Genomic DNA, 286,730 nt, shown 5'->3' on the forward strand with positions numbered 1-286,730 from the left:
CTGGCCAAGATCAGTCACCTTTATGTGTGGGTCTATTTCTGGGCTCTCTATTCCGTTCCCTTAATCTGTCTTGTATATTCTTTAACCAATACCACACTGTCTTGATTACTGAAGTTTATAGTAAGCCTTGAAGTTGAGTAGTATCAGCCCTCTGACTTTGTTCTCCTTCAATACTGTGTTGGCTGAGTTTTTTTGCCTTTCCATATAAACTTTAAAACCAGTTTGTTGATAGCCACAAAATAACATGCTCGGATTTTGATTGGAATTGCATTGTATCTATGGCTCCAATTAAAAAGAAGTGATATTTTAACAATACTGAGTCTTTCTATCCATCAACTCTCTCTCCATTTATTTAGATCTCTGTCTTATTTCACCAGAGATCTGGTACATATTTTGTTAGTTACACCTAAGTATTGCATTGGGGAGGGGAGTACTAATGCAAATGATATTGTTTTTAACTTCAAATTCTAATTTCATTGCTGTACATAGAAAACAATTAACTTTATTAATCTAATATTCTGAAAATTTGCTGTAATTGCTTTAGTTTTGCTCTAGATTCTTTGGGATTTTCTACAGTAGATTATGTCATTTACAAAGTTTCATTTCTTCCTTACTAATCTGTGTACCTTTTACTTCCTTTTCTTGTCTTATTGCATTAGCTAAGATTTTCAAAACAATGTTGAATAGCAAGAGGGGACATCCTTGCCTTGTTGACTTTAGGGGAAAAACATCTATTTTCACTATTATGTATGTTTTTAGCTGTAGGTCTTTTGTAGATTTAAGTTGAGGAAAACTTCCTAGTTTGCTGAGTTTTTATCATGAACGAGTGTTGGGTTTTTACAAATGTTTTTTCTGTATCTATTGATAGGCTTATGTAATTTTTCTTCTTCTTCTTTTTTTTTTTAAATATATTTTATTGATTTTTCACAGAGAGGAAGGGAGAGGGATAGAGAGCTAGAAACATCGATGAGAGAGAAACATCGATCAGCTGCCTCCTGCACACCTCCACTGGGGATGTGCCCGCAACCAAGGTACATGCCGTTGACTGGAATCGAACCCGGGACCCTTCAGTCCACAGGCCGACGCTCTATCCACTGAGCCAAACCGGTTTCAGCTGTAATTTTTCTTCTTTATCCTGTTCTTGTGATGGATTACATACCTGGGATAAATTGCAATTGGTCATGGTATATAATTATTATTATTTTTTAAAATATATTTTATTGATTTTCAGAGAGAAAGGGTGAGGGATAGAGAGCTAGAAACATCGATGAGAAACATCGATCAGCTGCCTCCTGCACACCCCCCACTGGGGATGTGCCCACAACCAAGGTACATGCCCTTGACGGACCTGGGACCCCTCAGTCCGCAGGCCGACGCTCTATCCACTGAGCCAAACTGGTCAGGGCATAATTATTTTTATATGTCATTCTATTCTATTTGCTAACATTTTTTTGATTTTTAAATCTTTGCTCATGAATATTGGTCTGTACTTTTCCTTTCTTATAATGTCTGTCTGGTCTTGGTATTGGGGTAATGTTGGTCTCATAAAATGAATGAGGATTAATATACAAGTCAACTGCTTTCCTATATATAGCAATGGACAATTGGAATTCAGAATTAAAAATACCATTTACATCAACACCCTTAAAAATGCAATACTTAGCCCTAACCGGTTTGGCTCAGTGGATAAGAGCGTTGGCCTGCGGACTGAAAGGTCCCAGGTTCGATTCCGGTCAAGGGCATGTACCTTGGTTGCGGGCACATCCCCAGTAGGAGGTGTGCAGGAGGCAGCTGATCGATGTTTCTCTCTCATCGATGCTTCTAACTCTCTATCCATCTCCCTTCTCTCTGTAAAAAGTCAATAAAGTATATATTTTTTTAAAAAAGCAATATTTAGGTGTAAATCTAACAAAATATGTACAAGATCTCTGGTGAAAGAAAGGAAATATCTTGTATTCCTCTGCCTTTATTTTCTGAAAAGAGATTGAAAATTGGTGTAATTTCTTCCTTAAATATTTGGTAGAATTTACCAGTGAACCATGTGTGGGCCTGGTGCTTTCTGTTTTAGTTATTATTGATCAACTTTTTAAAGGCAGATTTAGGCCTCTTCAGATTTTCTCTCTGTATTACTTTTGGTAGATTGTTTTTCAAGGAATCATTCTGCTTCATCTAGATTATAAAATTTGTGGGAATAAAGTTGTTCATATTTTTTATCCTTTTAATGCCCACAGAATCAATACTATGGTCCCTTCCATTTCTCATATTGATACTAGTAATTGTGTCTTTTAAATTATTGGTTAGCCTAGCTAGAAGTTTATAAATTTTCTTAAAAAATCAGCTTTGATTACGATTTTTCCCTTTAAACTTCCTGTTTTCAATCTCATTGATTTCTGCTAATTTTTCTTTCCTTTTGCTTACATTCGATTTAACTTGCGCTCCTTTTTCTAGTTTCCTAAGGCAGAAGTTTAAGATTATTGATTTTTCTTTTTCAAATAGGTGTACTGAATACTAGAAACTTCCCTCTAAGAACTGCTTTTGCTGAATCTCACAAATTTGGATAAGCTGCATTTTCATTTTGCTCAAAGTATTTCTCAAGACTTCTTTGACCCATGTTATTTATTTAGAAAGGTATCATTTAATCTCCAGGTATCTTGGGATTTCCCATCTATCTTTCTGTTGTTAATTTCTAGTTTAATTCTGTGGTCTGAGAGCATACTTGCCATCTCTGTTCTTTTATTTTTATTTTTTTATTTTTTAAAAAAATATATTTTATTGATATTTTACAGAGAGGAAGGGAGAGGGATAGAGAGCTAGAAACATCGATGAGAGAGAAACATCGATCAGCTGCCTCCTGCACACCTCCCACTGGGGATGTGCCCGCAACCAAGGTACATGCCCTTGACCGGAATCGAACCCGGGACCCTTCAGTCCGCAGGCCGACGCTCTATCCACTGAGCCAAACCGGTTTCGGCCATCTCTGTTCTTTTAAATGTGAACGTGTTTTATGGCCCAGGATGTGGTCTGAGAATGTGCATTCTGCTGTTATTTTATAAATGTCAGTTAGATGTTCATTGATGGTGCTCTTCAGTTCAACTGTCCATACTGATTTTCTGCCTGCCTGCTCTGTCCATTACTGATAGAAAGTTGAAGTCTCCAACTGTAAATGTAGATTTGGCTTTCTCCTTGCAGTTTTATCATTTTTTTGCCTTGTGTATTTGATGCTTTGTTTAGTGTACACATTAAGGATTTTTTGTATCTCCTTGCAAAATTTACCTCTTTATCATGTAATGCCTCCCTTTATTTCTTGCTCTGGTCTGCTGTCTGAAATATAGCTAATACAGCTTTATTGTGATTAGTGTTTCCATGACACCCCTCCCCCTCTTTAATCCTCACCCAAGGAGTGAGGACATTTGTTCCACTGATTTTTAGTGTGTGTGTGGGGGGGGGGGGAGGGGAGGGGTGGGGATAATTGAACCCAAGCCCCTTCAGTGAGTGGGCCAACGCTCTAACCATTGAGCGCAGTGGCCAGGTCTCTCTATCCTTTTAATGTCTCTCTCTTCAAAAAGTATATTCTTATTGATTTCAATGAGGAAGGGAAAGGGAGAGATAGAAATATCAATAAGAATTGACCCACTATCTCCCGCATGCCCCCTACTGGGGATGAGTCTACAACCCCCACATGTGCCCTGACTGGGAATAGAATCATGATTTCCTGGTTCATAGGTCAATGCTCAGTCACTGAGCCATGGCTGTCAGGTAGTCTGTCTATATTTAAAATTGGTTTCTTTATACAACATATAGCTGGATCATTTTAAAAAAATCCTCTCTGATAGACTACATAACTGACATTTGAAGTGATTACTGATATAGTTTAGTATCGACCACTTTTGTTTCTGTTTTCTATCACTGTCCTTGTTCTTTGGTCTTAGTTTGTCTCCCACTCTTTTTTGGTAGGGATAGGGGAGGAAGGTTAAGTACAGAAAGAAGGGTATGGATTTTGAGCATCCAGAGGCGAATGGTAGTGGACCTTTGTATTTTTTTGGCTGCTTTTTGAAAAATTCCCCATGAGTTTTTGTGGGCATTAATGCACTGTTTCCCACTATAGAAGCTAAAATAAACCATCTTTCATCCCTTCGCCCCTTGGCACCTAGGATGTGGAACAATGACCTGGGCTTGGACAAATGGGCACTCCCAAGCAGGCCTTTAAGTCTTCAAATGACAGAGCAACTAAAATTTATTCAGAGCAGTAGGCGGGTGGCTTTGTCCTGCAGCCACTTAAATTTTTGCTTAAGGAAAGCAGATTCATTCTTGTGGAAACTCCGCTTGACTGAAAACTGGAGTTCAAATCCTATGTGACTTCAAGCAAATGTCTTCCTATATCATAAATGATGTCCTTCTTCATTCAGCTTCCTGTCTTTGTTCCATTGGACTGTGGGTGGGGCGAGCATTACCTAACTGCAGCCTCAAATGTTATTGCCATCTCTGGCTCAATTTATTGTCAAGGGACAATAATGCAGCTAGAACAAGCACTGCACTTAGAAACCTCCTACTAAGGGGTGGCAGGCGATTCCTTGCAGTGATTTGCCAGTCAGTGAACACTGATTGGCCCGCTATCTGGCTTACAGGAGGCACTCAGTACTGATACCATCATGGGCCAAGCAACACGTCTTAGAAGTTCCACGAGAGAAGGGGCCTTGTGGGTCTCTTTCATATGCTATTTCCAGATTCCAAAACGGTGGCAGGGTAAGTGGAAGCTACTTGGACACTCTCCAGGACCAAACTGGAATTATAACTGAAACACATATGCTAATTCCAGTGTTGTGGAACAGAGCTTGGCCTATAGAAGCATTCGTATGAAATTAACACTGTGGGGGTGGAGGGACACTATACTGCAGCCTCTCTGGCTACAACTGAGCCTAATAATCCCAGGGCAGTGTGAGAACCAGATGAAAAATGTGCATGCAAAGTACTAATCTCTGGTGCACATTTGGAACTCTAACACATGAGTTTCCAAATCTTTCCTTAATTTCATTTTTACCTCTTCCTTTTCAGAATCTTATATAAATGGAATTAAAAATTGCTATCTCTTCTGTGTATACATGGAATTTCCAGGTTGTTTTATTGAATGATCACGTGCTAATAAATTCATTGGTTAGAATTAATGTGCTATAAATATCTAAGGGAGAACTTTCCAATGCTCATGACATTAAATGACAATTTATTAAGTCATATGAAAAATGACGTTAACTGTGAATATGAATAGGAACAAAGCTTGGAAGAGAATTTGGAAAATAAATTTTTGCTATGCCAGAGACAGTGAAATTAAGGTGAATCTTTAGTTTGAACTTGTGAAAGAAAAAAGTGCCCAAAAAATGGCCCCACCTTCTAGGGATCAAATCAGGGAATATAGAATTCTTGTTACCGACTGGAGACCACACAAGATCCAAGGCAGTGGGAATTGTACTGGTTGGAGTCATTACCTTGTCATGATGACCAAGAATGGAGGGAAAGCATTAGGGAGATTGAGGTTCCTAGGTTTGGCTGCAGTCTGTTACAGAAATTAATCTTAGCTTTATCACTAGCTATTACATTGGGCAAAACAATTCACCTTTGTTCTTAGAAATTCCATGTTTCCAAAACGGAACTCAACCTTCATCTTTCCCATTCCTCAGAAAGGCTTCCCCATCTTGGATGACCTCAGACACCTCCTTTCTGCAGGTCAATGGCTCTTCTCTTCTGTTCCCTGTGGTCACTGCCTTTGTTCAAGTCCCAAACAATCTGCAATTACTGCATCCCCCAAAGTGCTGGGTTCCCTGCAACTGATCGCTCAGATCTTCCTGCAGCACAGCTTAACCCGCATCCTCATGTCCAAATGTATTTTCCCCAACACTCGCAGGACAAAGGCCAACTCTCCCCTCCCGCCCCATCTAGTATATTAAGCCCTCTGTGACCCAATCCATCTTGTCAAACTTGCTTTTCTTACCCCTATTCTCAAACTCCAGGTTCACTGGGCACCCTGTCCTATGCTTTCCCAATTACATGGTACTGCTCACAGAAGTTTCTTTCCACAGGAATGCCTCATACCCCCACATTTCCAAAGGTTCAGTCTAAAAGACATCACTGAATTCAGACGAGGTTAAAACTCCCTTCTCTGAATTTTCGCTTTATCCTGGTGGTATCATTTGCAACCAGATCACAAACTCCAGGAGGACAAGAAACACTCTTGGATTTGCCTTCTGAGTGTGTCCGACAGGGTATGACCTAAGGCAACAGGATAGAATTGTAAATCTAGCCTCTTGTACACTGACAGGCAGCCGTCTGAAAAGTGGTTCTCTCTCCCCTAAAACTGGTGATGATGGTCCTCTGGCTTCTCAACAGTCCCTCAAGGATGTAGACCAGATTGGAATCACTGTACCTCTGGTACCTCATACAGAACTGGGCCAGACAAATAATGCAGAGAATGAGGGATGAAGCTAATCCAGCAGTTTTTCTTCCTGGTTTCTTGATCCAAATCGTAAGGTGATGAGGCATGCAACTTCAGATTCATGGCCATTAGTTCAAACAGCTCAGAAGAAAGTTATGTTCATGAAGAACTCATCTGGTGATTCTCCAAGTTCCCAAACTGATTCATTTCTCATCAGCTTGGTCATATGCTTCTTAAGAGAGGAAGGACTATAAATTCCTGAGAAAACTAAATTCTTTTATTCTGTTGGGTGAGAAAAATCCTTTAGGAAAAAGTATTGGCTCCCTACCTATGATCCTAAGAAACCAAAAGAGCCATTATACACTGAACTTTTTATGCTAAGAAAAGAGGTATCAAGAGAGATCAGAAAATACAACTTTGATTTAAGCACCATGAAATTTTTGTCAAGCAAAAATAGTCTTTATTCAAATTTAATGGAAACAAGGGTCACTATACTTTGCAAGACGGGGAAAAATAAAATTAAAAAAAATTCTTTTCTTTTCTTAATATAAAACAATATAATCACAATACCAGAATATGGAACTCTAGAGTTTGTTTCCTATGGGTTACTGCAGATATCAATTTTCCTTGACTGTGCTATTCACAACTTTGTAAGTCCAAAAATATGAAACCAAAGTGGTAGGAAACTTAAGACTTAGCACTTTCACTAAATGGCATACATCAAAGGGCATCAATTCAAGGGCAAAAATGGTTGAACTCACCATACCTACCTATGTCATCATCCAGCCTTAGACCCGTCCAGGTACTGAGCTCCCTGTAAGAAATGCCAGGCCTCAAAGCCAAGGCATTTTGGATATTCTACTGTGGACCATGAGGAAAGGGGGTTTTCAAAGAGATTGTTTTCAGTCGAGCAGGAAGGCCTGGCGCCAGGAGGCTTTACGGAGAGGAAGCACTTAGATTTAACAATTGTAGACACACCATTAGGGGAGTTAAAAATGTACAGCAGTGACATATGTTCTACTTCAATCACTTGTGCTACGGCTACCAAACATGTACAAAACTTCTCGGGTAGTTCCAGCTGTGGTAGTAGCCAGTTAGGATCTTGAGTGGGATCTAGATCTAGACCGGGAAGGCGATCTGGATGCAGACCTGGATCTAGACTTGGACCGAGATCGGGTTTTTGAAGCGGACTTTGATCTGGAGCGTGATTCTGAGGGGAGGTTTGGTTTGGATTTAGAATTGGACCTTGACCGGGACCGGGTCGTCTCCTGATTGGTGCTAGCATCCTTGCTCTCCCCTCCACCTTCCCTCTGGCCAGACTCAGACTTGGCACGTTCCCGCTCCTTTGACACCGAGCGGGACCGTGATCTGGACTGGGAGCGGTCGGCATCTTCCTTCTTTTTCTTCTCGCTGCTGCTGCTTGACTTGCTGTCTCGCTTGCTGCCATGTTTTCTGCTCCTCTTGCTCTTGCTGCGGCTGCGGCTGCGGCTCCGACTGCGGCTGCGGCTCTCCTCCCGGCTTCTCTTCCTCCCCTTCCTCTTGTCCTTGCTTTTGCTGCGACTCCTGCTGCGGCTCCTGCTGCCTCCCTTGCTCCTGCTCCTGCGGAGGCCTTTCTCCTGACTCCGGCTCTTCTCCTTGCTCCTGCGCTTCTCCTCCTCCACTCTCCTCTCTTGACTCCTGCTTCGGCTTTTACTTTTGCTTTTATGCCGACTGGGACTCCTGCTCTTGGACTTCCCGGTATTGTCGTTGTTCTGAATTTTCTCTTCAACTTGGTCTTTACTCTTGCTGCGGCGCTTGTCCGCACTGCGGCTACGGCTGCGGCTCTTGTCCTTGCTGGGGCTGCGGCTTTTTTCCTTCTTGCTGCGGCTGCGGCTCTGACTGCGGCTACGGCTCTTGCTCCGGGAATGGGAGCCAGACCTGAGAAGACAGTGATGTGAAAGTCACATACAACTCCATACCTGATGCTAATCATCAGATGGAAAAGCCAAAGGGACGTGGAGCTTTGCCCCACAATATAATGCCTGGCCAATGACTGCTGAACCCCTATGATTCCAGTCCAGATCTGGAGAAACTGGCGTGAGATAAGACTGGTAACATGATTGTAATCAATGTGGAAAATGGTATGGATGTTTCCTGTCCAACCCCTCTACTTATACCAAGGAAGACCTACCTAGACCGAGATCTACTCTTAGAATGACTGCTTTTGCTGCTGCCACTTCGGCTTCTGCTCTTACGAGAATGTCTGCTTCGAGAGCGAGACCTACAGAGAGAAAACATTAAAAAATATGTTAATAATACTTGCTGACAAAAGCCTAGAGGAACAGTCAACTAAGGTATTTTTTCAATAAAAAATTATGTATGGCACTGACTGTCCAGGCACAACGCTGAGAGAACTCTTCCTTGTGCTCAGGCCCACAGATCAAGTTGTTCACAAAGATCCCACCCTGGATGGCTTACCTGAAACTGAGCAACTCTAACTTTGAACTCACTCTGCTGGGATCCAACCTCATTTCCACAGATGCTACTGTTATTTACCCACATCCTCATGCTAGAAACCACAGCAACCCGTGACTCTTCTCACTCCTTCATCCTCTTACATATGATAATTCAGCCTCTTCTCCAGTCTATTCACCTCTGCCTCTGCCCCCTTCCCCTGGTCCCACAGCAGCTTCCTGGCATGCCTCCTGGCACACTTCTGCCCTTTACCCATCTAATCTGTTCACCTCACGTGGACTCTCCTTATTATTGCCTTTTAGGTTCAGTGGGGGAAACAACGGATTCCAGGTGTAGGGCAGGAAATAAGAAAATGGGCCCAGAACGTCTCATCATGATAGAAAGAGGCAAACTTTCAGAGATTCCTGAGCACCAACATCCATGAAAGGATTCTTGCCAAAAATGTTCACCTGTATCTCATCTCACTGACTCCTCTTGTAGATCTAACTTCCAGATTACAGGAACTTAAGGGGATAAAGTTCAAATTCAATGATACTAAGAGGAAATAGGCAAATAAATTCAGAATGTGGGATAGTATTAAAAATCAAGAGACGTAAACGTCACAGAGACAAGAAGGTAGGAAAACTGCTTCAGACCAAAGAGACCTAACCATCCCTTGCAATGCATGACAGTAAGACTAGATCCTGGTCAGGAAAAAACGCAGCTATAAAGACATCCATGGAACAGCTGGGAAAACTGTAATATGGCCTGGACATTAGACAACTTTATAGTCACTATCAACGTTGATTAGAAAATAGAAGTATGGTTATCCTCATTTCTTGGAGACACATGCTTAAGTATTTAGGGGCCAAGTGTCATAATTTCTACAACTTCCTTTCAAACACTACGACAAAATAAATGTAGAGTGTATATAAATACACATACACAGAGCAAAAAAGACAGAAGGCAAAATGCTAATGACTATTGCCCTGGCCGGTTGCTCAGTGGTTACAGCGTCATTCCCAGGACTGAAGGCCCCTAGTTCGATTCCCGGTCAAGGTCACACACCCCAGTTTCAAGTTTACCAGCCCCGGTAGGCAACCAATTGATGTCTCCCTCTCATATCGATGCTCCGCGCACCCCCCAACCTCCCTAGAAATTAACGGGGAAAAAATATCCTGGGATGAGGATTAAAAAATAATAATGACTGTTGAAGCTGGAAGGTATATGGTGTTTGTGAACTATTCTTTCAACTTTATGTTTGAAAATGATCACAATAAAAAGTTTTGGGGATCCAGCCAGTGTGGCTCGGTGGTTGAGCATCCACCTCTGAATCAGGAAGTCCCAGGTTTGATTCCTGGTCAGGGCACATGCCCAGGTTGTGGGCTCGATCTACAGTGTGGAGCATGCAGGAGGCAGCTGATCAATGATTCTCTCTCATTGTTGATGTTTCTATCTCTTCCCTTCTTCTCTGAAATCAATAAAAATATATTTAAAAGTTTTGAGAAATATTTAGTAAAGCATATTCACACAAAATCCAAACCAAACAAAAAGATACTGAAACAGGAGCCAACTTGAAGAGCTCTCAATGACCAAAGACATAACATTCTGAGCATAAAAAAATTATGGCCGCAATAGACAAAACATTAAATATATAAACATCCAAGAATTCATTCAAAATTATACTAAATGACCACCCTTATCATCTTTAGGAGTTACTAGGGCACATTTAATATTCTGAAAGATGGAAAATAAAAGTATCAAATTTTCAGTTTGCATTTCCTACAAAAACTACTTGAAGGTAACAAAAGTATGGATGACGGAAATTGTCATTTACAGAAGTACAGCCTTTAAATACAGAAAGAATGAGAAAATTAGAAAGTCATCACTTTGTAACCACCAACAAATAGCTCTAGGTAATAATTATCAATAGATGCTAAAATTATTATGTGAAATGTTGATGTAGAACTTGATAATGGATGGTTCAAGCTGACAATGGAACCATCATTCAAAGTGGGACAGCCGAACGCCACATAAGTGAGGCAACAGGAAGTACAAAGCACTACTTATGAAGACACCTGGATTTACTCTAAATGCCTCAACATCTAACAAGTTATAGGAAATATGGGGAATAAGATAAAGAAATGTGTTAACACCACAAGGACACAATTAGCAAAACCTCAAATATGGGAATATCTTCAAAACAGATAACCATTTCTTCAACAACTAAATGCATGGAAAATAAAAAAGGTAGAGGAGGACATAAAAGGAGAATTAAGAGCCCTAGCTGGTTTGGCCAATGGATAGAGTGTCGACCTACGGCCTGAAGGGTCCTGGGTTCGATTCTGGTCAAGGGCACATGCCAAGGTTGCAGGCTTGATTCCCAGTAGGGAGCATGCAGGAGGCAGCCGATCAATGATTCTCTCTCATCACTGATGTTTCTAGCTCTCTCTCCTTTCTCTTCCTCTCTGAAATCAATAAAAATATATTTAAAGAAAAGAAGGAGCATTAAGAAATATGATTGCAAGGGGTGGACCTAGTTTCTGCCCATCATCTCCAATTTATCCTTTAGAGCTCAGTGTCTATGAGGGGTCGTTAGGGAAGCCTCTGCCTGTTCTCCAGACTGGTTGTGCTGTACATTTCCTTGGGCATACTTGGCACAATGCTCAATGCCTGTCTTCTCCACTAGACTGAGTTTCATGAGGGCATGGACTATATTTGCCTTGTTCACAAGTGCCTGGCCCATGTGCAGAGCAGCTGCTGAATAAGACAGTCTCCACTCCTGAGTAGCTAGACCCCATCTGGGAGAGTAACCACGGGACCGTTAGTGGCCATATCTGCCCTCAGTGAGGGTATGATATGGGGACCCAAAAAGAAATGAGACAGAAGGTCACTGATTCCTGCCTCAGAGAAAGGACTTGACTTCTATTTGTATTCATGACCTAAGAGTTCAAGAGCTTTACAAATAGCCCTGACTGGTTTGGCTCAGAGGATAGAGCGTCGGCCTGCGGACTGAGAGGTCCCGGGTTCGATTCCAGTCAAGGGCATGTACCTTGGTTGCGGGCACATCCCCAGTAGGGGGTGTGCAGGAGGCAGCTGGTCGATGTTTCTCTCTCATCAATGTTTCTAGCTATCTATCCCTCTCCCTTCCTCTCTGTAAAAAATCAATAAAATATATTAAAAAAAAAAGAAAAAAAAAAAAGAGCTTTACAAATAAATATGTAGTTCAAAGTTCTGAGTTACTGAAGAACTATATTCCTGAGAATTCAACAGGAGAAAGAAAATGGATTTATACTCTCATTAATGAATTTATAGCGAGCTCCAACACATGACATCAACAGTACCTGGAGTGACTCCGGCTCCTGGAGTAGGACCGGCGCCGTCTAGAACCAGGCTTGTCTTCGACTAATCTGATTTTTCTGCCATTGACTTCAGTTCCATCTAACTTTTCCAAAGCTCTTTTCATATCGGAGTAAGACACAAATTCAATCACCCCTTCATTTTTGCGTCCCTTGTGAGCATCTGCATATGTCACTTCTCCTGCCTGACGCATATAATCCTAAAGAAAAAGAAAATCACTAATTAGGTTAAGACACATTTTGTTAAGGCAGCTAATGCAATCACAGTAACAAAAGTTTTCCCTTTCTTTTAGGAAGAAATGCTAGCTTTCCTCAGAATGTTTATTCTTAAAATAGTTACATCTACAGCTATGGCAAGTTTTCTCAGTGGTTAGAGCGTCAGCCCACGAACGGAAGGGCAGGTACCTGGGTTGCAAGTTTGATCCATGGCCCCAGTCGGGGTACATACAGGAGGCTACCAGTTGATGCCTCTCTTACTCCCTTACTCCCCCTACTTCCATCCTCTCTCTAAAGATCTATGGAATAAAATATTCTTGGGTGAGGATTAAAAAATAAATAAATAAAATATTTACATCTGCACACTGACCATTTACTGAGGTTCTTGAAAGCATCAGGCATTAAGGAGATGGTAGAGATAATGAGTATTTAACTGTTCTTTTATAGGCCCAGTGCACGAATCCGTGCACCAGTGGGGTCCCTCAGCCTGGCCTGCGCCCTCTCACAATCCGGAACCCCTTGAGGGATGTCAGAGAGCCGGTTTCACCCTGATCCCCACAGGCCAGGCCTACGGACCCCACTGGTACACGAATGCGTGCACCGGGCCTCTAGTATGCATATAAGGTCTTTGGTTAATATCTTCCCGTCCCCCCCCCTTCCCTCTGAGATCCATCAGTCTGCTCCATGTTTCTATGCCTGTGTGTTGAGCATCTGCCCCCTGGTGGTCAGTACGCGTCATAGCGAATGGTCGCTTAGGCTTTTATATTATATAGATTATGTGTAAATACAAAAATTTTTAGTTAACTATCACTTTTTATACTGGCATGTTCTTTGTTTATAGACACTTTAGAAGCTCATATTATTACATTTAAGTTGGGACTTAGTTCCTGGTCAGAGCACATGCCCGGGTTGTGGGCTTGATCCCCAGTGTGGGGTGTGCAGAAGGCAGCCAATCAGTGATTCTCATCATTGATATTTCTACCTCTCTCTCCCTGAAATTAATAATAATAAAATATATAGGCCCGGTGCACGAAATTTGTGTAGGGGGGGGGGGCGGGTGTATCTCCCCTCAGCCCAGCCTCCACCCTCTCCAATCCGGGATCAGGCCTAAACCAGCAGTCAGACATTCCTCTCACAATCCTGGACCGCTGGCTCCTAATCGCTCACCTGCCTGCCTGCCTGGTCGCCCCACGCAGCCTGCTTGTTCAGTTGTTTGGTCGGCCCTCACTAACCCCTCTGCCACCTGGTCATAGGCAGCAATCATGTGAGGGCGTGAGGGTTAATTTGCATATTAACTCTTTATTATATAGGACTAGAAGCCCAGTGCACGAAATTCGTGAACGGGTGTGTGTGTGTGTGTGTGTGTGTGTGTGTGTGTGTCCCTCAGCCCAGCCTGCACCCTCTCCAATCTGGGACCCCTCGAGGGATGTCCGACTGCCCGTTTAGGCCCGATCCTACCCTTTACCGGGATCGGGCCTAAACGGGCAGTTGGACATCCCTCTCACAATCCAGGACTGGTGGCTCCCAACTGCTCGCCTGCCTGCCTTCCTGATCACACCCTAACCACTCTCCTGCCAGCCTGATTGATGTCTAACTGCTCCCCTGCCAGCCTGTTTGCCCCTACTGCTCTCCCCTGCAGGCCTGGGTCCCCCCAACTTCCCTCCCCTCCCCTGCCTGCCTGGTCATCCCTAACTGCCCTCCCCTGCAGGCTTGATCGCCCCCCAACTGCCCTCCCCTGCTGGCCTGATCGCCCACAACTGCCCTCCCTTGCAGGCCTGGTCCCTCCCAACTGCTCTCCCCTGCTGGCCATCTTGTGTCCACAAGGGGGCAGCCATTTTTTGTGTTGGAGTGATGGTCAATTTGCACATTACTCTTTTATTAGGATAGAGGTCTGGTGGAGGCCAACTGGTTTGCCCTGAAGGGTGTCCCGGATCAGGGTGGGGGTTCCCTTGGGGCGTAGGGCGGCCTGAGCGAGGGGCCTGTGGTGGTTCGCAGGCTGGCCATGCCCCCTGGCGACCCAAGCAGAGGCCCTGGTATCTGGGGTTTATTTATCTTCTATAATTGAAACTTTGTAGCCTTGAGTGGAGGCCTGGGCCATCCAGGGTGTGCAGAAAGCTTGGCTTCCTCCATTGCCGGGGGAAACCCAAGCTTCCTGCTCGCTCCGTGGCCACAGCCGTCTTGGTTGGGTTAATTTGCATGCTTGCTCCTGATTGGCTGGTGGGCGTGGCTTGTGGGTGGGACAGAGTGATGGTTGATTTGCATATTACTCTTTTATTAGATAGTATATAAAAGACTGGGGAGTTAAATATACTCAACTCACTTTGCTAGAGATGACTTGTTGAATGATGGACTAAAGATGAAAAGCAAGATAGAAAACTTTGAATACCCTTTACCTTTCTTCTAAAGACCATCCAGATTAAGATACTACCATTAAGCTTTCCTACCCTATGCAGATTAAAAATGAACACTGTTCTCAAAGAATGAGCTGGGATCAGTACACTGGATCTTAACTTTTTGACATTAAAACTTATTCAGGATGAACAGTCCATGAAAAACAAGTAAACCTTATGAAAAAGCATGGGTCAGGTAGTCATATTTACCAAAGAGGATCTACACTGCAAGCTGCATATTAAAACTAATGTTGCAGAAAACACTGGTGGTTTCAACTTTTTCTTTAATTGAAAAAAACTACATTGGTATCTCTCTATAACAGCGAATTTCAACTGATACGCCACAAGAATTTTTAAAACATGCAATACCTGACTATTTAGTCAGGGGCACTGACCTCTTTTCCCTTAGATTGTCAAATAAATAAATGAATAAATGAATAAATGACAACAGTCAACTCAACAATAGCCATTCAATATAAATGAATCAAAAGTTACACCTATTTTTTTTCAGATCTGCAAATACATAGTTTGTGTGTGTATGAGATGTAAAAGATTGAAAATCACTGTTCTATAACATTCTCTGTGAAGAAAAATTTCATATAACATAGATTGTTTTTTGAGTGATGGTCCCATAATATATAGTGGTAGTGAGATTCTGATGTCTTCTGTACTCTTCTGGAACCTTTAATTGGAGAATTTCCAAATGCTTTGGGAAAACTTTCAAACATATAACACCACTGCATTCTATGTATGCCTGGGTCTGCATAAAGTTACCTCTGTCCCAACCTTAACTTCTGCCCAACCTTATCCCAGAAGGTTAATAGGGTCCAAACCTTTAGGTCTTGCCAGCTGCATCGACTTGACAAATTTTCCACAATAAGTCTGTATTCTGTGCGGGTAGGAGGGCCATATTTATCTCGGCCACTTCTTCTATAACCATATCCACCTTTGGAAGGTTCAAATAGATAAGATTACTTCAGTGGAGGAAAAGGAAAAAATGCTATAGCATATATTTCCCTTAAGTATTCCATTCACCCCCATCCCAAATAGCACATATATTTTAACTATATCCCCACCCTCAAATCCAAACTAGATTTTTTTAAAAAAGCAATCAACTAAACATGAAAATTTAATTTACAAAGTTGTAAGTATATATACTCATTAATATTTATATTTAAAAGATCATGCATAAATTAAAAACTATTAACAATTTAGAAATAAGTAACCAAATTACTAAATCAGTTACTGGTGTTACTCACAGTGATTAAAATTTTTGTGAATATTTTATATGATAAAAAAAAAAGATTTTCAGGCACCTATTTCAGTTTAATCTCATCTGTGTCTAACCCTTGGGATCCTCACCACCCAGGTCTAATGGGGAAAGGTTGCGGTCGTCACATGGCTTCCTGTTTTTGGTCAGCCAAGGGCCACAATGGTTCAAAGAGCCACGCATGGAAAGGTAACCCAAGGTCAGCAAATGGAACAGGCAGTCATCTTAGCCTCAAAGGATTCTTTTAATTAAAACATTGAGGTCTTTGTTAAATCTATGTTAAACAATTGCATTACAGAGAAAAACAAAACAACACAAACACACATCATTAAACATATTTATAAAGTATTAAAACAAGAAATTTATGCCATTAATTAAAATTAAACATCAAATATATTTGCAATTTTAATTTTAAAAGATACATATTTTAAAAACAAATGGCTTAAATATCAATACATTTCCATGTAACATTCATTAATTACTTTTAAAAATTAACATTTAGTAACAAAGGCATGTCATTGATACAAATGCCCTTTAAATGCTTACTGCGTCCAGAACCGTAACTGCCATCTCGACGTGGGCCGCGGGCATGCTCAACTATTACTCGCTCACCACAAAGGTCTTTGCCATTCAATTCATAAACAGCATCATCTGCATCTCGCAGATCATCAAACTCCACAAACCCATATCTAGAAGAGAGCAAACAAAATCCTGGTTGGCACCATCTTGACATCCAGCTTCATTACATTGAAAAGAAGCATTGAGTTCATGCTTAGCAAAGGTTAGGTGGGGTTTGCAAATTAAAGATCACCTTCCTCTTCCCTTTTGCAGAAACCACTTTGCTTTGTGCCAACAGGTTAAGGAGACTTCTCAAGGTAGACTCCTGTCTTTCTAGTAGGAGACTGACTAAATATAGAGACCACTTCTTTAGTTCCCCACTAGTTGGTGGCAACTACAAATACCTCCACAGGGATGCTTGATATAATGTATCAAAATATCGCATAAAACTCTTCGATTAGATCTACATTCAGACACTGTCTTAACTGTTGAATCATGTTTGGAATAACATACCAGGTTAAAAAATAATCTCAAACCTCCTTGATGAAAAAATTATTTAAAATGTTTCTTTTCCTCTACCTAAAGGAATTAGTCACAAATGAATAAATGTTCTAGAAATTATCAGTGAGAAATATTCAGAGCTCTTCACTTCCTCGCAATATTCCAAATTCATTTTCATGAGGTTTTAGATAGGCTGGAATTCTCTGAAACCTATCTACAGCTGTGCAGACTTCTATACAAACTGTTGTTAGAAATTTCTCAGCAAATAGGTTTGGTGGTTTAGCACATACCAGAAAGAAAACAAACTACCCCCCAAAATTCTATTAATGCCTGTTGGAGAATACAACTTATAAAACAAAAGCACAAAATCTATAAGATATTTATAAGCAAGATGAAACAAACTGTTATCAATAAACTTGTAGTTTGGTCTATGACAGCTGTAAGAAGTCTAGCTTTGTGACCACTGCCTACATCTAAAAACCAGAACCATCTTAATGATCATATCTGATCACAAAGGAAAGTTACCAGCAGTGTCTTTAAACTCTAACAAAGTTGGGCGCATAGGCAAAGTTACTAGTAGTGTTTCTCTGCGTTTAAACATACTGGAACTAAAAACGAAGTACAAGATTTGCTACAAGTTCATCCAGCCTGACCAAAATGATTCCAGCTTCTTTAACATGTAATGCTATATATACTCGGCAACATGTTAATTAAGAGAACTCAGTTTTGCAGAATTCTTTCTTTACTAAAGAGTTCCTTTCTGGCAAGAGTCTCTCAAGGTAACAATGCACAACTTTGGAGGGTTCTTTATGCTGAAATGGCATTCAAATGTTGAGTCACTAAATCTCAACTCCCTTAAAAAATGTAACAGACACACCCAGCTGTTTAATGGGAAATGTTTTGCAGTAATACAACTCAGAAGCCACCTGGCTCCCTTCATGGGCTATGAAGTCTTTAAAACATGGTTTCATAATTCCATGGGCTAGAATTTCTGAGCAGCTTAATAAGAATGCATTGAACTTGAGGTAATATTTGACAGAGCAGGTAAAACCTTTCCCAATCAGTGACTTATGTTAAAAAGTGCTTTAGTCACTAAAAATCTCTAACAGGTCATATACTGCTGCTGCTTTTTCCTTCCCAAAGTAGAGTGGGTCATGAGGAAAGTTATACTATCATTTTTAGAGAAACAAGTTTGAAAAGCAAATAAAAAATCAAATCTAACTATTTTCTCTTTGGTTTATTTCTAAATAGATAATAAAGTACCGCCCTCTCCTCAAAAGAACTTTCCTTAATTTAGCTGTCAAGACTTGTCATAGGTCTGCTTTGCCCACAGCATCACTGCTCTTGGCATCATATGAGAGCCTGATGCTAAGTATAGAGGGATGGGAGAAAACACTCAACATGGGCATGATGAAATGGCCTCCACAGCCCTCTGGCTGAGCACCATTCAATGATCCCAACTCATTAATGTGATGCCAGAAGGAAAACAATGACTCCTAAAGATTAAATAAGAGGAACATCTAAACAGTTCTGTTTAAAATAATGATTTACAACTACTTGGGGTCAGAGAATGCAAGACCCTATGCTCTGCAAATCTTCCAAAATAAAAAGCCAAACTTCTGTTAACAAGTGATGTGTGTGTGAGACCTATGTGGCAATGCATTCCCCCAGACTCAGAGATCATCCTGTGCATGCTCATTCTGTCCCAAGGCTTACATGCAGAACTCACCTAACGTTAAAGGGAAAGTAAGGACAACCTGTTAAGTGGAGGCACAATGATCTACAAACAAAAGTTAATGCTCAAAGACAGACCTATCTTTTTTTGCAGCTGAGGCTGAAGGAAGGCATATCTTGTCAATAAAATTCTTCCCTGAGTTGTAGGGATTCATTTGTGTTTTTAAAGGATAATGGCCCCTATAGTCCTTCCTTAATATTTACTTCTAAAAAGTCCCAACAGGTGGGTCACACAGTAGCCATATTTTTGTGGGCTATCCAAGTTACTTAGTGAAATAGCCGACTTATGATCAAATTTACTTCACAGAAAAATTTTGGCTACTACTCTATGAAAAGCCACAAAACCTATTTGGAACATTTTAATGTCAAAGTCCAGTTCAAGGGTAAATGAGGCACCTGTCACTTCTCTCTGCCACTGACATATTGGGTGGTTTGGAAGATTAAATCAAGTATCTTTCTATAACCACAAACCATACCTGAAAGGGACTCCTGTGCTAAGAGCAAAGACCAGGTAAGTATGGTTGCTTCTAACACATTACTGTTTATTTAGATCTGCTTTACTCAAAAAATGACTTACTTCATTCAATAAAGTGAAAGGGTTCCCAAATAAAGCAAGAAGACTACATATTAACAATAAAATGTTACTTAACATTTAATTTCCATATGCTGGGCAATGTTATCTTATTTACTATTCATAATACCTAGAGTCAGGTCTATTATCCCTGTTTTATAGATGAGGAAACTGAGGCATATTGTAACTATTAAGACTGCAGAAGCAAGAACTGGCCTAGGTTCTAGTCCTAGTTCTGCTATAAACCAACTCTAAAAAGCACATTTAAATAATTTTATTTCTCTTGGTCTAATTTATCTGTGAAAAGAGGGAGCTGTACTACATATGTCTAACGTTTCTTCTAACATCAGAAGTATGACAGATAAAAGTTAGTCCTCCTCTGGCTTAATGATGGAATGATGGGATAATATAAACCAATATGGTAGCACCAGAGGTATACAAGGGTGACAGATGGACAGGGATAAATTTAATTTTTACCATCTAAAATACCTTTTAAAGCTAATGTATGGGTCCCAATTTTAGTTTTATTTAAATATTTTAACTGTCTCTGAAATTTTAGTGCCTTCTAGAAAGCAAAGAACTCTTTCTAAGTCCACCTTAATATCCCTTTGTGCTTTGCATAACATAACATGAAATTAATCTCTGCTCCCCCAAAGTACTCTCCTTTTGATACCTTTGTCAGAGGAAGGAGTGATATTACACACATGTGTACATATCTCTGGTGTGACCTGAGAATAAGCCTCACAAGAACACAGCCCAACAGATGATACATTTCTGAATTCTAGCTGCAGACACTCTTCCTCTTCTGCTCTATTAAAAACAAAGACCATCTTTCAATAATTCTAGTATAAGAATAAAGAAGTTGAAGGAATTCTGGAGACTGAATCTAAGACAAATTCAAAAATCCCTTTATGGCAGAGACTGATAAAATCAAAAAGCCCCCAATATTCCTCCTCCTGCTGGACTCCCAGGTGTCACATCTCTCAACCTTTCTCCCCTATGCCTGTGTGAAAGAGCAAACAGTATGGCCTAATTATTAAACATACTCCAGTTAACAATTCAAAGAAAAACTACTTTCTTCAACATTTCTCTATTGCCTTTTCCCAAACTCTTTTTCTCAGGATCATGTTTTATCCAGACAAATGGAGTAAAAAATGATGGGAGGGAAGTTCCTGTTATTTTCTCCCTAAAAAAAGTGGACACCATGATTCTTAGCAAGTATAGACAGGTATCTGGAAACCACAAACAAATGGCACACAGAATGATGTGGGCTGTTCTAAACTTTAGTCCATTCTTCTAATTAACAATGCTATGGTCTTCCTCATTCAACACCTAATGTATTGCTCAGGCTATCAGTCAGAACGTTGAAATGCTAGAACTGGAATGACATGTTTTTCAAACTAAAGTACTCCAAGATTTTAATTTTAGAAGAATTCACTGAAGAAGAGTTATCATCTGAGCTTGTGTTATTACTAAATAGGCTTTCTGTGATCCTAATAACCTATACCAATGGTCCCAAACACCATTCTGCATGTTCCACCGAAGAGAATGTGGAGTAGATCTCACCCCTTTTGGAACAGCTTAGGGTCATCTGTCTTCCAAACATCATCTCTGAAGAGGGAGACTGGAGAAAAGTCCTGTCTGAAAAATTATGAGCATGACTCGCTCTGGAGATAGGCTGATCAGTGGCTAACTGGTCAGGGATTGACTAAGGGGATGCTTGATACCAGCTAACTGATAGGGAGTGGATATGGGGAGCAAGGGAAAGCAAGCCTCCATGCGTGTGCCTGAGATCACCCACCAACACTGCTCACACCAAGGGGCATGCCTTGGATGTTCTCGCTATAAGAAAAATTTGCCCCTTTTCACAGTGGATCTCTGCTCACCTTTGTCCTAAAACTGTGCCACATGCTTTTCTTTGTATGTGGACATGACAGTCCTCAGCCAACCATCAGCAGGATGTGAGTTTTGTTTCCCAATGTGGTGAGCCATTCCCACATTCACTCATTTCCTTGTAAGAACCGAACCTCTCCATGGCTGGTCAGGATTAGGGATGTTGCTGTAGCCAAGGAAAAATTTTCATCTGTTGAAGTTAACCCATGGGTTGCCTTGAACCCTTAAACTAGGATCAATAGCACTGTACATTAAAGGCAGAGCCCTTAAATCTACCCTGAAAGAAATGGCATTTAGTGAACAGGAATTAAATAGCTTTCTTTAAAAGCACTCAGTGTTGGACCTATGCTTCAGCCAACTTGGTGTTTGAGATGAAAAACGTTAGGACACACTGATAGGAGAGTGATAATAATTAAAAAAACATAGTAATTCTTGCTGCCTGCTTAGAAAACTGCAGAGATACTTCTGCAACCAACTCTCGAGTGCTCAGTTGAGACCAACTTGGACAAAAGTTTGTGAGTGAGAACTGTAACATCTCCAGATCCCAGAGGTCTGCTGCATTCCAGGGAAGCAGTGGTCAGGCCCTCAAAGTAGAACCATTGTCACATTCACTTCTTTGGCTCACTGACTATGGTTGCAATTTGACTTTCCTGGTAAGAGGGTTCGTTATATCCCACAACTAGGAGCTGCTACTACATGAAGTAGGTTCCTGAGATCTTTTCCTAATCTGAGACAGGAAGGAGGCTTCTCTGGGCATTCTGGCCTTCCCTTCTTTAGCCTCAGAGGAGGGAGGGCCATCAAGGCCACCCGGAGAAGGTGGATGACTTACCCGTGCTCACTGAGTGGCAGAGCTGGGGTGCGACTTCAGGGCTCACCAATACCCAGTCTGGGGCTCTTTTCACGTCGGCAAACTGGCAGTTCCTGCACACCAAGAGCTCTCTGATTAGAGCTAGTGTGGATTCCTGGTCTGCAAACGTTGGCCACAGCTCAGTCTGCACTTGATTTTTCCCCACCTTCAAAGAAGAAAACCTACCTCATGATTTCTCTTCTGGATCCCTGACCATCTAATTCACTCCCCAAACCTTGTAATCTACCTTTGACTATTCCTCTCTGGTTGCCCATTCAGTCTATTGCCTAGTTCTATAATTTTCTCACTCTGTTGGGCCCTCAGGACTCTTCCTGTTTTGATCAACTTACTTAATTCTAAGATACGGCTATTTTTTCTTAGTCAACTTGTCTCTTTACACGTAGCAGGGAAAATCAGCTACCTTATCATTCTTTTGCTCAGAGGTCTATAATGACTCCTAAATATCTGTTTATGCCATTCTCTAAACCTGGAATGCCTTGACTACACAAGGTAAATAATATCAATCTTCTCCCATATACTTTCTCATGAGTCTCAGAAATTTGCCAGATTCCAATTATTTTAGCACTTTCTTTAAAGTTTCAACACGTCTATTCAGTTTTATGTTTCACACAATGTTTTTGCGGCCGTTCAAGCCTTGTTCTTTTTTCTTTGTGCTTATCCTCTCATTTGATTATGAGCTCTTTAATAAAAACAGCAAAGGTTAATATTTAGCATAGTGACTGGCACACTAAATAATTATTCATGTTTCATTCATTCCTCATATCATAGATGCAGAGTATACTACTACTACTTCTCCCATTTTACAAATGAGAAGACTGAGGCTTGAAGAGGCTAAGCCAGTGGTCGGCAAACTGCGGTTCGCGAGCCACATGCGGCTCACGAGCCGCGGTTTGCCGACCACTGGGTAGGGGCTTAATCAAAGGAACAACAACAGCCTGTAATTATTGGAATGGAGAGTCTAGGTCAGTGGTCGGCAAACTCATTAGTCAACAGAGCGGCAAACCGTGGCTCACGAGCCGCAGTTTGCCGACCATGGGGCTAAGCAACTTGCTCTTTGTCAAGGAGCTCATATGTGGTATAGCTAAATTTGAACCCAGTTCCATCTGACTTAAAACCCAAGCTCTTAACCACAAGGTTACATTGCCTTCATAAAGGCAGATGCTTCTCTCCCATAGTCCTGAGTATAAACCTTTCCATTCAATAAATGATGCTGCTTCACTTGACAATTGAACTTCAGATAAGCCAGGCTGTATTAAAGTTTTTCGACAGACTGGGTAAAGTCTCCAGAGTAAAAAAATAAATTTATCTCAGGGCAGGGTGAAACACCTCTAAGCTTGGGGAATATAACAACCAGGTTACTTTCACTCTTGTCTTTTGGTTCCCATTAGCCAGTGTCAGCCATCTGGTCCTTCCGAAAACATGTGTGGGTTCAGAATATAACAGACTAGAAGAATAGAGGAAAAATAAGATTATTCTGTGCCTACCCATTCTGGAGGTCCCATATCAACCCCCAGAATCTGTCTTTGATTTTAGGCTCAGCAAAAATTAGACTAACATAGAGACATTACAGAGTTGGGCCTAGAGGTCGTAGATGTGAGTGGATATTGACAATATTATATATTTAAGAATGCATTTAATTAGTTTTGTAAGGGATGATAACTGGGACCAAAAAAAAAATAAATATAAGCATGAATAATGGGGGGAAATGAACCAGAAATCAAAGAATATTATAAGGTTTACAGATCTCCAACTATACAGGAATTATAGTAACCAGAAAATACTTTGCAAATAAGCATGTAAGATCTGATTGAATTTCAACTATGATTAACATGACTACTACGCTCAAATTCCTTTTAAATAACTTTCACAACTTTGATGCTTACAGTAATCTCACAGATGAAGAAACGAAGACTTACAGCAGTTAAGTAACTTGCAAGGCTACCCAACACCTGGGATTCTTCAAATCTTGGTCTAACACTCTATCACCATGTTCTACTATCTCCTATACACCAAGGGAAAGAAGTGGTCCATAAGAGCAAACACAATTTGAGAAATACAAGTTCTAGAACACAGAAAATCAGTTTCATCAAATTATGTGCTATGGGTGACAAATGCCCACATGAATATTAGCATCTTATAAGAAAAATTAAGTGACAAAAAATACCGTATCTGGCCCAGTGGTGTGGCTCAGTTGGTTGAGCATTGACCCACGAATCAGGCAGGAGGTCACGGTTCGATTCCCAGTCAGGGCACATGCCCGGGCTGCGCACTCAATCCACAGTAGGAGGCATGTGTAGGAGGCAGCCGATCCATGATTCTCTCTCTTCACTGATGTTTCTATCTTTCTCTCTCCCTTCCTCTCGCTGAAATCAACAAAAACATATTTAAAAAACAAACAAACAATTTCTGCATCTGCTGTGTACTAATACTAGTAAGTTGAAACAATTATTCTCTAGGCTACTAGTAGAACCAAACCTATAAATTAACTATTAAAATGTTAACACCAGTCTAGGGAAACAGAGAAAGGTATCAAACCATCAAGAAAATACCAGCCCATTTCTAATGGATTATTCTAAAGGAATATTAACATACTGGGGTGAGGAAAATAGAATAGAAACAATCACTATCCTAAAAACTACGCAATAAAATACAGTTCCTCCAGCCTGTATTTTATAGTTCCTCCAGAACAGGAGGTAGAGGAATATGTATCAAATTCAAATTTATTTTTACTTTATAACTGTCCTATGTACCTATCTGCCAATTTGTTTCAACTATCCAAAACTGTTTTAAAAAATTAACTAAGGTTGTCAAGCCATTTCACTTTTACTAGGTTGCAGTTGTATTTCTACCCTACAAAATGGGACTAAGCTCAGAAAGCAACAGACCTACAAATAATGTGTAGATCAAATGATCACAACCAGAACTTCCTGTCATAACTAAATGCTGTTATTTTGACATTTTAAGTCAACATGGCTGCTTTCCTTAAATGGGGGGTTAAAGAGGGAATGCAAACACAATTACACTTGTGTCCATTTCCATTTTCAGACACCAACATTAAGTGTAAGTGAAATTAGAAAGTCTATAAGAAAAGGGGGTTAACTATTTCCTGCTGACACACTGAAGTTCATGAAGACTCAATCACAATTATAAACAATTAAAAAAACCCTCAAGAGATGAAAGTCATATAACCAACTTAATATAAAGCTCTTGGGACATAAGATAGAATTACTGTTACTTGTACGTAATGAAAAATAAAGTTTTACATTCAACAGACAGCACGACCTGATTCCACACCAAAGATACAAAGAAAGCCAGTTCCTACTTCTAAAGACACTATGAGTGGGGTGACAGGTGTGAAAGCCTCTTTATAATAGGTTATGCCTCTGGGACCTTGGCTGTTCTCATGTCCCTCAATTGCCCCAATCCCTGGGCTGCAGTCAGTTGCTTTTGCAATTTTATTTTTGGTTAAAGATGACACTCCCTATGTTATTTCTTGGAAATGCCCTTCCCCTGAAATTGGCCATTTAATATTTTAATGAAATTATTTTAACATTAATGGATAGCTTCATTTTATCCACATGAAATAACATTTCTCTAAATCAGTGCTTCTAGTCTGTGTTCCTGACTCCCTTGCCCGAGACTCCTGCTTGATTCATTCCTGAACATTGAACTCAAACTCCCTCCTTTCAGTCTCTGCCCCTTTTTTAGGTCTTAGAGGTCTTTGCCCCCATCCTGCAATTCTGGCATACAGGGCTAAAGATATGGTTGGGGGACTCGGATGAGGGATAACAAGTATCCTTAAAGTGCTTCTTCAGGTATCATCATTTGCAGTTCAGAGACCTCTAGACTTTCATCTCAATACAAAGAAAAAGGTCATGGAGGGCATTTCCTCAAATATGGGCATGTAAATTCTGATCCCTCCCCTTCAGGATACTCCAAGACCAGATAGCCCTAGCAATGCTAACAGGACAGAGGTCGTTTACAGCATTTACTCGCACAAATCCTTCCCAGGTTGGCCATAACAATGCTGATACTACTGTATAGCTCTTCAAAGAGTAGCCTGAGGTGGAGAATCACTAGCAGTCTCTGTCCAGAGCCAATGTCATAAAAAGTACCACCTGTCATGTTTTTGGCAGTTACTTGTCAGCTTGTTGGAAGCCTCTGCCAAGAGACTAAAAGCTGAACAAGTTGTGGAACCTGAACCACCTTCTCACGTTGGAGACAAGTCCCAAAAGGACAGGACAGAAGCATCTGGAAACAAACAGCGAAGCTCTGACTGACACTTCCATGCTATATCTAGTATGATGAATAGGGAAGATCTTCAGTTTCCAGAATTGTCCATAACTCATTCTGTAACCATGGGCCAGTCACTTAATCTCCCCATGCCTCAGTTTCCACAACAGTATAAACTAGAGTCAACACTTGTTTGTAAAGTACTTTGATATAAACAGTTGAAAAAAAGAAATAATACAAACGTACACTGTTAACATATTCTAGTTTTAAAATTCTAGTGTTAGCTTACACATTTCTAAATACCACATCTAACAGTATTCTGTCAGATGCTTGGAGTACCTTTCGTCTGAGGAGCTTAAAGGACAGTTTTCTATTTAGGTTATTTGGAAGCACCCAAAAATACTGGTAACCCAAAGCATATTTATCTAGTCTACAACCTGTGCCTATCTTTTAAGAAGAGACAAATACTTCACATCGCCCTTTTATTCATATGCTACCTCAATGAAAGGTAATCTCTCATATGATTAATAAACTAACAGGTTCAATGAGGAAGGGAGGAACAAGATACTAAACCAAGGAATAGGGGTTTAAAAATAACTCGGCCAAATAAAGATAATGTTCATTCAGATCACAAACTGGGGAACCAGGACCATGGAGTGGAAGTGTTGAGCCAGGGCAATTTATGCTAATAACACCATTTGGTCAAAATTTAAATATGGTATTGTCTCCTGGCAGTGATTTTTCAAAACAACAAATTAAAAAAATTACCCATGTCTTTGGAAAAATAAAGTAACACTGATTAAATTTTTTTGGAAGTAGGATGACTTCAACAAGAGACTTCAGTACAAACACAACTTGGTCACATTTGTATTGGTCACACTACCAATAAAACCATAGACTGATATTTAGTCCATAGTCCTATTTTTCATTATGTCTTATTTGCTTAAGAAAAAGTTCTTGGTTAAAACACACAAGACCCTTTCACCTGTTTAATCAGCCAAGATTTTAAACGACATGGATGCTCAATGCTGGTGAGGCTGCCAGGAGGAAAAGTTATTTGGCTGTATGCATTGATAGCCTGGAAAATGTTTATTCTTGCTGTGACACGTGAATTTTACGTCACAGAATCTGTCCTAAGGAATGACAAAAATGCAAACAAAGTTTTATGTACATATCCACCACAGGGTTATTTTTAACAGCAAGAATTTAGAGACAACCTTGGAGTAATGGCTGGGTAAATCATGACCACAGCCATACAATGGGTTTTATGCAGTCATTAAAATGATGTGCATGAGAAAGATTTTAATGTAATAGAAAAAATATACGAGAAAAGTTAAGTAGAAAAAGTGGGACATAAAATTGCAAGACCATGCCTATGTTAAAAGGATTTTTAATATTTCTTTTCTTTGTGTTTTTGGTATTGTTTAAATTATCTACCACAAACTTATTTTCTAATCAGTCAAAAGTTTTTATAATCAGAAATAAATGTGGTATTTTGAAGCGTTAAGTTGAACTATGCATAAACAGTTGTTCAAATACTCCTTTAAAGGAATCTATGTTTTAAATCTTAGATAATCATAAAATTAATCCAGAACCAAACTCCTTACTTTTCTTAACAGAGATTCAAAGCCTGGGGCTGTGTGGGTTCAAATGTGACATTTTGAGGGCAGAACTGCCCAAGAACAAAAAATTGGTGGGGTCCTTAAAAGGAGAGTGTTTTTCTTTTGTCATTCCTGTCACCCATTAATTGTATCATTACCATAAAAAAATAAAACACTTATCTGCTTTTTGGTGATGGATAAAGGTAATCTCTCATATGATTAATAAACTAACAGGTTCAATTAATCTGAAACCCATTCTTGGAACATTAAACTAATTATATTTCCTTTATCACCCTTTTAAAAGAAAAGACGAGAAAACACAAGCTCCCATCAATTCTGTCAAAAGATAAAACCCTTACCCTAGCCGGTATGGCTCAGTGGACAGAGAGTTGGCCTGTGGACTGAAGGATCCTGGGTTCGATTCTGATCAAGGGCACATGCCTGGGTTGGGGGCTTGATCCCCAGTGGGGGGCGTGCAGGAGGCAGCCAATCAATGATTCTCTCTCAACATTGATGTTTCTATCTCTCCCTCGCCTTTCCTCTCTGAAATCAATAAAAAAAATATATATATATATATATTTTTTTTAAATATATTTTATTGATATTTTACAGAGAGGAAAGGAGAGGGACAGAGAGCTAGAAACATCGATGAGAGAGAAACATCGATCAGCTGCCTCCTGCACACCTCCCACTGGGGATGTGCCCGCAACCAAGGTACATGCCCTTGACCGGAATCGAACCCGGGACCCTTAAGTCCACAGGCCGACGCTCTATCCACTGAGCCAAACCGGTTTCGGCAAATATATATTTTTTTAAAAAAGATAAAATCCTTCCTGGGGTTGGGAGTGGATATCCATAAGACAGTAATTCTATCTTATGTCCTGGGGTTGGTGGAGATTCATTTTAGTATCTGAGGCCTAACAATACGCACAGTGATCAGAGACACTCATTGAAAAAGTCTGAACATATTTAAAAAATAAATAATGTACCTTCTACTTGGAGAAATTTTTAACAAGGGTGTAAACAAAAGCTTTCTGGTAATATTTAGCTGTTGTGAAAATTCAATTAAACAGACCAGGACATCTCCTAAAAATTCTGGCTATTTACAATTTCACTGTAATATGAAACACAGGTTCTGAATTTATAGCCAAACTTTCTTGGAGAGTTTTAATTCATGCCTTTAACAAACTTAAAGAAACAACAACAAACAACAAGAAAAAACCACCACTTCAATGATACCGGTCCAGCTACTAAGCAAGTAAAATAATCTCAGAATGTGATAAATTTTATTCGTTAACTAAAATATGGAAAAATTAAGATATAAGGATCTATGATTAAAACCACAACATTTTGTGGCAATAGAAACTATTGTATCAAAAACACTTTATATGGAGACAGTGATTTTATTATTAACTAGAGGCCCGGTGCACGAAATTCGTGCATGGGGGTGTGTGTGTCCCTCAGCCCAGCCTGCACCCTCTCCAATCTGGGACATCCCTCTCACAATCCAGGACTGCTGGCTCCCAACTGCTTGCCTGCCTGCCTGGTTGCCCCTAACTGATTCTGCCTGCCAGCCTGATCACCCCCTAACTGCCCTCCCCTGCCAACCTGATTGCCCCTAACTGCCCTCCCCTGCAGGCCTGGTCACCCCTAACTGCCCTCCCCTGCAGGCCTGGTCACCCCCAACTGCCCTCCCCTGTGGGCCTGGACCCCCCCAACTGCCCTCCCCTGCAGGCCTGGTCCCCCCCAACTGCCCTCCCCTGCAGGCCTGGGTCCCCCCAACTGCCCTCCCTTGCAGGCCTGGTCCCTCCCAATTGCCCTCCCCTGCTGGCCATCTTGTGGCAGCCATCTTGTGTGTTGGGAGTGATGGTCAATTTGCATATTACTCTTTTATTAGATAGGAGGATAAAGAAAGCCCACAGGACTCACAAATAATCAAGGACAGTGAAAGTTACCATGGAGCTTGAAGGCTATACTTTAAACAGGTGCTGCTAATATTGTTGCTTCCTTGGCTCCCAGGATGACTATTGCTGGAGTTAGTGTGGCAGGTATGAATGTAGGATCCACCTAAGGAGATTTGGAGTGGTCTCTATGGTCCTGGGAGATCTACATCATGTTTGTGGTCCTAACCCGAACCATCCTCCTAGGAGTTCTCTAAAACAAAGGCAATCTAGATTAAGGTGGCCTGGTACAATGAACTACTGCACACATACTCTTCTCCAAATCCCAAGAGGGCCCATAAAAGCCTCTCTTGGACACTAAAATCTCACATGGAGAGCTCATTTGCTTCCTCATTTAGTCAACTTTCTATTATAGCAGTACTTTATGCCTGTGTAATTAATTCTGAACTTTACCCTCAACCATTCAGCTTAACTTATCTGTCAACTGATATATGTCCCTTCTACAAATTTGAACTCTTTAGCAATTCTTAAAAACACTATCCACCCAAAATCTGCTTTTGAGTTAATTACTAATAATCACAATCCAGATATGTTCAGGAATACTTCTCAGGGAGATAGATCTACTATCCTTCTTAGTTTCCAGGACTATAAGGTTATAAATGTTACTATATTATGCCATCTTTTCCTTTTGTACCCACTTCTTCCTTTCAGACTCCTCTGCACTTTTGCCATCTTGTCCAAATAATTCTTGCTTAAAATACATCTATGCCATTGGTCCTCGGCTCAGTTATTTTCCTCTGTAATGACTCCTGTATGCTGCCAGGTGTACTTGCTTGGTGATGGTCACACCAGTCTTTAAATCCCTGAAACGACTTCCTATTCCTCATTTCAACCTTCACTTTCAATCACAGATTTCATGCACATCATAGTTTTCCCAAAGAGATCTAGATATTTAGGGTTCTGGAAGAATCTGCCCTTCCTCTTACCCCAACATTTCCAGGACTGCTCAATTTTCCCCTCCAGAGCCTTTGAATTCCTAATCTATAATTTTGAATTTTAAGTGTAAAGTATTATAGTTATTTCTGTTTTATGTTGTTAAATTTCTAGATCCTTCATGGGATTCAATCCAAACTAGATTGTTTATTACTTCTCAAAATTATTCCTTATTGGACCACCTCCTCATTATCCGTTATGACATACACTATTCCCAGACACTTCTCTTTCTCCATTTCAAACTCTGGTCAATCCATTCTGTAAAGCACATTTCAAACAACCATTCCAAGTTTTACAAGTCTGAGTTTAAAGTGAGAGCAAACATTTCTTAATTCAAAGTATACATTTTATAACCATGAACACTTTATTTAAGAATAGAATTCTGCCGCCTCCCCAATTCATTTAGCACAGTAGTAGACATCCTGTTGGTGGGTTATCAACATATTTGTTCAATTAACCAGTTTTCCCATTAATATCAACATTATGTCCTGCTCACTGTCACTTGAATAACCTTAAAGAGACCTCACCAAACATGCTTCAAACTAAGATGTCTCCTAAAGATCACAGTCAAATCCCTGTGATTATAGCTACCATCTATAGCTATGAGCCAAATGCTTTACAATTATTATCTCTAATCTTCCTGGATGAGGAAACTTAGAATATGGGAAGTAACTTGCCACAGATAGTAAGTAGTGAAGCTAAGATTTGACCTAGCTTCGGTCTAGTTTCAAAACTAATGCTTTACCATAAAATTTAGTTATTCTGTCAACTTATTTGGGTTATGAAGAAAACTTGGAATTTTAACTTGAACTCTCAGGTATATATGTATCACAGTAACAACCCCCCTCCCCTTATCTAATAGATTCCTTAAGAACTGAAAGCTCTGTTGTACAAAAGGAGTACTCTTCTAAGTCCTTTACCCTAAAAGAGATCAGTATTCATACTAAACAATTTATTGAGGACATTTCCTTTGTAAGAAGGTGATTCTTCCTAACGATCAATTTGAAATGACTTTAAAACCCAGCCAACAAATTGAGTATATGGTAGCTACGAATTTTCTCAAATATGCAACTTATATTTAGGTATCTTCCATAACTTCTCAAGTGTCAGCTGCTAGTATTATACTGGGGAGTAAATTGTAGCCACATCAGACCTGTTGCAAAGTAGGTCTTAAAAAAAAAAAAAGTCAAGAGTGCCTCTTAACACCAAGGTTCAGGACTCTAAAATGTTCCCCTTACTCCTTTTAATCTCTTTGAAGTCCTACCTAAATTTCCTGGTTCTGATAGTTTTTTCTGTTGAATATATTCTCCAGACCGGACTCCTCAGCTCTTTTCCCTGAAACATGTAGACCCTGCAGGCCCTGCTCTGCCAAAATAGATAAGGAATACAAGTAACAGACCACACACCCAGGAGGGCAGTAAGCTGTGGTCTTCGTCTACATCAGGTAGTTGATGCACATACTGGCCTGGGTGGCCACTGTTCTCCAACAAATTCTACAACGACAAAGCAATTTTTTGGCAAGCTGGAGAACAGAAACCACAGCCTGGAAACCGTACGGAGTCTCAAAGATAACGAGTTAAGACGTTAATTTACCCATGCGGAGGGAACGGTGAAGGCTTTCAGCACCGCAAGACGATACTTTCGAAACTGTCACTAGACTACTCAAACCGGAATCTCCCGCCCAAAAAAAGTGTGGCACATGGTAAGTCTAAACAAGGCCTCTCTAGAGCGTCTAGCGCCGGGAAAGATGCGTTGTGACCGTGTGATTCATTGGACTGGGGAATAGGTGAAAAGGGGGCAGGAAATCCTGTCTATTTCCAGCAGCCCTTAGAGCGGGGAAGGTCGGTCTCTGGCCGGAGAAAAACCGGGCTCCAGTCCCAGTGCCTGGGAAGGAAAAGCCCAGCCCTCCTCGGCGACCTGAAGCTGTGCACTCCCGCCTGGAGCCCAACCTCACTCGGGTTTTCCTTCTCCCCGTCCCACTCGTAGCCTCACCATTGCTCCCATTTCCCTCCACCACCCCCACCTGCGCAGGCGCAGTGGGAACCCGGGCCTACCCGTGCCCCGGAGGCGCCGCGACTATGGCGGAGCCGGAGCAGGCCGGCAGCAGCTTCGCTCCGGGCTGGGGTCCCTCTTCCGTCCCCGCGGCTTCCCCCCACATCCGGGGCCCTGTCCCCACCCGGGCGGCCCCATCTTGTGCCCTCCTCACCCGTTCTTCAGATCCACCTCCAGAATCTTCCCGTAGCCCTTAAAGAAGCGCTCCACATCGCGCTCCCGGGCCTGGTAGCTCAGGCGGCCAATGTACACCCGCGGCATTCCGGCAACGGCGGCAGCTTGGCCTGGCCCCAGCCCCCTTAGGCGGCGGCCGGCGAAACGAGACCGCGGCGACGGCAGCAGCGGCGACGGCGGCAACGGGCGGGCGGCGAGACCGACGCAGCCGAACCCTAGCGACGTACGCGAGCACGCACTTCACGGGCGCGCGCTTCCCGTCTCCCTCGCCCTCCCCGCAGGCGTGGGGGGGGGTAACGGGAGGGAACGCGCGTTCGCTTCCCGCCCAGCCGCGGTGAGGGCGGGGCTTGCCAGGGGTCGCGCAGGCGTGGGGCGGGGCCAGGTGATGGATAGGCGGCACAGGCGGTGCGGGGGCCCCTCGGCTCCCCCCCCCACCCCCCCACCCCCACCCCCGGCACGTCCTCTCGCGAGCTCGCCGTCGCGAGGCCTGCGGCGCCTACAGCCGCCGCTGGCTTTGCCCCTTTCGGCGGAAGTGCCCGCGCTTCCTCACCCGCCCGTCCGGCATTCACGTTTTTGTCCTTTTAACCGGGAGTGGTTTCCAGTTTAGAGCAGGAGCTTTGGAATTAAACCCGACTTGTATCTGTGACCTTGGGCTCCCTGTGGCGCCACCTCTCTGAGCCTCGTTTGTCTTCTCTGTAAAAGGGGCATAGAAATTCCAACCTTTCCGAGTTGTCTTGAGAATTATTACGTAAAGCACTTTGTACTGGCCCCAGCACATCATAAGTGCCCAGTAATAATACCAATATGATTTTAAAAATAGGACAGTTTGCTTCAATAGGAGCCGTGTGGAAAGTGGAGAAGGCTGGCGCTTTGGAGCGAGATTAGGCTTGACATTGACTAAATGACCTGGCCAATTTAACCTACTTTATAACTTGTAAAATTAGAATAATTTATCCCATCTCAATGGAATACCAGCATAACTAAATGGGGTGGTGTATGTGGAAGAGCTTGGAACAGAATCTGGGACGTGGTAGGAGCTCAATAAACATTGGTTCCCTTCTCACTAACCCAGTTTACCTAGAATCACAAGTTTTTTCCTCCTGTATTTTTTAAAAAATATTTTGCAACTGTAATTCATGAACTGATTCAAGTGATATACAATGAAAAGTCTTCCCATCTCTCCTCTGGTTGCCTAATTTCCCTCTCCAGAGATAATCAAGATGGTCAGTTTCTTAAATGTGTGTTGGGGTATTTTACACACATAAAGCAAATGGTACAGATAGTTTTGCACTTAATATGTTTTGAAAATCACTCCGTAAGAGTACAAAAGGAGCTTCTCCAGGACTGTTTTTATGGCTCGTAGTATTTGTACACAGTAATTTATTAATCAGTGCCCGAGTGAAGGGCATTTGAGGTAACATTTTGTTATGACTGTTGCAGTGTAACTTGGTATATACATATATGTAGAATCTATTCCTAGAAGTATTCAAAGGGTGTGAGCAAATGTAGTTTTGATAACTATTGCTCAATTCTCCATCTCCTTATCAACACTGTTATCAAACTTCATGATCTTTGTCAATCTGATAACTGAAAAATGGTAGCTTGGGTAAACTGAAATCTTATTTTGAGTGGAGTAAGCCTTATTTCATGTTTTAGAGACACATATTTACTTTATCTTTTGACCATTTTTCTTATTTTTTCATAGGAGCTCACAATATAATAGGGAAATCAGCTCTTTGTCAAATGAGTTGCAAATATTTTTTCCCTAGTCTGTTGACTTTAAAAATTTTTTTTAAAAATATATTTTATTGATTTTTTACAGAGAGGAAGGGAGAGGGATAGAAAGTTAGAAACATCGATGAGTGAGAAACATTGATCAACTGCCTCCCGCACACCCCCCACTGGGGATATGCCCACAACCAAGGCACATGCCTGTGACTGGAATCGAACCTGGGACCCTTGAGTTGGCAGGCCGACGCTCTATCCACTGAGCCAAACCAGTCAGGGCTAGTCTGTTGACTTTTTTTGCCTTGTGTTTTTCTGCCATGCAAAAACATTATGGGATCAAACTTATCCATTTATTTTCCTTTGATTCTGAATTTTGTGCTGTAGTTTGAAAGGCCTTCTTCACTCTGAGTTTGTTTTTTAATTTTTAATTTTTTTAACCGCCCTCCATGGTTTATTCTGTTACTTTGAGGGCTTTTTTTTTTTTTTTAAATATATTTTATTGATATTTTACAGAGAGGAAGGAAGAGGGATAGAGAGCTAGAAACATCGATGAGAGAGAAACATCGATCAGCTGCCTCCTGCACACCTCCCACTGGGGATGTGCCCGCAACTAATGTACATGCCCTTGACCGGAATCGAACCCGGGACCCTTCAGTCCTCAGGCCGACGCTCCATCCACTGAGCCAAACCGGTTTTGGCGAGGGCTTATTTTTGTATTGCAATCTTTGATCCATTTGGAGTTTAGTAAAGTGTAAGGATCATATTAAGAACTAGCACTAACCTTGATTGTCATGTAATCTGCTCAGCCTATTGTACAGATGGGAAACAGCCCCTCAGGGGAAAGGCCTGTCTTCAAAATCTGTTCTCCTCTGGAGTTTCCCAACTCCAGGAGTGGCTCCTGTAACCAGCGAAGTGCCAGAGTTCAACCTTCAAACAGTACCTTCTGTCTGTCCTTTTGATTTTGATTTTTCCTTCTACATATTCACAAATCTATTCATGTCTCTCCACTCCCATTTAGTAAGCTAGTTCACACACCAAGGCTTTTTAATATGTTTTGAAATGCTGCGCCCTCTGGAATATGGCCTGACTCATTCAGGCCTCAGGCTTTCCTTGCCCACCTTATCCCAAGTACAGCCCTCCCCGCGCCCCCTGCCCCCCGCCCGCCCCCCTGCCCACACACACATACTAGGATATCACTCTTTTTTCCCCCACAGCACTTATCACACTGTAATTACTTTTATTCGCGTGTTCACTTTCTCCTCCACTAGGATATAAGCTCTGCCAGGCTGGTGTGACTTACTGGTTGAGTGTTGACCAGCAAAGTGCCAGAGTTTGATTCTTGATCAGGGCACATGCCAGGGTTGCAGGCTCAGTCCCCAGTATGGGCATATAAGAGGCAGTCAGTCAATTACTCTCTCTCATCATTGTTTCTATCTCTCTCTCTCTCCGAAATCAATATATATATATATATATATATATATATATATATACACACACACACACACATATATACATACACACACACACACACACACATATACACACATATATATATAGTAAAAAAATATATAAAAGATTATAAATTCCCTGGTATCAGGGGCCATGTTTTTGTGTCTCCTGCTTTATCCCTAGCATCTACAATAGGGCTTTTTCACATAATGGGTGTTCAGAATGAATATTTACTGAATGAATGAATAAATAAAGTGTTATCCTTGTGTGTGTGTGTGGTGGGGGTGGGGGGGCCTGTACTTGGGATAAGGTGGGCAAGGAAAGTCTGAGGCCTGCATAAGGCGCCAGACCATATTCCATGTGGCATGCTTAAAAGCCTTGGTGTGTGAACCACCTGAATAAGTGGGAGTGGAGAGACCTGAATAGATTCATGAATGATCTGGACCAGCGGTCACCACCCTTTCCAACCACCAGTGGTCTGTGGACCACCCGTTGGTGACCGCTGCTCCAAAGGTTTCCTTAAACCAGTGGTCACCAACCTTTCGGACCTCAGGGACCACCAGGGCGTGGATTCTGGACTACTTCATTGGCCTCCTGATCCTCCCCCCCGCCCCCGTCCTCCCCCCACGCCTCCCCATGAGACATAGACTCAGAGAAATTTGAACTCTTCTGATTGAAATGTTAATTATCATTGAACAAAATCAAGGAATCCTGAGAAAAGAGGGAGCTCAAGGCCCACTGTGGGTCCAAAAGAAATGGTACTGACTGATATGGTGACCATGGTGTCTGCTGTCCGCTGTGACCTTGAGCAACTCACCTCACCTCTTTCAGCATCCTCCTCTCTGTAAAGTGGTGATATTAAAATCTCCATGATAGAGGGGAGTTGTAAAAATCAAACGAAGCACTTCAACTTGCTTGTACACTGCAGAGGGTTAGGGACATAGGGGAAACTTTCTTCCCTTTCAGGGGGTACCAGTGTCTCCTTCCCACTTACCTTCCCAGCAGTTTCCTGCCTTCGGATAAAGGCAGATACTTTGCCAGGATTGAGTCTCTCTTTTCTACCATCTCCAGCTGCTCTGGCTGGACCCAGTGTCCTACCCAGGACATGGCACTTGCCAATGAGCGTGTGGCTGGTGGGTACTGCTGAGAGCTTCCAGGCACAAGGATAGGGACACGTGGCATACACAGGTTGATGCAAAAACCTTTTTCTTCTGGGCCTCAGTCTTTCCCTGAGGAAAGCAGGCTTAATTATCTCATCTCCCAAGACACAAGGCTGTCATCAATATTACAGCAGCGGCTGTAGATGGTCATGGGGTCGATGCTCCCAGAAACCACCACAGAGAGCCAGAGTCACCAAGCCTCAGGGCTTCAGGTGTGCCCAAGCTTTGGTTTAGGAGCTAGGGCCGGTTTGTCTTCTTTGTCTCCTGGAGCCAAAGTTCCTCCTTTAGATTAAAAGTGGTATTGTTTGCATGGTGAGCCAGAAGAGCCGTCCCAACCCCATAGAGATTATTCAGCCTGAAAATTAAAAACAATTTCCTGCACTTGCAAAGTATGGGAGAAATGACCCATTTAAAGTCAAATTCTCTTTTGACATTGTTTTGTCTTAGCCTCCTTCCCTCGGCTGGCCTCTTAAGTGATGGTAATCTCTATGTTGGTCTTCAAAAATTTAGGAAGATTTTACTTATCTAAAATTCAGAAGCATGGGAATTTCTGATTTTTTCTTTAGTGTCTCCCGTCTCCAAATTCTCCCCCAGCCTGCTGCCAGAGGGAATTTTCTAAAGTACAGTTTGACCTTCTGGCTCAGAAATCTTTTTTTTTTTTTTTTTTACTGCCAATGGGATAAAGTCCACCTTCCTTAGCTGGGAATTACAAACTGCCACAATTCACTTTTTCAGCTTCAAATTGATTGACTTCATTTCAATATAAATTGAATCATAGAATATGTAGCAGTTATGATTAGGTTCAGAGAAAGCCCAAACACTAAGGGATTAAATAACATAGAAGTTTAGTGCTTCTTTCTTTTTTTAAAAAATTGGTTTTTAGAGAGGAAGGGGGCGGGGGAGAGAGAGGAACATCAATTTGTTGTTCCACTTATTTATGCATTCATTGGTTGATTCTTGTATGTGCCCTGAAAAGAGAGCAAACCAACAACCTTGGTGTGTCAGGACGATATTCTGTCTAACTGAGCTACCCACCCAAGGCCTAGAAGCTTATTTCTTAAGTAAAACTTATTTCTCCAGTCCTGAGGTGGGCAGTCAGGGCTGCTGGGTGTCAGGGACCCAGGCTCTGATGATTTCACTGCTGTTCCATTCTTAAAAAAAAAAAAAAAAGTAAGTATATATATATTGATTTTAGAGAGGAAGGGAGAGGGAGATAGAAACATCAATGATGAGAGAGAATCATTGAATCATTGATTGGCTGCCTCCTGCACGATCGGGGATTGAGCCTGCAATCTGAGCATATGCCCTGACCAGGCCTGTGACCTCCTGGTTCATAGGTCAATGTTCAACCACTGAGGATATTTTCCCATTGCTTTTTAGAGAGTGGAAGAGAGAAAGATAGCAAGAAACATCAACGTGAGAAACATCAAACACATTGACTGGTTGCCTCCTGCACGAGCCCGTCCAGGGCCCGGGCCAGGGAGGAGCCTGAAACTGAGGTATAGCCAGGGGTGGGCAAACTTTTTGACTCGAGGGCCACAATGGGTTCTTAAACTGGACCGGAGGGCCGGAACAAAAGCATGGATGGAGTGTTTGTGTGAACTAATATAAATTCAAAGTAAAGGAGCGGAGGGGAGAGCAAGAGAACCCTCCGCTCTTTCGGCTCTGCGGGCCGGATAGAACAGCTGAACGGGCCGGATCCGGCCCGCGGGCCGTAGTTTGCCCACGGCTGGTAGACCCTTGACTGGAATCGAATCTGGGACCTTTCAGTCCACAGGCCGATGCTCTATCCACTGAGCCAAACCAGCTAGGACTGGACTGGATAATCTTAGTTGAGGGAGGCTGTTCTGTGCACTACAAGATGGTTTTTAGCAGCATCACTGACTTCTCACTAGATGCAGGTAGCGCCCTCTCAATTATGACAATGTCTCCAGATAATTATCAAATGTTCCCTGGAGGTAAGATGACTTCAGGTTGAGAACCACTGGTGTAACTAACACCCAGCTCCCCAGTTAGAACGGACGTTCCGTGAGGGTGGTCCAGCTATCTAAGCCCACATTTCCTCAGTTCCTTCGGCTGGCATTCACTCCCCCTGCCCCAGACTGAGCCACGCACCACTGAGAATGAGTTGACCTTCCCTTTTAGAAGATTCTCCTCTGTGGACTTGGACAGCTTGAGGGCAGAGATTGCATTTCACTGGCTTTTGTACCTGCCAGGCCCACCCTGGCATTGCTTTCAGGGTGTCAGGAAATGATCGCTGGGGCACAAATGGAGGCGAGGCAGCAGGAGCTGCTAAGTCCTGGGAAGTGGCAGGCGCAGTGATGGTCCTTCTCAACAGGGATGACTTCTATGGGTTTTGTTTGTTTTCAGGAAGTTCAGACTTTATTAGATACCCCGAGGCCAGCCCTGGGGAAAACCTTGGCTGGCTTCATAGCTTTCCTAGTGGGAAGTGACAGTGAGGAGAGGAGCAGCCTGGGAAGGTTGAGGGCCCAGACTAAGGGGCCCAAACCAGTCCTATTGATCCACATCCCTTCCCACTTGGCACTGGCTCCTCTGGGATTATCACATGGTGAGAATCTGTTTTGAAGACAAGAAGGGCTGCATGGAGGTTTCCAAGGCACACTGGTAGTCCTGCAGTGGGACCTCGGAGCAGGCGGGAGCCGTGAGCTGGCCTCGGTGGATGAGGTCGCACAGAGTGAGGATCAGCTCCTTGAACTGGTCTGTGGGAGGTTGGAGGAAGTCAGACAGGGGTGCAGCAGCAGCAGGGCCTGGTGAGATGGCACACGTCACCTCTGCTGGTGCTGAGCTCCAGGGAAGTCTTTGAGAGCCCAGGGCTTGGCCACAGATAGGCCGGCTGTGGAGGCTGCCTGGTCCCCACCTGTTTTCAGGTCAGGGAGAGCCGGGGTGGGGACAGAGGAACATGGGGAGTGGCCCCAGGAACTGACGGGCAGGCCGAGTGGTGGCTCAGACCCACAGAACCTGACTCGGGTGTAACCTGGAGTCTGAATGGTGGGAGGGGCAGGATTACTCCAGGCAGGGAAGCCAGAAGGGGTGCAGGGAGGGAGATGGGTGTGCCTGGCACAACTGATGGCACAACTGATGTGGAACAGATAAGTTTTGCTCAGGAAAAGGAGCCCAGGACTCCCTTAAACCCCATGAGCTGAGGCCACCAACATCCCCCATCCCCCCCCACCACCAAGGGCCCACTATGGTACAGGAAGATAAGAAGTGAAGGCCTTGGCTGGGAAGTGTTTTTTCGTAGACGTCAATTCACTCAACATTCACATCCCATCATATCTACCCTGCTTAGAATACTTCAATGGCTCCCTAACTGCCTTTAGAGTCTGAACTCCTTAAAAAGACTTATACGGCCGGCCTTTTATAATGTGGTTACAACCAATCTGTCCGCCTCCACACTCTTTCTCATGGGCTTTTGCACTTGCTGGTTTTTCTACCTGGAACACCCCATTCATGCCACCACTTTCCCCTCCTTTACGTGGATAACCCCTCATTCTTCAGTCTCAGTTGGAGGTCCCTGTCTGGGGACCGGGCCTCCAGAAGAGGAAGAGCAGTGTCCTGGCTCAGGTTCTGGAGTCAGAGAGACGAGCTGATCACATCCTGGCTGCACACTCCCTAGCTGGGGTGACTTTGGGAAAGCGACTTAACCACTCTGAACCTCAGTTTCCTCTTCTGTCAAACAGGGCTAGCAATAGTTGAAGCTATTATGACCTTTAAACTGAGGCAGAGGCTAAGTAACTTGTGCAGATCCCACAGCGAGGCTAGGCACCACCTACAGCCAGCAATGGCAGGACCAGGCAGGCTGGCTGCAGCTCTGGTTTTCTTTACTTGGTCATCTCCCGTGGCGGTCTTCTGCACGGCCAGCTCTTCAAGGAAGAGGGCGGTATGTGCCTTGCTCAATGTTATGCCCCCAAGAACTAGCCCACTTTAGTCCAATAACTAATTGCTCACTGTAGCTGTAGTCAGAGGCTGTTCTCCTTTGTCCTGTTGTAGGGTTGGGGTCTAATCACCCATCCAGGGCTTAGAGAGGTTGGTCACTTCCACAGAGGCACTGCCCTCTTGTGTGACCCCTGGCAAAGGGCCATCATGTACTCACCTGGACTATGGTCCTTCTTCCATTGGGATAACCAAAAGCCCCGAAGTTTGAGATCCTTAAAAATGAGTTGGCTCTGTGGACACAGAAGGACATGTTGGGGCTCTGAGGGCAAGAGCTTCAGATACCACTTAAGGTACACGTTCTCTGAATCCCAGGGACAGGGAAACTGCCTGAGTTTACACAACTGTGGGGTCTGGGCCATCTCCAGGCCGCCCCCTTTCCCCACCACCAGCTTACCACAGAAGCGATGACAGGCTGCTTGGCCATCCCTCCATAGGTCACCATGGTTCCTCCAGGTCTGAAAAGTCAGAGAACAGAATGGGTGCAGGCAGATTCGGAGCCCTTCCGGAACCTGCCACAGTGCTTCTATTCCAACCCTAAAGCCTAAACCTTGCTTTCAGAATCCCTGGGAAGGGTCCAAAATACAGGTTCCTAGGCCCAACCCCAGAACGAATGACCTATCCCCCTCCAGATGACCTGTATGTTTAGGCAGGGATGGGAACCCACTGATATAGCCACCCAGGCAGGCTCTGATGAGCTGCTGCAAAGAAGCGTGCTCTCCTGAGAAGAGCCCAAAACCTGAGTTCAGTCTGGCTCCACTCCACTTATAGGTATGCAACTGTGGGCATGGCATTGACATTGGTCCAGATCGCCAACTTCCTCCTACAACGAGTGGCATGGGATTGCAGTTTGCCTTGGAGGTTGCCCAGAGTAGGGCTGAGCCTGGCTCTGCTGCTTCCTAGACCTTGGGTAGGTGACTGCCCTCTCTGGGCCTTGTACAAATGGGGATGGGATTAGCACCCCTGGCCTAGGTGGCTGTGGGAGGGGTCCCTCAAGCTCTCTGCACAGAGTTCAGTGCATAGTGAACTCCCATTTTTTCACAGCTCTTTGATCACATGACCCACCTTCCCATCTAGCTCGTGAGTTCTAGCCATCTCTATACCCCGGCGCTAGTGAGGGCTAGCAAATACGTGTTAACTAATAGTTTAGGGCAGTGGTCGGCAAACTACGGCTTGCGAGCCACATGCGGCTCTTTGGACCCTTGAGTGTGGCTCTTCCACAAAATACCACGGCCTGGGCGAGTCTATTTTGAAGAAGTGGCGTTAGAAGAAGTTTACATTTAAAAAATTTGCCTCTCAAAAGAAATTTCAATCGTTGTACTGTTGATATTTGGCTCTGTTGACTAATGAGTTTGCCGACCACTGGGCTAGGGGATTCCAGAGGAGTTCCTATGAAAGGGAAAAAGAATGGGAGGACATGCACTGTTAACACTCCACGGTGCGTATCCCCCTCAGCGGTGGGATGACAGGCAACCTCTGTACTTTCAGTTTTCCTTTGTACTTTTATAGGCTTTCAAAATGTTTTGTAACACACATCATGCTACCTCTAAAATTAGAATCTATTTTTACAAGCTAATAAAAAATTTAAAAGCTAATAAGCTAGGACTAAGTGACTTTTTAAGATGCCCGTAGGTTGTGAATCCTTAACCACTGCCCCTCACAGAGACAAACAAAGCTGGGCTCTTGGGAGAACACAGCTGGTTGGGCTCTCAGTCACCGGAGATGAAGGCGGCTGAGAAAGGAAGTGCCCAGAGACCCAGGTAGGACTTGACTGTGGCCCCAGTTTCCTACTCAGGCTCCTGCTGACCTGCCGTGGCTCGGCTTGCATTGGCCTCTGGGACTGTTCGCCTGATGGTCCTCCCAGCTCAAGGCCCGGAGAGCGCCGGCGATCTGGACCTGCAGGGCCGAGGGACTTACGCTAAGTGCCGCAGCAGCTCTGTGGAGCTTTTCCCGCCGACACAGTTGAGAGCGAGCCGTGGCTGAGGCATGTCCTGGAAGATAAGGAACCTGCGGTGAGGCAGCTCCCACTCTCCATGTGGGGTTTGAAGCTGCTACGAACAGCATCTCCCAGGCCCACGTGTCAGAAGGAGGGAGTGAAGAAAATGGGATGTTCTTGCCTTACAACTCTTTTTTCCCTGCCTGGAATGGCCTTTACCAGCCTAGTCCCGTTCTCTGTTCGAGGATTTCATTCAGAACTCATCTCTGGGAAAGAATACACTGAGGGAACCTACAATCCATTTCCAAGGACTTCCTTTCGCCATGTGCGCCCCTTCTGGGACTTTGAACTCAGTTTATATTAGACCTACTGCTTCAGAAATGTTCTCAAGAGGGTGTGTTCCTGAGGGAGTGTGTGTGTTTGGTCGCTCCAGAGTTCAGTGAAAAGATGCTGAGATGTGGTTTGGTCACTTACTAGGGTGTGCTGGGGGTGGAGGTTCTGGAAGGTTCTGAGGCTAGGAGTTCTGAGAGACTGGGGCCAGCCCTGACTCCACCACTTAAGACTGTGTGGTCTTGGTCAAATTCTTTATCTTTCCTGAGTCTGGGGTTCCTCATCTATAAAATAGATAGCACATACTTTGTAGAGCTTTTGTGGGATTCTCTGATATAATGGAAGGTAGGTACCCAGGAAATGTTGCTTCTTTTCTTTCTCTTTCCTCTCTGTGCCTCAATTTCCTCAGCTCCTCCCCCAGCGCGGAGATTCACATCGGCTGTGTGGACTGATGTGGCCCATCACAAATACTCAAAACTGCAAACCACAGGTCTCCCGCCTCCCTCGCAGCACCTGGGCGCTTACTGCATGCTGCCCCGGCTGAGGGATGGCCTTTACCTCCACGAAGAGACAAGGGAAGATGTGAAGAGGAACAATGGAGCCAGTCCCCAGCTTTTCTAGTTCAAGTCATCTTTCTTCAGGGGGGTGAGCAGGAATGGAGGCGCAGCGCCCCGCATCCTAGGTACCTTAAAGACGTTTTTCATCTCATGCGTCCTCAGCTCCTCTTCTGTGATCACCTGCTCGGCCCCCAGGTTCTTCAGTCTGTCGGTCAGCTTCTGGAGGTCAGGTCTGGAAACCAAACACGAACCTCGGTCACATCGGCTCACTTTCTCCACCAAAGGCTCCCGGGACTGCTCGGCCGCAGCTGTGACAACGTGTTTCTTTGCGGGAAGCTGGGATCGGCCTGGAGCAGGGCCTGACCATGCAGTTTCATCATACTCCAGCGTCTCTTGGCCTCAGTTTCCTCCCTGGCATGAGAGAGCTGGGCTGGGTGGTTTCTACAGCTCCTGCCATCCTGCCAGCTCAGGGATGCTGGCAACCATCTGTGCCCTGGGAAAAGGCAGTTCACTTCCTGATTTCTTCTACTGACATGACAAACTCCACTTCCTTTCTGCCTGCCCGCCCCCCCCCCCCCGCCCCTCTTTTCAAGAGACTCTTCAGAGTGTTGTGCAAACACACGCCAGCCCAGGGAGTGGCTCAGGAACTCCTTGGCCAAGGCAAACAATGATTTTTGTTAGCACAACCGAGGGGATAGAGAACTGAAGGGAGAATCAAGTCTCCTAATAAGACTGGACTTCCGACAGACATGGCCACCCTCATGGACAGTGCGGCTCAAGGAAACGATGCTGTGAGGGAAAGAGAACACGTCGGGAAATGAAGTCTGCTACCGACTTGCTGTGACTGCCTGAGCAAGAGCTTCCTCTCTCTGAAACTTCAGTTTCCGCATCTGTGAAACAGAGATGACAAACCTGCTCGTCTCCTTCAAAGTACCACACAAATACAAGGGAAAAAAGGGGCCCTGGATTAGACGGTTCACAGAAAAAATAACACAGCTTAAAACATTCCCAGATATGAACGCTGGTTTTGAAAAAACCACACGTTATCACAAGCCCAGTTTCAAATACTCCTAGTGGCCGTCTCCACCTCCTTCCTGTTTTCCCTTTCTATTTGAAAGACTCACTCATCCTATAGCCAAAAGCCACCTGGACTTCATTTCTCAAGGCTGACACCCCTCTGTGAGCGAGCTGCGTCCTGCCCAGAGAGAAGGGCCGCTTATGTAAGGGCGCCATCTGGTGGACACGCAGGGATGCGACACGCAGTCAGGATCTGGGATACCGGCTCCCCACACACCTGTCTCGGACCACATTGATGGTCCTCAGGCCCAGGGCTGCGGCGATCTGGATGACTGCTTGCCCCACGCCGCTGTTGGATGCATTCTGGATGACAGAATCTCCTGTGGAGCCAGGAAGAGACTCAAGTCAAGTCCTGGAGACCTGTAATAGGTCAAGGGATTCCAGCCTGAGACCCTATTATATAAGGCAAGAGGGAGTGCTTAGGCTCCCAGAGGACCTGGGGCCTGGCTGCTGGGCTTTCTCAGACCTTGGAGTATTGCTCAGTCTTCTCCCAATGCCCTTCCCCCCAAACTTCCACAACATCCACACTACCTCCTAAGACTCAGCAACTCAGAGTCTACAGTAGACATAATGTAGAAAAACCCTGCTATGTAAATGAGTTCATGTCTTTCATCCTCCAATTTTTATGTCCTCAAGTCTCTGCTTAGGTTATTTCCTTGGTGTGCAATGCTTGTCTCTTCCTTTCTCCCTTCATTGTGAAATCCTATTGAAACCCTTTGAAGCGCAGCTTAAGTGTGGCTTCCTTCACGAAGCCTTTCCAGACTCTTCCCACTGCTCCCGCAGCACTCTGCAGGCATCTGCATGAATAACATGGTCTGCCTCATCGCATGCTTGGCTGTATACAGGTCCAAGTGCATCAAGGGCTTGCAGCTGGAGGGGAAGGCCATGCCGTATTCCCCTCTCTGTACTGATTAATCAAGGCGCATTGCCTTGAAATGGGATTAGACGCAGGGGTCCTCAAACTTTTTAAACAGGGGGCCAGTTCACTATCCCTCAGACCGTTGGAGGGCCGGACTATAGTTTTAAAAAAAACAACTATGAACAAATTCCTATGCGCACTGCGGGCCCGGGACGAGTCGGCTGCTAAGCAGGACAGGCAGCGGCACCCGGCGGGCCGGATAAATGTCCTCGGCGGGCTGCATGTGGCCCGCGGGCTGTAGTTTGAGGACGCCTGGTAGAGCCACACTGGAGAAGCTAGCAGCCCCTGAAACAGGAGCCTATAGTTTGTGGACTAAGCCCAGGCCTGAATTTGGAACTAGTCAATGGGGGGGGGGGCGAGGGGGGGGGCGGGGAGGGGTGCAGCAAGGCATTTTGGGGGAAATGTGGGCTCTGGAATGAGATGGACCTGGGTGTGAGTCACAGCTTCACCTCTGACTGTCATGGAATGAGATAGGGCCAGTCATGACCTCTTTGAACTGCAGTTTCCTCCCCGTAAAACAGGAGTCCTCCGAGCATCAGTCAGGATGCTCCTAATTAGAGTCAATGCCGTCAAGTTCAGGAAGGTGCTCCATTACCCCTGAAATGCTATCTGGGTCTTGAAAGGCAGCAGGATCTGGTGCTAGAGACAGAGGACTTCCTGGAAGAAGAATACCTATTCCCCTTAGCCAGGGTCAGCACACGAGTTGTCACTCATTAGTGAGTTATGAAATCTATGTAGTGGGTTGCAAACAGCATTTTTTAAAGTTAAAATAGAGGAAAATAGAATAAAAAACAGCAGAGTACATGTACATCACACATAGGAAAGGCACATAGGAAGGGTAAATATGGCTCCATGAAACTCTGGTTTCCATTATACATATATTCATATGTGTTTATGTGTTAGATTTCAATGTGAGTCAAGATCATAAGTTTAACACTGATCTAGCCTAGGCCACACCAGCCCCAACACAGGAAAGTGGAGATGCATTGTGGGCACCTGAGGTGGGTGGTGTCAGAATGCCCTGCTGTGTCCACCAGAGAGGTGGCCCAGATCAGGGATGGCCTGAAGGGATGAGATGCAGGTGACCAACGTGTTTGCTGCACTAGAACTTGAGGAAAGGTCCCTGGTCACACCTGCTGGCTTTCTCCACTGTGGGTTGCTAGGACTGCTCTGCTCTCCCTTTGCGGGAAGCTGGGGCTGGTTTTCAGCCAGCCTGGGGCAGCAGTGGCCACCATATTCCAGTATTTCTTGGCCTCAGTTTCCTCGTTGGCATAACAGAGCTAGCCTGGGTGACTTCCATGGCCCTACCAGCTTGCGGATATGCATAGTGTGCAATGGGGCATGAGGGTTGGTGGGTAACCTGCTGTCACTGACGTTAGTTCTGAGATGGGTTCTATGAGGGTGGTTAGAGGGCTCCCAGCAGGACTCCCATTTCGCCCACAGCAGCAACCAGCCTTCACTGGCTCCTCCTCCTTCCCTGACTCACTCTCCCCACTCCCTCACTCCTGCTTCCTGGGACCACCCCCTCAGTGAACTGCGTGCCCCTGTCCTTGTCTCAGACTCTGCTCTCAGGGAACCCCAAATAAAGCACCTGGTTTTGTCACTTCCTTGCTAAATGATCTCACACAAATAATTTACCTCTCTGGACCCCAGTTTCATTTATAAAAGAAAGGATAAGAAAAGCAGTGTGGTTACTGCACTATACGCCCTGTGCTAAGTGTCACATTGCAACGTTTCAGCTAACCCTCAGAATTCCTGTTCTCTGTTTTACAGATTTTAAAATAAACCTAATGATTTGAGAGGTCAGCTCACACAGGTAGTGCAAGGTGAAGCTGGAGTTCAGACCTAGGTTGTTAGCCTGGGGCTTGAGTTCTTCCAGGGGTCCTCAAACTACGGCCTGCGGGCCACATGCGGCCCGCCGAGGACATTTATCCGGCCTGCCGGGTGCCGCTGCCTGTCCTGCTTAGCAGCCGACTCGTCCCCGGCCCGCAGTGCGCATAGGAATTTGTTCATAGTTTTTTTGTGTTTTTTTTTAAACTATAGTCCGGCCCTTCAACGGTCTGAGGGATAGTGAACTGGCCCCGTTTAAAAAGTTTGACGACCCCTGTAACCAATGGTACCAACCTCACTGCACTGCTTTGACGATTTGAGGCATTCAATGTGGTAAGGCTTGTAAAGGCACTCGTGTGAACTGGAAAGTGCTATACGAACGCTGAGTGGAATTACTAAGTTCAGCATTTTACTGAAAACACAGGGACTGTGTCTATCTTGTCTGGCTTTGTATCCCCAGAGATTAGCACAGCTCGATACATTTTCGCTGAATGACAGAATTCCATCCCAAGCTCTGGGAATGTGATCCTTCAGCGGTTTTCCAGAATATATTTCCAGAATATATTCCTCATGAGGTTTCAGCATCTTTTCTAGGAACCAAGCTAACATCTTTCTAAGCAAAAGCAACAACACATTCACCCAGGTTTGGGGCCCCATCTTCCCCTCCCGGAAGTTCCCGTGGCCTTAGGGTCAGGATTGGGGTCCCAGTCTGGAGATCCTTGGCCTGCCCCTCCCACCTGTAGGTTCTTACCTGGCTGCAGCTGCTCAAAGTCCTTCAGCATCCTATAGGCCGTACAGGGATTGACACCCAGGGTGGCAGCACTCTGAAGAGGGATGTTACTCGGAACTCCGATCAGAGCTTCCTCGCTGAACACAGCCTCGGTCCGCCAGGTTCCTGAGTCAAGAGATGAGTTCAGGGCAGTGAGGAATCCCTCTCCACACTCAACCCCAGTCCACCCTCCTCAGTAAATGGGCACCTAGGACAGTAGACTTCAAAGAATGCTTAGCGGGCAAAGGAAATCTCGAAGTCCTTTGGAATGTCTCTGAATCCTCGGGATAATTAAGTAAGGTGTAGATTTTGTTATTCCCACGTTAGTTACCATAAGATTTAGCTAATGTCACCCAGAAGGTGACTAAGAATCTCAAACTACTGGACTCTGAGGGTAAGACAGTATCATCACTACCAGGAAGATGGGAAAAGCCCTCATTTTCCTCCTCGGTCCTCCTTCTTCTCACCTAGCGCAGCTTGACTTGGGGTGGGATTATGGGAGAAAGCATGAAAGTGAAGGTCAAAGGCCTAGGTTGGGACCTGGTTTTGTTAGTCTGCAAGTTTGAGCAAATCCCTAAGTCACCTGCGTTTTGGTTACTCTAATAGATAAATGACATTGGCAAGAAGGGCCTGGCAGGCCTCCTCCGAGAGCTGTTGCTCAAATAAAAAACGATTTAAGGGTAATGAAAAAATCCTGTCAACTGGAAAGAAATGACCAACCAGAACCCCCAGCCCACATTCCAGTTCCAGACAAAAGACCTGTAAAATGTCAGTACTGAGAAGACCCTTCAGAGAATCGAGTTTAACCTCCTCATCAACAGGGCAGGAAACGGAGGGAGTGACTTGCCCCCTTCCAGCCACAGACACCCGCCCCACACCTACTAGGAGCCAGACACTTGCACAACAGACACATTCCTTACACCAGTGGTCGGCAAACTCATTAGTCAACAGAGCCGCAGTTTGCTGACCACTGCCTTACACCAAGGAGCCTCCTTCCTTCTAGTGGAGTAGAACAAGTGGGAAACAAACAAGCAAATACAATAATTATAAATTATAGAGAGACAGGGTTACAGTGGTGAGATTACTTCAGAGAGGAGCCAGGGATGGACAGCTTCTCTGAGGAAGTGACATACTAAGGGCTAAAGGACAGGGATGTTAGCCATTCAAGAAGATCCTAGGCAGAGGAGAAAGCCTATGCAGAGACTCTGAGGCAGGGCAGATATGAGAGTGGAACTGGAGGACAGTGATGGGAAGAGTGGTTGAGATGTGGTTGAGGTGTCATGGGTAAAGGAGTGTTTTATACAATTTCATGATCTGGACCCCATAGAAACCATGAGTTATATTGTAACTCAGTACATATACATATATGAATATCTATCGACCTATCATCCATTTCTGTGTGTGCATATCTAACTCAGAAGCCAAATTTTTCAGGGAACAATATTTATCCTACTGGCTTATTCTTTATTCTAGTCTGCTTGATTTTAGTAAAAAAATTCTGTTTGCCACGGATTCAATTGATTTTGCTAATGGGTCACAACCTACAGTGTGAAATCATAGCTCTCAGGGTTATGGCATGGAGAACGGATTTTATTTTGGTGAATGGGAAGTTTCTAATGAGCTTTAAGACAGTGGTCGGCAAACTCAGTAGTCAACAGAGCCAATATCAACAATATGATTGAAATTTCTTTTGAGAGCCAAATTTTTTAAACTTAAAATTCTTCTAACGCCACTTCTTCAAAATAGACTTGCCCAGGCCATGGTATTTTGTGGAAGAGCCACACTCAAGGGGCCAAAGAGCCGCATGTGGCTCGCGAGCCGCGGTTTGCCGACCATTGCTTTAAGAGAACTCTGAGGCCATCGGATTTATGCTTTAAGGTCACGGTGTTGCTGTGAGGAAAAGACAGCGGGGTGACGAGGGACAGAGTGAAATGCGGAGGCCCAATCAGGAGGCTTTTGCAGGGGTTGAGATGTGAGGCGATGGTTCCTAGACCAAGACTTCGGCCATGAGGTTGTAGGAAAGTAGATAGATTCGATTTATCTGTTGAAGATGAGTCAACAGGGGTTGATGGGCATTGGGTGAAGGGTGACTGGTGCTCACCGATGCAGCAGGATCCCATGTACAGCAGAGGTGAAGAGGACAGGCCTTGGAGTCAGACAGATGCAGATTCAAGCCCTGGCTCTGCCAAGTACTCGCTAGGTGACCTCAGGGAAACTACTGGGAGCCTGTTGGCTCAGTGTCTGATGGCTGTGCTGTCTCAGGGCCCTTGGCCTACACTTCCAAAGCTCTCGATCGTGTGCGCTCATCCGGTTGCTGGGATTCAAACAGTATCTTGGTACCACATGTCCCAGGTACGGGGAGTCGGGGGCAGCCTAGGCGACTACTAATTGTGCTGCAGGAGGAGAGAAACAACGTGGGCTTTAGGAAACAGGAATTGGGGATGGGAGGCAGCAACGCTATTAAGGCTGTGTCAATCCCAGAGTAGATCTATGGTTGAGAAAATAAGAGGCTAAAAAACTGAAGGGAACCAGGAGGTGCCTTGGGATCCAGGAGGTGCCTTGGCATTCTCTGGGCTTCACCTAGTCTGGTTTTATTTATTTATTTATTTATTTATTTTTGTAAAGAATATATTTTATTGATTTTTTACAGAGAGGAAGGGAGAGAGATAGACAGTTAGAAACATCGATGGTAGAGAAACATCTATCAGCTGCCTCTTGCACACCCTCCACTGGGATGTGCCCGCAACCAAGGTATATGCCCTTGACTGGAATCGAACCTGGGACCCTTCAGTCTGCAGGCCGACGCTCTATCCACTGAGCCAAACCGGTTAGGGCCCAGCCTGGTTTTAAAATCTTCATTGTCCTCTTCATAATCATCACCCCCTTCATCTTAGCCATCACTTACTGTGCTCTGTGCCAAACATTTAGTGTATGGCTTTAATGCATGAAATCAAGGGTATCTTCTAATTCCCCTTAATGGTACGACAATGGGAATTCAGCCTCTGGGGCCTGGCTGTCCCTAATCCTCTTCTCAAGAGGACATGGGATGGGGACAGCACCCATGGTCAGCCCCAAGGGCTGTCAGGGATTTAAAGGTGAAACCCTTAGGCTTTGGTGTTGGAGAGACCTGCTTAAAAACCCAGCTCTGCCACCCACTAGTGGTGTGATTTAAATTTCTCATTTCACTTTCTTTGAGTTTCACTTTTCCTGAGCTATGAAATGCAGAGAATTACATTCACGTTGTAGTGTGAAGATGAAATGTGATGGCATTTGTACAGACTATCACTGTGCCTAGTATGTAGAAGGTGTGTAACAGCCCTTGGTTCCCTTTACTGGTCCTAAGTCCATTGCCCTTGCTCTGAGGATAGCCATTCCTCATGCATGTGCAATGCACCTTTAACCATCTCCATCATCTAGTGCAGGTCGGCAAACTATGGCCCACGGGCCAAATCTGGCCCACCGCCTGTTTTTGTAAATAAAGCTTTATTGGAACACAGCCAGACACACTTCTTTTGTATTGTTTATGGCCACTTAGAATGGCAGACTTGAGTAGAGGTAGATGGTTGCAAAACCTAAAATATTTACTAATTGGCCATTTAAGAAAAAGTTTGCCAACCCCTGATCTAATGCATAGAGAAATGGAGTGTTTGCAAAGGTCACTGCATGTATTGCCTCAGTTGAGCTGCGTAAGAGTTAGCTGAGATATGCAAGGCAACAGCTATTAGCTCCATTTTAGAGATGAGGAAACTGAGGCTCATAGTAGTTGTGACTTAAGATCATACAGGACAGGTGGAAGGAGAACCTGCATCTGATTCCCAGGCCAGGGCTCTTTCTCCTGCCCCATGCTGCCTCAGCAGGGTTTTCAGTCTTTCCAGTGAGAAAGTTAGTTCGCATATTCTCTGGCCCAGTCTCCCTGGGGATTAGTTGGGTTGCATGTGGGAAAAATCTGGCCATGGCCACAGCAACAGCTAGGCAGCTCAATACCATGAAAAGATGACCAAGATTCGGCCCACTGAGGACTTACCTGCCTACTGATTGCCACTCTCAGTAAACTGGTCTTAACTAGAAGAAAGACCATGTCTGTTCACTGCTGTATGCTAGAGCCCAGCACACTACAGATGTTCATAAAATGTTTACTGAATAAACGAGCTAATTATAGTCCTGATAATTATAAAATACTCATCCTTTCTGACTGGCACCTGGTTTAAAAGACACGCCTTTTCCCCAGGGAGAAATCCCTGCTCTGGCTACCACCACCACCCCCACCCATGAAATTACCCACACACCTGGCAGATGTCCTTTGTTCTTCTCTCCAAACATAATTACCAAGCTCTTAAATCCACCGTCTTCTCCAGTCCCATGGAACTGTCTTTTCAGACACTCATCATCTGCAGCCTGAATGTTCAGCCCCCTCCTTACTGGCTTCCTGCCTCCACGGGGCCCCTACCCTTCCTGAGCACTCTGCACTGCACAGATCTGATCAAACCAGTCCTCCTTAACTCTTCATCAGGCCCCTTCTGACCGTGGATGTGAGCCCTCCACGCCTGGGCTCCAGCCCACCTCTGCAGCCTCATCTTGCTTCTCCACCATCCCTCCCTTGACCCAGCCAAACTGAGCTACCTGTAGTTTTGCAGACGTTTGCATGTGCTGTGCTCCCTGCCTGGGACGCCCCTCCTCACTAGCCCACTGACTGCACTTCTACTCAGTCTTCCAGACCCAGTTCAAGCATCACTTCTCTGGGAAGCCTTTCCTAAAGCTGCTCGCGATAGGGGACTCCTGCCTTTGCATCCGTCCTGTGATTATAGCACTTATCATACTGCATTGTATTAAGTGCTGTTTTTCTGTTCCCAGCCAAGAGCATTTCGCAGGCAGAGACTGTCTGGCCCACCACGTGTGCCCTTCACTCAGCACGGGGGCTGGTCCAAGGCACCAGTCAATATCCAGTGAATCCTCGCAGCCCTCAATTTGCTCTCCCTGCTAGGCTTTCACTGTCGAAGAGGGTGCAGCATTCTTGGCAGCTTTCCTGATCTCAGGGAAACAAACAGCTTCTTAATAGACTTGTTACTGTTTTGTTTTGTTTTTTTCTGCCAGGTACCTTTTTCTTTCTACTCCTTCCTAACCTCTGTACCACAGAGGTGGGCAAGAGACTCCACTAAGCAGTTGGAGTGGCCCAGCCCATGACCTTGGGATGGGTTCCTGGATGGGCAGGGACCCAGGCAGAGCTGGTGAGAGCCCTTTTGGGGGATGGACATGGTTGTGCTGAACGGACTGTGGAGGACGCGCTCATCTGTTTGTTCTCAGGGTGATGTAAACCTCAGGCAGCTGGAGGCCATCTATGCAAGGGACAGGGCGGAGTGGGTTAGAGTCTTAGCCCCACCACTTACTGGCTAGATGACCCTGGGCAAGTTGCTTCATTCTTTACATTTACCAATGTCTCACCTGCAAAATGGGGTCACAGTACCTACCTCATGTGGGAATAATGACTTACTATATGTAAAGTGCCTGGTGGAAAGGGAGTGGTCAATAAATATTTGTTGCTATTACCACATCACTGTGTGGGGAGATCCCACCTGAGAACGAAGGAGAACAAGAAGAAGTCAGAGCTCTGATATCATTGGGGTTCCTGGATCCAGCTCTGCCTGACGCTTTCCATCTCTTGTACTTCCTAGTTCCACACACCGATTAACTTCTTTTTTCTGTACAGCAAGTGTGGGTTGACTCTCTGTAGGTTATAACCCATACAGTCCTACCAGAGGAGACAAGAGCCTGGTGAGCTCTCCTGCAGTTTGATGTTTGAGTTTGGGCAAGGGCTTCTTCTCAAGCTTCAGGTCCTCATGTGTCCCATGGGATGGATGATGTCGGTCCTGCTTCCCTCCCGTGGCTGCTGTCAGGATCCATTTGTATAATGTTTGTGCCTCAAAAACCATCAAGTGTTAAATAGCTCAGCAATGACTCCTTACTCTATGTAAAAGAAGACCCCAACTCTCAACGTGGCTTTTTCAGGGCCTCCCTCATGTGGCCCCACTACTTCGTGACCCTCTGTCTCACTTATGCTACTCTCTCCCAGGTGCCAATCCTCTGCTGAGGCCACATGGGATTGCCCACCATTTCCCAAACTCAGCTTTGTGCTTTTGCTCATTTGCTTCCTCTACATGCAACCATTGTGGCTCATTTCCATCTAACAACATTCATCTACCAAAGGTCTGTTCCAATGCTCCTCCTCCAGGAAGCCCTGGTCCCTTCCACGACTTCTCTCTCTCCCACACTCAGGCGCACAGAGTAGCCAGAAGTGTCTTCTGCTTCCTGGGAACTTGGAGCACTCCCTTTACTGAGCTTATTGGTTTGAAGATTTCTTCAGTTAGTCCTTAACCTTCTGGAGGGCAGATGCTGTCGTGCTTCCCACTGTTCCTTACTGCAGGGATTTAGGGATGTAGGGATTCAGACAATCACAGCTCCAATCAGCACCGGCCCAAGGAGATGGGAGAGCAGGTACATCACCTCCTGCTCTCCTTGTTCAGCTCCCACCCCTCTGGAGGGAGGGTAGGTACAGGGACTTAATAATAAGCCCTGTATCACTTAGTTACGCTGAGCCAATGAGCAAATCTATAGTGTGGGCAAAACAGGATCTGGAACGAAATGCTGCTGAGACCTGGAGAAACTCACCCAAACCAGCAGTTGCTGGAATCACCCAGTCTCCTGGCTTCACCCCAGTCACGTTGCTGCCCACTGCTACCACCTGTCCGACACCTTCGTTCCCTCCGACAGCAGGCAGCTGGGGAAGGAGGCCGTAATTACCTAAGGGACAAGAGCACAGAGGGTCATCCAACAAGGCGTGGGCGGTGAGACCATGGCCTTTGGAGTGGGACCTAAGCCCAGTCTGGGTTCTGCCTTTGACCAGCTCTGAGCCTTAGTTCTACACCCGTAAAGGGGACAATGCTCCTTTGTTTTCGTGGTTACCGGGAAGATTGACTAGATGGGAGACTGGGTAAGATAATGTGTGCAATGAGCCCAGCATTTTACAGGCACATCACCGTGGTTGCTTTACTCCTACTGCAATCTCCCTAACTCTTGAAAAGCCTCACACCCAGGGAGGGGAGGCCAGGGGGGCTCCACAGTCTGTAGATGGCACATCTGGAGAACAGCTGCTGCTAATCACAGGAATTTCACACTCACACCCGAGGAGGAATAAAAATGAGGAGGTAGCTAAGCAAAAGCAAAAAAAAAAAAAAAAAAAAGCAGCCACTTAACATAAGCCCCAGAAACCAAGGTTACCTTGGATCATATTTATGTCAGATGGATTGATAGGGGCCGCCAGCATCTTCACATGGACGTCTGATCCGCCCACAGCAGCTAGCTCCAGGTTCTTCAGTCTAAGCACAAAGCCAGAGAGAGATGTTAATGCCACCCAGGCTAGACTGGGCATATTTTTTAAATTTTTAATTAATCAATTAACTAATTAAATCCTCACCCAAGGATATTTTTTCCCATTGATTTTCAGACAGTATGGAAGGGAAGGAGGAGGGCAGGGAGAGAGAAACATCGATTGGTTGCCTCCTGCACACGACCCGATTGGGGCCGGGGATGGAACCTACAACCTAGGTAAGAGCCCTTGCCCAGGAATCGAACCCGAGACCCTTTGGTGGGCAAGCCGATGCTTTAACCACTGAGCAACCGGCCAGGGCTAGATGGGGTATCTTTTGCTCAAATCATCTCCACAGAGTAGGCCAGTCAGCAACATTTTTTGAGCTGCCATTGTGTGCCCAGGAATTCCGGTTCCTTTAGAAAAGAGAAAGGTACTGTAAGGAATTAGCACAGGATGCAGGTTAAGTCTGTCAGTACTGCAAAGGGGAAATCCTAGTGACCTCTCAACCTCACTGTCCACTCTAGGACAGAAAATAAAAATTCCCCTGACCCGGATTAGCCTTGTGTTCCCCAAAACTTGCTTATTGATCACCTGGTGTGCTTACTAATACAGGTTCTCAGGCCCAGCTCTGACCCGCTGAACTAGAACCTCCAGATGCGGGTACTCTGACTAGTTCTTAGGGATGGGCACAACTGGGACACCCTGGGCTGGTCCTTTGTTCTCCACTTTCTTTCCCCCATAAAACACACAGGGGAGAGGGTGGGGAAATAGAGAGATGGCCTGTGTAGGTCAGAAAGGACTCCCTGGGTGACTATGGCTCACGCCCTGGAGTGGTGCTTCTTCTGGATGAGGATCCTGGCCTGTCAGAAAGGATGCTGGACAGAGCTGAGCATCCTAGGTGTGAAGCCCTGCCATGCACAGCTGTCACCCCAGCAAGCCTCTTTCCTGCTTGAGGCCTCTGTGTCTCCATTTGTAAAAGCGGGGGAGGTGCCGGTGGTTTACACTCCATCACTTCCAATAGCAACTCCCACTTTAAGTCTATGTGATAACAACTCCCTTTGGTCTCAGTGGGCCCTAGACACCACTGGGACTTTGGTTCATGGGTAAAATGCCAACGAGCTTTCAAGGAAGGCCTGGCATGTCCATGTGTCACTTTGTTGTTGTTGTTGTTGTTTTTTTTTTTTTTAAAAGGAGACCTTACAACAGAAAGCACTGATCAGTGTACTGAACTGGTGGGTCCTTGTGATTTTTACCACTGGACTCCTTGTCCTTCTCCACCCCCCCAGACTTCATGTTTGCAATGCTTTCTCTGCCCAAATGTACTTGTTAAGCAATATTTCTCTTCATTTTTACTTATTAAAGGCACATAGAACTGCCAACCAGGGACTCTTAGCGTTGGGCAACAATGTAACTGATGTAACTCTATCCACTTTCTTTTTTTTTTTTTTAATTTTTTTGGTTTTATTTATTTATTTTTTATTAAGGTATTATATGTGTACATATCTTACCATTGCCCCCCCCCCCACCCCAACTCTATCCACTTTCTACTTTTAATTATATCTGAGGCTCCATCTTGGGGTAAAGTGTGATTTTCAAGAAATGTCTTATACTAATAATAAATTAATGGTGGCAGGTATTTATTATACAATGTCCTGTGCTGAAGGTTTCAAATACATGATCTGATGTAAGATGTAACACTCCTGTGAAGAAAGTATTAATATTTCCATTTTTTATATATAGATACTTTTTTTACCCTCACCCGAGGATATGTTTTATTGATTTTAGAGAGAGAAAGGGGGGGGGGGGAGAGAGAGAGAGAGAGAGAGAGAGAGAGAGAGAGAAAGGGAGAAAGATCGATGTGAGAGAGAAATATCAGTTGCCTCCTGTGCCGGGGTTCTTGTTCCGGCATTAAGAAAGGTTCAGCAATCTGAAGAAAGGCTGTGTGTAACTTAAGTAAGAGTCCAGAGACAAAAGATAATTTTGAAAGGCATTGGGGGTCAGAGGAGCCTAGCTAGAGAAACTAAGTTCTCCTTGTCTCAGGACCCCTTGCTTTTTATTAACACAAATTGTCCTAAGGCAATGTGGAGATATACACTTTAAAGGGTAGGATTTTGTCTACAGAGTACATTGTCAGAATGGGGAATAGCCTACGGCTGTTCAGGTGTTTGGCCAGTAGGAGGCAATAACATGTAGATTAAGATGCCCTGAGCTGTCTGGCAGCAAACAATCAATTTAATGCATCCTTTTCAGGTTTGGGAAAATGCCTTTAGCCATTCCAACAGGCGATAACATATGTGACTCAGCCCTTGTTGAGTCCCCAAGTTCCATCAACCTTTTGATGAAACTCTTGCAATTATGACATGCTGGTTTCCAGCACTCCTGTACGCACCCTGACTGGGGTTTAAACCTGCAATCTAAGTATGTGCCATGACCGGGAATCAAGTCTGCAACCTTTTGGCGTACCAGACTACACTCCAACCAACTGAGCCACTCAGCCAGAGCAATATTTCTATTCTATCAAGTAGGAAATGGAGGCTGCCAGAGATTATGGAATTGACACAGGGTAAGATAACTGGTTCGTAGCAAGGCTTCTCTTCAAAGCCGGTGCTCTTGTTTACCTTCCTCTGTATCACTATCCTGAAATTAGTGTGGGGATCCACATGACTGCCCACAGGACCCCTGGAGATCTAGGGACCCCAATCTGGAAATCCCTGTACCAGATTATGACCAATTTTTTTTTTAATCCTCACCCGAGGATATTTTTCCATTAATTTTTAGAGAGAGGAAAAGACAGAGAGAAATATCGATGTGAGAGAAACATCAATTGGTTGCCTCCTGCATGAGCCCTAACTAGGGCCTGGGCCAGGGAGGAGCCTGCAACCAAGGTACATGCCCTTGACCAGAATCAAACCTGGGACCCTTCGGTCCGCAGGCCGATGGTCTATCCACTGAGCCAAACTGGCTAGGGCCAGATTATGACCAAATTGAGGGAGGCCATTCCTCACCATGATTGAGAAACAGCTAGCTATAAAAAACCAAAGTAGAGACAGTCTCTACAGAAAGTGGTTAACTAGGAAGAAGTTGATGACCAGGGCAGAGAGAATTAAGAAAGGGATTTCCCCTCCTTTTTAGGTAAATATTAAGGAATGCATGTATTTATACAGCTGGAGGAGGGGGGATCCTTGTAATAGTAATAACAGTAATAACCACTGTTTGAGTGCTAACCAGTGAGTCACTCTTCTAAGTGCTTTCCACACCAGCTTTCTACTATTATTCTGATTTTATGCCTGAGGAACAAAGGCACAAAAGAGGTAAATGACTTGCTCAAGGCCACCAAAAGTAGTAAGTGGCTGATCTGATGTGAACCTGGCAGTCTGATGCTAGAGAAGCCAGATGGTTAGTGGCTTCCCCCGACCAAGCAGAGGGCAGCCAGGTGAGCAGCAGCCAGGAGCGGTGTGCGGACTCGATCCTTGCTGGATGGGCCTGGGAAGGCGGAGAGGTCAGCAGCCTCCAGCTGGCTAAGCAGGGAGGCATATGTTTCTCTGTGATCGCACGTGTAAGTCTGCACTGCAAAGAAAAACCCTGCCCAGAGCACATGGCCTGGGGACTAGGGCCCCTCTGTGTTATCTGTACTGCTTCTCTTGCATTTTCACAGATAATCCGTTCTTCTGTAAGCTGAAAAGTCCATGCACTCAAGCTACTTAAGGACATGTTTTTTTCTGCATTTTCTGTATGTTCTTGCCTCAGCCCAGAATTTCGTTTCCACAGCTTCTCTATGAAGGGAAAAATTCCCTTCACCTTTTAAAACCCAACTCAAATTTTACTTCCCCTAAGACATCTTTTGACACTCTTCTTGGCCTTGGAAAAAAATCATGTGCTCTATCCTGCATGCTCCCAATCACAGTGATCATACCATGAGACCATCTTACCCGAGTTCATGGCTTTTTAGTTTATGAAGTCTTTTCATAGATTTTTTTCAATTGATCATAAGGTATTAAGTTCACATTCCTTTTCCAAAACTCTTGGGGTGAGATGTATGTACTTCAGGGTTCCGAACCATGTATTATCTACACCCCACGTAGGGGCTGGGGCAGCATTCTATGATCAGACACATTGTTTTCCAGCAAAACGTATGAATCATCACACTAAGTGGAATGAATAATGACCGTATAAAACTTCATGTGAGAGATCAGGTTCTGCCTCCAAAGGAGTTATGCAAAAATAAAAACAAATTAAAAAAAAAACACCAAAAAACAAGGGTCAGTTTTCAGAGCTTTTTGGATTTTGGAGTTGCAGATATGAACTCAGAATTGGATCCAGGTCTTCCAGACTCAGTTCAGTGCCCTTTTTACTGACCTAGTTTTACAGTCAGAATGTGTATGCATGTTGTCTATTAGATTGTGAGGTCATGAAGGGCCGAGAACTTTCAGTCTTAGCATAGTGCCTGCGACCAAAACAGTGCTCAATGCTTCCGAAAGAAATGATCCAAGTTTCTCTTCTAGAGAGAAAATGTGGCATAGAAGTGCCAGTCATTCAGGGGAGACACTCAAACCAGGGGAGAGACTCAAACCACAGGGACTTAGCTATTGAGGCTTGTATTTCTCTTCCTGGTTTTGGGCTGTTTAGGACAACACACCTAAAGGATGGGTGCAGATAAACAATGGAGATCCTTAAGAGAGTCCGGTCTAAGCAAAAACCCTCGACTGTTTTCCTCACGGGAAAGTTCACCTTGCATCTGCAATAAAATTGTACTTCTTGTTTTTTTTTTTTAATATATTTTATTGATTTTTACAGAGAGGAAGGGAGAGGGATAGCGAGCCAGAAACATCGATGAGAGAGAAACATTGATCAGCTGCCTCCCGCACAACCCCCACTGGGGATGTGCCCACAACCAAGGCACATGCCCCTGACCGGAACCGAACCTGGGACCCCTGAGTCCGCAGGCTCCATCCATGAGCCAAACCAGCCAGGGCAAATTGTACTTCTTAAAAGTCTGGATGACCACGGCCAAGATGAGAATACAGGGAGACCTCAGTTCATAGACAAAGGGTAGAGCATGGATTTGGATTGAAATACGCAGTCCAGGTTTGAATCCTGCCTTGGTCAGTTACCAGCTACATCAACCTCCAAATACTTGTCTGTGAAATGGGGAGAACACTAGAACCTCCCTCACAGGGTTAAATGAGTTAATGTACATAAAGCATTTGCTAGAGTACCTGACACACAGTAGATGCTGAAGAAAGGGCACCTGCTATCATTTGTACTATCTTACATCTTCCAGTCAGTCAGCCTTTGAAACAATTAGCTGGCTATACCTCTGGAAAGAATCATTGAATCACTGAAAGGAAGACAAATTTTTTGGAAAACTCAAGTAAATTTAATTCAACAGATATATACTGACAGTCCTACTAAGTGTCAGATGTGGTACCAAGGGGTTTAAATATGAAAAAGTAACATCTGCCCCCAGAGCTTGCTGGTGTAGGGGCTCACACCCGGGAGAAGTGCTACCTCAGAGGCAGGCTTGTGCTAGAGCTCACTGAGAGTTTAACCGTCTGGGGGAAGAAAACACAGGTGAGCAAAGGGGCTTTGGAAGAAGTGATACCCTAGTTGCAGCTTGAAGGATAAACAGGAGTTTACTGGGTGGATCGAGAGAGGAATGGCAATCCAGAGAGAATGGCAAAGAATCTGACCTGACAAGAGGCCAGGCTACAGGTGCAGTCTGGATTGGAGCCCCTGGAATGGGCAGGACTGGACCACCTAGAATCTCTTTAATAAGAAGTGGCATTGATGTCACTTGGTGTCCAACTCCACATGGGAGTTGTGGGAAGTCTGAGAGCTCTTGGGCTTTTGGCTTGGGTAACTGGATGGTGACAGAGGGAGGAAGGAAGAGTGGTTTGGAGTGGGGAGAAAGCTTGAAGCAGGCTGGTACAGAGCAGAGGGCACCTGGGCTAGACACAGAGCGGAGTCAGCTGTGTTTGTAGGTAGCGTCTAGGGTAGTAAGTAAACATATTTTGGGCGATGGCTGGATAATTAAATGACAACTAATGTTGACAGTTTACTGGGCTCCAGGCATTGTGCTTAACATTTTATGTACCCAATGCTGTCTTGTCCTCAAAACACCTATCTGGAGGATGTTATCAACCTAATTTACATATAGGAAACAGAGAAGCCCAAGGTTAAATGGTTAGACTTGATCTGAAGCTTGATTCCAAAGCTCAGCCTGTTGAACAGTAAGCCGGCATTCCTCTGCTGTGTTTGTGGAATTCTTGTCCAGAGGGATATTATTAGGTATTCCCTGGGGTCCGATACATTTGGGAAATGCTGCCTCCTAAAGCCCTTTCAGACTGCACATTAGAGTCATACAGGCTCTGAGAAGTCCTCCAGTAAAGAAACCCATGTGGCTTTGATCAATCAGAGCTCCCCGTTAACGGAGCTGGGGACACTATTTTCACAGCACAGCAAATAACTGCCTGCCTCCAGACAGCAGCTTGAGAAGTGCTGTACTGGGCCACCCCTTGCTCCCTGTTCTCTTCTTTGTCTTCTGGGCAACCTAGCTGCTCTGCCAGGTGAAGTTCACAGAAGTGGGGGGAAGGAGAGTGTGATGGGATGAAGACCTAGGACAGTGGTCCGCAAACTGCAGCTCGCGAGCCACCATTTGCCGCTCTGTTGACTAATGAGTTTGCCGACCACTGGGATAGGGGCTTAATCACAAGGAACAACAACAGCCTGTAATTATTGGATTGGAGAGTCTAGGTAAGTGGTCGGCAAACTCATTAGTCAACAGAGCGGCAAACCGCGGCTCTCGAGTCGCATGTGGCTCGTGAGCCGCAATTTGCGACCACTGACCTAGGAGATGGAAAGTTGAAACTGCAAACACAGGTGGGTGAGGGGGGCAGGCAGGCCCGACACATGCTGCCCGCCTGGGGGAAGGTGTGTTGGTCCAGCTGCCTCTCCCCGGGGAGACCAGCCCCAGCCTGCCCCACGGAATGCCATCAATACCAGACACCGCTGTTCCTGCAGAGTTCTAACAGGTCGTCAAGGATACCATTCTGCAGAGACAGGAAGGAAAATGGGGCGAGTCTGAATTCCAGGAGTTGGACTGCTGATATGATAGTAATTCCCCCCCACACACCTTTTTTTTTAACTCCCCAAAGGAACTGGTGGCTGTTGCGGAGATCAAACGAGGCACCCAAACACAGCCTGGCTACATCTCAAGTCACTTCCCCTGGACGGTCAGGGTCTTCCCCTGTGAGCGTAATGGCGCCATGCAACTCAGCGGGATGTCCCTGTCTCCACTCAGCAGATCCCAGACCAGATAAGTCACAATGGCTCCTTTGAGGCTGAGGCTGTACACCTGTGATGCCATCTGAACTACAAGGGAGACAAAAGCAGGCAGAAGAAAGAGGCTTTTGAGAGGGGGAAAAAGAGGCCAGCGCTCTGGGGACTGCCTCAGTTATATTTGCTGTGTAAGGCGAGCACTAGCCAGCGCCGCTAGGATATCTTTCCCACCTTCTGCATTTAATTAGCAACCGTTTGTACTATCTTGCATCTTCCACGCAGTCACCTTAAACTGGTCAATATGATTTTGAGCAGAAAGAACAGGCAGGGAGACAGCCATTGAACACTGAGACTTTCTCATCTGTTCATTACACACAGCCAAGAATGTGTGTCCCATCACAAGGACACGCTGGGTGTAGGTAACCGACACCTCCTGTGGCTCTCCCCAGTCTGTCTGCAGCCTCCACCATCACAAAACAAGCCTTCCTCTGTGACTTGGTGAAATGCCTGGAGTGCCGAGTACATTGTTCTGAGATCTGATTAGTAATTAATAAGCAGAGCACAACTGGGAAATCGTGGAGGGATGAAGTTTTTCAGCTCACAGCTTTTAACAGCTCACCCCCAGCAGGGGATGCTGGTGGCCTGGATTGGGGGGGTTCTAAAGGTCCTCAGCCCTCATGGAGCTGCTGTCCCTGAGCAGAGATCCTTGTTCCGTGTTTCCTGGTGTGCCTCTCTGCGTCTCTGCTGGCTTCCCTGACTCAAAGTAATACTGCCCTCCTACCATCCAGGACTTTCTGCACAATCATTTTGAACGGAAGGGAATCAGAGACTGAGGGCAACTTCTGGAAGTTTCTACCCAGGGTTGGCAAAGAAAATTTCTCCCTTCTTTCTCAATCCCTACTCTCCCTTAATTAAAATGATCACAAAGCTTGCAAGCTCTGCAATATTCTACATCTGCTGACATCAGGACACTTGCTTGAAGGGAGCTGCAGAGTCTCTGTTGCTTAGTTTGCTGAGGCCTAACTCTCCTTGTGGCTCCAGAGAGCAAGACTGAACCACAGCAGGAGGCCGAGTCGCTACTGGCAGCTCCTTTCTGGTCTCTGACAGGTATCATGCAGGCCCCCCCTGGGGGGCTGCTGATTATGTACGGAACCAAGGGCAAAGGGAGCCCTTGATGAAATCTTGTGCCCAAGACCCCGGATTTCTGGCCACAGCACTGCTCCCTGGAGGTTGCTAGAGCAACCACTGGCAAGCGGGTAGTCCCATGCTTGCTTCAGTTTCATAGAAGTGTTGGAGCTGGACAACTGTTGGATCAAAGAGGATTCATGCCTTATAACAACCCCCATGGCTGCAGAACTGTGCTGAAAAGAATGCTGAGGTCTCATCTCGTCTTGGCAGGCAGGAGAAAGTGTCGTTTGGGGAGGATGGGGTAAAGAGGTGTGCAGGTTTTGAGGTACACAGAAGTGGAAGCTGTGAAGGTTTATCAGCATAGAATATAGGAGTGTGGGGACAGCATGAATGCTTGTATTTACCATTGCTGACCTGGGTTGATCCCTTTATCAAAGAGTAACTGAGAATAAAAAGGAGACTGGAGTGATTTCCTCACTGTAATGAGTGGCACAGTTGGGACTAGAACCCTGGCCAGGCCCCAGTGACATCCCGAACCACAGACTAACCTGGTGTCAGCTTTGCTTTTCCTTCTCTAAAACGAACCCCGCCCCCCCACCCCATCCAGGGTGGGAAAGGCCTGGAACTGTATCAGAGAGTGGCAGGAGCTGCTGGGAGAGGACCAGGCAATCATAGTAACTTGGAGTGTACTGGGTGGCAGCTCTTCTCCCAGACACTGGGCACGGGTGAAACCCCTCCTTCGTGCAGCTCCTCAGGGGTGTGCCTGCCAAGTTTCACCCTCAGAGGCAAGAATGAGGAACTGGGGCTAAAAGGGCTTGGCCCTAAACCCCACAGCCTAGTGTGAAGTCCAGAGCGAAGGTAATGTTCGAGTGGAATCTGCTTGAGTTAGAATCCCGTGAGCTCAGGCTAGTGCCCTCAGAGCCTGTTTCAGCAGGCACCTCCCTCAAAGGATTACATGTAGGCACTTCCTAAATATCTGTTGATCAGACACACCACATGCAGGATCTTCTGCTTGGAACATTTCTACACTTTTCCTCCTGGACTAGAATGTGAGTTCCCTGAGGACAAAGACCATAGATTATTTGTCTGGGCATTCTCAGTGCCCAGCACTTACTTAAGTTATTTTTTTAAGGAATAAATAACTTAATGAGTTCTGTTCCCCTCTCCTTCATTCATGACCACGATAAAGAGCTCCAGGAGACAAGACAAAACAAACAAAATCCCAGTTTTCAACAGAGTGCCAAACCAAAATGCTAAATATTTTTCAAAGTACTATAATTCTGTTTTAAAAAACCAAGTCACCAGCATAGAGTTTGGGTTTTCAACACTAACATCAACTGCAAAAAGGAGAGATCCCCTGAGAGCAAACAGTGCCCTACAGTGAGAACTCACTACCTACACAGCCTGGCTGCCCACCACCTGCTCCCCCAAATTCCATCTGGTTAACAGAGTGGGTATGTGTCCAAGGGTTTCACAGCTTGGCCTCATTGTAAGCAAGCAGCAGGCAGGTGAGAAAGCTGTGATGACCAGGATCTGGAAAATGGAGGAGACAGAGGACATTCTTACTGTCTTCCCTAGGGTGGGGCTGCCCTTCTTATGAAGAGTAGAGACTTGGGGTCGCCTGAATGACCTATAATCCCATCTTCTCTTCTGACCTATCTTATTCCCAATGTTATCTGCCATCTCATTCTAAAAAAAAAAAACACTTGGGATGATTGTCATTGTTTCTTCAGGTCTATGTCTATATCGAGGACTATTAATAAAGCCACATCCTAGATGTCTGATCTTAGACAAGTGTCTTTCCAGTTTCTTGAGCCTCAGTTATCTTGTCTGTAAAATGGGGATAACAATGACCAAACCCCAACTGAGTTTAAAATTCCATAATATATCTGGAGAGCTTAGCCCAATGCCTGCCACATAGTAGGTATAGAATGAATGAGAGCAGCTTTTACCGTTAGACCCAGAGAATGCAAAATTCTGAAAGGGGACTTTCAGGAACAAAAGGAACGGACATTGGAGTATGTGGGAACTATCTGATAGAGCAGCAATTGTCAACCTTTATCATCTCACGGCACACGTAAACTAATTACTAAAATTCTGCAGCGCACAAAAAATTATTTTTTGCCGATCTGACACAAAAATAGGTATAATTTTGATTTATTCACACCAGACAGCTATTGTGCTGGCGATTGTCATTTTTTCTTTTTAATTTGACAATCTAAGGGAAAAGAGGTCAGTGCCCCTGACTAGTCAGGTATTGCATGTTTTAAAACTTTTTGCAGCATACCAGTTGAAAATCGCTGTGATAGAGAATCCGGAAGTCTTCACGAGGGGTAATAGCCTGGGGACCTCCGAAATGTCTAGAACGTTTGCCACTCTCCCATGTTGTAATTTTCTCCTGCACCTTTTCAAAAATCCTCACCTGAGGATATATTTTTTTAATTGGTATTAGAGAGAGGGAGGGAGGGAGGAAGGGAGAGAGGGCAGACAGAAACATTAATTGGCTGCCTCCTATGTGTACCCCAACCTGGGATCAAACCCGAAACCGAGGTATGTACCCTGACCTGGAATCGTACCTGCAACCTTTTTGGTGTATGGGACGGCACTCCAACCAACTGAGCCACCCGATGGGCTCTCTTGCACATTCTTACTTCATTTAGATCAGCTGTTCAATTCTTTAAATGAAAAAGGCCCAAGTATATAGGGGAGTCTATTTTTGGGGGGAAAAGAAAGAAACTATAAAAGATCAGGGAAAGACTTAGTAGAGGAGGGAAGAGCTTAGTTTGGGGGCCACCAGAATGGAAGAGAAGGACATTCAGAATGTTGAAATGAGAACAGGAGCTCCCTGGAGGCCTCATTTTGAGAAGTTCCACCACACCTCAGACCTGAGCAGACTGTTCCTCATTTCCTCCCTGCTGCTCCCAGAGCTCTGGCCCACAGAGCAAACATCACTAACCACGCTAGTTTGGGAAATAGTCTGCTTGGACTCTGAGTACTTCCATGACCCTATCTGGTGTAACCTGACCCACATACCCAGTTACTAGGATATTTAAAGGACACCTGATTCTTTCTGTGACACCGCCGTTACCTTAAACCTCCTAAGACATGACTACAAAGAAGAGAATCCCAGCCTCTGGCTTCAGTCCATACAGGAACAAGTCAAATTGCCTGAATCTGGGTCAGAAAGGAAAGCTGCCATTCTCAGGCAGAGTGAGAACCGCCTGCCTGCCTGCCTGCCAGTCCACATCCACAGGACAAAGGTTCTCAACCCAGGCCTGCACATCAGTCACGTGGAGAGCTCTGAAAACACAGATTTCAGGGCCTCCCTAGACTTACTAAGTACTTCAGGGGTAATGCGTGGGGATAGGTAGTTTCTAAAAGAGTCATAGGTGACTGAGATGTGAAGCCAAAGTTGAATGCAATGCTTTACGGAAGTATCATGTTTTGAACTTCTGGGAAATTACTAGGGTTCCATACAAGGAGACAAGACAGTTATCCTTTTTCCCTAAGTGGCATCAGCAACAAGTCTGTTCCAGCTTCCCTGGCTCTTCGGGAGGAGGTGATCAATCAGGAGACAACTGTACTCAACTGCCTAACCTTCCCGGGCCTTTCTGCAGGGTCCCTGAACATTGGAGATGCCTTCTTCATCGCCACAGAACTCAATAAAAGGTGCACTTCTTACTGAAATCGGATACAGATTTAAGAACATGTTTGGAGCACCTGTTTTGTGACAGGCCCTGTACCAGACACATACATCACAAGCCTGTGAGAGAGGAACTACATCGTTCCTGTTTGGGGTGCAATCCTGGAAAAGGGGTGTTCACCAGAGCTTTACCAGCTCATTACAGCACAGTCCTCAAAAAAATATATTACTTATGATCAACATACAATCTGGGGTTTAATGGTGACTTATTACTCATGAGCAACATACAGTTTGGGGTTTACTGACTGATGAGTCTTCTCAAAATTCTTTTGGTCTCAATATTCGAATGGTGGATGTGGCTAGGCTGAGACCTTGAAATTATCTGAGGCTTATCCCCTCGGGCTGTCAAAACATCTCTCGTCTTTTTTTTTAAAGTAAAAATATGGGATGCTTCATGAATTTGTGCGCCATCCTGGTGCAGAGACCATGCTAATCTTCTCTGTACTATTCCAGTTGTAGTACATGTGCTGCTGAAGTGAGCACTCTAGTCTGTATTTTAATCATGAAAATAATTCTGTTTGCCTATCCTCTGGAAAACAAGCAAACCATTTGCTGGGAATCAAACCGTTGTAAACAAGGGACTGCAGCAGAGTATGTAGGTACTTTTTGGTGGAAAGTATTAGATTGACCTCAGCTGACTGGCGCTATGAGCTATGATTGTATTGTCTTCATTTTTAAAGATGATGAAACTAAGGCTCAGAGAACCTCAGTAACTTGCCAAACATACAGCTAGGACAGGGAGGGCAAGAATTTGACCCCAGGTTTTCTGATTTCCAGGTCAGTGCTTTCACTGTAGCCCCACTACAGTGACCCCACTAGCCCTTTTGGATAGCCAAACAGAAGATATTTTAGGTTCCGTTCCAGATCATGTAACAAAACTAGTATAGCAATAAAGTGAGTCATAATCTTATTGCTGGTAATGGGGTCTTGCCTAATTCGCAAAACACAACGAGCAATAAAGTGAAGTATCATAAAACGAGGTATACCTCTAGTTACTTATGGGCAGACTTATAATGGTTGAAAATGCATATACTGTTTTTATAAGTCACATGCAAAAATCATTTATTAAGATCTAATAGAATTTTAGGAGGACATAATTATAAAAGCAATGAGAGCTCAGAGGGGCTGAGTGACTTGTCTAAGGTCAAACAGGCCTTGTATTGGCTCCAAAATAGGAGCACTTTTAACTAAAGGCACACAGCACAGTGGACAGGAAATCACACGGGACCAGGTGTCAGAAGCCATGGATTCCTGCCCCTGTTCCAATCTGTATTAGTAGAGCACTTTGGACAAGTCCCTTGTCCTTTGTAAAATGTAAACAATGATCTCTGACCTACTTTAGTGAGAAGTGAAGATGCAAATGGATGTGAAAGTATTCTGAACACCCTCTCCAAAAAATAACAGAAGGTAAGAACTTGGGCGGATCCGTCAGTCAGACTGGATTCAAATGTCAACTCTGCCACTTTATGGATGTGTGACTTTGAGCAAGTGATTTTACCTCTCTAATGCCTCAGTTTTCTCATCTGAAAATGGGGTTAAATCAAGTACCTACCCCAGAGGTGGTTGTGCCGATTTACACAGGGATTGCCCGACATATATAATCCTCCATCAATAAACGTCAGCCACTATTACAGTTAAACTTGTGCCTCTCGGATCTTCAACTTCTTTGAAACACGGACTTTCTGAGCTACCAAACGTACCCTGGGCTTCAGTTTCGGTCCTATTATTCTCTACCTTCTTCCTTGGACCCAGTCTCTCCCTTCCCAGTCTCCCTTCTCCACAGCCCATCTGAAAACCCTACAAGAATCCCCGTTTCGGCGCTGTCTCTTACTCGACGACCTTGGTCGGGTGCCCGTGGTGGCCATAGATCAGAGCCCGGACCCGGGAGCCCTCGGCAGACGCGGAGTAGGAGGCGGCAGCAGGCGGGCGGCAGCCGGAGGCAGGGAGCAGCCTCCGCCGCAGCAGGGCCGGGGTCCGCGCCTCCCACAGCGCGCAGACCCACATGCTCACCCCAAGGATCTCAGAGCCGGACGCCCCGGGGACGTCAACTTCCCGCGACCGCGCGCCTGCCCCGCCCCCGCCCCGCCTCGTAACCACGCCCCTCGCTCCTTTTAAAGGGCCATCTCCTTCTTCCGCTGCCCGCGCGATGGCTCCTGGAGAGATTGCGAGGGGGGCCAGGGACGCGCGGTGGGGGGACCTGCGGGAGTCGCGGGGATTTTGAGCCTGCCAAAGTTGATCTCCCAAGGAGCGACCGAGACTGGCCTAAAGCTATGTCTGCAGTCTGCAATTTGTTGTTTGATTTGGGGGAAGACATTTCCCCTCCCCTGTCCTCAGTTTCTCCTTCTCCCCACCATTTATTTATTTATTCACTTAATCATTCATTTAAAAACATTTTTATTGATTTCAGAGAGGAAAGAAGAGGGAGAGCTAGAAACATCAATGATGAGAGAGAATCATTGATTGACTGTCTCTTTCATGCCCCACACTGGGGAGCCATCCCGTAACCCCGGGGAATATGCCCTGACAGGGAATGGAACCGTGACCGCCTGATTCATAGGTCCATGCTCTATCACTGAGCTATGTGGGCTGGGCCCCACCATTTATTATTGAGTGCTCACTGTGCCAGGTCATTTAAGGCATTATCTCATTTCATTCCCACTATCTTCTAATAGCATAGGAAGGCAAAGCTTACTTCCCTTCACTAAGTAGAGTACATGTAAGCTGCTGTGGGTCTGGAGTTAGAAGATTTAGGTTCAAATCCCAGCCCTGCCTCTTCCTATCTTGGGCAAGTGACTGAAACTCCGAGTCTTTCCTCATAGGTACAAGGGGGAGAATATTCCTCCTTTAAGATTGTTGTGAGGGCCCTGGCCATTGTGGCTCAGTTGGTTAGGCATCCTCCTGTGCACCAAAAGGTTTCTGGTTCGATTCCCTATCAGGGCACATGTCTGGGTTGCAGGGCTTGATCCTGGCAATGTAGGAGGCAGCTGATCAATGTTTCGCTCTCACATAGATGTTTCTCTCTCTCTCCCTCTCACTCTCTCTCTAAAAATCAATAAAAGTATTTTAAAAAAGATTGTTGTGAGGATTGGATGAAACAATAGAATAATGTTATATGGACAGGAGAGTACCTTGTAAAACGATAAGTGTGTTCAGGTATAAGGGAGGGATCACATGGAGGAGGGCCCCCTCTAAAAATGCTCAGTGTAGAAAGGAATTAAGCGGGACAATCGAAGTTCTTTGTGAAAAGATGTAGCCCAATAAAGACACTAGATCATATTTTTCACATTTTTGGTGGAGTGGAGACATGAGCATACCTAAACCCCAGTTGAATGTTAAGAATATGAGAGAAGGCACAGGTGGGAGTCAAGGAGACATGTCTGGGATGGGGGCAGGGTGGGGTATCTTGGAGAAGGTGCTGATGAAGCCAGTCCTGTGACTCAAAATCTTCAATATGCATAAAAACCACCTGAGGTTTCATCTTAGACCTACTGAATTAGAATCTTGGGGAGGGGTCCAGGAATGTACATTTCTTACAAGCTCTTAAGAATATTCGGATGCAGGTGGCCCAGGAAACAGGCTTTGAGAAACACCGAGGCAGGTCTGTGAAGGATAAGGAAGAGTTCATTTCTCTGGGTTTTATTGACCCAAAGCTTTTTAACTCAGAGTCTTTCCTCTGAAGAAGAGAAGAAAGCTAAGTGCTATGATGAAGGGTGCAAGTGCTGGATTCTGGCAAATCTGGACTTGAGTCCTGGCTCGGCCACTTTCTAAAACCACTTCAAAGTGATTTTGGACAAGTCATTTGGCCTCTCTGTGTCTCCATTTCCTTATCCTTAAAATGAAGGAAATAATAGTGTCTGTTTCAAGGCTGTTGTGAGGATCAAGTGAGATGTTATTCACTTCACTTGAAGCACTTAGTGCAAGAATGCTTGGCACATGAAAGCAATTGATGAATGTTATTGGGGGGTTATTGTGAAGATTAATGAGAAATGTCACATGTAAAACACACAGACTGGGGTCTGGCTCATAGGTCGTGCTCACAAAATGTTTGTACTTGCTTTTATTATAGAGAAAGTTGGTGTCCCATCATGGGGGAAACACTTGGTCCCACACAGCACATATTCTCCCTCTCTCTTTCTCTCTCTCTCTCTCTCTCTCTCTCTCTCTCTCTCTCTCTCTCTCTCTCACACACACACACACACATACACACAATACCCAGTCTTTATCTTCTGTTTTCACAGTGACACAGGTCGATGTCTGTGGTAAGACTCCGTAGGTGACTTTGAGCTGTTGACATTATCTTCTCTACCAAATGAGTTCCTCTGAATTATGGACAGCCCAGCCAGGAAGCCTGGAAAATCACCCAGCAGGCCTCTCTCCTTGGGGCTGGACTCAGGCCCCATCCATCCTGATAGTCATCACTTTTGGTTCAGGCCATCAGCTCTTGTTTGAACTGTGTCAGCAGCCTTCTTTCTAACGGAGATCCCCTCTCTTCTTTCTGCCTCCCCAATTCCTTTAGAGGGAACCAGAAGCTACAGTTCTTTGTAAAACACAATGAACTATTGATATATTAAACTTTAAATATATATTTTTATTGATTTGAGAGAGGAAGGGAGAGGGAGCGATGAGAGAGAATCATTGATTGGCTGCCTCCTGCACACCCCACACTGGGGATGGAGCCCACAACCCAGGCATGTGCCTTTGGCCGGAATCAAACCTGGGACCCTTCAGTCCACAGGCTGATGCTCGATCCACTGAGCCAAACCAGCCAGGGCATGATTCTATGCTAATGCTATCATTCTCTCACACTACTGACACATACTAAAGTCTTCAGAAAAATGTATGTGGGAAAACACCTTAAAACAAAGAAAAAATTATATTCATTGGAATTAATCTACCTTCTTGCAAATTAGAAAAATATGACTGGTTTTAATTCAGTGGTAACCCTCTTCCCCCCCCCCCCCCCGGCTTGAGGAACACCTGGGTTCCTCAAGGGGCAAGTTTGAAAACCATTGCTCTAGGAGTTCAAGTCCAGTTGTTCTGGCCTCCCATTCAAGACCTTTGCACTCTGTCTCCCAGACTGTCTTATCTCCTGCTATTGGACCATGCACAGCCCATGATCCAACCGTACCTGACACCCACCTTTCCCAGAACTTCCATGTCTCGTGCCTTTATTCAGGCTGCTCCTCCTGCTTGATATGCTCTTCCCTGCCTTCCCTGCCTGGGAAACCCCAGGTTCACATATAATTTCTTTGATGTTATTATTTTTTTAATATATATTTTATTGACTTTTTTTTTTTTTACAGAGAGGAAGGGAGAGAGAGAGTTAGAAACATTGATGAGAGAGAAAGATCAACCAGCTGCCTCCTGCACACGCCCCACTGGGGATGTGCCGGCAACCAAGGTACATGCCCTTGACCGGAATCGAACCTGGGACCCTTGAGTCCGCAGGCTGACGCTCTATTCACTGAGCCAAACCGGTTGGGGCTGATGTTATTTTCCAAAACCATAGGTTGAGTCAACTCCTGCTGCCTTTGTGTTTTCTCTGGACAGGTGTTACAGCCTTTAGTCTCTTATTTATGTATGTGCCCATGTTCCCCTCCAGGCAAGCGTGGGACTCTGTTTTGTGTATCTCCTTGATGCCAACACCCAATATGGGGCCTGGCGCGGGGCAAGTGTCATGCATATTCCATGAGTGAAAGTAATTGAATTTCCTCATGGCCTGGCCCTGCCTGTAGCGCTGTCTCCTTTTCCTTAGATTTGGGTCACTCCAGGGCAGGACTTTCCTGGTTCTTCCCTCTTCTCCCCAGGATTATAGAAGTTTGTGGTCCTTTTCAAGTGAAGCAGAATGTACTCTTTTCCGTTGTCCACCTGTTGCTCATGTTCTTTCTCCTTCCATCACAGTTTCTGCCCTGTAGGCTTCCCCCTGCACCAAGCGTGGAGGGGTGTGGCATCAGTCAGGTCTCGGTTTGAATCCTGGGCCCACTATGGACTAGCCATGTGACCTTTGGCGAGTACCTTATGCTCTCTGAGCCTTGGTTTCCACCTCTAAAAAAGTGGAATCAATGGTATCCCCCTGTTGGAGGCTTGTAAGAATCCTCTGCAAACAACAGCATCTTTGGTTGTTACTGCTGTTCATCAGATTTCTTTCCTTGAGTTTCATTTTCTGGGTAGTACTTTCTGTCTCTTCTCTCTCTCTCTCTCCATTTCTTCCCCATCTCCCTTTTCTTGCTTCTATCTCACTCCCTGTGACTCTCTATCTGGTTAACTCTCTGTCTCTGGTCCTTGCCTGTTGTCTTTTTGGCCACCTCCTGGCTCATAAGGGAAGAGACCAAGAGCCCAGGAGTCCTCAGCCCTGCCTCCTCCAGGCCACGGCAACCTCAATTGTGTCAACATCAGTGTGGAGCCAGCAGGGAGCAGAGGCAGTGCACAGGAAGGCCTGGATACACCTAGGCTCTGTTCAATGTCACTGCCCACTAGTTAGACCCATCTGCCCAGGCCCAGGGGTCTCTGCTTCCTCAGTCTGCTTTCCATTTGGCTGATTAGGGGACTTACTATTATTATTATTTTAAGATATTATTATTGATTTCAGAGAGGAAGGGAGAGGGAGATATAGAAACATCATTGATGAGAATCATTGATCAGCTGCCTCCTGCACGCCCCTACTGGGGATGGAGCCCACAACCTGGGTATGTGCCCTTGACTGGAATTGAACCTGGGACCCTTCAGTCTGCTCTATCCACTGAGCAAACTGGCTAGGGCTATTATTATTTTTAAAGAGACATAAAAACGTTTACTCTTCTGCTTAATGCTTCAATGGCTTCTCACTGCTCTCAGAGTTTAGCCCAAAGCCCCATAGTTTCTTGCATGACCTGCAGGCCCTGCCAGCCTCTACAGCTGCACCTGGCCCCCTTTCCTCCCCACTCATTTCAGCCCCCTTGGCCTCTCTGCTGCCCAAACCCACCAGCTTCTGCCTTTGCACAGGCTGCTTTCTCCGTCAGCCGTGTTCCTCCCCAGTGACTGTGTGAGGCTAGCTCCTTCTCATACTTCAGGTGTCAGATCAAATGTCACTACATCACTTGCTCAGGGAATCCCTCCAATTATCTTAAGTAGATCCCTTCACCCCATCCAATTATGTATCATAACACTCCATTCATTTCCTTTAGAGTACATATCTCAGATTGTAAGTATATATTTATTTCCATGTTTGCTATTGGTCTCTCCCTCTAAAATGTAAGCTTTGCGAGGGCAAGGACAATGTCTATATTAATTATTGAATTTAATATTTATTGAGCACTAACTACATATCAGATACCAGGCACTGGGATACGTGGCAGAGTCCTTGCCCTCAGGGAGCTGATGTTCTAGGGGTGGAGACAAATAATGAATACGCCATAGAGTAGGTGCTCTGTTTAAAACCGCAATAACCTGCTTCCCCCTCACTGTCAGACTTGCTGCCATTTCTCTGGTATATCAGTCTCATATACCAGGAAATTTGCTGGTTTGGACTGTTTATTTTTATTGTTTTTTTTTTTCCATTGGAATATAAGCTCCTTGAGGGCAGGGATTTTTGTCTGTTGTATATCTCCACTTTGACTCATAGCAATTGTTGAATAAATGAATCAGTATCCAGTATTTGTTGATTTGTTCCAGATGGAAGGCAAGTCTCGGCCCCAATTCAATTCAGGCTAGATGACCTTGATTCAAAATTTGGTGCTGTTGCATACTAATGCATAACCTTTGAAAAGTCCCGTCTCTCTCTGTATCTCGATGTTCTCAACTGTGTAGTTGGAATAATAGGGGTGAAGATTAAATTAGTCCACGGGGGTTAAGCACATAGAAGGTGTCTGGTCTTACAAAGTCATGGACAACTAGTTTGTGGTCATTGTACAAGGGCTTCTACGGGCCTATACTGTGTAGAAACCCAAATAATACTTAACCTGTGTAGCCAGAGTGCAGGCTAGAACCAATGAGAGTTAGTGAGGGAGGTAGGCTTCGCAGAATGAAAAAGAAGTTTCTAAAAGCCAGCATTGCAAGGAGAAATAGATGAATCCACTATTATTATGGCTGAAGACTTCAGCATCCCTCTGTCAGAAATGAACATTTTCAGCAGGTAGAAAATCAGGAAGGACATAGTTGAACGCCACATAATCAGTCAACTGGATACAGAGGACATTTACAGACTGCTCCACCCAACAACAGCAGAACACCCATTCTTCTCAAGCTCATGTGGAATATTCACCAAGGTAGACCACATTCTGGGCCATAAAACACACATCAGCAAATTCAGAAAAATAGAACTCATACAATGATTGCTCTCAGACCACAATGGAATTAAACTAGCATCAATAACAGAAAGAGCTGTAAAATCCCCAAATACTTGGAGATTAAGTAATACACTTCCAAACAGCACATGGGTCAAAGGAGAAATCTCAAGAGAAATGTAAACTATTTTGAAATGGCCTGGCCAGAGTGGCTAAATTGGTTGAGGGTCCTCCTGTGCACTAAAAGGTTGCTGGTTCAATTCCCGGTCGAACAATCAATGTTGCCCTCTCTCTCCCTTTCTCTCTCTAAGCGTGTGCTCAGGTGAGGATTAGAAAAACAAAACCCCACTACTTGGAACTAAAAGAAAATGAAAACACAAGGTATCAAAATTTGTGAGATTCAGTGAAAGCAGTGTTTAGAGGGAAATTTATAGCACTGAATGTGTATATGAGAAAAGAAGACAGATCTAAAATCAACCTTCTAAGCTTCTGCCTTAGGAAACTAGAAAAAAAGAGCAAATTAAATTTAATCAGGAAGTAGGAAAAAAATAATAAAAATTAGAGCAGAAATCAGTGAAAGGGAAAGCAGGAAATCAATAGAGAAAAACGAACCAAACTAAAAGCTGGTTCTTGGAAAAGGTGAATAACTCAACAAGCCTCTAGCCAGGCTAACTAAGAAAAGGAGGACGCAAATTACTAAGATCAGAAGTGAAAGGGGGACATCACTACAGAGCCCGTGGACATTAAGAGTATAATGAATACTATGACCAACTCTAAAAGTTAGCATTGCAAAGACCCAACCACTCACTCAAATAGGATGATGAGCCTTCCGTCCTTGAAGGTATGTACTAATGCGCATTTGGAGGGGCCTAGAGAGAGGGGTTGAAAGCAACAGACATCAAACGGGACCCAGGGTGTCTTTGGGTCTCTGTCCCTGAGAGCGCTGTGTGAGAGGTAGGCGTGGGCAATGAGCGAGCTCACTTGGGAATGTCGGTGCCAGCTCAGTGCAGCGCGGGTGGTGCCTAGGCCCAGCCTCCGACCTCCAGGCGCGGGGTGCAGGAGTGGGGGAGGGGCGCGCCGGGGCAGTTGGAGACCCGATCCGGCGGCAACACGCGAGGCTACCAGCAGGGGGCGCCCCGAGACCGCGGAACCCGCGGCCGGGCCTGACGTCAGCGCCCCGCTTGCTTGGGCTCCTGCTCTGGTCTCGGCGCCAGTCCCGCTCCGCGCTGTGCTGCTTCGCTCCGGCTCTAGCTCGGCTCGGGCTCGGCTCGGGCTCCGGTGGCGCTCCCCGCGCCGGGCGCGGGGCAGAAGGCGGCGCACCATGGCCCGCGCCCAGGCTCTGGTCCTGGCGCTCACTTTCCAGCTCTGTGCGCCAGAGACCGAGACTCCGGCAGGTAAGTGCGCGTCGGTCGCACCAAGCTAGCTCTGCCGAGTCCGCGGGCCGTGGCGTAGCTCGGAAGAAAGTGTGAGTTTTGGGTGACCGGGCGTTAGGAGCCTGCTCCCTGTGTGTGTCTGAGTGTTGGATGTGCGATCCTGTGCTCACGGTATCCTGTGCCTGCGACTGTTGTGTATCCATGAGATGTGTGTGCAAGGAAAGGTGCTGTGTGTGTTGTGTATCTACGAGTTCCTTGGGGTGAACGTTGAGTGCATTGAGGCATTGGGTATGCGCCGAGGGTGTGTGTGTCCGCCAGTGTTTAGTGTTTGCGCAGCCAAGTAGGTTGTGCATCTGAGTTTGGTTGTGTGGCTGGAGTTGTATCTGCTATGTGTTGCATTTTGTTTGCATTTTGTGTGCCGCGGCCGGGAGTGCTATTTGTTGTGTGTCTGAGAATGTGTTGTGTGTTTGTGTTAAGCTTGTGACCAGGAGTGCTCTGTGGATTCTGCCAGCGAGTGGATCAGGGAACGAGTGTGTGGTGTGTGTGCATGTGAGATCTATGTACGTGTGTGAAGGCGTGGGAACGGGTCCGGAACGTGTGTATCCGTGCGCTGTGTGCGCGATGTGTACGTGTGGGAGTGTCTGGGGTTGGTGGTGTGCTTCGCCCGGGGCTGCGTGGGTCCGAGTGAATGCCAAGTGTGCCGGGAATGCGTGTGTAAGAGCGTGTCTGGAGCGGATGTGAGTGTGAGTGTGAGTGTGTTCGTGTGTGCTGGCTGCGTGTCCAAGAATGTGGGGAGTGGGGTGCGCGCCTGGCCGTGGCTGAGTGTGTGCCCAGGGCCCAGGCCGCCCGAGGGGGCAGCGGCAGGATGTGCGAGTGTGTGTGTGTGCATGTGTGTGTTCCTCGCGTGTGTGCGTGTGTGGCGCGCGGGCCTGGAACAAGTTGTCCCGCGCGTCTCCACCGCCCCTCCCTGGTTGCGCCGGCCGGAGGCTCCGGAGGGAGGAAAGGGGCCCCGCGGCCGCAGACTCCGACATGTCGGGCCGTTTGTTGTTTCGCAAGTTCCGCGCGGCGCTGGCTGATCCGAGGCGGCGCCAGGGCTGCGGGACGCCGGGCGGGTGGCGGGGAGAACTGGGCGCGGGAGGTGGACGCGAGGGCAGTGGGGCGGGCTGAGCCGGCGGGCGCTTCTCGGGGGGCCGGGCCCGGGCGGGGCTGCGACGTCCCGGCGAGAGCAGGGCCTGGCTCTCGGCCCCAGACGGCTCCCCCTCCGGTTGCTCGCCAGAGGCGCCGCGGACGGGGTCTCCCGGGACACTCCCTCGGTGGACTCCGCAACTTTGTGCGGCCTCCCGCCGGCCAGGACCGCCGTGTGCGAGTGTGTCCATGTGTCTCTGTGCTGAGCGATCGCGCTGTCTCCGGGTGTGTTTCGGAGTCTGGATCTTTTGGTGTGTGTGTGTGTGTGTGTGTGTGTGTGTAGGTGTACGTGTGATGGGATATCAACGTGCATATCTGGAGCTTGTGCCTGTGGGTCCGTGTGTGCTGTGGACAGCGTGTCGACTGTGTGTTTGTGTGTGTCCCCAACCCCCCCAAAACCCCCACATCCCTCCCTGAGGCCTGTGTCCCCCTCCAGCGGAGTGGCTCCTGACCCCTCCCCTGGGGCGCGGGTAGGCGATCCTCCTCTCGGGGCCACAGCCTCCCCCACTCCCACCGATTGGGCGGCTCCAGCCTGGTTCCCCCCCCACCCCCGGGCGTCGATTGACAGGGAGACGCCCCCCCCCCCCCCCAAGCAGGGGTTAGCACGGTGCCCGTGCCGGATCAACACGTGCTGAGCCGCCTCTGCCCTGGTCCCCAGAGAGACTACTCCCGCCCCCGGCTCTGAGAACAGGCTTCCCCGGGATCGAGTTCACGGCCCCGCCATCCTCTCAAGCCTTTCGAACGCAGCTCTCCGCCCCCGCGGTCCCTCCTGGCCCCCGTGGTCCCTCCTGCCGCGGGCTCAGACCTGGGAACTAGCCCTGAGGCCCGGGGTCTGGCACAGCGTTAGCTTTGACCTCGTCTTGGAGACCTTCCTCTCTACCCTCCCCCCCCCCCCCCCCATCAGCCGTAGCAACTTTGTCCCCCGCCCCTGCCCTGAGATTAAACCCAAGGGGTGCAATACCTCGATTCCTAGAAGCCTCAGGTGCCCCAATTCCTGCTGGCATTGTCCTGCTGACAATCCTGGAGGATTGTCAAGAATTGAGGTTTTGGGAGTGAGACTTTAAGCAAATTACTTCCATTCTTCAGGCCTCAGTTTCCTCATATGCCTCGTGGGCATCGTAATAATGGTGTATGGTACTTGATAGATTGTAAAGTAAGGCTCTATCTGTGAATGCCAGGGAACAAAAGGTGGTTTTGAGAACTGTTAGAGAGTCCCAGGGGCTGTGAATTGAAACTCGGTGGCGTAGGGGGGTGGGGGGGCATCGTTCAAATTCTGCCTCCACCACTTGCCGTTTTTGTGACCTTGGGCAGGTCACTTCACTTCTTAAGTTTCTGGCACCCTTGTAGGTATTACTTACTGTCAGAGCTTAATTCAGAAGCTCCTAGTAGAAGGCGTGAGATCAGTCCTGGCCCCCAATCTATGTACAGTCTCAACCCGGCTCCCTGAATGCCTTCTGATTCCTCCCCTCCTAAGGCAGGGAGTGTGATGTCTCTCAGCCATGTAAATCTGGCAGTAATTTATTCCTCTGCGTGCTAGCTCATTTTGTCCTTTTGGTTGCTAGGGTTGTGGACAGCAGGAATGAGGGAGAGGCTGCCCAGTGGTTTCAGGTTGGGCAATAAAATCTTGTCTGGGCAGCTGGTCCTTCTCCCTGGGCCTGGGGGAGGGGATTCGGCAGGAAGCCTAGCGTGGCCAGAGGTGGGGAGGGGGGGTGGTTACTGAGCTCATGGGCAGCCTCCTGCCCTGCTCAGGTGTCAGGGAAAATCCAGGGTGGGCACCCTGCTTGCTCCAGGCGTGAAATCCTTCCATGCCTTCACCAGCTAAGCTAGATTTGCAGGGGTTACCTCGTGCCCCTCCCCCCTCGGCCCCCTTCCTTCCTCCAAGCCCTCTTCCTGTATCCTGATGCATCCTACCTTACCCACTGTCAGGATCGCTCTCATTTGTTGCCTCGTCTCCATCCTCAGCCACCTCTCAACTGCAAAAAGCCTCCGGTCTCTTCCCTCTATCCCTCCCTCCGTGGTGCCAGGGATCTCCCTCCGTGGTGCCAGGGATCTCCCTAAAATGAAAACTGCATGTTTGGAACCTGGGTTTGAAACCATCTGAAGGTTCGCCATTGCCTTCAGGGTTAAGTCCCTTTCCCTTGGCCTCATTGCCTGCTCTAGCCCTGCTTGCCTGTCCAGCCTCAAATCATTTTGTGCCCCTTGTTGCTCCGCCCTATCTGACCCACTTATTAGTATCCCCTAAATGCCCTTTCCCTCCCTCTCCTCTCTGGGCCTTTGTACTTTCTAACTCCATCTCTTTACTTGGTGAACTTCTGCTCCTTCTTCAGGTCTCAGCTTAGACATCACATCGCCCCTGAAGTCTTCCTTGGTTATCCCTGTTCTAGGAAGGGAAGGTGGGGATTGATTGGATTTTTTCCATACCATTTGTAATTATTGTGATTACTGCTTATTGGTCCACTCTCCCTTTCAGACCATGAGCTCTGTGAACTTAGTTCACCTCTGAATCCTTAGTGCCAGGCACAAGGCCTGGGCTACTGGTGCTGAGTAAAATATACTAGAATATGTCATGAAAGAATGAATGAAGTCCAGTGGGTCAAGTTCTGAGCTGGAGGTGCCAGATGGGGGCGCAATGATTCCACTGAAAGTAGAGATTAAAGAACTAGGTTTCCCTCCAGGAATCTAGAAAATTCTGTTGGGGGATGATACTGTGTGTGAAAAGGCCAGGTAGAGAGTGCCATCTGGGAGTTGTGAGTTGGGGCGCTTAAGTCCATGGCAGAGAGTAAGGGAGCAGGTCTCTGCCTGCCAGCCCCTCCTCCAAGTTTCCCACATTGCCCCCACCTCCCTCTAACCCCACCCCCAGCAGCTGGCCAGGCCTGTCTGTGGATAGGCCTTTGTGCTGGAGGCCTGGCAGTTGGTGAGAGGCATTGAGTCCCAACCGTCAGTGAGACTGTCTGGGGAGGAGGGGGGAGGGCCCTGCCTCAGGAAGGGGAGACTCTTCCTCAGGTCCCAGCTTCTGTCCTGGCTCCTTGTGAGCCTGAGGGAAGGGGGGAGAGCTGCTCCCTGTGGTGACCCCTGCAGGTGGGGTGAGGCCTGCTGAGGTGTGTGCAGGTACGATTCTAGCATCTGGACAGTCAGAGTGAGGAGTATGGATGTGTGTGTGTATGATTGTGGTTGTATGATGGTAGCCCAGGGCACAGGACATGTGTGGCCTGTCAAGGTATGCAGCCATCTGGTTACTCTGTGTGGCAGGCTCCGAGTTTGGAGTAGGGAGGCGACCAGCTGCTTTGATCCTGGGGATCCTGAAGCTCGGGTGTCTGGGTATCTAAGTGTTAAATTCTTGGAGTGTGGGTGCAGAGCTATTTGGGTGGGTTGTGTTTCAGGATGTAAGTGTGGGTCTCCCCGTGCCAGGATGTGGAGGATCAGGGTGTGCCAACATAAGGATATCCTAGCGTCTCTGTATCCGGAGGTGGGTGTATCCAGGTGTCTGGGAGTCCTCAGATTAATGGGTGTCCAAGTGCAGGAGTGTGTTTGTGTTGTGTCCAGCTGTGGGCTGTCCAGGTGCCTGGATGTCTGGGTGGGGGGTATGGAAGTGTCTGGATATCTGAGGTTGGGGTACCTCTGTATCCAGCAATGGGCTACACATGCATTGGACTATCTGGTGTTTGTGAGTCTGGCCACGGAGTGCCCTGTGGTCAGTGTGTCTATTTGTAGGTTTAGGTGTGTGTGTCTCCAGGAAAGGGGTGTGCATGTGTTGGGTGGGAAATGTCCTGTGCCCAGCTGTGGACCAGGAATTGGGACTGTGTCAGCTCAGCTTCTGACACCCCCTTCCTTGGGTCTTGCCTCCAGACTTTCCTTTAGACCCCAAGGCCAGGAGCCTCTGGAGGAGGCCCAGTTTCTCCGTGGTTAGTCAGCTTAGAGCTGCACATTCCAATAGAACTTCCTTGCAGTGATGGGAATGTCTCTCCCTGCACACTCTAATATGATGGCCACTGAGTCACATGTGGTTATTCAATTTAAGTTCGTTAAAATTCATTAAAATAAAAATTCAGTCCTTTAGTCTCACCAGCCAGATTTCAAGTCCTCAAGGATCGCATGTTGCTAGTGGCTATCATATTGGTCAGCGTGGGTAGAGAACATGTCTACACAGCAGAAAGCTCTATGGACAGTACTGGTCCAGCAGGGCGAGGCCTGCAGCATCTTCATGAGGCCTGGACACCCCAGGGAGGGGACTGGGTCTGCTGCCCATCACTCAGCAGCTGATGAAGACGCTTTGGTTGAATCTATGACGCCAGCTCCATCATTTCGTGCCTGGACTATTGCAATAGCCCCCTCCTTGGTCTTTATTCTGCCACCAGCCTTCCAATGCTTCCATTGCCCTGAGACCTGCATGGCTTCTCTCAGGCAGACATAGAATGCTGCCATGCCGTGGCCTCAAGGCCCTCCAGCTCCCAGGGGACAAAACTGAAACCCTAACGTGGCATGTGAGGCCCTGCATGACCAGCCCCTGCTTTCCATGAAGCTTCCTGCTTAGGCCCCTCCTCCCTGTCCATACTTTGTCTTCCAGGCTCACCAGGCCAGTGCTGCTCCCAGGCCCTTTCACATGTCTCTACCTTTGCATATGCTCTGCCTCCTCCCCCCTCCTCTGCCCTCCCCCCTCCTCTGGGCCTGCCTACTCACTCAGTCTTCCTGGAGCTGTGGTATCACTTCCCCTGCCCTCCTGGCACAGCACAGTGGGTCAGTTCTCCCTGATGCCGTGCGACAGTGTTTGGCACTGGTTTTCTGTCTTCTTCCCCGCTAGGCTGGGCTGGGAGCTCCTGAGGGCTGGGCTGAGCCTCTGTCATCTCCCGTCCCCGGGGCCTTGTACATGGCAGGTGCCACTCCGCGTTTTCATTGATGTGAGCCTCTGGGTACATAGGGAAGGCTCGGTGGGGGTGGCAGGTGGAGCTGGAGCTCCAGAGGGCAGTCCCGGATGGGGGCTGGTATGTCCCCTTGGCTGGCTCTGGGCAGGGGCTGCCGTTGCCTGCAGAATGGCTAGGGGAGGATGCTAGGGTGGACACCTCAGAAGAGGCTGCTGTGATAGGAGGTCTTGGGTAGATTCCCAGGGTGCAGAGCCTAGGACCTAGTGGTGAATCGGAAGGCACAAGGAGAAAGGGGGCTTAGAGAGGTCAGTGAGTTTTGGAGTTGATTGTAGGAGTGTGTGGGAGGAAGGAGTGGATGGGGAAATTGGGTGTTGTTAGGGCACAGACATATGTGATGGTCAGGATCACAACTGGGGGTGGAGTGATGGTACAACGGGGGGATGAGAGATCACTAGTGATGAAGATATACCTGGGGGGTGGGCACAGCTGGGAATGAAGGGAAAAGGAATTGGGCGAGCAGCTGAGGGTTGGGGGAATATGAGAGATAGAGAGAAGGGGGATGTGGAACAGTTGGGGGGTAAGAGGAGACAACTGGGAGGTGTCAGAAGCTTATTTGGACAGGATAGGTGGGTCTCATCTGAGAGAGTGGGAATTGCACTGCTCAGAATGTATGTACGTATGTATGTGTGTATTTACAGGTGAGTACATGTGCACCCTGTGTGTAAATATGTGTTTTACCTAGAGTGTGGTGGTTAAGATCATGGCCTCGGGAGCCAGATCATCTGGGTTCTAATCCTGGCTCCACCACTGCTAGCCGTTCAGCACTGGGCAAGTCACTTGACCTCTCTGGGCCTTTAGTGTTCACATCTGTGAGATGGGGTAATTACAGAACACACTGCGTGGGGCTGCTATGAGGGTATATTTCACTTACATACGTACAGAGTTTAGATCAGGTCCTGGCCCATAGTAAGCACTGTATAAGTGCTAGCTATTATTTCTAGTAAGTGTGCATTCTTGGCTTCTGATGAAGTCCAGGCCCGGGAGGGGTAAAGAGTGATCAGCCAGATTGGTTGGGTCTGGCTCGCCTCTCACTTCCACCTCACTATTTATACCAACTTGCTGCCCACTCTGTACCAGGGCCCAATTCAATAGGTCTCCCTCTCTGTCTCTCTCCTGCTCTGCCCTACACTGCTCTGCCCTGGGCTGGGGGCCAGGGGATGTGCTTTAATTGTCCAAAAGCTTTTTAGCAGAATCTGAATTCATTGTTTGCCTGCCAGTGCGCTGGGGCCTTCCTCAGAGATAAATACCTGGACAATGTGCTCAGATCTGGCGGCCCGTCCCCTGGGCAGCTGTGGTTTCATCCTGTGCCCTTGGAGAGTCACTGAAGTGGACGATGTTGGGGGTTGGAGCACAGGGGACCCACAGAGCAGATAAAGCTCCTAACCCAGGGGGTAGCCAGTTCACAGAGCTTCAGGCCCAGAGTTTTCCAGGGCTCTGGGCTCCCTGCTCGCCAGGGCAGCACAGAGCAACCTTCCCCACAACACTTTTGCAATGTGCCGCATCTTTGCCTTACGCTAATAGCTGCGCTGCATCATGGCCCTGGACTGCTCGGAGGGTGTGTTCTCTGGGGTTCCTGGGCCCAGCCCCTCAGGACTGGACCACACTGCACTGCGCCTCAGCCCTACACAGCATGGCCGTGCCAGGATCCTGCACTGCATTGGCTGTGTGACATAGACTCCATCTTTGCATTGTCTCCTGGTACTGCACCTCCGTCCTGCAGTTGTACTGCCACTTGTGTCTTTGCAGCTGTCCTCTGTGCTATGTTACTCTCTTGGACCTCACTGTTGCATTGGGCTTGCGGACTCTCCTAGGATTTGGGCATGGCTCCTAGCAATGCACCACTGTGCTGTGCCAACAGACGGCATGCCACCACAACACTGCATCTCTGCGTCACACGGCACGTCTGCCCTGGGCTGCACTGGATGTGTGCCTGTGCCTGGCCTAGCCCTTCACACTGCACCACTGCCTTGTAACACTGCCCTCTACGGGATCCCGTCCTTTCTTGGTCTCACCACTGAGGTGCCTGCTGGTGGTGTCTCCCACGTTGCTGTTGGTAGCCCCAGTTGAACAGTATCTTTGCATGGACGCCATCCCTGCACGCCCCTCTGCCCCTTCTTGCGCACTGCTCAGGGGGCCTGTACGTACACTGCAGCTGGGGGCCGCTTTGTTGGGCTTGGGGACTGGCCTGGGTTTTTATGGACAGCACCCATTCACAGCACCCAGCTCTGCATGTGTGCACCGCACAGGGCTGCTGCCCCGATTCCTCCCTGCACTGTACCTGCTCACAGTTGGGTCATGCGCACTCGACTGGATACCAGGACCCAGGCCCTTGCACTGAATTCACTGTTCCACACCCACCTTCACTGCACTCCATGTTGGTGCATGTTTCTACCCCTGCCCTCGTGTCTACACATACTCTGCTCCTTGGGACTGTGTTGAGCTTATCCACACACAGCAGTTCCTTTGGCATCGCACATGTCCATCTCTTCCCTATATCTCTGTGCCTACACTGGACACATCCTTTCTGTGAGAATTCATAGAGCATCAACTATGTGCTTGGCCCTGTGCTAAAGTCTGGAGGGGAAGAATTAGCAAGGCTTGAACTTAGCACCTGGGCATTCTCCATACACCTATCACACTTGCACAGTGCGCTGTGCCTCTGTGAAGTTCTGGGTCATGTTCATGATGGGCGAGGCATCTCTACGCTGCATCATGGTGCTGACCCGTTGGGCGGTGCCATTCCAGGTGTCTGTACTGGGCTCTGTGCACGCCGTGTGCTCTGCTCCCCTGCGTTGTGTGACTGCATCGTGCCTCTGTGTTGTGTGGAGCCGCTGCCTCGTACCCACAGCAACACCGCATTGTGGTACTGCATCGCCCTCTCCTGCCACGGGACTGTTAGAAAGCATAGATCTTTTGCGCCACATGGTTTGTGCGCAGCCCTCTGCCTCTCTACTCTGCACTGTGGCTTTATATGAGACAGGGTGTCTGCATGCAGGGGTCTGTGTACTCTTTGCCCATTGTACCTCTGCACAGCACAGCCCTCCATTCAGTCCTTTGCCTCCCTATGGAGTCCTGCCCCATCATGCGCCTTTCCCTTATGCTGCCAATATGGCAGCCCTACTGTTAACCTTGGGATTTGGGATACACATTGATCAGGGAGATGGGGAGTGGGTCTGGCCTGTTTCCCTTGCTGTAGTTGGCTTCCTTCTATCCTCGGTGGAGATGAAGGATGTTGTGGCTGGCCTCTGTGTTGGCTGCTGTAGGGCAAGCATGTCAAACTCGCGGCTGGTGGGCCGCATGTTTGACATACTTGCTGTAGGGGGACCAGCTCAGCTTACTCTCCTGGTGACCGGCCCTGGGTGATCTTCCTAGTTGCAGCTATGCTCAAGCCGCTGTCATTAGAAGGTGGACATATTGCTGCCAGCCCTGCCATTAATTAATTGCTCATCAATTACTTAGGGCTCTGGAGGGAAGTTCCAGAGAGACCTGGCTGAGGTTTGGATATGTTTATCTGGACAAGGAGAGCAGTGGAGGAGGCTGGGTCAGGTCTTTGGGCTGGAGTCATGGTCCTTGACCTTAGGTGGGCTGGTTGGGGTCAGACTCTCAGGGATTGTAAGTCCAGCTACTATGGACCATCTACTCTACACAGGGTTAGAGGATGAGGTTGAAAGGTGTAAGAGACAGTCCTTAACCTCAGGAAGGGAGGAGGTGGGGGTTGGATGGGCCTGAGATGGAGCTTAGTTGGTGTGAAGAACCTGGGGTAGAGCTGGATTGGGCAAGAATGTCCAGGAGTGAGACCAGTGTTGGTTCCGAGGTTGGGCTGGGATACCTAGAATAGGGGTGTGCCTTTAGATGATCAAATAGACCTGTGTTGTCATTGGGGTTGTATTTGGGTTCCTCAGGTCTGGTTTGGGGCTGTGCCTGCGGTTGGGTGTGAATCAGCCCTTACGTTTATAATCTTTTGGGAAAAGTTTTGTTTCTCCTGGGGCCACCCGTGGGAACTTGATGCTCTGTTGACAAACTGAAGGGAACACAGATCTCATTGCACAAAAACTCTGTTTACCAAGGGTCATCAGAAAACATGGGTGGCGCTGGCAGCCACAGCTGGCACAGAGCACTGTCCCCTGCCTGGTGGGGAGGAATCTGGTGCTCACATGCTTGTGGTCACACTCACATGCACACACATATACTTGTACAACTCCCCTCCACCCTGCCATGTAACTCCCCTCCCCTTGGGCACAGGCTTATTACCTCTGCACAGCAACACACACCTGCACACCCACAGCTCCACACACACTGCCTGGGGGCCACCTTTGAGACATCCATGCTCACTCTCCCCTCTCACCCATAGTATCTATCTCTGCCCTCAAATAATTCATGCTCACATGCATCCTCACACAAATGGAATCAGAATTCTGGAGGTGGAATCCGAGGTCACCTGGTTCCCCATTTGCATTTCATTAAGTGAGGAAGCAGGGGTTCAGAGAGGGCAAACCACCTGCCCATGGTCTCAGCAGCAACTACAGCCAGGTATCCTGCCTCCCACTTGAGTACTTGTAAGTTGGTACCAGGCTATCAGCCTCACAGCCATGTACACACACACACACACACACACACACACACACACACACCTTGTGGAAACACATGCAATGGAGTGGTGGAGACCCCCACACCAGGCTTAAACCAGGGAGACCCCTCCCACACTCTGGCTCCTCCTGCAGAGGTTGCTTTGCCCCTTACACCACCCCATCCAGAACCCAGCCGGATGTGGATAAACCATCCTCCTGCCTGCCCCCAAATTGTGGCTGACGGTTGCTCAGGCAACCGCCTGCCAGATTGGGGAGATTAGCTGAGGAATGTAGCTGGGCCAGTTTGAATTGATGCTGGGAGAGCTCCTGGTGGTCCTGCTTTGATTAAGCCCACCCTCTCTGGGAGGTCCTGGCATAGATGGGTACCCAAGGAGGGGCCTGGTTTTCTCCCTGTCCCTAGTCCAGTTGATACTGTGTCCCTAAGGCTTGGACTAGTCTGGAATAAGGGAGTGTGTGTGTGTGTGTGTGTGTGTGTGTGTGTGTGTACATGTGAGTGTGGGGCTATATGTGTGTGAACATTTGAGTGTGGGGCTGTGTGTGTGAGTGAACCTTTGAGTGTGGGGGCTATGTTGTGTGGGAGTGAACATTTGAGTGTGGGGCTGTGTGTGTGAATGAACCTTTGAGTGTGGGGCTATGTGTGTGTGTGTGATTTGAGTGCAGAGCTGTGTGTGTGTGAGAGCATTTGAGTGTGGGGCTGTGTGTGTGTATTTGTGTGTGTGAACATTTGAGTGCGAGGCTCTGTGTGTTTATGTGTGTGAGTGAACATTTGAGTGCAGGGCTATGTGTGTGTGTGTATTTGTGAGCATTTGAGTGCAGGCTGTGTGTGTGTGTGAACATTTGAGTGCAGAGCTGTGTGTGTGTGAGAACATTTGAGTGTGGGGCTGTGTGTGTGTATGTATGTGTGTGAACATTTGAGTGCGAGGCTCTGTGTGTTTATGTGTGTGAGTGAACATTTGAGTGCAGGACTGTGTGTGTGTGTGTGTGTGTGTGTGTATTTGTGAGTATTTGAGTGCGGGCTGTGTGTGTGTGTGTGAGAACATTTGAGTGCAGGGCTGTGTGTGTGTGTGTGAGAACATTTGAGTGTAGGGCTGTGTGTGTGTGTGTGTGTGTGTATGTGTGTGTGAATATTTGAGTGCAGGGCTATGTGTGTGTGTGTATGTGTGTGAGAACATTTGAGTGCTGATAGATCCTCCCTTCCCCCAACTGGTGGGCTGAGTATGACGTAACCTGCACCTGCAGCCTGGACATACCTGAGTACCTAACCAGGCACCTTATATGGACTATACATTGAACCACCAATCAGCACCTGCCAAATACCCTAAGCGCTTGTCCCTAAGTTCCTGAGTGACTATGTACCTTATATGGACCATACATTAAGCCACCAATCAGCGCGTGCCGAGTACACTAAGCCCCCATTCCTTCCCATTCCTCCCCTCAAAAGGCGTGTTCACCTCTGCACGTGTTGCTGTTCTCCCCTTGTGAGACAGCCCAGCAGGTCCTTCTCCTCTAATAAAGCCTGTAGTCCTGGTTTTCGGCCTCTGTCTGATCTTTCAAGTGTGTGTGTGTGTGTGTGTGTGTGTGTGTGTGTGTGTGTGTATCTCTGAGTGAGAGCGGAGTGTGTGTTGTTTGCATCCAGGACCGGGTCCCTGACATCTGACTCCAAAGTCGTTGATCCTGTAGTGCCCTCTGGAGAAGCCACCTGCCCTCCTGGCTTCTAGAATATATCCCTTCTCTCATCTGCTCAAACACCTACTGTGGCTTCCCAACTCAGAAGGAGGCCAAACTTCTCACCGTGCACTCAAGGCCTCCCAGACGCAGCATTAATTCCCCTTCCTCCAGTCTCAGCTCCCATTATTCGGGCAATCTAGGCTCCTCTCTGTGCCCTGCAAGAGCTGTGTGTTTACTTACTGCCTTCCTTTGCCATTGCTGGTCCCTTTGCTTCAAATGCCCGTCCACCCAGCTCTACTGGCCAGAATGATACCCGTCCTTCCAGATTCTGCTCCATGTACCCACCTCCAGCAATCTTTCCTCTGCACCTGTCTTGGATGCCCAGTCATTTGTCATCTGTCCCTCTCCTCCCCCCATTCATACTGGGAGGTCTGAGGACTGGGTATTAACACTCCTGTGCCTCAATTGTGCCAGCCTGGGACATGCTTTCTTTTCTCAGTGGATACACGTCCAGTAAATGACATTGAATTAACACACGTGGCCAGAGCCTGATTTTGTTTGTGCCTCACCTTCTTGAATAATATAGGTGGCTTAAGACCAGTATCTGGGACTTCAGGTGTGGCCTCGGGCAAGCCACCTCATCTCTTTGTGCCTCAGTTTCCATCCGTTAAATAGGAATAATAATAGTGTTATCAGTGAAAGTGAGGTATCCCTTTCCCCACTGGGTGCTGGGGGCGGAGTCCTTACAATATTTTGAGAAAAAATAATTTTCTGAGACTCGCACGGGAGGATGAGTGATTTTTATTTGAGTGGAATTACATCCTTGGGTTTCCAAACTCCCATTTCCCTTAATCCAGTCCTGAAAGATGTGCAGCTGGGGATTCAGCAGCGCTATAAACAAAGCCGGGTCCAGAGTTTCTGCGCCATGCTGGAATTGGGTCCGGTACAGCAGCAGGCTAGTTGCAGTCCATTACTCCATTGTCTGGGGTCCACATGGCTGTGAGCCCTGTGGGTAAATGCAGGGGAGCCAGGAGAGCGCACCCCCTTCAACAAAGAGTCCTGAAAACACAAGAGAGTGAATGCCTTTGTTTAGGGGATTCAATATCTCCAGTCTTCCTGCACTTGCACTGGCCGTACCTACTCTGGCCAATGACCTGTTCCCAGGTGTGACTGACAGACAAGTACCTCCCCTATGTCACCCAGACTTTATTGGGGCATGCGTCCATTCTCCCCCTGTCCAGATCTGCGAGGAGTAGACTGGTGGCTTCCTGGGGAGTGTTAAACGGAAGTTCCTGGCAAAGCTGCACAGATGGCATGCTCTTTGGCTCCTTTGCAGTTATTCATAACTAGGTTCAATTACAACGCTCTCAGTAGCATTTGCCTTCTGAGTTACTGTGAGGGCTCACCAGCACAGGTGGTCATGGTGTAGGTGGCAGCCCCCTCGTGGTGGTGTTGCAGTGTGTGTACATGTCTGTGCCCATGTCTGTGTCGATGGAGCTGAGAGGGATTTCCGGCTTCCATTCTTGCTCTGAACCCAAAGTCTGATCTAGTGTTTACCTCCTGGGCTGGTGGCTTCTTGCAGGAGTTGGGTCTCTAGCAGGAGCTGGGACTTGGCTTTGGGTCACCCAGACAGGAGGTGATGGGGTTTTTCCCAGGGCCCCGGAGGGCTGGTTGTTCCCATCCCAGGTTGAGCTGCAGACTAGGTGGGGGTGGGGTTCTCCTTGGGGAGCCTGGCCCCAGAGATATTACCCGCTAAGGCTGTGGCTGGAATGGGCCTGGCCCAGAGATACAAGACTGGGGATGGACGTGGACCAGGGACAGGGAGTCATTCTGCCTAGAGGGCACTCTAGATTGAGTCAGTCAGCTGGGGAGGTCACCCTGGCTGGGGTCAGTTATAGGAGTTATTTGGCAGAGGTCAGGGGTCAGTCAGTCAGTCTGGTGGTTATTCTGGCTGAAATCAGATGGTCTGGCAGTCATCTGAATGCCAATGGGGCCACTCTGGCTCAGGTCTGTCTGTGTGGGGTCACTGACCTGGGTTAGTCAGTCTGGGGGCTATTCTGGTTAAGATCAGGTGGTCTGGGTGCCCCTCTGACCAGGTCAGTCAGCGTGGGAGACCTGGCAGCTCATGAAGGAAAGAGCTGGCACGCTCGGGCTTGGCCCAGGACCAGGGGCGAGAGCTCTGGGGCAGCTGCCTTGTTACTTGTGAAGCAGCAGGAAGGGCCTGCACCCTCACAGGGCTCTAAACCCTGGCTTCTCTTTCTGGCAATCTCTCTGCCTCAGGGAGGCCTTGGCTAAGACCCTCAGGAGCTGACTCAGCTCAGGCTGAATGAAGTCCCGTGTTCCCTCCTCCAGGAAGCCCTCCCTGACCATCCCTACTGGCTATGTCCTCTCTGTGCTGTGCTGTGGATCATTTTCTAGCGGGAAAGCTAAGACCTTCCCACCACTGATGAGGTTAAAACCCACCTCCCACAGGCCACAGGACACGGTATAGACCAGGGCTTTTTACACAAAGGGGCAAAATGCTCAGCCCAGGACTTGCCCCAGCTCTGGAGAGAGACTTCTGTTATTTCCTTGCATCCACTTGGTGCCATCCCTATGCCCACGACTCATCATTTTAGGTCCAAGAAGAGGAAAGGGAAACCCCCCAACAATGGGGAGCCCCTTTGTGCCTGGCTGTGCTGGGTGTCTTCATATGCTACTTTACGTGATCCTCATAGCGACCTAGAGAAGTCCCTGCGGCAGGTGAAACAAGAGCCTCCGAGAGTGGTCACTGGCTGTGTGGGCAATGTCCCTGCTGCTCCTGGCACGTGTCACCCACTCTCCAATTACTGTCTGTTTCTCTCTCCTCCTCTTCTTGAGCCTGGGAAGCAGCTCAGGTTCTCATAGTGAAGGCTTTTCTGGTGGGAGATGTGGACTTTGGCAGCTGACCAACATGGGTTCAAATCCTGCTTGCTACTCACGTAGGCTCAAGTGGCACGTGTGAGGAGCTGGTGTTCTCTGAGTGCTTGCATGTGCTAGGCATGGTGCTAAGTGGGCCCCACAATGAATCCTCAACAACCCACGTGTCGATGGGGAAACTGAGGCTCAGAAAGGAGAAGTGACTTGCCCACAGTCAGAAGGATTGGCAAACTTCTGAGTCAAGAAACTTAGGAGTCAGAACTCCTAGGTCTGTCTGATGCCAAAGCCACTCGCTTATCTACCACGTTTTACTGTGGACAAACCCTTCACCCCTTGGAGCCTCAGTCCCCGCGTCTGTCAAGGGCAGGCACCCAGGACAGAGCTGGCACGATTTGTGCCTGCTCCCTTGCCACTTGCTCAGGCATTTTCCAGGTCTCAGATGCTCCAGACTATCCCTGAAGGGACTCCAAACACTGAGATTTGGGAGTGAGTGCAGGGACTGGGTGCAGGTACTTTCTGAACCAGTGGTGTTTTTATGAGGTGCTCAACTCAGGGCTTTGATGAGCGAGCTAAGATTTATGGGCCTCATTACCAACCAAAGGCCTCACTCACATCTATTTTAATCCCCTCTTCCTTCCTCCTCTTCTTGTTTAAACTGTAAACATTGGTTCCAAATCATGAGAATTTGCTTCCTTTCCTGATGTGTGTGCCCAATCCATATATGACCGTGCTGTTGTGTGTCATATTCCTGCAGGCAGACACCTAAGTTGGGTGACTTTGGGCAATGACTGAATCTCCAAAGCTCATCTGTCAAGGAGGAATAATAGTGGTACCCGCTCAGAAGGCCAGGCCTAAATGCAAGTCTGCACCTATAAAGTGTTTAGCACTGTTCAGGGCTTGTTGTAAGCCTGAGATGATCTGTTGCCACTTATTTTTAAGCAGATGCTGTCAGGGCTGGCTTAGGGCATTCATGACCCTGCCGGTCCCGGGGCCTACTGTCTATCCTCTATGTGAAGGTGAGGGGCAGGTGATGGGCCCTGACTAGCAGTCAGGAGATCTCAGTTCAAACCCCATCTCTGTCACTAACCAGCTGTGTGACCTTAAGGAACTCATTCAGCTTCTTTGGGCCTCGGTTTCCTCATCTGTAAAATGGGGGTAATTCTAGTCCTGATCTCACGAGTTGTTGTGAGGTTCTAATGATATAGTAGTAATGATAACTAGTTTTGTTGATAAGGTCTTTGATGGGTGGTTGAGCAGTGTGTGTGGGGGTGTCCTGGGAAATACTGGGTGAGTGGGCAATGTGGGGAGATCTGGTATTGGGAAGAGACAATGAAAAGAGGGCCTTGGTAGAGGGAGAGGGGAAAGGAGGGAGAGTTTTGTTGGAGGGAGCAGTGAAGGGAGGGCCGGTGGAGAGGGGGGGAGGGGCTGGGTAGGAAGGAAGTGTGGGGACACCTGGAGGTAGTCCAGGAGCCCTGCTGGCCAGCAGCCCTGCCCTAGCCTTGGCTAACCAGGCCCTGCACTCACAGCTGGCTGCACCTTCGAGGAGGCAAGTGACTCGGCAGTGCCCTGTGAGTACAGCCAGGCCCAGTACGATGACTTCCAGTGGGAACAGGTGCGGATCCAACCTGGTACCCGGGCTCCTGCGGACCTGCCCCACGGTGAGTCTACTCTGTCACCATTCCCCATTTGTCTCCTTCTAGGGGCATTCTGCCCCCTGCTATGTGACCTTGGCTACATTACTTAATCTCTCTGGGCCTCATCTGTTTTGGCATCTGTGATGATATACATGACACTGTGAAGGTGAAGCTCTCTGGACACTGCCCAGCTGTGTACATCAGGGAGTTCTCCTGTAAAATGGGTGCGGGTTCAGGTATTCAAAGATCCTCTTTTTTTTTTTTTTACCTGGCTGGCATGGCTCAGTGGATGAGCATCCACCTATGAACCAGGAGATCACTGTTCGATTCCTGACTAGGGCACATGCCCGGGATGTGGGCTCAATCCCCAATGGGGGGCTTTCAGAAGGCAGCCAATCAATGATTCTCTCTCATAATTGATGTTTCTCTCTTTCCCTCTCCCTTCCTCTTTGAAATAAATATATGTATATATTTAAAAAAAAGAAAAGACCCTCTTCATTCACTGAGAGCCTCTGAATCCTGGGTTCCCAGGACTTGAAGATGCTGACAGAGCAGTAACATTGGGACTGAACGTGCATAAAACCTTCCTTCCTCTGCCCTCTTTTCCTGCAAGTCCCAGACCCTTCCCACTCCACAGTGCCCTGCCCCTGTTTCAGGCTGGGGCCCTGTGGCATTGTGAGTCCTGCGGCAGACTAATGACATGGATTCTAGTCCTGGCCTCCTGCTCTGATGATGGCCCCTGGAACACTGGTTCTAGAATCACGAAGACTGAGCTTCAGATCCTGGCGTTAGCCCTTTATCAGCTATGTGACCTGGGCAAGTCACTTCATTTCTCTGAGCCCCCATTTTCTTAACTATAAAATGGGGAGAAAATGGTTATTGGTTAATGTCTATATAAAGTACATAACATGGGGGGCATGTAGGGGTTTGTTGAATGTTTAGTTGCTATTGTTGGAGGTATTTGAGGGATCCCAATTATTAGCACCCCTCTTCATTGGGTGCAGAATCAACTGGGAGTTAAGAAAATGGTAAGACAGATAGAGGCCAACATATCAACGTTATTACCGATAAAAGCTGGGTGGGAGGAGATAGCATAGTGTGAGAACCACATGGCTTGCTGAGGGAGCCTCAGAATTGGACGGCCTGCAGACCCCTTCCTCTGCCCTGTCACAGTAGTGGGCCAGGGTCTCAGCTCTCAGCAACTGCTGTCAAGGGTGCAGGGAAGGGCAGTGAAGATTCTCAATGGTGAGACCAGGGGTTGAAGCCAACAGGAGAGAGGCCCTCCACGGCCTGACCTGGGCGGCCTCCAAATCCCCATCTCTTGTCATTGGCATTGCCTCCTGGAGGCCTCCCTGCCTCCCCCTTCTGTGCCCCTGTGCCCTCCCTGGGGCTTTCATCTCTGCCTTTGCAAGGCTCTCAGTCCCTTGTGTGACCTCCGTACTATCAGGTATCAGGGTCTGATCTGGGTGGGAGTGATCTATCAAGGTGCCCGTGGCAGGGCACTGTGTGGGCTGTCCCCATATCCCCAGGGCCCCACTCTCAGTCTGGTACATGGTTGGCACTCAGGTACAAGGTGATTGGAATTCACCTTCAGCAGTCCTGACCACTCTGTGTGGGCTCTCTCTTTCTCTCCCCCACACTCAAGTAGAGATATGTCCAGTGGGAGAGTGGAAAGAGAAATTGAGCAAGTGGCATGGGCCTTGTGCTGGGTCCTGGGGATGCAGTGGTCAGCAAGATGGGCACCTTCTCTGCTCCCTTGGTGCTCTCCTTTAAGGGAAGGGTATTTAGGGTGGAGAGAGAAGGAAAGAGGGCGATTCACACTCAGAGGCAGAGAGCAGGCGAGAGAAAGCAGAGCCACAGGACTGAAGGGAGTAAGTGAAAGAAGGGTGGGGGGACGCAGAGTGAGAGAGAGGCAGAGGGAGCAGAAGGAAGAGACAAGAACAAAGTGTCAGATTGAAAGGGGGAGAAAGACGCACACAGCTGCTCACAGGGAGAGGAGAGAGGAGGCCGGGGAGTGGGCCAAGAGAGACTGCTGGGGACTGGGACCTGCCCCTTCCTGAGTGGGGGTGGGGACCTGGGGTTTTGTTTACTACCCACCAGGACTGAACCAGGAGCAGCCTCCCCAGGCTTCTGGCTCACAGAGATGAATGAGATCCCCTCCTTGGAGTCCCTGGGGAGTCTTCCCAGAGCTGGGAGCTGAATGAGCTTGTGTTGGCTGGCAGCCAAGCCCAGGAAGAGGCAGCACTGGGTGGCTGTAGGCACCCCGTTGGCAGCTGCTGGGGCCTTCTCCCCACAGAAGTAAAGCCATCAGCCCTCAGCCAGGTCCTGAGGAGTCAGCCCACTCCCTCACCCTACGTCCAGGCCAGCAGACAGCCTGGATCTCTGGGGAAGGGGCAGGGCTGCCTTTCTCTGGGTTGGAAATCAAGAGAAATGTAACCCAGGAATTTAGACTGAGGAGGTGGGGGCTGGAAGGGAAGTTAGAGTCTTTTCATTCAATCTGTTCTATACAGTCATTCTGCTTGGGTTCAGAGCCTGGGCTGGGAACACTGTGGAACCCTGAGGCATCATAGGCTGGTGGGAAACATACACACCTTTATTAATGATCTAAGGGCCAGGAGAGAACCCCACAGAGGGAGGAGGGGAGGGGGAGACTTCAGAGGAGGTGGCCTTTGAGGGCTTGTCGCACCAGACTCTTGACTGCTGAGATGAATGACATAGTCTCTGCCTCCAAGGACAGTTCAGAACGTGGGGAAGCCTTGGATCAGCATGAGCTTGGATTGTGATTGCAGGTGGTGAGAAGCAAGAAAGGGCTGTGTTAAAGTCCGATTTCTGTGTTTTTTTTTGCTGCTCCAAGTCTCTCCTTTGGCAAATAGATGTAGGAAAGTGAAGGGACTTACCCAGTGAATCAGAGCTGCGTCCAGAACTCGGAACTCCAAATTCATGGTGGGTCCAAATTCCTGGGGTCCTTTGTTCCTGCCCTCTCCTCTGTGCCCACCTGACCCTGGTCCTCCAGGTCTCCTCAGCTCCTGACTCTTCCTCCTCTCTTTTCAGGCTCCTACTTGATGGTCAATGCTTCCCAGCATGCCCCAGGCCAGCGGGCCCATGTCATCTTCCAGAGCCTGAGTGAGAATGACACCCACTGTGTGCAGTTCAGCTACTTCCTGTACAGCCGGGATGGGCACAGCCCGGGCACACTGGGTATCTACGTGCGGGTCAATGGCGGTCCCCTGGGCAGTGCTGTCTGGAATATGACTGGATCCCATGGCCGTCAGTGGCACCAGGCTGAAATGGCTGTCAGCACCTTCTGGCCCAATGAATATCAGGTGGGCTGAGTTCAGTCTGTGGTCAGCTGATGCTTGAGGGTGGGGGTAGTGAGGTGTCAGCTTGAGGCCAGAGTAAGTGAGTGGCTGAGGATGGAATTAGTTTGTGTTCAGCATCAGGAGTCAATCTGTGGTCAAGGTCAGGTGTCAGTCTGTGGTCAGCATTGGGTTATTCAGTGACAGTTCAGTCTGGGTTCAACATGAGAGCTGGGGTCAAGAGTGCGTTGGAACTGTGCCGACCTGGAATCCCCGTCTGGCTGGGAAGAGTTTTGCTACTTGAAGGTAACTGTCCTCTGGCCTTGACCGAGTTAGCTCTTGAGTGCTGACACCCCCTCCCACAACTAGCTGGCTTGGTTGGGCGAGTCATTGTGAGCTAGGCTGACCTCTGCTGTTTTGAGGATGGGGCTGGAGCAGAGCTAAAAGAGGGCTCTGGGGACACCTCCCCAGGCAGGGCTGGAGGAATGTCAGTATGACGGGGACCCTCCCGCCTCCCCCAGGTGCTGTTTGAGGCCCTCATCTCCCCAGACCGCAGGGGCTACATGGGCCTAGACGACATCCTGCTCCTCAGCTACCCCTGCGGTGAGTCCCAGCCCACTCGGGCGCAAGGGGAGGGGTGCGGGCGGTCTCGGCTCCTGCCTGCAGGGGGCGTAGGCCCAGCTCACCCCGCGGGTATAATATTCCCGCAGCAAAGGCTCCGCACTTCTTCCGCCTGGGCGACGTGGAGGTCAACGCCGGCCAGAACGCCTCCTTCCAGTGCATGGCGGCGGGCAGGGCGGCGGAGGCGGAACATTTTCTCCTGCAGGTGAGGACGGTGGGACCTTGGCCAAAGTGTGTTGGGGGCTTCTTCTGGGCACTGGCTCTCTCGGCCTTCTCGGATGCCTCCATTCCCCCAGGACAGAGCGCGGCTCCAGGATCTCCCAAGCACATTCCCCACCAAAGGCAGAGCGACCGCCTTTCTTTAGTCACCTCCGCACCTGCCGGTGGCAGAGCGGGTTTCAGCAGCCCCATGGCCCCCAGTGAAGTAGGGACGGCTCAGTGGGGCCAGGACAGTCACTACTCCTTTCGCCGGGTCAGAGCGAGACTGGGACGCTCTCCCCCGGCGTCCCTGACCCGGTCCCCCCTCTCTCTCCCCTCGAGCAGCGGCAGAGCGGGGCGCTGGTGCCCGCGGCCGGCGTGCGGCACATCAGCCACCGGCGCTTCCTAGCCACCTTCCCGCTGGCCGCCGTGGGCCGCGAGGAGCAGGACCTGTACCGATGTGTGTCCCAGGCCCCGCGCGGCGCGGGCGTCTCCAACTTCGCGGAGCTCATCGTCAAGGGTCAGCGCGCGCTAGCTCGCCGAGGGCGGGGCCGACGCGGGGAGGAGCAGGGTTTGCCGGGTGGGATAACAGCGTCTTCAGGGGCGGGCTCTGACCCGGAAAGGGGCCTGCAGAGGGGGCAGCGTCTCTCCAGAGAAAAGGACTGATCGAGGGGGCGGGGGTCTGATTGAGAGGCGGGGCCTAGGGGGACGGGAGCGGGGGGGGGGGGGGGCAGGGTCAAGGTGTGAACCGGTAAGGCGGGGTCAGGCCGTAGGGACCGTGGGTTAACCCGAGTAGGCTTGCGATCAGCTCCTGGAGGCGAGGACTTGGGTATCCGAGAGGAGTGAGGGACAGGGTGTGGGCTGAGAGGTGAGGCTGGGGTCAGACTTTGGGGTGGGGTGCCTCTAATGGTCCTGGGCATTTAATGGGGTGTGGGGGGGAAGCGTTCTGGCTGAGGACCTGGGTGTTGCATGAAAGGTTTGGGAGGACGCTTGGGATTTGGGTGTGATGGGATGCGGAGCTGGGGTCCGGGACCTCACAGTAGCATCTGTTGGCTCCGCCTCTACCCCATGTCCTCGTAGAGCCCCCCACTCCCATCGCGCCCCCGCAGCTGCTGCGCGCAGGTCCCACCTACCTCATCATCCAGCTCAACACCAACTCCATCATTGGCGATGGGCCGATCGTGCGCAAGGAGATTGAGTACCGCATGGCGCGCGGCCCGTGGGCAGAGGTGCACGCTGTCAACCTGCAGACCTACAAGCTGTGGCACCTGGATCCCGACACTGAGTACGAGATCAGCGTGCTACTCACACGCCCGGGTGACGGTGGCACTGGCCGCCCCGGGCCGCCCCTCGTCAGCCGCACCAAGTGTGCAGGTGAGTACGGGCTCAGGGCATCCAAGGGGGGAAGTGGCGCATTCTGAGAGGTAGTATGGCCTGCATCTGTGCTTCTAAAACTTTCTGAAACGTGATTTCTCCTCAGTCCTTGTCATGGTAAAGATAATAATAGCTAACACTTTGTGCCAGACACATAACACACATGTGCGTTCTCTCTCTCTCTCTCTCTCTCTCTCTCTCTCTCTTACTGATTTAAAACTCACAACACACAAAAACCTGTACACGAATATTCATCACAATACTGTTCATATTCATTTTATAGATGAAAAATTAGAGAGAGAGTGAAAAATTTTAGAGAGAGAGGAAGGGAGAGGGAGAGAGAGTGAAAAATCAATGAGGTACAAAGATGTTAGGTTACTGGCCCAGAGCTAGTAAGTGGTAGAACTGGCATTGGAATTCTTAACTGGCTGGCTCCAGACTCTGACCATAATTCGACATTATGTTACTTAGATAAAATAAACAACTTAACACCACCAAATGAAAGTGAGTTATTAAATTGTAGCTGGAGTCTCTGGTCTGGGCCCTGGAGCCTGAGGTCGGCTCTTCCATGTTGAAGGGCTGAAGCATCTGCGAGGAGTGATGGCACACCTGCACCAGAGGAGCCTTTTTTTAATCCGAAGAGAAATTGAGAACAGAACAATTTTCTCACTCTGTGATTTAAGCATTTGTTTTTAATTGGATTTTTTATTATAATAATTATAGATTTATATGCAGTTGTCAGACAAAAGAGAGAATTCCCTATACACTCTACCCATTTCCTGCAATGGTAACATTTCCCAAAACTGTAGTATAATATCACAATCAAGATTTTGACAGTGATACAACCCACAGATCTTATTCAGACTTCTCCAGTTTCACGTGTTGCCATTTGTGTATGTGTGTGTGTATTTAGTTCTATTCACTTTTATCACATGTGTAGGTTTGTGTATTTGCCACAAACCTAGATACTGAACAGTTCAATCAACTTAAGAATCCTGGGTGGTGTTCTTTTATACCCACACTCACCTCCATTCCTTCCTCCACCACAAATCCTGGAAGCCACTAATCTGTCCTTCATTTCTAAAATTTTGTCATTTCAAAAATGTTATATAGTCCTGCTGGTGTGGCTCAGTGGTTGAGTCGACCCATGTACCAAGATGTCAGGGCACATGCCTGGGTTTCGGGCTCAGTCCCCCCAGCAGGGGACAACATGGTAATGTTTCTCGGTTATCGATGTTTCTCTCTCTCTCTCTCTTCTTCTCTTTCTAAAATCAATAAAAACCTATTTAAAAAGTTACATAAGTTATGCAGTCATACAGTATATAACCTTTTGGAATTGATTTTTAAATTTGGTACTATTTTATTGAGATATAATTCACATTTCATACAATTCACTCATTAGAATGTACAATTCAGTGGATTTTAGTATATTCACAGAGTTGTGCAACCATCACCACAATCAACTTTAGAACATTTTCATCATCCCAAAAGGAAACCTTGTATCTTTTAGTAGTCCACCCCTCATTTCTCCCTAACACCTCCTACACTAGGCAACCACTAATTTACTTTGTCGTGTGGCTTTCTTCATGTGCTTATATTTACAAAAATCCATATTTAACTTTTTGTGAACATTTCAGATAAATGAAATCTTATAATATACAGTTATTTTTTATGACTGGTTTCTTTCACCCAGGATAATGTTTTTAAGGTTTATCCATGTTGTGGTATATATCAGTACTTTATTCCTTTTTTATTGCTGAATAATATTCTGTTATATGGACAGTACCACAATTTATCCGTTCACCAGTTGATGGACATTTGGGTTGTTTATACTTTTTGGCTATTATGAACAGTTTTGCTATGAATATTCATGTGCAGGTTTTTGGTGGACATATGTTTTTATTTCTTCTGGTTATATAGTGTATATATCTACGGTAACTATGCTTAACCTTTGAGGAAATGCTGACTGTTTTCCAAAGCAGCTGCACTGTTTTACATTCCCATCAGTAGTATATGAGGGTTCCCATTTCTCTATATTCTTGTCAACACTTATTATCTGTCTTCTTATTACTAACCCTCCTAGTGGGTATGAAGTGGTATCTCATTGTGGTTTTGATTTGCATTTCCCTAATGGTTAATGATAATGAACATTTTTTTCATGTGCTTATTGGTCATTGGCATGTCTTCTCTGTAGAAATGTCTACTCAGACCCTTTACCTATTTTTAAGTTGTTTTTTTTGTTTGTTTTGTTATTGAGTTGTAGGAATCTAATAAAAGCCTAAGCGACCATTATGGTGGAACAACCAGAATGACCGGTTGCTATGATGCACACTGACCACCAGGGGGCAGATGCTCATCACAGGAACTGCTCCCTGGTGGTCAGTGTACTCCCACAGGGGGAGCGCTGCTCAGCCAGAAGCCGGAAGCCGTGCTAAGGAGCAGCGAGCAGGCAGGTGGTAAGGAGTGAGAGAAGGCGCAGGCTGGGCTGAGAGAGGGCGCAGGCTGGGCTGAGGCACCTGCCCCCCCAGTGCAGAATTTTGTGCACTGGGCCTCTAGTTCTTTATATATTATAGATGCTAAACCTTTATCAGATATATTTGCAAACATTTTCTTCCATTCTGTGGGTTGTCTTTTGAAGCACAAAAGTTTTTAATTCTGATGAAGCCCAATTTATGTATTTTTTCTTTTGTTGCTTGTGCTTCTTTTGGTATTTTTATTTTATTTTATTTTATTTTATTTAATAAATTTTTATTGTTCAGATTATTACAATTGTTTCTCCTTTTTCCCCCCATAGCTCCCCTCCACCCGGTTCCCACCCCACCCTTTGCCCTTACCTCCCCCCACACTGTCCTCATCCATAGGTGTACGATTTTTGTCCAGTCTTTTCCTGCACTCCCCATACCCCTTTCACCCTGAGAATTATTAGTCCACTCCCTTTCTATGCCTCTGATTCTATTATATTCACCAGTTTACTCTGTTCCTCAGATTTTTAATTCACTTGATTTTTAGGTTCACTTGTCGATAGATATGTATTTGTTGTTCATAATTTTTCTCTTTACTTTTTTCTTCTTCCTCTTCTTAAAGAATACCTTTCAGCATTTCATATAATACTGGTTTGGTGGTGATGAAGTCCTTTAGCTTTTTCTTATCTGTGAAGCTCTTTATCTGACCTTCCATTCTGAATAATAGCTTTGCTGGGTAGAGTAGTCTTGGTTGTAGGTTCTTGCTATTCATCACTTTGAATATTTCTTGCCACTCCCTTCTGGCCTGCATAGTTTCTGTTGAGAAATCAGCTGACAATTGTATGGGTGCTCCCTTGTAGGTAATTAACTGTTTTTCTCTTGCTGCTTTTAATATTCTCTCTTTGTCTTTTGCTCTTGGCATTTTAATTATGATGTGTCTTGGTGTGGTCCTCTTTGGATTCCTTTTGTTTGGGGTTCTGTGCGCTTCCTGGACTTGTAAGTCTATTTCTTTCACCAGGTGGGGGAAGTTTTCTGTCATTATTTCTTCCAATAGGTTTTCAGTATCTTGCTCTCTCTCTTCTTCTGGCACCCCCATAATTCTGATGTTGGTACGCTTGAAGTTGTCCCAGAGTCTTCTTACACTATCTTCAACTTTTTGGATTCTTTTTTCTTTTTTTTGCTTTTCTGGTTGAGTGTTTTTTGCTTCTTTGTATTTCAAATCTTTGACTTGATTCTTGTGTTCCTCTAGTCTGCTGATGGGTCTCTGTATAATATTTTTTATTTCAGTCAGTGTATGTTTAATTTCTAGTTGGTCCTTTTTCATATCTTCGAGGGTCTTGTTATATTTATCGGCCTTTTCTAGGATATTCTTGAAAAGCCTTATAACCGTGGTTTTGAATTCTATATCCAGTCGTTTGTTTTCCTCCATTTCTTTCGTTTGTGATCTGTTTCTTCGTCTCCCCATTTTTCACTGCTTCCCTGAGTTGGTAGGGTAGGTTTGTGTGCTACGTTTCCTATATGGCCCAGTAGGTCGGCCTCCCCAGTTAACCTGAGGTGGACACTCTTGGTGCACCCCTTTGTGGACTGTGTGTACAGCCTTGTTGTAGTTAAGTCTTGATTGTTGTTGGTATCACTGGGAGGAATTGACCTGCAGGCCAGTTGGCTGTGAGGATCAGCTGTGTCTACACTGGGAGATTTTCGGTGCTGGAGACAGCCTTATAGGATTAGCCTTGCCAGATTGCAAAAGCCTCTCTGCTCAGCTTGGAAGGGGTGGAGTCTCAGGGCGGAGCAGACAGTCTTGGCTTCCTGTCAGCCCTGCCCTTGCGTGCGAGTCTCCAGACCTCTGCCTTCCGTGGTTCCCGAGTTTCCCCCTTACAGTCCAGATTTCTCCCGTAAGAGCGTGGGTCCCCAGGGGCTCGCCCGGAACTGCGGTTCAGTGCAGTCAGAAGCCTCCGACTCCCCTCCGCCAGGGACAGCCTGTGGTAACCTCTGCAGTCAGTCCTTGTGCGCACTTGCGCCTCCAGACCCCTGCCGCCGCGGCTCCCCTGAGTCTCCGAGTTTCTGAGTCTCCGTGTGCCTTTCTCTCCACCCGACGACAGTCCAGACTCCCCCTGTATGAGCCTGGGTCCACAGGGTTTTGCCCGGAACTGAGGTTCAGTGCAGTCAGAACTGGGGTTCAGTGCAGTCGGGGGCTTCTTTCCCCCTCCCACCAGAGAAAGCCAGCCAGGCACTCCGCTGCCCTTCCTCTCTGCGCGCATGTGTCTCCGTACCTCAGCTCTTTGCCGCTCCTTCTCCGTGAGCTTTCCTCTTTCCTTCTAGTTGTAGAATTTCCACTCAGCCAGCTTTCCTGTGGTTCTGGATGGTGTTCGTTCTGTCTTTTAGTTGTAGTTTTGAAATTGTTGTGCGGGCAGCAGTTTAGGTACTTAGCTATGCCGCCATCTTGGTTTCTCCGTTGTATTTTTTATATTTTATTGATTTTTTACAGAAAGGAAGTGAGAGGGATAGAGAGTTAGAAACATTGATGAGAGAGAAACATTGATCAGCTGCCTCCTGCACACCCCCTACTGGGGATATGACCACAACCAAGGTACATACCCTTGGGCGGAATCGAACCTGGGACCCTTGAGTCCGCAGGCAAATGCTCGATTCACTGAGCCAAACCGGTTAGGGCTGTTGCTTGTGCTTTTGATGTCCCATCTAAACAACAACAACAACAACAACAAACTACTGCCTAACCTAATAGATTTACCTCTATTTTTTCTAAGAGTTTTGTAGTTTTAGCTCTTACATTTAGGCCCTTGATCCATTTTGAGTTCATTTTTGTATATGGTGTGAGGTAAGGGTCCAGCCTTATTCTTTTGCATGTGGATGTACAGTTGTCCCAACACTATTTATTTATTATTTAATTTATTTACTTTAGAAAATGACTTTAGCAGTTTTTATATATGTTTTTTTTAAAAAATATATTTTATTGATTTTTTTACGGAGAGAAAGGGAGAGGGATAGAGAGTTAGAAACATCAATGAGAGAGAAACATCGATCAGCTGCCTCCTGCACACTCCCTACTGGGTATGTGCCCGCAACCAAGGTACATGCCCTTGACCGGAATCGAACCTGGGACCCTTGAGTCTGCAGGCTGACGCTCTATCCACTGAGCCAAACTGGCCAGGGCTGTTTTTATTGATTTTAGAGAGAGATAAAGGAAGAGGGAGAGAGAGTGAAAAATCAGTGAGAAAGAGAGAGACATCTATCAGCTGCCTCCTGCGCACCCCCTACTGAAGTTTGAGCCCGAAACCTAGGCATGTGCCCTGACCAGGAATTTAGCCTCTTGGTGCACAGATGATGCTCAACTAACTGAGCCACACCAGCTAGGGGCCCAGCACCACGTATTGAAAAGATGATTCTTTCCCCATTGAATTGTCTAGGCATTGAGATTTTTTTGTTTGTTTTGTTTTTGTTTTTTTTGTTCAATAGAATTCCCTGGAGATTCATCCAAGTTGTTTATTCTTTTTTATTGCTGAGTAGTATTCTATGATATGGATATACCACACTTTGTTTAACCTTTCACGGGTTGAAGGACATCTGGACTGGTACCACTTTTTGTCTATTACAAGTAAAGCTGCTATGAGCATTTGTGTATAGGTTTTTCATGAACATAAACTTTAATTTTTCTGGGATAAATGCCCAAGGACTCTGCTAATGGGTCATATGGTAAGGGCATATTTAGTTTTATCAGAAATTGCCAGAATGCCTGTATATTTTATATTTTCACCAGCAATGTATGACTGATTCATTTTTTTGCATCCTTGCCAAAATTTGGTGGTGTCATAATTTTTGTTATTTTAGCCATTTTGAGAGGTGTATAGTAATATGCCATCCTGGTCTTAATTTGCATTTCCTTAATGCCTAGTGATGTTGAACGTCTTATATATATATATATATATATATATATATATATATATATATATATATATATATATATATCTTTATCTTTATTGATTTCAGAGAGGAAGGGAGAAGGGGAGAGAGATAGAAACATCAATGATGAGAGAGAATCATTGATCGGCTGCCTCCTGCACGCCCCCCACTGGGGATTGAGCCCACAACCCAGGCATGTGCCCTTGGCCAGAATCGAACCTGGAACCCTTGAGTCCGCAGGCTGATGCTCTATCCACTGAGCCAAGCTGGCCAGGACTGAACATCTTTTCATGTGCTGTTTGCCATCTGCATTCCTCTTCGGTGAATTTTTTGTGTCGTTGCCCATTTTCTGAGTGGATTATTCATATTTTACTGTTGAGTTTTGATAGGTATTTACACATTCTACTTACTAGTCTTTTTGTTGGATATGTAGTTTGGAAATACTTTTCTCCCAGCTTTTTTTTTTTTTTTTTAAATGTATTTTATTGATTTTTTACAGAGAGGAAAGGAGAGGGATAGAGAGTTAGAAACATCGATCAGCTGCCTCCTGCACACTCCCTACTGGGGATGTGCCCGCAACCAAGGTACATGCCCTTGACCGGAATCGAACCTGGGACCCTTGAGTCTGCAGGCCGATGCTCTATCCACTGAGCCAAACCGGTTAGGGCTCTCCCAGCTTTTAACTTGTCTTTTTATCCTCTTTACCTGGTCTGTCACAGGACAACCACTTTTAATTTTGATGAGGCCAATTTATAAAAATTTTCTTTTATTAATTGTGCTTTTGATGTCAAGTTTAAGAACTCCTTGCCTAACCCTAGATTCCAAAGATTTTCTCCTGTGTTTTCCCCCTAAAAGTGTAAAAATAGTGTGTTTTTTAAAAAAAAATATATTTTTATTGATTTCAGAGAGGAAGGGAGAGGGAGAGAGAGATAGAAATATCAATGATGAGAATCACTGATTGGCTGCCTCCTGCACGCCCCCTACTGGGGATCGAGCCCACAACCCTTGACTGGAATTGAACGTAGGACCCTTTGGTCCACAGGCTGATGCCCTATCTCCTGAGCCAAATCGGCTAGGGCTAAAATAATTTTACTTTTTACACTTATGGTATGTCCACGATCCATTTTGAGTTAATCTTTGGATAAGGTACAAGGTTTAGGTTGAGGTTTATTTGTTTATTTTTGCCATTCATATTCTTGTGTTTTTAAAAGCCGATCTGGGAATCATCTAAAATCCAATTTAATGCTACATTTGGGGAGACCCTTTGGTGGTGGGCCGGAGTATTCCAGTGGGAATTACTTTCTAGCTGAGGGATCTGGGTCAGGTTACTTAGCCTCTTGGAACTTTAGTCCCCTTGTTTTATAAAACGGGAATAATTTTACCATACAGAGTGTGAAGATTCATTCAAAAAATGGTTATTGAGTGCCTATTATGTGTCAGGTACTATTATAGCTGTGAGGGGTATAGGACTGGGACCAAGACAGACAAAGATTACTAGCATGAGAGTTCTTCTGCATGTGGAACTCACATTTTGGTGGGAGGAGACAGTAAGCAACGAAACACATAGTTTGTCAAATGATAATAAGTGCTAGGGAGGTGTGTGTGGCAGGAGGAGGATTGTTATTTTAAAAAGGCTCAAGAGTCTAGTTTACTGAGAAGGTGACATTTTAGCAGAGACCGGAAGGAGGTGAGGACTGGGCCATGCAGGAAGCTGGAGGCATTGCGGGGGGAAGGAGCATTCCAGGCTGACCGAGAATAGTAAGCTCAGTCTAGGCTGGAGCATGCTTGGCATGTGTGAGGAGCAGCAAGGAGACCAGTGTGGCTGCAGGCTAGTGAGTGAGGGGGCGAGGGCAGGAGAGAAGGTCATGACCACATTGGGGATGTGGGACTCAGGGCCATTTCACTTTGAGTGAGCTGGGGAGCCACTGTGGGGTCTGGAGAGCAGTAGTGACCTTATCTGCTTTGTTTAAAGGGATGATTCTGGCCCTTTTGTGGAGCAGAGACTCTAGGAGGGGAAGGGGACCGAGGAGGGACCAGTGAGGAGGCTACGGCAGCAGTCAGCTGAGAGATGGCGGAGGCTGAGAGCTGGGAGGAAGGGTGGAGGTGGTGAAAAGTGGTTAGAGCCTGGGTTTATGCTGAAGGTAGAGCTAACTGCGCTTGCGGACGGATTGGAAACGCATCGAGAGAGAAGGGAAGGGAGAGAAGTCAGGGATGGCTCCAAGGTGTTTTGTTTGAGCAGCTGGAAGGATGGAATTGTCATTTCCTGTGAAGGAGCAGACTTGGGGAGGAGCAGCTGTGATGGGGGTTCATAGATCAGGAGTTCTGTGTGGGAACTGTTGATTTAGTCGGCCAGTGGAGATATCCATCAGGCAGATGGATTTATGAGTGTGGAGTTCAGGGAAGTGGTTCGGGCCGCAGATACAAATGTGAATTTCGTCGGTATAGACGTGGTGTAGATGGTATTTAAAGCCATGCAATTGGATGAGGTCTTCTATGCTGGTGGTTCCCGACCAGGGATGATTTGTCTCCCAGGAGACATTGGCAGTGTCTGGAGACATATTGGGTGTCACAACTGGGGTTGGGGTGCTGATGGCATGAAAGGGGGAGGCAGCAGGGGAAGCTGCTAAACATCCTACAATGCACAAACAGCTCCCCACAGCAAAGAATTGTCTAGTCCAAAATGTCGATAATGCCGAGGCTGAGAACCCCTGACTTCGCCCTTAGATTTTTAGGAAATAAGTGTAGATGGAAGGGAGGACTTGTGAAGCCTGAGCACGGGCCCTCCAGTGTTTTGAATGCGATGCAGGTAATTGCATACAAATGCATTAAGTGCATGGGAAATACTAGTAGAGTGCCTACCTCCCAGGAAGCACTCAGTCATTTTATGGCGTTTTGAACTCTTCAGAGCCAGTTCTGTCAGGTACTCAGAATAAACGAAATCAGAACTAGGGGTCCATAGAGAATCTACCCTCAGTGTACAGATGGGGAACTGAAACCCCGAGAGGGGCAGGCACTTGCCTGTGATCAGACGGTGGGTTAACACACCAGGTTTCTGCCTGGCCGGCATGGCTCAGTGGTTGAGCGTCGACGTTTGATGTGAACCAGGAGGTCGTGGTTTGATTCCTGGTCAGGACACGTGCACGGATTGCGGGTTCGATCCCCAGTGAGGGGTGGCAGGAGGCAGCCGATCAGTGATTCTTTCTCATCCTTGATGTTTCTATCTTTCCCTCTCCCTTCCTCTCTGAAATAAAAAAATAAAAGAAACCAGGTTCCCTGGTGACGGCTGATAATCCCATTTTACAGATGAGTAAATTGAGATTTGGAGATTTAGTCACTTGCCCAAATCTACACAGTGAGTCCATAGTAGAGTCAGAACCAAAGTTCGAATGCACTGATTTCCAATCCGCTGTTTGAAACAACAACAAAACAGCTGCCGTCATGGGCTGAGTGCCCACTTTGTGCCAGGTACTGCTAAACACTTTCCACAGGTTGGCCAGGATGGAAGCTCGGGCAGGACCCAAACAGCTCATCCTGCCCCTTTAAATTACATGTTTCTTGTTGTTGACATAACCACCCCCTCCGTGCTTAGGTGCCTGGGCCAGGGGTTGTTTTGTTGTTGGCCAGCTGTGTTGTCATCTCCTCCATCCCCTGACACTCCCCTCCCACAGTATTATTTGCCATAAAAACAATAATATGATGTCAGGAGAAGGCATCTTTAAAAATCGCTCTAAATCTCAGCATCCTAGCCCAACAGCTGTTTTAGTTTTTCTGTCTTCTTCAAATCTCTGCCCATATGTCTACAGTACACATTTTTATACCCTTGTCATTGGGTTGTAGAAGGCATTTGTATTCTGCTTCCTTTGCTTGATGTTGTTACATGGGTTATGTTGTTTATAATTATGTTTATGGGCTGTAGAACTCTGCTGAGTGTCTCCATATTGCTGGACTATTTGTTTCTAGATTCCTGTTATTATAAATAATACTACATTGAAACAGTGCTTAGTGCGCTTTATTTCCTTCCCCAGTTTTCTTTAGGATAAATAGATTGGAGTGGTCTAAGAAAGGGCTTTGGCATATGTTGCTTTATTTTAATTTAAAAAAAAGTATATTTTTATTGATTTCAGAGAAGAAGGGAGAGGGAGAGAGAGAGAGAAACATCAATGATGAGAGAGAATCATTGACCAGCTGCTTCCTGCACACCCCACACTGGGGATTGAGCCCATACCCAGGCATGTGCCCTGCCTGGGAATTGAACCATGCGTGACCTCCTGGTTCATAGGTTGATGCTCAACCACTGAGCCACGATGGCCAGGCGACATATATTGCTTTAAAAAATGGTGGTGCTAATTTATACTGCTACCAGTATCTCACCTTAGTGCATACATATTCGTTCATGAATATGGGCTGGGCAGTTTGACCCATCTTATGTAATTCTCACACTTGCTCTTCAAAAAGTAGGTGTTAGCTCCATTTTTTTTTTTTTTTTCAGTCAAGGACCACATGTTCAAAGAGTTGAGTCACCTGCCTGAAGCTACAGAACTAATAAGGGGTAGATCAGGATTTGAAGTTTGGAGCACTGGACCCCACTCCAGAGTCCCTTCCACCAGAAACAGCGGAATGGCTCAGGCTTATTGTACCCTCATGAGTATTATTAAAATAAACGCATTGGGACTAATTTAACAGATGTTAACCGTTAGCCTTGTTGTTTTAATGTGCATTTTGACCCTTGATCTCTGAGTAGCCTGTAGCCCTGTGGAATTTAGAGGGATGGGGCTTTGAGGGCCCCATGTTCTGTTTTGCCAACGTGTGCTGGCAGCTGAAGAGAGAGTGTCTGGGTGCCAGATGGTTTTTGGAAACACAGAGAGACTCATGAATTCACACCCCTCAATCAACATATCAGTCTCTAGTCAACAAACTATTTGAGCCTCTGGATCTGCCCAGATTTGATCAGGGTGGCGGGTGCAGAGAAAAGTGAGCTTTCTTTTCAAAGACCCCTCAGTGGAGCGAGGTAGGCGGGGGGCTAACACAGCTGGTGGAGAATGAGATGCCCCAGTGGGAGGGTGGACGTTTCATCCTCCAAGTTAGAGGTTGCTATTTTGTGCCCTGCAAAGTGGCCTTAAAGAACCTGAGCAGGTCGCCAGCGCTTAAAAATCTGGAGGATTCACATACAAACCTAAATTTCTGGCTTCTCTTTAAAAAAAAAAAAAAAAAAAAGGGAGGATCTGGCAACCCTGAGCCTGTGGTCCTGCCTGGCAACTTCGCCTGGAGCTGGGCGGCAGCTGCCCTTTCTGGATGGGACGCTTATTGCCCTGTTTGTCATAGTCCCGGTTTGTGTCACCAGTTTACACTGAGGTCCCAATCCCTTCTCTGAATCTGCAGGAGGGCAAAGGCAGCGGGAGGATGGGAAAGAATGCGAGGCAGGTACTCCCAGGGGTAGGGGTGGTGTGACTAGAGCTGCAGGGACCAAGACCTGCTCTCATTAGTGCAAATAAAGCAGGGTCCTTTGGCTCCCATAGACGCCTGGGGACAGTACACTTGGGACCGCCAGGACCAGAGCCCGAAAGTCAGGGAATACAGCTACAACCTCTGAACAAGAGAGCGGAGTGAGTATACACAGAGTCCGCCCCCTCCACCCCAGGCATGTAAGAATGATGGGTTAAAACAAAACCACACAGGAAAACATTAGGAAAATCTATGTGGGCCAGGAACGGGGAAGAAAATTTAAGTGTAGGACGTGGGCTTGCAGCCAGCAGCCCGCAGGTCGCAGCGAGCAGTGGGAGCCAGCCCTTTCATGTCCTTGGCGGATGGGGTAGGGTCTCCTGTGCTTGTGGGGAGAAGGGAACCAGACGGTAAGAAGTCAGAGGTGGGCCTTGCTCCTGGCAGGTGCTGCACTATCTCTTTGGAGGCCAGATGTGTGACTGAAGACACGCCGTTTGCCTGTGGCTCAAGGAAGAAAGGAGAGCGCCAGGGTGGGAACAGAAAGTGTGATGGCGCTGTGCTTGGGGCCAGCCTCTAACGCTGTACCACCCGGGTGTCTGAGTAAAGAGCAACCTGGGGTGATGTTTCCCTTGGCATCTTCTTTGTAAAGTACATCCTGAGCACATTAATCATATCACAAATGATGATAGGGACACTGGATCCTTGTAAGAGGCCAGGCAGCAGTACCCTCACCTGTTCCATAAGGTGTGTCCTGAGGTCCTCTGACTGGGGACACTTTGCAGGTACTCACAGAACTTGAAGGTATTGAAACTACATTTCACAGAACCAGGGTGCAAGAGAGAAAAGGATCCTTGCAAGTAATCTTGGCCTCTTTGCTCATTTTACAGGCGAGGAAATGGAGGCCCAGAGATTTGCCTGAGATCACACAGCTGGTTAATGCCAATGCAGGACTGGGGGGCTGAGCCCCTGGGTTCCATCCTGGCTTCACTTCAGAAGCCTCAGTTGTTGCTTTTTTTAAAGATTTTAAAATAGATTTTTAGAGAGACAGGAAGGGAGAGGGAGAGAGGGGGAAAAACATTGATGTGAGAGCAGAACATCGATTGGCTGCCTCCTGCACAACCCCCATCAGGGACTGAGCCCACAACCTGGCATGTGCCTGACTGGGAAGTGAACCAGCAACCAGCTGAGCCACGCCAGCCAAGGCGAGAAGCCTCAGTACTTTAACGTATAAAATGGGGACAACTTTCTGGCCCCACAGAATCATCAAGAAGCTGTACCATTTCCAGGTCTTTAGGACAGGGCTAATAATAGCACCTGCCTATTGGATTATAGTGAGGATTAAATGAAATAAAGCATTTTAAAGGCTCTCAAACAATGCCTGGCATATACAAAGCCCCCAGTAAATGTTAACTGTCATTATTATTATTATCCTTACATTGTATTTCCCTTTTTGCTTTGGCAGCCAGGGAACTCACCACCCAATTTGAATCTTATATTTAGGATCTTCCCCCCTCCCCCTCCTCCCCAGGACTTAATGGCATGCATTTCTGTTTCCCCAACATTCTCTGGCTTTATTTAACTGTTTGGCTCTCATTTCCTTTATCATCTGATTTCTAAATAGTAGTGTATCATATGTTTCAGAACAACTTGGAATTAATCATGTAAGAAAAATATAGCAATAGGTTGATTCAGACTGGCCTGATGTGGTCCAGGAATTAGGAGGTGAACTGTGTTATTATTATTATTTTTAAAAAATATATTTTATTGATTTTTTTACAGAGAGGAAGGGAGAGGGATAGAGAGTTAGAAACATCGATCAGCTGCCTCCTGCACACCCCTTACTGGGGATGTGCCCGCAACGAAGGTACATGCCCTTGACTGGAATCGAACCTGGGACCTTTCAGTCTGCGGGCTGATGCTCTATCCACTGAGCCAAACCGGTTTCGGCTGAACTGTGTTATCAAAACAAAAGTATAGCTAATCGTTTGTAGGACCTATTGTGTATCAGCTTTTGTTGCATGTACTTGGCATGCATTACCTTAAACTTCACAACCATTCTATGAGGTAGGGCTTATTATTATCTCATTCTGAAGCTGAGGAAACTAAGGTTCAGATAGGTGAATTTGGAGCATCTCAGCCAGTGGTTGCCAGCTGCAAGAGGCAGATCCAGGATTTGGATGTGGCCCCACCTGACTCCAGAACACACACTCCTACTTCTAGGGGGTCCCTTGAGCTCTTGGGGACAAAGGAGGGATGATTTCAGTCAGCTGACTGAGATGTTTTCTCACTGATTTATCTTCCTCTTCTCTCCCCATTTCCTCTGCCTTCTCTGTTTTCCGGCGGTTCCAGAGCCCATGCGGGCCCCCAAAGGCCTGGCTTTCGCTGAGATCCAGGCCCGCCAGCTGACCCTGCAGTGGGAACCACTGGGCTACAATGTGACGCGTTGCCACACCTACACCGTGTCCCTGTGCTATCACTACATCCTGGGCAGCAGCCACAACCAGACGGTGCAGGAGTGTGTGAAGATGGAGCGGGGTGTCAGCCGCTACACCATCAAGAACCTGCTGCCCTACCGGAATGTTCACGTGCGCCTCGTGCTCACTAATCCCGAGGGGCGCAAAGAGGGCAAGGAGGTCACCTTCCAGACGGACGAGGACGGTAAGATCCCCAGCCCTGATCCCCGGGCCCTCAGTGCCTCCTACAGACACCCCATGTCTGAGACTGGAATGCATATAGGACATTTGTTTTGCTTAGGATTAAACCAACTCTATAACAACAAAGTCACGATAGCTAATACTTATTCTCTGGAAGCCTTTGGGTTAATTGGTATAATTTCTTCCTTAAATGTTTGGAAGAATTCAGCAGTGAAGCCATTGGAGTTTTCTTTGTGGCAGTGTTTTTACATAACAGGGTTTTTTTTTGTTTGTTTGTATGTTAATCCTCACCCGAGGATATTTTTCCATTGATTTTTAGAGAGAGTGGAAGGGAGGGGTAGAGACAGACAGAAACACAGGTGTGAGAGAGACACATTGATTGGTTGCTTCCCGAACCAGGGCAGGGGATTGAGCCTGCAACTGAGGTACGGTGCTCTGGACCAGAATCAAGCCTGGGACCCTTCAGTCCATGGGCAGATGCTCTATCCACTGAGCCAAACTGGCCAGGGCCACAGTTTTAATTTTAAAAATAGATTTTGGAATATTCAGATATTTTTTTATATTAGTTTTGGTGTACTGTGTTTTAAGGTATTTGTTCATTTTACCTAAATTGTCAAATTTCTTGTTATACGTTGATTATAATATTCTCTTATTACATTTATTTGATGTCTGCAGGGTCTATGTGATATCGGTAATCCGTGTCTTCTCTCTTAGGAGGTGAACTGTGTTATTAAAATCATACCTAATATTTTGTAGGGCCTATTTCCTATTAGCTGTTGTCTCACATACTATGCACACATTATCTTAAATTTCACAACCATCCTAGGAGGAGGGTCTATTATTATCTCATTTTGAAGCTGAGGACACTAAGGCTCAGAGAGGTGTATCGACTCAGCCAGTGTTTCCAGCAAATGTAGAGAAGGAAAAACTGAACTTTTTTTTTTCTTCCCTCCTTAGTGTCGTTGACTGGGGCCCTATAAATTGGACTGAGAACGGACAGATTAACAAGGGAAAACTGGCGTTTATTACCATGTGCCTTGCACCTACGTGTGGGAGTGCGTGCTCAGTGATGAGTAACTCAAAGGGGTGGTTAGAACTTGGGCTTATATGGCATCTTCACAAAAGAACAATGAATTTTTAGAGAAGTGACAAGACAAAGGAAAAGGACCTTGTTAGGACCAGCAAATTATGCGAAGGCAAAAATACGGGGAAACTAGAGAAGGGCTAGTTAGTAAAGTTTGTGTAGATTCTTCTGGTCTAGAGTTGTCTCACTGATTAACTTCTTTCCTTCTGGGTAGAGAGGGGAGGGGGGCACCTTTACAAATTTATGTTCTTCTTTTAGGCACATAGGGGAGGGCAGGGAACTTTTCTTGTATAGTCCTTACTTAACATCGTTGATAAGATCTTGGAAACTGTGACTTTAAGTGAAACAACCTGTAACACAACCAATTTTATCAGAGGCTTGATTGATATAAACCAAGTTTAAGTTCCTGTGGCATATTTCCGGTTAATGACCCCAAACACTTCTAATGTTAAACATTCAAATAAATGTCAGCTATACATACATTTTAAAAAGATGATTAAAAACAAGTAAGATAATCATTTTTCAACCCACTTACTCCAGTTCAGGGTCGAGGGAGCTGGAACTCAGGCCCAAGTCAGGAGCCCACCCTGGACAGGACGCCCTTCCATCGCAGGGCACGTCACATGCACTCACTGGGACCATTTAGACACAGCACTCACCTCACACACACATCTCGGGGACATGGGAAGACACTGGAATACCCACAGGAAACCCACAAGGACGTGGGGAGAACAAACTCCACCAAGACAGTGGCCCCGGCCAGGAATCCATCATTTTTTCCCTGATCAGCATTATAACGAACAATGTTGAATGAAAGGACCTGCTGTATCTATTTCTCCTCAATTCCCCTCTCAATTCAGCTCCAAATAATCCAAAGTGGCATATTTCGGGGTGCCATACTCTGCTACCCTGCACAAACAACCTCAAGTTCAACATCAGATTACTCTGTTCTTAAAATCTTTAGACCTCTGCCCTTCTCCCTGCAAGGCATATTGTTGTGGCGTCACCCCATTCTGACCAGGCCTCACTTGGGCTGCTCGGCCTTCTTCCTTCTTTCTCTGCCCCTCTCCTTCCCCTCCCTCCAGTAACTGCTCATTATTTAACATTTTATGCTTTTCATGTAAGTACTAGAGGCCCAGTGCACGAAATTCGTGCACTCAGGGGGGTCCCTCAGCTCGGGCTGCGCCCTCTCACAGTCCGGGAGCCCTCGGGGGATGTCTGACTGCCGCGGAGGCCGAAGAGGCTCCCGCCACCACCTCTGCGCTCGCCAGCAGTGAGCCTGGCTTCTGTGGGAGCCCACTGACCACCAGGGGGCAGCTCCTGCATTGAGTGTCTGCCCTCTGATGGTCAGTGTGTGTCATAGCGACTGCTCATTCTGCTGTTCGGTCGATTTGCATATTAGCCTTTTATTATATAGGATTACTATAATACTTACAGGACATACGCTACTATCAAGTGGTCAGCTCAGTGAATTCTCACAGACTAGACACATCAGGATAACCCACACCCAGACCAAGAAATAGCATCACCGGCTCCCGGGAGCCCCTCCCACTCACAACCTCCTAAGAGTAACCATCATCCCGACCTGTAATGCCATAGATTAAATTCTGCTTGGTTCTGAATTTCATATCAGTGGAATCATACAGTGTGTATTCTTTTTTTTTTTTTACTGTAAAAAGACTGGCTTCTTTCTCTCAACCTTTTGCTTGAGAGATTCAGCCATGTTGCATGTACAGTTTTATAGAATTTGTTCTCATTGATGAATAGACCATTATGTGAAGACTAGAGGCCCGGTGCATGAAATTCTTGCATGGGTAGGGTCCCTAGGCATGGCCAGTGATCAGGACCGATTGGGGCCTTCTGGCTGCCAGCTGGGGGCTTCCTTCATTCTGCACCACCCCCTGGTGGTCAGCACACATCATAGCGAGTGATCGAACTCCTTGTCTCCGGTAGAACTCCCGAGGGGACAGTTTGCTTATTAGGCTTTTATATATATAGATACCACATTTATTTATCCTGTTTACTATTGTTGGGCATTTCAGTTGTTTCCAGTGTTCAGCTATTTTAAATTGTGCTGTAAAGAAAAATCCTTGTAGTTTTTTTGGAGTAGTTTTACACGTTTCTGATGGTGTGTCCATCATAGGTAGCTAGATCCAGTTTCCCCAAGTGGTTGCATCAATGTATACTCCCACTAGCAGTTGTGTGAAAATGCCCGTTGCGCTGCATCCTCACCAACACTTGGAATTGTCTTTTGCATTGTATCATTTTGGCGGGTGGGGGGTGGTGTTGCCTTGGCAACTGCTCATTTTCACACAGAGCACTTTGGCTTTCATAGATTATTGTCTTGGTTTCTGCTTTCCCCTGCCCTAGGAGCTCAGCTTCCCCACAGTGGTTTATTAAGGTGTTTTTCCAAACAAAGACCATCCTCTTCCTAGAAGAAATTCCTGTGACTGCTGTTTAGATGATACATGTGAACAAGAGCAGACAAAACCAAACCAAACCATGCCCAAAAGGGTTTATGCTGAAATGTTAACAGTATTATTCTTTGGGTAATGGAACTGTAGGTGCCATTAATTTTCTTCATGCTATTTTGATTTTCTACATTGAACATATTGTTTGTGTAATTAGACATTTTTAGACAAGATTATATCTCTATCCATAATTCTGCCATTAATGCAATTGTTTTCATTTCTCTGGCAAATGTTTATATTTTCTGAAAACCACTTAACTGGGCCCAAATAGGACCATTCAAACATTCTTCTCGACTGAATGCAACCTGCACAGTAATGAAAATGCCAGCTACCCTTTTTTGGGTACTCAGGAATAGGTTGAACCGTAGGAAATTGCGGTAGGTACATTGCATCATTTAATTTTGGTGAGAGAGGAGTTATCATCACTCCATTTCACTGATGAGGAAACTGAGGGTTCAGAGAGGCTGAGTAATGCGAGCGTACCAGTTAGGAAATGGTAAGGCTGGAATATGAATTCAGGTATCTGGCTATGCAGCCAGCTTCCCCCTGCCCATGCCGCCTTTCCCTTGCAGTGCCTGGTGGGATTGCAGCCGAGTCCCTGACCTTCACTCCACTGGAGGACATGATCTTCCTCAAGTGGGAGGAGCCGCAGGAACCCAATGGCCTCATCACTCAGTATGAGGTGGGTTTGGACCCCATTATAGTGAGGGCCCCTGGTGGAAGGCGGGCACACAGCTTGGAGAGGGAGGTACAGGGTGGGGGGGACGGAAGTGATCATTGAGGTTCCTTCAGCTGTGATCAGAGTCTGTGCGTTACAGGGACAAGGGACCGGAAGGCAGGAGAAAGAGGTGAAGGTGCCCAGAGGCCTGGGCGAAGGGGCATGCACAGTCCCACTGAGCCTCTCCCTTGGCCCAGCCTTATCCCGAGCTCACCTGAACCATGATGGGTGGGAGGCTATGGGGCCAGTGATGCCCTTCCCTATTCCTGTGTCTGCCCACCTGCCCATCCTGCCCCCAGATCAGTTACCAGAGCATCGAGTCATCAGACCCGGTGGTGAACGTGCCAGGCCCACGACGTACCATCTCCAAGCTCCGCAATGAAACCTACCACGTCTTCTCCAACCTGCATCCAGGCACCACCTACCTCTTCTCCGTGCGAGCCCGCACGGGCAAAGGCTTCGGTCAGGCAGCACTGACCGAGATCACCACCAACATCTCAGGTAAGCTCCGGACCCTGGCCTGGCCCCTTTGGAGGAGACTCAGAATTCTGGGGTTCCATGGGCACCAAGGGGGTGTGGGGGAACCTCCTGGGGGTGGTTATAGTGGGCTCCTGCTGAGAGAAATGAACCATTTAGGGGGTTTGAGGTCAGGGAGAATTAAGTCAGAGGGCTCAGGAGGCAGTGGTTAATGGAATCAGAGGGCTAAGGTCAGGGGTCAGGGAAGCTCAAGTGAGAGAGAACAAGGAGCCTAAGGCTGAAGGGGAAGAGATCTAAGGACAGGGGTCCAGGAAGGTGGTGCTTACGTTCCTGTCCCCTTCCCCAGCTCCCAGCTTTGATTATGCTGACATGCCGTCGCCCCTGGGGGAGTCTGAGAACACCATCACCGTGCTGCTGAGGCCTGCACAGGGCCGCGGTGCGCCCATCAGGTGGGAGAGCCTGGATGGAGGGGTGGGAGGTCAGGGCCATAGGGAGGAGGCCCCTGCTCTGACCCAGAGCCCCTACACAGGCCAGCTCACCCTTGTCCTCCCTCAACCTCCCACTCCGAGTTCAGTGCGTCTGGAAGAGAATGTTCTGTGATCATGGGCAGGCAGAATGCCTGTTGCCATGCCCCTCTGAGGCCATGGGTGTCTGGCGGTGATTGTCATGAGCTCTCTGGACAGTGTCCAGCCTGGAGAGGTGACTGTCCAGGCTTCTCCAGAAGGCCTTCCCTCAGACACCTTGGAGCAGTGAACTCTGGGGCCACCTTTCTTCTCAGCTTATTTCCTGGAGGGTTCTTCCCAGGGAGACACAGGGATGGGCTTTCTAGGAGGCTGGGCAGCCAGCTGGATAGCGCCATCTCTCTGGAGTGGCCAAGAACGTGGCTTCTCCATTTCCTTCTCACAGAAGAAGCTGGGCTGCTGTGCCATGGTGGCTGCCTTTGCTGGGGAGAAGGTGCTGGCAACAAGTAGGCATGTGAGAGAAAGACATGTGATGTGTGTATGCGATGCATGGTGTGGATGTGAGCGTGTGTGTGTAGGTGAGAGCATGAGGGTGTTTGTGGGGTTATGTGCACATACTCACTGCCAGCCAGACACCATGCTAGGGACGTTACCTGCATGGACATATATCCTCATGGCATCCTCTGAAGGAGTACTAGTGCCCTTATATTACACAACAGGAGACAGGCTCAGAGCCTAAAGAACTTGCCCCCAAGGCCACACAGCTGGTGAGAGATAGAGCTGGGGTTCTACCCCAGGTCTGTCTGCAAAGCCAGTACCTTTCCTTGAAGTCACAGAGCCTCCCCGCCCCTCTGGTCCATCCCCTCCTTCCACAAAGGTCCATGCACTGGGAGAAGGTGACAGCTTGTATTTGGGCAGGGGTGGGGCATGGCAAGCCCTGTAAGAAGGCAGTGAGTTGCTCAGGTACCCGTGACACCCCTCATTATTTCACTCTACCCTCCACTCTTTTCTCCTGCTTTGCCTCCCCCATATTTGCCCCGGCAAAGCCTGTCAGAGGTTGATTCCCAGACCTTCAGGGGAGACCCAGAGAAATGTCAGGGCATCTGAGGGGCATTTTGCATTTTACAGGAGTCTCAGGGCCCTGATGCACCCGAGTCTCAGAGGAATTGGGAAACCTTCTCCTTTCCTTGCCCTTGGAGGGTTCCTGTGAGCCTGCCTGCTCAGCATCCCTCTGGGATGATGGTGAAGAGGCTGGGCAGAGTGGGGGATGGTGATAGAGAGGGGAGAGGTACGATGACTGTGCAGCCTTGGGTATGTCCCTTCACCTCTCTAAGCTCCCTTTCCTTATCTGCATAATTGGGATCATGCCAGGTCAAGATGTGCTTTCTCATGGCTAATGCTGATTATCATCATCTCCTGGTGGGACTCAGGGCCAGGCGAGGCCTGAATTCAGCCTGGCAAATGGGGGCTGAGAGGGGCCTGGGCTGGTATTTGCAATGGGCTAGTGACAGGGAATGACCCTGTGTGACCTAAATCCCAGGATGTTGGGGTGATTCCCCCACAACTTGGAAGCTCAAAAGAAACAGCTGGAGAGCAAAGCAAAGGCATTTCTACTTCCCAGAGCGCAAGCTGTCAGTATGGGGTGTCACATGCCAAGACGTGATCAAGGCTGTGACTGGAAATATTTAAATTTGTCAGTATTCATTTAGTTACTCTTGGCTTTGTTCCACAGAGGATTTGGAGGAGCTCACAGCAAAAGGCCATTCAGTAAAGTGATATAAATAAAAAAAATACACAAGTCGGGACCAGGAGACACGAATCAGAGGGAATACAGACCAGGGAACATTATCAGCCATTAGGACCGTGAGATGTGGGGCTCAGAGCTATAAACTCCGGGCGGCCTCTGGTTGGGAGGGTATTTCAGGATGTAGGGTTAGTGTGTCCTTGTTTGCTTGCTCAGTGACAGTCTCCCCAGCAGGAAGTTACTTCCAGGAAGACTAGATCCCCAAGTGCCTAGCACAGGGCCCATTGTCTGAGCTCAGTAAACATTTTCTGAATGAATGAATGCATCTAGTCTATCTCTAGTTTAAGAGGCTCAGAAGGGAGCCAGTGGTGGTGCCTATGGGGCCTGAGGCTATGGTTCCAGTTTTCCCTGATATGTGGCAGGCTCTGGAAGACTCTTTGAGGACTCTGGGTGGGGCTTTAGGGCTTGGCTCACCTGAGCAGGGCCCACATTCAGCCTTAATCACAGTAATAACAGCTGACAGGCATTGGCTGCTTGCTAAACTTGCCTCCTTCCTCACATCTTCCTCATGGAACAGGCCTGTGATAACTCCCATTCTACAGAGGATGAAACTGAGGCGGGGGTGGGGAGGGGGGGGGCTCTAAATGATTTGCCCAGCTAGCAAGAGGCAGAGCCGAGATTAGCCCCAAGCTGGGCCTGACCCCAAAGCCCATGCCATTCGTCCCCAGATAGCTCTCCCTGACCTGGCCCCGGATCACCGCGCTCTCCCCTCTTCCTCCAGTGTGTACCAGGTGATTGTGCAGGAGGAGCGGCCGCGGAGGCTGCGGCGGGAGCCAGGCGGCCAGGACTGCTTCCCGGTGCCGCTGACCTTCGAGGCCGCGCTGGCCCGCGGCCTGGTGCACTACTTCGGGGCTGAACTGGCGGCCAGCAGTCTGCCCGAGGCCATGCCCTTCACTGTGGGTGACAACCAGACCTATCGCGGCTTCTGGAACCCACCGCTTGAGCCCAGGAAAGCTTACCTCATCTACTTCCAGGCAACAAGCCACCTGAAGGGGGTGAGGGACAGGCCGGGGTCGTGGTGGGGTCGTTGGGGGGCAGGCTGGGGACACCTAGGAGCGGGTGGCCATGGAGCCCTGAGACCCCTGCAGGCCCCGCCCCTTCTCCTGATTCCCGCCCCCTCTATTGGCCCCTGCCCTCCTATAGCCCTTTCCTCGCTCTCCGAACTCCGCCCCTCGTCTGAGCCCCGCCCTCCCTCGGAGCCCCCGCCCTCCCCCAAACCCCTCCTTCTCCTGGAGCCCCGCCCTCATAAGCCCCGCCCTCCCCCGAGCCCCGCCCACCCTTCTGACCCCAGGCTCTGCAACTCCAGCACTACCCTCTTCCAGAAACTTTCCCCACCACACTCCTTTTTATCTAAGCCCCCAGTCTAGTCCCTGTCCCCTCCCTGAGGCCCTGGTCTTCAATCTGGGCTCCTCTCTCCCCAGAGGGGTCCTTTTCAGGTTCCTGCTTTCACCAGACCTTGAGGCCTAGAACCCGCCTCCTCTTTGAAGCCCTGCTCTTCTCCAGGCCCCTCCCTCCCCAGATCTCTCCTTCCCAGGCCTACCCCTTCTAACCAGATCCCTGGACCTAGGCCCTACCCTAATTTTGGAGGCTCCGCCCCCTTTCTTTCCCTGTTCCCAATGCCTTCCTTAAGGCATTGCCCTATTTGCAGGCCTCTTCCCTCCTAGTTCCCCCAGGCCCTCCTGCCCGATGGGGTGTCTTTAGTTACAGTCCACACCAGACAAGCCCTGACCAGACCCAGGACATGTGTCCGAGGTTTCCTCCTGGGGAGGGTCAGGCCTGGGCTTCCGAAGTGCTGAGACCCCCATCTGTGCCTCCAGGAGACCCGGCTGAATTGCATCCGCATCGCCAGGAAAGGTAAGTCCTCCTGTTGGATAGGCGGGTTCCTCACTTGCTGCGCTTTGGGAGCTGGGCCCTGAGCACGAGGGTTGTGGGAGCAGAGGAGGGTGGTCCGGCCTCTCTGGGGTCAGGAAACATCTTCCTTCTTGGCCCAAGGGCAGCAGGGATAACCTTCTCCCTTCCCTCTCTCCTCATGGTCACAGAAGGGGCCTTGGTAAGGGCTTGGAACAGGCCTGTGGACAGGCAGCCATTATGGTTGGGCCATGGGGGTGATGGATGCGGGGCACTAGCTCTGGGTTCTTATTTGCCCCCTTTCCTGTGGTGGGGACAGGGTGGACCCTCCTGTGTAGGGACTGTCTCTGCTCCCAAACAGGAAGTGTGGCTGGTTCTCCATCCTGAGATGCCCTAATCCCGTGGTCGGCAAACTGCGGCTCGCGAGCCACATGCAGCTCTTTGGCCCCTTGAGTGTGGCTCTTCCACAAAATACCACAGCCTGGGCAAGTCTATTTTGAAGAAGTGGCATTAAAAGAAGTTTAAGTTTAAAAAATTTGGCTCTCAAAAGAAATTTCAATCGTTGCACTGTTGATATTTGGCTCTGTTGACTAATGAGTTTGCCGACCACTGCCCTAATCACACCCTAGGTACATATTTATCTCCTCCTATCACCTCCCAGGAGGGCCAGAAAGTGGGTCTGAAGGTCCCAGGCATCCTCCAACCCCCATTCCCTGTAGGATGGGGGGACTGGAGAAGGCAGAGAGGAGATGGGAGCTATTCCTGATAGGGGAACAGTGCAGGTAAAGCCTCTGACACGGGGATGCAGAAGGTGTGAGGGGCGGTGAGGAGACACATGGAGGAGGGACAGTTGTCTCTGTGCATGTGTGTTTGTGCAGCCCGGTGCATTCCTTGTGGCTCAGCCCAAGGGGTAGGTGGTTCCTGTGTCCCCTCTGATCCTTTGTCCTGCTTTGCTCTCCGCAGCTGCCTGCAAGGAAAGCAAGCGCCCCCTGGAGGTGTCCCAGAGATCAGAGGAGATGGGGCTCATCTTGGGCATCTGTGCCGGGGGACTTGCTGTCCTCATCCTCCTCCTGGGGGCCATCATTATCATCATCCGTAAGGGGTGAGTGAGGCTGTGCCCTGGCCCATCCGTGGCTCCTTCCCCTCAGAGGCCTGGAGGGCATAGAGGAGGCATGGCTAGAGACTGGTAGGGCTGGAGCTGGCAGGGCAGCCGCCTGGCGGGTGTGTGGAGGGCTGCCAGCCTAGGCATCAGGCCTGTGAATGGACCCAAGCCGGGTGGTGGGAAGCCAGAGACTCTGCAAATGGAGCTGCCCCTAAGCAGCTTGGCTGGAGCCTGGTCTGGCTGGTGCCAGGTGCCACTATCCAGGAAAGCAGTGCCTGCTGCCAAGGAGCTGTGCTGGAAGTAGGCACTGTCCTCCTATGGCTGCTGGGCTGTTCAAGTGCGGAAAGTGTGGAGATGACATAATTTTGAATCCCCAGCCCCCTGCAGACCTCCTGCCGACTTGTCTGCCCTGACTGCGGGGTTGTGGTGTTGACCTTGAGCAGCGGGGGTGGTGCTCATTCCCCTTCATTCCAAGGACCCCGAGCCTCACTCTCCTTGGGCTCAGCTTCCCCTGGGCCCTGTTATTATTGATCCCCAAGCAGTCCTCTTGGGCCCATGACTCAGAGAAGACCTCCCTATGGCCCCTACCATTCCCCGAGGTCCAGCCTCGTATTTGTGAGGGCTGTGTGTCTAGTGCATTTGGCAGTGGGCAGCATGAATCCCAGCACATCTTAGAATCCAGAACTTAGAAACATGGAGTTTTGAAGTGTCATAACCCAGGATTTGGGATTCTAAGGATCTCAGAATTTAGAATTGCAGAAGCTCAGAGCCCAGAAAGTGAGACGCCAGGCAGTTCAAGGACATCCAGTCTAGTGGGTTTTAAATCTTTTTAAAACAACAGAACCTGTTTTCAGAACATCAAATAAACCTCCCCTGGGAGCCCAGTACGTGGAGCCGCTGAAGCTGAGTCTCTCTTTGGAGCCTGATGGGAGCTTCTGAGACTGCTCCCCTCCTACCTCACCCCCCACCAGGCAGCCCCAGGACACTGTTATACATGCATCTTAATTGAGGAATAGAGATGCTCAGGCCCAGAGGGGTCATGAACCTGCCCAAGGTCATCCTGGGAACCAGAGGCAGAGCCCACTCCACGGGCTCTCCACCTGGGCTCTGGCTTCTGCAGCCCTAGCTGCCGTCAGGCTGGGTGCACATGGATGAGTTGGCGCCGGGTCTCTGGGCTGCCAGGAGTCGATAAGCAGGATCCAGGGAGATGAGGGAGAATTGGCCAGGGTCCCCTTGACTGAGGCCAGGCACCAGCCTAGAGAGATTCTTCCAGAGAGTCTGGGGTAGGACATGCCAGCAGTGGGCTGGTGGCGTTGGGGTGGGGGGTGGCCTGTCCAGGGCATTAGGCTTGATTTTTTTCCTGGCCTTCTTTTCACATAGCTTTGAGATACAAAATATTTTTATAGCACCATTTGTTTAGTAGTTACTATGTGCCAGGAGCATCTCAAATACCACATTAGTTATTGAGTACCTACTGTGTGCCAGGCACTCTCTGGCTCGGGATACATTAGCGAACATTTCCTTCTTGGATCCTGACTTACGAAGAGGGTCTAACTCCCTTTTCATGATGAGGAAATTGTAATTGAGTGACTTGCCCATGTCACTTGACTGATAAGTGGCAGGGTCTGATTTGAACACAGGCCTGACTACAAAGCCTGAGCACCTACCTCATGGGCAGGGATGTGAAGGGTCTCACCATACTGGGCACAGTTGATTCAGTAAGTGGCAAATCCCTATGCTTCTCCCCAGCAGGGGACTTGAGAGTTCACTCTGGGGGTGGGGGGGAGAGGGGGGGCGCTGGGGAGTGGGACAAGATGGAGAGGGATATAAAGGAGGGGTCAGATATTAGGGGGTTGCATGTGATATTTGAGGCCCTAAAACATCTACCCTCAAGGAGAGAGGGTGGGCAAAGTGGGGGATGTCACCCATCCCTGCGGAGAAAGCATTGGGTCCAGGAGACAGTGCTGCCACGCCTCACTAGGAAACCCTCAGTTTATGCAGCTGCTACCCCATAAACCCTTCAGGCAACCCCAGAAGCCGCCAGGATCCTCCTTTCCTCTAAAAGCCATTCAGTCCCATTCTATAGCATGTCACTACCCGCCCCCCGCCCCAACCCTCCCAATTCTACCTGGCCTTCAGGGTGCATTGTGCTCCTCAGGGGTCCTCCAGTTTGTACTGTGGGGTGTCAAGTGTCAGAGCAATTTTGTCAGGGATGGGGGTACTCAGATCAACTTGGGGTTCAAATGTCATGGACAGATTAGGAGGTTGCTGTGGGAGGGCAGTTACTCAGTTACCGCCCTGTATGCACTCTTGTTGGAAGGAGGTGGTTGGGGGCAGGGGATTATGGGGGACAGTCAGGGCCAGCTGGGAAGAGGTGTCAGATGCTCCATCCTGTCCTGCCTGTGTGGACAGTGAGACTGGCTGAATCTGCCCCGGGACTCCAGTGCTGGGGCGGCCGGGAGGCCTGGCCTACCCCAGACCCCAGACCCCAGACCCCAGACCCCAGACTCCAGACCCCAGAGCTCAGGCTGGGTCAGATCCCCTCTCTGCCTCTAGAGCCCCTCCCCCTTCCCTTTGCAGCACTTTCTTTTCCTTGCACTTTTTCATTTATTTACTTGCATTGACGTTCATCTTCCCTGCCGACTGAGCGCTCTGTGAGGACAGAGAAAGTTCTGGCATGTGGGCTGTGCATCCACCAGGGAATGGTGCCTTCCTGATGCCTAAACCTCACAACAGCCCCAGGGGTGGAAGGGGGGGTGGGGGGTATTATTACCATGACTTGTTTAGAGGAGGAATGAAAGCTCATAGAGGTGGAAATGCTGTAGTTTCCCTTATTTATTGATTTCTCATTCAATGAATTATTTATCGAGGGGTTGTAACGTGCTGGACACTGTCCTGGGCCCCGGGGATCCAGCTGTGGGCAGGATCCTCTTGTGCTTTGTAGTTCGTGGGGAGCCTTGCATTAAATTAGAAGAAGCACAGATGGATAATTACAAATTGTGAAACGAACAGGGTGCCTGGGTTGGGGGCACAGAGAGGGATTGTGGGGGAGTGGTCAGGGAAGGCCCTTTCAAAGTAATGACCTTTTAGGAAGACTAGAAGAATGCTATTCTACCACCCCCTCCTTCAGGGCCTCTGTCACCAGCCACAGGGCCATGGACCCTCCCCTCTGTTGCTAGGATGGATGAAACATGCCGGGTGACCTGGAGCCAAGCTCCTGCCCTCGCTGGCCCTCAGTCTCCTACCCCCCTCTCTACTTTCCTTCCCCTAATCTGCAGGATTTCCTTGTGAAAGGCCATTCGTTGGGGTTTCTGCTGATGGGGTGATGTGGAGGCAGGTGAATGGAGGCCCCTGAATGTGGCTCAGGGGAGAGCTAGCTCTGGGGCCAGGGTCCTGACCGTGCTCGGGACTCCACTAGAGACCCCCAGAGAGTCTTGGGAAGACCATGGCTGTCTGAGACCGAGCTTCCTCGTCTGTGAATCAGACCTGCTCTGCCTCCTCTCTGCTCTGTGGTCATGTCAGGGCTCTTGACCCAAGCTGTGCTTTGGGTGCCCATGAAGGGCGGCCTCGCTCCTTTAATGGACCCCACACCCAGCGGCAGTCTGGGTGGGTGAGGGGGCCCCCAAGGTTTGCCCTTGATCCCTCTCCACCCTGCCCCAGCCACTTTTTCCCTCTGAGACACAGGTGTATGCAAAGGACTGTCACCTCAGGGGCAGGGAGGCCTGCAGGTGTGAGGGGGATTGGGACTGAGGGTGGGGGCTGTCTGCAGAAGTGAGTGTAGTTACCTTGAGTTTGTGAGTGGGGGATGTCATGTGTGTGCGTGTACACATGTGTGTGTATTTGTGAATATGTGTGTATATATCTCTGTGTATTTAAATATGTGTGTCTGTGCATGTGAGTCCATGTCTGCATTTGTGAGTGCATGTAGTGTCTGTGTGTTTCTGTGTGTGTACAGTGAGTGTGTATCCATCTGAGTGTGTAGGCCTCTATGTGGGTGTGCATGTATGCACATTTCTCTCTGTGTATGCGTGTGTGAATAACTGAGAGCTCTGCTTCCCCCAGGCGCTTTCCCCAGCCCTTCGCACTCGAGTAGCAGGCCCAGGGAAGGTTTTGGAAGGGACTTGGGTCCTGGTCCTAAATAATTGAGCCTGGCCAGCCCCCTCCCCAGTCTGGAAAGCACCCAGCTCCTCCCTGCTGGCTGGGTGCTGCCCTGGGCCCAGCCTTGTGGAAGGACCTTGGGCCCAGCTGTGCTTTTCTCTTCGCATGCTGCCAGGAGAGACCACTATGCCTACTCCTACTACCCGTAAGTAGCTCCACTGGCCTGGGCCCTGGCCCCTCTGTGGGGGCCCCCGCCCCATCCCTTCCAGCTGGGCTTGGGCTCCCACACCCTTCTCCATGGCCACCTCTGTCTCTGAGCTTCCCTCCTCTGTCTGACTCTCCTCTCTGTGTTGACCTCCTCACGTGGAGGTCACACACACTGGCTTTGTAGTCAGAGTCTCAGGTTCAGACCTGGCTCTGCTGGATCACCCCAGCTGGTCACTTATCCCCCCTGAGCCTCCGTGACCTTTCACCCTGAGGCAGCCCCTTGTGTTCGTGAGCCATTCCTGCTGGTCAGACCACGTCTGTGTCAGGAAGGTCCTCACACAGGCCCGCTCTGGGGTCCACAGCTGTGTGTGCCTGTGGGGGGCAGGCCTGTGCCCACACTGGCAGCTCTCCACACAGTGCAGACAGCACTCAGGTCATGAGGAGCCCTTTTTGCTGGGTGGCCCCAGGCTCCTCAGGCCCACCATTTTCCGGGAGCTTCCTCTGGCTCAGTTCTTTACACAGAATTGTCACACCAACCCTGAGAAGTAGGAACTAGGATCCCATTTTACTGATGAGCAAACTGAGGCTTGTAGAGGTTAAAGGACCTGTCAGAGGTCACAGAGCTGGGGTTACCACCCAGGCCCCTGTCTGACACCACAGTCTTCTGATGCTACTCTGTCATCTGCTTCTGTCTTACCTGATTCTGCAAACCTCACATTCCCCCCACCCTTGCTTGTTCTCCCTCCTTGCAGAGCAGACTCAGATGGTCCTGGGCCAGCCCAGAGGATGGTGGTCTCTCACCTCCTCCTCCATGGACCCCCTACTTGTATCAACATCACCCAATGTCACACTGGCTTTTCCAGGAGCCACACCCCCATCAACTTTCCCAGCCACCCCGCTCAGCCTTTACAGGAACTGCTGACAAGGCAGCTCTCCCTCCCTCTACCTGTGCACTTAATTTTTAACCTAAGTGCAGAACTTTTCCGAGTGTCCGTATTACATTCCATCTGCTTAATCCCACCTTGAGATCAGATCAGCGGGAGGCCGGCTGTGTGTTTGTCATCCCTCCCGGGTTCTGCCCCCTGTGGACCTGGTTGGTTGGTGTTGGTTGTTCTTCCAAGTAGGCCAGGAGGGCAGGCACAGACCCTGCGGTTCACACTGGAGACCCCTCCTAGGCCAGTGTCCACTCGTGACGTGCCTCATTGGGCACCACTGTTCAGCCAGGTTGACTGGCTGTCCTCTGTCTTCCCTGTGGTTTGCTGGTGTCTTACCTGTCCCTCCCTCTCTCTGTCCCCTTTCCCCATCTCTTTCCTTGTCATTGTTCCTTTATTTCTCTCCCTTTCCCCCTCTCCCTCCTCCTCCTCCTCTGTGTCTTAATTCTCTTGCCCTCTCTCTTCTCCTCTTCACCTCTTTCCTTCCCTTCTTCCTCCTCCACCTTTTCTCTGAGGATGATGGTCAAGGTCACAGCCACAGAGGCTTCTCCTCACCTGCCCCCAAATTGGTCTTTGTCTATGCCCTGGGTCACCATGATGGTGATGCCAAGCCTGCGGGTGGGGCTGGGAGTAGGAAGCCTGGCCCACTGAGCCGTCTCTGGTCCAGGCTGAGCAGGCTGTGCCTACCTCAGTCACAGAGCATTGGTCCCCAGCGTGTACACAGAGCCATCTTCTTAGCACAGGATGGGGGCCTGGCAGAAGCATCCAGAGGTACTTCTGTCCTTCCTCTGCCCTGGGAGCTCTTGAACCAGGACAGGCTGATTGGAATTTGCCCTGCTGGGATGACCCCTCATTGGCCTCTTTATCTCCACGGTAATCAGTGTCCCCGAGCCTTCATTACCTGAAAGTCCATTCTTAATTCTCCCCCACATCCTGCATGCTGTAGGGCCGAGCAAGTGAATAGTTCCTTTGTCTTGAGCCTCCCCTATGATTGGGCCTCCACTCTTCTTCTCAAGTGGGTCCCAGGTCCGTTCCCCATTGCCTGTTGCTTGGCCTCTTGTTCATGGACTTGTGTCCCCTGCCTCTCCACCCTCCCTCCCACTCTCCTCCGACTTCCCTGAGTCACAAACTGCCTTCTCATCTGGCTGGAGACCTGGACCGGGTGGGCCACCTGCCCTGGGCCCTGGGCCCTCTCCAGAAGCTCTGCCCTCCGGGAGGGACGGGGCCTCTTGCCTTTCCCCTGTGCTGCTCTGGCAGTTGGATGGACTGGTGGTTAGTGGTGGGAACATGGGCCCTATGTGGGTCTCTTTACAAGTCTCGGTGGCCGGTGGTGGGCCCATCCTGGGAGTTCGGGGGGTAAGAAGCAGCCTGGTTGGAGTCCATTCTGGGCCCGGGGAGGACTCCTGAACTCAGGCTGAGCACTAATCAGCTCCTCTGCCAGGAAGGAGGGGTACGGTCCACCCCTCACACGAGAGACAGGAGCTCCCAGGGCAGGTGTCTGGTGAGGGCAGGGGAAGGCGGATGGAGAGGGGCGTGCTTGGCTGGAGTGGGGACAGCCGTCTTCCTAGTTTGGGGTGGGGTGACTGTTGTGTCACCCAAATGGGCCCAGAGTGAGTTTTCCTCCCATTTCCTGAGGCCTTGGGGCCAGGTTGCCACTGCTGCTCTGTCCCTTGCTCTCAGCAAAGGTCCCCAGGAGAGGGTCCCTGCTCGGTCCCTTTTTTGGGGGGAGGCAGCAGCTCTCTGAGTCTGTTGAGTGAAGGATGGAGGCAGAGTCCCCTCAGCATCCAGAGATGCTTCTAGAATGGCTGCTGGCTTCAATGAGTGCTGGGCTCCTCGTCCTCTTCTGGGCACAGTCCTGCCCAGCTCAGCACCCATGTCTCCCAACAACCCTGCTCTGCAGGAAGCCGGTGAACATGACCAAGGCCACCGTCAACTACCGCCAGGAGAAGACGCACATGATGAGCGCGGTGGACCGGAGCTTCACGGACCAGAGCACCCTGCAGGAGGATGAGCGGCTGGGCCTCTCCTTCATGGACGCCCACGGCTACAGCCCCCGGGGTGAGTGCCCGGTTCCAGGCCCCTTCCTCGTGGCTCTGGGGCTCCTCATGTCAGATAACTTCTGTAATATCCCCCACCAGACTTAAAGCATCTATTGTGCTCCTGCTGTGTACCAGCACTGGCCCTGAAATGCAGAGAAGGCACAGGCGTGACCTTTGCACTGAAAGAGCTTTAGGAAAAATGGTCTTAGACACAGACTCATAGAGGAGGAATGCGAGGTCATGGGTTAATTGTGGGAAGTGCCTCGGGGACTCAGGAGGGAGTGAGTGATGCTGTGATCAGAGAGGATCAGAGCAGGCTCCTGGCTTAATGGAGCACCTGCCGTGTGAGCAGCTGGAGACCAGTGGCTAAGAGGGATTACTCTGTAGTCAGACAGACCTGGGTTTGCATCTCAGATCCCAGAAGCTGTGTGATCTTGGGCAAGTTGCTTAACCTCTCTGGATGTCTGCTTCCTCATATGTTCTGCTGGTAGGGCAGCTGGAAGACTAAATGAGAGGATGTGTTTACATCATTAGTGCTGTACCTGGCATGCAAGTAGAGTATAGCGTATCAGTTGTATGTGTTAGGGGCTTGTCATAACTCACTTCATCACACATCACTTTATTCCGTTTAGTGCTGATTTGTACAAAAGAAAATATGTAATGTTTATGAAGATCCTAAAGTCATCATAATACGACAAACACCAGTGAACACCACTGGTGAATTAGAATATCAGATAGGTGCCCCTCCCCTATCCCATACCTCCCTCTTACACGTAACAATTCCCTTGAAATTTGTCTTTACAGCTTTCTTGCCATTTGGGGGGTAGTTTTACCTAGTGCACAAGCATCCCCAAACAGAGCATGGTAGAATTTTACTTGTTTTGGAGTTTCATAAAAATAAACTCACTCTATTTTTCAACTCCACATCATGTTTCTAACATTGACCCAGATGGAAGTTTCGCTATAGTTCATTTATTTTCTCTGATGTGTAGTTTTCCATTGTTTGAATCTACTGCAATTTATTTCTCTATTCTGCCATCCATGGACATTTGCTTTGTTCCCAGTTTCCTGTTATTACAAATGAGGCTGCTGTGAACATTCTGAGATGAATCTGCAGATGCACCTGCACAGGAGATGCTAGAACTGCCAGGTTATGGAGTGGGTGCTTGTTCCACTTGATAAGACAGTGCCAAATTGTTTTCCAAAGTGGCTCTGCCTGTGTTCGCTCCCAGCAGCGGTGCATGAGAATTTCCTTTGCTTTACATCAAGATCAAAATTTGCCAGCCTTCTTCACTTTTGCCAAACTGGCTCTTATAAAATGGTAATTCTCTATAGGCTTAATTTGCATTTCTCTGATTACTAATGAGGTTGAAGATATTTTCACATCATTACTGGCCATTCAAGGTTCCTTATTCCATGAAATGCCTGTTCATGTCTTTTACCTAATTTTCTGTTGGTTTTTCTGTTGCTTTCTTAGTGGTTTTTAAAAGTTCTTTATATATTTGGGATGATAACCATTTGTGACTTATGAATTGCAAATATCTTCTCTAAATTTGTGACTCATCTTTGCAGGTTATTTATAGTGTCTTTGGATGAATAGCTTTTTATTTCAGTTTAGTCAAGTTCATCCATCTTTTTAGAGTTCTACTTTTTGTAGATCTTAAAGATTTCTTCCTTATGTAGGGTCATAACATATTTTTTACTATTTCTATAACTTTTTCATTGTTGTTAATCCTCACTTGAAGATATTTTTCCATCGATTTTTAGAGAGTGGAAGGGAGGGGGAGAGACAGAGAGATAGGAACATCGATGAGAGAGAGATACATGGATTGGTTGCCTCCTGCACATGCCCAAGAATCCAGGGATCGAGCCAGCAATGGAGCTATGTGCCCTTGACCAGAATCGAACCCGGGACCCTTTAGTCCATGGGTTGACACTCTATCCACTGAGCCAAACCGACCAAGGCTAAAACATTTAATAATTTGCATTTTACATTTCAAGCTTTATTTATTTGTGATTGATTTTTGTGTGTAATGTGTATTAAGGATTTTATTTTTTTTCTATGGGGAAAACCAACTGTCGCAGCATCAGGTATTATAGTTCATACTTTCACTACTGATTTGCAATGTCACCCTTATCATATATCACGTTTCCATACATATGTGGATTGTTTTCGGGCTCCCTGTTCTCTTTCATTGGCCAATTTGGTGATTCCTGTGCCAATACCATATTTTTTAACTTCTGTATTTATATATCTTGATATCTGAAACATCAAGCACTCCTGACTTTGTTCTTCATCAGGGATGTATTGGCTATATTTGTGCTCATTCTCTGTCTTATAAATTTTATACTTTTCAAGTTCTTTGGAAAACTTTACTAGATGGATTTGTATTGAATCTATAGGTCAATTTGGGGGGAAACTGACATGAAATTGTCTTTCCATTTATGAATATGATATACTAGAGGCCCGGTGCATGAAATTTGTACATGGGGGGAATCCCTCAGCTTTGATTGTGAGAGGGTACAGGCCAGGCTGAGGGACCCCACCGGTGCACAGTCGGGGCCTGGGAGGGATGTGGGAGGTTGGCCAGCCGGGAGGGACTGCAGGAGGGCTCCAGGATGTGTCGAGCCCATCTCGCTCAGTCCTGATGGGCCAGACCCCAGCAGCAAGCTAACCTACCGGTTGGAGCGTCTGCCCCCTGGTGGTCAGTGCACGTCATAGCGACTGGTCTACAGGTCAACTGTCTGCCCCCTGGTGGTCAGTGCACATCATAGCGAGCGGTTGAGTGGCCTTAGCATATTATGCTTTGATTGGTTGAATGGTTGACTGGACGACTGGACACTTAGCATATTAGGCTTTTATTATATAGGATATCACCCTATTTATTTAGGTCCTGAATGTCTTTCAATTATTCTCTCCATAAAATCTTATACATTTTTGTTAGGTATACCCCCAGGTCCCTTATATTTTTTATTTATATTGCAAATGATACATTTTTTGTGCATGTGTGGTAAAATACACATAACATGAAATTTACCATCTTAGTCATTTTTAAGTGTACAGTGCAGTGTATTAAATTCATTCACAGTGTTGTGCAACATCCCCGCCATCCATCTTCATAGCTGTCTTCACTTGTAGACTGAAATTCTGTGCTCCTTAAATAATAACTCCTCCTTCCCCTCTCTTTCCAGCCTCTAGCAGCCACCATTCCACCCTCTATGATTTTGACTATTCTATTATCTCATATAAGTGTTTGTGTTTTTGTGACTGGCTTCTTTCACTTAGCATAATGTTCTCAAGGTTTCTCCATCTTATAGCATCTTTCAAAATCCACCCCCCTTTTTAAAGGCTGAATAATATTCCTTGCCATAGCCGGTTTGGCTCAGTGGATAGAGCATCGGCCTGTGGACTGAAGGGTCCCAGGTTTGATTCCGGTCAAGGGCATGTACCTTGGTTGCAGGCACATCCCCGGTAGGGGGTGTGCAGGAGGCAGCTGATCTATGTTTCTCTCTCATCGATGTTTCTAGCTCTCTATCCCTCTCCCTTCCTCTCTGTAAAAAATCAATAAAATATATTAAAAAAATAAAGGCTGAATAATATTCCATTGTATATAGAAATCACATTTTAAAAATCCATTTATCAGTCAATAGACACTTGGGTTGCCTCCATATTTGAATTATTGTGAATAATCCTGTTACGAACATTGATGTCTGTGAGACCCTGCTTTCAGTTTGTGTGTTTGTTTTGTTTTGTTTTAAGTGGAATTGCTGGATCATAAAATAATTCTACGTTTAAATTTTTTTTTTTTGAGAAACCTCCATATTTTCCACGTGGCTGTACCATTTTGCATTCCCACCAACAGTGTACAAGGGTTCTAGTTTCTCCACATTCTCGCCAGTACTTGTATTTTCTGCTTTTTTTTTTTTAGATAAATGCCATCTAAGGAGAGTGGGTGGGATCACGTAGTTTTGATTTGCATGTCCCTAACGTTGAATGTTGCGCATGTGCCGTTTGTGCATCTTCTTTGGAGAAATGACTGTTCAAGCCCTTTGCCCATTTTGAATCAGGTTTTTTTTTTGTTGTTGAGTTTTAGACATTCTCTCTCTATAGTCTGGATATTAATTCCTTCCCAGATATCTGATTTGCAAATATTTTCTCCCATTCTGTGGGTTGCCTTTTTATTTTGTGAACTAGAGGCCTGTCCCTCAGCCCAGCCTGCACCCTCTGCAATCTGGGACATCCCTCTCACAATCCAGGACTGCTGGCTCCCAACTGCTCGCCTGCCTGCCTTTCTGATTGCCCCTAACCGCTTCTGCCTGCCAGCCTGATCACCCCCTAACCACTCCCCTGCCAGCCTGATTGATGCCTAACTGCTCCCCTGCCAGCCTGTTTTCCCCTAATTGCCCTCCCCTGCAGGCCTGGTCACCCTAACTGCCCTCCCCTGCAGGCCTGGTCCCCCCAACTGCTCTCCCCTGCAGGCCTGGGTCCCTCCCAACTGCTCTCCCCTGCAGGCCTGGTCACCCCTAACTGCCCTCCCCTGCAGGCCTGGTCACCCCTAACTGCCCTCCCCTGCAGGTCTTGTCCCCCCAACTGCTCTCCCCTGCAGGCCTGGGTCCCTCCCAACTGCCTTTCCCTGTAGGCCTGGTTGCCCCCAACTTCCCTCCTCTGCCGGCTTGGTCACCCCTAACTCCCCTCCCCTGCAGGCTTGATCGCCCCCAACTTCCCTCCCCTGCTGGCCTGATCACCCACAACTGCCCTCCCTTGCAGGCCTGGTCCCTCCCAACTGCCCTCCCTTGCTGGCCATCTTGTGGTGGCCATCTTGTATCCACATGGGGGCAGGATCTTGTGTGTTGGAGTGATGGTCAATCTGCATATTACTCTTTTATTAGATAGGATAGAGGCCTGATGCACGGGTGGGGGCCAGCTGGTTTGCCCTGAAGGGTGTCCCGGATCAGGGTGGGGGTTCCCTTGGGGTGTGGGGTGGCCTGGGTGAGGGGCCTGTGGTGGTTTGCAGGCCGGCCATGCCCCATGGCGACCCAAGCGGAGGCCCTGGTATCTGGGGTTTATTTATCTTCTACAATTGAAACTTTGTAGCCTGGAGCGGAGCCAAGCCTTCTGCTTGCTCCTTGGTGGCAACCATTTCTGTTGGGATTTATGTATCTTCTATAATTGAAACTTCGTAGCCTTAAGTGAGGCCTGGGCCGGCCAGGGTGTGTGGAAAGCTTGGCTTCCTCCATCGTCGGGGGCAACCCTAGACTCCTGCTCTTTCCAGCTCCGTGGCTGCCGCCATTTCTGTTTGGGTTTATGTATCTTCTATCATTGAAACTTTGTAGCCTTGAGTGGAGGCCTAGGCCAGCAAGGGCAGGCGGAAAGCCTGACTTCCTCCATTGCCAGGGAAACCCAAGCCTCCCTCCTGCTCTCTGTGGCCTTAGCCATCTTGGTTGGGTTTATTTGCATATTCGCTCCTGATTGGCTTGTGGGCATGGCGGAGTGATGGTTAATTTGCATATTACTCTTTTATTAGATAGGATTAGATAGGATAATATCTTTTGGTGCACAAACATTTTAAATTTTCATGAAATGCAATTTGCCTTCTTTTTTCTCTTTTGTTGCCTGTGCCTTTTGGTGTCATAGCCAAGAAATCATTGCCACCCTATATTTTCTTCTAAGAGTTTTATAATAAAGTTTTAGGTCTTACATTTAGTTCTTTGATCCATTTTGAGTGAAGTTTTGTATATGGTGTTAGATAAGGATCCAACTTCATTCTTTTGTTTGTGGCTATCCAGTTTTCCTGGTACAAATGGTATACTTTTAAAATATTACATGTCTGATTGTTGCTTGTATAGACAATGTAGTTGATTTCTGTATATAAATAGGTCTTATATGCATACTTTTTGATAAAATTTCTCATTAATTCTAATTTGTCTGTAGAATCTTCCAGATTTTTCTGAGTACAATCATAAGAACTGCAAATGCTGACAGTTCTGTTTCTTCTTCTTTATTTCTCACCCCTTTCCCCCTAGTCTTTCTGAATGGCACTGGTTGGGAACTCTCGTACTGTGTTAAATGGAAGTAGTAAGAGCTGGAATTCTTGTCACATTTTCCTGATTTTAAAAGGAGTGCTTCTAACATTAAACACTGAGAATGACGCTGACTATAGTTTTTGGTAGAAATGTTTTATCAGATTAACAAAGTTCCTTCAGTTTTAGTTTGCTAGGACATTTTATTTTAAATGGGCATTAAACTTACCAAATCCTTTTTTCTGCCTTATTGTCATATTTTCCCCCCCATACCTTGTTAATGAGGCAAATGACATTTAGCTTTTCTAGTGTTAAAGTAACCTTCGAGTCCTGAGATAAGTTCAACTTGGCCATGTTGCATTAGATTTTGTATATATTGTTGGGTTCAGTATAATTGTAATATCATTCAAGATTTTAAAGCTGTATTTCTGAGTGGGATTACGCTATCTTTGTTTGGTTTCTGATATCAAAATTCCGTTAGTCTAATAAAATGCATTGAAGTTTCTTTTCTTTTTTTCCTTTTCATGGAAGATCAAAATAACTGTCTCCTTGAAAGTCTGATGGAATTCATCTGTAAAACAATCTCTTTCTGTTCTTTTCTCTATGAAAAATTTAAACTTTTAATTCAACGTATTTAAAGGAGAAAAGGATTATTGAAGCTCTCTATTTCTTTTTCGAGCCACTTTTAGTAAGTTAATTTTTTTCTAGGAATTTGTCCATTTCATTCAAGTTTTCAAATTCATTGACATGTAGTTCTTCATCATGTTCTCTTTGAGGTCTCCCTCCTTACATTTCCACCGCAGTGTGTGGTAGCTGTTATCAACCCTTCATGTTACAAACAAGGAAACAGAAGCTCAAAGAGGCAAAGTCACTTGTCCAGGTCAAAGAGCCAGGAAGTGGCAAAGCCAGGATTTAAATGCAGGTCTCTCTGAGCTGAAAATTGCTGTTTCTACTGTATCATGCTAGGCCTTGAGCAATGGCTATGATTCAGCCAGGCAGAGATGGGAAAGAAAGGGTGTTCGTGGATGAGACAGCACGTGCAAGTGCACGGGGGTGGGCATATAATCTTTATGGAAAACACGGAGAGGTCTGATCAGGCTGAAAACTCCAGTGGGTGTTGGGGAGAGTGGGAGGGGAGGGTATTAGGGTGCATATCTGCTGCTGTGTCCTGTTGAGAGACACAGAGGTAGGAAACCTGGGTTCTGCTCCCAAGGAACTCACTGACGGGCTGGGGAGACAGGACCGAGCCAGGGAAGTTAGCACCAGGCTAGTTGCCAGGTGGGTGGTGGGGACTATTGATGCTGCCAGGGTTTGAGAAGATACACCTTTGGGCAGGGGTGGCCAGGTTTTCGGCTGAGATGGATAAGATTTAACTGATGGTGAGGAGGGAGTGGACACTGAAGGTGGGATGCAGGACATGGATGAAGAGGTGACAGCAGGGGAACTCAAGGAATTTTCTGGAGACCGGAGCTGAGTCTCGACACCTTCTCTATTTCTCCAGGCCCCACGCTGCTCTAGCCTCCACTTTCTTCTTTTCTTTCGCACACAGTGTAGGCCAGATTTGGGGGGTTTAGAACAGAAAGCCATGTTGATTTGGATGCACATTTTAAAATCGGGACTTATCGTGCTGAGCAAATGGTGGCAGGCTGGCTGTGAATGTTCCCAAGGTGTTGGGAAGTGTCCCTGTTGTCTCTGAAATCCGCATATGAAAACCCTCAGAGCCTCTGGGCCCTGGCCATTCAGCGCTCTTCATCCATGCCTCCTTGTGAGGCTGCGTCAGGCTGCCAGACCTTCAGGGCTCTGGGATGAGCTGCTGGATTCCCCCATCACCTCCGTTATCCTTTTCTCTACGGGAGAGCCCTCCATAGGGCTGTTGGCATGGTTTCCACAAAGAGCACTAGGAGTCACCACCTCCTCCCCTCCCCCCCACCCCTCATCTTGGAGTTCTTCAAGCCAGCAGAAATCCTTTGTTTGGAAAGGATTGCATTGTGTGTTTGCTGTAGTGCAGTTTAGAATTGTCATTTCTGGAGAGATGCTACAGCGGAGAGGGACTAAGACAGGAAGCCTTCCTCTTGTCAGTCAGCCAGCTGCTGCGGCTCTCTGAGACTCAAGGGTCCCTCCCTTTTCTGGAAACTACTCCTATGTCAATAGCTGCCATCTGCAGGTGCTCATTATATGCCCGGCACGGGGCTGCGTTCTTTATGCACATTCTCTTATTTAATATTTACATCATCAGGTTGGAGAGTAACAGGTTTTTGTTTTTCATTTGACACATGAAAATGACCATTTAGAGAGAGAGTAAGTAACATCCCCAAGGTCACCTGCAGAGCTGGGATTTCATCTGAGGCCTGACTCCAGAGCCTGTCTCTTAATCGCCACATTACACTGTGTTCCCTGAGGGCGTTTCATGAAACAAACAAAAAAGCTCTCACGGTGCTGGATGGTGGTGAAACATTGCTATTTCTGCCCATCTCTTGGAGATTTAAAATGCACACTACCATGTTGGAAGCCCTAACAGGTCTTACAGGAAAAAAACCTGCTTATTATTACTATTATTTTAAAATATATTTTATTGATTTTTTACAGAGAGGAAAGGAGAGTGATAGAGAGTTAGAAATATCGATTAGCTGCCTCCTGCACACCCCCTATTGGGGGATGTGCCCGTAACCAAGGTACTTGACCGGAATGGAACCTGGGACCCTTCAGTCCATAGGCCGACGCTCTATCCACTGAGCCAAACTGGTTAGGACCTGCTTATTATTTTTAAACCAGAATTTCAAAGATTTCCTTAAAACATAGAACCTGTCTTTGTCCTCCTCCTCCTCCTCTTTTTAATGGAATACCACTTAGTCATGTGACATGACGAGTATTTTCTGGAACACACTTTGGCAACTACTGCGTCAGGCAAGTCTCTCATCTTTGGACTCCAGTTTCCTCATCTGTAAAATTAAGGGTTTGGGGCATCTGGCCACGATGGGGTAACTGACACTTGACTTGCTCTCCAGCTGTAAGCAACTAGAAATCTGGACAAAAGATGTGAAGTAATTGTTTTCAGACATTGAATGACATCAGCTCAGGACTTTGATTTGTGAGAGAAGAGAAACGTATAGGCCCTGCCTTGGAATTGCCTTTCTGCTTGGAGCCCCTAAAGCCAGTTTTCAAACCCAGCACAGGAAGGGGGGCCCAAGCAGGGCCTGGCAGTCTTCGGATTTGGAGGGACAGGGACTAGAGTTTGGGAAAGTCGAGGTATGCAGGGTGTGCCTGGTGGTCATTCATTCATTCTATCAGTGAGTCATGAGTAGGAATTAGAGGCCAGGCACCATTTGGCTGAGGTCTGAAGGATGAGTGTGAGTTCACCAGGCAAAAACAGGAGGGGAAGGGTGTTGGAGGCAGAGGGAACAGCATGTGTGAAGGCAGAGGGAAGGGTGGGGGCTGGCATGTAGGCCTCACTGGGAGTTCCTCACTCTCCCCTGCCAGCTCAGACCTGGGCAGAGAGCAGCTGTGAGAAATTCGGGGGACTGGCCTAGAGTCCCCCACCCCTTACATAGGTGAAAGAGTGTTAAGTAAGTGTGCGGGAGTGAGTGTCTGAAGATGGGAGGACTGAGTGGGCTGTTTTCTCAATCCCAGGACCTGATATCAGGGACCAGGTGGGACATCCTTGGAGGGACTCACAGGAAGAGCCAGGGAGTGGGTTGGTCAGGGGGGAGGGTACAATTTTATTGGGGTGCACTGTGAACCTCTCCACCTGTTCCCTGATTGGCTGAGGCTGCTGCACAGACTGACAATGGAAATGCTTGCACAGGAAAAACGTCTCTATTCAGGTGCCTTGCCTTAATCTGCAGAGAGGGTGGCCTCAGCCGCTAATTTTGGGATTTGCTTATCTTTGAGTTTTGGGATTTGCTTGTCTTTGAATGGGGGTAATTGCTGGGAGTTGCCAGTGTTCCAGATTTGTTCCCTGGAAGAGGGGAAGGAATGAGGAGGCTGTCACAGGCTCTGCTGAGTGCTGTCCCCTTTAGGGAACATGGAGAAGTCACAGAGGTCTGGTCCTGGGAGGGAGCAGAGGGATGGAGTGAGGGGACCTTAACTTCCCAAGCCTCCGTTTCCACAGGATCACAGCAGGCAGGGCTGGGCTAGAAGGGCCCTCAGAGGTCACGTGATCTGACCTGCTCATTTTACAGATGGGAAAACCCAGATGCAATAGGGAAGGCACATGCCCAGGGTCATGTGGGCGGGCCCAGCTAGGCCGCTTGGCTCCAGTGAACCACCCAGCCATCCTCCACGTTGCCCATGCTCCTCCTTCCTAGCTCCTCTAGTCCATCTGGGGCTCCCCAGGCTGGGCCTGTGTGTGTCAGGAACCCCTTACCCTTTCTCCAACTGCAGGGGACCAGCGTGGCAATGGCGTCACAGAGGCCAGCAGCCTTCTGGGGGGCTCACCGAGGCGTCCGTGTGGCCGGAAGGGCTCCCCGTATCACACGGGGCAGCTGCATCCTGCGGTGCGTGTGGCCGACCTCCTGCAGCACATCAACCAGATGAAGACGGCCGAGGGCTATGGCTTCAAGCAGGAGTACGAGGTGCAGGACCCCAGGCCAGCCAGGGCCCCTCACCAGGGCCTCGCCTGGTTCCTCCCTGTGCACGCTGCCCTTGCCCACTCTCAGCCCCCTCCCAAGGGATTCTTGCTCAGACAGTCCCCAACTTAATTTAATTTCTTTTACTTGACCCTGATCCTAATCTCAGACTTAATCTGATTTCTCACTTGTATCCTAACCCTGACTTGAAATCTGACCTTAAATCTTATCTTCATTTCCATCAGCTCCTCATCCTATTCCTAACATGAACCTGACCACCAACACTGACCCTGACCTCAAACCTAACCCCCAGTCTGACTTGGACCCTGACTGTCATCCTAAGCTCCATTTAACTCTAATTTGAATCCCATCCTACCTCTCTCTAGACTCTGACACCACTCTTATCCTAATCTTAATTTGACCCTCACTTTTACCTCATTTCCCAACTCAAACCTGGTTTTAACCTAAACCTGATTCTTCAAATGTCTCTGAATTCTTTTTTTCCCCTTTTCTCACTCTCACTTCTCCCACCACTGCTTGCTTTTGAACCAAGCTGATAAAGGGATTTACAGCGACTTTATCTTAGGCTCCAAGTTTAACCACGAACCTGGCCCTTATCATGGTCCCCCCAGCATCCCGTGGAGAGGATAGGGTTTTTACCAGTAGAGGGTTTCTCTCCTCACTGACTTCCACTTTCCCTTCTGGCAGAGCTTCTTTGAAGGCTGGGATGCCACAAAGAAGAAAGACAAGGTCAAGGGCAGCCGGCAGGAGCCCTTGCCTGCCTGTGAGTCCTGGGGAGGGGCCTGGGGTCTGGGGCAGTGGGTGGAGGGGGTTGAAAGGGGAGGATAGCCAGAGTGAGCCATGTATTGAGTGTCTACCATGTGCCCAGCCGTGTGCTGAGCATTACACCCATTATCTCACTTGTCCTTCTCAATAACTCTGTCAAGTGGGACATATTATAACCCCACTTTACAGGTAAGGAAACCGAGGCTTGGGAAGTTAAGGTCCTTGCCAAGGTCACAAAGCTAATACTTGTCTGTATAGCACACGACCTCTGGCCTTCATGATGCTGTAGCCCAGACACTAACCACTGGCCTGTCCTGCCCCTTGTGGTCTACAGAGCCTATTGGTCAGTTTCCTGGCCGCTCTGCCTGAGCCCCACATCTGGCTTCCAGGAAGCCTTTCCCCTTAGCACCTGCTCCGGCTCCCCAGTTCAGCCCCTGCCCACCCCATGGCCCCGCTCTGTGCTTCCAGATGATCGGCACCGAGTGAAGCTCCACCCGATGCTGGGAGACCCCGATGCCGACTACATTAACGCCAACTATATAGACGTGAGTGCCTCTCCCCTGCCACCTCTGCTGACCTTGCCCTGCCTACTCCAGGCTCCCTGTCCCTGCGGGGCAGAACCTGTCAGGGGCTACGTGGGGATCCAAATGGCTGGATTCCGAGGGCCCCTGTCTCTTGCATCAGTGCCAGGGAGCTCAGCAGGGGGGACAGAGTGGGCGTAGTCATCAGGAAGGCCTCCTGCAGACTTCGGGGCTTGGCCTGAGAGATGGCAGCCTCAGACGCAGAATAAAGAGAGGAGGGTAGACAGCAAGGCCCAGCCGTGAGGAAGGATCCGCTCTCGGTGAGGGGCCAAGAGGCTTGGAGCTGGGATTGTCATGACACACAGTGAGGCTGCAGGTAGGCAGGGGCTGGAGCGTGAAGGCCTCAAATGACAGGTGAAGGAATTGGGGCACCAGGAGTTGTTAAACATTTTGACCGTGATCAGAGTGGTACTTCAGGATAATAATTCATATTTACTCAGCACGTACAGGATGCCAAGCACTGTGCTAAGCACTTTATACCAAATATGTAATTTTACATAATCCCTGTGACCACCTTGGGACGTAGTTAGCATCATGACCGCCCTTTGCAGGTGAGGAATCTGGGGCTCAGAGAGGAGGCTCCTTCTCCTGGGTCACACAGCTAGTGCCTCGGCCAAGAAGGGACTCAGATCTCAGTCTGTGTCTCCAAAGCCTTGGCTGTGAACCGTGAGACCCTCCTGCCTTCACTGCAGCAAGTGGGTCTGGCTGGATGGAAGGGAGGGGCCAGAGACAGGGCAGGCAGCCAGGAGGCCTGGGCTGGGGTGTGAAGAAGGGGTGACAAGTCTACTCCCACATGGAGGAGGGTGAGACAAGACACTGGTCAGACTCCCTCACCCTGTAGCTCGACAGGTTTGGGGGAGCATCACTGATTCATTTGGCAGATATAATTTGAGCACCTACCGTGTACCAGGCTTTGTGCCGGACACCAGGGATACGGCCGTGAACAAGGCAGACACAGGGCCTGCCTTCCTTAAGCATGTACATTCGAGCTGGGGAGACACAGAACTATATACACAAGTTAAATGTCAGGTCAGCGGGGAAAGCACAGGCCGGAAAGAGGAAGGACTTTCCCAGGGCCGCACAGCAGGTTAGTGGCAGGGCCACGGGCAGCCCTGGGCGGCTGCCTGGAGGAAGGAGGGCTTGCGCTGGCTTTGGGTGGCTGGAGAGGAGAGGGAAGGACATCCAGGGAGGGAGGGGCGTGAGCGAAGGCCTGAGGCGTGTAGGAGGAGGAAGGGGTGCACTGGGGAGGTGGGGTAGTTGGTGATTCTGGAGATGACCTTCTTCTCCCTGTTCTTCACCCACTCCTGGGGGCCGGGCAAGCTAAGCTCTATTGCCCAGAATGCCTTGCCTTCTCCCCCACCTCCCATCCTCTCTCCTGGCTGGGATATGGGCGGGGCCTGGTTTCTCAGACTGAAGCACCTTTGATGACTGAGGCCTCTCCTTGGTCTCCTCAAGGTCCCAATTGGCTTCTTTTTGGGCCCCAGCAGGGACACGCCACTACCCCTCCCTGCGCCCCCCCCCCCGCGCCCCCCCCCCCCGCCTCCGCTCTGCCTCCCCTGCTCGCATCGCCCATTCTGGCCACTTCTGTGCTCCGTCCACCTCCATCTGCCTCTGGCCTAATATCTGTCTCTTTTGCTTTGTACTGTTCCCTCACTGGAATCATTAAGATTCGGATAAACCGTGAAGTAAGTATATCTCCCCTTCCCCGCTTCCTCTTCCTCCTGTCTGTCTGACCGGCTGTATCTCAGATTCTCTCTCGGTCTCTGTCCTCTTTCCCGTCACTGTGTGCCCCACACCAACCGTCCATTTCAGCAGCCTGGCCGGGGGCCGTCCAGGGCTGCCAATGTGACGCTGCCCCTCTTGTAAGCAGCTCCCTGCCACCCTCCACTGCCCTGCGGTGGGCAGCAGGGTTGGGTGCTTCCCCAGGCCCCGTTATGCACCAGCTACCACCTTCTGTCATCTTTGTCCTCCAGCCCGTTCTGTGCCCCACGTCCTCTCACTAGCCACACCTTGGGGGGCCCTGGGAAGGATGGGCAGGGGGAGCTGCCTGGGGCCCTGTTTCTGCTGCTTGCGGATCAGGATTATTTTTCAAGGAAGGAAGGACAGCCACGGTCAGTCCCCTTAAAAGTAGTTTCCCTGGTGTTCAAATCCCTTAGTGATGAGTTTGCTTGAACTCAACCCCAACCACTTTGCTCTCAATTTAGCCCTAATTTGAATGTTTTATTTTGGGGGAGCAGTTTGGCTATTCTGTTTTTAAGAAATTGTGTCATCTTTGGGCCTTTAAGACCATAAAAGACCCCAAATTTATCTAGTGATCTTCTGATTTGATTTATAGATATATTATTTTCATAATATTTGATGCTTGATGGGATTGTTTGCTATTTTGTGGATACCTTTTCTATTTTTTTTAAAAAATATTTTGATTTCAGAGAGGAAGGGAGAGGGATAGAGAGATAGAAACATCAATGATGAGGGAGAATCATTGATTGGCTGCCTCCTGCCCAGCCCCCACTGGGGGGGATCGAGCCCGCAACCCAGGCATGGGTCCTTGGCTAGAATCGAACCTGGAACCCTTTAGTCCACAGGCCGACGCTCTAGCCACTGAGCCAAACCAGCTAGGGCCACCTTTTCTATTTTAATTTCCTCATTTCTTTAAAAAATATTTTTCTTGCTTTTTTTTATGATTGCAAAGATATGGCTCATTATCAGACAACACGGAGATGCCTAATGTAAAGTGAAAGTTCCCTGCAGTTGAATCTGCTGGAGGTGACCAGTGACTGCAGATGTGCTCCCAGACACCCCCTTACTTCGGGTGTGCTCATTCTACGAGGTTCCCGAATTTAAAGAGGGTGTTAGACCCACGAAGTGCAGTGGCTGCGCTCGGCCCTCGCACCTCCACTAAGAGGCGATGAATGCAGGTGGTTATACTTCTGTATGCCCCGTTTCCACACAACACACAGCTCCACCCTCTTGGCTCTTGGTTGTCAGACCCTTAAGAAACACCCTCCGAAGCCTTGGCTTAAAGTGTCCACACAGCAGTCCACATGAGTGCTGTTGTACTGCGCTGTCACGTCATCCTTACTGCACTCTGCAAGCTGGGGGACCCACGTTTGGCAGACGAGATAACTGAGAATTAGAAAAGTTAGGTGACTTGTTCACACTGCATGGAGCTGGGCCTCCACCCCAGCCTGAGCCCTTAATCCTCACACTGGACTCTGGTTCTTCCCCTTTGGGGAGCATCAGGATGCCCTGGGGGTCTCACCCACGATGCAAGTGGTCGGTCTCCCAGTTCTACCCACTTGGAGGCTGCAGGGGGGTGGGGATGGGGTCAGGCTCCTAGGACACGCTGATGCCCTAGAGTGTGAGGACCAGAGCTCTCATGCTGGTCTCTAAAGTGGGTTTGCTCAAGATGGATCCCTTCTCTTCCTCTAAATCTGATTGTTTTAAATTTTCTACTTCACTGTCCTCTATGTAATATAATTATGCAATAATGCATGTATACAGTTAAAAAGGTAATGTGCATATATTGAGGGTTGTCTGTTTAAAAACATGTATTTGCTGACTAGCATGTGGGCGGGGGCTGGGCCCTGCAGAGAGAGAGAGAGAGACGGATGAATCTGAAGAGGCTCTTGCTCTCATGTGCGCTCTCAGGCAAATGGATTTTATTTTAGGTGGAGTAGCCTGTTCCCAGCTTGACCGGCACTGGGGAGGGGGCAGCGTTGGTGGCACCCTTGCTGGGCCCTCCCCTCTAACCCCAGTTGCCCAGCAGCTCTGCTGAGGACTAAGAGCAGAGGCAATGGCTCGGGAGACACCAGAAGGGAATTAGGCTAGACCGGGAGGATTCCAATAGTGAGGGCTGAGTGAGTCTGGACAGCTTTTCATTATTGGCGTCTTTGACTCTGTTGTGGACTCTGAGGTGCATGTCTCCTGTTATGCTGAGGAGAACAGAGGCTTAGAGAGGCTGAGAGTCTGGCTACGCAAAGTGTTTTGAGGCCCAGCATCAGCACCACCTGGGAGGTGGTTGGAAATGCACAGTTCCGGGCCCCACCCCAGACCTTCTGCAGCAGAATCCGGCTTTTAGCTGGATCCCCAGGAGATTCGGGTGCACACGAGACGCTGAGAAGTGCCCTTTGGTCTCTAGAGTCTCACAGCTACTACTTGGCAGAGCTGTGACAAGAACCAGGTCAACTTGGCTCCAAGGATAAGATTGTTAAGCTCACAGTAAACCACCTTCTGCCCTGGAAATTCTTGACATCCACACTATTTGGATCTTGAAAGATACTCTTTGACCTTTGAAGTAGTCGTAATAATGATAGTTATGTTGATGAAGTACTGACACTGAGCTTGCCTTGGCGCCAAACCCTTGACATACATTACTTCAGTCTTCACAACAGCCCGAGGAGTCATACTGGAGTCTTTCCCGTTGTGTGTAGAGACATGAACATCGAGGCACAGAGCGGTGAAGCAATTTGCCTAAGGGCACGCAAGTTAGCAAGAGCTCCGCAGAGCTGGGGTTTGAACCCTGGTGGTCTGACTCCAGGGCTCCTTGGGCCCGGGGTGGAGGAGTTCAGGGAGGGCATGAACTTGAGACAAGTGACCTTGGTGGTTTTCTCTTGCTCTAGCCCCTCAGTACTCCTTATATGTAATCCCATGCCCTTGTAATACCCTAGGTATCTCGTTTGGGCAGGACCTCCTGGGCAGCTGTGGCCCTGGGGCAGGGGAGAGGCCGGGGTGAGGCAGGGGTGAAGCAGGGGTGGGGTCTGGCCAGTGCCTCTTCGCTGCCTGAGGGCCCTGGGCTTGGAGGATGAAGTAGCTCTTGGCATCTCTTTAGTGGGAGATAATTCAGGTAAAGTGCTTAGCACAGTATGTGGCCTTAGTAGGGTCTCAAAATTTATTATTGATTTTAAGGATTTAAAAAATATTTATCTAAGAACCATGAGTAACCCGCGTTTATTTGCTCCCAACCTGAAGCCTTCCTCTGGGCCCCCAAGCTCTGGGTGACTGAAGTAGATGGGGCGCTGTCCCGTCTGGTTGCCTCACATGGGCTGGGAGAGCTGACAAGACCCAGCCCTGGGTCTGGGGTTACTTAGGGCCTCTGGGGCTTTGGGGGACAGGGCAGGATCACCCTGGATTTTATTTTTCTCCAAACAATAGCTGGGTTGTCAGCAGATTGTGGATAACTGTTCCCAATTTAAGATGGGGAGACCCTCTAAGCCCATAAAAGGAGTGTGTCCTCCCTGGGTTCACACAGCAAAGATGGGTCTAGCCCAGTGGTCAGCAAACTCATTAGTCAACAGAGCCAAACATCAACAGTACAACGATTGAAATTTCTTTTGAGAGGCAAAAACCGACTTCTGTGCATGGGCCACGAAGTTTCAGTCGCATTCTACGTGCACACCTGCATGTGGTATTTTGTGGAAGAGCCACACACAAGGGGCCAAAGAGCTGCATGTGGCTCACGAGCCGCGGTTTGCCGACCACTGGTCTAGACCCAAGACACAGGTGTCCCAGCTGCTTTTCCCTTCTTGCTTGGGGACCGGTGGGACAGGAAGTCCTGGGGAAAGCGTGGGGCAGTACTGGGGGTGCTTGTTCTGGAGAGAAGGGTGGAGGAGACCCTGAGGTCTCACTGCTCCCTCTTCTTCGTTCCAGGGTTACCACAGGTCAAACCACTTCATAGCCACTCAAGGTACCTGGCACGTCTGCCCGTGTGCCCCCGTGTGCTGAACGCCCTCAGCCACCTCTCTGTCTTCCCTACCGAGCTGCTTGACTCTCTGTCTCTCTTCTGTGTCTGTCTGTCTGTCTGAGCCCCAATCTGGCTGTATCTTCTGGAATCTGGCTGTCAGTCTGTACCTGCCTGTGCTTGTGTCTCCCTGATATGCCCAGTCCATCTGTCGCTCCCTGTCCATCTGTCTGTCCCCAAGGTGGTGCATGCAAAGGGGCTAGCCAGGCTCGGTCCTCCGAGCTCTGGGTTGTGCCTCAGTATGAGGGCCGCCTGGGTCCCTCTGGCTGTGTCTTTTCCTTCCGACTGTCCATTTGTCCATCCTTTCTGGACACTTGGGCCATGGCCCTCCAGCTCTGCCTACTGGGTTCCACTCAAGATCACCGAGGTCTCCAGCCAGGCCCTTCCTGATTCTACCCGGCCCCAGGCCTGAGTTGGCAGTTGGTGGGGGTGGGGGTGTGGGTGGTGTGTGCATGAAGCCCCCCTGGGGACTCAGGAGCCTCCTGGCCGGGAATGCTGATGCCGGGCAGTGGGGGTGCTGGCCCTGGACGGAGACCTTGCCTTAGGGACAAGCACCCTCTGTGCCTCCAGGGCCGAAGCCCGAGATGGTCTACGACTTCTGGCGCTTGGTGTGGCAGGAGCACTGTTCGAGCATCGTCATGATCACCAAGCTGGTGGAAGTGGGCAGGGTAAGCGGGCTGTGGGGCGAGGGGGCATGGCAGGCCAAGGGGGCAGCGAAGAGCCCGCTGAGCCTGCCCGTGGGGACTCCAGGTGAAATGCTCGCGGTACTGGCCAGAAGACTCGGACATGTACGGGGACATCAAGATCACGCTGGTGAAGACGGAGACGCTAGCAGAATATGTTGTGCGCACCTTTGCCCTGGAGCGGGTGAGTCTCCTGTCACCTGGTTACTTGGGGGTGCCTGACGGGGTGAGGCAGAGCCCATCTCCCCACCTCCCCCATCCCAGGAGCAGGAGGGGGGAGGAGGGCATCGCTGCCCTCTCACTAGGCAGCTGCCTGGTACCTGCTGGGAGCACTGTGATCGGGTGAGAAGCTGTCTTTGCTGGCGACTCCAAAGGAAGTCGAGGTACTGAAGATGACGTGATGGTTGCTGGTTGTTGGTCTTACTCTGTGCTGGACTCGGCTGAGAGTGTTACACATGCTGTTTCAGCCCCGAAAGCTCTCTAGGATTAGGCGTTTCCCATTAGCCCCATTTTGCAGACAAGGAAAGTGAGGCTCAGGGTGGTTACATCACTCATGAGAGGCCACAGGGCCAGTGGACAAGTCCTCCCATACATGATCCCATTTGAACCTCTGTAAGCCCCTCTGGTCTTAGTCTTAGACTGAGAGCAGAGTCAGAACAACAATCTGGTGTGAGAGGTAGGTGTTCAGTGGTGCAGGGGCAGGCGTCAGGCAGACTCCGCCCAAGTCCTGGGTAGCTAACCTGGGGCAATGGCTTTCTCCTCCATGAGCCCTAGTTTTCTCGCTTGTACAAGGAACGTCAGCACCCACCCCTAAGTTTATTATTGGGAATAATTGAGATCCTGCTCACCGCAGGGCCTGGCACACAGCAAGTGTCTGATGGATGCCCGCGGTGACTGACTGCAGTTACTGTTGTCTCCCCAGAGAGGCTACTCTGCCCGGCACGAGGTCCGCCAGTTCCACTTCACAGCGTGGCCGGAGCACGGCGTCCCCTACCACGCCACGGGGCTGCTGGCCTTCATCCGGCGCGTGAAGGCCTCTACGCCGCCTGACGCTGGGCCCATTGTCATCCACTGCAGGTGGGGTGCTGGGGTCCAGGAGAAGAGAGGCCGGGAGTGGGGTTGGTTCAAGGTCCCTACAGGACACTGGGCGTTCATTCTAACGAGAGAGAGGGCCCTTTGAACTTTGGCTCTAAGGTTGGCACCCTCATGTCCTTCCCAAAACCCGGGAAGGCCCTTGGCCTAGACACCAGAGACGTAGAGGGGTTGAGCTTGGTGGCACTAGGCAGGGTCAAGTTCGGTTTGCTTCCGTTCCGCAAGCGTCACCTACGCCTCCGTGCTAGGTGTGGCCCAGGTGCTGGGAGGACTTTGCCTTCTCTTCTTTTCTCCAAACCCAGGAACTTTCCTCACCACTTGGCCCCCACCTTACGCAGCTGTCCTGACTCCTGCCTTGGTTGGGTCCTGTGACCCCAACTGTCCTTTCTCTCTCTGCTCCGCTTCCTCCTCTGCTCATCTTCCTTCTTCCTCTTAAGTGGAGGCCCAGTGCCCTGGCCTGTTCCTTCCCCAACTGTTCCCTCCCCCACACCCCCTTGGGGAGCTTCACCTCTGTCCCATGGCCCCTGGGCCTCTGTATCTTGTCCTGGCTCCTCTCCTTGGCTTCTTATCAGCTCCCCCGATGCCACAAAGCAGGCTCACGCCACTGCCTGCCCTGTCAGCTTCTCTTTGGTTTCTTTAGGATGCCATCTTTTTAGAATAAAACTTCATCCATGAATAATATACTTGAAGTAACATGCACAGATAAGTGTATATATGACATTATGAATTTTCCTAAGTTGCACACACCTGTGAAATAACCAGCACTACTCAGATCAAGAAACAACATTACCAGCACCCAGAGGCCCCGAGCCCCCTCCTCCCACTCTGACCAGTCACCGTCCTGACCCAATCACTGTCCTGACTTCCGAACCATAGGTTGGTGGTGCGTGTCTTTGAACTTGGTGTGAATGGAATCAATCGTACAGCAGGTGCTCTTTGGTGTCTGAATTCTTTCCCTCAACCTTACGTTCCCCAAGGTCCATTCATATCGTATCTTATTCGCCTGGATGAATAAACCACATTGTGTTTATTGGTTCTGCAGTTGATAGCCCTTTGGGTGGTTTCCAGTTTTGAGCTAGAGGAATAGTGCTGCTAAGGACATTCTATTGCATGTTTTGTGGCCAACATACATACACGTTTCTGTGGGTTATGTGTGTAGGAGTGGAACTGCTGTCTGCAAACACTCAGCTTTAGTAGATACCGCTGGTTTTCCGAAGTGGTTGTTCTAATTTAAGCTCCCACCAGCAGTGTATGGGGGACCCAGTTGCTATATGTCCCTGACAACACTTCAATATTACTATTTTCAAGCTTGAAATCTTGGTGTCATCTTTGTCTGCCTCCTCCCCGCCCTCCGCCCCGCCCTTAACTTTGCTCTACCTGGTGCTCAGCAAGAAGATCCCAGGGACAGATGAGACTCAGCCGAGCTCTCGGTGAGCTCCCAGTCGGGTTAGGGAGACAGTCACTTAACGAATGACCACGTAGCAGGAAGGGTGCTTTAATGAAAGAATGCTGTCTGCTGGAAGGGTTGTGAGTGGGTGGGGCTTTGAGGGATGTGCAGGAGATTGGAGGACTATCCAGGAGCAAGAACAGTCTTGGATAAGCTCTGAGCATCACCTTTGTTCCTCCCCTCCGATCAAAGTTGCTAAGTTTCACCTCTGCGTTCTCCCTACCCCTTTTCCTTCTCTCCTTCCCCAAGGCCCATCCCCAGCTCTGTCCTTACCACCTTTCACCAAAACTCTTCCAGAGGCTTTCTCCCTGGCTCGTCCTTGCCCAGGGAGGGGGTCTGTCTGTGTCCCCATCCCCTGTGTGGTGGAGACATGGCTAGGTGCCTCGGGACCTCTCTTTTCACCCCCCTGGACCTGGGCTCCCTTCCCAAGGCCCTGACCTGGCCTGGGCCATTCTCTCCCAGCGCCGGCACTGGCCGCACAGGCTGCTACATCGTTCTGGATGTGATGCTGGACATGGCCGAGTGTGAGGGTGTCGTGGACATTTACAACTGTGTGAAGACCCTCTGCTCCCGGCGCGTCAACATGATCCAGACTGAGGTAGGGGATGCGGCCCCCTCTCCAGGACTCGAGTCCTGCATGCTGGCATCAGAAGGGTGTCCGTAGCTCTTCCCCTTCCTAGGTTTCCCCCTTGTTCTTTCCCATCCCTGCCAACCTCTCAGGGTCTCCCAAACTCCACTCCACTGTGTCCTGCTGGGTGAGGTCAAGTAGCGGTGGGCCAAGGTCATAGGTTCTGCAATCAAGATATGACCTGTCTGTACCTTTGCTAGATGTGACTCTGGGCTGTCCCCTCACCATCAGAGCTGCTCACAGGGTTGTTATAGGAATGAAATATAAGTGAATGTACCCATGAAGGTTGTTTCAAGTAGGGTTGGCCCAAGCTGTAGTAACACGTGGCTGAACTCCACATCAGCACACTGTGCCTCACCCTTGAGCTTGCTTCCTCCTGCCTCCACCCCAAATTTCTAGCTTCTCTTCCCCTCCTGGTTCTTCATATTCTTATCTCCTATTCTAGGAGCAGTATATCTTCATCCATGATGCAATCCTGGAGGCCTGCCTGTGTGGGGAGACCACCATCCCTGTCAGTGAATTCAAGGCTACCTATAAGGAGATGATCCGTATTGACCCTCAGAGTAATTCCTCCCAGCTGCGGGAAGAGTTCCAGGTGGGGCAGGAGTTTGTATGTGTAGGTGTATGTAGGTATGTAGGTGTGGTTTGTGAGTGAGTGTGTGTGTGTGTGTGTGTGTGTGTGTGTGTGTGTGTGTGTGTGTTGGAGGTCCTCAGTGCCGTAGGAGTCAGAGATGGGATGAGTAACTCAGCCCAGTTTCCTTCACGGGGCTGTGAGGAGGCCCAGTAAGTGCTGGATGCCACCGCCATTCCTCTTCTCACTCCTTATAGACGCTGAACTCTGTCACGCCGCCGCTGGACGTGGAGGAGTGCAGCATCGCCCTGCTGCCCCGCAACCGAGACAAGAACCGCAGCATGGACGTCCTGCCGCCGGACCGCTGCCTGCCTTTCCTCATCTCCACCGATGGGGACCCCAACAACTACATCAATGCGGCCCTGACTGACGTGAGGGCTCGGGCGTGGGGTGGGCTCTGGGACTGCCCCCTACCCCCTGCATGTGGGGACGACCAGGGCCAGGGAGTAGAACTGAGGGCTCTGGTTCTGGGACCCTTTGCCCTTTCAGGGGTGACTCTTCTATCCCCAATGAGCTCCATTCAGGACATCCAAGGCAGTCTCCCCCTCAGGTATTACCCTTGGCCTGAGACGGGGTTGGGTGGCGGAGTCCAGGGAGGGCTGCAGGATTGGACCAAGCAGAGCCTGGGGTAGGAGTGATTTGGGGGCTTTGGCTGGGAGGATAGAAGGGTTTGGGGTTGGGGTTTGAGATCTGGAGTCTGGAGCCAGGGGAGCTTGTGCTGGGGTGATCGAGCAGGAGCTGGTCTCAGGACATGGCCCAGGCTGGTGACTTGCTCCCTGGCCCCAACCTGGCTTGGTCTGAGGGCTCAGGAGCCATTTAGAAGCCTCTTCCCCTGCTCCAAGCTTGGGGGCGCCACCTCCTGCATTGGGTGTTGCAAGCAGAACAGGGGCTTTAGTCCCCAAGGAGTAACTCCAAGATGCTGCCGTCTGAGGGGGGAAGAGTTTGTGAGCATCGCCTCATTCCTCTCCCAAAGGGAACCAGTTGAGAGGTGGGTGCAGGAGACAGACTGGATCTAACCAGAGAATGTGACTTCCGACATGTGGCTAAGGACTGGCTCCTCCTTCACTCCCGAGTCAGGCAGACTTGTCCTGGATACAGCTGCACAGCCACAGGCCACCCCTTTCCACCAGGGACAGGCCTTTACATGTGGCAGGGGCAGCTGATCGCACACTTTCTGAGGACAGGCTGGCCTGGGAAAAGAGGGGAAGGGGCTGAGCTGAGCATGCTCAGTCCTTGTCCCAAACTTGCCATGGGAGGAATGCAGGAAGGTGGGCCAGTGACAGGTTTGCCAACCACTGATGTCCCTCCACATGGAGATGAGGGGCGTGGAGAGGGAGGCTTTTTCAGAGCAGGTATGAGGGAGAGGGGCCTGGCTCCTGGCAGAGTCCCTTGGCAGGATAGTGCAGGGGACAGGGGAGTTTCTCTAAAGAGGGAAAGCCCCCGTGCTTGCTTCCCAAGGGCTTCCTGGTGTGAGCTAAAGGCAAGGGGAGGAGTAGCCCCAGCCACTGAGGGAGAGGCTGGAGAGGGGCCCACCAGTCACTGTCACTCAGCCTGGTGGGATGCATGAGCAGGTGGGTGTGCATGTACCGGCTGAGGGGGCCAGGGTCCTGGGGCGGTGGCATGGGTGCTAGAGAGTTTTGGATGGGAACTTAGGAATCTGTGACCTTCCTTTGGCCTCAGGGGGCCCATCTGCACATTGGGCTGGGCACCAGGCTCTGTGAGGGTCCTGCGGGTCTCTGAGCTGGGGAGGGTCACACTGGGGCTCCCTGGCCCTGGGTGGGAATGGGCCGCTGGGTACAGGCCACACTCCGAAATCTCTGACCTCTTGACCTTTGCATTTGGGGAATGGGGTGAGCAATTATTAAACAATATCCAACAGAATGTCAGACACTGGTAATCTCTACAGAAATCAACCAGGCATAAGAAATACTTAATGTGGGTTTTGGGGGCTTGCATGCGTGGCTATTTTTGATGAGGTTAAGGTTAAGGAGGGCCTCTTGGAGGAAGTGACAGTTAAGCTAAGACCAGAAAGAAGGGAGGGAGAAAGCCATGTAAACACTTGGGAAATTTGTTCTAGGCAATAGGAATAGCACGAGCAAAGGCCCTGAGGCAGAGAGCAGGCTTGGCCAGCCTCTGCCGACCAGGCCTAAGCTTCCATTGTCACACATTTGGGGACCTTTTGCTGTTTAGTTCCTTGGAGCCATAGGCTTGGACTCTAGAGAGATCTGGGGGCTCACCCTGACCACTGAGGCCTCCGTGTACTGGCCAGCCTGTGAAGTGGGCTAGTGGCGGCAGCGTGGTCCTGTGGGGCGCAGCTGTGTGGGCAGGGGGGAGAGGCTCAGCCAGTGGCAGGGGATCGGGCTGTGTGGTGGCGGTGAGCGAGCCCTGCTGAGTCCTGGTTTCCCTGCAGAGCTACACGCGGAGTGCAGCCTTCATCGTGACCCTGCACCCACTGCAGAGCACCACGCCTGACTTCTGGAGGCTGGTCTACGACTACGGGTGCACCTCCATCGTCATGCTCAACCAGCTGCACCAGTCCAACTCCGCCTGGGTGAGGGCCCTGCTGGCCGTGGCTGGCTGCCTGCTGCCCACGCTGCTGTGCGTTCAGGGGCACATCCCGAAACTCAGGGGTTGGATCCCAGTTCTGCCACCTATTGGTTGAGTGACCTTAGGTCATGCTCCCTCCCGGGGCCTCCGTTTCCTTGTCTGTAAATGAGATTGTCAGACTGGAAAGGGTTTGAAAAGAGCTGCTTTTTATTAAGTACCTGCTGTGCCAGGGACTCCGCTTTGCACTTACGGGCTTCAGGTGAGAAGATTAAGACCCAAGGTCACAGCTGGGAAGCACAGAGCTGTGCCCCTACTCTGCGCTGCCGCCTTCCAGAGCCGATTAGTTGCTGAACTAAACTGCCCATCACGGGTGGTTGGGGGGGGGGAGTTGGTCTTTGAGGCAGAAAAAGTTCCAGCCTCCTTACTTTCTGACTGTTCGATCTAGGAAATAGTTTGAGCCTTAGTTTCCTTCTCTGTGAAATGGGCACCATCAGAGCGCCCGTGATCTCATGGGGTTATTGTCAGGACCATGTCAGACAGAGGTAGGATGCCTAGCATGGGCCATGTCTAGTGCACAGGAGGCTCTCAGTACATGGCAGGGATGAAGATGATGAGCGTGAGGGTTGCTTCTGAGGTTGGAGGATGAGTGACCCATGGAGGGAGCAGCACGTGCAAAGGCCTGCATGCACGGACTTGCCGGAGCCCGAGGCTGAGAGAGGAAGGTAGTGCCGTCTCCTTACGGGTGTAGCCAGAAAAGGAAGCAGTGGAGCCTGGTGTTGTCTGGCAGGAGCGTGGGGCCATTTCACAGGCAGAAAAACGGGCCCAGAATAAGGAAGAGCTGAGACTAGAAGCTGGGGCCTGGGACCAACTAGCCTGGAGCACTTGTGTGTATGTTGGGGGGGCCCTGCCGCCTCTGTCCCTCTGCTGTCTCAAGTCTGTGGCCTGGAGGGGGTACATTTAGGTCCCTGACTCCATGGAGTGGTCTTGGGCAGGGGCTGAGCTGTGTCGCAGCATCAGGGCCATCCGACCTCTGAGCTGATGCTGGAAGGCAGAAGTAGTGAGAGAGAAGACCCGGGGCGGGGTTGCGGGGATGGGAAGGCCGATGAGGCCGCCCCTGGGAGAGGCGGCCTGTGTAGGTGTGTGAGGTGTGGCTGTAGAGCACCAGGGCACCCACTTGGAAGGGTTTGTCTCCGCTACCCCGGGGGTGTCTGCAAACACACCGGACAGGTGTGCACTGCCGTTTGTGGGTGAGTGGTGGAGAGAGGATGGACTCTGAAGAGGAGTCTGGAGTGAGTGGGTGGGCCAGAGTGTGTGGGAGTCCCAGCGCAAGTGTGGAGGTTGGGGTGGGTGAGAGGCAGCTGCCCGGAGGCTCTGCTCAGCGCCCGTCTCTGCTCGTGCCGCCAGCCGTGCCTGCAGTACTGGCCGGAGCCGGGCCGGCAGCAGTATGGCCTCATGGAGGTGGAGTTTGTGTCAGGCACAGCGGACGAAGACTTGGTGGCCCGTGTCTTCCGGGTGCAGAACATCTCGAGGGTAAGTGATCTGAGAGCCCCAGGATGAGAACCGGGGTGGCGGTTGGTGTGGCCTGTGAGGACCTTCTGGAGGTCACCGGGGGCCTGGTAACCCCGGTGCTCACGTCCCCCTGGCTGGCTGCCCACACCCCCAGCTGCAGGAGGGGCACCTGCTGGTGCGGCACTTCCAGTTCCTGCGCTGGTCCGCGTACCGGGACACACCGGACTCCAAGAAGGCCTTCCTGCGCCTGCTGGCCGAGGTGGACAGGTGGCAGGCGGAGAGCGGGGATGGGCGCACAGTCGTGCACTGCCTGTGAGTGCGGGCCTGCCTCGGGGCGGGAGGGGGCGGGGAGCGTGAGGGAAAGGTCCAGCGTGAGAGGCCGGCCTCAAGACTGACACCAAAGCCCCTGGCTTTCAGACGCCTGGCCCTGCCTTCCCTGGAGGATCCTAAGTCAGCTCTGACCCTGCAGCACTGCCCAGTGCTCCATGTGTGACGCTTGACTTTGCCAATGTAATAGGGCCCCGGGGAGTCCTGTGATCCTGTAGTACACTTTTTAAGCCAATGGATTTCTGGTCTTTGTTCATGAATGCTCACATATAACTTTTTTCACCTTTTCATTAATTAATTAACTAACTAATTAATTAACTCATATGCCCCATCCATGATTCATTTATGCCCTCTTGTCTGCTGCAGTCACTCGTTTGCTGCTTTCAGACTTGCTGGCCCTTCCTGGCACCGGGCTGGGTGTGTTGGATGCGGGACAGGGAGCCGGGTCGGGCCTGGCCTGCCTCTCAGGGGCTTTCAGTTCTAGTGGGAGAGACTCTAGAGACGGGGCTGAGGGCCTGTCCAGTCCCTCATCTCCCGAGAGGACTTCATGCCCTGTGTTACAGGAACAGCGGAGGGAGAGGGACGGGGGTAGGCTGTGGAGACTCAGGGTGCACCTGTGTCGGTAGCCGTGTCTGCATTGCCGGGGTGACCGGTGTTCTCAGTGTTCCTTTTCCATCCTGCTCTCTGGGTTTGCTTGCTGCTCCGTTGCCCTCCTCTGTTGCTGTCTCTTCTTTCTCTGGGAGTGTGCCTTCCTCCTTTCTCAGAATCAGCTGTGTCTCCTGGAGGCTGTCTTCCTAGATACCTTCAGCTTTGGATGCCTGTCTTAGCCCAGACTCCGCCCCCTTAAGCTCCTGCTCACCTCTGGGCTCCCTTCCCTCCCCTCCCCTTCCCTTCTCTTCTGGGTTCCTTGGCCCTGCCCTCACCTCTGGGCTCCCCGCCCCTCCCTTCTGGGTTCCCAGACCCTGGCCCTGCTCTTTACCTTGGAGTTCACCCTCTTCCCCCAAGCCTTACCCCAAACCTTTTGTGTCTCATTTAGAAATGGGGGTGGCCGCAGCGGCACCTTCTGCGCCTGCGCCACGGTCCTGGAGATGATTCGCTGCCACAACCTGGTGGACGTTTTCTTTGCTGCCAAAACGCTTAGGAACTACAAATCCAATATGGTGGAGACCCTGGTGAGGTGCCATGTCCCCTGTGCCCAGCCACTTCCCACCTCCATGCCCAGCCAGTCCCCTCAGTACCCACTCTCCCATATCTCGTCCCCACAATTGGGCCTTGGGTCCCCCACAGTTAGTCTTGTGGTGCCAAAATGTGTCCCCTGTTTCCCCTTCTCCCCAAGACGGGCCAGGTCTCATGCTTGTCCTTTTCCCCCCAGGCTCATGGCTCCTTCTCTCCTCTCCCCAGGATCAGTACCACTTTTGCTATGATATGGCCCTGGAGTACCTGGAGGGGCTGGAGTCAAGATAGCGGGGGCCCCTGGCCTGGAGCACCCACTGTGCACTCAGGGCCAGGCCCGTCATCCCGACTGAGAGGAAGACCTGTGTCCCCAACTCTGCTCAACCACAACCCCTAGGGAAGGCACTGGAGTGGGTGATGGGCCTTCTTGGTGCTGCCTTCACTGTTGGCAGGGCCTTTCGCCAAATGTACCGTGGGCAGCCTGGGGGCCAAGGAGGAGCTTAGCAAGGCTGCAGCCCAGCCCACCTGTGTAGGGTCCTGCTGGCCTGCGCCGAGAGGCCTGGCACTGCCTGGCAGAGTGATAGGAGCTCAGAACTGCTTGCTCTGGGGGACCAGGCTCAAGCCCCTTGACTGTATCCCAGCCTTTGGTGGAACGTGTACCAGGCCAAGGTTCCACCCAGCATGGCTCGACATGAGCAGGGAGTGCATTGGGCTTTGGCATCTAGAATCCCATCTGGCCGAGTCCCTGCGGTCCTGGGGAGACTGGGCTCTGCCCTGATTTGCCAGTGGGCACATCAGACTGAGGTTCCTCAGGGGGAACCGCAGCCCCTCCTCCACCGCTGCGCCCTGTAGCCCCTGGGAAATTTTGCTCATGATCCTTCCCACCTTTGCTTCCCTGACTTGTGCTCTGAGTTCCCTGAACCAGGATCTGCGCATCCCTCCCCTGCCGATGTGAAGCCCCTTCCCTGCCTGACCCAATGTCTGCAGAATGAGACACCACCTCAGGCGCCTCTGCCTATAACTTCCGACCTCCCTGGCCGGGTCCTGCTCAGCCTGGGCCAGTGACAGTATGAACAATAAGGCTGAACAGCAGCCCGTGGGGTTGAGGTTCCTGTGGCTCCTGATCAGGATGCCAACTGGGGAGAGAGCACTGTTAGATGAGGGGTGCTCCCAACCCCGAGAGTTCAGAGGAAGAAGGTGTGTTTGGGGTGGAGGATCAGTGCTTTCCTGTTTATTTTTTGATGGGGTGGGTGGGAAGATCTCTTTAAAACGGGGCAGGCCACACCCCCATTCCGTGCCTCAGATTCCCCATCTGTAAACTGTAGATATGACTACTGACCTACCTCGCAGGGGGCTGTGGGGAGGCAAAAGCTGATGTTTGTAAAGTGCTTTGTAAATAAACGTGCTCTCTGAATGCCACAGAGCGGCCTTGTGTGTGTCTGACCAGCCTGCCTGGGCCTTGCTCAACTGCCCCAGCGTCCCAGTGCAGAGGGAGGGCCTTGGACGGGGGGGTCGGAAGCCCGTATGCTGGTCTGGCATCCGTTTTCCCATGAAACGGCGGAGGTGTGGACCGGAGCATCACTCGGGGTCCTTCCATTTGCAGAGGCGGTTCCAAGGGACTCTGGCTTCTTGCTGCCTCCTCCCAGGCCTCTTCACCAGCAGTGCGTGGGCTTTATCCTGAGACCTCCGAGCGTCCCAGAGCGGCCTCCCACCCCTGGGGGCTGGACCTGGTTGAGCTCTTTTGGGGGCATCTTGGGAGGCTCAGGCTTTGGAGTCAGGCAGACGGGCCTCACCAGCTGTGAGGCCCTGGGTGGCAAGTCAGCTGTCCTCTCCAGGTCTTGGTGTCCCATCTGTGAAATGGGGACAGTCCTGTGAGGAGCAGAAGACGTTGTGGTTCAGGTTCTTGCGTGGTGCCAGGTGTGCTGAAAGGGCTACTGATGAGCACTCAGCAGAGAGGAGACTGGAGACACACACCTGGGGATGGTCGTCCTGCAGCCCAGGTTCAGCCCAGTCCCAGCCTGAGGCTTCCTCAGGGGCTGGAGGGGAGGAGGAGTGGGCTGGCTGGTAGGGACCTGAGTCACTCCTGGTTCTCACAAACTTGCTATATGACCTTCGGCAAGACCCCTTCTCCCCACCTTGTTTCTGGGCCTCAATTTCTTCATATGAAGACTGGCTCTATGATGGACTGATTCTGCTTGCACCCTGGCTGACTCTCTGTGCCTCAGTTTTTCTATTGGTTAAAGGGTAGGACCCATTCTAACCACACAATTCAACCTCCTTTAATCTGAATTAAAAATGTATTAGTTAGGATCTCGCCTAGCTAGACTGGCCTGCGCACACTCATTCTGCACTGACTGCTGAGCCTTCTGTGGTAGGTCACAAATGTATGTCCGATACTAGCTAAGCAACAGAACGTGACTTGCTTTGACCAATAGAATGTGGCATAAAGTGACGTCAAATTCTGGATCCTAAACCTCCAGGGGCACTGCAGCTTTTGTGGTGCCCTTCTGGAACTCTGCTATGTAAGGAAGCCTGGTTAGCCCACCTGAAGATGGAGGGCACATGGAGAAGCACCAATGTAACCTACGAGTGGCAGATACCAGCTGTCAGACCTGCAAACTAGGCCATCTTGGAACTTCTAGAGTCGCCGACCTGTCAGGTGAGTGTAGCTGCATGATTAAACTTAGCAAAAACTGTCTAATCAACCCCCAGAACTGGGAGACATAATAAATTGTTCTTTCTTTTAAAACAATACATTTTTGGGATTGTTTGTTATGCAGCAAAAACTGATCCATGTGTTCCAGGCAATGTGGATACAGCTTTGCTCTTTGCCCCATCAGGTATTGGCCTTCTCAAGGGCAAGAAGTATTTCTTTGTTCATTTTATTGTGCTCAATGGCCAGCAAAGGGCTGATCTTGGAGCTGGTGCTCGAGAAATGATGGCATGAGGGAGGGGAGGAGGGAGGGGAGGAAGGAGGAAGTGTGGTTGTGCCAATCTGTCTGACTAGTGGCCTTACATGGCCTCTCAGAGGAGCTGGGAAGGTAGGCTGTGTATTAGGAGGAGCACTAGCTCCAGAACCAACAAGCCAGCATCCCACCCCCAGATCTGCATTCCACCAGCTGGTGACCTTGCTCAAGTGCCTTAACTACTCTGCTTCCTAATCTAAAAAATCACCATAACGATACCTACTTGCAGGATTGGTTGGTGGAGTATAGAAATAAAATGCTTAAAAAGAGCTAGCATAGTAAAAAACAAACAAACCCCAAAACTAGCCTTGGATAATAAAGATGGTCACCATCACTTTTTGTTTAGCAGCTATTACTCTGTTAGATGCCTTGTACCTTTTTCTCTTAATTCATACAGCAGCTCTTTAGAGTAGGCATCACTCCCCCTTCTTTTAGAGAAGAGGAAATGGAGTCTCAGAGAGGCAGTTTACTCACCCAGAGTCACAGCCAGTACATGACAGAGTCGACTTGAATTTGAACCCATGTTTAGGCAGACTGCAGCTGGGCCTTTAATCACCTTGCTCCACGGACGATCTGGGTGGTGTCAAAAGCCAGAGGATCACTTGGTGCAACACCAAATGAGTAAGTTGTGAACTGGGCACTGATTCCCAAATGCTGTGAAATGTGTCAGAGGTGGTAGCCTCTTGGACAAGGCGGCCTGGAGCACAAGAGGACGAATGGTCCACGGGCCCAGCCCGCATGGGGTAGAAGCCCCTACCCACCCAACCCCAGCAAATAGGATTCCTATAAGTGTGGATGGGCCAGCTGCCTGGTACTGCCAGCAGCTAAATTTGTTTCTTTATGTCATAATAAATCTCCTGTAGGAACCTGCCAAGGCAATTATTACTTCTTACGGCCTCTCTGCTGGCCTCTGATTGGGACATGTTATATATCCTGGGCACCCAGGAGATGGAGCTGTGACTTTGATAGATGCTAAGGCCATTTGCAAGGCCTTAATTGAGAGCAGGCCCTGGCTGCCTCCCTGTCACTGGGATCCTGCTGACCACCCTTGGCTGTCTTCTGATGGACAAGAGTTGAATAGACACCCCCATGGCTGAGGGCTGTGCAGAAATAATGGTGTCATTGCATGGGCTCCAGAACCAACAAGAACCTACCTTGCCATGTGTGGAGAGAGCGGGGACCCTGGGTCTGGGGCTCTTAGTCTGAGGGCCTCCTTTCCACAGGGGCACTGAGGCAGGTCCTGACTCTCAGTGGGCCTCGGTACCTCCTCCGAGAAATGGAAGAAGAAGAAACCACAGGCTGAGGTGCTCTGAGGCAGTGGGAGGCTGGGCTGTGTGGATTGGATTGGAAGGACCTACGGTTTCAACAGGTGCAGGCCGCGCTGGTGCAGGATGAGGGCTTTGGACACAGTGATGTAAAACAGCAAAGCGTTACTTGGTACGTACAATACGTGGGGCATGGTGCTAAGTGCTCCATGTGTGTTGTCATACCAGCCTCCAGTGAAACCTGGGAGGGAGGGTCTGTTACCCCCATTTTAGAGAGGAGGGCAGGCTCAGAGGCTGTAAGCATCTTGCCCAAGGTCACACAACCACCAAATATCCAACACATGGCAGCAGCCCGTGATCGTTTGAAAAAAAATAAGCCAGGTCACATCACTTGCCTGTGCCGACCCTCCAGTGACCTCCTACTGCTCTGAGTAAAAGCTGAGCTCCTGGCCCTGACCTTGGAGGCCTTGCCTTATACGGCCTTCTCTCTCTAATACTTTTGTTGATTTCAGAGAGGAAGGGAGAGGGAGAGGGAGATAGAAACATCAGTGATGAGAGAAAATCGTTGATTGCCTGCCTCCTGCACGCCTCCTACTGGGGTTAGAGCCCCGCAACCCGGGCATGTGCCCTGACTGGGAATCGAACCTTGACCTCCTGGTTTCTAGGTTGATGCTCAGTCACTGATCCACACTAGCGGGGCTACCTTTGCCCTTTCTCTGACCGTGTCCCTCTGGCCTCATTTCTTCTCATCAATTCACACTCCTTGCCTGGATGCCCTTCACTAGTGTCCATATGACTGGTCCTTCTTAGTATCCAGGTCTCAGCTCAGATGGCCCCTCCTTCAGAGGTCCTTTCCGACTGCCCTGAGGTGCCTCCCTGCCCCACTGTCCCTGTCCCTCTCAGGGCCCTGCCCCCTCTGTCCCTAGTTGCCTTTTCACAGTGGGCAATCAGCTTGCTATTCACTGGTTGTTTGTTCACTGCCTCTCCCACCAGACGCTGAGAGAGCTGGGCCATGTGAACCTGGCCCTCTGTGCCCCCTGCACTGAGCATGGTGCCTAGCACAGACTCAGTGAGTATTTGTTGAATGAGTGAAAGGTGCAAGGCCAGAATTCAAACCGTCTGTCTTCCTTTAAAACCCATACTTTAAGCACATTATTTTTAGTCTTCCAGATGGTCAAATGGCTTGATGCCATGAGCTGGGTTCCAGTGCTGGCTCAGCCACCACCATGCTGTGTGGCCTTGAGCAAACATCTGCTGTCTTTGGGGCTCAGTCTCCTGATCTGCCCGTGAGGAGGTGGGACTAGGTGCTCTTTAGGAGCCCATTCCAAGGAGGTACCACTGGTTCAACATCAGTGACAATGACAGGGAATGTAATCAATAATATTGTCATAACTATGTATGGTGCCAGCTAGGTAATAGACTATTGGGGTGATCGCTTTATAAGTTATTTAATGTCTAATACTTGAAACCAATAGAATATTGTATGTCAACTGTAACTGAAAAAAAGGAGAACAAACAAATAAACAATAAGCCCACATTAACAGGGCTGATGTGGCTCAGTGGTGGCAGGCCACTGGCCTGAGATCTGCTTTCTGAGTCTGGTGAGACCGTGGGTGTGGCCTGGGCTGTGGTCTGATGGGCCTGGGCACTCACCCTGGTAGGTCCCTTCAGTATACTTCATGTAGACATTGTCCCTAATCTTCCAGAAATCCTGAGAGGTACATTACCAAAACCATTTGATAGACAAGGAAACAGGTTCAGGGAGGCGAGGCGAATTGCTTAAGGTTATACAGTGAGAAAAGAACCAAGGTAGGATTAGAATCCAAAAGCCTTTTTTGGCTCAAAAGCCTTTGCTCTTGGAATCATCACAGACGTGCTAGGAAGTCTGAACCTGAACCACATTAACTGCTTGCAACCTCTTTCTTGTCCATGACTCAGTCTGCCCTCTTAACACTGGCTCCGCCAGGCTCAGCACAGGCCGCGTAGACAGACTTAGCTGAGGCCCACAGGCAGGCAGCTTCCCAGACTCCGTGGTCTAGAAGGTCTGCTGGAAATGCTGTTGAATGAGTGTTTGAATATCAGGTGAAACTGCAAATGGTGGGGTGTTGGGCGGGGGGCGGGGCGGGGGGGGGGGGGGGAGTGAGCAGGAGCCAAGGAACTGAGAAAGCCTCTTCAAGAAAAATGAAATGCATCTCAGCTCACTTCCTACTTGCTCCCAGGGGTGGGAAGAGGGAGCCTGCCCAGGAATTTTATTTTATGTTCTTTTGAAAGCGGAACAATGTGGCTTTCTTGAGCTGTGTTTATTATGTGACTGCGTTCTCTTTTTGAAGAGAGCTGGGAACAGTTCTCTCCCCAGGGCTCCAGCCCATGCCTGCCCCTCACCCCCAAAAGGCTGAGCCTCTTTCCCTAGTGAACCCTTTGCTCCCTTCCATACCTGCCTCTCCCCAATGCCGGTTATTGATTTATTGTCTCTGAGCTCCAAACACACCCTTCTTTGCCCTGCTTGGTGATACTGGAGCCGGACCCTGTAAGAGTTCTTTTGCCTGCTGGAGCAATGATAGTCTTTGCCAGTAGAGGGCGCAAGAGGGACACTGTAAGGTGATAGCAGCAGGAAGGCAATTTTCCAGATTCTGGTCCTCCCTCAATTGAATAAAAAACAACCAGGTACAGGAGCCAAAACCTCAGTGACTCTTGTAAACCAGCTCCAGATGTACCCTCAGGCCTCACTTTCCTGAAGGCCGCTTCTACAGACCAGTGCTAGCCCACACTCCCGGGCAAGTTTCTTAGCCACTAGAGGCTGCATGTTCTTGCGGCCATCCCACCCTCATTGAGGCGGTCTGAATCAGTCCTCAGGGAGGACCTTCTCCTCAGTCCTTAGCTCCTTCACTATTCACTCTCCCTCAGCCTGGACATAGTAGTTTTTTTATTTTTTATTTGCAGAACACCTTTTCTTCTGGATGCCTTTTCCCTGCTACTTCTGGGTCCCTTAGCATCCTCTTTTACCTTCTGTTAGTAATTAACTACCCTTTGCTAGTTAATTCTTTATATTAAAATTTTCATATTAAAATGATGGGCCATGAGCTCTGTCTCCTGTCTGGATTTAATTGATATAGAATCAGGAGCAGGGGTGGTCCCAGGAAACAGACCCTCGAAAGTGCAATTTTGATTGGTTTTGTTGCCCATGGACTTGAGCACAGTGCCGAGCTCCCTGCCAGTGGGACCTGAGATGCTAGCAATCCACAGCATAGTGGCATCGTAACTATGCTATCACCGGCGATGGATTTTGATGTGATGCCTATTGAAGACAGTGTCTTGGGAGCCCAAATGACCACTACACCTGACCATCACATTAGTGATTACGACTGCAAGGACTGTGGTGTGGGATGGATTCTTGAACGCACTGAAGCACTCAAGAAAAAAACAAAAAGAGTTCAGGCTGTTTAATTAGCTCAAATCCTGGTTTGAAACCATGGAGCTTCCATGAAAAAAATCTCTTATTTCATGTAGCAATGGAGCTGATATTGATGAAAATAAAATATTTACTTGTGTGGGTCACAGAATTTAAGCACCAGTTACATTTACAGCACTGCCAAGTTGTTCACGTGAAAATTTGGGTATAACTTAGGAAAGAATCCCCGTATTGGGTCTCTGACTCAGGAAGTGAGGGCAATTCTGGAAGGAATTCTGGAAAAAATGGAAGTTCCTGAAACTTCCTTTCTCTACCATGATAGTAAACTGGGAGCACTTTCTCTATCCCAGGGGAAATTTTAGGGATTGATGAAGACTGGAATATACAGAGGTGATAATTCCTATTTCATCACCGTTTAACTTGCCTGCTGGCCCGTGCAGAGGTTGGATGGGTTTTGGAAAATGACTAGAATATAGAGGTTTGTGTGCTTCATCAGATGGTGACTCCAATTGCAGCTTCTGCCCCAGAAATCGTCTTTCCTGGAGCAACTGAGTATAGCTTTTGGTATATAACCACTGACATAACTACTGCCTTTTTTCCCATGTGAATTTGTGAGGACTGCCAAAAACAGTTTGCTTTTACCTGAAGGGGCCAACAGTACACCCTCACAGTCTTGCCTCGGAGCTAAGTTGATTCTTGCTTTCTGCCATTATGCCGTCCACAGATAACGTGATCATCTTGACATTATGCAAAACATCACACTGGTGCACTACACTGATGACAAGCTGATTGCACCTGATGAACAGGAAGTACCATATGGAGGGAAGTACCGCAATATTTCAGAGGTTTGCTATCTTAGGCTTCCGAGGGTTCAATGGTATGAAACATGTTGAGATATCCCCTAGGGTTCAATGGTATGAAACATGTTGAGATATCCCCTCCAAGGTGAAAGTCAAATTGCTGCACCTTACACTACCAACCTTAAAAAAAGAGGGTGGGCTTGGTAGGCTTTTGGATTGTAGAAGAAACATATATCACATTTGTGTGAGCTGCTTTGACCCATCGATAAAATCCTCAGTAGACTGCCAACTTTGAAGGCTCTGTAGCAAGTAAAGGCTTCCGTAAAAGTCTTTCGACCAGTTCATCCTGTAATCCAGCAGACCCAATGATTTTCAGAAATTTTATAGTAAGAATGGATGCTATATGGAGTCTCAGGCAAGTCCCCAAAGAGCGATGACAGGACAGACCTCTAGGATTTGAGTAATCCATTCCTTATGTAGCTAATACTCGTTCTTCTGAGAAATAGCTTCTAGCTTGCTACTGGACTGTGGTAGAGACTGGATGCCTAACTGTGGGACATCAGGTGACCTCAGCCTGAGATTCCCATTTAGGATCCTTGTGACACAACAACTAGCTATACATTGAGCTTTTTGAAGCAGCAATCTACCATCGGACAGGAGCGGTGTGAAAGAGACTACACATGGGCAACTCTGGAAGTAATGAAGTTACATGAGCCAATGATTCTGACTCCTGCTTCATTGCTTCCTATTTCTCAAACATACCTATGGCTTCCTGGGGAGTTCCTTAGGACCAGTTGACTGAGGAATAAAAACTCAAGTCTGGTTTACAGCTGGTGCTATACAATAGATTAGTACCATCCAAAATAGAAGACTGCAACCCCATCTGGAGTGGCCCTAGAGGACAGTGCTGAAGAACTGTTTTTTTTCAATGGGCAGAACTTTAAGTAGTATATTTGGTTGCCCATTTTGGAATTAGAACTGGCTGGAAGTATGGATGTACAGTGACTTATGAGCAGTTATTGATGGTATAGTTTGGCTTGATGGTCAGAGGAACAGGACTGGAAAATTGGTGGCAAAGACTTCTGGGGAAGAGGTATGTGGATGGACTCTTCAATGTAGGCATAGACCGATTTGTGTCCCACGTGAATGTTTACTAAAGGGAATCCACTGCAAGGGAGGCTTCCAATAATCAGGTGAACATTATGACATGCGTTGTGGTTATCAGCCTCTTTCCCAGCAATCCCCGTGCTTGTCCAATTGGCCCCTGAATAAAGTTGCTGTAGTGGTAGGGATAGGGGATATGCACAGGCTCAAAAACATGAACTTCCCCTTACTAAGGGCTGCCTTGGATACCATCACTGCTGGGTGCTCATAAACTCACAATATGGCACCAACATGAGCCTACAAGACGGTACCATTCCCTGGATGGACCAGCCATCTATCTACCTGGTGGCAGGTTGATTTCATTGTGCCTCTTCCATCACGTAGGGGGAAGCGATTCTTCTTTACTGGAATAGAACAATTTTCTGGATAAGATTTGCTGTCCCTGCCTGTAATGCTTTTGTCTATATCACCCCCATGATTTATAGAATGCCTCATCCACCATCATGGTATTCTACCTAGAATTGCCTCTTCTGAAGGAACTCATTTCATTATAAAGGGAGAGCTGTAGTAGGCTCATTTCCATGGAATTAACTGGTCTTACCATATAACTCATCACCTGAAAGTAGATGGCTTAATTGAAGGTAGAATGGCTTATTGAAGGCTCAAGTATGGTGCCAGCTGGGACACAAACCTTGAAAGGAGGTAATATATGCTTTGATTCAGACAGCATTGTGTAGTGCTGTCTCCCTCATCACTGAAACACAGGGGTTCATTAATCAAGGTGTGGAAGTGCAAGTGGTTCTGGTCAGTCAAAGTTCAATCGGGACAGAAACCACATCGAATGAGCTAAAGGGGAATAAAGGGAATGCTAAAGAATACCACGGAAATTGAAGGAAAGTGTTCAAGGAATAAAACTTGGAAGGGGGATGGACCTGGAGGGTATTATGCGAAGCGAAATAAGCCAGTCAGAGAAAGATAAATATCACATGATCTCACTCATTTGTGGAATATAAGGAACATAAACCGATGAACAAAAATAGATATAGAGACATGGAAGCATTGAACAGACCGTCAAACCTCAGAGGGAAGGCAGGGGAGGGGGGCGGGGGGTTAGAGATCAACCAAAGGACGTGTATGCATGCATATAAGCATAACCAATGGACACAGACAGTAGTGGGGTGAGGGCATGTGCTGGGGGGTGGGAGTGGGCGGGGAGAGGTCAATGGGGGAAAAAGAAGACTCTTGTAATACTTTCAACAATAAAGAATTAAAAAAAAAAGACTTGGGAAGGGAGCGAGGATCCTCCTTGTGGCCGGGATTCAGATCTCTTGAGAGGCTGTGCCTGCAGCCTGTGGGATGGTGGGAAAGTTCACTGGATTGTCCAGGCCGGAGGTGGGTCTGATGGTGGGCCGAGGTTAGTGGGCAGAGAACTACTTGCTGAGGTGCTGATGAAATTGGGAAGCTGCCTGTGGGGGTGCTGTTGAATGTGCTGGAAAGCCAGCTGGGGCACTGGCTGCCTAGAAGTTTCCCACAGAGTTGTGTGTTTGTCAGGGGGCGAGGGGGCGGGGAAGGCTGGCAGGGAATAAGGAGCCATCATTGGGAAGATGCTGGGAAGTGAGCTGGGGCTCCATCAATCTTGCCTTTGGGAAGCCAACTGTGGGGGTGCTGCTGATACCACTAGCATCGTGTCCTGCACACCGAGAAGAAGCAAAGTACCTGGAATCAGACAGAGTCCCATGTCCTGCCAGTGCCATCTGTTGACAAAGATTAACATCATGCCTGCAGGGAGGACGTCCTAGTCCCACAAGCAGGCCCGCTAGGGGGATCTGAAACTGAGAAGCAATATGACAAGGGACACAGCCTCCTCTCACTATCATTCTTGGTCACCCACTTGCAGAATTTTTGCTTCTCAGAAAAACTGAGCTGTGCTGGCTTGGAGATATTTGTTCCCAAGAGGCCATATGGGAGGACACAATGATGGTCTCAGTGAATGGGAGGATGAGACTGCCATTTGAGATCCTTGTGTCACTGAATAAACACTGAAGCAAAAAGTTGTGTTTTTTTTGTGTGTTTTTTTTTCTTAACCACAAAATAGGGTTACTCTACTGGATGGAATGATTGAGCCTGATTACTGAGGTGAAATTGAGCTGCTGCTACATAATGGGGCACAGAGGACTATGTCTGGAACTGAGGGCTTCTCTGGAGCATCTCTGAGTACTTCCTTGTCCAATTATAAAGGTTAATAGAAAACTTTGTCAACCCCCAAAGCAGGATAGCTGAGGACTCTCACCATTCAGGAATGAAGTTTTGGCTCATTTTTCCTGGTAAAAACCACAAGTAGCTGAAGTTCTGGTGGAGGGTGGGGGAAAAGTGGGATGGGTAGTGGAAGAAGGAAGTCATAGATATAAGTTATGGCTTTATGATTCATTACAGAAAGGAGGGCCATAGTAGCTTTGCTTGTTATGTTTGTAATTATATCAAGATGGCAACCATTTTGATATTTTTCCTCATTCCCATTAATATTTATATATAGGTTATTGGAGGTTAATTTTATCATTCCATTTTTAGGAAACAGAATAGCCAGCGTGACTACTGAATTTGAGGAGTCATTCACACAGCCAGTGATGGACACAGTGACATTGGAACTCTGCATCTCCTCATTTTGAGGCAAGTGTCCGAGTTGTATTTGTACAAAGGATAGCTGCCTTACTAGGTGGAAACATAGAGTTAGTTGCTTTGTTGTGAAGGGAAGTTCGAAAGCATGTGGAAGGTGTAAGTGGAAGCTGATTAGCCAAAGGCAAGGACTGTGGCCGTTGTCACTTTATTGTCCCTCAGTTCCAAGTCTACCCATTGTTGCCCTGCTTTGTGATGCTGGAGTTGGACCCTGGAAACATGTCCTCTTTTACATTTAATTCTCCCTATTCAAATGCCTGGCATGCTCTCTGTCTTCTGAATGGACCCTGACTCAAATACTCCCACCCCAGCATCTGGTCTCCTTTGCTGCCCCCACCAGTTCAGTGCCCATTTTTAAAATGTGTTCCTCATGAGAACCCTTTTGTGTAAGGGTTGGCTGGATAGCTAGTATTCTCCTCCTCCTCCTCCTCCTCTTCCTCCTCTTCCTCCTCTTTTACACAGTGGTCTTCAAAAGGGAACAATTTTCAACAGGAGGTTCACAATGGAGGTGTGTGTATGTTACCGACATTTACTGGCTAGTAACCAGGGATGCTGCTAAAAGTCCTACATGGCACAGGACAGTGCCCACAACAAGGAGTTATCTGGCCCAAAGTGTCCTTAGTGCTGAGGCTGAGAAGTTCTGAATTAACAGGTGTAGAAATGGAGGTCCAGAGAGGGGAAATGACTTGCCCAAGGTCACACATAAAGTAGGCAGCAGAACCTGGATGGCAGCCAGGTCTCCTAACTCCCAGTGGGGGTCTTTTCAGCTCTCACCCTCCCTCGTTCTTCTCCCTGGCACAAGGATAGGGAAGGAGATGGGAAGCCAGTGAGGCCCGCCCCGGGAATACTGTGCCTACAGGCTGGCATTCTCCTCTTGCCACCCTGCCCTGCCAAACCCTAGCCATCTCCCAAGGCAACCATCTGCTCTCTCAAGTCCTGTTCTGAGATGCCGGGAAGCCAGGAGAAAAATGCACTCAGTGAGTCCTGGCAACATTGCCAAGGCATGCATGCCAATGTCAGCTGCCTCCAGCACCGCCCATCCTTCCTCTGCCCTTCCTGTAGTCTGCTCCCAGTCCCCTTACCTTCAAGGACCATTCAAGCTCTCTCCCTTCCCCAACCATCAACTCCTCACTCCCAAAAGGTCACAGATTCCTCTAAGCATCCCCTTCTGTCTGACAGCTAAACCCATTCTCAGCCAGCTCAGAACAGTTCTTACCCATTCTCAGGAACAGAATTCCTCCCTCCTGGCAGAAGGCCAGTCTCTTCCCATCCTCTGGGTCCATTCCTTTCTGCCTTTGCAGGGGGCTGTCCCTATAAAGTTCTCTCTCTCTCTCTCTCTCTCTCTCTCTCTCTCTCTCTCTCTCTCTCTCTCTCCAATTCCACCACCCAAAACTTCCCTGCATAAAGGCTACCCACATTGCCCCCATAACTAATTCTAAACAACTAAAATAAGTTGTTTTATTCTTTTAAAAAATATATTTTATTGATTTGTTATAGAGAGGAAGGGAGAAGGATAGAGAGTTAGAAACATCGATGAGAGCCCTAACCGGTTTGGCTCAGTGGATAGAGCGTCGGCTTGCGGACTGAAAGGTCCCAGGTTTGATTCCGGTCAAGGGCACGTACCTTGGTTGTGGGCACATCCCCAGTAGGAGGTGTGCAGGAGGCAGCTGATCGATGTTTCTCTCTCATCGATGTTTCTAACTCTCTATCCCTCTCCCTTCCTCTCTGTAAAAAAAGTAATAAAATATATTAAAAAAAATTAGAAACATCTATGAGAGAGAAACATCTATCAGCTGCCTCCTGCATACCCCCCACTGGGGATGTGCCTGCAACCAAGGTACATGCCCTTGACTGGCATTGAACCTGGGACCCTTGAGTCTGCAGGCCGACGCTCTATCCACTGAGCCAAACCGGTCAGGGCATAAGTTGTTTTCTTGAAAGCCTCTGGCCCTTGGAGCCAGTTCCATTTCTTCCCCTCATATCCACACACTGTCCCAGCTGCCTGGGTTAGCCACCCCCATGACCACAGCAGTGATAAAACTCATACTCACGCTTCAAACTCAGCTCAGGCATCAGCTCTCCAAAGATGCCGTAGCAGGTGCTGTGGATGCCTCGCCTCATCTCCCCTCGACTTTCTGAGCTCCCGAAACTGCAGACAGTTCTGGGCATGCTGACAGCTTCCACCCTAAATGCCTGCATTTTTTCCTGTTCTCTCTGGCACCTGGAGAACTTGCTTGTCTTTGAGGCAGTTGTGTGTGGCAGGTGCCAACTGGAAGTACAGGGGCAGGAGGCGTCGATGTCCTGAGAGTCAGTAGGCAGACTGTCCTCCAGGAGGATGGCCCTGAGATTGCTCCTCCTGGTCCCCAGAGGGTCCAGCAGGACTGAGCTCGCCCACTGCTGTAACCCATCGTTCATCCATGCTTTGTTGGCTTACCCCTTCCCTGCTCAGTCTCTCCATGTCCTCACATGGAGTCACCGCCCACATAAACCATTGGCATCAGAGCCCTGTCTCACCGTATGCTTTTGGGGCACCCACCCTCAGACCCACACCTGCCCCATCTTCCCCTTGAGGTAATTCATGCTCCCTTCTCCTGCTCCTTGGTGTCTATTTTTAAAAAATATATTTTTATTGACTTCAGAGAGGAAAGGAGGGGGAGAGAGAGATATAGAAACATTAATGATGAGAGAGAACCATTGATTGGCCACCTCCTGGATGCCCCCTACTGGGGATCAAGCCCACAACCCAGGCATGTGCCCTTGACTGGAATCGAACTCAGGACCCTTCAATCCACAGGCCGACGCTCTATCCACTAAGCCAAACCAGCCAGGGCCCTAGTGTCTATTTTTGCTCTTCTTGGGGCAGAGTTTCTGTCTCTTGTGACAGACTCCGAGTCCCTTGAGGGTAAAGGCAACCTGTTAATCACCCTGTGTCTCTTTCACCTGGCTCCTTACCCCTGCACACCAATGGCCAAGGAGTGTTTTCTGAGTGAGTGAGTGAGAGGTGGATGGATGAGTGATGAAATGAATCTTTGGGGCACCTATGCTGGGTGACAGACCCCATGAAGCCAATTATCCCATTGGTGTGACCCTCTCAACCCCAGCTTCTTCTCTCCTGTCCCCACCCAGGCCCAGATACCCCTCACTCTGTCATTGGCACCGTTCTTCCCTCTATAACTCAGTCAGCGCCCAGGACTCCTCTTGACAGGAAAAGTCCCCAGTCAGGGAAGTGGGTCATTCGACTCTGTCTAAATATAGGTTACAGGAACCCAATAAAATGTTCTTCTAATATGACATAATTCAATGCCACCTTCCGGCAGATGTTTTGGAGGGATGGATTTCTCCCAGCTGGACTCTGGGCTCATTCAGAAGCACTCGGAACAACTCCTGCTGCTTCTGATGTGAGCAGCCCCAGGAAATGGTAATATCTACAAATCAACTTATTCAGCCCAAATACACGGAGCTGAGTTTCCGGCAGGAGGAAGTGGAATTGTTGCTGGGGATGTGAAGCAGCTGTGTCAAGCTGAACCATCATGTAGACCACATCCAGTCTCGAGACCCCTGGGGAGGGGAGTGCTTTGAGCACACCCAGAATGCTGGGGACTCAAAACTCAGTGCCCTGGTCTTGTGAAAGATCATTTTACATGTGAGAAACCGAGGCCTATAGAGGCAAAGGAGCGGCTGCCCAAGGTCGCACACAGTGAGCCCGTTTCTCCATTCAAGGGGCACAATGCTTTACTTTCTGGGATGCTGTGAGGATCACCCGAGGTCCAGAAGAAGCTCCGTGTCACAACTGTGTGAAAGTGACCCTGCAGCAAGGGGACACTGAGGGTAGAGCTAGTTCCACATCTGAGCTTCTGGAAAGAGTGAAGGGAACTCTAACATGTCATCGCCCATCCAAGTGGCTCTGGAACCAAGGCTGAGTTGGAAGCCCTGGACCTCCTCCCCATAAGGTGATGGTCTCTGAAGTTATATCTCTCTTGCTGTACCAGCAGGTGACACAGAATGCCATATCTCAGGCTGCCTATCCCAAGGATCCTTGGAAGTGCTGAGCTGTGGGCAAGAGCTGAGGAAGGGAAAGGAAAAGGGTGATTCACAAAGGGGTGGAAAGAAGAAAAGGAGGTGAGGGGAAGAAGAGGAGAAGAACAAGGAGGACAAAGAGAAGAGGGAACATCTGGAGAGGGATGACGATCTTCACCCTCTGGTGAAAAATGCCAGCAGGAAGTGTAGGCTCTAAGATTAGAAAGACCTGAGATCAAAGGCTGCTCTACTTCTCAGCATGTGGGGACTTTGGCGTAATCATTCAGCCATTCTAAACCTCACTTTCCACATCTGTAAAATAGGGATAAGAAGGGTGCCCCTTTCTTAGGGATAATCTTGTCAAAGTGCTTAGCAGCACACCTGGGCCAGAGGAAGTTCTCAATACATATTAGCTAGAGTGGCAAAAGAAGCATGAAAATTCACCATAAGTCTACAAACTATGTGTGCTCTGGGCAGGCGGTGGTCAGAATGCATCCCACCGACAAGAGGAACAGGTAGGTTTATCTAAGTTGAGAGAAGCTTGAGGAGGTACAGAAACCCAGATCACACTTGCCAAGAAATACAATTAACACATTTTTATTGTAGTGATTACAGCAGGAATTATTCTTATCTGGCTAACAGAAATTATATTAGTGAGGACAACTCATGTAACTAATGGTGGTTAAATTGATTAAAAAATAAGAAAGCAAATTTCATGTCATTAGATCAATCATAGAGACATATCAATGAAAACCATGACCAAATGATTGTCACACATATAAACAATGGGCGTGATGTTAGAGAGACAGGAGAGGGAGTGACTGGGCACTCACTGAGTCAGCATTTGATATCAATGAGGCGCAACAAGTGAAACAACATCCCCAAAATTCCGCAGTGAACCAACTGAAGCTAAGGCTCTGACTGCTCATCAAATTGGCCAACACATGCATTCAGGCTGGACCTTCAGGCCTGCCAGGCCCAGCAAGATAGGGGGACAGAGCATCAGAGACTGTGGGGTATGGACAGATGGCGTGAGGAGACCTTCCCTGCAGTCCTGATGGGGTGGGTCTAGCAAGGACCATGTCTGCAAGTCCAGAAGGATGGATGCGCCAAGCTGTGAGCTTTCCAGCTTCCTGGGATTATGAAATCCTTGTAGGATTTTCCTTTCAGCGCCTAAGAGAGGCACATCCCCCATCATGGTGCCAGAGCTCTCTCTTCTTAGCGACCCTATTGGGTAGCCATGATCACAACGAAGCTGTGGTGGAGATGAAAACATCCAGGATGCACACTTATGAATTGTGCTGAAAAGCCAGCTTAATATTTTTCACCGATTTTCCCTCTTGAATAATTGAATTATGAGATGACAGTTGTTTAAATGTGAGAGACATATCATCCCATAGATAATTTATTACATGCATAGTCAGTGAGATGTGAGCACACACACACAATTTTCTATCTTCAAGAATGCTGAATGGTTCTTAGGAAGCATAAAAAAGTCTCCAAACTCAAGAAAATATTTTTCCTGGTGAATGCCACATGTAATAAGTGTCATAATCTACTAGTAGCTCCCCTCCTTACCCTCTAGCTCTACCTTGCCCTGAGGATTCTGTCCCCTGAACTAAGGAATATTCAATTCCTGACCCTCAGAGTTGCTCAACTTTGTGGGGTCTTCTGTGAACCTTCCCAAGAGATGGACACAGAGTAGAAACTCTTAGGTCTAAACTCACCTGTTGAAATGGTTAAACCCTATTTCAGAACCACGGACAGCTCCATTCACTAGGAAGAAGCTGAGAGGTTGGATTTTGACAAATTTAGGAAGGAGAAACTGGGAGCTTCTTGCTATGGTGTCAGGACATGGGGACAACCAGGTTACCAAAAAGTTTACAGACAGTGCTTCATCAAGACCCCAGCCACAAGCTCACAGGTTCTTTTAACTCTCCAATTTAATATTTCAAACCATGCAAATTTTGCCCTCTCTGATATATCCATGATTGTCTATATATAAAAAAAGGCAGTGACCATGATGACCGAAACAACCGGTTGACCAAACAGCAGGCTGCGTGGGGCGACCAGGCCAGCGGGGGAGGGGGGCAGTGAGGGACGACCAAATGACTGAACAGCAGGCTGCGTGGGGCAACCAGGCCAGCAAGTGGGGGGGGGGGGTCAGTGAGGGATGACCAAATGACCAAACAGCAGGCTGTGTGGGGTGACCAGGCTGGCAGGGGGGGCAGTGAGGGGCAACCAAATGACCGAACATCAGGTTGCGTGAGGCAACCAGGCTGGCGAGGGGGGGGGGGACAGTGAGGGGCAACCAGGCCAGTGGGGGGGCAGTTGGGGGTGACCAGCCTGGTGGGGGGCCAGTTGGGGGTGACCAGGCCAGCAGGGGGGCAGTTAGGGATGATCAGGCTGGCAGGCAGAGGTGGTTAGGGGCGACCAGGCCAGCAGACAGGTGAGCGGTTAGGAGCCAGCAGTCCAGAATTGTGGGAGGGATGTCCAACTGCTGGTTTAGGCCCGATCCCCAGGTTGGAGATGGTGCAGGCTAGGCAGAGGGGACCGCCCCCTCCATGCATGAATTTCATGCACTGGGCCTCTAGTTTTAATATAAAATACTTTTTCCCATGACATTAGAGTAAAACTGACACAGAGGGAGGATGCTCTATGCTTATCCTTTGGCTTCCTCCAGTGTGTGTGTGTGTGTGTGTGTGGTGGGAGACACTGCCTATAGGACAAAGTGCAACATCCTTAGCTTGGAATTCATATCATCACCAACCACTCCCTTCTTTTCCTCCCCCACTTTCACCTCTGTCCCACCCTCACATCTCACACAGCAACTACACCACACACACACACACACACACACACACACACACACACACCCCACATAGATCCCTTTGAGCCCAGACGCACCCTGTAGTGTTTTTTAGGTTATATCCTTTCTCCATGGGAGAAGGTGGGTTCCGCCACCTTTGCTTTCTCTGCTTCTGCCTGTAGATATAGACATGTGTCCTGAGATGCAGCCCAGCAGGGCAGGGCAGTGGCTCTGCTATTTTTAAGGAATAAGCCTGGGCTGCCCTCCACTGATTACTTTCACTCTTTGAGGCTTGCCCCCTGGTAAGGGCTGTTCAACATTGCCCGCAATGAGCAGACTGAGGAGAGATTCCAGTAACTTGACTGACTGTCCAGGTCAGCTTCAGGTGGAAAGTAAATGCCTGAGCTTTGAGTCCCCCCGCCCCCATAGTCTAATTGTGACTCAGTGAGACGTCCACAGCATTAAAAGTTCTGTGGAAGCTGATGCTTCCTCCACGCAGCTGCACGCTGAATCTCTTCCAGGGAAGTCTCTTCCTGTTGCTCTCACATGGGGCTGGGTCTCCAGGCGGCTCTCTGGATGGACAGAGGAACAGCAGCCAGTCCCCCCACATCACACACAGCCCTGACCCTGGGAGGTGAAGGAGAAGCACCCGCATGGATTGAGCAATAGCCCCACTGATGCCTTCTCTGGGCCAGGCTGCCCTGGGCTCTGGGACTACAGGGGTAGCTTGGGCATCGCCCCTGCCCTTGGGGAGTGTTGTGGGGTCGAACCCTGGAGTCAGAATAAGACCACCGGAGGCTGCTGATTGAGTAAAAAAAGCAGGCAAGGATTTATTGAGCTGGCCAGGACGGCCGCGAGAGCACCACACGCAGGTGGAGTCCACCCTCACGACTGAGTTGTTTCAGGTGTAGTCAGTCCTTTTAAAGGTCTAAACCACAAAAATTTTCCTTTGTTCTAAACGAGCCCCCAGCCACATCCTGCTGGACATCGGATTGGAATGTGGACCTATCTTGCGAAAGCAGATTGTACAGAAGCAGAATTGAGCAAAGTTAATAATCTCTAAAAGTTGTCTGCAGTTTCAACTCCTGGAGCTACTGAGTCAGTGGGAATCAGTGTCCTGTGGTTCTGGTCCACAGGCACAGGAAAATAACCTTTGTGATGTGGGATGGATTTATGTGCTGAGGTAACTACCCTATTGTTTAAGCAAGTAAGTGTGTGCAAAAGCCAGAATAGCAGGGTTAAAATTCAAACAGCAGTTTTTACCTGCGATGAATGTATGAACGTTCTTAAAGTCTTATTTCAGGGAGCTCATTCTGGGGGCTGGTGGATGAACCACACAACCATAGAGGGTGTGGGACTCCATTGGGTCCCACAATCAGGCAAGGGGTTGGGTTAGGATAAAACCCAGACCTTCTGACTCACAGGCTGCCCAACCAGGACTTGCCATTCAGGTGCCAGGGCAGTGTAAGGGGTCAGAGGATGTTTTATGGGGAAAGATTTTCTCATAAGAACTGTACACCCCACCCCATGCTAGGCCCAGGCACTCACCGGCTGCTACTTTTGAAGCTCTATGCAGTTCTGTCCTCCAGAAATGCCCTGCATCAGTTAAGAACTTTTTACTTGAAAACAACAACAAGCAGGCTAGACAAATGCGGGAATCTGCTGGCTCAGCTGAGAACTGCAGAGGCAGGTCTAGCCAGGCTCCATTTCTCTGACCTTCTCCCCTCCCTGCTCTCCCCTAGTGCTGTCTTCATCTCTGGCCTCCACACCCTCACTCCATGGAGCTGGAAGAAAAGTGTGGCTCCCTCCTGGAAGTTCCCTGGGGAAAGGGGGATGGGTCCTCTTCCCCAGAAACCCTAGCAGACATCTTGCCTTTCATTGTCCTGAGCTGGGTCATGTGCCCTTCCCTGAACCGATAACATACTAGCAGGATGGGGTAGGCTGCCAGTTTAAACCAATCAGGCCTCACCCTGGAGCTGAGGGTGGGCCATTCAGACCGCTTGACAGAGAGGGGGGACAGAACAGTCCTCTAAAGGAGATTTCATTGGGCTTGGTGGTAGGAGGTGGGCTTGGTGATGGGAGCTGGGGGGAGACAGCAAAGAACTATGACAGATGCCATCATCTGAGGTGATTAATAACAATCAGTTATAAATCCTCCCTACAACTCTGGCCCCATCTCCCATGTCCTGCCTTATGCCCAAGCCTTCTTTTTTTTTTTAAAAAATATATTTTATTGATATTTTACAGAGAGGAAGGGAGAAGGATAGAGAGCTAGAAACATCGATGAGAGAGAAACATCGATCAGCTGCCTCCTGCACACCTCCCACTGGGGATGTGCCCGCAACCAAGGTACATGCCCTTGACCGGAATCGAACCCGGGACCCTTCAGTCCACAGGCCGATGCTCTATCCACTGAGCCAAACCGGTTTCGGCATTTATGCCCAAGCCTTCTGAGTGGCATGAAGTCCCCTGTGCCCCACCATACAAGCTCCTGACTCCATTCATTTGCCCAGGCTGTGCCCTCCATCTGGATTCTCTACCACCCCTCCCCCCACTCCCTTGCATCATCTCGGCTGCAGCTCAAGCTTCACCTTTTGCAGCTACGAAACCTTTGCTGGAGCCCCCACAGCACCTTCTCCCCCCACCATCTGCCGCACCATGATGGTCAGAGTTCCGACTGTCCCCTGCCCTGCACCCATACACACACAGCTTGCCAGCTTCTTGAAGGGCTTGAAATCCATTTCTAGGCCCAAGATGGAGCCGCTCCTGCCTAGGGGGCCACATCGGCAAACCCAACCTCAGACAACTTTCACGCCTTTGTAAATGCTCCCCTTGACCAGAAATGCAGGGTGTCTAACCAGCCAGCCCCCAATGTCATGCCGACTCCGGGCTCTAGGCTGACTTCCTTGTTCCTTATTTAGTTTCTGTTTTTCCTGGTTCTTTATTCATATTCTGTTTTTGCCTTTCTTGTTCCTCATTCTTCTGCCTATAAAAGCTTCCTGACTTCTGCCCCGTTTTGCAGCTCCCGGAACCCTTGGGAACTCCCTGCTTCACAAAGTGTTAAATAAGTTTGCTTGTATCACCTAAATTGTCTTCTTTCATCATTTTTAAAAACAAAGATATGAACCTGGACCAGTCTTAATTAATCTCTTTATTCCCAGCGTCTAAGTACTGTCTGTTACAGAGAAGTCAATACATATTTGTTGACAATGAAAATAAGTCTTTGTGGAAAACACTACTTCTGTGAAGATGTTTGTATTTGAACAAAGAACAAAACCTCAAGCCATAGGAACGAAGCACCGGGAACCTGGGGACAGAGCTGCCTCTATTGTTCAGTGTGTGGAGGCGGCAGGTGGAATTTTCCATGCGCGGCTTTCCAGTGCAAAACCATCACCTGGTCTCAGGAAAAATACAAATGTGTCACAAAAACAAATGTGTTTTCCTTTGGCCTGTCCTGTTTCCCTGGGCTGGTTCTGGTTGACAGCGTGTTCCTTCCTGACGTCCCTGTGAACCGTGAGGATGATGCCCTGATTGACCCTCTTCAGCTCTCCGACCCCACAGTGTCCAAGCCCTACCTGCCAGCCCAGCTCTGCCTGGTGGGGAGACTCACTCTACAGTTCAGACATTTCCATGGCCAGCCCATTGGGCTGCATGCTTCTTCCCGTCTTCCTGGGGCCTGTCCTCAGCACTGGGTCCCTCTCTGCCCTCCAGCCCACCCTCTACTGTGCCCCAGCGCCAGGCACTGACAGCCTCTCTGCCCTCCAGCCCACCCTCCACTGAGCCTCAGAGCTGCCCTCAGCAGCACAGAGCTGACAGGGTCCCTCCTTGCTGGAAACCCTTCCCAGGCACCAGAGGCACAGGCATTAGCCAGGCCCAAATTCCGGTGACCTCCTGGACTCTGTTTCCTCATCTGACAATGGAGGAATTGGACCAGATGATCGCTAAGGTAAATGCTGCTCCAGATTGACTAACAAATAGAAAAGAATGACCTCAGGCTGGAAAAGGTGGATTGAGCCTTGTTTTGGGGTCACAAGGTCCAGAAGAGGGAGGATATGGAGCAGGGACCAGCTCCCTGAGGATGAGCTCCTGCTCTGAGAGAACCCGCAGAGGAGACGGAGGGAAAATGACCAGGATGACAGCAGTCACAGAAGCATGGGGCCACAGTGTTGGGGCTTATGAGGAGCTCAGCTATCCTTGATGTGTCTGAGTCCCTACCATGCCTGGGACATTGGGACAATGACTCCATTGCTCAGATGAGGTGAGAAACATGAGGTGGAAGCAGCTCCAAAGGAATGCAGGGCCAGGACTTGAACCTGAGCCTCCACAGAGCACCCTCACTCCCTTCCCCTCCCCACGTGCAGGCTCAGGGCTCAGGGGACGGGCAGGGCCTGTCCTGGGTCTGGAGTCTCGGGCAGGCGTTGTTGACTTGTTTCCCTTCACACAGAACCATCGTGAGACGTGCCAGTTTGCACCCAGCATCTTCAGTCCTCACCACGACCCCTGCGGGGTACACAGTGGTGCCCCACTTTACCTGGGAGCAAGCTGAGGCTCCCAGCGGCGAGGTGACATTCCCAGCTCCCACAGCTTGGAAATGGCAGATCCATGCCCAGGGCCGCCTGGCCCCGAAGCCCCCAGTCAGCCCGTCTGAGGTCTCATTTCGGAAAGGCAGCGAGATTGATGCCCGTGTCTGCAGCCGGGCCCTGCTGTTCCCAGCTCCCCCTGACCCGACCGGCTCAACCAGCAAGTGTTTTATTACTTAAATCACATCCAGTAAGTATTACCCCTTTGGCTGGACATTGAGAAATTGTCTCAGCCACCAAGGTGGAAGGTGAAAGAGGAATTGCTGGGGAAGAGGGAGAATGATCGGCTGGACAGAGGCTGGGGCTGACCGGAGGCAGAGAGAGACCCGCGGCCAGGGAGGCCGGCCAGGGCCCGGGCGATGGGCTTCCCGCCCAGCCATCCCATCGCTGGCTCCGGTGACTTGGGCAGGCTGGTAGCCTCTTAGAGCCTTGGCTTCCTTCTGGGCAAAATAGCTCTGGCTGTTCCCAGCCCCTGGCAGCTCCATTCCTGGAATTTTCTTTGACTCTGACTCTGCTGAGTGGAGGCGGCAAGCCCACCCTGTCCTTCCTCTCACCTCCTCTGTCATCCCAGCCTTTGCACGGCTGGTGGCCCCACCAGGAGCCTCTTCCCCTCCTGTGGCCTGGCTGCCCCCGCTCATCCTTCTGACCCTGGCTGAGACACCCCTTCCTCCGGGAAGCCCTGACTACCCAGGCTGGATGGTCTGCCCTGCTCTGCGTACAGCCTGTGTCTCCTTCCCAGGGTGTTATCTGTCCAGCTCAGTGCTGCATCTCCAGTGCCCAGGACAGGGCCTGGCACATAGTAGGTGCCTAATAAATGGATGGTATTTATTTATTCAACAAGTATGTATTGAGTACCAACTGTGTGTCAGGCCCTAGGTGCTGGGGAGCCTGTGGATGAAGGGGAGCAGGACACTTGGAGGTTCTGGGCAGCACCAGCCCCTCTCCCTCTCCCTGTAGGCTGCCCTGGCTTCGGTGTGCATCATCCTTACCCTACCCACACCCTCTGGGCCTATTACCAGTCGCTGCAGTCTATGACGCAGGGCCTGCAGAGACTGAGTGATGGGTCCAGGGCCAGGCAGGGAGTCTGAAGGGGCTATTGAAGCTGGATGTGCAGATCCTGGGCCTAGGGGACAGGTCAGGGCCCCAAGGAGGCTGGGAGTTGGTTGCTTATAGAGCAGGGGAAGTAACTAGGGTCTGAAAGGCTGCAAAAATGAGTCTACACATTCATATTCAAACTGAGTCCACACATTTGACTCTAGTTGGCTGGAGGAGTGTGCAAAGCTGTGACCTTGGAGGGACTTCCTGGTCAAGCCCACCCTGCCCTTCCTGTTACAGTTCCCCTTGCTCATCCTACCAAACACCTCTCTTTCCCAAAGATGCTCTGGGTGTCCCCACTTCCTGGCTTCTTCCATCTGGAATGCCCCTCCTGCCCTGTGGCCCATGTTCTAACACCTGTGCCCGTCAGAATCCTGAGCCTCCTTCATAGTCCAGTTCACATGTGACCCTCCTCAGCCCCTGCCCAGATCCCCCCAAGCTGCACATTGCCTCCCTCTCCTCTGCTCTGAGTGGGTAGAAAGAGCATGAAAGAGAGCTAGGCAGGTGGGGTTTGCACCCAGCTCCTTGCTGCCTGGCTGTGTGACCTTGGGTAAGTCTCGTCCCCTCTCTGAGTTTAGTTCCTCACCTGATGACCGAAGTGACACCCACTGGTCAGACTGTGGTCTGCGTTTCCATAAAGCACTCAGTAGGCATGAACCGAATCACCCCCACCTTCGGACAGTCTTTTATTCACCATTTTGCTCCACAATCTGACTATAAACGGAACTCCTAAAACTAAAGACTCTTCTTGCTTCTTTTTATTTGTTTAGCAATTATTTGTTAAGTGTCTCCCCTGCACAGGCCAGGTCCTGGGCACTGTTATGACACATACCAGCTTACCTCTGCCCTGGAGAAGCCCCAATGTCTGCATCCTTCATGATGGGATGACCTGATTATAACTGGGATCCATGAGGCCCGGTCTCCACTCAGTGTTGTATCCAAAGAAACAGTCCAACAACCAACAGTCATTTCAAAAAGGAATTCCTGCCTGAGCTGGTTTGGCTCAGTGGATGGAGCATCAGCCTGCAGACTGAAGGGTCCCAGGTTTGATTCTGGTCAAGGGCACATGCCCAGGTTGTGGGCCCATTCCCCAATGGGGGGCGTGCAGGAGGCTGCTAATCGATGATTCTCTTTCATCATTGATGTTTCTATCTCTCTCTCTCCCTCTCCTTCCTCTCTGAAATCAATAAAAATATATAAAAAAATAAAAATAAAAAAGGAATCCCTACTTCCACTTCCTGAAAGAAATGAAAGAGATATAATTTCTACACCCCGAACATGTTGTCAAGCTCATTCCTCGCGTGGGGAACCCCAGAGCCTCTCACAGCCCACACTCCAAAGTCTCCCCTGATCACAAGTTTGCAGAGCTGTTCTCTCTGCCTCCCTGGTCCTTGCCTCCCTGTTTCATTATACATGGAACGGCCATCCTAGTCTTCTGGTTTCTCCTTTGTTTTCCTCTCCATTGCGGGTTCTCCTGGCTCGGCATCACGTGCAGGTACACACACATCAGAAAACATCTTGCAAAGATAATATTTTCCTTTAGAGGGCAGGGGAAGGGGAGAAGCTGGGTGTGTAGAGATAAAATTCCATGTGTGTGTAAATGGTTGCAAACACCCACACGATAGTAAATCCCGTTCCCGCCGTGCAGGTTATCACTAAGTGCCTAGGGAAGTCCCTGAAGACGGAGATGCTGTGATTCTATGAATTTTAAGATGTCAGACCTCGAGGGGAAGCGGAGGAGCTAAAGCCCTCACCCCACCGGTGCACCGGTGCCTCTCACATACTCACCAACTCCAGAGCCATGACAGGAGCCCAACCACTGGACAGCTGGCTCAGAGGAGAGACTGAGGCTCTTGTCCCCAAAGCCCCACTCCCAGACTCTCAGCTCCAGGGGCCCACTTGTTTCCTGTATCACCACAGGACCTCGGGGGCCACAGCCTTATCCAGCACAGGGCGTGCCATGGACCGTGGTGTGTGTGTGTGTGTGTGTGTGTGTGTGTAGGGTAATCAGGGCCCTGCCTACAGAGCAAAGGGCCATCACCTTTACTCCCGAGGAGAGCCAGGTGCTTTCCTTCTCTTGAACGTTCATCTTGAATGTCATTAATTCAACAAACCCTCCATGTCCCCGCCCTGGTCCTGCCCTGGGGTGGACACTGGGGCCTAGAGGAACCCCTCCTTCAGAGTCCCTGGTCTGGACAGGGAGGCAGGTGGAAACACAGACCACCTACAAAGCAGAAGGACAAGGGATCCAGTGAGGGGGTGAACAAAGGAGCCTGGAAGCCGATGCCAGGTTGAGTCTGGGGATCAGAGAAGGTTGGTGGGGGTGGTGCTGGAGGAAGTTCCAAGCTGCAGTCACAGACTCAGCTCGGATCTCACCCCATCATTTGTTCATCTGTTCAGCACCCATGCCATATCTCTTGCACACTGATTGTGATGCTGGAGAGACAGGTGACCGGGACCTGGTGGCTGCCCCCCCCCACCAGAGTCGGCAGCCAGTGGAGGAGCGATGCACTGAACCAATCACTGCCACAGGAGTAATTCATCACACCCGGGGCAGTGCCATGTGGGAGGCGGCTTTCATGCTCAGAAACACACACCGTATATAGGTTAGACCAGCCCGAGGAGGCCAAGGAGAGCCACAGGGACTAGGAGGGTGATCTAGGCAGTGATAAGAGCAAGTGAAGGCCCTGCAGTGGTTGGGAGCCTGGGGCATTCTGGGAGATTGAGAGAAGGCCCTGGATGCTGGAAGGCAGAGGGAAGAGAATAGGGAAGCCAGTGATTGAAGGAAGCCTGGGAAACGGGAGGGACAGGCTGGGGGGTGGGCTTTAGAGGAGTCCACCCTGTTCCTACAGCTGTGTCATCCCTTCACCAACCACATGTTCAAGGAATGTTCTCTGTGCCACATCCTGTGCTGGGCACTGAAGGTCCTGGGGTGGAGACAGGTGACTGAGACCTCTCTCAGTTCTCCCTACCCCCAGCCTCTGACTGCGCTCTTGGCCCTTGCTCTTGACATTCTCCAGACACCTGAAGGGGCCCTCCCGCATGCCCCCCATTGGGGATCGGGCCCACAACCTGGGCATGTGCACCAGAACATGGGGGTGCATATACCCAACAGGTGGCCTGGGATAATGCCTTCAGCTGAAAATGGGGAGGATGATAGCATCGTCCTCACAGGGTGCTTGTGAGGAATAAATGAGAGAGTGTGGGAAGCAGACGAGCTCCTGGCACCTTCTCCAGCCACAGCTCCTTACAGGGCCCCGCTTTGTTCCAGAACAGCACTGAGTGCACACAGAGACGGGGCCTGTCCCCTCACAGCCAGAGTGAGGATCTCCGCAGATGGACAGGCACCATGCTGATCCCTCAGCCATGCTGGTCCCGCAGCCATGCTGGCACCCCCTGAGGACTCCGCTTGCCTCTAGATCAGATCAGTGAGGCCTCTCTGACTCCTCCGCTCCTGACACTGCAAGGAGGGGTGGCCCACGCTCCCTGCTGGAGGTCGGCTCCTTCCTTGCTGACTCCAGGGCTGAGCGAGCACATTGTCCATGGATAGTAGGCGCTCCAGGCTGTCCTTGATATTTGAGGGGCCCCAGGAGGGAGGCCACGCTAATGGATGCCCACAGTCCTAAATATTTAAAATGATAAGCCAGCTAACTGGTAAGTAATTAATATATACACTGAGTGGCCAGATTATTATGGTCTCTGAACACATAATAATCTGCCCACTCAGTGTATATCCTATATAATAAAAGGCTAAAATGCAAATTGTCCCCTCGACCAGGAGTTTGACCAGCAGGCAGGCCAGCCAACCGCCCATGTCCCCTCCCCCTGGCCAGGCTGGCGGGACCCCATCCATGCACGAATTCATGCACCAGACCTCTAATTATACACACACACACACACACACACACACACACACACACACACACACTGATTGGCCAGATTATTATGCGTTCAGAGATCATAATAATCTGGCCACTCAGTGTATTTCTTTTTTTTTTTTTTTTGCTACCTCGACAAATGCAACTTTATAACAACCTGGAGACCAGGTTTGATTTGAATGTTCTCAGGCCCTCGGGGTTCCACCCAAGATATGGAGGTGTGGGGAAAACCTGCCTTGGCCCCTCCTGGGCCATCCCCTTCACTTCCCATCCCCAGGCTCTTCTAACATCACCAAGGCCTCACCTGCATGTGGATGCCCAATGCGTATGCTCACTCCATCGTCGGGAGAATAGACCCAGGGAAGAGGCCCACTCAGCTCAGGAAGTGGGCCTTGGGACGTTTGGGTGGGGAGTTTTGGGGTCCCAGGTATTTAAACCATTGAAACCATTGTCTAAATTGGGGGCTAGTTTCCAGTGGGCACATTGCTTTGGCCACACCATGAGGAGAGGCATGACTAGAGGAGGGACAGGGTGGGGCTCTTGCCCAGGTCTGAGGATGGTATCAGATCCAGCCCCACTTCACATGCTAGGCCATCTGCCTGGTTCTGCAGTGAGAAGGACCTAAGAGGCTGGAGCAAGCCTTTAGGGAAAGTCACAGATCCATGCCAAGGCAAGGCCATGGACAAAGGTCCAGAGACAGGACCAGACTTAGGGCTTAGAGAAGGGGTCTGGGATCCAGGGAGCGTACAGATGAGAGGGTGCAGGTGGGCCTTACCTGGCTGCCTTACATGACTGTGGCAGGGCTGACTTATCCAAACTCTACTGTTTCCTTGCAGGTCATGACTGGAAACAAAAGCCATGAGCACCCGTTAGAAGCAAGCAATTACAGAGAGCTCCACAGCAAAACCATTCAGCCTGCACGGCAGCAGCCCATTGACCTTGCCTGGGTTTACACACTCTCACTCAGCTGCATTTTATGCCACAAATGAATGCCTTTTAAAAGAGCAATGCCTTTGCAGGAGTCCATGAATTTCCTAGATTCATCTCCCTTAACAGATCATTCACAAGAAAGAATGTCTTAGTCAACTCAGGCTAATACCGTAGACTGGGTGACTCAAACAACAGAAATTTATTTTCTCACAGTTCTGGAGGCTGGAAGTCTGAGATTGGGGTGCCAGCATGATTGGGTTCTAGTGAGAAATCTCTTCCTGGCTTGCAAACAAACACCTACTCACTGTGTAAATGATGAGAGAGAGAGAGAGAGAGAGAGAGAAAGAGAGAGAGAGAGAGAGAGAGAGAGAGAGGTCTCTGATGTCTCATTATAAAGGCACTAACCTCATCATGGGGGCCTACCCTCATGCTGGGACCCCACCCTCATCTAACCCTAATTATCTCCCAAAGGCCCCATCTCCAAATACCATCACTTTGGGAATTAAGCTTCAACATATGGATTTTGAGGGTCTATTATTCAGTCCCTGGCAATGAACAGGGTTGATTTCATTTAAAAGAAAGGCAAAAAGGTAACAGTGGAGAGAAAACTGCTTTTAACACAATTGCCCTGGTTATTGATTCAACTGCTCTCCCCTCCCCGAAGATCAGGGGTGTGAAACTGAAAGTCCCTCTAATCACATGGTTGGTTCTCTTGGCAAAAGGCTCCATCCTCAGGTGGGGTCCAAAAGTCACTTCATTTACAGAAGATACCTTTATGACTCTCATCACTTTTGAAATTCCAAGAGTTTTAGGAGCTCTGTGCTAGGAACAGGAGGAAGACTAAATATACATTTCTTTTTTTAAAAAAATATTTTTTATTGATTTCAGAGAGGAAGGGAGAGGGAGAGAGAGAGAGAGAGAGAGAGAGAGAGAGAGAGAGAGAGAGAGAGAGAGAAACATCAATGATGAGAGAGAATCATTGATTGGGTGCCTCCTGAACGCCCCACACTGGGGATCGAGCTTGCAACCTGGGCATGTGCCCTGGCCGGGAATCAAACTGTGACCGCCCGGTTCATAGGTCAACGCTCAACCACTGAGCCATGCGGGCTGGGCTACGTCTTATTATAAATCACAATGTCGCACAGCTGTTGCCATCATGATGCTGTGCAAAAGCCACCTGAAGTGGTCACCTGTTTTTCCTGTTCATGGGCCTGTGGACTGGCTGGGGCAGTCCATCCAGGATATGAGTGGGGTGGGCTTGGCCCCACGGTTTGGCTTGGGTTTTGGTCCACTCCATGTGTCTCATCCTCTGTGGATCAGTGGCTCCTGGTGACATGTTCTGCTCATCGAAAATGTTACAAGAGGGTGAGCAGAAATGCAAGATGCTTCGTGAGGACTTGGCTCAGAATTGGCAACTGTCATCCATTCACATCCTCTTGGCCAAACCAAGTCACGTGGTCAAGCTCTACATCTCTAGGGTGGAGGAATACACTCTGCCTTGAGGAGGGCCGTGAGTATTTGCTTAAAAGACTCCAAAATATTTCAGAGACTTTGGGTAATTCACTCCCTATCTCTAGACCACGGAATTCCTTATGTTCTTATTTCCAAGAGCTTCCCCACCCTGCTCTCTATGATTCTCTGACCCTGAGACAATGGGGTTTCATTACATCCTGAGGAGTCATGAGGCCCAACAGTGAGCTGGGGGTGGGTGGGGGCTAAGGACCAGGCTCCTGTTCCTTTAAGCTGCTGGGCCCCTCACTCTGGGTGCCACTCCCCATGCTCCTCCTGCTCACAGTCTTATCCTGAGCCTTTTGCTCTGAACAGCCCTCTCCCCTCAGTCCCACCTGCTCTGCTCCCTGACACTCTCACTCACAGCTACATTCACTCCCTGAGCCTGTGCCTGTTACAGCCTTCCCAGCTCCAAATCCCTCTCATCTTTGATGTGACTCCACCTTCTCCCTCATACTCAGAAAAATTCCAGCCCTATCTGACCCAGACCCCAGGATCTTCCCAGCCCAAGCCACAATACCAGCTGTCTTCATTTTAGACTCCATACAAAAGGCCATATTAAAACCCAGCCCCTGAGTCTTCACAACTGTAGGGGGTTCGCTTCCCCCGCCCACCAGCGGGCAAACACCTGCCTGTGGACCCTTCATTCACGTGAGCAGAACCCTGGGCCCCAGCGGATGTGCTCAGGCTCTGGTTGCACAGAAATTGCTCTTCCACAGTCAGCTCCCCGTTTCGTTGCGGGGGCCCCTGGCTCTTTCTCTAATGCCTCCTTTTGTGTTGCTGAAATTGTTTTCAGTTCCAGCAAAGTGGTCTCCAGCCTTCTCCAGTAAAGTCCAAACTCTGGCCTTGGAGGACAGCTCTCCACCTGCTTGCTTTCCCTCCCACCCAGCCAGGCACCATATCCTCGTGTCTGAGCCACTAAAGAAGGTGGAATGGCACCTGGAGGTGACAGAAAGGTCTCTCCCTATGGCCATCAGTGCCACTGCCCATGAAGTGCATGAACCTGTGCAGGGGGCCTACTTCCCATGTGCACCCAGGATGGAGCCATCTGATCCTCACAGTAATGACGTGGATGGTAACCATGATCACGGAGCCTTCCTAGGGCTGGGCACTAAGTCAGGCTCCTTCCAGGCACTATCTCTCAGTCCTCACCGGAACTCTGTAAAGTGGATGCTCTTACTGTCCTCATTTCTCATAGAAGTCACTGAGGCCTAGAGGAGAAACTCTGCTTAGGTCATGCAATGAGTTAGCAGTGGGGCAGGGAAATGACCTCCCTCCCCCGGGCTGTCTGAATACAGGTGCTTCTAACTACATCACACCCAAGTGGTCAGTGCTGAACCAGGCCCCGAGGACACTCACGTGCCCTCACATCAATGCGGACCCTGAAAATGCTGGTTGCCTCGCTGATGGGCAATGCCCCTGTGCACCCCGATGAAAAGCCTCCTGTGTGCGGGGCGGTGAATGCCCCTGTGTGCTCTGGCGATGCCGCCCTGTGAACACAGGGGCCACTGCTGCCAGTCTGGGTCCGGCTGGGCCCAACAGCCTGTTGTTGGGCTCAGTGATGAACCCACTTGTAGGCAGATCCATAAACAGCTTCCAGAAGTACTGGACTCCAAGCCCTGGGGGTTATTCATGAACTTCTAACTCATGAACATGTTTTCTGTGTGCCCCTTTCTGCCCCCAAAGGTGACCTGCGAGCTACAGAGGGGTCTACAAGCCCCTGCTCCCTCCTTCCTCTCTGTAATATCATTTGCCCATTTACAACCCCCTCACGCCCACAGCCTGGCCCAGCGACAGAGGAAGATAATTAACTGCAATCGTTCTGGCTTAATCAGCCCCAGCGTGGAGAAGGCTGTGGTGATGGAAGGAGCTGGCTATCGGGATGTGAATTATGTGTTCCCAGCACTTCATCACCCACTATTACTGTCTTATCTTTATTCATTCTGGCAAATTAAATTAGCACTGTCTTTCCGATCTTGTTCTCCAGGAGGAATTTAACCACAGTGGCAAAGAGAGAACTGGCCATAATAGTGGTGTTTGCGTACTTTCGAGCACTCTGTGTCTTAAGGGTCCACTGCCCTGGAAAATACTGGACAACCAGAGCTACAGGGGATGGAGTTTGTGTCATTTGGGGTGGGACATTTGGCTTTTCCTTATGTTAGACATTGACAGGGGTTGGCAATCCCAGGCCCAGTTCAACATTCTGTGCCTCAGTTATCCCATCAACACGGGGCAACTGCTAGCCCCGCAGTCAGAGGACTTACCACTCCAGGGGTTGCCAAACCTGTTCTGCAGATTTACCTGTGAACTTGTTAAAAATGCAGACTCCTGGACCTTGGAATATAACCCTCCAAGACTATATAGCCTGGGATCTGCATTTCCCCAAAGCTTTCAGGATACGATCTGATAAAGGTAGTCTCTAAATCACAGTTTGGGACTCCCTGCTCTATTTCTAATGTTCCTAAATGTTGGGAGGGTGTTTCAGACATAATCAGTACCCATCAATATCTTATTATCCTCCCCTTCTGGTGTGCATGGAAGTCTTCCCAGCTTCCCTTGATGTGCTCTATGACTAGCTAGGCTAATGAGTAGTGAGTGGAAGTGAGATGTGTCACTTCTGGGCAGCGAAAAGCCCTTGCAAGATGTTCCAGCTCTTCCTGGAGGCAGCATGATGAGATGGTGAGGCATAAGCTCAGCCTGGATTGCTGGATCAGCACGCAGAGGACAGCAGGCCTGGAGAGTCACCTGGCCCACAGTAGAGTTGATGAGAGATAAAGAGGTAAAGTCTTAGCCAGTGACATTTGGGGCTATTTGTCATAATTCTAGCCTGTTCTGACAAATACAGACCCTTTTGAGAATCTGGTAAAAACTATGGATCTTCTCCCTAGGAAAATGTGCACTTGTATATAACCATAAACTTTGGGGTACCTTCCTGGGGTCCCTTTATCTCCCTCAGCTCTAAGAATTACAGCCTCAAGTTACTGCCAATTTCATACTCTCTGATTTGTGACAATGGTGGCATTCCCCTCCTATTACTGCTTTCTTTCCTGCTCCCCTTCACTGATGGCCTTTGGGAGCTTCAAGTCCTTCTCTCTTACTCATACAGGGCAATCCAGTTTTCTGCTTCTACTCCGCCTGTGTAGGTCCAAACCCATCCTGGCAGTCGGGAGAATCAAGGGCCTTGTTTATCACTCACACTCATCCTCCTTAGAACGTGTATGGGAGCATAATTAAAGTTAAATAATTAGGAATTGTATGTGTATTTATTTGCTCTTAAATTTGATCAAATATCAGGGGACCTTGTTCTCCTTGAATCTCATCCTCTCATTCGTAAACACATTAATATCCCAGGTCTCTCTTAAGGCCAGACTATTCCCAGTGGCTCATGGGAAATTCTTCAGGACCTCACACATGTCTAATGCGGGTCACTGAGAGGATGTCACAATCAGAGGCTGAGCCCCACCTTTGAAGGGTGGCCTGATGGGACCCTCTTACCCACTCCAGTGGCATCTAGAGCACAAGCGTCAGCTTGGCTGGATGGCCCTCCACATGCTTCTCCTGCAGACATTGATGCTTGTGGCCCCTACCTGAGGCTGGGTTTCTGGACTTTAGCTGTTAGAAGAACACCTAAAGCTTCTGAAGTGTGCCGCGCCAGCACGGCCATAGGTGAATGTGAGGGGGGGGGGGCGGGGGCGGGGCGGGCGGTGAAGGATTGGAAAAGACAGACAAGAGAATAAAGCTGGGGCTAGGTGGGATGCTGCTGTCTGATGGAGAGACAGTGCCACGGCCTGCAAGTCTTTATTTTATAGCCAGACTCCTCGAGGCAAAGTCAGGGCGTGGTAAAGATGTTTACAATGTTCTCACGGGTTTCGAATCTATTCAATTACATGCACCTGATCAAACTTTTTTTACTTGCTGCACCTCCCGAAGCCCATATCACTCAGCCACGTAGGACCACAGGTTTGGACCATAAGGTCAAGCTTATAACTATAGGCTTTGGCTATAATTATTCTGGAACTTACACGTGGCTTTGCTACGAGAGGATAGTGTCCTCTCATTAGTCCGAGGCTTGAACCTGTCCAAACACCATAGCCGCTCTCTACACTGAAGACCTGAGCTTCCTTTAGCTCGAGTCTCTGCTTTCTCCTTCAAGGAGCTGACCTGCAGATGGCAAAGGAGAGAATCCCCAAGCCTCCCAGGCCTGGAGTCAAATGTTGGGTCTGCCACTGGCAGGCTGTGTCAGCTTGGACAAGTCACGTACTGTAGGCCTCACTTTCCCCACTGATGAAATGTGAATATTGTACTAGGACTAGGTGGTACCTCTCCTGCCCCGCATATGTCCTGCACTCAAGCCAAACCGGGTGAGAATACTTACCTTTGCTCATGCCATTCCCTCTGCCAAGAGTGCCCCATCACCCATATCCATCTCTCTCACTTTTAAATATTCCCTATACAGCAAGGCTTGGTTCAAATGCCACCAAAGTCTTCCCTGAGCCAACTAGAATGGCCTTTTCCTTCCTAGAATCCCCTGACGCTTGTTGGCTCTGCCTAACTTTCTGCTTTTTTCTCTATATTTTCCAGAATTTCTCAATGAGAGAAAGCCATTGTTGATGGGTTATCTACTATATGCCAGAACTTAAAAAATAAGGTAATATAAGTGCATGGAATAGCTCCTGGCCCATTGTCAACACTTAATAATAGTTGGCTGATCTCGTTATTGGTGTCCACTATTTTACCATAGCATTGTGGTTAAACATGTAGACTCTGGAGCCAGAATGGTTTGAATCCCAACACTGTCACTTAACAACTGCATGACCTTGGGCAAGTTACTTAGCCTCTCTGTAACTGTTTCTCGCCTACAAAACGGGGATACTATTGATACCAACTTTTTAGAGTCATGGGGAAGAATAAACGCATTAAACTGTATAAAGTGCTTGAAACACTGCCTGACACATCCAACTGCCTAATACAGTCACCCTCACCATGATCTTTACCACAGTAATCACCTCATCATCATTCTCACTGTCATCATCATAACCACCATCTCCCCCCTCCTCCTCCTCACCACCACCACCATCATTCTCACCACTATCATCACCACCATCATCCTCACCACCATCATCCTGTGTTGAATCAGTGAAAGGTAGGTTCTCTTTGTTCCCATTCCCCATTTATTGCCCCTCCTCTGATTGTTTCTCAAAGAGCAGCCACTCTCTCTTTGTTACTGTGGTACCCACCCGCACCTACCATACCCTTAGCCTGGCCCGCAGGATGAACCTTTGTTGATCTATAAGGAGCAGAGAAAATGTAAGGTTCTGGACTCTGAGCTGCTGGGCAGGGGAGGAGTGTGGAAGACCTGAGGCCAGTTCCCTCGGAGAAGGAGATGGAGACAGGGAGAGAGGGGTCATCTAGGTCACCAGGCTAGTCAAGGCTGAGGGGAAGAGAACTAGAGTGTGTGGGCTCCCATTATATACCAGACACCCCATATAAATTATTACATTTATTCACCACAGCCCTGCCATAACGTGGATATTATATTCCCATTTCACAGATGAGAAAACTGAGGCCCAAAGCCATAGCAAGTCGGCAGCAGAGCTGGGATCTGAGCACGACCTTGTCCAACTTAAAGTAACTAACATCATGCCTGGCATGCAGTGGGTGCTAACTGGGGGTTTGGGCCCCTAACTGGATGTCTGCAAAGCTCCTATTGGGCACTGGGGCTCTGGGCTCTCTCCCTGGACCCCTCCCCATCCCACAGGCCCCTTTAAGGCACTGACATGGTTTTGGGTCTGACACCAGAGACAAGGAGTGTCTCCTTTCTTAGAAAATTACCCTTTGAAGCTGTTTCTTCTGAGGATGCCCAGAGGATCCCTAGTGGGGCTAAGAGCACCCGGGTCAGGAATGCAGACTCAGAGGACCTGGCCTTCCTTCTGGTCTTTATTTTCGAAATACCAGTAACAGCTGGTACTTACTGAACATTTGCTGTAGGCTTGCCCTGCACCGAGCTCTCCACACACATTATTATCTACTTCTTCCTCCCAAGGCATGCGTTCTCATCCCATTTTATAGATGAGAAAACTGACTCCAGATAGGTTAAGTGTCTTGACACCAAAACACCCCAAAGCTTGTCCCCCTTCTCATCGCCAGCCCCTTCCTATGAGGTACACGAACCTTCTGTGGCCCCTAACAATGGCCATCGTTCCTCTGTTCACATTCAGGCTGAGAGTGGACCCAGTCCTCGGTGCAGAGTAGGAACAAGGTCACTGAGTTGCCAAGGAGTGGGAAGGTCACTAGAGGAGGAGGGTGCAGAGGTGTCCTGTGTTGACTGTGGAGGAGTAGCTTCCTCTACATCCCTCCTCACCCCATCTTGCAGGGATGTTAGCAAGGCCACAGCCAAGCTCACCTCTGTCCTGCAGGCTTGCTGAGCTCAACAGAGAAAATAAAACAGTGGGAGGCTGTAGTGTCGTGGGCAGATCTGCCCTAGAAAGTACAGCAGTGAGAGGGGCCAGATAGCAACCCCCGTCCTGCATCTCCTGAAAGGGAAGCAGAGGGTTCTGCCCCTTCCTCACAGCAGGGACTGTCACCTCCTGGCTATTCTTTGTCACAGTTCCTGCTGGCAGGGCAGGTGAGCAGCTGTGAGAGTGGGCTCCTGGGGAAGGCTGCCTGGGTTCTAATTGGGCTCCACAATTTGCCACCTGTGGGGCCGTGGGCAAGTCGCTGCTTACATCCAACCTGTAAAACGGGGGGCGGAAGTCTGCACCTGCCTGGTTGGGGCCATTGAAAGGATCCAGGGAGATAATAGCTGTTCATCACTGTACACATAACAAGTATGAGCTCATAGGGTTATTAACCAGCCAACCCACCAATGCCTTCCAACTGGGCCTGGCTCCAGGCCCCCCACAGCGAAGGGGGACCAGAAACCCCTTTGCTGCAGTGCCTGGGGTGGGTTCAATAAGAAAGGGGTGGGAACCACATTCACTGGGTCCTGATTGGTCCCAGGAGGGGAGGGACGCTCACATTGTCATTTATCCCTCATAGGGCCCCGTGAAATGGGTATCACCCAGATAAAGAGTGAGAGGTTCAGGGAGAATCAGTGTGGAGGAGAGTGATTGCCGAGCTTGGGACCTAGATTCATCACCACAGGGCTCTCTTCACTGATGACATTCTCATGCGGCCCGGGAATGACCTCTGATGTTGATGGGGCTCGGGCTCCATGCTGAATGCTCTGCCGTGCCTGCTCCCTGGGTCACTGCCCCTCACAACCAGCCTCTGGTGGGTACTGTTATTATTCCACGTACAGACGAGGCTCAGGAGCTTACATGGCTTGCCCAGGGCACAGCTGCTCAGGGTCAGAATCAATATCTGAAGGGCATCTCGATCCCAGTGCCCTCCAATGCCTCCACACCTTCAGCAATAACCCTGCCCACCCCAGCCCCCAGGTGACCACAGGCTGATGGAGAGCAGCCATTGAGTCCTGGAGGCAGGACTGGAACCTGGGCCTGTCTGACCTGGGCTGAACCCTTAACCCCAGTGACCCCTTTGGGGAGCAAGGCCATGGCAGGGCCAGGCAGGGCCAGAATCTGAGTCCAAGGCTGAGCCAAAGGGGGCCCTTGTCTGGCCCACCAGGGCCTTCTGCTGGGCTGGGTCATGTAGTCACTCCAGTCTTGGTTTCTTGTCCACTGCCCCAGTGGAGGCCCAAACAGTGCTGAGCTCTGAGGTCAGAGACCTGTGTGAGCTGGACAAGCCACTGAGTCCCCACACAGGGCCAGGAATCCCCTCCCCACAGGATTGCCTGAAAGTGCCTGAACCCGAATGAACGTGCCACACGAGCTCCCCCATCAGGTGAATAATGGTTCCGTCCGGCAGGATGGTGCGAGGACAATTCCCTAAGGATCCTGGGAAAGCCGGCAGGGCCTGCTGCTCAGTAAGAGAGGGAATGAATTGAATGGATGAAAAAGTTACAATGGCTACCTTTAAGTAAATATTTTATGAACGAATGAGTGGCTATGATCATTCCTTCAAATGTTTAAAGAGCTGCCATGGGACAAAGGGATTCAGCTTGCGTGCCCCACGAATTGTGTCTAGGACAGAATAGTAAGGCCACACTGACAGCTTTTAGTTTAGTCTAAGGCAGCAGACCACTGGTTGGCGACCGCTGGTCTAAGGAAAGCCTTTCTAACAGTCAGGGATGTCTTTTGGTTTGATTTGTTTGTCTTTTGTTAATCCTTACCCAAGGCTATTTTTTCCACTGATTTTTAGAGAGAGTGAAAGAGAGGGAGGGAGGGGGAGAGAGTGAGAGAGAGAGAAAAACATTCATATAAGAGAGATACATCAATTGGTTGCCTCCTGCACACAGAACCTGCAACCCAGGTACATTCCCTTGACCATGAATCGAACCCTAGACCCTTTGGTTGGTGGGGTGACAACACCAGCCTGGGCCAGTCAGGGCTGTCTTGGTGTGTTGGGTGATTTGGGGGAGTGAGCGCCCTATCACAAGAGGTGTGTAAGCCTGGTAGCGAGGCCTGTGACAGTGCCCCAGGAGGTGTATCAGACCTGGGCTTGGCAATCTAGAGTCTTGGTGTCAGGAGGGGCCATGGTCCACTTCCTGGGATGATAAAGAACATAGGGGGTGGGGGTCCATGTTCCCCCGACTCTCTGATGGGGCCAGGGCACAGGAGAACATCTTGCTGGAGGGTGCAGAGAGCTGAAGGGATCACACAGCTCTATTGGCCTGGAGAGCTCTGGGCATTTGACATCCCACGGCTGAGGTCAGGATGGAGTTGTGACAAGGGCTATCACAGCCTCTGGGGTGGGATGGGAATCGGGAGGGGGGGCAGAGGGGCTTGAGAGAAGAAGGTCTGCATCCAGGGATCCAGACCTGTGCTGGGTCAGAGAAGTCCTGGGTGTGAGTCCTGACTGGTCCTGGCAACACCCTGGCTGGTGCCCTTGGGCTCATCACGGCTGCTCCCTAAGCCTGAGCTCCGTTGTCTGTCCAAGGAGAGTTGGGCTCAGTGCTTCCCAGGGGTCGGGAGTACCAGCTCCCGCTGTGTGTCCTTGGGCTCATTGCTTAAACTTTCCGAGTCTTTGCTTCTTTGTCTAAAAAGGTGAGATCATGGTGCTTATCCTCCCCAATCCACAGGAGCATTCTGGGAACAAAGTCATATTTACAAATAGGATGTCTTTCATTCATTTGATAAATCTTCATTGTGCACCTTCTATGTCCTTTGAAAGTCTGAACTGTCATCCCCATTCTAGCTATTGTGTGTTTATATATGTTGAGGTGACTCCACGTTGCCTCCCTATACAATGGGTCCATGACTCCTGCTCTCTCACCATAGCCGAGGGCTGTCCTTGCCTCTCTGTCTGTGACCTGAAGGGTCGGGACATGGGGAGTCCTGCTCTGAGAGCAGACGCAGCTTCAGCTTTGGGAGCAGCATCCTTGGTGTCCTTCAGGGACGTCCTCAGGAAAACCGTATTTCATGAATGAAACATCACAATGTTTACAAGAAATCCAGTACCAAAGGCAGTCCTGGTTTTCTGGATGAGGTGATAGAAGCATCCAAGGACCTGACTTCTCTGGATGCTTCCCTCAGGCCCTCTGGGCACAATCCTTCAGATCACAGACAGAGAGGCAGGGAACACCTACTGGCCAGGAGCCAGGGTGAGGTGAGGGGGTAGAGTGAGGACAGAAAGGGATGGGGAGGAGGAAGGGCCCAGGCAAAAGACCAGGGATGATTCACGGTTAATCCGCCCTCCTCTCTCTCTCTCTCTCTCTCTCTCTCTCTCTCTCTCTCTCTCTCTCAGGTACACTGTCTTTCCCACTGCGCTGGCTCTGGCCCTTCTCCTGGCTCCTTCCCGCTGCCTGGGACCGCAGCCAGGCTCTGGGCAGCAGCTCAGCGCTGGCCGGGCTCCAGGTGTCTGTTTCGCTTGGCCCCAGCACAGAAGCGAAGCAGGAGCCCCTGAGTGTGGGGAGGACCAGGCAGAGAGCCAGGACCCGGCAGGAGGATCCCGGCCTGAACCTAGAGGGAAGGTTTGGGTTTCAAAGCTTAGGCAGGCTGAATGTTTTACTTTTAAATGTGTCCTTGTTCCTTTTCACTGGCTGGTACCTCCCTCCCTTCCCAGCTCAGGAAAGGACATTCCATCAGGAGCAAAGAGGTGATGGAATAGTTGTAAGTGTCAAACCCCACCTACGTGATCATACTTAATCCTCCCACGGCCTGTGACGCTGGTCATTGTTCCCATCAACAGCCAAGAGAACCAAGGCTCAGAGGTGGATGTGAATTGTTTGAGGCCACAAGTACATTCCGCAAGACAGTGACCTGGACTTGCCTGACCCCCAGCCCCTCTTATCCCCCCTCTAGCCCATGACAACTCTGAAATCAACTCTGTTTTTAATTTATTTTTTAAAAGACAGTAGTTATCTTTGAGGAAGTTGAGAAGGTCCCGGGGGACTGACCAGGTAAAGGGAAGGAAGCCAATCCCTGCTGTCGTTACTTCCTGAATGTGCTGGTGACCAGCATTGGGGTTGATGACCCCCTGAAAATGAGAGGCAAGATAAGAAGTTGACGTCTAACTTCCCTGGGTGCAGCCAGAGCTGTCTGCAGCCTCTGGAGGGTGATCCAACCCTGGAACTTCCTCTTGCCCAGAGAGCTCGGCAGCTCCCTGTACCACCTTCAGGAACTCTCTGGACCTCTCAGTGACTTCCCTTCTCAGGGTCAGGAAGTCTTCAGGCTGCTCTTGGTCCAGCCCCACCTGGTGTGGAGCCTACTTTTACACGCGTGGATGAGCCCAGCATCCACCAGACTCGCCAGTGCCGAGGGCTCCTCTGCATGTACAGACCTCGTTTTGCTTGTCCATCACCCCTTGATGGACACGTGGGTTGCTTCCATGTTTTGGCTCTCATACACAATGCTGCTGGGAGCTTGCGTGCGCAGAGATCTTGCCCAGACTTTGCTCACATCTCTTCCGTGGCATCGCCTTAGACGAGGCACAGGCTGCAGGGTGACAGCTACAGGCAGGAGCAGTTAGAGCTTCAGGTTTTCATCTTGAACACATTGAACCTTAGGGCCTGGAACAGGAGGGGCTCGCCATCTGGAGGGACAGTCTCCGTTCTCTGGATCTGACTGTGATGCACCGAAATATTTCCATTGGCATCTGGAGAGCAGGAAAGAGGACGGTGCCATATGAGGGCCTAGAGACAGGGAAGGAGGTGCAGGGGCGCAGAGGAGCAGCGGCAGGGGTGAGGCGGCAGGCGGCTGGGCAGAGAGGCCCCGTCCAGGCCTCCACACCTTCCTCCCATCAAGTGGAGCACCTGCGGCAGATCCCAGAACCCAGGACACGGGAAAGAGTGTTGGTGTCCAGCGTGTGTCTCTCTCTCTCCACGTGAGGCCCTCTGATGTATGGGCTTCCCACACCACCAAGCAATGAACTCAATTCGGACACTATTTACCTGGAGATGGTGTCAGATCCCACAGGTTAGGGACTCAGTGTACAAGACTGAAGTTCAGTTCAGATATCAATTCCAAGTCCAGGCTGCCACCCGTGTTCCAGGCTGACCAGCTATAGATCAGAGGTCCCCAAGGCCTCCTCCTTGCATGTGGTTAACTTGCTAGGGCAGCTCACAGAGCTTAGGGAAATGCGTACTAGCTTACTGGTTTATTATAAAGGACTAGAACTCAGGAGTAGCCAGGTGGGAGAGACGCACAGGGCAGGTGTGGGGAGGGGCTACTGTGCCCTCTCTGAGCACACCACTCCCTCCAAGTCTCCACATGTTGACCAATCCAGCAGCTCCCAGAAACCCTGCCCTGTGTGTGTGTGTGTGTGTGTGTGTGCGCGCGTATGTGTGCACGTGCGCTTCATTACATAAGCATGGTTGATTAAATCATTGTCTATTGGCAATTGAACTGACTTTCCAGCCCCTTATCCTTCCTTGAAGGTCAAGGGACAGGGATGGGATTGAAAGTTCTAACCCTCCAATCACATGGTTGGTTCTCTTGGCAACCAACCCCCACCCTTAGGTTAACCTAGGAGCTTACCAAAAGTCACCTCATTAATATCACACAAGACACCGCTCAACACTTAGGAAATTCCAAGGGTTTTAGGAGCTCTGTGCCAAAAACAGTGGAGGAAGACCAAATATATATTGTAAATCACAATATCTCAGGCCCCAAGAGAGGGAGACCCTTGCCCAAGGTCACACAGCAAATTGCTATCTAGGCTGGGCTCAGGCCTCAGGTTTCCTGACTCCCTGTCCAGTGCTCTTGCCCTTCAGAGAAGCAGGGAGAGAGGAGAGGAAGCTGAGTGGGGCAGGGCTGACCCCCAAGCCCCTCAAAAGCCATTAGCCAAGGGGTCTATGGGGTAGAGTTTCCTGCTGAGCTGAACCTTCTCAGCTCTCATCACAGCTGGGTGGGTGGGTCACCCCTGAGTGACAATGAGGAGGCTGGCCTCAGCAGGGGACGGGGGGGGGGGTGGGGTGGGGTGGGGCACAGCCTGTAAGCCACAGTGCAGGGACATAAGTCAAGGGCTCTTGTTTCCAAGCCCAGCCTGTACCCTGAGCTGATCTTTTCATTTAAAATCTCACTAGAGCTTTGGAACAAAAGCCGATTTTATTAGAGTTTTTGTGTCCTGCACAAGCCTTGCCCCTACACCCATCACCTTGTGATATTCTCATACCGCTCTTTGTCTCCAGGGCCACCAGGCTCCTCCAGCCTCTGCAGCCTCTGCAGCCTCTCCTCCCACTGCAAGCTCCCTGTGCTGGCTGCAGTGAGGCACAAAGTGCCCACGCTATTTATTTCCTAATAAAAAGACAGCCCGGGTGGCCCAGGGGAGATTAAAACAGAGATTTACTACAAGATGATTAACTATAAAAACCTCAGGTTAAATCAGCACTAGACCAGGAGAAGGAGGGGGAGAAAGGACAGGAGCTTCGGGGAAACGTTAGCCGCGTGGGTTCGCATTTGCACAGGTGACCAGATTACTGTTGTCTCTAGGCTTCTGCCCAGAGAAGGCTGAGGGGGGTCTGGCCCCTCTCACTGTGTGATTCCAGTCTCAGCCATGCTCTGGACCTCAATTTCCTCATGTATCTAATGCAGAGACTGGGCTTGGGGCTTCTTGCTTGATACAGGTGAAAGGAACATTGTTTTTGGCAGGTGGGCTGGGCTTGGGATCCAACGTTGCTGTGGCCATAGGAAGGTCACTTCGCTAAGCCTCGGTTTTCTCCCCATGAGGATAGTAGTGAGAGAGGTGATGACGACAATGATGATGATGATAAGAATAACAGTGACAGCTAACATTTATTGAGGGTTTACCTACACTTCAGTGCACTAGAAAAACACCATCTGTTCTAAGCCTTTCACGTGCACTGAATTGTTGAATCCTCACAACAGCACTGTAGGTGCTGTCATCTCCTCCCTCTTGCGGGGGAGGAGGGTTCCCAGCGAGCTCCCGTGACCCTCAGACAGCAGGTTCCTGGCAGGTTTGTTGGCCCCACAGTGTCCTCAGCCTGAGCCTGTGGGACCTCAGCAGTCTTACCCTCTGTGGCTCCAGCCACACCCTTGCCAATGAGGGCTGAATCCCAGCATTTCGGCAGTGGTTCTTGCAATTTTGTTTCCTCCTTGAGTACACTCCCTCAACTCCATATACTGATCATTTCTGTTGAATTTAGAGTTCTCCTTCTCTGTAGTTAATCCCATTACTAGATGATAATTCTTTATGTTAAACTTTCCCTGATGAAATTGTTACTGACTACATCCTGACTGATAGGGAATTGGTACTGGAACTGGTCCCAGGATATAGATCAGCAAAGATGACATATATATGACATAAATATATACATATTTCCCTGTAAAAATGTAAAACCGATTTTTAGGTCACGGGCCAGATAAAGATAGACCACGGACTAGACTTGCACACAGGCAGGGCTTGTCAATCCCTGAACTAGAGAGACTGCCCACTGGAGGGAAGGAAAGACCCAGGCCTTTTAGGGATTACTAGGTACTGACTATAAGGTGATGCTATATCCTGGGTCCCAACATGCCACTGTGGTCCACCATCCAAGGTGTCTTATTTCAAGTTCATTTCACAATGGGCCAAGTCAGTTATTTCCCTAATTTCTGAAAGTGTCATTGAAATAGACATACAGCCGGCCAGCTTGGCTCAGTGGTTGAGCAGTGACCTATGAACCAGGAGGTCACAGTTCGATTCCCAGTTGGGGCACATGCCCGGATGGCAGGCTTGACCTCCAGTGGGGGGCATGCGGGAGGCAGCTGATCAATGAGTCTCTGTCATCATTGATGTTTCTTTCTCTCTCCCTCTCTCTTCCTCCCTGAAATAAATAAATATATATTAAAAAAAGGAAAGAAGTAGACATACAAAGCAACTGGTAGAATCCCCACTTTGGCCCTCTGGCCAGGAAAGGCTTTAGTAAAAGTCCCAGAACGTCCTCTCCCTAGGAAGATGGTAAACCCTCTGTGATTATGCTTTCAGGAGCGGAGGGAGCAGATTGCAAAGATTCATGCCACCTTCACAACTTGAAGCAGGGGTGCTTCTAAATAGGCCTGTTACCTAATCTGATGAACTCGTTCAGAAGTTCAATGGATCTTCATGTATGGCTGTGGGTTATTGTAAGCACAGTTAGGTGGCTACTCCAATTGCAGGTGTTTTCCCAGATGTACTATTTTTGCTGAAGCAAATCAAAATGGCCCCTGGCAATTGAAGTGCAATTACTGACCTGGCTGATGCCTTTTCCTCTATACCAATTTTGAAAGGACCACAAGAGGCAGTTACTTGGCAGGGCCAACAATTACACTGTCTGAATCATGCCAAGGGGTATGGCAAGACTCCTGCTATTGTCCATAACGTGGTATTGGATATCTTGATATTCCACAAAATACCACACTGGTGCACTTCCACCCAGCAACAGAATCCTCCAGAAAGCTGCTTGGTTTTGAGTGGGAACCTAGGAGGTCTTGGCAGTAAATCCAGGCTACCAGGCAAATTGCTCTACCCCGTTGGCCTTATGATACAGCAGATCAATGATACTTGAAGTATCACTGCAGCCCTGGAACTTCCATTCGTGTGTGTGTGTGTGTGTTACAGACATAAAACAATAAGCACAATAAGTAAATTATACATATGTGCAAAGATGATGAGAGCAGGATGAGGGGGATTGGAAGAGCTGGGGAGGGGCTGTATTTTAAGGGGACTGGACAGGGTGGCTCACTGAGGAGACTGGAGGGAGGACTTGCAGGAGGTGGGGAGCACTCCTGGCTGTGTAGTGGGTGTTTGCTGTGATGCTAGCTGAGCACATGCACAGCTCTGTGCTGGAAGTTTCATGCATCTGAATTCAGGCCTCCCTCTCCTCTCAGCTCCTGTCTGTCCTACCCACCCCCTCTTTCCTCCCCTCCAATCCATTTTCCCTCCAGGAGCCAGAGTGCAGATTCCACAGGAATCCGACCACTTTACTGATTAAAATATACCATAATTCTCCATTATGTTCCAGAACGAAGTCCAAAGTTTCTATAACTTGCTACTCAGAGCTCCCCCATTGCCTGGCCCAGCCGCAGCCCAGCTCACTGCTGTTCAAAATGCTGAGCAAAGCTCCTCAAGGAAGTCCTTCTTGACTCTCTGCCCACCCCTCCCCCTGCCCTTTTGGGGTGTTCCCACGGATAGAGCCCCGTACCTCCCTTGCCCCCCAGCATGGCACTTAGTCCTGGGTGGTAGCTGTTGAAGGTCTGAGTAGCCTTTGGTCAGAGGATTATGAGGAAGGGGTGGTGTCTGACAATTTGTTCCCAGATTCTTGATACCGAGCACTGGGCCGGGCACACAGTAGGAGCACAATAAATCCTTGATGACTGTGGAGATGCATGGATGGCCAGAGGGACCAGTGGGGGAACAAACGCATGGCAGGCCCCTTCATCATGCCTTCCCCAGGGATGAGTGGATGGAGAGAAACAATTCTGCATCCAGAAACTCATTTGATTTAATTTCATGATTGTTTAGGTCTTTTTTCTTCCTTGACAGCTATGGATTGGGAAATAATCTGAAAATCAATCTTTCTTCCTCCAAGTTCACCCAGGCCCCCTGCTTGGCTCCATTGACCGTCCATGGGAACTGATGTGCTGTTCACACTGTCCTGTTGGTGGTGACAGATGTTTTCTAAGACAGTGGAGCAGAGATCCTCTTCCTTCCTGGCCTAGAGTTCAGAGATGGCCTGGCATCGCATGGGGGGAGCATCCAGGAGCCCAAGAGGCCCTGGGTGTGAGGACCAGGGAGATGATATCCTCATGGTCATGTCATGTCACCCCAAGATACTGATGGGTCCTCCAGGGCCTCTCTCCCTTTCAGCCCATTCTCTCTATCCCAGGGCCCAGGGGGCCCCCATGCCACCTGTGGATAAGTGTGTGGGCTGGTGAGGGTGCCCTGGAGGCAGGCAGGCACAGACCGAGGGCAGAATCCAGATTGAAACTCACATTGAGAACTTTCTGGCCTGGATACTTCTGACCCATATCTGAGTCCTGTTCCTTTTTAGCCCAAAACTTGGAGTGCAGAGGTCACCAGCTCTAATGACTGGGGGCAGGTGGACAGGTCAGTCATGTACATGAGTGATGGGGTGAAGACAGAGGGGATAATAGGCAGAGGAGGGAGCTGTGGACAGCAGGAGATGGCAGGTCATCAGAGGAGAACCAGAGTGAACACAGTAATAGCTCTTACTGTGAACCCGCCTGTGTTTACATGTGTTAAATTCATTTATTGCTCTTGAGGACCTGTAAGTAGGAGCTAGAGATAACCCATCATACAGATGATGTAACTGGGGTCCAGGGGGTATGTCATTTTTGTCCAAGGTCACCCAGGCATCTGACCCCAAAACCTGTGCTTCTCTTGAAGATGAGCTTGGCTCTGGGTAATTGTTGCCATTTGGGACTTTTAGAATGCAGCGTCCTGATTTCCTTACCTTTTCAAGAGGAATCAGAGATCCCGTGTGTGTGTTTTTTTCCTATGAAATTTCCAGATTTTTATTACATTACTAGAGGCCTGGTGCATGAAATTTGTGCACGGGTGCGGCGGGGGGGTGGGGGTGGGGGGGTGGGGGTGGGGATGGGGGTGGGGATGGGGGGGGAGTCCCCTCAGCCCGGTCTGCACCCTCTCGCAATCCGGAACCTTTCAGACATCCCTCTTGCAATCTGGGACCGCTGGCTCCTAACTGCTCACCTGCCTGCCGGCCTGATTTCACCCCTAAAACTCAAGCTTCTTCTTTTTTTTATTTTTAATATTTATATTTCTTCATTTTTTATTTTAAAATTCAAACTTCTTGAGAACATGAGGCGTTTAACATTATTCCATATTCCTTACAGAAAGCTAAGCATGGTAAACACAGCAAATACTTAATACTTATGGGCTTCTATACAAACACTTTCCAACCAGGAATGTTTTAATAGGCAGTCTCCAAAAACTTGAACTGGAAAACCTAAAAGTTGAGTGCTCAGATTTCAGGCATCAGGTGCTATTAGCAGGATTTCTATCCCAATTAAACTCTAATTCTGAGCTCTCAACATTCTGGACAAACTGCCCTTCACTATCTCCAAAGTTTCTTATTTGTCACTATCCCATTTTCCTCCGCTTCAAACCAAGGTAACAAACGAAACCTTTAATTCTGATCTTCCTCGAGGCAAGGGAACAGCAAACCTCAATGGAAACAATTTCCCGCCAGAAGTCGCGTCCAAATACTGCGAGACTGAGGACTATAGGGCTGACGATGTACATGCGCAATAACAGGCTCCCATTCTAGCAGTAGGCGCCCAGGCGTCCTCCACAATCCCACAATCCTCTGGTCGCATACTTCCGGTTTTTCTAGCTCCTCCTTAACTGGTGTTTCCTTCCATTGTGTTGCAACGTCCAGGGCCTTTAGTTGGAGAGGACTTTTCTGTTCTTTGATGTTGACAGCTGTGTACTATTTGGAATCAGTGAAGTTTCGGGAGGACTGCCGCTGCCATGAACATGCCCGTCCCAAGCGCACTCATGAAACAACCGCCCATTCAGTCCACTGCTGGCGCCATCCTGGTTCGCAATGAGAAAGGTACTGGGCTGAGCCGTTTCCCACTCGGATCTTCCTCTTCCTTCCCCAGCACACTCCAAACCTACTCCGGCCGACCACCCCAACCCTGCAGACCCTTAAGACCTTCCCCCCTATTTCTTCGACTTTCCCCCATCAAACTCGCACCCTATTGCCTTGCCTAGGGGCGCCCCTAACTGCTCCCTGTGGGGCGGGGCGGCTTGGGCGAGGGGCCGTGGTGTTCTGGTCTCTGGTCCTTCCAGCCGTTGGCTTTTTGTATATATAGATGGGTGTCAAACAAATTCCATCTGGAAGCAGGATTCTGCTCGAGGCTGCTGATTGGCAATCTCTGGGCGAGTGCAAAGAGTCCTGGTTGGGTTTCTAATCCAAAGGCCAAGACTTGGAGGCAAACAGACTCAAGCTCAAAAGTTCCCTTTCTATTCCTAGTTTGTTGCGAGTTTTTCTTTTTTAACCATAGCAGGTATTAATTTTTGTCAAATGTCTTTTCTGCTTCAACTGATATGATGCATTTTTCTTCTTTGTTGATACGATGGATGATAATGATTGTTTCTCTAATTTCAATCAGTCTTACAATCTGGAATAAACAAGATTGGCCATGATGTATTATTCTTATTATATATTCTTGGATTTGATTTGCTAATATTTTGTTGAAGGATTTTTGCATCTATGTTCATAAGAAACTTAATCTTTAGTTTTCTTTTCTTATATGGTCTTTGACTGGTTTTGCTGTCATGGCAATGCTGACCTCATAAAGTGTGTTGTGGAGTGTTCCCTCCTTGTCTACATTCCCAAAGAGATTGTGTAGAATTATGTCCCTTAAATGTTGGTAGAATTTGCCAGTGAAACCATGTGTTCCTGGAATTTTCTTTTTTGGAAGATTTTCTAACTACAAACTTAATTTCTTAATAGATACAGGGCTACTCAGGTTGTCAATTTCTTTTTGAGTGAGCTTTGGTAGTTTGTATCTTTTAAGGGATTGGTCCATTTCATTGAAGTCCTCAGAGATATGGGCATAGAATTGTTGCATAGTATCTGTTTATTCTCATATTGATGTTTGCGGGGGGCTAATAAAAGTCTCTGCTTTCATTTATGTTGTTCAGAACAGACAACTTCTACTGATCTATCCTGAGGTTAACTGACTCATTCCATTGTTATACTCATTATTCTGTTGAGCCCATACAGTGGCACTTTAAGTGCACCCACATTCTATTGGCCAAAGCAAATCATATGGCAAAGTCCAAGATCAGTGAATCAGGCAACCATACCTTGCTTGTTCCAGTGCTCTGCAAGGTTACCTGGCAAAGACAGGAAGGGAGTGAAGGGTTGGGAACAAAAATCTAACCAATCATTGTAACACTTGAGCCCCATCTCATATTCTGTGCATGTCCAGGGGACTCCCTAAGAGGTTTACAGATTCCTTGGGGCTTAGGGTCTCCTTAGGGTTTTCCTTCTAAATTTTACCCATTTCCTTCCTGTGTCTGTTTTCCACCTCTACCTCACACCAAACTTCTGTCTTATGTTTGCATAATCCAGAACCCTTGCTTTGCTTGACTGAGTAAAAAGCCATCTATTCTGAGCTTCTCTTTAGCATCATAAAATGCTTATGTGGCCCTAACTGATTTGGCTCAGTGGATAGAGCGTCGGCCTGTGGACTGAGGGGTCCCAGGTTCGATTCCGGTCAAGGGCATGTGCCTTGGTTGCGGGCACATCCCCAGTTAGGGGGTGTGCAGGAGGCAGCTGATTGATGTTTCTCTCTCATTGATGTTTCTAACTCTCTATCCCTCTCTCTTCCTTTCTGTAAAAAATCAATAAAATATATTAAAAAAATGCTTATGTGTTTTTTCTTTCTGTTTACTCAATAACATTTTGAGGCACAGTAAACTACCTGTCTGGGCAACGGAATAAACTTAATAAAAATAGTACAAAGATTTATCTCATACCAATTCTTTTATAGAGTTACAGTGTTGGGGGAGTGTCTTTTTTTCCTTCCTGCCGTTCATATTAGTATGGTGAGAGCTCTGAGAAACTTGGTGGTGAGGAACCCAGTTTATTGCCGTTTAACTCAGTCTTTCCAAAACTTACTTGGCCATGGAACATCTTTGTCCTGAGCATCAAGTAATACTTGAAAGGCCAGCGTGTGAGAGAGCCATAGAAAATCAAGGGTGGTCATCCTGATTAAATGAAGGAAGGTGCGCCCCAGGTATTTGTTGGTGACCAGTCAATGGTGGTTTGCTCCTCCCAAGACCACCCCCTCAGTGACCTTGAAAAAATATTAAAATGATGAAACTTTTGAGAGTGAGAGGAAGCGATATTAATGATTATGCCAAGGCAGCAGGCAATTTAAACTGGACTGTCTTGGGCAAAGTGAGGCATATGATTCTCTACCCATTTGTTGTATAGCTGGTGGTGGCCTCAAATAATCTATGAATGCTCTTTAGGCCTTAGTTTCTTTTGCATTTCTTTCCCTCACAATAAAAAGCTGAACTTCCTGGAAGTTCAGCCCCTCCCCCCCCCCCCCCCCCCGACTTATTCAATCATCCACCAAATATATAACAAAACACTCCTAGATTCTAGCACTGTCTAGCCAGGGGTCCTCAAACTTTTTAAACAGTGGGCCAGTTCACTGTCCCTCAGACCGCTGCTAAGCAGGACAGGCAGCGGCACCTGGCGGGCCGGATAAATGTCCTCGGCGGGCCGCATGTGGCCTGCGGGCCGTAGTTTGAGGACCCCTGGTGAAGAGCCAACAGTGGAATGAGATACTTCCCATCTTTAAGAGGATCACCCCATAGAAGGAGAGACACATAATGAGACTGTTCAGGGATCTTGGTCTCTGCTTCACCTTGACCTTTAACCCTCAATCCATGAGCAGAGACCAATCTGGAAGGGACTTTTTGTGGTGGATCCTGGGCTGTAACAGGAAAATCCCATAGAACCTGGAGGTGTCACCTCACCTGCGCTGGTTCAAACAACTTCCAGGCTGGAGTCCTATGGGGATGGTGGACACAAGACCACTTCCTTCTCTAGCCGGCGAGGAGCGTTGATCACCACTCTCACCTATTACTCTGAAAAGTGATTATCTGTCAAGGTTCATCTGAGTCCTTAGCCTCCCGCAGACTCCACCCTCCCCACCTCCCTCCACCAGACAGTCTTGATGGTGGCTGAGGAGCTCTTTCCAGGAAGTGAGAGGGAGGAAAATTACCTTATACTCTACTTCACCACCTGTTTGGCTTGGCAGTTGCAGCAACAGCTTATGTCCCGCCAAGCCTGATAACAGAACTGTCAAGATCCGTGGACAATCTGGCCCTGCGAGTTGAGCAGAGGATTCTAGGAAATTGTGGAGATTGTCTGCAATTTGGGCCACCTTAAATTAGACTCCCCTGCTGAGGGATTGCAGACACTGCAAATTGCGAGTAGGGTAGGCTACTTTGCTTCCCTCAGCCCCAACTCTTAAAGCTTTCCTCGAAGACCATCATTGCTAGAGACAGCTGGATTTGGGATTGAATCACTGTGTGTGACCAGGTGTGTGACTGTAGATAAATTACTTCATGGGGACAATATTTCATGGGAATAATAACTATGTCAGTCAGGATGCTTTTTATTGTGAGGGAAAGAAATGCAAAAGAGAAACTCTAGGCTTATCAAATGAGAGAGGTCCAGGAGAATTTCAGGTATGGCTGGATTCAGATGACCAGATGAGGTTTTCCAAGAATCCATCTCTCACTGTAACTTGGCTGTTGTTTTTCTCCTTTTCACAACCCCTCTCTTCCCGGAGGCTCCCGAAGTTCCAGCAGAAGGGAGATCTTCACTTGCCCAATAATTCCAGAAAAAGTCTCAGGATAGAATTTCATTGGTTAATCCTGAGGTATGTATCCATCCCTAAGCCAGTTGCTATGGCCAGAGGTTATGTGCAATAGTTCCAATTACTAATTGGCCAGGCTGAGGTTATGTGCCCACACCCAGGAACCCAAGCACCAAGGAAATATGTAGGAGGTGGTGATGGTGGGTCCCCAAAGGAAAATAGAGGAGACAGTATTCTAGAGAAATAGGGAATAGGTTTCAATTAGGTGAAAATAGCCTCCTGGGCAGGGGTAAGATTGAAAATATTTAACAGTTAGTAGACCAATGGCACCCACCAATAGGGTGTGGAGGCTGCGAGAGATGGGCAGGACCCTGAAGCCCAGGGCTGGATAGTAGCTCAAGTTGTTGGATGATTTGGAGGTCGGAGGGCACCTGAAGTGGGGCTGGCGCAGTATGAGAGCACCCAGGGCTCAGGGTGGCAACTAATACCAACCAATAAGAACATATTTCTGCATTTTGCCGACTGCTCTGACTGTGCCAGTGAGTCCTGGTGAACATTCCCCGCAGACTGCTATCCTGCCCAGACCACCACCTTATTTTCTTGAGTTGACATCTGCATTCGGATTTAGCAGTGTCCTCAGGCTTATCCATGCACGTTTTCTCTTTAGATCTTTGGTAACAAGTATGCACCACTGTTCAGAGCAGCCTGGTCCCACAGGCCACTGCCCTGGCAGATGGGCATGAGTGTGGGGCAAGTGGGCAGTGGGTGGTGGGCCCAGGACCCCACACTCTCTGGAGCAGTGTTGGTGCTGCCTTAGTTGTGTCAACCTCAAAATAACTAACAGTTGTTTGGCACTTATTGGTGTCTGCATTTGACCCAGTGATGCCACTTATAAGAATACTCGAGGCCCGATGCATGAAGATTTGTGCAAGAACGGGCCTTCCTTCTCCTGGCTGCCGGCACCACCTTCGCTCCGGCCAGAGCCACCTTTCTGCCTTCCCATGCTGCCCAGAGACCCAGAGCGGCTGGGGCAGTGCGGAACTCCTGTGTCATCGCCATGGCGATGACGCAAGTGTCCTGCCCCCAGCTGCTTGGTGCCTGCATATGCAAATTAACTAGCCATCTTTGTTGGGTTAATTTGCATACTCCTGATTGGCTGGTGGGCGTCATGAAGGTACGGTCAATTTGCATCTTTCTCTTTTATTAGTGTAGATAGCCTAAGAATTCTGAAACACAGAAAGAATATATACAACCCTATGTTCATAGTAGCGCTATGTTTAAAATAACTAAGATTTGGAAATAGCCCAAGTGCCCATCAGTAGATGACTGGATAAAAAAGATGTGGTATAGCCCAGCTGGTATGGCTCAGTGGTTGAGCATTTACCTATGCACCAAGAGGTCACTGGTTCGATTCCCAGTCAGGGCACATGCCTGGGTTGCGGGCTTGGTCCTCAGTAGGGGGTGTGCAGAAGGTGGCCGGCTGATGTTTCTCTCTCATCAATGTTTCTATCATTCTCTCCCTTCACCCTCTTCCATCCTCTCTCTAAAAATCAATAAAAACATATTTTAAAAAAAGATGTGGTATATTTACAAAATGGAATACTAGGCAGCTATAAAAAAGAAGGATCTCTTACCCTGTGAGACATCATGGAGGGACCTGGGGAGTATTATGCTACGCAAAATAAGCCAGTCAGAGAAAGACAAGTATCACATGATCTCACTCATATGTGGAATCTAATGAACAAAATAAACTGATGAACAAAACAGGTCCAGAGACATGGAAGCATGGATCAGACTGACAAATCTCAAAGGGAAGGGAGAAGAGGAGGACATGAGGAGATTAACCAAATAACTTATATGCATATATGCATAGCCCATGGACACAGACAATAGTGTGGTAGGCTGGGGTGGGGTGGGTGTGAGGTGGAGGGGGTCTATGGGGGAACAAGGAGGACATCTGTAATACTTTGACACATTGATTTTTGAGTCCAGAGACTGTGGTAACAAATGCTCCACAGCTAGTTTTGACCTAGTAGATGCCCCCAGTGCCATGGGGTCATTCTTCACAGGATGATGGTCATGTGCTTCTAAAACTATCATCAGGTTCAAGTTTTGTGTCTCCAAATGAACCTCCTAGACCAGTGGTCGGCAAACTCTTTAGTCAATGGAGCCAAATATCAACAGTACAACGATTGAAATTTCTTTTGAGAGCGGAAAACTGACTTCTGCACATGGGCCACGAAGTTTCAATAGCACTGTATGTGCGCGCCCGCACGTGGTATTTTGTGGAAGAGCCACACTCAAGGGGCCAAAGAGCCGCATGTGGCTCGCGAGCCGCAGTTTGCCCACCACTGTCCTAGACTAACCACTAGAGGACTCTTTCTTAAAGTCAAAACTGACCCGTTCCTGAAGAACAGTATGGTGGCTTAGAACACAGGTTCCAGAACCTGAATACCCTGGTTCAATTCATTACATAATCCCTCTTTCACCACTTAATGGCTATGCGGCCTTTGGTAACTTACCTAACCCCTCTCTGCCTCAGTTTCCACAACTGATAATGGGGAAACTTGGAGTGGGAGTAAGCCTCCCCCAGTTCTTAATAATGAAATAATAGTGTGATGACTCTCTGAGCACCGCTCTGTGCCTAAGGCACGGCTGTCACCATCGGAGGCTTAGAAAAATCCACTCCCTCATCCAGCCCCCAGAGCAGTGGGGCTCAGGAAATGGGCCCAGGTGTCACCCATGCTCCTGCTCTTCACCGCCTCCACAGTGACCACACCAGGCTTGCACCTGCTGGCCTCGCCCTCAGCAACCGGCTCCCACCCTCAGAAAGTGCTCCTTCCCTCTGAGCTCCAGCCTGCCTCCTGGAGCTTCCCACTGGCCCTTGTTTTGCCCCTGGAGCCGCTCAGTGAGTTTAATCTCTGCAGTAACAGCAAAATAAACTCACTAGACTCCATTAGAGCGTGTGGTCTCATAGACAGGGTGCAGCACTGCTGTGCCTCAGACGCTTCTCCATAATTACTAGCACATGGAAATTGCAGGGATTAGAGACTTGACTGGAGACAGGGACAGATTGTGTCACCAAGAAAGTACTGATGAGCGCAACTTCCGCATGCTAAGTTGGGCTGGCATTTGCATTAAATTAGGAGGCCGGGGCTGTGAGGGCCAAGGCCGCCGTGGCCTTGCATGAATTTTGTGCATCGGGCCTCTAGTCTTTAATAAATTGACTCATTCTGCATCTCAGTTTTCATTTGGGCTAACCCCATTTTCTAGGCCAGAGAGCATTCCTCCATAATCCCTTCCCTACTACTGTCCATCCCCAGAAGGGACTTGCTTGCCATCACACAGCTGGCCCATGGGGACCTGGACATACAATACAGGCTTTGCTACGTCCAGAGACCTTCCCATTAGTCCTGGTCCCTGTCCGCTTTGGTGAAAAATGTCTGTGCTACCAGGCTGTCATCAGGTCAGTAGAAAATGCCATGTTGTTAAAAGAAGATTCTGCTGTTCATGCCCCCGTGTGATCCATAAGCAACCATGGGGAGGGCAGGATGGAGCAGGGCCTGGCTCCTCTAAGCTCTAGTCTCACTGCCTGGCACACACACTGGCACACTCACGGCCGCCTCCCATTGCATACGCACGGCAGGCAGTGTTGATTAATGTCAGCACTGCTCCCACTAAGTGTGGACCTTGCAGTCTTATCCAATACTGGAGTTAACTTGTGAAATGAAAGCTATTTGCTATACTCAGTCTTTATAAGCTCCATCAACCAAGAGGAAAAGTGCACAGTTTTTTTTTATTGTTTGAAGTATTACAAATAGTAGTACATATGTCTCCTTTTTTTCCCCCCATTGACTTCCCCCCGGCCTCCCCAACCTCCCAGTACATGCCTTTACCTGCCCGCTCCCCCCCTCCCCAGTGTCTTGTATCCATTGGTTATGCTTATATGCATGCGTACAAGTCCTTCGGTTGATCTCTTACAGCCCCACCCCCCAAACCTCCCCTGCCTCCCTGCTGTAGTTTGACAGTCTGTTCAATGCTTCTTTGCCTCTGTATCTATTTTTTCCCCATTTCTTTCCTTTAAAAAATCTTGCCTCTGCAGACTAGAAATAAACATATAATAACAAAAAACGTTTGAGTCCCAATTTCAATGTCCAACAGTTCTGAGTCAAACAGTTCCTTATGTGTACATGTCAGCAATGATATCTGGATGGTGGGCACATGGTGACAATGCAGGTCTGACCCTCTCTGGTTTGGTCCTAGGCAACCTGCTGCAACGCACAGCTGCTGACTGCTAGCGTGGCAAGGCGTCGTCAGCGTCTTCCATCTCTGGACTGTTTCTCCTCTTGTCTTCGTGGTTGGAGCAGACCTGTCAATTCCTCTCTGTCGCATGAATCCACATGGTCTTGGAGTTGTTTTCTGAAAATATACAAACATATTCTCGACCAAAAGTTAATAAAGGAATCTTTTCTATATAATTGATTTGGGATCCTTTTTATTTTTGCCTAAACGATTTTCCTTTGTCTTATTTAGACACCATGTGTATTTTTCATGGGCGTCTTGCTGTTAGCATTACAAATGAAAATTAATTTTGTAAAGTAAAAATTTTCTAGATGTAATTTACTTATAGGATATTTTTCCTTACATGATATTACCATACTATCCCCCCTTTTTTTGATTAATGGAGGCTTTTGTAAATTTTATAATGCAGTCTTGATAACTTCAAATTTTAATTTTTTTGCACAAAAATATGACTGCTTTAGGTTCATTGCATGTTCAGGAATTTTACCATGAGATGAACTACCAATAGAAATTTTAGTTACTAGAGGGAATAATGGCGGCGGAATAGACAGACGTGTTCCGAGCCTTGTCCCGGAGCAGAAAGAAAGAACAGCTGAGGGACGCACAAGGAGTGTTTGTTGGCTGGTTGGGAGACAGCTGAATTCCAGAAGGAGGTGGGGGACTGCTGAACGGGGTTCCCCTGACCTGGCAGCACCAACTGCGGCTGGGTCCCCTCCCGGAGCTGCGGGCTTGGACGCGGAGTCTGCACCATCTTGATCCAGAAAGTGGAGCTTATCTGAAGCCTGAGAATCCACAACTGCGGCACCCCAGGAACAGCTGCGAGCCCCAGAACAACGCTCCCCAACTGGCGCAAGCACACGGGTTCAGAGGAGCTCTACACTCCACCACGGAAAGGTCAGATTTCGCCTGGGATAAGGTGAGGTCTCTGGTCCCAGCGGGAGAGAGGAACGCGCGTTTTGCGGGAGCTGGAGGACCAGGGAAGTCTGTGCCTAGAAAAATCCGTGGCTGTAGGGGCTGGCGTGATCTGTGATTGTGGAAAGGGGTCCTCAGAGCTGCTAAGAGAAGGGCACTCTAAAAAGCAACCCATTTTGATCTGAAGTGCAGGGACACCCTAAGAATTTCAGGCAGTCCAGACTTACGCGCAGCCCGTGCGCTCCCTTTGTGCCTGGGTTTACTTGCAGTCCTGGAGTTCGCACACTTGGGCTTTTTCCTCTTCAAATCCTTGCTTCTGATTACTAAGCCCAATACATAGGATCACCCAGTTGGGGACACCCTGGGAGACTGCAGGGGAAAGTTGTTTTTCTGGAACCTGGGGATCGGAGCGGGGAGTGACCATCAGAGAGTCAGCTCTGAGGCAGACCACGCCCACAGGCCGGTGGCAGTGCCACAGGGAAAGAAGGCTCTAACACTGCCTAGAGAGGCCATAGATAGACCCGGAAGTCAATCCAGAAACACTGCCACCCAGGGGCTGAATCACAAATTGACTCTTGCGTAATCAAAAATAAAGGAATACGAGAAATTAAGACACACCGCCTGCTTAAAATCAGGACTGGCTTACAACACCGAAGAGCAGTGGATCGCAGGGAACTGCAATACTGTCTGGACTGAGAAACAGGCGTGCCAAACAGAAAAACAGAGGAAGTGAATGACCTTCACTACTTCACATTTTATTTTTACCTTTTATTTTTTTTATTTTTTTATTTTTTTTTTATTTTCATTTTTTGCATCCTTTAATCAAGAAACTTTTTTTTCTTTTTTCATCACTTGATTTTACCTTTTTAATGATTACATTTTTATTTTCAATCCGTATTATTACTACTGCTATTTTATCTTTTTTTTTTTAAAGTGTCATTTTATTTTCTCTTCATTTTATTTTGGGATTAGGGTTCTACATTCTATTTTTTATCTTTCCTTTAGCATCGTTTTACTCTATCTCAACTCTACCTTTAGGCCATCACTCTCTTCCTAACCTCCCCCTTTTCAGTGTCCTGTTTGTCTTACCCTTTTACTGCTTTAGATTTTCCCTATTCTTTCTGTTTACCCCTTGTTAAAATTTCACCCTACTTACATATCTAATCTCTAATCCCCTGCTCCAAGTCCACATACACCTCTCCCTTCACTGTCTGAGCTATCCATAAACTTGTCCTTCTCTCTGTCCTTTTGTTGTTGTTTGCTTGAATGTAGATTATATCCAATTTTTATGCTGTTTTTGTGAGATTGTTTTGCTTATTCTTCTTTTGTTTATTTTTTTGTTTGTTTTGTGCTTCAGCTTTCCCTTGCCTCAATCCATATTAGTTGGTGTTGTAGTTTGTATTAATCCCCAGGCACTTGTTGATGGCATTTGCTGGGATTAGTGATTGTTCTATTGGAGTTTTATCCCCAATATATATAGTCTGTTCCCCTTTCTCTCTTAGTCACTTTCTTGTCTCTCTTACTTTTTTTTTTTCTCTTTACTTTCCCTTTTCCCAATTTCATTTTCACACTCCTTTTTTCTTTTTTTCTTTCTTTCTTTCTTTTTTCCTCTTCTTCTTTCTCTCCTATCACCTAATTTGCCTTTCTCTGGTGGTCACCTTTATTGGAGGTTATTAATATCGTGAATACATTTCTGTTCAGTGCCTTGTGAGTTGTACCTGGTAGTGCTGTATTTTGTGCCTTTAAATCAACCCAGGAGAGAGAGAACTACATAACCAGACACCCAGAGAAGAGAGACCATGGGGAGACAAAGAAGCAGCCCGCATATGAAAGAAAAGCAGGCATCACCAGAAAAGGAAGTAAACGAAATGGAGGCAAGCAACCTTCCAGAAAAAGAATTCAGAGAAATGGTCATAAGGTGGCTGAAAAGAATGGAAGACAAATTCGACAATATGAGCAAGAACCAAGAGGAAATGAAGAAGAACCAAGAAGAAATGAAAAATGACATCGCTGCTGTAAAGAACTCAATAGAAAGCATCAAGAGTAGACTAGAAGAAGCAGAGGACCGCATCAGTGAGCTAGAGGACAAGATGGAAAAAAATACCCAAGAAAAGCAACTTCTAGAAAAAAAAATTAAAAGGCAGGAGGAGAGTCTAAGGGAACTTTGGGACAACACGAAACAAAACAACATCCGCATAATAGGGGTTCCAGAAGGAAAGGAAGCTGAGCAAGGAATAGAAAACCTCTTTGAAGAAATAATGACAGAAAATTTCCCAGATATAGGGAAGAAAAAACCCACACAAATCCAAGAAGCTCACAGAGTCCCAAGCAAAATGAACCCCAAAAGACCGACGCCAAGGCACATTATAATTAAATTGGCAAACACCAACGACAAAGTAAGAATCTTAAAAGCAGCAAGAGAGAGACAGAAAGTTACATACAAAGGAACCCCCATCAGACTAGCAACTGATTTCTCAACAGAAACTCATCAGGCCAGAAGGGAATGGAATGAAATATACAAAGTCATGCAAAGGAAGGGGCTGAATCCAAGAATACTGTACCCAGCAAGGCTGTCAATCAAAATTGAAGGTGAAATCAGGAGCTTCACAGACAAAAAAGGACTAAGGGAATTTATTACCACCAAACCAGCAATGCAAGAAATGCTAAAGGGTCTACTGTAAAAAAAAAAAAAAAAAAAGAAAGAAAGAAACAGGAAGCGAAGAAGTAACACAGGGGTAAAGAATAGGAATGGCGACAAATAAGTACCTATCAATAATAACTTTAAATGTAAATGGATTAAATGCCCCAATCAAAAGACATAGGGTAACAGATTGGATAAGAAAACACGACCCATATATCTGCTGTCTACAAGAAACCCACCTCAGAAAAAAAGACGCACACAGACTGAGGGTGAAGGGATGGAAAAAGGTTTTCCAGGCAAATGGAACTGAAAAAAAAGCTGGGGTAGCAATACTTATTTCTGACAAATTAGATCTCAAACTGAAGGACATAACAAGAGATAAGGAAGGCCATTTCATAATACTAAAGGGAGCAATCCAACAAGAAGAAATAACTCTGGTAAACATATATGCACCCAATACAGGAGCACCCAAATACATAAAAAAACTCCTGGAGGATATTAAGGGAGACATTGACAGCAATACAATCATAGTAGGAGACTTTAATACCCCACTATCACCATTGGACAAATCCTCTAAACAAAACATCAGCAAAGAAACATCAATCCTAAATGACTCACTAGACCAGATGGAATTAATTGACATCTTCAGAACATTTCACCCCAAAGCCACAGAATATACATTCTTCTCAAGCGCCCATGGGTCATTTTCAAAGATAGACCATATGTTGGGACATAGGCAAAGTCTCTTCAAATTCAAGAAGATAGAAATCATATCAAGCATCTTCTCAGACCACAGTGGCATAAAACTGGAAATCAACTACAATAAAAACAACCCAAAGAAATCAAACACATGGAGACTAAACAGCATGCTATTAAACCATGACTGGGTTACCAGAGAGATCAAAGAAGAAATAAAAAACATCATGACAACAAATGACAATGAAAACACTACAATCCAAAATCTATGGGACACAGCGAAAGCAGTCTTGAGAGGGAAGTTCATAGCTCTACAAGCCTACTGCAAAAAACAAGAAACAGGGGTAATAAATTACCTAACCCAACAACTCAAAGAGTTAGAAAAAGAGCAACAAGAAAAGCCCAGTGTAAGCAGAAGGAAGGAAATAATAAAGATCAGAGCACAGATAAACGACATAGAGACCAAAGAAACAATACAAAAGATCAACAAAACCAAGAGCTGGTTCTTTGAAAGGATAAACAAGATTGATGAACCTCTAGCCAGGCTCACCAAGAAGCAAAGGGAGAGGACCCAAATAAACAAGATCAGAAATGAAAGAGGTGAAATAACAACAGATCCCGCCGAAATACAAAGGATTGTTAAAAAATACTACGAACAACTCTATTCCAACAAACTGGACAACCTGGAGGAAATGGACATATTCCTAGAAAAATATAACCTTCCAAAACTCAATCAGGAAGAATCTAAACAGCTCAACATGCCAGTAACTATGGAAGAAATTGAAGCAGTCATCAAAGAGCTTCCGGCAAACAAAAGCCCGGGGCCAGACGGCTTCACAGGAGAGTTCTACCAAACATTCAAGGAAGAACTAAAACCTATCCTCCTCAGACTATTCCAAAAAATTCAAGAGGAAGGAACACTTCCCAGCTCCTTCTATGAAGCCAGCATCACCCTAATACAAAAACCAGATAAAGACAACACAATGAAGGAGAATTACAGGCCAATATCCCTCATGAATGTAGATGCCAAAATCCTCAATAAAATTCTAGCAAATAGGATCCAGCAGTACATCAGAAAGATCATACACCATGACCAAGTAGGATTTATCCCAGGAATGCAAGGATGGTTCAATATCCGCAAATCAATAAATGTGATACATCACATAAACAAATTGAGAGATAAAAATCACATAGTCATATCAATTGATGCAGAAAAAGCATTTGACAAAATCCAACACCCTTTCTTGATAAAAACTCTCAACAAGGTGGGAATAGAAGGATCATACCTCAACATCATAAAAGCTATATATGATAAACCCACAGCTAACATCATACTCAATGGGCAAAAACTAAAACCATTTCCCCTAAGAACAGGAACAAGACAGGGATGCCCACTCTCACCACTCCTGTTTGACATAGTACTGGAAGTATTAGCCACTGCAATTAGACAAGAAGAAGAAATAAAAGGCATCCAAATTGGAGAAGAAGAAGTAAAGCTGTCCTTATTTGCAGATGACATGATATTGTACATAAAAAACCCGAAAGACTCCATCAAAAAACTAACAGACTTAATAAATGAATTCGGCAATGTAGCAGGATACAAAATTAACACCAAGAAATCTATGGCATTTCTATACACCAACAATGAACTTACAGAAAGAGAGACTAAAAAAGCAATCCCATTTTCCATCGCACCAAAAAAATTAAGATACTTAGGAATAAACCTAACCAAGGAGGTAAAAGACCTATATGCGGAAAACTACAGGACACTGAAAAAAGAGATAGAGGAAGATGTAAACAGATGGAAGAACATACCATGTTCATGGATTGGTAGAATCAACATCATTAAAATGTCCATACTACCCAAAGCAATCTACAGATTCAATGCACTCCCCATTAAAATACCAACGGCGTATTTCACAGACCTAGAAAGAACTCTCCAAAAATTCATCTGGAATAAAAAAAGACCCCGAATAGCCACAGCAATCCTGAGAAAGAAGAATAAAGTAGGAGGGATCTCAATACCAGATTTCAAGCTGTATTACAAAGCCACTGTCCTCAAAACAGCCTGGTACTGGCACAAGAACAGACATATAGATCAATGGAACAGAATAGAGAATCCAGATATCGACCCAAACCAATATGCGCATTTAATATTTGACAAAGGAGGCATGAGCATACAATGGAGTCAAGACAGTCTCTTTAATAAATGGTGTTGGGAAAATTGGACAGATACATGCAAAAAAATGAAACTAGATCACCAACTTACACCATACACAAAAATAAACTCAAAATGGGTACAGGACTTAAATATAAGACGGGAAACCATAAAAATACTAGAGGAATCCACAGGCAGCAAAATCTCAGACATATGCCAAAAGAACTTTTTCAGTGATACTGCCCCTAGGGTAATGGAAGCCAAACAGAAAATAAACAAATGGGACTACATCAAAATAAAAAGCTTTTGCACAGCAAAAGAAACCATCAACAAAACAACAAGAAACCCCACTGTATGGGAGAACATATTTGCAAATGGTATCACTGATAAAGGTTTAATTTCCAACATCTACAGGCAGCTTATACAACTTAATAAAAGGAAGATAAATGATCCAATAAAAAAATGGGCAATGGACCTAAATAGAAGCTTTTCGAAAGAAGACAGAAGGAAGGCCAAGAGACACATGAAAACATGCTCAAAGTCACTAATTATCCGAGAGATGCAAATCAAAACAACAATGCGATACCATCTCACACCTGTCAGAATGGCTATCATCAACAAATCAACAAACGACAAGTGTTGGCGAGGATGCGGAGAAAAAGGAACCCTCGTGCACTGCTGGTGGGAATGCAGACTGGTGCAGCCACTGTGGAGAACAGTATGGAGTTTCCTCAAAAAACTGAAAATGGAACTCCCATTTGACCCAGTAATCCCACTCCTAGGAATATATCCTAAGAAACCAGAAACACCAATCAGAAAGGATATATGCACCCCTATGTTCATAGCAGCACAATTTACAATAGCTAAGATTTGGAAACAGCCTAAATGCCCATCAGCAGATGACTGGATCAGAAAACTATGGTACATCTACACAATGGAATACTATGCTGCCGTAAAAAAGAAGGAATTACTACCATTTGTAGGCACTTGGATGGAATTAGAGAACATTATGCTAAGTGAAATAAGCCAGTCAATGAAAGAAAAATACCACATGATCCCACTCATTTGGGGATAATGAAAAACATTATAAACTGATGAACAAAAAGATAGTTACAGAGGCAGTAAAGCATCAAACAGACTGTCAAATTACAGTGGTAAGGTTAGGGAGAGGTGGGGGAAATAAGAGATCAACTGAAGGACTTATATGCATGTATATAAGAGTAACCAACGGATGTAAAACATTGGGGGGTGAGGGCATATATGGGAGTGGGGTGGGGGTCGGGGGCAATGATAAGATATGTACACATATAATACCTTAATAAAAATTTGAAAAAAAAAAAAAAAAAAAAAAAAAAGAAAAAAAAAAAAAAAAAGAAATTTTAGTTACTACTTTAGGAACAGCTTTTTGTCCAGTACAATTAAATTTTCTTGGATATTCACTTATTTCAATTAGCTTATTTAAATTAATCTGAAAACTTGATTATTATTTTACTGTCAAATTTAATACTCTATCAACAATCTTAGTTTACCCTGTAAATATTAGTGGAAAGGATTATTTGCATTCTTGAGTAGGCCCTGAGCATTCCTGGTGCTAGGCTGGATTTAGATATAGGGCAGCTGCTGTCGGCCAAGTCTCTGTCTGTTACCTGTGTCCTGATCTGAGCTGGGCGTGGGAAGCAAAGCAGCCATGGGGGCAGGAGACCTCCCTCAGACGGGGTGAGGGTTCAGGCCCCGGCAAGGTTGTGGGGGGTGAGGGTTTGTGCCCCACCTCTGTTGACCCCCAAGTTCTCTCCTGATGGCCCCTCTGCGACTGTGCCTGTCTTAGGTTGTTCCTTCCCTAAGGAATCTTACCCATCTCTGGCTAACCAGTCATCCTCCGGGGCCAAGCAGGGTGATGTGAGGTTCAGTTCTGACTCCTTGGTAGCCTATGCCCCCGTGGCCTCCACTCCCAGCACCTGCCTTGGGATCCCCTGGCCTGCTGGTGGGGCCCCAACACTGATCACATATCTCGGGGAACTCAGGTTTCTTCTCCAGAGAGGGCCCAGCTCACACGATTGGGTGAGAGACAGGTCCATGGTACCAGCCACCACGAGGCTTCAAGCTCAGCATGAACAGAAAGCTCAGGCAACAGCTGAGGGCAATTGGATTGTGAGAAGAGGGTCCCTCTTGGCACAAAAGGCAAGAGGGGCCAATATAGAATGCTCAAGTGTCTTCCCAGTGCCTTAATTCCCTCTGAAAGGGATTAAATCCTTTCATGTCCTTTTTTTAAAATTGCTGCCAAAAAGTGCACAATTTGTGACTTTCTATTTCCCCCCTAAAACCCACTATTGAGCATCAACCATGGCCATAACTGTGTGAAATGCTAGGGTAGAATTATTGCAAGAATGTCCCCAGTTCCCCATCCCTCCCTGTAATGAAGCCTTTTGCAATACGACTTTGCAGCTTCTTCCGCCAGGTGCAGGAGTTGATTTTCCCACTCCTTGTACCTGGGATGGCCTTGGGACTTCCTTTGCTTGGTAGAATAGAATGGAAATGATGGTACAATGGTTCAGAGCCTGGGCCCCAAGACACCCTGCATTCTGCCACCCAATTTCTTGGAATCCTACTGCTCTCATGGGAACAAGCCTGGGCTAGCTTGCTGGAAGATGAGAGACCCCATTGCTTAATCACCCCCATTACATCAAATGACAGCCAGAGAACTGTCATTCATTTGAGTAAGGCTATCAAAGACCAACCAGCTCCCGCTGACCTGACAGCCTACCACAGACAGGTGAGTAGGTTCAAGTGGAGTCAGCCAACCCTGCCCATACAAAAGTATCCCCCAGCTGCACTGCAGACTCAAGAACTATACAAGTGCTCATTGTTTTAAGACAATAGGTTTTGAATTTCCTTTTAATGCAGCCACAACTAACATGCACTATCTAATGCATTTCCTTCAATAATTTTATGTGATAACAATGACCCTCATTTTACAGATGGGGAAGTTGAGGCTCAGAGAAGTGAAGACTTGTTTGAGGTCATCCTGATAGTAATCACAGAGCAAAAATTCAACCCAGGCTTTTCTGACTCCTTTGTCAATGTTTGATGTAGCTGAAGAGTCTCTCATACTGGAGCGGCAAGCGGGTTTCATTTAATTTGCCAATGTCAGTTAATTAGCAATGACTGCCTGTAATGTAGTGTTGAAAAGATGCCGGGAAAATAAGAGTATTGTGGTTGATTAGTGATGTCTGCCAGGGGTGGTGAACACAGAAGCAGCAGTGTGAGCGCTGTACATTTGCCATGGAAGTTTTGTGGATACCCAAACCCTAAGTCTGAGTGAATTTTGGCGGACGTATCAGGATTTGTCACTGAGGCAGAGGAGGGTGTCTGTGAGCGCTACCTGCTTTTACCTAAGACGACCATATATGCTTGCTTCATGTACAGACGCTGGGTCCTGTAGTTGTCAGCCTTGCTGCCTCCACTATCTGGCCCAGGAGATAATGGGTGATAAATTAAAGCATTTAATTTCCAGGTAAAAATGATGACATAAGGACATTTGAATCCCACTCCTATCCCCAAATCAACTAAGGACAATAACAATAAAAAATGGAGTGTAGGAGAAGTTGTCCACCTCCCTGCCCCACACTGCCCCTGAATTTTTATTGAAATCAGAAATGACCACAGACCCAAACCACAAACTCTGAAGTCTTTCTGCCCCAATACTGTTACAACTAGATCAGCACAAAGAAGAAACTGGCTACATCCAACATTCTGAGTATGCTTTGTGGATAGGAAACCTGAAGCTTTGTGGGATATGTCCCAAATCTGAAAACTTTATCTAAAACTCCTTGGCTTAGAGCACTGAGACCCAGACACAGTCTCCCTGGAGTCTTGGCTGGGGCCACACTGACCGCTGAGTGTCAAACACTGAGCTGTGCTCCCACAGCAAAGGAAACCATTGATGTGGTGAGAGAGGCTAAGAGGATAAACCCAAATGGAAGCTGTAGTCTGCCCAGGGCCATCCCTCCCACTCCTTCCCACACTTCCCTCCCACAAACAGCTGGCCCCATTCAAACACGTGTTAAGAAGAAACCAACACAGGAACTGTGCCTAGATGCTGCAGAAAAAGGAGAAAGAAAACATAAACAAAGGCAGATGAGACATATACACCACAAGAGGAATTGCCCTAAGAAACAGGGAAAACAGTTGTTGGTCCCAGTCGCCATCAATTTCAAGTGACACAATGTTTCTTTAAAGAGACTTAAGTAAGAAATATGAGAATTGAAAGAAGTGATTATAGAGTAACAGCCTGTGATGAAAATCAAGCTGGCTGTTCTCAGGAATGAAAAAGGAAGAGAGAGAAAAAAAAAACAGAAGAGATTAAAACCACATTAGAAACACCAATGAATAAAATGAGTGTGATAAACTACAATAAGGAACATTGTGAATAAGCTATAGAAAGTGATACAACATTCAATAGAAAAGAAGAGCCTTTTTTGGGGGGTCAAAGGTTAGGGTGATAAGAGGCTTAAAAGACAGACAGAGGTTAGTCAACAAATCAACCTTGTATGGAACAAATGGTATAAAATATTCAAATTACACAAAAATAAAAGTCAGAAAAAGTCATGAATCTGCTGGTCCAAATTGCACATGATCACCCAGGAAAACTTGCTGAAGAAATATCAGCTCTAAGACAATCTGAATGAAATGATTAAGCTCCAAAAAGGAAAGATTTATCTGGTAAAAAGGTCAAATTACAATGGAGGAAGAAATCAGGTTCGCATGAATATTTCTGTAATAATGCTGCAAAACAGAGTGGGACGATGTCTACAAAGTTCTGAGGGAAAGAAAATACTCTCTGAAAATTTTATACCCAGCCAAGCTGTCTTTCAAGTAAAAAGGCAACACATTCTCCAGTGTGCAGAACTTAGAAAACAACATTCTGATTCTTTCTGGAAAAATTATTCTGTTAAAAAATTTGAAATGAAAAAAGAACAAAGCAAAAGCAAAGATGTGGTTAAAAGTTAAGATAAAAAAGGCAGGCAGGTAGGCAGGAAGGACTGGGGCTGAGAACAGACTATTTAAATGCAAAGCTCACTCTAAATTGCCATGAGAATTGTGCTTCCAAACCAGCATGAAATGTTATAAACCCTGACAAGGTAATAATAATGTTTTAAGGAACAGTGTAAATGTGCTAATTTCCTAAACTTTATTACCTGTGAGTCAATACATTCAGTCTAGAATCAAAACATAAAGTGTTTTATTTTAAAGCATGACCACAACATCTTAAAATTTTACAAGGTTTCTTCTTAACTATAAAAGTGTTGTAGAAAAAAAATCTCTTGTGAAACAACACTTATCTGAAGTTAATATTTATTCAGTTTAACCTCAAAGTTTTTTTTCTGTTAAATTTAAGTTAAATTATATATAATATGCTTTTATGAAAAATAGGATGTAAAATTTTTTCTTTGTCTATCTTTCCTTCTGTCCAAATATGTGCATAGAGAAATGCTTAGAATAAGATTCACCAAATATTGAACTTATTAATATTATTATTTTTGGTAATATTTAGTATTGCTTGGATTTTTTTTATTAATTTCTTTATTGATTAAGGTATCACATATTTGTCCTCATCCCCCCATTCCCATCCCAAACCCCTCCCCATGCATGCCCCCACCCCCCTGTTGTCTGTGACCACTGGTTAGGCTTATATGCATGCATACAAGTCCTTTGGTTGATCTCTCCTCCCTTACCCCCACCCTCCCCTACCTTCCCTCTGAGGTTTGACAGTCTGATTGATGCTTCCCTGTCTCCAGGTCTGTTTGCTTGGATGTTTTACACTATACATTTGTCTTTAAATTTTTTTTTAAAATTCCTCTCTGGAGGATATATTTTTTATTGATTTTTAGAGAGAGAGTGGAAGGGAGAGAGGAGGAAGGAAGAAAGAAGGAGAGAGAGAGGGAGAGAGACATCAACTGGCCACCTCTCAACATGCCCTGACCGGGCTGGGGATCAAACCTACAATTAGTCCGCGGGCCGATGCTCTAACCATTGAGAAAACCAGCCAGGGCTACATTTGCTATTTTCACAAAATAAAAATTTATTACAATTATTTTGGTGGCATCAGTCAGATCTCAGATTGTGTCTTGCTTAGCGAACTCAAAGCTAGTCTTCTGACAGCCTCCCATCAGACCCATGAGGTAGGGACTCTTATTAAAGTGTCCACTTTACAGGTGAGAGACTGAGGTACAGAGAGGTTGAGTCACTGGTCTCAGATCCCACTGTTCTGAATGGTAGAGCCAGGACTAGACCAGGCTGTGTAGCTCTATCACCTGCATTCTTAGCTTTCCCTCTCAGCCTCTGTCCACTCTTCTCCTACCATCCAGGCCCCTAATAGGTCATGTAGTGACAGCAGGAAGATTCCACCCAGCAGCTGTGTATGGTCATCAATAGGCATCCACCATTAGCTTAGCCACACTCGACCCCTCAAGTCGGGGCAGCAGAGCTGTCTGGGGAGATTGAAGATTGAGCATTTGGAGATGGAGTCAAGCCTTATCCCTGTGAGGGCTGTGTGACCTTGGGCCAGCCAGTTAACCTCTCTGGGTTGTCCTTTCTTCCTGGGCTTTGCTACCTGCCTGGTGCAAGAGAGAAGTTCAAATAGATAAGAACACTCTTTACAAACCTGAGAGCTGAGAGGGATTAATTGAGAGCCTGTGGGTATCATTGTCACCGCGGGGACCTTCCTGTTCTCGAGCAATCCCAGGGCACACTAAGAAGCTCCTCTTTCCTCCTCCAGCACTGCTTTTCCTGAGCCAAATCCCCCAGCAGGCGAGCAAGTGAAAGCTATGATTGAGTTGTCTTTATCAATATCCCTCCCACTGTTTGCCATCCTCCCTGTGGGCTGAGCAAGAAAGATCCACTCCTGCCTCTGGAAGCTCTAAGCCTTGCCAGGCCCTCAGGTTCCTTAGAACCCCGCATGTCAGAGCTGGACCCAGGGATGCCCTCAGGCTCAACCCTTTCACTGTGCAGATGGGGAAACTGAGGTCTGAGAGTAAATAGCAACAACAACAGTAATGTCTGTCCACACTCTCAGTTGCACATGATGGTAAAAAAAATCCACATTGAGCTGATTTCAGCACAAAGGGGAGGTATTGGCATAGGTCAGCGATTTTCAACCTTTCTCAGATTCTGACGCACATAAACTAATTACTAAAAATATATTTTTTTGCTGATCTGATAAAAAATCGGTGTAATTTTGATTTATTAACACTGAATGGCTACTGTTGTGTTGGCTGTTGTCATTTTTTCACTTGACAATCTAAGGGAAAAGAAGTCAGTGCCTCTGACTAAATAGTCAGGTATTGCATGCTTTAAAAATTCTTATGGCATACCAGTGTGTCCCTTGTGGCACACTGGTTGAAAATCGCTGGCATAGATAACTGAAAAGTCAGAGTAGGGCTTCAGGAATGGCTTGATCAAGACCTCAAACAATGTTACTAGCTCGGAGTCTCACTCCCTCTCTGCTCTGGTTCTGCCTCATTGTCTCCTTCCTCAGAACTGGTGTGATGAGAAGATGGCTGCAGTAGCTCTTTTGTCTCTTCAGGTTCAGTGTCAGGGGCAAAGAGCATGTGCCTCTGCACCAGCACTCCCTGCCAATGCTGGGTGCACCTTGCTTGCTCTTATTGGCCCCTGTGACCTTCCCCGAGTCAATAGCTGTGGCTGAGTTATTGTCATACCCTGACGTGTTGGGGCCTGGGGTGAAGCCCCCCCCCCCCCCCCCAGGACTACCAACTGCGAGTGGAAGGAGGAGGATGCTTTTGATTCCTCCCCAAATCAATGGTTGTTGACATGAGGACATGGGTTCTGGGGGTCCAGGCACGATGCCCGCTAGAGTACACTTGCTGGATGGAGCACCTACTGCACACAGATGCTGCTATAAATACTTGGTACCCATTTTCACAAATCGTCCTAGCAAGCTGCCAGGTGCCATCTTCATGTGGAGGAAGAAACTCGAGGCAGAACGCGAGGCCACTCACCTGAGGACATTACTAGGAAGGGTTCAGAGTCAGCTCACCAAAGTGCATTTTGGGACAGTTACCACAGGGGACAACTGAGGCTCAATCCAGATGGAGGGCAGATGTAGGCAGGACCTGACTCTTCTTTCCCACTTTGTCCAAAAAAATCACTAAGCGGGTGAGTTAGGCCACAGACTGCAAGGTTGGCCCTGTGGCCCCCACTTCTCATTTTCAGCTCCCTTCCTTCTTGGAGGGGGGGCCACGGGGGCAAAAGGGGGACATCTCTAGAATTCTCGACAATAAGACAAAAAGAAAAACCACATAGGAGCAAGGTGGGAGGATCCATCTAAGCTGCGAGCCTAAGCTGAAAACGTACATGGGAGCCTGTAGGAGAGGCGCAGCCAGGGCGTGGGAGGGCACAGCCCGCACAGAGACCCAGAGCAGAGGGCAAGAGGAAGGGCACCCGGCAAAACGGCTACCTGAGCAGGATCCTGCCACACCCGAGCTGTCTTCACGGCTGGGTGTTGGGACACCTGCAAGTGGGCCGCCAGAAATTCCAGGGTGCTGTGACCCAAAATATTGAGAACCATCTTGACCTTAGAGCAGGGGTGGGCAAACTTTTTGCCTCGAGGGCCACAGTGGGTTCTTAAACTGGACCGGAGGGCCGGAACAAAAGCATGGATGGAGTGTTTGTGTCAACTAATATATATTCAAAGTAAAGGAGCGGAGGGGAGAGCAAGAGAACCCTCTGCTCTTTCGGCTCTGCGGGCCGGATAGAACAGCCGAACGGGCCGGATCCGGCCCGCGGGCCGTAGTTTGCCCACGGCTGCAGGGATCGGCAGCCACCTTTTGCTCCTCTGCTCTGGGCTGCACAGCCACCTGGCTGGAGGGGACTGGAGTCCTCAAGGGCAAAGTGACCCTGTGAGTGCCCCTCCGGTGCTGGGCGCTCCTGCCACCGCCCCCCCTCCCCCCCACCCCCGGCCTCCCTCTGTTTCCTTCTCCACTCACAGGTCAGGGCTGGGGCTGGGAGGTTAATGGAAACCTGGAAGGGAAATTGCTGCTATGTTTCCTCTTTCTCTCCTTCTGCTGCGAGGTCCTCCTTTCTCACCCAGACATCAGCCGGCACTCTGGCTCCTAATTTCAAAGTCCTTTAACTTTTCCAGGTCAGAGTTTTATTGCTTTTGGCCAAAGGCTACTTCAAAATTTACACAGCGGAGAGGAGGTACAGCGCGCTCTTTAGAATAAGTTCACGGGTTCAGCTGGAGCCGGGCCCTGATTTAGTGGCTCTGAAATGCCTTTCACTGGAGCTGGCCCAGCCGCCGGGACCCACGTTGCAGCCGCGTCCATTGGGCGGTTGGACTCGGTTCCTTGACCCCAGGTGCGCCCGTGATCCCTGAGGGGCTGGCGGTGGCTCCAGGCCTGGGCAGAGGGGGCACCAGAGGACAGGCCACGGGGTGGGGGAGGGGGGCAGGGAGAGTTCACTGTCTGCTTTGCACCCAGGGCAGCCGTGTGGTTGTGGGCCAGACCCAACCTCTCTGTGCCTCAGTTTCCTCATCCACAAGGTGGAGTGAGTAGCAACACCCCAGGTGGCTGTGGTGAGGTGCAGTGAGGTGACGCGGATGAAGTCTGTGTGCCTGGCAGCTTTCAGGGACCTCGGACTCAGGGGTTCCAGAACTTTCCATCAGACCCAGTCTCCTAGTCATGGAAAGCGAGGAGGCAAATACTGGCGGGTAGTGTTGTCCCTCACTGAACCACAGACAGGACTGGAGCCCTGAGGGAGGCCGGGAAGTGTCCTGGAAGGAAGAGCCACCCGTCGGGCCCTGACTGACGGGCTCCCACAGGTCTGCTGGGGCTGCGGGGCCTGGGTCTGGACAGAGGGGCTGCGGAGGGGTCATCGCTGCCGGGTCCGCTGAGTGACAGGCACCTGAGGGGTTTCTAGATTCTTCCTGTGGCTGCAGGCCCTGAAGCTGAAGGCCCGGGGCTTGAGGCTCACACTCAGCCCCTCAGTCCCTCCTGGGGAGCCAGGTGAGGGTCTGCAGGGGCCTCCCCTCCCAGGACCCCCAGAGACTGTGCCCATCTGCACTCTTGGCTCTGGGGCGGGATGGAGGATGAGGGATGGGGCCAGAGCCCAGGGCAAACTGGACAAGTCATTCCATTTGGAGCCTCACCTGACGCCCCGCAGAAGGGCAGTGGGGGTGCTGGCCGCAGCGCTGCTGGAAGGGTAGCACCCGGCAGGTGGGCGGAGGTCAGCTGGGGCCTGGCACAGAGTCAGACCCCAGGGTGCCTAGAGGACACTGCCAGGTTCAAGGTTTGGTTCTGCCACTCTGCAGCCACACTGCCTTGGTCAAGGGACGTAAGTCCTCTGTAAGTGGAAGTTAATAGTAGCGGCCACCTCATGGGGCTTTGTGAGGATTCAGTGGTGGGATTTGAAGCCCTGCGGGCACATAGCTCTGCTACCTACCTGCTAGGATTATCACCCCGCAGCCACCCACAGGGCTGTCGTGGGATCAAATGAGAGCCTGTGTGAACCCGGCCCCTAGCGAGCCTCCCTGTGTGTGTGCTGGTGTTTTAAGGATGCATTCATTGATTGAGCACCTACTATGTGCCAGGCACTGTTAGGAGTGTGGGCAAATCAGGAACAAAACAAACCAAGGTCTGGGGGGCAAGCGACAGGATGGAAGGGAGTGGGTGGCGTTGTAAACTGGTGAAGGCCCCCAGGCAGTTAGGTGACTTTGCAGCCACAAGAAAAACAGGGCAGAGGCGAGGCAGTTACCAAGGTGAACTGCCCTGGGGTCTGGGAGATCGTGGCTCTCCCAGAGGACGAGTCCTGTGCCCCGAGCCAGGTGATGCCCTGCCCACCCTCTCAGACCCTCCAGGAGAGAGAGCAAGGGTCAGCCAGCCCACCCAGGTGGTGTCCTCGAAAATAGACCATCTTCCTGGTGACTCGAGTGAAAGACGTATTGTTTGGAAAGTGCTGTTCAAACGGAATTACCTGAACCTTTCTCAGCAGAGCGGGCTTCCCACCGTCGACATCTGGCAAAGGTGTCAATTTCTATAATTAATTAGACCTTCTCCAGATTCCTGACACAGGTGCTGCCTGCCGAGTCTGCAGGATGGGGGGACAGGGAGGGACTGACCCCACACCTGGTACACCCCCACCCGTGGGAGCTCAGGGCCCTCAGTCACTAAGACAGCCCTGAGTGGGGCAGCTCCACCATCGGGGACAGTTTCTGAGACTCAGGACAGGCAAATGGGCAGCACTGTGTGTGAGTGTGTGTATGTGTGAGTGTGTGTGTGTGTGTGTGTGTGTGTGAGAAGTGTGACAGTAATAGTGATGATGATGTCACAATTCTGGTGTAGGGAGTGTCTACTCCATGCTGGGAGATTAGATTTTATGGACAGGAGTTCGTTAATTCTAATGACAAAGGCGACTACATGATTTATGGTCCCATTGGGACCCTTCAGAGAGTGGAGGGGGCTCTGTTCATAATGACACCCCCCCCCCTTGGGCTCCTCCTGGACAGTGACTCTTCCACTTCAGGTCTCAGCTCAGATGTCATCTCCCCTGAGCCCTCTTGACCACTCTCTGAAGTCTGAGCCCCACTTTCAGTAGCACACTGTCCCCCACACTGTTCTATGCCCTGGTCCTGTCCACAGGCCTCTGCTCTGGTCCGAGTCACCTTTACACCCTCATCTACTGCCCCATCATGAGGCAGTCAGCTGCTGGTGTGTCTGTCACCTCTCCCATCACCCGATGAGCCCACGAGGGAGCGGCCGGGCCTCTCCGCCCACTGCTGCTCCCCCATGCCTAGAGCAGAGCTGGGTCACAGTAGCTGCTCATCAAATAATGGGAGGTGGGGGGATGGATGGTGATGAATGAATTAATGAAAAGTTGTGAAACAGAGGAACTGGGACAGGAGCTCACGAGCTTTGCTGGGGCGACAGCTCTCCTGGGGGGAATGTCTGAAATCTCGGTCACTTCCCTGGCCTGGGGGAGGGGGCAGCTGGGGCCTGGGGATGAGCTGCTCAGTCTGAGAGGCAGACCAGTGGATCGGTGGGTCAGCACGCTCCCAGCAAGGTGCTGGGAGGGTGGGGGCTTTGAAAGCCTGGCTGTGTTCACCCACACAGGTGCTGGGAGGGTGGGGGCTTTGAAAGCCTGGCTGTGTTCACCCACACAGGTGCTGGGAGGGTGGGGGCTTTGAAAGCCTGGCTGTGTTCACCCACACAGGTGCTGGGAGGGTGGGGGCTTTGAAAGCCTAGCTGTGTTCACCCACACAGGTGTTGGGAGGAGGATGAAGGATGCGGCTCGAATCAGAGGAGGGGAGCCCTGAGCAGCTGCCTGACCCTGGGCCCTGCACCGCCCTCCCTGCCCTTTCTTGTGTAAACAGCAGCCTGCCCAGGGCTGTTTTGAAGAGGAGGGGAGGTGAGGATGTGTGGGCACTTTGAAGCAGTGCCTGGGCTCCAAGGGGTCCACTTTGACCCTCCCCAGAGTGCACAGGCCTCCTGAGAGGGTCCCCAACCCCCATCCACCCTCCAGCAGCCGGCTGTCCCTGTGCAGGGCTTAATTAAGGGGCTCAGCCAACCAGGCAGGCCTGGAATCCTGCGCCTGTGTTAACTCCTTGTGAGTCAGCCAGTCCTTAGTGACAGATGTGTTCAAGTGGGGGGTGGGAGGCAGTGCTAGCAGGAGTCAGGGGTCGGGATCTGCCCTATGCCTGGGTCAGGATGGGGCCAGCGCATAACTCCTCTGGGGGGACTTGGTTTCCCTAAGAGTTTTCACTACACCCTCTCACACATCTTTACTGAGCGCCTGTGCATGCTGGGACCGCGCTGGGGCTGGGGATCATGGTGAGCGACACAGACACTGCCACTGACCACCTGGAGGGCAGAGGCCAGCAGGAAGGGCGGATGTGAGTAAAGTAACCACCCAGGACACAGGCATGCCAGCTGGGGAAAGTGCTGCGGTGGCTGGAGGGGCTGCAATGGAGTGACCTCGGACCAGCCCCTTCTCTCTCTGCACCTCAGGGTCCTTGTCTGTAAAATGGGGCCAGTCATGCATCCAAAGGGGAGGTGGCGAGGGCGAAATACATCTCCTCTGTAAAGTGCTGGGCACGTGCCTGGCCGGCACTTTAATGATCACTGTTGTCATGATGGTTATTTCAAGTTTCTCCATCAGAAGCACGCACATCAGTGGGAACCAGTCATCACCGGTTTGCCGTGTGGTCTCAGCAAGCTGCTTCCCTCCCTGTCCTCAGTTTCCCCACTGAACACAGAGGGATAAGGGGGCTCGCTGCTCAGACAGGGGTCGGGCTCCGAGTCAATGGCGGGCCCATGGCCCCTTCCCCAGCCGAGGCTCCCAGAGCAGGACAAGGTCACAGCAGCCACCGACCAGGAAGTCACTTGGAGCAGGAGGGCTGGGGTGGGGACATGGCATCTTCTCTGGAAACTCACCCATCCCACCCAGACGCTGTGCAACCCGCCTTCTCTTCTCAAACCACTGCCCAGGCCCTGCCTAGGTCCCACCCAGGCCCTTGGTCCTCTAGGTCAAGCATATCAAACTCAGGCGAACATGGGCCAAATAGATGAGGCATGCGGCCCGCGGGCCACAAGTTTGACATGCTTGCTCTAGGTGATCTCCATCTCATAGAGCAGGAAACCTAGGGCCAGGGTCTGGCTCTGCTCACCATGGTGTCCTGCCCTTGCATAAAGCATGGCCACAGCAGGTGCTTAAACTATTTTAAAATGGGTCGATGAATTAGTAACTAACCGAGGAGCTTGACTAATCTAGCAACCAAGGGTTCCAAATGGGACTCCCAACCCCATTCTGCCTCCTCACCAACCACCCTATGATGTGGGCACAGCACATGACAGTTTGCAAAGCCCTTTCTCTATTGATATTAATATTATATTAATAGAGGTCTGTTGTGTCATTTCCCCCTTATGTTTCTTCAGCCTCAGAACACGCATCACTGAGCCAATTTATAGATGAGGGAAGAGGCTTAGGGGAGGGTCTGACCCATTTGAGCTCAACTGGGGCCTAGGAAGCCGGGGAGGGACCTCTCCGAAGTCACAGGAGGGCAAAGGGGGCTGGGACAGGTGACCCCTGTGAGGCTTTGAGTGGCTGCTTCTGGCGAGGCCCCCAGAGCCTCTGACCTCCCCATGGGCCTTGGTGAGGCCCAAAGGGTTAATGCTTGAGATGTTTGAGCTCTGCCTGTCTGCCCCTCCTCACCGTGATTAATTCAGTTGGTAAAGCTGTATTTATGCTGGAAATTTAATCGTCATTTCTGATGGTAGAGGAATTGAAAAATAAATTGAAAGTGTCAGACGATGCATTAGGATGGGTGATGGAGTGGAAGTGGGGCGCCCACCTGGCCTCCCCATTGGGCGGCTTTCGGGCCCAAGGAATTAGCTAGGTTACTGTTTCCCCAACTGCAGGATCATGAACCATGGGTGATGGGGCGAGGGGGATGGGGCAAGGGGATGAGATGAGAGAGGAGAGACTTCCGGTGTGGGAGTGATGGCAGCATTAGCTGTCACAGATGAGCTGGGCCCCTGGAGAGGGGCAGTGGTGTATCTGTGATGCCACAGGATGCTGGGGTCCAGGCTCCTTCCTGGATGTGGGGGGTGGTGGACCCTGATGGGGGTCTGGCCTCCCAGGAGAGGGATGCTCTTGGCAGCTCTGCTTCAGGGGGCACTCCTCTGAGGAGGGTGGCCTGCACCTCCTCCAAGCTGCCCCTTTGCCTCAGGGAGGGGACGCCCACCTGCGAGGGGGGCTGCCTCGCCAATGGTCTCTGTCGGGAGAGAGTGAGCTCCGTCTGTGGGAGTCTGCAGGGACCAGGGTCTCCTCAGCAGTGCCTGGTCTCTCTCAGAGGGATCCTGACCCCAGATGGGACCAGGACTGCCCACTTAGATTGGATGTTTCTAAAGGCAGGGCTCTCTCATCCAGCAGACTGGGCCTCCTTAGGGCAGCTCTGAATCTCCCTCCAGGTCGGTGGCTGCTGAGAGCCTATATGTGTTTCCTCCCTCAGACTCGGGTCACCTGAAGTCAGGACTGCCCCCTCCCCCCCACCAGCCTGAGGACTCCCTGAAGGTGGTGGACAAGCCTACGCCATTAGATATCCTCTCTGTAGTCCACTTAACAGGCCTGGGTGGCGGGGTCTGTTGAAGTGCCAGTGGTCAGGCTGGCTCTGTCTAGATTTGGCAGACATGTGGAGGGGTGTAGGCAGCAAGCTGGAAATGGAGAGAGGCCACATGCTGACTCCCAAACCCATGGAAACAAGAGAAGGACCTTGTCAGGAGCACCAGGGACCGAGCGGTCATGAGGATGGGCCCCCACTGTGACCTCCAGCCTGGGAGGACTAGCCCTGACCATACGTAAAACCCTTCCTGATAACTGTGGGACAGGGAGAGCCTAGTACAGGAGGCAGGGGGTCTGGACTTTGGCCCAGCTCATTCATTCACTCATCCATTCATCTCTTGAGCACCTACTCTGTGCCTGGCACCCCACAGGGCACTGGAGATGCAGCAGGGCATAAAGCAGAGAAGGTCCCCGTCCCACTGAGCCTGCAGCCTTGTGGAAAGTGCTAATAAATGCACCAAGGAACGAATAAGCTGGATTTCTGAAGTGTTCAGTGCCCTGAAGGAAATGAAGCAGGATGATGTGGTATAGAGTGCCTGGTGTCAGGTCCTTTTCCAGGAGATCTGGGAAGGCTTTAAAACTCTGGGCTGAGATCTCTGGAGGAGCCACAGGAAGGCATCCCAGGCACTGGGAGGGTGAACACAAAGATCTCGGCACCATCTAGGAGTAATCAAACTGAGGCGGCCGGGTCATGGACACGAGGGACTGTGGGAGAGGATGGAGACGGCTGTCGGTTTCTGCACAACCTTGTGGCCATGTGAGGACTCTGAAGTTGATTCTGGAAGCATCAGAGTCCCTGGATGGTTTTCAGCAGGAGAGCGACACAGTCGTGTGTTTTTACAAGGCCACACTCTCTTTTGTGTGTGTGGAGGGGCAAGAAGGAGCAGGGGGACTTGGCAGGGGCCACTGTAGGTGTCAGAGCTGAGGGCCTGGACCAGGCTGTAGGCAGTACAGGTGGAGAGAAGCAGATGAAACCCTGAGTTTGAATTAGCAGAACTGGTGATGGATTTGAAGTGGGTGGCGGGAAAAGAGGAGCGTCAGGATGACTCTCAAGTTCTTAGATTGATTAATTGGTGGATGGAGGTGCCATTTGCAGGCACTGGAAGGCCTGGGGGATGGTCAGGAGGAGGAGGAAGTTCTCTTTTGCAAATGCTGAATTTGAGCTGCCTCCTGAGTGTACGTACAGCTGGGGATATCAGATATGCGGTTGGCACTTGTTCTGTGCACCAACTTTTCCTTTTCTACTCCCAGACACATGGTGGGATGTACTTCTCTGCCCACTTGAACTTGGATGAGGTCATCTGACTTGCTTTGTTCAATGAAATATGAGCAGATAGGAGCTTAAGAATCTGCATTATTCCCCTTGCTCCTTTTTCTCTCTGCCTGAATGATGAGAAGTGCTCCATTAGACCTGTTAGCTTGGGTCTTGGAGAGAGGATAATGTGGCTCAGAGGGGACAGTCAGCCGGGGACAGTCAGCCAGGGACAGATAGTTTGAGTGAGAAAGAAGCCTTTGTGGTTTTAAACCACTGAGACTCTGGGGATGTTTGTTACCACAGGATAGCCTAGATTAACTGACTGATACAAAGCTCAGAGTGTAGAACTCAGAGAAGTGCTCATTTAATTTTGAGAGTCACCAGTGATTGATTTAACATCTTAAAAAAATCATATTAGAAGATACTGGGAGTAAGATTAGCGAGAGAAATACCCTTTGCCTTCTCCTCACAGTGTGATGCAACCCTGTTCCGTTGAGTTCACTACCTTTACCCCAACATCCTCTGAAAAGCTCAAACGCCCAGGATGATTCTCCAAGTCTCGCCCATCTCTGCTACCTCCTTCCCCTGTCAATTTGTCCTCTCTGACGTCTGTGAGAGGATCCCTCCTTCCCACCCCCACATCCACAGCCCCAGACATGTCAGCCCTGTAGCGGGGCAGGCAGTGCTAGCTTCAAGCCTGAGGTTTGCCACCTAATAGGTGGATGACTCTTAGGGATAACACCCTCTTTGAGCTTTAGTTGCCTGGAGAAATGGGACTATTGATGAGACAGTTTTTAAGATTAAGTAAAACAAAGCACATGAAGTTCTTGGGACCTACAGTGGTCAATATAGGGTCACTAGTCTTACATCACGATTTTATGGTCACTACCCTCCTGCATCACTCACTGCCCAGCCTCTTCACCAGTTTCCCTGCCTCCAGATTCATTATCCCCAGTCATGTCCCCCTGCTGCTTCCAGAGACAGCTCCCTAAGGCAAGCTCTGACTGTGTCACTCCTGTGCTCAGAACCAGCCATGGCTCCCTATTACCTACATAATGATGTCCAATCCCCTTACCCTGGCCTTAGGGCCTCCCTTCCTCTCTCCCACACAGCATCAACCTGATCCGTATCTTCTCCCTTAAACAGTCTTTTAATCCCCCAGTCAGCGTGGTCTAAAGAGCCCTGGCATGAGAGGCAACCCAAGTTCTAGTCCCTGCCCTGCAGCTGATTTGTAGTGTAACATTGGGGGAGTTTCTTGCCCTCTCTGGGTCTCAGTTTCCCCATCCAAGAAATAGAGGGGAGAGGGGAAGGCTGAAATCAATCATCTCAATGCTTCATCGTAAAGCAAACATCCTGCTTGTGGGAGCCTAGCTACTACCTCATTCCCAGCACTGCTCGGCCTGCCCCTCCCCCATCTCTCCCTCACCCCTCCTGCAGTGGGAGAAGTCTGGCAGGTGAGGGAACACAGCCTTGCCCTGCTGGGCTGCTGGGACCGGAAGGTCTGAGTGATTAAACCTCAGGGAGGCGGGGTCTGGTCAGCGCCAGGGCTGGAGTGCAGGTTAGACTGAAATTGCCCCTTGTTTCCAGGATTCAGAGTGGGGTGCTGGGAGGAGGTGAGCAGAGTCCTGAGCACTGGGGGTATGGGTGTGGCCTATGAAATGGGGCGGCTGGTGGGCAGGGAGTGAGGGGGACAGTGACATTCACTGAGTTCATCCTGAGTAAAATGCTCACCAACATCATACCTTTTTTTCAAAGTGTATGTAAGTATCAGCTATTATTATTATGCTTAACCTTCATAATCGCCTATCATTATATTAAAATAGCTCCCATTTAGTGAGCACTTACCGTACACTGGGTCCTGCTTTAACTTCTCTAAGGCTCCTGACTTACCTAATTGTAATGATACCTCTACAAGACACCTGTTATTTTATTATGGTCTCCCCACTTTACAGGTAAGAAAATTGTGTGGTTAAGCAGTTTACCTAAGGTCATGCAGCTCACAGGTGTGCAGGGCCCTATCTGAACCCAGGTTGTCAGGGCTGTGCCTACTCAGTGCCCTGCACAGCCCATATAGACCACACAGCTACTCCCACCCTCACACCCTTGTCCTCATTTGACAGGTGGGGAGACTGAGGCCAAGAGGAGGGGAGGGACCTGCCTAAGGTTGCAATGGGGGGACCAGCCTGCTGGCTTTGGGGAGACAACAGAAGTGGAGGAGTGATGGGGACCCTCACAGAGTAAAGAAGGGAGGAAGAAGAGGGACTTAAGGGTCATCAGGGGCCTGGGTTTGAATCCTTGCCCCAACAGGTCCCTTCAGGGACTCCAGTTATGTGTGTACAATAGAGTCTGAATTTGTCCCACTGCTGCTCTATTTAAAAAATTCTCTTTCTGTATTTTAGTTTCAATAGTAACTATTGCTATGATATCCTATTCATTAATCTTTTCTTCTGCAGTTTCTAGTCTGCTGTCAATTCCATCTAGCGTATATATCATCTCACACATTGTAGCTTTCACCTCTCAATGTTCCATTGATCTTTTCGATATTTTCCATTTCTTTATTCACTTTGAGAACATATGACATACAGTTATAATAGCCTTTAAAGTCCTTTTCTGAGAATGCTATCATCGTCGTCACTCCTGAAGTTGGTTTTGGTGGATTCATTTATCTCCTCATTATGGGTTTCACTTTCCTGTTTCCTAGAATACCTGCTAATTTTTAATCAAGGTGTCGTGCATTCTATCTTGTTGGATCCTGGGTAGTTTTCTATTTCTATAAAATTTCTCAAGCTATCTTCTCTGGTGTATTTAAGCTACTTGTTAATAGTTTAATCCTTTTGGTCTTGTTTTTAAGAATTGTTAGCAGACCTGAAGTAGTGCTTAATCCAGGGGCATTTACTTCCCATGATCTAGGCAAGAATCTCTGTGTATCTACTCAAATCCCCGAGAACCATGGGGCTCCCAGTCGGGCTAGTGCAACAGGCTCTATTCCCAGCCTGTGTGAGTGCTGGCTCTGTTACCCCTCATCCTTTTGGGTGGTCTTCCTCCAGAGTTTCCTCAAGTGGGTACACTTATCAGGCCTCAGTGGACTACTTGAGAGGGACCCTCTACAGATCTTCCGAGTTCTCTGTTTTCTTCTTTCTCCTCTTGGTACGCTCTGTCCTATGGACCTGAACTGTCCTGCTCTTTCTGGGTTCTCAGCAGTGTCTCAGTGGCACCTGGATCTTCTTCCCTGCATCATGGCCTGGAAATTCTCTCAAGACAGGGGATCACTGGTCTCACCTCTCTGTGCCCCATCTCTCAGGGATCGATGTCCTCTGCTGTCTAATGTCAGTGTCTTGGTCCTAGTGCTTTACTTCCGGGGCTGGTTTCCTTATTCACCAAAGAGGAATATAATAGTAACTAGAGGCCCGATGCATGAAAATTTGTGCAAGAGTAGGCCTTCCTTCCCCTGGCTGCTGGCACCGGCTTCCCTCCGCTGGCCGCTGGCAGGCACCCGTGATTCAGGCTTCCCTCCTCCAGCCGCCTGCAGGCACCCCAGACCCAGGCTGGCTTCCCTTGGGCCCTGGCTTGGTCAGGAAGGACGTCCAGAATGACGTCCGGTCTAATTAGCATATTACCCTTTTATTATTATAGATTATTATAGACTAGAGGCCTGGTGCATGAAAATTCGTGTACTGGGGGGTCCCTCAGCCTGGCCTGCCCCCTCTCACAGTCCAGGAGCCCTCAGGGGATGTCCTACTGATGGCAGTCTGGCCTCTCTCTGTGGGAGGCAACCGGCTGATCAGGGGAAGGCGATGCCCCCATCACTCCTCTGCTGCTGCCACTGCTGGCTTCCGTGGCCTGCCTGAGCCTCGGGCTGACCCTTGCAGTGGCAGCCGCCATCCACGGCTTGCCTGAGCCTTGGGCAGCCACTATGGTTTTGTCCAGAAGACTTCTGCCCTAATTAGCATATTACCCTTTTATTAGTATAGATTACTCCCCCTTCCCAGAGTTGTTGTGAAGATTAAATGAGATAATCTACCAAACCACCAAGCCCCAGGCCTCGTATCTGATAAGTACTCAATAGATGGTGCCTGTTACTATTATATCACTACTGTAACCACTGCTGTGTGGTACCAGTGGCTGAGGAAATGCATAATGGGCAAAGCCATCAGGAATTTAGAGATGTCTTTATAATCACAGTAGCACATGATAATTATATAGAATAAAGTAGTGGCCTGTTATGTGCTATGCCAGTTATTCCATGTACACTCAGTTCTTGGTGCTGTTATGTGCTGGGTATACAGCAGACAAATTGGAGAACCCCTTACAACAGCCATCCCCAGGAGTTTAATAACCACCCTCTGACCTGGATGCAGACAAAGCCAAGGGGGATTTCTGATCGCACAGTTATGGCAGCATTGCAGCAACAGGAGTAGGAGTCACCTGGGTCCGGCTTCACCCCCTCCCCTGCTCCCCACACAATCAGAGTACTCAGCAGCCCAGGCCCGTTCTGGATTCAGAGCTGGGCTCTTCTCCCCTCCCCATTCTTAAGTCTCAAGCACTTGTGGCTGAGGTTTGTGGTTCTTTTTTCTTTCTCTCAATGAATACATAATTGTCTCATAGGATGAGCCGAGATGATGGCTGTAATAAAACCGGTTCATTACATCCCTCTACACAGAGCTGTTTAATGAACACATGGCTGCCAGCCCTCCTTGGCCCCTGAGTCAAATGAAAATGAAATGCATTCCACAGTATCATTTAATTAGTTAGGGAGTGGGCTGGGGAGAGGGAGGAGATAGTATGGGGCAGAGACAGAGAAAGGAGAGAGCATGAGGGTGGGAGAGACAGGGGCAGGGGAAAGGCAGAGAGGATGAGGGAGGGCAGGAAGGAGGAAAGAGGGTGAGGGGAGGAAAGGAGTGGGCCAGGAAGGGGGAAGAGGTAAGATGGGACCTACATTTGGATCTAACTCTCCAAATCCCTCTTGTAGGGAGGGAAGTATAGGGTGGGCTCATGATTCCCATTGGAAAATGAGGACAAGTTCTACTATGTGCTATCCACTGTGTTAGGGGCTAGATGAGACAGGCTCCAACCATGAACACAACAGACAAGATCTCTGCCTTCTTAGGTGGAGAAGACAGGCATTCGGCAAATAGTCACATCACGAATATACAAAAGTACAGGTAGCTTGTGGTTATTTGCAGGATTGTGTTTAGAGGGAGGGTACAGAGTGGTTAAGAGAGTGGGCTCTGAAGAATGACTGCCTGGATTATACCCCAGCCACATTATGACGGTGGGAATGTAGCAAGTTACTTAACCTCTCTGGGCCTTGGTTTCCTCATTCTTGAACTGGGGATAAAAGTAAGTAGCTCATAGGGAAGTTGGGAGGATGAAACAAAATGATACGTGTAATTCCTTAGAATAGTGCTTGGTGCCCAGTAAGCAATGATGGATTCTCCTTGACCAGACCTCGACCTTGGCTTGCATATCCATTCTTGCCAAGTCCAGTTTTAGCAAGAACCCTGCTAAGTCAGGCTAGAGAGAATCTCTCACCTTTGGCATCTGATCACTCTGGCCTATGTTCAGTTAGAATCCTGTTAGGTCACTTTAACAAGAATCTCCCACCCTTGTTGCCGCCTCTTAGTAATTTTCCATCCACCAAACCCCCCACACTGCTGTTTGGCTATAAATCCCTGCTTGGGCGTGTTGTATTTTAAATTGTGCTTAGTTTTATATTGATGTCTCTCTTCCACTATTGCAACGGTTTTTAAATAAAATCTGTCTTTATAACTTTAATTAGTGCCTGGATTTGGTTCTCTTTGGTAGCACTTGATATATTCCAACGTTGAATATAAAAGAGCTAAAAAGTAAAGCAAAAGGATTAGAGGCTATGGTTTAGCTCAGGGGCCAGGACAGTATTTTCTGAAGAGCTGCATCTTAAGCTGAGATCTGAAAGATGATCCACATGTCAAGAAGAGGAGACAAAGTGGCTAATGGGCCTCTGTTTTTCACTGGCCTGTCTAGAAGTCATTCCTCTTGTGGTAGGACCACTCCCCAAATTTCCTTTAAAAAAACTCTCTACCCACTCTCAGTCCATCCTGGTGGGGCTAACCCATCCCTTGGCTTCTGCCACTCAGCCCTGACCATTCAGTTAATTTCGCCTCCTGGCTATAGTAATCATTGTAGTCATGGGCAGATGACCCAAGCCAGACCAATGAGAATCATACCAGGAAAGAGAGATGCAAGCCAGTGTGATGCAATCCTAATGCTAATAGTGTCTATTTCCCACCAAGAGTGGCGAGCATGACTGAAAGACACCAATCTAGAAGAGATGGAAAGACGATATCCTGATGACATCATGTAAGTGCCTGGATCCAGCTACGCTTGAAATCATCAACTCCCTGGGTGTTTCAGGTAAATGTACCAATTAATTTCCCTTTTAAAAATTAGTTTGTTTAGACCAGATTGAATTGTTTTTTTGCCACTTGCAACCGAAATAATGCTTTTTGATATTGTACATTTCTGGCAAAGGAAATAGCCTATGACGGGTCTCAGAGGAGAGAAAGATCGTGGTTTATTCAAGAAATCCAAAGAATGCCAGTGTGACTAACATGTGATGTGTGAGGGGAGTGGTGAGTGTCTGCATATCATGGCTCAGGATGCCAAGAAACCTGAGCATACATTGGGGAAAGTGGAGAAGCTAAAAACATTAACAAGAACTTATAATTCTTTATAATCAGCATACCCCATGATCTATCCCAAAGGCTTAATTTCCTGTTATGCCTCAGGCTCAACTCTTTATCCACTCATGGAAAGTTCTGAATCCAAGACCCCAGGACAGTTATGACTGGACAGTTATGGAGCATGAATACTTCTTATTTAAATATCTTTATTTTACTTTATTTTAAATAATTAACCAAACAATATAAAATTATATTATCATGGTAAAAAGTCTAATAATATGAATGAAGAAATGGACTCATTTTAAAGAATGGGAATTGGGTCCAAGAATCTCCATCGTGCATAGAAAGATCTTGGAATAATGATAATAACAACAATAATAGTTCACATATTATTCTGGTACCACCGATATTCCAGCCACTATGCCAAACTTTCACTTCAATTATTTTTTCTTGTTTTTCATTGAAACCCTAAGAGGTATGTATCATTATTATCCTTATTTGACAGATAAGGCAGTCATGGCACAGAGAGGTTAAGAAATTTGTTTGCCTGAGGTTATATAACTAGTAAGGGGCAGAGCCAGGATTTAAATTCAAGCAGTCTGGCTCCAGAACTCATTCTCTCATTCCTGGTCAAGAGCAAATTTCCTTTATCAACTTGGTAATTTTATCTAGAATGCAGAGGAAAATAAGTGATCCCAGGAGTCTGAAGAGAAAAGCCACTGGCTGCCCTGAGAGCTATCCATGGTTCTGAAACCCACATGGAAACTCACCGACATAGGAACCTGCACCTTGGATCTACTCTCCTGACATCCTCCCATCTTTTCTCCCCGCTTCGACCGCCCTCATCCTCTGTCCATAGCTGTTCAGGCTACTCTTTATAACACCCACCTGGTCTAACCTGACATTCACTCCTTTTCTTATGAGTCTTCTCAGTTGAGCTTTGGACCGGCAGTATTCCCAAGCCACAACTCTCTTTGCTTTCTCTCTTGATCAAATCTGTGTTTATACCTGGGATTTAGGGAGGAAAACAGACCTGAGTTCAGTTGTTTGTGGTGTGACCTTGGGAAAGGTCCTCCATCACTCAGAGGACAGAAACCTCATCTGAGCACAACCCATGCTGGACTCGGAAACACTGGAGCTATAGGCAATCTGGGGACATAATATATACAAGATGTACATTAGGTAATGGCCAAACATCCTAGGGTCGCAAACCCTGCATGGTCTCCTCTATCATGATCTTTTATCTCAATGATTACCTGTAGTCTCTGAACACAGATGCATCTCTGGGCCTTTTCACATATAAGCTCTCTGACTGGCATAGCCTCCAACATGTCTTCTGAGCTCAGGTTCCACCTCCTCCAGGCAGGTTACTGTCATCTCTACCACATTACCAACAATCCCAGACTCCCAAACCTTTGAGGTGTTTGAGGGTGAAACTAACAACAATGGAGTATATAATAAAGCAATAAGATGTGGCAGCATTCCATGCCAACACCCAGTCTTTTAGAGACAATCTGGGGTACCAGAGGAGTTCTAGGCTTAGAATAAGGAGCACTAGGTTCTTTTCTGGAATTTCCTAAATACACTGGGATCATGACTTCAGGCACCCTCTTTGCAGCATAAGGGATTCAAGAACTCACTAAATGATTCACGAACTCACTCTTTCCACAGACATGCCTTGAGTGTCCACTGTGAGTGTGGAACTGGGTCAGGCCTGGGACAGCTCAGATGAAGGAGGGCCCTGTCAAAGCATGGGCATCAAGCAGGCTTCTTGTGGTAAAGAGTATTTGAGTGGGGTGATAAGGGATTTAAGATGATATAGGAGGCAGAGAGCATTTCAGAGAGAATGAAGGTCTTTGGTTCTAGTGTTCTAGGGTCTGTGATTCTGGGCTCTGGGCTCTATAACTCTGGGTTCAATGCCATTTATTTTTCTGTTCTAGATTCCATGGCTCAGGATTCTGTGACTTTGGGTTCTGCATCTCTGGGTTTAGAATTCTGTGATTCCAGGGACTTTGCCTCTGGGTTCTGTGATTCTAAGTTTTGCAATCTGTAGTGCTGGGGTCTGTGATTCTACAGTCTTGATTTTGGGTTATATAATTCTGAATTCTGGGCTATATTTATCATTTTGAGAACTGCATCATGTTTATTCATCTCCAAGCCCAAAGGCAGGTGTTGGGGAAGAGAAGGAGATCCCTACATTCCACCCCCCCCCCCAGCTCCTCTGAAGGATGTTGTCTCCTCCCCACAAGAGGCAACTGGTCAAAGGAAACCCCTTCACTTGTCCCTTTCTACCCTCTTTTACAGTCCTTTCCATTCCAGTTTTTCTGTCCACCTATCTCGGCAGGGCAGAACATACCTATCCCAGGCTCTGCCCATTCCTAAGTGATGGATAGCCTGGGTAGGGCACTGCTCTCAGCAAACAGGCCCCCCTGTCCTGAAATAACCTGAGGGCTTGCCCCTTACTGAAGAAGGAGAAGTAGAGAGTGTGATTTAGGGCCCCTTAAAGGCACTGCACATTACCAGGGAGTCATCACTTTGGATTAAGCACCACTCTACCCTGGTGTCATCCCTCAGGCTGCTTTCCCAAGCTTCTCCTGATGAAGGCTACTGGAGTCCCGATTAGCCCCTCCATTCTTCCTGAGCCAAACCCAGCAGAGACAGGAAGTAGTGAAATTGGTGCAACTCCTCCCCCAACATGCACACACATGTGCACGCATGCAAGCATGCACATGGCATAATTATCTCTGGCTCCCAAGAATTATGGGCTCTCTTGAGGGAGGGCCTGTTGGAATAGAATATAAGTTCAAGGACAGACGTGTCATTTGTCTCAGGGTATGGGTGTGTATGAACTCGACTGGATGTGTGAGAGAGGCCTATGGTGGGACCATGGCTGTCCCCAAGGGTGTGCGTGGTGGCCTTGAGATAGCACAGCTCTCCCAGAGTGACTGTCTCAGCTGGTCTGAGGTGCATCCTTGCCCATCTGGTAATAGCTTCACTCTCACTCTCTCTCTGGGCCCATGGCTGGTGAGGTGGGGAGAGAGAGCCCACTCTTCTTTATTTGGTTTTTAGATAATGGACCAAAAAATTAAGTCTAAACTCTTTGCAGGGGGGTCATTCTTTCTAATCATCCACCCTGCTGCCCAGATCTCCACAACTTGATTACTTCTAATTAGATTAATTAGGTGGAGAATGATTTCCTTTCTCTGGGAACACGAATGGTCGCCAGTGTTTCCAAGTCCAGCGTGGGTTTTGCTCAGATGAGACTTCTGTCCTCTGGGTGCTGGAGGGCCTTTCCCAAGGTCACACCACAAACAACTGAACTCAGGTCTGTCCGATTCTGAAACCCAAACTCTTAACTTTCACACAATTGGTCTCACTTTAGCCACCTCTCCTCCCTTCCCTTCCTGGGTGTGGGATAAATAGAATGCACCCTCTCCAGCACCCAGGAGCTGGGGTTAGGGTGTGGCTCCCTGCAACTTGACAGCGAGCTGGCCTTCTGAACAAATCCTTCCTCATGTCCCTCTCTGACTGTAGATCCTGTCTATGTCCTAAATCATGGAGTCCCTCTCACCTTAAGCAAGGATGGGGGAACGATTCTAGGAAACCAGAGTTTGTAGACTGCAAGGGCATTTGGAAGAGCGCTCTCCGTGGAGTTATTGGCCAAGGAATTGAGAGAGACACTTGGAGGCACCTGGCCCTTCTGCCCCAACTCATCCTGGGTACATGTGATTCCTAGCTGCACATCCCTAGCTGCACATCTGAGCTGTGCCAGCATAAGCTTGGGGGGCTGGCCTCCTCCCCCACCACACCTGAGATCACCTGGCTCCACTCGCAGGTTCAATGCCTGAGCCCTGGATGGGCCCTGACCTGCAGCAGGAGAGGGTGGGTGTCAGTTTCACCCCCTGGGGTTCAGCACCAAGTCCTGGTCTCTGGGTTTCCACCTCCATGCCAGGCACCTTGCACCTACCCCGCCCCCCACCACCCAGACCTTCCTGTGTTCTGCAAATATTCATTGAATCCCCACCCTGTGTGGCCAAGCTGAGACAGACACGCACATGCTCTGAAAGAGCTGAGCTATCCTAACACCATCACCCTCACACTCAGGGACAGTTACTGTCCCTCCTCTCACATACAGTCACGTGCATACACATCCATACCCTGAGGCGTCTGTCCTTGTGACCTTCACATGTGTGCTGTGAGACTGTCACACACCCATACACACACACACACACACATACACACATGTGCGCGTGCGCACGTGCGTGCGCGCACACACACACACACACACACACACCATCTCACACAGAAGCAGTGATACTGCATGCTAGTCCCAGCAATGTCCAGCTGTGTAAGCCTCTGGCACCTCAGAGCCTGAGTTTCCCTGTCTGTAACAAGAGAGTCAGACTCAAAAAAAAAAATTGATAAGAGGGAGGATCCAACATGGTGGCGTAGGTAAACACTTAAACTGCTGCCTCGCACAACAATTTCAAAACTACAACTAAAAGACAAAACGTCTATCACTCAGAACCACGGGAAAGCTGGCTGAGTGGAAGTTCTACAACTAGAAGGAAAGAGAAAAGAGCATTGAGACGTGTACAAGCGCTGAAAAGCTGAGGTACAGAGGCACCTGAATAGGGCTGGCGGCGGGAGACTGGGAGCGCTGCTTTTTTCAACTTGGAGACAAGCTCCCTATTACTCCGAACTCCAGTTTCTGGGGAGACGCGGGGGACCCAAACTCCTACGGGGAGAAGCTGGACTATCTGCCGTGGGGTCGGAAAGTGAGGGAGGCTTGCTTGCAGGGCTGAGCGCAGGAATAATTGTTTACTGCACTGGGGCGTGGGATGCAGGGACACGGTCGGAGACACACAGCTAGCTTAATGGCAGCCATCGCTGTTTGCCATGCCCTAGCCTAGTGACGCCCTGAGACCCCGCCCCGCACAACCTACAAACCCACCCAAGCTCCAAGCAGCGGCTTTAGCATATGAATGGTCTGCCCTATGGCAGCTTAACCTAGCAAACTTGCAGCCCGGGTCAGACAGCTCCAAAACCTCCAAACCCCAAGCAAAGAGGAGAAAACTGTAGTTCTCGCTGTAGCTCCTGCTGGGTGGCCTCAGATAGTAGCTGACCTATACCCCATTGGAGATCCAGAAGCCAGTGTACCTAGTGGTCAGTGTGAGACACCAGATTTCAACTCCTCACATCCATAAGTGACACATTCAAGAGGCAGACTCAGTGAGCACCAAAGCCCCACTGAAATAAGTCCTGTACCATAAGCATGTCTCCAGTGCAGCAATTCTTCCATTATAGACACAGCGGATCCTCACAGCCAATTGGCCTGGAGGTCAATTCCTCCCAGTGTACCGACAGCAATCAAGGCTTAACTACACCGAGACTTCGCACTCAGCCCACAAAGGGGTGTACCAAAGGCGTCCACCTCAGGTGATTGGGGAGGCTGAGCTACTGGCCCCTATAGGTCACCTACCACACAAAGCCACTCCATCAACACAGAGAAGCAGCAAAATGCAGAGACAAAGAAACATGTCACGAATGAAAGAAATAGAGGAAAGCAAACTACTGGATGACATGGAGTTCAGAACCACATTTATAAGGTTACTCAAGAATCTTCTAAAAACCGCTGAGGAACTTAGTGAGACCTTTAAGGATCTTAATGAGAATGCCAAAAAAATGGAAAAGGACCAGTCAGAAATTAAGCATACACTGTCTGAAATAAAGAATATACAGAAACTCAACTGTAGATCAACGTACCCCAAGAATCAAACCAAAGATCTGAAATATGAAGAAACACAAAACACCCAACCAGAAAAACAAAAAGAAAAAAGAATCCAAAAATATGAAGATAGTGTAAGGAGCCTCTGGGACAACTTTAAGTGTACCAACATCCGAATTTTTGGGGTGCCAGAAGAAGAGAGAGAGCAAAATATTGAAAACCTATTAGAAGAAATAATGACAGAAAACTTTCCCTACCTGGTGAAAGAAATAGACTTACAAGTTCAGGAAGTGCACAGAACCCCATACAAGAGGAATCCAAAGAGGACCACACCAAGACACATCATAATTAAAATGCCAAGAGCAAAAGACAAAGAGAGAATATTAAAAGCAGCAAGAGAAAAACGGTTAGTTACCTACAAGGGAGTACCCATACGACTGTCAGCTGATTTCTTGGCAGAAACTATGCAGGCCAGAAAGGAGTGGGAAGAAATATTCAAAGTGATGAACAGCAAGAACCTACAACCAAGATTACTCTACCCAGCAAAGCTATCATTCAGAGTTGAAGGTCAGATAAAGAGCTTCACAGACAAGAAAAAGCTAAAGGAGTTCATCACCACCAAACCAGGATTACATGAAATGCTGAAGGGTATTCTTTAAGAAGAGGAAGAAGAAGAAAAAGGTAAAGATAAAAATTATGAACAACAGAATGACATCAAATACATACCTACCAACAAGTGAATCTAAAAATCAAGTGAATAAAAAATCTGAAGAACAGAATGGACTGGTGAATATAATAGAATCAGGGACATAGAAAGGGAGTGGATTGACAATTCTCAGGGGGAAGGAGGTGTGAGGGGTGCGGGAAGAGATTGGACAAAAATCTTACACCTATGGATGAAGACAGTAGCGGGGGGTAAGGGCATGGGGTGGGGTGGGGAATCAGGTGGAGGGGAGCTATGGGGGAAAAAAAAGAGGAACACCTGTAATAATCTGAACAATAAAGATTTATTAAAAAAAAAAGAGAGAGAGAGTCAGACTCAGTGTTTTGGGGCCCTTCAGGCTGTGGCACCTTGAGATTTAATTTTCTCCTTCTTCTCCTCCACTTGAAGTTGACCGCTGGGCAGCCCATAGTGGGGTCACAAGCTGACGCACATTATTAGCCTCATCAACAAGTTGGGCTCTCACCCCAGCAGCCCCAGGCAGAGCCAGAGATGGAGTCGAGGGCCTGGGAAACGGAGGCCTTTACGGCCCCCACACATGCACAGGCAGATGCACACACACTCTGCTTTCACACCAGGGTACATCTACAAGAAAAACTGTTACCAGCTCCAAGTGACAGGATTCACCATCTAGGCCTCGCCCTCCCACCTCCAGAGACCAGTGACCGCCACCTGTTCCCTGACTTTTTTTCTGAGAATTTTGCTGATGAGGGGGACCATCCAGGGAAGATGCGAGAACAGAAGATCTGGAGCCAGAAGCCTAAAGACAGATGAACCATGTCTAATAACTAAAGACAGGCCCTGGGGACAGTTTGAAGAAAGGGGGCCTGGAGTCCCACGTGGGCCACAGACTGGGTGGTCATCAGAGGGGTGAGAGTGTCCATGGAGAAGCAGCCCGGAGAGAGAATGCCCTTTAGAAGTTTGCACCTGCTGTGGGTGCTTCACTCGCCTCACCCTAGTCCCCGAGGGGCTCTGCTGCTGCTACCTGTTCTGCCCCCTTCTCTGCACAGCTGTGGCCACTTGATCCCCACTGTGTGGCCAGAGGCCTCTAGGATACATGACCAATCCTGCTCTAGCCAAGGGGGTTTAAAGAATTCTACAGCAGGTAGCGGGTGGGATGGATCTTGGAGTCTGGCCTGTTTTGAATTCCAGCCACTGACTCCCTGCAGGAGCTGAACAGCCTCCTTCTCATCTCTGGGCCTAGGGTCCCTCATCCTCTCAACAGGGTGTGGAACCTGCCAGGACCCCATGTGAGCTTCCACCAGGCAAAGGTGGCATCTGCAGGAGCCCAGTGGACGTTTGTTCCAGTCGCCTCTGCAGCCACCACAGTGCCTGGCTCCAGGTCAGTGCCCAGGAAATAGGTGAGATAATGAAAGGAGCCCATGCGGCATGTTTGGCCTCAGAAGAATCTAAACTTGTGTTGGGACATTGAAAAACCAATGGGCCAGTTGGGTGGAGGCATTGGGAGTTTGGCTGCCAGATATCAGGGAAGACTTCTTGGAGGAGGCAGGCTTTGGGCTGGGTAGAATTTGGATAGTGGAGGGAAAGGCATACTAGGAGGGGAGACTCCATGGGCAAAAGGAGGGAGGTAGGAAAGTGAGGAATTAAGGTGAGACCTCTCTCTTGTGTTGTGATGCTGGCATGGGGTATTGTGTGTGTGTGTGTGTGTAGCAAGGGTGGTCCCAGCACAGTGCTGGACTCCCAGGGACATCTGGTAACACGAACTCCTTTCCCTTCTTCAGCTCATCCGGGTTACCTTCTTCCCTCTATCTTCAGAGATGGCCTCCTGACATGGTCACATGTGGTCCCAGTGGGGAGCAGACTTCAGTGCAGAGACCTGGGGGGCCATAGACACATCACCCCTCTTGGGGAAGACCACCAGGCTCTTCTTACCATGGAAGGTCCCAGAAGCTTGGAGCTGGGAGGCTCCTCCAGCATTTCCACCCTGTAGGAACCCGGCACGGAGATGTTAAGGGAGTGGCGCAAAGTCTCCCAGCTCTCAATGCGGGCCTCCCAGTGCTCTGCTCTCTTTCCAGCCTGGGGGGTGGAGGGAGAGGCCTTTGTCTACAAACACCTGAACAGAGAGCCTCAAGGATTCCTCTTCTCCCCTCGTCTGCCCTCTGCCCTCACATCCACTCACTCACCAGGCTGACATGAGCTTGAAAGGGGGCCAGTGATCTGTAGGCCCCTCCGGCTGAGGTCTGTGCTGGGATGGGGAGGGTTAAGTCTTGAACAGCCCTTTCTGGTTGGTGTTTAACTTGCAGTTCTAAAGGCCATCAGAAGCCCCACAGAGCAAACGTTTTTTGTCTTAATGACACTGCAGTAGATTAAAGAGGACCATCTCCCAGCCAACATTGAAGAGAGACCATCCATCACCCAGAATGGCCACAGGCCGGCAGCTGGAATAACTTTCCCAGAGACCTGCCTGAGTGGAGGAAGGGCCCCCTCATTCCTGCCATCAGCAGACCCTGCCTGGTCCCTCTGACACTCCAGAGAGGACAGTCTGGAAAGACACTGAGACAGGCTGGGGCTCAGCTCAACACAGGAGAGAGCTCCCAGTCCCAGTAGACCGCAAGTGGACAGCCATCTGCCTTCATCTACCTTTTCCTGTTTTTTTAACCCCTTTTCTATCCCCTTTTTCTTAGGCCAGTGGTCGGCAAACTCATTAGTCAACAGAGCCAAATGTCAACAGTACAACGATTGAAATTCCTTTTGAGAGCCAAATTTTTTTAAAATTAAACTTCTTCTAACGCCACTTCTTCAAAATAGACTCGCCCAGGCCGTGGTATTTTGTGGAAGAGCCACACTCAAGGGGCCAAAGAGCCGCATGTGGCTCGCGAGCTGCAGTTTGCCGACCACTATCTTAGGCAGTCACTGATCTGCTTTCTGTCACTATAGATTAGTTTACATTTTCTAGAATTTTATATAACCAGAATTATAGAGCATGTATTCTTTTGTCTGTTTTCTTTCACTCGGCCTAATTATTTTGTATTTCATTCATGTTGTTGCATGTATAAACAGTTTGCTCCTTTTTATGGCTGAGTAGTAATCCATTATATGGATACTAGAGGCCCGGTGCACAAAATTCGTGCACGGGGGGTCCCTCAGCTCAACCTGCACCCTCTACAATCCAGGAGCTCTCAGGAGATGTCCTACTGATGGCTTAGGCCCACTCCCCGTGGTTCTCTGCGGGGCCTGGGGGTTTCGCTGCAGCCATGGAGATGAAGCCCCCATGCCCTGCTGTCCGCTCTCTGCCTGTCGCCGCCATGTGCCATGTGCCATGTTAAGGAAGCCCCAGTGCCCTGCAGTGTGCTCTGTCTGCCAGGCCTGGGGGCTTCGCTGACACCGACACACTAAGGAAGCCCCCAAGCCCTGCTGTCCGGGCTCTGTCTGCCGTGTCTGGGGACTTCCCTGCCATTGCTGCACTAAGGAAGCCCCCAAGCCCTGCTGTCCGGGCTCTGTCTGCCGTGTCTGGGGACTTACTTCCCTGCCATTGCTGCGCTAAGGAAGCCCCCAAGCCCTGCTGTCCGGGCTCTGTCTGCCGTGTCTGGGGACTTACTTCCCTGCCATTGCTGCGCTAAGGAAGCCCCCAAGCCCTGCTGTCCGGGCTCTGTCTGCCGGGCCTGGGGGCGGATCCAGCCTCGCTGCTTGGTCCCCGCGAACCCCGGCCGGGCTGACAGGCCCAGACACTGCAGCAGTGGTGGAGCGGGGAGGCTGGATCTGCCTCCTCCAGCGGCAGATCCAGCCTCGCTGCTCAGGTGGACAGGCCCGGACACTCCAGCAGCGGGGCTGAGGGGACTGGGCGCCGCCATCTTGTGGCTATGGGTGCCGCCATCTTTGTGACGAAGTGATGGTTAATTTGCATATTACTCTTTTATTAGATAGGATACCACAATTTGTTAATCTGTTCACCTATTGATGGGCATTTGGGCTGTTTTCAGTATTTTTGATATTACACATAAAGCTGCTATGAAACTTGCGCACGAGTCTTCGGCTAAACTTATGTTTTCATTTTTCTTGGGTAAATAGCTAGGAGTGGAATGGCTGGATCATATGGTAGGTTGCATGTTTAACTTTCAAAGAAGCCAGAAAACTGTTTCACGGTGCTTGTACCATTTTCCATTCCCATCTACAGTATGGGAGTCCTCCCCGACATTTGGTGCTTCAGTTTCTTTAATTTTCACCATTCTCAGAGGTTTATAGTAGTATCTCATTGTGGTTTTAATTTGTATTTTTCTAGTAACTAAAGATGTCAAGTGTCTTTTTGTGTAATTAATTGCCCTCTGTATCTGTTCAAGTCCTTTGTCCATTTAAAAAACTGGGCTATGTTATTCGTATGGAGTTTTGAGATTTCTTTATATATTTTGGAAACAAGTCCTTTATCAGATATACTAGAGGCCCTGTGCATGAAATTCGTGCACGGGTAGGGTCCCTAGTGGCTGCTGGCTGCTGGCTGCCGACTGGGGCCTTTCTTGGTTCCGCGCCGCCTTCTGGTGGTCAGCGCACATCATACCGAGTGATTGAACTCCAGGTCAGTCAAACTCCCGAGGGGACACTTTGCATATTAGGCTTTTATATATGTAGATGATTTGCAGATCTTTCCTAAAGTCTACAGTTTGCCTTTTCATTCTTTAACCAGTGTCTTTTGAAGGTCAACATTTTTAGATTTAATGAGGCTGCCATTCCAACCTTGCTGCTCATTACGGTAATCATGCCATCTGCTATTGTGGGCTCTACATCCCCATAGATGCCAGAGAACCAGTTCTGGAACAGGTCCTTCCCAGAGGGTTAAATCCAGTGTCGCAGGGCAGTCTCCCTATACCAACGTGCTTCACTAGCCAGCTTATATTCTGCTCTCCTGATTCGGCACCTCCAGGATCCATTTCCCCATCTGCTCCCCTGGTTCCTACTGGTCCTCATAGCAGGTCTTGCAGCTGCTTGGATTTATCTAACTCTCTCTCCTCCCCTGAAAGATCCAATTCTTGGGCAGTTGATTTATGCTTAGATTTGAGCCTCGTTGTGGGTCTGCTGGCCCAAAAGGGATTTAGGGGCGGATCCTGAAGAAGGCAAGTCTTATTGTATGAGGCACCTCCTCAGTGGAGGCCTCTGTATAGTCTTCTAGCAAGGGGCTCTCATCTTTCAACATGGGTGAGTGGGTCAGGTTTAGGGGTTCAGGGGAATCTGGGTTCTCAAGTGAAGTGCATCCATCCAGACAGTGTCACCCCAAGTCTCAGGGACTTCCTCCTTTCCTCCAGGGCCCTGACTTTGGCAAGAAGACTTTCCTAGCTAGAGCTCACCCTTCCCTGGAGCTCTGCCACTCTCCTGGTGAGGTCCTGTGCCTGGCCTCCGGTTACAAGAGAGGGATGTCTCTTCACATGCTGCTAAGTAGTTTCTCTGATGAACATTTTTGCTTCAAATTGTTGATTGTTAAATCCGAGTCTATAATTTTCAGTCTTCAGCATATCAGTGACACTTAAAAATAGTCTCTATTTCCAATTTCCTTATAATTACTTATCTCGCATACGTCATGGTGCCAGAGACCTTGCACCAGCCAGTGCACACCCCACCCACCTGTACCTCTTCCCTGTTCCCTTTGGTGAATGTCTTAACAATGGCACCACCACCACATGCCAGGGACTGTTGCTAATCCCCTACCAGCAGGGACAAGGTCCTCACCACCATCTCAGCCATTTCGTCTTAGGCCTGCTTCCTAGGACCATTTCTACTACCATTTAACCGAGATTGGGTTCCCTAGCAGCAGAGCCTGGGATGAGGATTCTTAGGAAAGTCATTTACTAGGAAGAGGGGAGTGAGGGGAGCAGGTGGGACAGGAGAAGGAGCTAAACAAAGATGTTTTCTCCAGGCTCAGGAGAGCTGACTTGGGGAGGCTATCTGCTGAATATCAGAACAACCCTGGGGAACTTGGGCCCTTGGGCTGGCTTCTTAGAGAAGCATAATATAGTGTGTGTGTGTGTGTGTGTGTGTGTGTGTGTGTGTGTGTGTGTAGGTATTATATGGAATTGGTTCATGCAATTGCAATTATGGAAACTGGAGACTGCAAAATCTGTAATGTGGACCTGCAGCGTGGAGAGTCAGTCTGCTGGTGAATTCCCTCTTGCTTGGGGAGGTCAGTCTTTCTGTTTATTCAGGTCTTCAGCTAATTGGATGAGACCCATCCACACTATGGAGGGCAATCTGCTTACTCAAAATATACCTGTCAAGAGGGGCATCAGAAGTCTCATCAGAGGCTCGAATAGGAAAAAGTCTGCTTTCACCATTTATCATCACCTGGCTAGCAAGTGATGTCAGGCAGACTTCCCAGCAGGCTTTGGGCCCCAGATGGAGGCTTGTCAGGCAGAGGAACTGCAAGCACAGGGAACAAGAGGGGCATCAGAAGTCTCATCAGAGGCTCGAATAGGAAAAAGTCTGCTTTCACCATTTATCATTCTGCCAACCACAGCCCTGCCCCTCTGTCTCCTGAGTACCTCTCAGACCCTGCACTCTGTCCATCCCGCTTCTCTGCAGTGACCCAGTGCTGTCTGACTTTGGGTTCCTCCAAAAGTGCAGGTGGCTTATGTGGAAGGTGATCCCAGGAGCCTCAGTGAGGAGAGGACAGTGGAGGGAGAACACCCTAAAGGCTGAATCAGAGAGCGCTGTGGGCTCAGTCCTGCTGGGGACCCTCTGAGGAAGTGTGTGGGATGTGCTGGGAACTGCCCACCACTATGTTCCTCTGCTGCAGGTGAACTCAGAGCTGACCCAGGTGCATGTAGTGGTGTATCCAAAGCACTGGGAATGCCCCTCCTCTGAAGGGACCTGATGCAGCTTCCCAGCCTGTGTTGTTCTCCACGGCTCCCTATAAACAGCCAAACCCCATCTCCAACCCAACCAGCAAAGCAACCCCCACTTCACGCTAAAGGCATAATTTGCTGCAAATTAAACTTAATGGGACTAGAATAATTATATTGACTTTTAAAGGTACTTAGAGATAAATACCTGATTCGATATTTCAGAGTATCAACTTTTCCATTGTGTTTCTTGAGCAAAAAGGGAGAGGAGGTGAGTGGGACTCAGAGAGAAGATGCTAAAGGAGGGAGAAGGTGTCAGAAATCATTTGAGAGCCCCCCCTCCTTAGATCCCGCATGGGGAGTGGGACCCAGGCCAGCCTCTGGAAAAGCAATTTGGCAAAGAACATCCAAAGCCTTAAAAATACCCATACCCATTTCCCTGGTAAGTCCACAAATCTATCATAAGGGGAAAATTAGAGGGAGACCAAGATCTATGTAAAGAGTCAGCCATCCCAGTATCATTTATAACAGACACATTTAGATGGGAACCATCTGAATGCTGAACAATGGCAATTAGCTACCTCAGTTACAGAACAGCCACATGACAAAATGTAGGGTAGCCATTAAAACAAGACAGTCAAAAAGCAATTCACGTTGGGAAGATGCTGACAAAATCTGAATGAGAATAAAAAGCAATGTATAAGTCTAAGCATTCTAGACATACCCAGAGAAAAAGAAACCTCAGGAGGAAGTTTGCAAGAATATCAACAGTTTTTAATTAATTTTTAATTTAAAGGAAAAGCACACTCTTGTGTGTCTCTTCTACTCTCAGCCCCCCACCACCACACTGCTTCACTTCTGATGTCAGATGTATGGGTTTCTACACATTGAGCCATTCTGTGACATCAGCTGGGTGTCCTACGATTTAATTTAATCCTGATTCAATTTACCTGGAGTCAGCATCAGATCCCACAGGCTAATGGTTCAGTCCCACAAATTTGTCCCTACCCGACCCCTATGGATGGTGAGTACCAGGTCAGTGTTGGGCTGCAAGGTTGCTAAAGGAATGTGTGTTCCTGGCACATGGCTGGGGCCAGGTATGGCCAGATGTTCTTAGACCCACACTGTTGACCGACTGTGAAGCTGCTGGATCCAGCAGAAACCTTTCCTCTTGCAACGTCCCTCCAGCGCTCTTTACTAAGAAAGCTTAATGTTGCACTCACTGTAGAGGGGAAATGCTTGAAGGAATTCAGCCCACTACTAAAGGTCAGGTTTTGAAGAGTGAACTTAGAGCTGAGAGGCAATACGTTGGTAACTGGCACATGAGGTCCACTTTATTGAAGTAGAAAGAGAATGAAACTGGAAGTCAGGACACCCGGGCTTTGCCTGTGGCCTTAAGCAAGTCCCTTTCCCTTCTGGGCCTCAGTTTCCCAAATATTAAGTGGGAAGAGTTAGTCGGATGAGAGGATGTCTGTTTCCTTTTGATCTGATGATCTCTGACTATGACTGTTTAGGTAGTTATGGCCCATGGGAGACCAGGAAGTGTTGACAGAAGGAAGAGCCTCCCCCAAGCTGACCATCTACTTTCTCCCTGGCTCCCACAACTACTGAGAACATGGGCAGCACAGTGTCAATCCCCAGCTGGGTCAGGCTTCCCTGTCCAGAAGCTGAGCCTAGTGGCACAAGAATTCCTAACCCACAGTTTCTCGCTCTCCCAGGGAGGGCGTGTCAACAGAGAAAGTGACTGATGTCAATAGAGGGAGTGAGCTGTCTTGTAAAGTATTTTCTCATTAAATCTTAGTATTTGAAGAGAACCTTAGTGGTCTTCTAGTTCTATCCCTTGCTTGGTGCTGGGATTCCTTCCATACAACCACTGCCAAACATAAAAACAATTTCACCATCATTAACAACCTTGTCATCATCATCATCACTAGCTACATCATCAGCACCATATCTACCATCACCGTCATTATCACTATCTACATCACTAGTACCACCACCATCATCATCATCACCACCATTCTCCTTATCACCTCCATCATCACCATCATCATTACCATCACCACCATCATCTCCATCAATACTGTCACCATCATTATCATCATCATCACCACCATCATTCTACTTCTTATCACCTCTGTAATTTCCATCAACAACATTGCCATCATCATTATCACCAGCACCATGATCAGCATCATCATTATCACCATTTTCCTTCTTATCACTTCTATAATCTCCATCAACAACATCCATAATCATTACCACCATCACCATAACCACCACTATCTCCATCAGTACCATCACTGTCATCATCATCATCATCATCATCACCATCATTACCATCACCTCATCACTTCTACTTATTGAGTACTTTCTATGTGCCAGGCACATAATACAGATGAGGAAAAAATACAGATGAGGAAACTGCAGCTCAGAAAGGTAAAGTGGCCTAAGGCAGCACAGGTAATAAGCAGAAAGTGAGGATGATCTGAATTCAGATTTGTCTAATTCCAAAAAGCTAACCTCTGTCCACTTCACCACGCAGCCCTGAGAGCTGACCTTTGCTGTGCACCTCCAGTGAGGGTAGGGGACGTGTCCCCACCAGGAAGCTACTCCATCTTTGGTGACCACTGAAAACTTTCTTGTGGCCCCACCCATTGGTTCTGGTTTTGACCTTTAGGGGACTGCAGGATCGGTCCAACATCTGGCTCATGTGACAGCCTTTCTGAAGCTGGAGGTCAGCTCCCATATCCACAGAGCCTTTTCTTTTTTAGGATGAACATTCTATTCCTCCCATTTTCCATGTGAATGGCCACTTTTATGGCCTCCTTGGCCAACACCCTGGTCATCAGGCTCTTCTGTGATCCCTCCTCCTGGTGTCTCCGTTTCCATTCTCACCTGAACAGCCTCTTTCCCAGCAGACACAATGATCTTAAAACACAATCAGGTCACATCACTCTCCTGCTCAAAACTCTGCAATGAACCCCCTCAACACTAAAAATAAAATCCAAACTGTACTATGTCCTATAGACCCTAAATGATCTTTTTTCTGCTGATGCCTCACAACTTGTTTCCCATCTCTCTTTCCTCACTCACTCTGTGTCAGCCACACTGACTCTCCACTGTCCTTGAGCATATCATACCTCAGGGCCTTTGCATCTGTTGCTCCCTGTGACTGAATCATTCTCTTGACAATTATTGCAACAATCACTTTTTTACTTCAGGACTGTGCTCAAATATCACCCTGACCACCTTCTCTAATACAGCTCCCTCATCTTTAGTTTCTTTCCATTCACATTTTTCTTCATTTTAGGATGTATTACTTCCTAATATATATTTATTTAATTTTATCTGTCTTCCCTACTGGAATGCAAGCTCTAGGAGAGCAGGGACTTTGTCCGTCTTCTTCACCTCAAAATCTCCAGAGCTTAGAAGAGGACTTAATACTTAGTAGGATTCTAATAAATACATCTTAAATTAATTAATTAATCAATATGACCTGATTCTCATGCCCTTCTTGGCTTGGAGGCCTTGCATTTAAGGCAACCTTCAGCTTACCTATGACCCTCTTGAAGTGTGACTCTGATGGTACAAGGCTCTGAGCTGCCCAGTTTAATAGGATTCTCTCCTCCCTTTTTTTAGACTTTATATCTCTATTTATATGGCCTAAAAAGCAGCAGGATTTGCACAGGAAAATGTCAGCTTTAAAGTCAAATACAGTGAGGTTCAAAGTTCAGCTCTTTCACTTACTATCTCTGCATTAGATTTTCTGAGTCTCAGTTTCCTCTTGTGTAAAATGGTATTACTAATACTAACCACGAGAACTTGTGAGGAGATAATGTGAGTACATGGTGCAAAGTAAGCATTTGGGAACTGGTAGCTATTACCATTGTTCTTGTTGTTATTATTAAACTAACAGGTTTTGGGGCCATCCTCTCAGGAAAAGCCTTTGTTGGGACTGCACTGGGTGAGGGGGTGGGGTGGGTGGGAGAGCAGTGAAGGGACAGGTGCCATGAGAGAGGTGTCAGCTCATGAGTTCACACTGAGCTCTCTGTCAGTCTCATCTCAAGGCCTGTCTCCTCCTCTGCCCCTGAGCTGTTGATTTATTTGGCACCGCATGTTTAATTCACCAGTGCATATGAAATACATCCTGTGAATCTCAGTCTGCGGCTCTGGCCTACGGGATGTTCTTTTCCACTCTGGTCCAAGATGCTTGCTTGTCTTCAAGAGCCTGTCATCTGCAAAACGGAAGAGCCCAGCTCCCCGTGGTGTGGTTGCTAATGCTGCTGGGTTTCTCCCTCTGCGGGCTGAAGGCTCCTGGGAGGCAGGGATGGAAGCTGACACTTGAGTAGATGCTGGCCCAGAAAGCCCCAAGCCCCACCCAGAAGGCACGCCAGGATTGTTGGCTGGTGGGAAGTGATTCTGTCAATGGAACAAGCTGGAAGGTCATACTGCCCATACACTGTGAATACAGATGAAAGGATGTTGGATCCTGAAGCCATTAAAATAAGTCATATCCTCTGGCCAACGTTCTCCATGAAGACTAGAACGAGTTTCAAAGTCAGAATTCAAACCAGTGTTGGGATGAGAGCCAGAGTTCAGAGTTTGGGATTAGGTTGAGGGTCAGGGTCAAGGTCAAAAGGAATTAGGTTGACAATTAGTGTTGAGTTGAGGTTAGACCAGGCCAGGATGCACAGGGAGGAACCAGGTGAGGCCCTGGTGGGGAACCCTGGCTGGCCTGGGGTCCTGCACCTCGTACTCCTGCTTGAAGCCATAGCCTTCAGCCATCTTCACCTGGTTGATGTGCTGCAGGAGGTCGGCCACACGCACCACAGGATGCAGCTGCCCCGTGTGATACGGGGAGCCCTTCTGACCAGACGCATGTCATGGTGATCCCCCCAGAGGGTGCTGGCCTCAGTGACGCCATTGCCACGCTGGTCCCCTGCAGTTGGAGAAAGGGTAAGGGGTTCCTGACACACACAGGCCCAGCCTGGGGAGCCCCAGATGGACTAGAGGAGCTAGGAAGGAGGAGCATGGGCAACGTGGAGGATGGCTGGGTGGCTCACTGGAGCCAAGCGGCCTAGCTGGGCCCGCCCACATGACCCTGGGCAAGTGCCTTCCCTATTGCATCTGGGTTTTCCCATCTGTAAAATGAGCAGGTCAGATCACATGACCTCTGAGGGCCCTTCTAGCCCAGCCCTGCCTGCTGTAATCCTGTGGTTCCCTCACTCCATCCCTCTCCTCCCTCCCAGGACCAGAGCTCTGTGACTTCTCCATGCTCCCTGAAGGGGACAGCACTCAGCAGAGCCTGTGACAACCTCCTCATTCCTTCCCCTCTTCCAGGGAACAAATCTGGAACTCCAGCAACTCCCAGTAATTACTCTCATTCAAAGACAAGCAAATTCCAAAATTAGCTGCTGCCACCACCCCCTCTGTGAGGCACCTGGATAGGGGCGGTTCTCTTGCGCCAGCATTCCACTGCCAGCCTGTGCAGCAGCCTTAGCCAATCAGGGAACAGGTGGAGAGGTTCACAGTGCCCCCCTCTCCCTCTGAAAAACTAGATTCCCCCCTAGATCCACCCATAGCTGACTCTTCTGGTCAGCATCCTCAAGGACATCCCACCATGGTCCCTGAGATCAGGTCCTGGATTGAGAAAACAGCCCTGTTTAGTCCCATCTGCCACAGTCAGGACTCACTGCCACAGTCAGGACTCACTGTGTGTTTTCCTCTTCCAGGATCACAGTCCTGAGCTGCCTGTGGCCCAAGGTCTGAAGACAGTTGTTTCATGTGTTTTGTCCTGTGTTCTAGTCATGTAGGGTGGGAGGGCAGCCCTGCTGTTATGCCACCGTGACCAGAGCTCCACCGATGTGACTTGCCACTTGTAGTGTTTCCCCAAGTGCATTCCAGAGAACACTAGTCATGCAAGATGATTAAGTGGCAGTCCATTCACACAATAAGCAATAAGGACAAATGTTCAGTTTTTAAAAATGAGTTTGGAAAATTCTGGTTTAAGCAAAATGAAACAGATGTGTCCCCTGCAGGAAATCTCAGGACTTCCAACGCACTAACATGTGTTCACAGTGACTTTCCATGAGGAGACTGGAAGGATGGCATCGCCCAAACTTCTTTTAGCAAGGAGGGCTTTTTTGTCTGTTTCACAAAACGTCTTTATATTCTAGGGGCCCAGTGCACAAATTTGTGCACCCTGAAAGGAACTGTGGGCCGTGAGGCTGTGGTAGGCACAGGGGCGGGTCTTGGCCCATCCTCCGTGCCCCCTGCCTGGCCCCTCCCACCGTGGCCCCCCGGTCCCTTGTCTGCCAGCAGCCCAGCTCCTGCTGCAGCTCCCACATGCTGATGGCGCGGAGCTATTGGGGCTGGTGCCAGCAGCGGGTGCGAGCGGCAGCTGCTGCCCCAATCACCCCTCAGGAGCAGGGGGAGGTGGAGAAGCCCTGAGGGGCGATTGGGGCTGGCAGCTGCTGCCTGTGTCCGCTGATGGCACTGAGTGATCAGGGCCAGCTCCAGCGCCAGCAGCGGGTGTGAGCAGCAGCTCTGGAACCAGCAGTGGGTGCAAGCAGGGCTGGCGCCGGCAGCAGGTATGAACATCGGGCAGGACCGCAGCGCATGGGAATAAAGAATTTTCAGTAACCACCAGAAGCTCATCCCATGACAGTGACTGGCGCCCTGCCTTGGTCTGGCACCCCCCGCTCACCTGCTCCACCATCCCGCCACGGCCGATGCCCGCCATGTTTGTGCGTGCCCCCTGGTGGTCAGTGCACGTCATAGCGACTGGTTGTTTGGTTGTTCCACCGTTTGGTCTATTTGCATATTAACCTTTTATTATATAGGATATTTTGTTAATCCTTGCCTGATTTTTAGAGATAGTGGAAGGTAGGGGGTGAGACAGAGAAAGAAAGAAACATCGATTTGAGAGAGACACCCACATTGATTGGTTGACTCCTGCATGTGCCCCGACCAGGGCTGGGAATCAAGCTTGCAACCCAGGTATGTGCCCTTGACCAGAATAGAACCCAGGACCCTTCAGTCCGCAGGCTGACGCTCTATCCACTGAGCCCAAGTCGCTAGGGCCACAAAATGTCTTTAGAGAAATGGTGTAATGCAGTGATGAAGAGCAAGGACTTCGAATTAAAATGCTTGAGTTTGAATGCCACTTACTGGCTGTGTGTCCTTGGGAAAGTCACCAGCCCTCTATGAACCTCAGTTTCCACCTATGCCAAACGAGGATAAAGTCATTACTATCCAGTGCAGGTATCATGATTATTAAAGGAGAGGATGCATGAAAAGTACCCAGCCTATTGTTGGCATGTCATGAATGCCCACAGACAGCTGCTGTTGGTATTATTTGAATTTACTTTGGAGTCAGACAAGCTCTGAGTCCCAGCAAGCTGGGGGCACCTTCTCTGAGGAAAGAAGATGCCGACCAGAGTGGAGCTCGACCTGCCTTCAGTGCCCCTTAGAGTAAGAACTTGAACTAGGACTTGAAAGGTAGCGTTGGAAAGACGGTTCTTTAGGGGCAGGCAGCCAACATGCAGAGCCTGTGCTCAGATGTCAGGAGAGAGAATCTTCTCCTCCAAGAGCTCTCAGGAGCTCCAAAAGCGGGGAGATGGAGGCTCACTCAGGCTCTGTATGGAAGCTGTGCTGCCAGCTCACCAGAGAGCTCTCAGGCGGAGGGGCAGGTGTGCGAGGGCTGCCTGAGGGCTGGCAGAAAGTGGACACAGGTGCGTCTCGTGTGGCGAGGATGAGCAAATCGTGCCACCTGGTCAGGGTAATGTCAGGAGGCCAGAGCACATCTGGGCGGCTTCCTGGCTGAGTGCAAGGATAGCATAAGCCGGCAGATACAAATACAAATGCAAATACAGCCGGCAGGCAGGGGCAGGGTGCTCACATAAGTATAATCATAAAGTATTTGTCTTTCTGTGGCCGGCTTATTCATTTAGCATAATGTCCTCAGTTTCCTCTATGTTGTAGCATCTTTCAGAATTTCCTTCCAATTCAGGATTGAATAATATTCCACTCTGTATACAACTCATTTTGTTTACCCATTCATTGGTCGATGGACACTTTAGGTACTTCCACCTCTTGGCTATTGTGAATAGTGCTGCTATGAACACAGGTGGATGCCTCCCCACCCCGATCCCCCCACCACCAGGCTCTGGGCATCACCCTCACAGGACACAGCCGAAGACCTCTCTGGAAGCAGATGAGGAGAAGCCTCTGTGGCTGTGACCTTTGACCTTGACCATCAGAGAGAAGGTGGAGGGGGAAGAAGGGAAGGAGAGGGAGAGGAGGAGGGGAAAGAAGAGGTGAGATAATTAGGAGGATACAGAGAAGGAGGAGGGGACACAGGAGGTGGACAGACTAAAGGGACAATGACAAGGAGAGAGATGGGGAAAGGGACAGAGAGAGGGAGGGACAGGTCAGATATCAGCAAAGCATAGGGAAGACAGGGAGAGAACCATGGACAGAGGCCAGCTGGTCAACCTGGCTGAACAATGGTACCCCAGGAGGTCCCGTCACGAGTGGACACTGGCCTAGGAGGGGTCTCCAGTGTGAACCGCAGGGTCTGTGCCTGCCCTCCTGGCCTACTTGGAAGAACAACCAACACCAACCAACCAGGTCCACAGGGGGCAGAACCCGGGAGGGATGACAAACACACAGCCGGCCTCCCGCTGATCTGATCTCAAGGTGGGATTAAGCAGATGGAATGTAATACGGACACTCAGAAAAGTTCTGCACTTAGGTTAAAAATTAAGTGCACAGGTAGAGGGAGGGAGAGCTGCCTTGTCAGCAGTTCCTGTAAAGGCTGAGCGGGGGGCTGGGAAAGTTGACGGGGGTGTGGCTGCTGGAAAAGCCAGTGTGACATTGGGTGATGTTGATGCAAGTAGAGGGTCCAGGGAGGAGGAGGTGAGAGACCACCATCCTCTGGGCTGGCCCAGGACCATCTGAGTCTGCTCTGCAAGGAGGGAGAACAAGCAAGGGTGGGGGGAATATGAAGGCTTGCAGAATCAGGTAAGACAGAAGCAGATGACAGAGTAGCATCAGAAGACGGTGGTGTCAGACAGGGGCCTGGGTGGTAACCCCAGCTCTGTGACCTCTGACAGGCCCCTTAACCTCTATGAGCCTTAGTTTGCTAAGTAACATGGGATCCTAGTTCCTACTTCTCAGGGTTGGTGTGACGATTCTGTGTAAAGAACTGAGCCAGAGGAAGCTCCCAGAAAATGGTGGGCCTGAGGAGCCTGGGGCCACCCAGCAAAGAAGGGGCTCCTCGTGACCTGAGTGCTGTCTGCACTGTGTGGAGAGCTGTCAGTGTGGACACAGGCCTGCCCCCCACAGGCACACATGGCTGTGGACCCAGAGTGGGCCTGTGTGAGGACCTTCCTGACACAGACATGGTCTGACCAGCAGGAATGGCTCACGAACACAAGGGGCTGCCTCAGGACGTGAAAGGTCACGGAGGCTCAGGGGAGTAAGTGACTTGCCAGGTGACCCAGCAGAGCCAGGTCCGAACCTGAGACTCTGACTACAAAGCCAGTGTGTGTGACCTCCACGTGAGGTCACATATATATCTGATATATACTCACAAATGCTTACGTAGACACTCATGCACAGACACATTGAAATGCACACATTGACACAATCACAGACACATATTCATAAATACACACACACGACAAGGGCAAATTTGGGCGCCTCTCCCCCACACAGACTGCCCCTGGGTGTGGAGTCCATTAAAGGAGCGAGGCCGTTTGGACCAAGAGCCCTGACATGACTGCAGGCACCCACAGAGAGGAGGCAGAGCAGGTCTGATCCCGCTTCACAGATGTGGAAGCTCAGTCTCAGACAGTCATGATCTTTCCGGGACTCTCTGGGGATCTCTAGTGGAGTCCAGAGCAGGGTCTGTCCAGAGCTAGCTCCCTCCTGAGGCCACATGCAGGGGCCCCACATCTCCCCATCAGCAGTGACTCCAACGAATGGTCTTTCACAGGGAAATCCTGCAGATTGCGGGAAGGGAAGGAGAGAGGAGCGGGGAGACTGAGGACCAGCGAGGGCAGGAGCTTGCCTGGAAGTCACACAGCACATCTCCTCCATCCTAGGGCAGAGGGGAGGGCCCCAGAGGCTGGGGTGGGGTGGGGTGGGGTAGGTGGAGGAGGGCCGCATGTCAGGATGGGCTGAGTTTGGTCAATCCTGGTTCCACCTCTTGCTATATACAAGTTATTTTTATAAATGGTAAACCCAGGTCCTGTTCTCCCTCCCTTGCCTAATAAAACCCCTGCAGGACTGCAGGTAGCAGCCGGCACACAAAAGGGGCTCAGTAAGTGCAGGTGCTGCTGTTTGCTGCCTCCAGCTGTCTGCCCTCGAGGAAGTCATTCACCATCTCGGCACCATATCCACAGCCTAGGACGCTTCTAATGACAGCACAGCCTCAGGTCACTGTGCCGCTCAAGTGGGATCCTGAGTGACTGAAAAAGAGAAAAAGCCCAGGATGTCTGTACACTGATCCAAATACTCCAAACTCAGCATAAAGCGCTGTGCAGCTGTTATTACTGCCCGGGCTCGGCTGCTCCCCCCGCCCCCATCCCTCCTCAGTGGCCCCCAGCCCCTCCAGCTGCCTGCTAATGAGCCGGAGGCTTTAGTAATGAGGCTGCTCCATCATGTAATGCGCTGGGACCGCCTGGGAGGGTGAGGGGATGAATGGGGTGAGGAGGGGAGCAGTGGGGTGCCTGTCTCCACCATGGCCTGGCAGCTCAGATTCTTCCGGCCCTCAGAACCTCTCTCCCCAGTCTAGAGCAATCAGTAAGAGGGGAGCAAGACGCACCCCTCCTCTCATTGTGAAAGTTCCCTGTGCCCATGAAATGTAAGGAAGTGAGGACCTGAATATGAGCCCAGCCCCCACCCAGCAGCTGCTCACTAGCCGCCCTGACTCCAGGCTCAACCCCCTCCCCATCTACTCCCTGCCTGTCCTAGAGCAGTGGTTGGCAAACTGCGGCTCGCGAGCCACATGTGGCTCTTTGGCCCCTTGAGTGTGGCTCTTCCACAAAATACCACGGCCTGGGCGAGTCTATTTTGAAGAAGTGGCGTTAGAAGAAGTTTAAGTTTTAAAAATTCGGCTCTCAAAAGAAATTTCAGTCATTGTACTGTTGATATTTGGCTCTGTTGACTAATGAGTTTGCTGACCACTGCCCTAGAGTGACCCTGTGAAACCACTCAAGTCTAGCTGTGTCCTCCCTGGACCCCTGGGGCCCACGGTGACTCCTATTGCTCCTCTGTGAGACCCTGGGCCTGGCATGCCCTCCTCACCTCCAGGCCTTTGCACAAGCTGTTCCCTTCTCTGTCTCCCCTCCCCTCCTTGGGCTCCTGTGGCCTCCTGACTGACCTTCCCCAGCCCCAGCTCTCCCCTGTTTTATGAGACAGTTCCCTCCTCGGACACCCTCATGGGACTGGAAGCCACTCAGGGCTCTGTGTCTGGCTCAGTCACCACTGTTTCCCCAGAGTTCAGGGCGGTGCCTGACACCTTAGCCAGCATTTATTTAGCGCTGACCGTGTGCTGGGCCTGCACTTAGTCCTTTATAGACATATTAGAGGCGAAAGACCCCAGACCCGCCATGCTGCGAGACAGAGACCTGCCGCGCCGCGAGACCCATCAATGCACCTCCCGGTGACTGGTCGTTGGGTCATTATGGCGTTACGGTGTTATGGCCACTGGCCTTTTATAATATAGATTTCAATTAACCTTCAAGGTCATCTTCAGGGATGTGCTGGAGACAGGACAGCACTGGGGCTGGGAGCAACTGGATTTCCATCAGGCTCTGGCTGGGTGACCTTTATGCAGTTACATGAGCGGGCTGTGCTTCAGTTTCCTTGTGTGAGATGGAGCAGGTAAGGACAGTACCTGCGTCATGGGGTTGTTCTGAGGATTTAAAGAGTGATGATATATAAAGGTGTAAAACAGCCCGAGAGTCAGTGCTGGCCACCAGTACTGGCCACAGTTTACAGAGGAGGAACCGAGAGAAGAAATGTCACGCCCAAGATCTCACTAATGAGGTGGCACAGTTAGAAGGAGAATCCAAGATTTGCCTGACCCCAAAGTACTGTCCTTTACTGAGCCTTGTGAGCCTCAGTTTCCTGACCTGAAAGTTAGAGGGGATGGAGGCAATGATGCCTGGAGTTCCAGGCTAACATGCTTTTCCTCCGTGTCTCGGGGCAGAGTCCAAGCTTGGAGCGGTCTTCAGAAGCCCTGGGCTCCCATGTACATTCAACCCAGGATCCCGCCTATCGCCCATGGCAGTGGCTGGCAGGTTGGTCCGAAGTGCAGTGGGGCCTGGATTTAGCAGGTGAGGCTTTGGAGGAGGTGCTTCCATTGTGGGGGGGGGGTCCCCATATTGGAGTGCACTGAGACGGGGCAGTTGGGTTCCAGTTGCTACCTGCCACGACACGTCACAGGAATGCCATCTGCTTCTGCAGGAGCCAGCTGACAGCATCGGCTTCAGAGCTGGAGCTGCCTGTGAGGAGCCTAATCTGCCAAGGTCCTGTGTGTGTGTGTGTGTGTGTGTGTGTGTGTGTGTGTGTGTATGTGTATGTGTGTGTGTGTATGTGTGTGTGTGTGTATGTGTATGTGTGTGTGTGTGTGTGTGTGTGTGCAGGCCCTGAGCTGAGAGGGTAGAACCAGATTCTAATGGGGGAGGCACCTACTGTGTGCCTGCGCGTTCTGCAGCCTGTCCCATTTTTATCCCCATACCCTTCTGCAGATGGAGAGTTGTTCATTCCCAAATTCATCCACCCCTTCACCTCCTCCCTTAACCTAACTCAGCCCCGTTCTCATCTCTCACCCAGTGTTTCAACCACCTCCACCCTGGATTCCTGTGCAGTCCTCGCAGATCACAGCGGACAGAGGAGACCTTCCAATGGCCACAGTCAGACTGTGCCCCCTTATGCCTCTGCTGAATCTTTTAATGGCTTCTCTTCACCTCCTCCATTGGCCTATGAGGACCTGGTGGGCGGGAAGCTGATGATCCACCCCACCCCGCCCCCACCCTGTGTAAGCAGGCTGAGATGCTCCGATTCCTCTGCCAGGGCAGCGCCAGATGGTTCTGACAGTGAGCTGAGCCTCTACTCGCACCTGGCAGCAATAAGACTTATGTAGTGGTGGAAGGTCGGGCCTATTCACTGTGTGATGGTACCATCAGTGGGGCTGGAGTGGGGTAGGAGCTGAGTCTCTGCCCTGACTTGGCATCAGTGAGGCATAGTGAGGTGGTGGGAGGCAGGGCCCGTTGGCACTCTGCTTCTCTCCGCTCCTTGGTGTCAACAGGGCCCAGTGGGAAGCTCAGGTCCTGCCTCCACCTACAGTGGCAACTCGGTGTGAGTCAGCTTCCCCATCCCTGTCAGGGGTGTGTCATTAGGGAAAGTGGGGGGCTGAGCTTAACATCCCATTCAGAAACAACAAGGAGCTGCCCTATCTTTGCAGGCATGCCTGGGGGTGGGGTGGGGTGGTTACTGAGCATGCACACCCATCTGGCTTATTGATACAATTTCTGATAAAAATTAATTAAATGGGATTCAGAGTCATATAATATTCAAAATGTCCAAGATACAACTTTTTTTTTTAAAAAAAGAATCAGTCATTATACCAAGAAGCAGGAAAATCACAATTCAAATGAGAAAGATAATCAACAGACAACATCCCGAGACAAATCAAAGGTTGGAATGATCTAACAAGGACTTTAAAGCAACCATCACAAAAGTGATTCAATAAGCAATTATGCATTCTCTGGAAACAAATGAAAGAACATCTCAGCAAAGAAATGGAAGTTATAAAAGAACCAAAGGGAAATTATGGTACTAAAATATACAATGACCAAAATAAAAAACTCAACGGGTGGCAAAACAGTACGGTGGAGCTGATAGAGGATGGAATCAGCGAACTTCAGGACAGATCAATAGAATCGGCCGCTCTGAACAGCAGAGTTTCCTCAAGGAAAGCTAGGAGGATGTTAGCTTGGTGCTGGGGGTGGGGGTGGGGGCAGAACCACCAGGTGTTCCTGGTGACTGCAGTCAGAGCCGGGCCTGTGTCAGTTTCCTAGGGCTGTCAGAACTAAGTGGATGGATGACGTCAACAACAAAAATGTGTTGCCTCACAGTTCTGGAAGCGAGAAGTCCAAGATCAAGGTGTTGGCAGAGTTGGTTCCTTCAAGGGCTGTGAGGAAGAATCTGTCCCTCTCCCCAAGCTTCTGATGGGTTGCTGGCAATCTTTGGCATTCCTTGGTGTCACAAGCTTCCCTCCAGTCTATGCCTCTCTCTTCACGTGGCTTTCTCTATGTGTGTGTGTGTCCAAATTTCCCCTCTTTGTTAGGACACTAGTGACCTTGACTTAGGGCCCATGCTAATAACCTCATTTTAACTTGTTACCTGTGTAAGGACCCTATCTCCTATCTTCTGAGCTACTAAGGATTAGGACTCTAACACAGGAATTTGGGGAGGACACAATTCAGCCCATAGCAGGCAAGGAAGCTAGTGCCCTAGCCGGATGCCTGCTACTAGGCCAGTGCACCCATGCTCTAGCAGTGTTGAGCATTAATCTCAGCTGACTCTCTTGGAAAAGGCCAAGGTCACCCCACTTGGTGACCTTCCAGCTAATGACTGGCTGACAGAGGTACGAAAAGCCTGGCTCACTGTCTGAAAGGCATGGCCATGAGAGGCCTGGCCCTGTGATGCTAATGTTCTCTGGGCTCCTCCTGAGCTTAGGCTGAGGCCACCCCTTGCCTGGCTCCTCTACTCTTCCTCCTCCTCAGAGGGCACCCTCTGTAAGCCCTTGGCCACAGGTCCCTACTCCTCCGGGGAACCTGACCTGCACGGGATCTCTGACTAGAACATTCTCACCCACACGGCCGCCTTCCCGAGGACTATGCTTTTCCCTATGAGGAACTGAGTCTAGAAGGACCACCTTGTCAGATTCTGAGGAAGGTGGGGCCGGCCTCTTGGGGTCTTTCAAACCCAAACTCTTGTTGCTAACCCACCGCACTTCTCCCCACGTCTGCTCTGGTCCTCCTGCAACCACCCTCTCCGTGTCATTCCCACGTCTCCCTTGGATCTCCATTTGATTAGCGGGTTATAAACAAGTTCCAGAAAAAAGGAAGCCAAAAGGAAGCCGGTGTCTCCCCAGGGCAGCCACCTCTATTGGCAAGTTGCTTTCTATCCAATAGTTTTGTTTTCTTAATTGTTACATAGATGAAGAATTAAGCTAATTATTATACACTTCTTTCCTTCTTCAGGTCTTGGGAAGCTCTTTGCCCACAATGAATTGATTGCCAGGTTTCTATAAAGGATCTGTCTTTGCAATTACAATTCATTAATGGGTTTACAAGAGAGGGAAGATGGTTAAGTCCCGCTAGGAGGATTGCTTTGCATTTTTCCTCTTTTAATTAATGGCTATGTCCTGGCCCAAAGCTCTGTGAAAATGGGTGGGGGGAGAAGTATCAACACTCCATCTGTTTCAGGTGCAAGTGCAATTGATAGGGGGGAAGACAACAGGTGAGGGGAGGAGCGTCATGCTAGGCAGACACTCTACTGGGAGGCCCTAGGAGAGAGAGTGTGAGGGGGGCCTGGGCAGGCAGCTGGAGAATGTGCCAGCACCCCACACCAGGGATGGGAGAACAGCGAGGGGCTCCTGGGAGAGCTGAGGGTTCCGATTCTCAGAGTCACCATGTGCCCAGCAAACTGGGTTGTTTATTGTGCTGGGCCAAGCTGGACATGAGGTGCTGGGATTTCAGACTCCAGGAAAAGGAAGGATGGAGAAGACCCTGGAAGTGGCCCAGCTGATTTTTCACCAGAGGTTCCCTAATGTAGGCTCTGCTGCCCCAAATCCCAGAACCTGGCCCTGAGATCCTAAGTCTTCAAATGGGCAGGGGTCCCCCTGGAACCTGCATTTCAAAGAGACCCTGGGTTGGGGGGTGGATTCCGAGTGGTCGCCCTGCCTCTGCCCAGGCCTGGGTGGGAGACCCATCCAGCACCTGCACAGGGACCCTGGGCGAGTCCCTCTCCTCTGAGCCTCCTCTTCTGTCTGCCAGTGGGGTGATGCCTCCTGCTTCCTAGGCTCCTACTGAAGGCTCAGGGAGATGCTGCCAGGGAATGTGCCTCGGCCTATGACCTGCACACAGTAGGCACGTTATCAGTATGAATGCCTCCGAAACCCCAGGTAGACACAGCCCTTTCTAAGGCACCCACTGGGAGCTGTGACTGCAGTTTGTAGTGGTAAGAGAAGGAGTGGGGCTTGAGCTCAGGCCTGTCTGCTCCACATGCTTCTCTTTCCCAGTGACAAACCTCTCACTCGCCCACATACTCTTCAGGGGGATTGGATTGGGGTTCTGCCCCTGCTGGTGCTGCATCTGGGCATCCTCCAGCTTGGCCACATCCCCTTGGGTGTGGCCCAGAGCAGACACCCTGTCTGCACGCCCCCTCCTCCCCCACAGCCCCCACTCCAGCCTGGAGGCTTTTCTGCGTGTTTCCCAACCTACCCGCCCCCCCCTCCACCCTACCCCACCAGTTGCTGTGGCTGGGGATATGGCTGTCTTTCTGGAAGGTTCTGTTCCCTTTCTTGTTGTCAGATTTTCCTTTGCAGTTTCCTGTCTTAGTTCTTGGCAGGACCCTTTGCAGATGAACAGAAGGCACCTCCTGGCTTCTCTCCCGGGAGTGGGGGGTGCGGAGCTGGGAATTCTGCTCCTGGTGTCTAGGGCTCCCTTTGGGAGAGAAGAGGGGCATGCAGTGAGCACCCCAATATGCACCCCATACTCAGGGTCCATTGGGACCACCATGGCCTTTTGATCCCTTCCCCGTGGGGCCTGTGCTCACAGGGTCTGGGACAAGCCCAGCCCCTCCTGCTGCCACAGTTTCCTTGGCTGAGGCCCGGCCTGGGGGCAGTGGGCAGGGTGGGGCCTCCCCAGACAGAGAAACCCCACCGTCCTGGGCTGGGCTGGGAGAGGCCAGGCCACATCCACCCCCAGATGCCACCACCTCCCCCTCCCCTGCCTCCCCAGCAGCAGACCCGGGCCTCTCAGGGGAGTGGGATGTCCTCACTGGGGGTCTGAGAGGTGACCAAGGGTGGTGCACGAACAAACATTTAATGTTTCCTATCTTACCAGTGGGATATGTATTTTAATGGGCATCAGAAAAAACACACCGTAAACAGTGTTGAACCCTTGATTTCATGGATATTCATGCTCAGGATTAGGCAAGTTGAAAAGGGGAGTCCATTTCAAGTCAATATAATGGGAGGGTTGAGTCAATATTGTGCAGGTGGAGGTTGGCGATGACAGGAAGAGTGGCCAGAGCTGGGGAGACACGAGGCCCGTGAGCCCCAAGTGAGGTCCCCAGGGTCCAGCCTGGCTCTGCCTGTGGTTGTGGGACCCTGGGCAGGTCACTGCACCTCCACGAGCCTCTATTTCCTCCTCTGTAATGTGGGGATGAGCTGTGGCAGCTCACAGGTGGTAGAGAGGGTTAAGTGAGACGAGGAGGGTGGAGTGCAACCCGGAGCTCTGCACAGGGCCAGCGCCCAGCTGTGGCAGCAGTGGTGGTAGTTTTATTATTATTAGTGACAGTATCACTATTATCACCAGGAGCTGAGTCTGAATGAGGTGACAGATGGCTTTCATTGGGGAAGAGCTTGTCACCCTGTCCTCATGGGAGTAGCCCCCACCATGGGACAGATGGAGAAGAGCCTGGCTCTGGGCCAGGCAGGCCAGTGTGTGTGTCCACCTGGGTCACTGCTAGGCAGTGACACAGCTTCATGAAGCTGCCCTGTCATTAATGGAGGCTGAGACCAAGAGATCCACCTCACAGAGGCGTGGACAGTGTGAGGAGCAACAAGAAAATGCAGGTCAAGTCCCCAGTATAGTAGGGCCTCATCTTGTGTGAGATTTTGTCTTCCCATGGGGTGAAGATCGGCAGGTCAAGAAGGGACAGTTTGGTATAATCTTGGGGGTTCTGAACCAGCTCTGAGTGTTAGATGTGTCATCTCTGACATGCTGGTCCGTCCATCCATCCATCCATCCATCCATCCATCCATCCATCCATCCATCCATCTTCCATCATCCAACCATCCAGTAAATGGTGATTGAGCACCTACTATGTGTCAGGTGTCATGGTACAGACTTTGCTGAACAAGACAGCTTAGGTCCCACCTAAATGGCACTTCAGTTGAGCAAAGAAACTGGTGTTGAGCACATGTCCCCACGGAGTGTGAGAATGGCTGTGGAGGGGGAGCACAGGTTGCTGAGGTATCCCTTGCAAGAGTCAGGGAAGCCTGTCTGGAGGAAGGGGCATCTGAAGGAGACCTGTAGGACCAAGTCTCTCCCAGTGAAGGGGGTGGGTGGGTGTGGAGTGTCCTGGTGGAGGCTCACCTTCCCTTGAGAGGTGCAGACAGGGTGTGGGGTGGGGGGACGTGGCTGAGTCAACAGCTGCTGTGCAGCATGAGACCTGAGGATGAACCTGAGCAGATTTGGGTTGGAAGGTCTCTCTCGCCACAGGCAGGTAGGGAGGGGCCACCGTGGGACATCCTGGATGACGCACTTTGGATCCAGCCTCCTCCAGGATTCCAGTCCCTCCCTGCCTGGTCTCCATTTCTCCCCTCTCCTTTCTAGAGAAAACAAACTGAATCTGAAGGACAGCCACTGCTCAGAACCCACTGAGAGCCACTGGATTAAACACTGAATATAGGAGAAGACCTCCGTGATGAGCAGGGCGAGTGGATCAGGAAAAACAAACAAAGCTGAAATGAAAGTGGGCTCCTTATACTGAGGAGAGACACACCAGAAAATTCTACTCAGCAAAGGCTGCATCCCCATCACAGTCCTCATAAGAAACTGAGCAGGAAACACCTGAACAGCAAGTGTTCAGCTGGAAGCACATCCTCCCAGGGATTGGCCTCATGGGCTCTGTCTCCTCGGGCTTCAGGATCCATTTAACCCACTGAGCGTGAGGGGCCCTGGGAGGGTGCATGAGCCAGGTGAGGAGAGGGACAGACAGGGACTCCTAGGGACCCACATGTTAGTGCTGAGAGGAGCTTGCAGGTCATTGCTCAGGGTGTCCTCCTGCAGACGCTGCAACCTGAGCGGGTCTTGGACCCTTCCTTCTCTCGGGTAGTCCAGGATTGTCAGATCTGTCAGTCCTTTCACAGCTTCAGTGATGCTCAGGATCTTGGAATTAAAACTTCTTTCACAGACTCAAAGACACTTTCATAAAATCTTTGCATCTCAAGATCTGAGCATCTGGTCCCTTGCACCAAATCCTAGAATTGTAGAATCACAGAACCATTCATGGGCTCACAGGCCCGAGAGTCTCAGAATGAAGGAACCTCTCCCCCAGCTCCCTGGGCCCGTGGGATCACAGAATCAGTCCGGACAAACGTGGAGATGAAATAGACATCCTGGAGTCAGAATCTTAGCACAGGACGCGGCCTTAGCCCAACTCTCCCAGTTATGCAGGAAGCACCCTTTCACTGTCCTGCAGTAACTAGAATTCTTGTAGGGATGGGGAGCTCACCACCTGCTGGGGGATCTGCCCCGCTGTTGGGCACACCCAGCTGCTGGTGCTGAGCCTAAATCTGCTCCCACATGACCCCCCTCTCTCGGCCCCTCCTGAGAGCTGAACATGTGACAGTGTGAACTGGACTCAACACAGAGGCTTAACCTCGGCAAGCACAGCTCCATCCTTCTGGGCTCTGTCTCCCTGTGGGTGGAGCAGGGCTCCAGGACATGGGAATGGGACGGGGCCATTTGTTTCATTTCAACCCACTTCCCTGCACCCAAATGAGCAAGACAAGAATTCTCTCTGCTCCTTTCCTTGAGGAGGAACCCGTCAGGGCTAGAGGCAGACAGACAGGACACGACTGTGTGGAGAGGAGGCTCAGCAATGCCCTGGGAGGGCCTGAAGGAAGCGGCACTGCCCCTTCTTAGGGGCCAGGTGGATGACCAGAGACCGGGTCAGAGTTAACCCAGCCCTGCCACTGACACCTGGTGGTTTTGGAAAAGTTGCTTAATGTCTCTGAACCTCAATTTCTCCATCTGTAAAACGCGTTGATAAAGCTCAGTCGGTGATCGGTGAGAACTCACCGAAAGTCCTCATTCTTGGCATGGCTCTTGGCACATGGCAGGAGGGCAAATATGTTAGCTCCCTCCCGCCTGCCATTCGTGCCTGGGCCTTGGGGGGTTAGCAGGATTTCTCCAGATGGAGAAGACATGGTAAGGCGTGCCTGAACAGACTGTGCAAAGGCCTGAGAGCCAGGGGCGTGTCAGAATGACATGGGGAGCAACGCTTAATATTTTTGGAGGGTTGGGATGTGGGAGTGAAGCTGCAGGCGTGGTCTAGGAGGCAGTGGGGCCCCGGATCACTGCCCAGGAGGGTGGGTGAGGGTGCTGGGAGCTATGGCAGGCAGAGGCAGCCTCCTATAAAGATACCCCCCCTTCAGCCTCCCCCATGGCATCTGGCCTCAGCCTGCGGACAGAGTGCAGCCGCCTGGCCTCCTGGGATTCCATCGGCCAGGAAGGGGCAGGAAAGTCAAACAAACTAAGACATGTCAGGAACAATCATTAGAAAATACGAGATCTGCTCGCTCCCAGCCAACACCCCGCCCTGACCACATGGACCGATTTGATGCTGAAACCCAGCACCGGAACACGGGAGCAATTTAGAAGGATCTGGCAAGGTTTTACTCTGACACAAAGAGCTGGATTTCATTAAGTTCACTTCAAACATCAACTGGGGAGTGAAGGAGGCCAAGTATCCGGATGAGTCTGCGCCAAGGCACCAGCCATAGCAGATCTGGGATAGCAGCCTGAGGCACGTTGAGGGGGCCAAGTGTCTGGGCTGGGATCTCAGTTCTGCTTCTGTCACATGAGCTGTGTGACGTGGGCAAGTTACCTAACCTCTCTGTGCCTCATGTCCCTCCTGGACGCAGTGAGTGTGATGATGGAGCTCTCCCATCAGCACACCCTGAAGGAGACAGGGTGGGAAGACCTCTGCTTCCTTAGGCTGCAGGCGTCCCTCCGTCTTCCACTCCTCAGGGGTCCATTCATTCCTGCTCTCTCATTCACCTCTGTTCACTCAGGATCCGTGCACCGTCCAGTCAGGTGTGGATTTACTCTCCCCCCTCAGTTCTCCTGCTCCTCCTCTTCGGTGCACTCATTCCTGTGTGCATCCAGGCTGGCTCCACATGGCCCTCCAGGCCTTCTCCGGCGTGTGGACAGATATTCCAGGCCCCATGTGTGACCCCAGCCTTCCTGTGAACAGCCACTGTCCGTCCCATGCCCGTGAAGGGTGCTGGGCAGTTTAAAGAGTATGAGAGGGACTCATTTGGGTCTCCAGGTGCTGGCTTGCCTCTCCCCCTTGTCACTCAGGGACTGGACATTAATGAGTGGACCCTGGAGGGCAGGTCAGAGCAACCATCTGGAGGGGTGCCCGCTGCCCCTCAGGGTTTCTGTGAGACCTGGGCCAGGCCACCTGCCCTCGCTCTGTCCCAAGACGTCCTCTCACCTCTGGGGAGGGTGTCTGAGCACCATGAGCTCTGGGCGGGGAGGAGGCTCTGCCTCTGGGGCATGTGCAGAGAACAGAGCCGGTGTCCATCGTGTTACTCACGGCTCCAGTTCTATTTGTATCTATGTGTCTATGTCTGTGTCTATATCTTTTTTAAAATATATATTTTTATTGATTTCAGACAGGGAGGGAGAGACACACATTAATGATGAGAGAGTCATTGGTCGGCTGCCTCTTGCACACCCCCTCCTGGGGATCGAGCCCACAATCCGGGCATGTGCCCTGACTGGGAATTGAACTGTTACCTCCTGGTTCATAGGATGATGCTCAACCACTGAGCCATGCCAGCCGGGCATGCGTGTCTATATCTTTATGTCCATGTCCATATCCATTTCCATACCTATATCATTATATGTATCTATATTATCTATATTTAATTTATTCTTCCAGAAAGTTGAGCATGTGAGGCCTTCCCCCCATGTCCTCATGGCTGAAAGGGAGTGACGCCCACCTCCCAGGATTGCTGGGGTATGAAGTGAGGCATGTGTGGACAGCCCCGGGCACAGTGACGGGCACAGTGACTTGTCACTGACCCATGTGGGGCCGAGTCCGCATTGAATCCAGCCGACACGGAGCATTTTCAAAATCTAGTCCACTTTTTACTTTGGTGAAGGGCATTCTGCAGCTAAGTGCCCACTGGTTGGTTGCACTAATTAATTGATTGCATTGCCTGTACTTTAGGCCTCTGGAGCCACGGTATGCAAATATATGCAAATGACCAGAGGAGTGGGTCGAACCCAAAGCCTGGTGAGCATCCACTTGGACTGGGCTGATTTCTCTGCTCACCTTTCCCATTGAAATCCTCTCAGGTTCCCAGGGAGCAGGAGGTGGGGGAGAGGAGCAGGGGCCTCAGCACCAGCCAGACCTGAGTTCAAATCCCAGCCCTTCCTCTTGCTGCTGTGCGGGAACTTGGGGAGTCCCTTCATCCCTCGGTGCTGCGTGTCCCCATCTGCGCAGCAGAGATGATAGCACTGTGGACTGTGCAGGGCTGGGGTTAGAGGCAAGGAAGCAGGTGCTCAATAAACAGGACTCACATTGTTGCTGTAAGGAGCAGTCCCCCTCGAAGCGCTAAATCACGCATTTCTGAGGCGGTGGGAGAACAGGGCGTCACTCTGGCTTTGCAGCCCCAGCAGAGCGTGTGCTCCTTGAAGGGGGAACTGCGATGTCCCCTTATCAGCGGCAGCTGCTCCTTGCTCGAGCCCCGGCCTCCTCTTCTTGCCTGATAGGGGGTTTTTATGTGTGACCTTTGCCGAACACAGCCATTCCTCTGGGGAAGGAGGGAGAAATTACATAAAAGATTGGAGTTTAAACATCCTGAGAGATTTATTGTATGTAGTGGATGGAACAAATCCCACCGAACCACACAAGTTATGTCAGGAGAAGTGGGGCTGAGGTGGGCTGGAGGCCGGGCTGGGCCTCAGAGGGAGGTGGGCTGGGGGTTCGGAGGCTGCTGGAAAAAGGATTCATTCAAAAGCTTCTTAGACTGTGAGCTCTGAGTTGGATGCAGCTGACAGATGTGCCCACCTTTGCAGGGGAGGGGCTGGCATTTAGTGAGCGCCTACTGTGTGCAGGGCAAGTTCACGCTGAACCCCGGCAGCCCTCACTCTGTCCCAGGTGGCACTGCTGCTCCCTCTTTTCTGGAGGGGAGCCTGGGGCTCTGAGGGATGCAGTGACTTGTCCCAGGTCCCTGAGCTTGTCCGTGGCAGGAGGGGAGGGGAGCTCAGGCCTGGGGACCCACATCCCTCCCTTTCCCTGGACCTGTGCAGGGGGGACGCGGGGATTTGTACATCGGGGAGCTGGGACCCTGACATGGGCGGGGGGTGGGGGGCTTGTCACTGACCCACGTGGGGCTGAGTCCACATTGAATCCAGCTGACACGGAGCATTTTCCTGTGAAGCACCGGCGGGCACTTGGCGGGTCTGAGGGAGGCAGGTCCTGAGCCCCTGGGAACGTGTACCCCACTGGGGGCCAGGCTCCAAACAAGCAGCTGGGGAAAGAGGCCCAGGCCTCTGGGGATGCCCAAGGCTCCCTGAGGAGACGGCCAGTGGGGACTCAGAGGCCTGGACCTGGCACAGGGAGGGTGTCCAGGCGGGGGTCATGGCGGGCAAAGCCTGGGGGTGGGAATCAATTGGCAGATGCCAATCAAACCTCCAGTGATGCTCCAGGCTCTGCTCTTTAGGTTCTGGGGATGAAGGGAAGACTCGGAGTGAGTCCTGCTTGAGTTGCAAGCCATCAAGTTGGGGAGACAACCTGGGACTCACCTAGTAACAAGTGGAGAGGTAGGGGTTCCACAGCCTCCGAGGTTATTGTTCCTCCACCTGAGGGAGTTCTTCCTCCTTCCCCTCCTCCTCCTCATTCTCTTCTTCCTCCCCTCTCCCTTTTCTTCCTTCCCGTCCTCCTCTTCCCTCTCCTTCTCCTCTTCCTTGTCGGGGAGCCCCCTGACACCCCAGGCTGGGTTAGGGTCCCCCTCTGGCTCTCACATAGCTGTGCTTCCCCATCAGATCCCATCACATCGTCATCTGTCCCTCACGGGACTGGAGGCCTGGAGGGCAGTGACAGTGTCTCGGCCCCCATGGTTGGCACAGGGCCAGCCCCCATCAGCGCTGGGGGTGGATGGCTCTGTGCCCGCTCTGCCCTCACTAGCTGTGGGGCCTTGGACAAGTCGCCTGGCCACTCAGATCCTCCGTGTCCTCATGGCTGAAAGGGGGTGATGCCCACCTCCCAGGATTGCTGGGGTATGAAGTGAGGCGTGTGCGGACAGCCCCGGGCACAGTGACGGGCACAGTGACGGGCTCCTCACCAGTGCCTGCTCTTAGACCCCAGCTTCTCCCCTCCTCCCGCCTCACTCCTTTCCATTCTCACCTCCACCTCTGAGGGTGGCCTGGGCTCCCCTCTCCTGCAGGGCTCCCCACCCACCTCCTCCCTCCATTCAGAAGAAAGATAATTAACCGCCCCCCCCCCCCACTCACATTTCCGAAAGTTCCATGCTTAATTAGCTCGCCACTAGCTGAGAAGCCAGGCCACAGAAACCCAGCCCCTGCTTTGGCGCCTGGCTTCTCCCTGTAGGACCGGCTACAGAATTTGTGGATCCAGAGCAAATGAGGATGTGGGGCCCTTGTTCAAAAAGCTGGAAAGAAGTGCCATTAAACAACCTAAAATATAAAGCCCTTTCCTTTCTGCCACAGCCCCTCTCTCATCTCGTCGTGGTGGTTTTCATGTTCTATTTCATGTTGTTCTAAGTAAAGAAAATTAGAATTTTAAATTATTAGCATGAACTTTACCGTTCATCTTTATATTGTGCAATGCCGGTTTTAAATGCAAATTCAAGAACTTTTCATTTGCATACGGAATCGCTGAAATCACAGGATTTGTATTTCATCGCTCACTCACGCCTATGTATTTCATTCTTCCCGGGAGAGTGAGAACGACACCAAACCAGCTCCACAGCGTTTATTTCACTTCTCAGGATGCGGGCTTGCTCCCACCCTTTCTCCCTTCGGCACCTGGCGAGGAAGGAAGGACCGGAAGGAAAGGGAGCAGGAGGAGCTGATCTTTGCCTCGCCTCCTGTCACAATTTTCGGTGTAAGTGGTTGGCTGATCCAGGGATGTCACACAGGAAAGGAAGAACGCGATAAGGTTCCTGGGTCATTTTTGTATCTTAGAAGACCAGTGACACCTTTCTGCACTTGTAGAGCGTTCCTGCTCAGACGGGAAGCCTGGCCCTTGGGGCTGTCTGCACCCCCACTTGGTCGTAGCCGTAACCACTTGCCTTGTACTCACTCAGAGGCTTGCAGAACCACCACACACTGTGTCTGCTGGGCCCCTGGGCATCATGGATGCTGTATGCACACGGGGACCCACGTGTCACGTACACCCTTTGCTCATATGCATGAGTTCCATTGTCACATCAGACTTCACACACGAAACACAAGATAAAGATAAAATTGTGAAGAATTTTAAGATGGCCGCAGCTGAGCGTTAAACGCGCAGGGCCCTGCGTGGCTGCCCGGGTCCCATGCGTGCCCTGTCCCCTGAGGTGTCTGTCAGCCCCTGGCCCCTTCTTTAATCTGGGCCTGTTTCGCTGAGATTTTTCAAAATTGAAATCCAGGAGTGGATGACTCTGCGTTCCTGCTGGAAGCTATGCAGCTCTGAAATGTCAGAGCCAGAACCAGCCCATTAACGAATGTGTTCGCGTGACAAGCGGATGGATCGAGGCCCTGCTTTGTGCTGGATCCTGTCATTCCCCAAGTTCGGTAAAACCCAGCGTCCTATCCGGGCACCGAACAGATGGGCGCAGAGGCTGGTCCCAGTGCCTCGGGGCTCTTGGTTGGGCCACTGCGGGCTTCCTGCTCTGTGATGATCTCCCTGTGGCCCCAACAGTGTGGGGGGAGGGGGCATTGACCCACTTGGCGGAGGAGGAAACTGAGGCCCAGTGAGAGATGAGGCCACCAGCTAGTGCCAGGGTTATGGGCCCAGCCCTGGATATGGGTCAGCGGTGAGGAGACAGGTGGGTCCTGCATGGGGTGGGAGGAGGACCCCGGCCACAACGTGCAGGAGAGGGTGAGGTGTGAACAGCGCTGTCCCTGCTCCTCCAGCCCTCCCCTCCATGTCTGGTGCTCACTGACAGCTGTCACTCGGCCTCAGAAACATGATCTTTTGGACCCAGTCTGGCTTAGCCGTGGGCCCTGCCACTGTGTCCCAGCGACTTCATTCCTCAGGCCCATTCCAGTGGCTGCAGTCACCAAGTCTGCTGACTCCATCTGCTGCCTCCTGATGGGATCTGCCTCCTTCTCTCCTCCAGGCCATGTCGTCTCTCCCCCGAGGATGACAACAGCTTCTCCCTGGGTTTGCCTGTCCTGGTCTCATTTACTGATTCTCCCCAAAGTGCCCTCTACTCCGGCCACGGCCACAGGGATCCCTCTCATCATCTCCTGGGAGAGAAGAGACCATTATGAATGAGCACAGTGTGATGGGAGGTGGCAGGGAAGGAAATTGCAGAGAGGTTGGAAACTAGGAACAGTCTTGCAAAATTGGCAGAATTGATCCAGATGACTCCCTGCCTGCATTCCCGCCCCCCGCCTCCCCCCCGCCCGGCTGCATCCAGTCATTGTGATAGTGGGGGACAAGCTGGCTCCAGCCCCTGTTGTGGGGTGTCCCTAGCCCTGCCTCAAAGCTCACCCTCTCAGCCTGACAACACTCCTTTCCCCTGAATTCTTGCTCTGCTTGGTGGGGTATTTGCTAATCCATGGGCTGACCCCCCCCCCCGCCCCCCTGCCCCAGAGTCTCATACTAAAGCTCCTGAAAAAGAAGCCCACACCCTGGGATAATTCCTGCTTTCTGGGGAGCAGGGAAGCATTAACCACCAGCAGCGCTTCCTTGTCTTCCTGAAATATCAGCTCTGAGACGAGGAATCAGGTCCTGATTAAAG

The 286,730-nt window shown here is 49.1% G+C and overlaps 3 protein-coding genes across 12 annotated transcripts; 1 reads left to right on the forward strand and 2 right to left on the reverse strand.

The window, feature by feature from the left end:
• Positions 1-5,200: 5,200 nt before the first annotated feature.
• SRSF4 (serine and arginine rich splicing factor 4) lies at positions 5,201-33,603 on the reverse strand. Of its 2 annotated transcripts, none has more exons than XM_080658099.1 (6): positions 33,152-33,603; positions 16,639-16,781; positions 15,656-15,768; positions 12,202-12,416; positions 8,595-8,684; positions 5,201-8,341 (listed from the first exon to the last, which is right to left on the reverse strand). In XM_080658099.1, exons 1-6 carry the CDS (start codon positions 33,256-33,258, stop codon positions 7,519-7,521), a joined length of 1,491 nt encoding a protein of 496 aa, XP_080514225.1. In that variant the 5' UTR covers positions 33,259-33,603; the 3' UTR covers positions 5,201-7,518. The 2 variants fall into 2 exon arrangements, with proteins under 2 accessions (XP_080514225.1, XP_080514226.1); XM_080658100.1 differs by lacking the exon at positions 33,152-33,603 and adding an exon at positions 16,185-16,333 and having other exon boundaries at positions 6,867-8,341; positions 16,639-16,765.
• Positions 33,604-38,175: 4,572 nt separating this feature from the next.
• On the reverse strand, positions 38,176-70,417 carry MECR (mitochondrial trans-2-enoyl-CoA reductase). 4 transcript variants are annotated; one of them, XM_080658102.1, is made up of 11 exons: positions 70,184-70,417; positions 56,153-56,250; positions 55,544-55,675; positions 48,863-49,006; positions 45,580-45,682; positions 44,415-44,517; positions 43,380-43,453; positions 41,860-41,920; positions 41,623-41,695; positions 39,214-40,228; positions 38,176-39,173 (listed from the first exon to the last, which is right to left on the reverse strand). In XM_080658102.1, exons 1-10 carry the CDS (start codon positions 70,354-70,356, stop codon positions 40,071-40,073), a joined length of 1,119 nt encoding a protein of 372 aa, XP_080514228.1. In that variant the 5' UTR covers positions 70,357-70,417; the 3' UTR covers positions 38,176-39,173; positions 39,214-40,070. The 4 variants fall into 4 exon arrangements, with proteins under 4 accessions (XP_080514228.1, XP_080514227.1, XP_080514229.1 ...); XM_080658101.1 differs by lacking the exon at positions 38,176-39,173 and having other exon boundaries at positions 39,876-40,276; positions 70,184-70,389; XM_080658103.1 differs by lacking the exon at positions 38,176-39,173 and having other exon boundaries at positions 39,876-40,276; positions 70,192-70,360.
• Positions 70,418-77,825: 7,408 nt separating this feature from the next.
• On the forward strand, positions 77,826-161,232 carry PTPRU (protein tyrosine phosphatase receptor type U). Of its 6 annotated transcripts, XM_080654176.1 has the most exons (32): positions 77,826-78,007; positions 94,772-94,903; positions 97,931-98,202; positions 98,697-98,778; positions 98,886-99,001; positions 99,340-99,514; positions 100,075-100,368; positions 114,537-114,845; positions 118,969-119,078; positions 119,414-119,615; positions 119,938-120,040; positions 122,578-122,851; positions 123,674-123,710; positions 124,668-124,806; positions 129,080-129,109; positions 131,944-132,101; positions 142,484-142,674; positions 143,377-143,452; positions 143,923-143,999; positions 145,703-145,720; positions 149,685-149,721; positions 150,346-150,443; positions 150,526-150,642; positions 151,381-151,535; positions 153,460-153,595; positions 154,071-154,220; positions 154,454-154,627; positions 156,667-156,807; positions 158,208-158,333; positions 158,467-158,624; positions 159,676-159,811; positions 160,041-161,232. In XM_080654176.1, exons 1-32 carry the CDS (start codon positions 77,935-77,937, stop codon positions 160,101-160,103), a joined length of 4,359 nt encoding a protein of 1,452 aa, XP_080510302.1. In that variant the 5' UTR covers positions 77,826-77,934; the 3' UTR covers positions 160,104-161,232. The 6 variants fall into 6 exon arrangements, with proteins under 6 accessions (XP_080510302.1, XP_080510303.1, XP_080510304.1 ...); XM_080654177.1 differs by lacking the exon at positions 145,703-145,720; XM_080654178.1 differs by lacking the exon at positions 129,080-129,109.
• Positions 161,233-286,730: the final 125,498 nt, after the last annotated feature.

The sequence above is a fragment of the Plecotus auritus genome (assembly GCF_963455305.1).
Source record: "Plecotus auritus genome assembly, chromosome: 2".
Lineage (NCBI taxonomy): Eukaryota > Metazoa > Chordata > Mammalia > Chiroptera > Vespertilionidae > Plecotus > Plecotus auritus.

Coding starts and splice junctions, on each gene's coding strand:
- MECR (XM_080658101.1), bottom strand. CDS start 70,356: ATGTGGGTCTGCGCGCTGTGGGAGGCGCGGACCCCGGCCCTGCTGCGG. Junction 56,251..70,183: donor CACCCGACCAAGGTCGTCGA/GTAAGAGACAGC, acceptor CTTTGTGCTTAG/ACTGAAGAACCTGGAGCTAG. Junction 49,007..55,543: donor TCCAGCAACTGCTGGTTTGG/GTGAGTTTCTCC, acceptor CTCTTGACTCAG/GAACCTGGCGGACCGAGGCT.
- SRSF4 (XM_080658099.1), bottom strand. CDS start 33,258: ATGCCGCGGGTGTACATTGGCCGCCTGAGCTACCAGGCCCGGGAGCGC. Junction 16,782..33,151: donor GAGGTGGATCTGAAGAACGG/GTGAGGAGGGCA, acceptor GCTCTCTTCTAG/ATATGGGTTTGTGGAGTTTG. Junction 12,417..15,655: donor GCAGCTGGCAAGACCTAAAG/GTTTGGACCCTA, acceptor CTTTTTCTTTAG/GATTATATGCGTCAGGCAGG.
- PTPRU (XM_080654176.1), top strand. CDS start 77,935: ATGGCCCGCGCCCAGGCTCTGGTCCTGGCGCTCACTTTCCAGCTCTGT. Junction 99,515..100,074: donor CGCGGAGCTCATCGTCAAGG/GTCAGCGCGCGC, acceptor ATGTCCTCGTAG/AGCCCCCCACTCCCATCGCG. Junction 150,643..151,380: donor GCACCTTTGCCCTGGAGCGG/GTGAGTCTCCTG, acceptor TTGTCTCCCCAG/AGAGGCTACTCTGCCCGGCA.